This window comes from Trachypithecus francoisi, unplaced genomic scaffold, assembly GCF_009764315.1.
Source record: "Trachypithecus francoisi isolate TF-2019V2 unplaced genomic scaffold, Tfra_2.0 Lachesis_group4, whole genome shotgun sequence".
Taxonomy (NCBI): Eukaryota; Metazoa; Chordata; class Mammalia; order Primates; family Cercopithecidae; genus Trachypithecus; species Trachypithecus francoisi.
Window position 1 is genome coordinate 60,356,948 of NW_022681469.1, and position 288,358 is coordinate 60,645,305.

A 288,358-nucleotide genomic window follows, 5' to 3' on the forward strand; every position below is an offset into this window, starting at 1 on the left:
TGTGTCATTGTAGCGCACACCATATGTGGGAATAAAAATGTTAAGGGATTATTTCTTGAATAGAGGCTAAGCATTTGTGGATTCAGGTGGACTGACATACTCACAGACTCTAACTCCTAGGGAAATGAAATTGTTTCTTTTGCAGGTAAGTTATCTCACCTACATTGTGCTTTATATAAATGTACACTTGTATACCAATATTTTATGTATAACAAAATATTCACTTTTAATGAATAAGATGAGTATAGCCCAGATCATCTTTTTCTTTGGCATTCAGGATGGGGTGTTTTATATGACAGACTTTCTTATGCTAACTCTAAGTGCAATCATCTAGTTCTTTTCTCCCAGTTAAGGCTTTTAATATATTCAATATAAATATTCTCCATTACTTTTGATATTGTAATGCGATTAATACTTGATCATTTTTCTTTTTCAGAGGAGAAAACTTAGAGCAGTATACTTTGAAAAAAATTTTTTCAATCACGTTTGTGTGATTGGTTTTGTTCCAATCTGACCACTCTAGAAAATATAAATGTCTTTCACATAAAATACTGGCTTTGCCTGTGTCTCATATATTATTCCTTATCTGAAAGGTGTAATAATTAGAAGGCCATTACTGTCCCCCATGAATTAAATTAGGGTCTTTTTATTTCCTTTTTCTTTCTTTTGACTCTATTTATTACTTAACTAGTGTGACAAATGTGGCTTAAAATAAAAATTGTGTCATTATTAATGAAAAATGTGCTGGCCGCAGCAGTGGTGATAAAGAAAAATGTCATAGAGCATTCATTTTCCTCTTGATTTGGTGAAGTGGTCGTTGGGAAAAAGTTGTAATAAACAGAATAATGGAATGGTTAATGTTTTAGCAGAATGGGATTTTACTTTGATTTGCTGAAAAGATATACATTAATAAGCAGTCAATTGATTACAACTCACAAAACACAGTTGTCAGGCATCAAATTATATTTCTCCTACTAGTCCCTGTGAGCAAATCAAGATTTTAAACACAAGACAGATAAATTGAAAGACACACTTTACAAAATTAATAATTCCTTAGACTAAAATAGCAGTTAGAAAATGACCAAAAAAGTAACAAGATCGTGAAAAGAACTCTATATCTGTATAACACTCTACAGATTCGGAGCAGCTTCAGTAGCTTCGTTCATAATAAACTTGACTAAAATGTTACATACTATGTTTTCAAAATGTTATCATATACTACTGAGTTAAAGGCAAAAAATATACTATGATTCTTAACAGGATTTTATTAATTGTTTCACTAAAGTTATTGGTCATCTAGATGTGTTGTTTTTAATAGTTGGAGGGACAAACCTGTGATGTAAGTGTGCCCCCATGTGGTTATAGATTGGTTTGTAAGAACGTCAGAAAGGCATTAATGGAAAGAGGGCTTCAATGGGTTATATTAATATTATCTTGTTAATATTGACTCCATCCCAAGCAGAGAGTTGTTTCTCTTTTTCTAAGATAGAGGATTCTCAGTTTCTTCCATAATTCTTACAAACATAACTATTTTTAGTAGTCATACATTTTAACCAATGTGTCTACTTCTAATTCTGAAGTGTATAACATAGTAAAGACACATAAATCAACACAAAAGATGTATTTGTCTTCATGTCTAAAGTATTTGGTTAAGTCAAGCCTAAGTCATTCTCTGCAAGTGTTTAAAAATACATTTTGTAATTAAATAGGATGATATATCCGGTAGGAAATTTGTATTAGGGCAGGCCTATGGCCTGAGAAAATAGTTTGCCCATTTATGTGATATTTTAATAAGACTATTATTAAGTCTATTATTAAGAGTATATTTGTTCATAATTTTTTTAACCAACAGGATATTGGATATTCATAATCAATGTCGGCAATTCCACAGAATTTGAAACCCCTTTTCTGTACAGTATCTTTGTGGAGTTGATTACTTCCATAACATGTGTGTGTGTGTATGTGTGTGTGTGTGTGTGTGTGTGTGTGTATATATATATATATATTTTTTTTTTTTTTTTGAGACAGAGTCTCACTTGGTCACCCAGGCTTGAGTGCAGTGACGCAATCTTGACTTACCGCAACCTCCACCTCCAGGGTTCAAGCGATTTTCCTGCCTCAGCCTCCTAAGTAGCTGGAATTACAGATGTGCGTCACCATGACCGACTAATGTTTTTGTATTTTTAGTAGAGACGGTGTTTTGCCGTATTGGCCAGGCTGGTCTGGAACTCCTGATCTCAGGTTATCTGACCACCTCAGCCCCCCAAAGTACTGGGATTGCACGCGTGAGCCACCACTCCCAGCCACTTCCATATTTTGACACAAAAGTAAATCTTTATTTAACTCTTTAGTCACTAGTCCAGGATGCAAAGCCTAACCTATTGGCCAGTTGATGCTTCTGGAAAATCACTGTGAGGGTTGGTTGGTAATGACCCCATTGTAGACAAGCCCACATCTTGTTTCTGAGGTAGTGCAGTGTGTTGGCATTATAATCATGTTTGAGCGAGTTTGAGTGGCATTCATTTTGTTTGTTTGTTTGTTTGAGCATGTGACTGAGCGGCAACCACAAAAAGCAAGTGCACTGACTGCGCAGACAGAAGCCTGAGCTTCAGCTTGAAATACATGTTTTTCTTTTAACCAACATTACTGTTCTCAGTGGAAGTTTCTTCAGGGTAGAAGCAAACTTGTCCTTATTTTATTTTGTTATATTTAAAAACTAGCCCCAAATGCTGTGTTTCTATTCTAACTTTTTTTATATTAAACTTTTGAAAGTGAAAACTGAAATAATTAAATTTTAAAGGTTGCAATCATTAAAGAATTAATACAAACATCTATTTAATTTTTTTCTTTACTAAAAATTTTCTTTTCTTAATTAGAATTCATTGTTTAGCATGGCAATATTTGCAATGATGAAGACAACTTCTTTAAGCTAAATCATAATATTGGGAGGAATTTAACAGTTTTCTTTTTAAAAATAATAAGTCAAGATAAGTTCCATTTTCATTTTGGTCATTTAACATACTGTTTAGTGTTCTCAGAGAACAATATTTTAGAAATAAATATTTTATGCCTGTCACTTTGTGCACAGGGCAAAATGAGTTATGTACTTTGTTTGTTTGAGAAGGAGTCTCGCTTTGTCGCCAGGCTGGAGGGAGTGCAGTTGCATAATCTCTGCTCACTGCAAGCTCCACCTTCCAGGTTCAAGTGATTCTCCTGCCTCAGCCTCCCAAGCAGCTGGGACTATGGGCATGCACCACCACACCCAGCTAATTTTTGTATTTTTAGTAGATATGTGGTGGTTCACACCTGTAATCCCAGCACTTTGGGAGGCTGAGGTGGACAGATCACGAGGTATGTACTTTTGAAAGGCAAATTGAACCATTTCTGACCCCACCTTTTCCACCTACATTGTCTAAAAAGTGAATCCTAAACTTAAGTCAGTAACATTTCAAATGATATATTTTCCTTCATGGAAGAGTCTCTTCACACTTACGGAAGAGAACAGGTTGAAGTAGAGTGGGAAGGGAGGAAAGACAAAGCAATGAATCAAATATAGTAATATTTATTTAAAATCTCATAGTATTGAACGTCTCCAACAAACTGTTGGATGGTTGTCATACAGATGGTGATTCTCAGCTAGAAAACTTTATGGAATGCCTGAACTAAATGATTGCTCATGCTTTTTTTCATGTGTGCTTGATATCTTGGAATTTCAAATTAATTTTTTAATATAATTTTAAAAATTTGACTGTATTTGTTGATAATTGCTTTGTGTTTTTGGGGAAAAAAGCCACAGGCACTTTAGTGAAGATTATTCAATGAGTTATGATTATCTTTATGTGTTTAGAAGGAAAACATGTCATAGAAAAATGAAGTAGCAACACCGAGAGACAGAATTATCTAAATCCACCTAAACCACAGGTTGGCAAATTGTTTAACTTATATTCCCTGTAACTCACCTAGCTTATAAGAATTTAATTAAATATTTTTAAAGAGTCATTATAAATCTAATAAGCTGACCTAATATTCTGGCTATATATTATTTTCCAGAAGTATAGAAGGATAAATGATAGTGAGACATACTTTTTTTTTTTGAGATGGAATCTCACTCTGTTGCCCATGCTGGAGTGCAGTGGCGTGATTTCAGTTCACCGCAACCTCCGCCTCCAGGGTTCAAGTAATTCTCCTATATCAGCCTCCCGAGTAGCTGGGACTACAGGTGCACGCCACCACACCCTGCTAATTTTTGTATTTTTAGTAGAGAGAATTTCACCATATTGGCCAGGATGATCTTGATCTCTTGACCTCGTGATCCACCAGCCTTGGCCTCCCAAAGTGCTGGGATTACAGACGTTAGCCACTGCACTTGGCCAAGACATGTTTTAAAAGTATGTTTTGCAGGGCCAGGAACAGTGGCTCAAGCCTGTAATCCCAGCACTTTGGAAGGCCGAGATGGGCGGATCATTTGAGGTTAGGAGTTTGAGACCAGCTTAACCAACATAGTGAAACCTTGTCTCTACTAAAAATACAAAAACTAGCCGGGCAGTAGTGGCATATACCTATAATCTCAGCTACTCAGGAGGCTGAGGCGAGAGAATCCTTTGAGCCTGGGAGGCAGACGTTTCAGTGAGCTGAGATTGGGCCACTGCTCTCCAGTCTGAGAGCGAGAGTGAGAACCTGTCTCAAAAAAAAAAACAAAAAACAAAGAATGTTTTGCAAATGGTAGACAATTTATAAAAAGAAAAAAAATCACCTGTAATATTCATAAATAATATGATTTACTTTCTAAAGCACCAACTTGGTTTTTTAAAAAGTAGACTTTGACCATTAGGATAAAATATGATAGTTAGAATGGACCATACAGTACCAGTGGAGGAGCTCAACATTTATCTTCTAAAAATCTGCTTGTTCTTCCTTCCCACTTCTTATTCACAAAACACAAAACATACGAGTGCTAAAACATTAAATTATTTTTCTCTCTTGAAGTCCAGAGTTATCATCCCAAAGCCCATGTGGTCATCAGTTGTAATAATGTTCCATGCCAATCTGGAATAAAATGTGGGGAATTGGTGTTCCATTAAAAACTGTTATTCACTTATAAAGCCTTACATTGTGTATTTGACCATACACTTCCCCCTCTATTCAACCAGGCTAGTGCAAAAAACACAAATTATTGAAATTTTCAACTCTAAGAGTAAATTCAGCATTAATGATTTTTTTAAAGAAACTAGTGTAGGAGATAAAATTGAATATATTTATTTTGCAAATGTAATTTCCTATTAACAAAGAAGTGTATACAGAACATTTCACTTGCAGCTGCCTAACAGAGGGTAATTGACTAATAAATGTCTCATGCCCTTTTACAATAGTCTTTCCAGGCCAAGAGCCATGGCTCAAACCTGTAATTCCAGGGCTTTGGGAGGCCAAGAAGAGAGGATCACCTGAGGCCAGGAGTTCAAGCCAGGCTGGGCAACGTAGTGAGACACTGTTACTACAAAAAAGAAAAACTCACAAAAAAACAAAAACTTAGCTGGGCATGGTGGCATGCACCTGTAGATCTAGTTACTCAGGAGGTTGTGGTGAGAGGATCACTTGAGCCAAGGAGTTAGAAGCCGTAGTGAGCTATGATTGTGGCACTGTACTCCAGTCTGGGCAACACAAGGAGACCCTGTATCTTAAAAAAAAAAAAAGTCTCTACAGTACTGGCATGGTTACATTATCAACAAAAATGAATGCCTCTCAAAATCTGGCCAATGGAAATAATGTTATTGCATATTTCTTCATTATTCTATGAGTAAAAATAGTCCACATGTAGAAGTTTATTTCCAAGAAAATTCAGTGTCATTGATATGTACTCTTACAGTTACCAAAATATATCAGTTTTTAGACATAAGGACATCGAAGGCCCTCCCATTCCCCATGTTCCAAAGAAATTTAAACTTATCCAGATACAGATGATAATACATAAACCTTTTTGTGGGAAAACTTTTTGCTTTACAATGCTAGTTATATGTCTAAATAAGTTAATGTCTATTCAAACTAAACACATCACACAGCACCTTTTCTTTTATATTTTGAAAAGGATACATGAGCAAGAGTGGAAGAGAAAATGGTTGATTAGAAAAGCCCACAGTCTTTTAGATTCTCTTTGATTATTATATCTGTAACTGCATCAAACACAAACTTGACATTTTGGGTATCAGTAGCACAGGTCATGTGGGCATAAATTTCCTTATCTTCTTTTTTTAAATTCAGGTCTAGAAACTGGTTCTTGATGTAGTTTCCTGCATCTTCAAATGTATTTGGCCCTTGTTAAACAAAATATTTAAAGAGGTAACGATTAATCGTTATGTTACAAAGAATAGACTATAAATAATATCAGTAAGTTTTAGGATTTTACTTTGATATACTAAGTATTGCAAAATCATAAAGGCAAGGTTCAATTATCAGGGTGCTGGGAACCACGCTCACCCCATTGGGAGCTCCCGGTGGCTAAAAGTAAACTTTGCATCAAAAAAGCTCACAATACAGAAGAAATCCCAAAATATTTCTAAAACAAAGTGAGTGATACAAACTTACATATACATCAAATACTGTGTGTGTGTTTGTGGGTGTGGGTGTGGGTATTTTTATACACACTCAAAGAGAAAACGAATGGAAAAGGTAGATGAGTAGGGTACAGGAGGAGATGGTATTTGAGCTGGACTTTGAGAGGTACCTACAACAGAGAAGAGAAAAGTAAGTGCAAGCAAAAAAGTGAAAGTGAGAATTGTACCGCTAGACTTGAGGGTAGGGTCAGGAAACAGATTGAGCTTTAAATAATCTACTTTGATAGAAATGAAAGATTTTTGTAGAGGAATTGTAGGAAATCAAGTAGAACAGATGTTATGGGCTACATTATAGACTATGTTACTAACAAAACAGGAGTTAGGATGAGATATAAAAGGCTATAGAGAGGTACTCTTGACTGATGTGTTATATAGCAGTAGTACGATGAAGGCTCTGCTTGAGAAACTTTAGTCCAATAGCAGGATGTACAATGAATCAGTTGAGAAAAGGCAGACATAAAACAAGTAGGCTAAAAAATACAGGACAACTAAAAATGACCTGTTGATGGGCTTTATAACAGAATGTGCTTCATGGGGACTTGACACAGGATAGAGCAGTAGCATAAAAACTTTCTGAAGAAATAAGGCTTTGTTTCCTACTTTATTGTAACTAGAAGCAAAATTCCATGAGGGACAAACTTTAAAGCGGTATAACATGGCTAAAATCCAAAACACTGGCAATACCAAATGCTGGTAAGTGCGTGGAGTTATAGGAGTTAATTGCTTGTGGAAATGCAAAATAGTGCAGTCACTTTGAAAGGCAATTTGGCAGTTTCTTACAAAGCTAAACATAGTCTTACCATGCAATCCAGCAATCACACTTTTAGGCATTTACCTAGAAACTTATGTCTACACAGAAGCCTGCACATGGATGTTTATAGCATCTTTTTCCGTAATTGCCAAAAATTGGGAGGAACCAAGATGTCCTTCTGTAGCTGAAAGGATAAACTGTGGTTCATTTAAGGAACAGAATATTAATTTAGAAATAAAAAAATTAGCTATCAATCCATAAAAAGATATGGAGGAAACTTAAATGCATATTGCTAAGTGAAAAAAGACAGTAAGAAAATGCTACATGTTATATGATTCAAGTTATATTACATTCTGGAAAAGGCAAAAGGATAGAAACAATAAAAAGATCAGTGATTGCCAGGAGTGTGAGGAGGGAGGAGGCATGAATGGGGGAACACAGGGAATTTTTAAGGCAGTGAAGCTGTTCTGTATAATACTGTAATGTTGGATACATGACCTGCATTTGGCAAACCACATAGAACTGTGTGATAAAAAGAGTGAACCCTAATTAAATGATGGACTTGGTTGGGCACAGTGGCTCACGCCTGTAATCCTAACACTTTGGGAGGGTGAGTGGATCATCTGAGGTCAGGAGTTCAAGACCAGCCTGGTCAACATGGTGAAATCCCGTCTCTACTAAAAATACAAAAATTAGCCAGCCTGATGGTGGGTGCCTGTAGTCTCAGCTAGTTGGGAGGCTGAGGCAGAAGAATAGCTTGAGCCCAGGAGGCAGATGTAGCAGGGAGCTGAGATCGCGCCACTGTACTCCAACCTGGGCGACAGAGTAAGACTCTGTCTCAAGAAAAAAAAAAAAAAAAGTGGACTTTAGTTGATAATGTAAAATGTGTTAATACCAATTCATCAATATAATTCATCAATTTTAACAAATGGTACCACACCAAAGCAGTTCTCTAAATAGAGAAACTGTAGGAGGGAATGAGAAAGAAAGTATGTGGGAACTCTTCATACTTTCTGTTGAAACATTTCATTTCTCTATAAACTAGAAACTGCTCTAAGAAATAAGTCCTATTATATTATATAATATAAAACCTTTAATTATGAGTTTATATTTAATTAGTAATAGTCAATGTATTTGAATATTATTTGTAATATGAAAAGTATATTTAATCACATGATAAATGTATATTATAAATATTTATAATTATAGAAAAAAGATATAAGCCCTAATTGTAGATTGACCAATATAAGTATTTGTTTTGACAGAATGCCATGCTCCTAGTAACATCTGGGCAGCCTTACATACCTAAGTGGTAAAACTGGATTTGTATTTTGTTTACATCATAAAAATGGCTAGGTGCAATGGCTCACACCTGTAATCCCAGCACTTTGGTAGGCCAAGGTGGACAGATCACTTGAGGTCAAGAGTTCGAGACCAGCCTTGGCAAACATGGTGAAACCCCATCACTACTGAAAATACAAAAATTAACTGGGCGTTGTGGCATGCACCAGTGGTCCCAGCTACTCGGGAGGCTGAAGCAGGAGAATCATTTGAACCCAGGAGACAAAGGCTACAGCCTAAGCGACAGAGCGAGACTCCATCTCAAAAAAATAAATTTTTTAAATGTAATTTTATTACCAATGGAACATCCAACTATTTACAAAAAAAGAAAAAAAACTCTTTCTGAAGGAGAAACAGCCGTTCTGTGGGATTTCACATTTACAATCTCTGACTAACAGGATTAGCACTAAAATTCCAGGATCCAAGAAAACCAGAAAAAAAATGAAGATGTCATTATTCATTCTCAAATTCATTCATGCTATATCTCTAGAAACAACTCAGATATTGAAGGGCCTCTGAGACTTACTATAGCATTACAAGGTTTCAGTAGGAAGTACATCAAAAATGTCAATTTGGAATAAGATTTGCATTCCTGTTATAATTTTGAAGACAATTCAGGTTCCAATGTCATTTGATAAATTCTATAGAGTAGCACCCCTGGTCCATCTAACCCCTTCCAGTTTATTTTATTAGGGTTTTGCTTTAATGTAGACAATGTAGAGAGGGTTCTTCTTTATTGTAAGTTTTTTTTTTCCCCCAATTTGGATCATAAAGAAGACTCAAAAATGATCATAAGCTTCATCCTCATAAGTATTAAATGCCAAGATCCAGATAGGAAATATATGTTTATACAAAAATGTATTACTATGAAACTAAAAGAAAAGAATCTTACCGGTATATTCTGGAAAGCAGATACTAAGATGCACCTTGGTTACCTTTTCTTGAAAGATATCTTTTTTGTTGAGGAACAGGACAATGGAGGTTGTTGAAAAATACTTGTGATTACAGATACTGTTGAACAGGTGAAGACTTTCATGCATTCTATTCTGTTAGGTATCAGAAATGAGAATGGGTAGGATTATTATTTGCAAAATGTGAATGTTGCGCATCGTGAACAAGGATCTAGAACTAACATAAATCTTTGGCAAACCTTCAGGAGTTGGGCAATGTGGTAGTACTACTGAAAAGCACAAAGGTTACTTTTAACCCTGGCTTTGTTGTTTTTCTTTTAGACTTACCACTTCTTCATCTTCCACGAGGACCATGTCATAGGCACTAAGTGCAGCACAAAATATAATGCATGTAACTCCTTCAAAGCAGTGAATCCACTTCTTTCTCTCAGATCTCTGTCCACCTACATCAAACATCCTTTAAGAAAACATCAAATGAATAATAAATCTTACAAATATCCTCCAAAATGTGCATTGAGGTTATTTAGAGGTATAAATGGGTGATCCCATACATTCAAAAGGTATTCCTTTGACTTTTATTGATTATAAAATAAAATGTATTTGGTCAAATGGCTGCTCAAGGACCACAGAGAAAAAACAGTTTTTAAAAATGTCTCCGTGCAAACTAGAGTAAAATGATTTACACACTGACTTTGAGAAACTGGGAAATTTAAAAGAGTTTCGAGTTTTAGTAAAACATTCATTAGCCATAGAAGATTTTGATCAAAGTTTAGACATGTTCTCTTGAATGAAAAGAAACTGCAAGAAGATTGGAAGTTACTATAGTTCTGATGCTATGATTCTTGCCTATTTTCTTACATCTTTCTATATTCATTTGTTTACTCAGACAATTATTCTTTGCATTCTATGTACTAGACACTGTGCTAGGTCTGCTAGCACAAAGATGAAAAGATATGGTCTGTATCTTCAAAGAACGTTCTGTCTTGTAGAGAAAAAAATAAGTTACTATAATATTATGTAAAAATATTCTAATGTACAAGGTAAAATGTGAGCATATAGGAAGACTTAAGTTAGCCTGAGGGATCGTGACTCTTAGAGAAGGTGTTTGAAAACTCAACCCTTCCTCTACTTGTGTATTTTGGTGAGAGATCATTGTGGACAGAGGACTCAATTTTAGAAACTAGGAGCTAGGCAGCAAAAAGTTAGGTTTATATCAAAGGAACTGTTTAATGTTTGCTGCCTCAGGGCTTTCGCACACAGTCTCTTTCCTTTTCCTGTGACAAAGATTTCTTTCTTCCTTCCATACCTGCTTTTTTTCTCAACTATGAAGTCTTAGCATCAATATCTCCTCCACAAAGAAGCCTCCTGGAGCGTCCATGTAAATTGCACCTCTCTCAATCCTCCATTTACCTTCTATAGCATCACTTTCTTTCCTTTATGGTAATCATCAATATCTATCATCTCCATAGTAGAATAACAGCCTCATGAGGTCAGGAACATTATCTGTATTAGTAACTGCTGTATTCCTAGTTCCTGGCACCATGCCCAACACATAATAGACACGCAAAAAATATTTGATAAATAAATGAATAGATTCCATGTTAACTGAATAGACAGGCAGGAAACACAGCAAACATGCTATGTTCTCTCATGCCTTGATAACTTACACATGTTTTTTATAAATATGTATAAGTTACCAAGGCATGAGAGAACATAGCATGCTTGGGATAAGCAAGTTATTTATAGTTTTGGGAACATAAAGAATAAGGTAAAAACACCGAGCTATATGGTCTAATAATTATCCATTTGTCCACTTATTCATCGTTTATTCAACAAATAATTACTAAGCACTTATTATATGCCAGGCACCAAGGATTCAGCCTTAAGCTTTTAAACTGGTGGTGGTGGTAATAGTGATTGGTGTGTATGTTTCAAAATAGACTTCAGATATCCATATAGGATATCTGATGTGGATTCATATCCTATATGAATATCTGAAGATAGACTTAATAGGAAATATCCATATGAAAATAGACTTCAGATATCCATATAGGAAGTGGAGGGGGTGGGTTGTCATTTGAAATGGAGTGATCAGAAACTGTAGAAGATGACAGAAGTGTAAAAACCTAAGGAGATGAGGGGTTAAGCCAACTGGATATCTGGGTCAAACAATGTTACAGGCAAAGGTGACAGAGGAAACAGCAAGAGCAAAGGACTTCAGGAGTGAGCCTCACATGATCAGCCAGCAGTGGATTTGCTGGTCCTTTCACGTTACATGAGAAATGAAGATTTAATATTGCAGACCATAGAGGACTATGGGTGATTTTCAGATAGGGAATTGACATTTTTTTTGTCTGTTTGTTGTTGTGTTAGATCACTTTGATCTGAGTCCAGAAGTTGGACTTAATGAGGAAGAGATAAGAAGCAAAGAAATAAATTATGGGGCTATCATAATAGTTTAAACTCAAGGTATTAAGTACCAAAAAGCATCCAAGTTGTACAGACTTCAAGGGTAATAGTTATACTTGGAGTAATAAATGTCAACCGATCTGCTTATTGAAAATAATCAAAGTACAATATATTATACTTCACATTTCATATATGAACCAAGTAAAGATATATAGAACTAATATTCCCCAAATAATATACCAATGCAAAATCACTCCATTAAGCAGTAGACTAAAAGAGAAGTTGCTCACAATATTGAAGATAATGGTTAAGCGTTCGATAGTTAATAGTGTGGAAATTTAAATTTGGTGTTGATAAAGAATATTATATGTGCTACTAATTACCAAATTACAGTTTCAGACTTGCAAAATAAATGGAGGAAGGGGACCAAATTTTGACTTTACGGTTATATTATGTGAAAATTAACCAATGCATTTAATGTTAAAAAATTAAATGACAGTCTTACAGAAACAAGGATAATAAATATGCATTCAGATATTTAAATTGTTCATCAACTGTTTTGTTAATCCACAAAATACCGTAGTTTTTTTTCAGACTTCATAAACTGGAGTTTTATTTATTTCTTTGTTGAAATTACTTTTAAAGTATAAATTACATTTAAACTATAAAATGTGGTGGAACTAGAAATCGTTGAGATCATGACTTTCATGTTCCACATCACCAGTTGTAATGGATTAATCTTAATTTAACACACCCAATAAGAGTTTACTATTTGTCGGGCATATAAGCACCTTACAGCAGTGAACTCGTTTAAACCTCTTCAGGAACTTACAAGGAGGTAGATTTAGCATTCTTGTTTTTTCAGAGGACCCCTTAAGCAAATTGCCTAAGAATTATATTTCAACTAATATTTGTTGAGGCTGCTATGTACGTGGCACCATGATAGGTTCAATAGGTTCTGTGGCTATGACAGCTATGCTGTGAAAGTTGTTAACTTGCTAAATATAAGTCTGTTTACTTAGAACAGAGGTGCACAACTAGTACTAGTGCCTGCAGTTAGCGCTCAAACCCTCACTAGTGGACAGAAATTATCTTCACTGTGCAGTCTATCCTTCTCCCAGACCAGGCAGTAGTTTTATGTTGTCAAACAGGTCACTGGGCAAAAAATTTAAACTCCCTTCCTCTGGGAGGTTTCGTTCTTTTCTTTTAATGAAGATAATCACCTAATGTGTTTCAGATGTAGTACATATAGGCTCCATTTGGTCATATATGAATATATTGTGGATCATTTTTTGGCAAATAAATGTGACACTGTGATTGAACAATGATGATTAACTTACGGATTTGGGGGACCTGAGGGTAGAGTATCCATTACTAGGTTTAAACTCCTGGTGGCCTTTTCAAAGTGAAACCACCCTTCTTAACCCCACCCACGGACTTTTTAACTCGCAAGGATTTCCATAGTCCTAATCTCTTTCACTCTAATCCCCACCTCAGGGGAAAAAATCCCCCTTTCCCTTGCTTAATGACAAACCAGTCATGGAGCCAGGACAAAGAGTCATGGAGTGTTTGTGCTAAGGGAGCCCAATGTGCCATTTCCACAGCAGTGATGGCAGTGCTGTAGGAATCGAATTCTAGGATGCGTCTGGTAAGTTTTCTCCACTAAGCAGAACTTGCATTAGTCTTGTCAACCTTTGTTTGTAGTCTCCTTTTCCCTGCTTTTATGCCCAATTGTGCCATTCTGTTTCATTCCGATTGATATTTGTATTCTTTTAGTCACATTTTCAATTAGATTATATATTCAGATTATATTTACATTTTAAAAGTCTGAGAAACTCCTCTCTTTAAGGTGACTTTGTAATTGCTCAGATTTCCTGCATAGTGACCAAATATTTTATCTCAGAGCAAAATCATCTTATTTCTCTCATGTTAATAGTTTTGTTTTGTTTTTGGTGTGTGGGGGCTTAGTGACAAAAATAATAGTAGGAATTATTAAGATATGGGAACTCTAACTTGTGGGTTCTATGGGGGACATAAACTACCCAGGAGGAGGAAGAAAAAGGAACCTCATATACTTCCTACATATTTATTTTCTACAACATAATGTCCTCAAATGGTTTTTCCCCATATCTGAAACATCTGAAGCATCTGAGATGAAAATCAGAGTAACAACAAACTCATTGGCTATGCCTTAATTTTCTCTGATGAGTCAGCTTCTTTGCAGCCTACTAATGATGTGTTAACAGGTGTAAGAGGTAGCTATTCTCCTCTTCTGATAAATACGTACAACTGTGATAAGTAACAATTGCAGGAAAAATAACTTACGGTAGAATAAAAGTCACATTGGAATTGTGTGCTCTCCTGAAAAATAAATTCTAATCCATGGCTTTCTGTTTCTCATAACAATTCTTTGAAGGGAAAATAGTATTTACCCATTTCTTTACCAAAGTGAAGAAACTGGCCTTTGAGAGGCTAAGGTGGTTTGTTCCTAAACTCACAATTAATAAAGGATAGAACTGATGCACTATGACCCTTATAGCCTAGTGCTCTTTCTGCATATCATGCAGCTTCTAATAAACATGTTTTAATTGGCTTAGCTTTCTCCCAAGGAAGAGAGGACAAAGATTGCTCAGTCTTAGCATTTTGTTCATATAGATAAAATGGGAAGTCTATCTTAGGTTGAATGCATATAATCTTCTCATTTTATGACTCATTTGATAAACAATATTTGTGTGTGTGTGCAGATTGACGTAGGAGACATAGGTCCAGGGAGCATTGATCATTTCTCTAATGCCATCTGCTCTTATTGAACTGAAATGCTCATTAGCAAATCAGACCAATAGCCAGAGTTTTGTTTTTGTATTGATTCTCTTGGACACTATGTTAGCTCTAAGAATAGTGACATTTTGTTTTGCTAATATTGTAGTCATTTATTTTTCATACTTCTCTCTTCAGTTTTAGCTTTTCCCCTAAATTTTAATTTAGTCCTTATTTTATGGAATTGTAAAGTATTACTACCTGTGAAAACATTTTGAAGATCCCCAAAGTGAAGTAATTGCTTATATTTTTTGGCTGAAGAAATATTCTCCCTTATGTATAAACATCAAAACAAAACAAAAAGCTTCATTGTGACCATTCTGTGAGAGACAAAATTAAAATCAGAGAAAACATGTATATTTGCTACCTGGAGTTTTGGATTGGTCAAATACAGTAGATTATTAATGAGGGAAATGGACATGCTTGAATACTCTCAACTCTCTGAATAAAATAATAAATCTTAACTACCATGATGTTACATGGGACTTACAGTCCTCATTTGGGATTTTGTGTGGGGTTTTTTGGTCTTATTTATTTAGTTTTTTTAAGGAGGGATAATATGTATTTTGTTATTAAGTCTGACATTGGTTGGAATTCTTAAAGTTAAAAAAATTTAAATAACTAAAATTTATGATGAAGCTGAAAATTGATAGGCTAGTCTTTTAAAGTGAAAGTGGAATACTGATTATTTGTTAAATTGCCCAAGGCATTAATACAGGGCAAACCATCAGATTTTTATGGCTTTATATTAAACAGTTGACTAAATATTTGTGTTTTATAGTTCTAGTAAGCGGTTAGCAAAGCTTTGAGGTTTATGGTTTATGTTAAACAGTTGGGTAAATATTGGAACACATGAGATTATTCACATTTCATATCAGAATAGATTATAATATAATCTGCCCCTTATAATTCTTGTAAAATTAGTATATAATCTAGAGTAGCTAAAAATCAACAACGCTACTGCAGCTAATTTTTTAGATGTCTTTGCTTATCCTATAAGCATATACTTATCTTTGAAAAATCACTTTCTGACATTCTCTACTATGTATTTGATGACATAAAAATAAAACCCAATCTGAGTAGGAATTTATTTTAAGGTATTCTATTGAATGGGATTTATTCAAGATGTTAGTCTCTATCACAGTTGTTATAATTTTTCATCATGGTTACATATGAGACCAAGTGGATCTGTGTCTTCACTACACACCCATAGCAAATGGTCTAACCAACCTTTCCCTTGTTTCTGGTCTTGAAAATAGAGAAGGGTAGATACTTGCAGACAGGAAGGATGTGCACAGACGTCTTACTAAATCTCTTAAATCCTCATGATTAAAAATCAGACTCAAAAGGATTTATAACTGTAAGGGAGCCAAGGTCTCCAAATCATCAGAATCATTAATACCATTATACACTTTCTACTAAATGTGTGTTGTGTGCATTTGAAACTTCAAATAATTCTCTGATTATTTAATAATGTAATTCATAAAGCCATTAAAATAAGTTCTGTCACTAGAATCAATTAGACATATTTTATAACTTATTATTTTGGTAATACTAATCATAAACATGCCTGAAACAAATATATAGTATATATGAGTTATTGTTCTATGAGATCTTATAAAGACTAGCAAAGCCAAATTGAAATGTAGCTGCTGTGTGGACAGCCAGATTCACTTGTAATCTGAGATGATGCATATGCCACACAAATGACCACAATATACACGATTCAACATCATATCTCAGGAAAACTGTAGTTTCTTTTATATCATAGATCTGCTCAAATGTTCTTATAAACAGTTGTGGTAATTTATGAAATCTAAAGCTCTGTGTTGTAATAGTTGTTAACCTTTTTTCCTTAGCTCCCATATAGTTTCAGGTCCTTTCAATTCTGTTTTTCCATCATGGAAAAATTAGGGAGAAAGTTTTTTTCTCTGTAATTGTTTGCTAAATCCCTGTAAATACATGTCTAAGTTATTTGTTCTGAGGAATTATTCTGTAACAATAGGAGGGCTTACATTTGCTCCGCATTTTCCACTTACATAGTATATTAATGTCTATAAAGATAATTTATCAGTTTGACAGCTGCAGTTCTGGTTTGATAAGAACTCTACAGTAATTGCCATTGAATTAGATGATACACAATTATGTTCCAGTACATTGGCAGAGATAATTTTTCATTTTGGTGTTCCTATGTAAAAGTTTAGAGTTCTCTAATTTAATATGTAAATTGAGCCTTTGGTTTTAAATAGTCATAAGATGTCTTATGCTATGTGAATACAAATCAATGCTAATGTAATATATTTTAATACCTGGGTACTTGCTGAAATAAAGTGGGAAGGTACATTACTTTTATGCATCTATTTTGAAATACTACAGAATTGTACACTCCAAAACCCTGTGCACTTTTGGACTATCCTATGTAGCACTTGAAAGAAAACTATTTAACGGTGAGAATTGATTAAAGGATTAATCTATCTTAATTGCTCTAGCTAAACTTAAAACTGTATTTAAATAATTTTAAATAGCTCCTCAAGAAAAATTTTAAAATATTTTGTAACAAAATTTAAATATTTCCAAATTGTATTGTTTAAATAAAGACTTGTTTTTAGAAAAATTCCTTGCATTGGAGTAAGGAAGTACTATATCTTCTAACCTCTTCCTCATTGAAAATGCCTTTAATAACGTTGTCTTGAGTCAGAGGAAAATCAAATGCTCTTAAGAAAACAAAAAATCTTGAAACCTGTTTTAGTATACAGCAAAGAGGTGGTAGTTGCACAGTAAAGAGAATGTTCTTTTTTTTTTTTCCTTTTTTTGAGACAGTCTTGCTCTGTCACCCAGGCTGGAGTGCAGTGGCGTGATCTTGGCTCACTGCAACTGCCACCTTTTGAATTTAAGTGATTCTCCTGCCTCAGCCTCCTGCAGAGCTGGGATTACCAGGGCGTGCCACCATGCCTGGCTAATGTTTGTATTTTTAGTAGAGAAGGGGTTTCACCATGTTGGCCAGGCTGACCTCAAGTGATCCACCCGCCTCGGCCTCTCAAAGTGCTGGGATTACAGGTGTGAGCCCCCATGCCCAGCCAAGAGAATATTATATAAAAATAATTTCTAGCTTGGTTTCACAATTCAGTTCACAAACACCTTACATTTTAGCATTGATACTGTAATAGAGAGTTAGCAAAACTCTCCTCATTGCTTCATAAGGATCAATAATATGCGAAAGCAAAATAGCTCACCTTCGTATATGACTTAAGATAGTGCTTCACAAGATAAACCACAAAACTACAAAAGGACAGAGGAAAATGACTATGTACCAAAGGGGATCTGGAGGTCTAAACTGAAGAGTCCTATTGTAAGAAAAAAATGTATTTTAAAATTAATATTTTATTTTAAACGTTAATGCAAATGTTATATTCTACTCTGTGATGATTAATACTGAGTGCCAACTTGACTGGATTGAAGGATACAAAGTATTGATCCTGGGTGTGTCTGTGAGGGTGTTGCCAAAGGAGATTAACATTTGAGTCAGTGGGCTGGGAAAGGCTGACCCACCCTCAATCTGGATGGGCACAAGCTAATCGGCTGCCAGCACAGCTAGAATATAAGCAAGCAGAAAAATGTGAAAAGAGAGGCTGGCCTAGCCTCCCAGCCTACGTCTTTCTATCTCTGGGAGGGCGGCTGATGTGGTGGCAGTACCAGCTGAGGGGCGCTGACGCAGGAGAAAGATGTAGGCTGGGAGGCTAGGCCAGTCTGTCTTTTCGCATTTTTTTGCTTGCCTATATTCTAGCCGCACTGGCAGCTGATTAGATTGTGCCCACCCTGATTAAGGGTGGGTCAGCCTTTCCCAGCCCACTGACTCAAATGTTAATCTCCTTTGGTAACACCCTCAGAGACACACCCAGGATCAATACTTTGTATCCTTCAATCCAATTAAGTTGATAGTATTAACCATCACATATTCATAATTGTTTCAAAATTTTGATTGTTTATATTACTTGGTTCAGAGTGAAATAGATGTCTCAGAAAATGACCATGATGTTCTGAGGGTTTATGTGTTTGACAGTCGTCTTGTACCCTGCTTTTAGAAGCACTGACTTATAAAGGACCACAGGACCCTCCAACTTAAAAGATATTTCCCCAAGAGGCTGTCATTTTACCCTCCCTCCGCCTTCTCTCTGAAAGAGATTATAAATCAACAACACTGAAAAAAACACTCTACAGAAAAAGAATGGTTTTCACCCCAATTTATCTAACAACTAACTAGTGCCATACAGTGTAAGGAGTGTGGTCTTTGAAGACGGAAAGATATGCATTTTAATTCCATCTCTAGCACTTCTGTGAAAGACCTTAGGGGAAATCTTTTATCTCAGTTTAGCCTCCAGTTTTTGAGGCTATCCAGTTAGCCTCAGGATAACCAAGATTGTTTATCCTGAGTATGGATAGCAATACTTAGCTCGTGATGCTACTGTGTAAGTATAAAGATTGTGTACATACAGTGCTTGGCATAGTGCCTTTACTCATTCAGCAAAAATTCCCTGCATTCTTACTCTGTGCTAGCCACTATGATAAGCACTGGAGGTACAGCTATAAATAAACATGGCCCCTAGCGTCCGGGAACTCAGGGGCATATGAGACAGAAACAGAAACAAAAAGAGAAAACTAATAAAGAAGACAATCTCATATATTGATAATTTTTTCTTAAAAAAAGGAAAGCAGTGTGATGTAACAATATTGTAGTGACTATGGCTCACCCTGGCTTAGTTAGTGAGAGCTGTTTATCTGCATTTCTCCTCAACTCTGCATTTAGTGACATCACCTTGGTTGACTGAAATTGGCTATGGTGGGGTTATTTGCACCAGAAAAATCAAGAGCTACAAGTCAACGAGCCCTCCATTGCTTTACTGCCTCAGAAACCCTGCTGTTAAACAATTATTAGCATGCTGCAGGTTGTATAGCAACAGGGGTAAGCATGGATGGTACATAGATAAGATGGTTATACCTCCATGAGGAGATGCATTTGATTTCAGAGCTTAATGATAAGAAGGAGGTGTTTCTTGCAGATTCAGGGGCAGAGCACTTTAGGCAAAGAGACTAGCAAGTGCAAAGGCTTGAAATGTTAAAGAACAGATATATAAACAAGATAACTTTTTAGAGTGATCATTTTTGAGACAATAGCAAATTGGTTGGTGTTGTAGGGAGTGACTCGGATGCTGAACTTTTAGGTATTCAATGGGTAGCATTAATTGTCAAAATCGGTTTATGGTCCAGACAATCTAGGACCCAGAGAGTTGTACTGGCTTATGAAAGGTAAGCTACATCAAGTTATAACTCTCTGCTAGGACTTTACTTCATCTAATCTTTACAACAAACTCATTAGGTAAGCAAGTAAAGAAAAGGTTAACTGTGCTTCTTAACTCCTACTGCTAATTATTAGATAATCTGGAATTGGAACTTTGGTCAAGGCCCACACTTAGTTCTAGTCTGTTTCAGTGAGACATCTGGAGAAAAGAAAGGAGAGTAAGAGAGAAAAGGGACAGTGTCAAAAATGCTTTCACTGGGGTGGGAGGGGCAGAAGGGGAGAAACAACTGAACTCAAGGCCCCAGAGGAAAACCCAGAAACTGGATCAAAGATGAGGAGTCTGAAAAAGTAGTTGCCAAAAAGAACTATACAATAGTGAAGCCAGGACTGATGACAAACTTTTCCTGCATTGGCCAAGACAGGATGTTGATCCCAATCGGTGCAGTCCCTTTACCCTGGTTTAATCTTTGGCTCATCTTTCAGAAAATTAACTATTTGTAGGCCTAAAATTTAGATAGGAATTTTGAAGAGTTTTTTTCTGTATTAGTTGAAAATATACTATCTACATAATAGGTATTCTACTTAGATATTGTATATAACACATACTTTAAAATATTTGAAGCTTTTATCTTACTAAAATAAATTTATGATGTTGATTAATTACCATTTTCTTTTTCCTCACAAATGGATATGAATAATTCATGCCACTCTATCTCCAGTTTTTTACTCTTTAAGATTATTGTCATTATTAGATGTATGAATAATCTTATTAGTTATATTTTTATTGATTTTTGTCATTACTAAACAATACAACTAGAACCTGCTATTAATGTTTAATATTCCATAGTGTGCACAATCCATTCAAAAAGTATTTAAATATTAAGGGATATTTTCTAACATTATAGTATGGGTTTCCATTTCTTGTTATAGTAAATGAGTGATTTTGCAGTAGAATTTCTAGGAAGCTCTCGATAATACAACAGCAATGAAAATAATGATTCATTTTCATACTCAAAACATGGTTATAAAATATGCCTTGATATTGCAGTAAATAGTATCATATTCAAATAATTCTCTTCTTGGTAATTTGCATTTTTTAAAATTAAGGAAACAGATGTAATAGGAATATTTCAAGCAAATAGGAAAATAGAAAGGCAAAGGAAATAGGATTCCTGGCACCCATTTCTTGTATATTATTTAAATACATTTTCTTTTTTTTCCCCCAAAGTACAGTGCCAGTTTTAAAAATGAGGAAAGTAAAATCTAGCCCCTACCTGCTCAAGCCAGAAGCATTTTAGCCTGGAAGGAGGGATGAGGCTCAGGATGAGAGGTTGGGGTGAGAGGCTATAGGAGGACAGTAAAGGACGGTGGTACTGAAGGTAAACTGGAGCTAGTGAGTACATCCAAGAATTATTGAACCTGAACATGGGCTAGAGCTTTTCTCCATGAGGGAATATTAAGCCTGATGCATACTTCTGTCCACAGTTAGAAAAGATCTTTGATCATACCTGAAGTGTAAGTCTTTAAAGGAGAATTGAGTTTCAATGATTCCAGTTGTTTTCACTCGAGAATGGAGAACATCTTGTTCATTTGGCACATACCCAGATGCTGTTATTCTATCTAAATCATTAAGGTAGCTAATAAAGACAAAACAAAATTATGTATGTGAATATATAATACATAAATACATACATATATAATACATATATATGCATATATACACATATATATGTATATATTACATACATATATGTGTGTGTGTATATGTGTATTTTTTAACTTTGCATTTGAAGAAACCAGGATTCAACATAAATGAATTTTTAGTGTAGGATCTATTAAAAATGATAAATTGTAGACGTGCTTTCCAAACTCTGATCATCAGAATTACAAGTTTGGTAGCTGGAATGTTGCAGAATGCAGAGTGCTGACTGTGGTACACAGCTGACCCCCAGCGTCCTCTTCTAAAGGCACCTAAATCAACACTGCCTTAACCTGTATTTTATGTGGTTTATGTGATAAACTTGCTGGTATATGGATAGAAGTATGAAAGAAAATTTCTCTTTATAGTGCCTGGGTCATTACAAAGCTAAAAGCTGCCTTATAATGGTAGTGGCTAGATTATCCTCGAAATTCTGTGGTTTGAATTTAGGCATTTTCAGTTTTATGAGAGTGATTGGTTTGAATGTACTAATTCAAAGGTTGTTTGTTATTTTTGCATGGATTTGCCTCATCAAAACTCAGCCATTTCCATTAAATGCCATTGCAATGTCTAGTTAGCGCAATAAAAGAAGCACTATTTGTCTCTCTTCCTGGTCTATACTGGAAGTGACTCATGCATTTGCAAACCTACCCTGACTTGGCACTCCTGGGGACAGAAGGGTGAACGTACCCACAATCCTCACTCCCACCTCCTCTTCCATCAATGCATCACTGTGTCTTTACCCCTTCCAGGAAGCTGTATTAAAAATTCCTGGTATTATCAGGCTGAATATGGTATTTTTTTCTCCTCACAGGATCTAGGTGTGGTGATGAACAGGAATAAGTCTAATTAAACTGTGTATGCTATAACAGTCTGTTAAATTAAAGGAAAAAAACCCTGCTCTCAGCTTCCTGCTCTCAGCTTCCTAACTCTTGAAACCAGATAATGTCTTTATACTAAAAAAAGTGTTTTATTGCTTTAAAAATAATTTGAAAGCCACTGGTCTAGACTGTAGATATTAAGCTTTTAGTGGCTTAGCCATATCACTATTTCTGTACAAATTTTAGATACCAATAGTAATAGCATGGTAATGCTTTTATGACACATTTCACCATTACACTGAACCACATGTATAGAAAGATAAGATTCGAACGCTTCCATTGAGGCAGAATGTGTGAGGTAGAATCCAGCTGAATGTTAGTGTTAAAAATTGTTTGTTCAGTGATTATGCTGAGAAGCTGTTATGCCTTAGCACCTAGCACAAAGATTGAAAAAACAAAACCATTTTATTATTTTAAAACATTCATTATTAATATAGGTAATTTATTCTTGGAGGCGCTTTTTCCTTTTAAGCTGAAACAAACTAAGGGTGGACAAGTGTCCCAAAGGGATTTTGCCAAGAGTAAAAATCACACCTCAGAAACACATAACATATATAATATGAAAATTTCTATATATAGTATAACATATATAATACGAAAGCAGCCTTGTTTTAGTCTAAAAAAGCTTAAGTTTTCTTTTGAAAAAAGAGTGATACATCAAGATGTAAATGTATTAGAGAAAGTACTGGCAGAATTTGCTAGTGTATTTATTTTCTATTTTGGCAAGCAAATCCCTTTGTGAATTTTCTATTAACTAAGCCTGCATGTGTGATAGGTATATTGCTGGTCAGTTCATGCAAGAGAAACAACAAACAAAAAAACACCAAAAATATACCTACCAAAATAAAGATTACATTCATTTCATAATAGCTAAATGAAAGCCTTGGTAAGGACACATTTATTTGCATGTATAAATGATTTCAAGCAAAGCAGAAGCATTAGCAGACTGACAAATTTGCATTTAAAATGCTTATTTAAATAAACAAATAGAGAATGTGGGAGTTCAAGCCTATAATCTAAAGCGCCAACCAAATAGAGGCCCTTAACATATATGAATCTGATCATTGAAAAGTACTAAATTATTTTCCAATTATTTAAACTAGGATTTTTCCTGGTGTAGTCTATGGTAATTCTTAAAGCATGTGGAATTTTAAAGGCACACTACATGGCTTCACTGCGATTAGTAAACCATGCAGTCAACTAAAATGTTTCCTCTGATTGTCCCTGCCGCACCCCTCTCCTTTCAATGTTCTGGAACTGATGAGGTTATGTTGCCAACTATGGCATTCCTTTCCCTTATTCTGATTATATTCACTTTTTTGTTAGCCTTAACTGGAAGGATCTCTACATTTGAGGAAACAAGAAGTATCTTACTTATACCAAAAGAAAGAAAAGAAAAAAGTATTAGAGACCTTGCTCTATATAATGTATATGAAATAGACAAATTGTAGTACCAATCTCATTTTATATCTAGTTTTCCAGTATAATTCAGTGTTTGAAAAAAATCTGCTCTTAATTTCTAGAAGAAAGCAATGACCATTCAACTACCTTTCTCAGCAAGCTTTCATTTTAAGGACACCTAAGAGCAGAAAAAAAAATAACACTTTATTATTATTATTACTTTTTGGCTTATGTATGAAATTTCTCTGAAACAGGGAATATCAGCTTTTCTTTTGTTATTCTGTTGCACCTGCAGTAATCTGGGTGGTTGAAAACTATTACAATATAGGAAACATTTATGAAATGAATGCAAATTTATATTGTTTAATTGTTTTTAACTTGATGAACAGATTTAAAATTTTACTATGAATCTATAATGGAGTAGATAGTCCCAGTGTAAAACATACTTTAAATGTTTACATAAAGGAAAAAATTAAAATTAGATACTAGAAAATACAATAAAATGCCATTTATTTGCCCATTTTAACTATGTGGTTTGTACAAGACTAAATATATTAATGAGAGCCCACTTTAATCTATCTTTCTCTCTGGCTCTCTACCCAGAGCTTTACTGAGCAAGATTTTATGGGAATATTCCACAATTCAGCTTCTTACTCATTGTGACTACCCTTACCAATGAATAGTATAGAAAAGCAATGTTTTACTCCACTGCAGAGATCCCTTTTACTATTAAAATGTGGTAGGTGCTGAGACACTTATGAAAAGTTATTCAAGTTGATATAATCACACAATGAGATTCATTCTCTCCTTCATCAGAGAGCTAGGAAAAACTCTTTCCTCCAAAAGCAATGTGTCCTTTGAAATTGGGGTCTAAAATAAAGAAGAATGAATAATTACAGAATTTTTTCCCTAGAATTTATATAGCTTATTTCTCTCCATAATCATTCTGTCCATCAGTGATTAAAAATCTGAAGTGTCATACAAGCTTCATTGTTCTGTCTTTACTGATCTTTTTCATTTGTTTCACTTTTATATTACTGTTTTGCTTTTGTTTAATTAAATGATGCTAGTAGGTTCTGTTGGTGGGAGGAGTTCATCAAAAGAAGTATATTTATACTTTTTCACACATATGCATGAATGGAAATAGAAAATGAGTAATTAGATTGTATTTACATATGCACATATCTTGCAGGCATGTAGTAGCAGAGCTATCTTAGGAACCACTTACTAAAAGAATTGTTTTTGGGGTTATTTTGGTGACAGGGTCTTGCTCTTTTGCCCCGGCTGGAGTGCAGTGGTGCAATCTCTGCTTACTGAAGCCTTGACCTCCTGGGTTCAAGCAATCCTCCTGTCTCAGCTTCCCAAGAAGCTGGGACTACAGGCATGTGCCCCTACACCTGGCTAATTTTGTATTTTTTTTTTTGAAGCAACTTGGCTTTGCTATGTTGCCCAGGCTGGTTTCAAATTCCTGAGCTCAAGCTGTCTGCCTGCCATGGCTTCCCAAAATGCTGGGATTACAGGCATGAGCCACTGTGCCCAGCACTAAAAGAAAATTTTAAATCACTTTAATAATGAAATTATAGTGTCACAAGCCCCTAATTTCCTTATGGTTAATTAGTACTAAATGGATGATATAAGCAGTGAAATTTATACAATTTTTTGAGACTCCAGAAGAATCCCCTGGTATATAAGTGTTTTGGAAATCAATTCATTAATTTCTTCTAGAATTTTGTATCAAGGTCATCAACCCAGTGAGCCAAGGCATGTGTCATTAATAAACTTAACCTAGGAGATGATTTCACTAATATGAATAGAGATGAACTGAATAGCCCAAAACCTCAGTGTGCATGTCACCAGACTGTATAAGTGTGAAAGGCTATGCTTAATGGTTAACTCTTTTTAATCAAGAGAAGATATTTGCAACATAATATCTTCTCGGGCAGTTTTAAACTTAGTTATTTAAAATGCTCCCCTGCTTATATTTTCTTACATCTCATTATGTCACCTTGCTCATTTTCATTTCTCTTCAATTGCTTTTTATTTTACTCTAATAAAATGTAACACCATTTATTTTCTTCATTTGCATTTACAAATGCAAAGTATGCAGAATTATAATTCTTAATTTTAAATGTTTTACCTTCAATTCCCCTTAAAGTGAATTCACTTACTAAGCTGCTGAGTCATTGAGCTGATACTCAGATGCCTTTTCAAAGCAGGCCTGAATTCCCGGATCTCTCCATAGCCGTTTTATTACCTCAGCCAGTTGAGGCGTCATGCCACCATCTTCCAGGGTATTTGCCATTGCATAAAGTTGTCGTTGGTCCTCCTAGAACAATGTTTTGGTGAGAATAAGAATGTATTATTTGGAATCACATACTCTGTTTTCTAATAGAGTATTTTAATGGGATGATTTTAATCTTATTCCTTTAGCTAATAATTCCACCAAACATCTTTTTAAACTATATCGAGGTAAATAGAACTAAAGTTTCTCATGGCTGGTTGATGTCCAGAAGAGTTCTCCTTTGCAAAAACTATAAAATATTATGTGAAGAAATTAGCATATTTTGAAATATATCACTGACTTCTGAATATGGTATCAAGAAGGATAATAATACTTTGCTGTATTCATATTGAGTTTGCAGAAGGTCTACATATTATACCAAGGTAAAAGAAAAATTAACCTGATTTAATCTGGTATTTTCTTCTTTTTTTAATCATTGCCATGAATTTTTCTAGAAAAAAAAGCCAAGTAAAAATTAGAGTAGGCCAGGCATGGTAGCTAACACCTGTAATCCCAGTACTTTGGGAGGCTGAGGTGGGTAGATCACTTGAGTCCAGGAGTTTGAGACCAGTCTGGGCAACATGGCAAAATTTTTCCTACAAAAAAATTAGTCAGGGATGTAGTGCATGTCTGTAGTCCCAGCTACTAGGGAGACTGTGGTGGGAGAATTGCTTGAGCCTGGGAGGCAGAGGTTGCAGTGAGCAGAGATTGTACCACTATATTCCAGCGTAGGTGACAGAGCCAGACCCTGTCTCCAGAAAAAAAAAAAAAAAAAATTAGAGTAAAAATGGGAAATGAATTCGTTATTCTAAAATTGTATTTTTTCAAAAAATTAATATGTAATATTTTTTGTCATCAGGTTACCTCCTCTTAATCATACAAATAAAGAATGGTAAACATTTGGATCCATTTAATATTTTTGAACATCCCTGTAGGTATTGTTGATTGCATGCCTTTGGAACAAACCAGTAGGGCAGAGGTGAGAATTTTTTATGCAAAGCAAGGAATTATTGTCTTAGTCCTGTTGGGATAAGATCTGGAGCTTACCAGGGAAGAAGGAAATAGAAGTTTATTGAGTTTAAGTAGAAATACTATAGTCAAATATATATTGAGTTTATAGTATAAATACTATAGTCTGTAATTTATTTTAACTAATAATCTAAATAGCTTTATGACAATTTTTTTTTTTAAAGATTAAGAGATTGAGTTTCGGAATAATTAAATTGACTGTGGTAATAGTCCAGGCAAATGGAGAAGTCTGAACTTAACCTTGTTGTCAGCCTCCAAAGCTGATATCCTTTTTAGTTCATAATCCTCCTGGTGCATATTATTACAGTTTACAAAACTATACATAAAATATCTCACATAATCCTCACAACTATGAGATAGACACTATATTTTCTCCATTTTACATGTGAGGAATCTAAAACGCTCAAACTTTTAGAAACCAGTAAACCAGTATATACAATAAGCATCAGAATATGAGTCAAACACAAGCACCTTCTGTGCCATGTCAGGCTGTTACTGCGACAGGAAAGTGGTCCCAGTCCAGATCCCAAGAGAGGGTTATTGGATCTCACACAAGAAAGAATTCAGGATGAGTCCGTAGAGCAAAGTGAAAGCAAGTTTATTCAGAAAGTAAAGGAATGAAAGAATGACTACTCCATATACAGAGCAGCCCTGAGGGCTGCTGGTTGCTCATTTTTATGGTTTCTTGATGATATGCTAAACAAGGGGTGGATTCTTCATGCCTCCCCTTGATAGAGCATGTAGGGTAACTTCCTGACATTGCCATGGCATTTATAAACTGTCATGGTGCTGGTGGGAGTATAGCGGTGACGACAAGCAGAGGTCACTCTCATGGCCATCTTGGTTTTGGTGGGTTTGGGCCAGCTTCTTTACTGCAGCCTGTTTTATCAGCAACGTCGTTACGTCGGCATCTTATGCCGACCTCCTATCTCACCCTGTAACTTAGAATGCCTTAACTGTCTGGGAATGAAGCCCAGTGGGTCTGAGTCTCACTTTCCTCAGCTCCTATTTAAGATGAAGTTGCTCTACTTCAAATGTCTCTGACACTACCAACGAAGTATATTCAATAAGAACTTGCTGCTTTTCTGATACAATTCAGATTATTATTATTTTGAACTGACTACAGTTTTATTCTACCGTTTTATCAAGAATCTGCTTGCTCTTTGTATAAAAAATAAGGGTATGTCACTTATTGTTAAAGAGACACAGGTAAGGGTAAAAAAAAAAAAACAACAACAACAAAACTTATTCTATCTTTCTTCACAATCAGCTTTTATTGTTAAAAGTAAGCTGATCAGATGATCATTGGTCCACATATTCAATGTGTAAACCCAAAACAAAATTCTGAGTCCCCCAAGCAACAGAATTCTAAGCCCCACAACCAACAAAAATCCCTTTTGGCCAAGAGAATTCCAAGAGAAACTTGAAAAACTAGGTCAATCCTGATAGGAAGTGTGGGGTCAGACGTGCCTCATTAGGCCCTCCTCCCTTTGGAATTCAGGCACAACTCATCAGCATTAACAGTAAAACAGATAATCTTAGGACTGATAAAACTGACTCTTTATAGCAATAAGATTCCAAATTCCAACCTGACTCCAGTATAGAGCAGGCCCTGAAATAAATTATTTTATCCCCAAATATTTTTTTTGGCATATATAAAAGAATAAAAGAAAATAACAATAAAATAAAAGCTGTCTTTTGTGGGGGAAACTTACACTGTGTAGAAAATCCCCTTCCCTTTTCAAGTCCTTTTCTGATCCTTGTGAGATTAGCTGAGAGTCTAGCACTTTTTAAAGGTCTAAACAGGAAATATTTGCCATCGATTGCCTGTAAGGGTGCCACCTATGAGCCTTCATCTATATAATAAGAACCTTGGTCTCCACAACCTCTTAACCCAGAGACTCCTTTCTATTCATTCTAGGCCTTTAGACAATGACTTAATTCTTTCGACCAATTACCAATCAGAAAATGTTTGAATCCACCTATGACTGGAAGGTCCTGCTTCAAGTTATCCTACCTTTCTGGTCCTTGCATGTATTGACTGATATCTGCCTGTAACTTTTATCCCCATAGAATGTATAAAATCGGGCTATGACTTAACTACCTTGGGCATATGTTCTCAGGACCTCCTGAGGCTATGCCATGGGTCATGGCCCTCACATTTGGCTCAAAATAAATCTCTTCAAGTATTTTACAGAGTTTGGCTTTTTTGTCAACAAATGGCCAAATCAAGTCTCAACCTGATTTTCCTGCATCAACACAGGATAGATTTTTAAAACCCCATTTCTCTATTAAATGGATATGAAAGAATACTGCAAGTTCAGCGAAATATGCTCTGGTCACTTTTGCTAGCGTCATGCTATTGGCTCCTTCCACTATTAAAGTGCTATTTAGAACAAATGATGCAATAAAACAACCACTACACAGTTTTATCCCTAAGGAGAAAAAATTATACATCTTCTCAGCATAGCTTTACAAACCAAACACACTGTTTCATTTCTTCCTTTTTTCTTTTTCTCTTCTTTTCTTTCTTTTTTCTTTTTTCTTTTTTATTTTATTTTTATTGTTTAGATGGAGTCTTGCTCTGTCACCCAGGCTAGAGTGTAGTGGCATAACCTAGGCTCACTTCAACCTCCACCTGCCACTTTCAAGCGATTCTCCTGCCTCAGACTCCCAAGTAGCTGAGACTACAGATGTCCGCCACCACACCCAGCTGATTTTTTTTCTTTTTTTTTTTTTTGTAGGGACAGTGTATCACCATGTTGGCCAGGATGGTTTCCATCTTTTGACCTCGTGATCGGCCCACCTCGGCCTCCCAAAGTGCTGGGATTACAGGCGTGAACCACCATATCTGGCCTTCCTTTTTAAAAAAAAAATATTCTATTTTAAATTTCAATATACTTTATTTGTAGAGGTATGATGAATAGAGTTCTAAATACTTAAATGTTACAAAGTCTCCCTTGACCACTTCAATCCTACTACCTCCCACAAAGGCAAGTTATCCTATCAGGTTGGTTTTTGTGTCTCCAGACCTTTTACTTTTAAATTTATGCATGCATAGGTGGAGCCCATGGAGAGGATTTTCAATCCCGGCTGCACATCATCAGCATATGGTGTACCCTTAGCAATGCTGATAGCAGAACTGCAACCTAAACAAAATGAATCAGAATCTCTGCATATCAGGCCCTGCAAAGGTAGCTTTTAAAAGCTTCAAGGTGATGCAACTGTTCTGACTGCATTAAGAATCTCTGGCAATATACGGTTGTTATTTTTTTAACCATAAATAACACTTTATTGAACATAGTGTATTTCAATTCTTGATGTTCTTCTGTGCTTATTGAAAAGCTGGTATAATTTAAATAATTCTTTAAATTTAAAATTCTTTAAAGCTTTTAAGGGATTGAGCCTACCCATCAAATGTGAATTTTTAAAATATATAACACCAAAATGTATAGGTATAACGAAAAGTTATCTTCTCATAATGGCCAAACTGATGGAACACTTAAGTCCTACTATTTTATTGTTATATTTTAAAGACTCTAGTAATTTCTCACCACACTCAAAACTCAAAACCCAAATCCCTTATCCCTTACTGTGACTCACAAGGCTCGACATGTTTTGACCCCCTCTTTCCCTCCTTTCTCCCTTTCTCTCCCTGCCCCCAAGACTCAAGATTCACGGAACAACTTGTTGCTTCTTGAACTCACCAAGCCCCCATTTCAACGCATTTCAACAGTTGTTCCCTCCATGTCCTTCCTATGGTTCACTTTCTTTTTCACTCAAGTCTCTTCCCAATACCACCTCCTCAATGAAGACTTCTCTAATCATCCTGTCTGCCACATTTTTCAAATAACACCCTGTGGATTTGAGTGGCATCCCAAATAAGCTTTATTTCCCTATGAGGTATTTGGAAAGGCTTGGGAATTACAGTGGGCCTGGAATGGCTCATTCTCTCTCTCTCTCTCTTTTTTTTTCTTAAGAATATTTCTTTTATTTATTCATTCATTTCTTATTTTACTTTAAGTTCGGGGATACATGTGCAGAACATGAAGGTTTGTTACTTAGGTATATATGTGCTATGGTGATTTGCTGCACCTATCAACCCATCTTCATTCTCTTAAGATTGTGTAACTTTGGGACTACATTGTATAGAAAATAAAATATGTGTTTTCCCTGCAGATTACTTAGACCTTCATCATTAATATTAGGTATCCCAGGTAGTCTTAGAACTTTGTGGAACTTATTCTGAACCCTACAGTCATATTTCCAAAGATCATGAAAAAAGCATCAAAAGAAAGGAAGGCTTTGTCATTTACTTAGTAATTGTGAGAAACGCTAAGTTAAAAATGCCATGTTTTGTTGCTACTGGGTTTTCAGAATCTTTCAGTAGTAATATTGGTTGAAAATTTCCAAGTTGTTGTTGTATGCATATATATCAAATGGATTTGATCACAGAACTTCAATTGTAGAACATCTTGAGGAATCAGTTGCTGCTTTTTGGTTCATATTGTAGAGTTTACTTTGTGGGGTTCTATGTCCAAGATGATGACAACACCATTCAAATTATGTAGTAAAAGTGTTACAATTTTCAGCATTCTTTTATGTTGGTTGAGTGGATTCTATATGCTCCAAAATAGGATATAATAATATGCAAAAGGATAAGTAGTTATTTACTAAGTATCTTCATTATTTCTCCTTTCCTCTTTCTTCAGTTTAACCCTCTTTTCAAGTTTTATGCTTATGAAATATAAGTCTATCAAATACTAAACCACAACCAATGAGAACAAGCCCCATTTAGCTGCTTCCCCTCTAACTACATATCCCATCTCTCTCCTACTCCTTGGCTATAGGTCCTGAAAATATTGCCCTTAACTGTTCCAATAGCCTATTCTAATTTTTCCACATACTCCACAGGAGTAGGAGTCCACCATTCTTCTGAAACCTCTCTCACTATATTCCCAATGGCTCCATATTTCTAAATCCAATAGATTCTATTTAATAGTCTCCTTTCTTGACTTCTCAAGACTTTTCAATGTCGATAATTCCCTTTGGAACACTTCTCTTGAATTCTGTGATTTCATACTTCTGATTTCCTTTTACTCCTCTATCCTCTCCCCTGAAGTTTTCTTTTCCTAACAAGTGAGCAGTAAATATTGTGTTTTTTTTTTTAACACTCTTCCCTAGACTCTGTTATCCCTAATACCTTTCCCTTGTTAATCTAAGTGCTTCATCTATTCCATCCTACTTTCTTAGTATGAATTATATGCCATAGTATAACGGCATGCCAAAAACACCTAGATTTAGATCTCTAGACAAAGTGTCTATTTTGGGCTTCAAATGCACGTTTGTAATTGCTTACATATGTAGATATCAAATAGAACTTACAAACCCATTTCCAAAACCAAACTAATTAGTTCTTTTCCATCCGCATTTAATGTTAGTGTTCCCCTTCTTAGTATTACCTTCTTTCAGCAAGGATGGAGCTCCACATTTAGTCACACAGCCTTTTTGAAATAGCGTATCATTTGTAATTATTTGTTAAACATCAAGCTATCCTCTCCTGATGACAAATATTATTTCCATCTCAGTTACTGCTGAGCCCTCACTACATTCCCAGTATCCAACTAAATGTCTACCACATAAATAGTTCATTAAAAAATAATTTTTTCAAATGATGTTGGATGCGTAGATTTCACTACATAAATTTTAATGAGCCTATATTCAAAACAAGTATTGAAAAATAATAATACCTAATATTTATTGAAAATTTTCATTCTATAATACTCTGTATTATAGTAGATTTCTTATGTTTTTGCTTCCTCTTTTAATAGTCATTGTAACTCAAGGAGGAAAACCATAACATTCTGTGGAAGCAGACCCTGAAATATAGAGAGGTTAAGTTGTCCAAACTTATAGACCCAGTGACTAATAAAGCTCACATAAATTTTCTATCAGAACTTCCTCTCTTTGGCAATCTGTGTGGTGGTGTGCAAATGGTTGTGTAAAAGCATATGTACTTGTATAAATAATTGAGAGCTAATCAGAACTCTGAAAGTCACATGTAGGTAGTGTTTAGCAATCACTCTGTTAAATAAACAATTTTAAACAGGTCAGAGTATATTAATCTCAAAATCAAGTACTAGAATGCAGTTGAAGCTGCTAGAGTTTACATCAGTTGAAATAAAAATATGAACTACATTGTGCCTGACAATTGTGATGTTCTGATAGTTGAGGACATAGGTACTCCTGAGAAGTTATGGCAATGGCGAGGTGCTGCTTAAGTTGCTCTATTTACACTATTCGAGATACAGTCTGAATAAACTGTATTTTATTTTTAATTAGCATGATGACAGCAATGTGTAGAGTTTATTTTCACTTCCCCTGTATGTCAAATCATTAAGACTTTTACTAATAAATCTCACGTCTCTCTTTTTTTTTTTGAAGACAGGGTCTTGCTCTGTTGCCCAGGCTGGAGTGCAGTGGCAACATCACAGCTACTGCAACCTTGACCTCCCAAACTCAAGTGAAACTCCCACCTCAGCCTCCCAAGTAGCTGGGACTACAGGTACACGCCACCATGCCTAGCTAATTTTTTTTTTCTTTTTCTTCTTCTTCTTCTTCTTTTTTTTTTTTTTTTTTTTTTTTTAATAGAGACAAGATCTGGTTATATTTTTCAGACTGGTCTGGAACTCCTGGGCTCAAGTAATCCTCTTGCCTCAGCCTCTCAAAGTGTTGAGATTATAGGCATGAGCCACCACACCCAGTCAAATCTCAGGTCTTTAGTGATCAGAACATCACTTTTTCACAAACTCTGGGTCATATGAAGGATACAGTATAATTAAATAAGAGGCAATAGGCAAGGTAATTTCCAACTTCTCTGACACAAATGCATGGAATACCATATTGCATCTACAAATTTAAACATCATTAAATCATTCTCAAAGGACTTAAGAAGGTACATCTATTTTAGTGACTATTATTGCCTAAGATAAAAAGATAAAATATTTCTAATCATTAAATCCTTTAAAAGCAAAAAGCACTATAATGGAATCCAGGAGAAGTGAGTTTTGCCATAAACTCTAGCTACTTAATGTAAACCAAACTAATCTTCTTTGAGCCTTGTTTTTTAAATTAAGGTGGTTATACTATGTCGTCTCTTAAGAGTCAATTTAAAATCCTAGTATCTTAGAAAAAGCCAAGGTTCAGATCCATAACTGAACTACACTTAAATAAGAACATGGTCACTAAGTCATAGAGAGATAAAGAGTAAAAGGATCTTGGAGTTCAGCTCCTCCAAGTTCCCCTTTTACACATGAGTGGGAAACTGTAGCCAGAGAGATAGATTGGAGCAAACTGTGGAGAAAGCTAGAAATGGGAATCAGTAAAATACCTGACTCCTTGCTTTATAAACTATCTGTCTGAAGACCATACTTAGCATTTCTTTGTTCTTTGAAGAAAAGTGACAAGAAAAAGGGGGATTTACCCTTTCTTTACATTAAGAGCATGGAAAAGCCGCCTTTGTTTGTTTGTTTGTTTTAATTGTAATGATTTCTAGTGGTCATTTACAAGATCCAGTGGCCATTTACAAGGTCCACTAAGCTGGGTGAGGGAGTTCAAATGACTCCTCTTTCTTTATCCTTACTATGCTTTTGTTCTCTATTTTTATTGTTTCTATAGCAAGGTTTCCAAGAATTACATTGGTAGGCATTCAACTGGCATCCTCTGGAGGTAACCAGATGCCCAGCTGCTCCTGGAGGGGACATATGGAAATGGGTGAGTTCTTCTTGTGGATTCTACTCAGTTACTCTTTTTTGGGTGGGGTCAACTATGGTTCTTTGGATAATACTATAAGTTTCATTTGCCAAATACTTCTATATATTTGCTTATAAACTTTTAAAGTAAGTGGATTTCAAATATATTTTAATATAAAATAACTATATAGCAAAATATAAAGTAGGGAGAAAATAATTTTGTTGTTACCTTACAAACAGAACTATGACTACTTGAATATACTTAATATACAAACATTTGCTTGCTCCTACAATTTGAATTCTTTTTTAAAAAACTTAGCATTATAATCATTTCCCTGTTGCCACACAGACTTTGTAATCATCATCAAACATTAATTATAATTGTTGTGTTATTATTAAACATTTTTAGTCTCTTTGAAATGACATAACTAAAAAAATTAATGTAGAGATATTGCAAATTGTGTTTATGCCATAAACTTTTGTATTTAGCAATCGTAAACAATATTTTTATTTGTTATGGTATATTATTTGATATTAAGTTTAATCCTCAGGAAAACAACTAATGTTGAATAATAGTATACAGTAAAAATGTTTCACTTCAAGGAAAATAAGAATCTTACACAAAACATGATGAATGTTTCAAAATTCATGTTTCATATTTTTAAATTTTGGGTATAGATTAATACTATGAACTTATTAAGTCCTCTTATGGCTCAAACTCTATTGCAGGACATACAGCTGTCATTATTTGCATACTTACTGCACTTCTGGGATTTACATAATCAATTCCAAGGGTAGTCATGGCTTTCACAATAGTTAGGATGGATTGCAATGTATTACTGTAAATTACTGCTTTGAACTCCATGCATTCTTGCTCACTGTAACCGTTCTTATGGATGATCCTATAATTTAAACATGAAAAGTTTCTGTGAGTTGAATAATTGATTGTAACACTAAAGCACATCAAAATAAGTTACTTGAATACAATTATAGTATATTTTCATTAAAAAGGAATTTTGACCATATGTATATGCTAAATCTAAACAATTTTATGCCTTTGGACTTTCATTATCATTTCATTCATACAATATTTTCTTTCTGGGCTACCATGATAAATACAAAAGGACTTAGGATTTGTTATTTAAAAATGCTTTTCTGAAATGAGTAAATCATAAGCATTATACTTAAAAAGCCTGGTTTTTTTGTTTGTTTGTTTTGGTTTTTGTTTTTTGGTTTTTTTTTTGTTAAGAAAAAAATTTCTAGATTCCCAGGACAAAGATATATTCAGAGTTTTGAAACTTGGCCTTGTGTTCACAACCTGAAGTCTAGAGGAAGTTAAGTCATTTAGAACATTCATGACTTTTCCAATTGCTGGAAAGTAGGAGTGCCTGCTTTCTATTTACAGCATCAACAAAGGCATCGTTTTTAGTACAGGTAATTGCCCTGTGTTAAATCTCTTGTCAGTTCTCCATCTGTGTACGTGCCACTGAGTTATAAAAGTTGAAATGCCTGACATTTTATTTGGCTGAACTCTTCTCTACCTTCCACTCATTCAGCCAAACTCACGATTTTACTAGTAGTTTTGGAATAATAGCTTAAAATAGATTTACCTATCAAAAGCTAAAATCATTACATGTGCCAGTTACGTATTTTTGCATCTTTATTGTAGAATTGTTTTTGTTCCTTTCTATAATTTTTTTATTGTCTTGAAGTGCTTTGTATTCATTAGGCGTCTTTTTGGATGTCACATTACTAAATATTTATATTGTGTCTACACGTATAAAGGCTTTAGCATGGGGGAAAAGAGCACAAGTGCCTCTTTAATGTCTTTGAAGATATTAGAACCTTCATATACAAGAAATCTCAACTGAAAGGAGTAAAAGCAGGGCCTTATTTGTTATTCGTTGTTTTTTTTATTTGATTACAAATCATTGCTGAACTTCTACTTTAAACATGGTCATGTTTGTCTTGCTGCATTGAATCATTAAATAACTTAAGTAAATAAAATAGACAAAGACCATAGAAAAAATGCAGTAAAATGTCTTTATGGATAGATCAAAAATAAGTTTACTAAAGAAATCCCAGTTTTCTGTCAAATTGAACTTGGAAAATTATTTTAATTATTAAAATGGCAACTGTGAATAAACGTGGGGTACTTATGTGTTCTTCATGAAACAAATTCTGACTGCTCTCAGAAGATGAAGAAACATTCATCACAAAGAAAAATTATAAAAACAGATGTTAACATGTCCAGTTGAAGTGGGACTTTAAACAACATCATTTTTCCAGGAGCTGCATATATCAATTTCTGTGAGATAGAGCACTCCAACTGCAGAGTTGGTTCCTAGATCTGTGGAAATTCATAAGCTTTCACAGGGCATTTTCTGTGACATACTGTGTTATGTGGTAAAGAGAATATATTATACAAGTCCCTCCTTCCCAAGCCATAGACTAGAACACTGCTGTATAATACATTAGTCACTAGATGATTAATTAAAATTAAATAAAATTAAAAATTTAATTTCTCCATCACACTATCAACATTTCAAGTGGCTACTGAAGCCACACGTGGCTAGCAGCTGCCATATTTTAAGGCAAGATAGATAACTTTCCTATCATCACACAAAGTTCTGTTGAAGAGTACTGAGTAATAAGAAGGCAGAGCATATAAAGAGATTTTTGAACATTATGATAATGTATAGGACCAAACGCTGCATATAGTAAGATGCTATAGAAAATAAAAAGTGATAAACTCTACTAGGAGTTGGTGTAAGGTATCAAAGAAGACATCTTGGAAGCAGTGATAATCAGCTAATTGTTCAAGGATAGTTATTCCTAGATGATCCAAAGGGCAGAGAATCATTCTAGGCAGAAGGATCAGTATGAACAAATAGATGCTCACAATTTTCAAGCGTTTAATATGTGCCAAGCACTATTGTAAGCACTTCATCTGTCTTCATATTTCTGACAATAAGCCCTTCAAAGTAGATACAATTATGTTCTACATTTTATAAATAAGAAATGTCAGCATAGATAAATTAAGTAAATACCCCCAACTTAGTCAGCTAGTGTGTGGTACAGCTGGACCACAAACACAATCTGATTTACAGTCCATGATCTTAGCCATGAAGCTCAGCCTTCCATAGTGTGCTAGTCTACAGACTTACAAAAGGTCAGCATTAGTGAAGCAGGAAGTAGGAGGGGAGAAATTATAGGACAGGAGGATGAAGACATCAGCAAGAACTGGACTCCAGTGTCTTGTGTGCCATGGCAAGGAGATTGATCTCGATAGCATGGGTGAAGAGTTGAATTCAGGAGATACAATCAGCTTTAAATGGATTGGTTCATGGCAGTGTGGATAATGTAATGAAGGGAAGGGCAGGGAGGTAGAAGCTCCTGAGGAAGATACTGAATTAATCTAGGTCAGAAATGATGACCAATGGAGATCAATGACGTGTTTGGAGACCAATTGTGTAGATGTGGCATGACTTAGTGAAAGGGTGAAGGCTTAGTATGACTACGCTGAGATTTATTGCGTTGTAGGCTGGTGGTGTTGTAATCAATTTTAGGGCAATAGAGGCCAGATGGGAGATAGGTTTAATGTTTATTCTGATTTGGACCTAGCCAGAGAATATAGCAGTAGATGTGTCTGCCTCCCTAGTTTAGACAAAGTGTGTGAGTTTGAAAGAAATACTCTGAAACAGTCAGCTTGAAGATTCCAGTGACAATCATAGAACTCTGGAAGTTTTTGTTTGAAGGTGCAGAGTAAGTAGAGAAGTGCCAGTGTCTCCTGGTACAGTAGAGACACTAACATTTTAACTGTAGTCAGAGATAGAGTTAGAAGAATAAAGGAGATAGACTTAGACGAACTGGGAAAGAGTTCTAAAGAAGCTGAAGAAAAATTTTAAGAGGGAAAAGTGATGTAATCTGGAATTAACATAAGGACTTAAGGAGACTTCAAATAAAATGACTATTCAAAGATGACATAATAAATAATCTTCATAAGGGCAACTTCTGCAACTTACCAGAGGCGAAAGTGTGATGAAAATGGCTGAAAATGAAAAGTGGAAAGTAAAGAGAGCAAATTTTGATTATTTTTTACAGAAATTCTACTGAAAAAAGGAAAGATAAAGCAGAACAAGGAAACCTGCTCTTTTTAAATAATAAAAGAAGTGCTCACTGTAGAAAATGTGAAAAGCCTAACAATATTAAAAGCAAAGGTGCTTTGAATTTTAAATTCTACTATTGAGAGAAAATTTATTTGAACACTAGTGTATGTTCTTTCATTTTAAAAAATTATCTATTTGATCATACTTGAGGTTCATGCACCGGGCACAGTGGCTCATGCCTGTAATCCCAGCACTTTGGGAGGCTGAGGCAGGTGGATCACTTGAGGTCAGGATTTCGAGACCAGCCTGGCCAACATAGTGAAATCCCAACTCTAGTAAAAATATCAAGAAGAAAAAAAAATTAGCTGGGCATTGTGGCAGGTGCCTGTAATCCCAGCTACTCAGAAGGCTGAGGCAGGAGAATTGCTTGAACCTGAGAGGTGAAGGTTGTAGTGAGCCAAGATTGTGCCACTGCACTCCAGCCTAGGTGACAGAGCGAGACCCTTTCTCAAATAAATAAATTAAATCAATAAAATAAATTAAAAATGTTCATGCAATTTTGTAACCTGTTTTTTTAGTTAACATAGCATTTCCACATATTTAAACCTTCTCATATACATGAGATTAATACATGATTTGTAATAGTTATAATATTGCAATTGAAGAATGAATACTCCTGTAACTATGCAGCCTAATTGTTTATGTGTTATTTTAATTTGTGGTACTTTATTCTATCCCATATTTCATTATCTTAGTGATATAAGCCTTTTATACAGGCTTTTATATTTTATATTTTTGAATTATTTTATTTTCACACTTTTGCATATTTTATCATTTTTGACAATTCTCAGAAACATATTTAGATCAATAATTTTAATTTTCCCAGCTTACTATGTATATTAAAATTATTTTTATAAATTTTCTGTAATATATAATTTTACAAGTAGCAATTAAAAATATCCATTTCTCAAAATCTCATTCTTATTGGGTAACATTATTTTTAAATTATTGTTTGTCAATTTACTACAATGAAAAATTACCTCATTATTGATTTGATTTTTAATTTTTATAATTAATGAGGTTACACTAAAATACATTATTTATCTATTGAATTTTGTCATTTCTATACTCTCTGTTCATAGCCTATCCCTATTTATGTATATTGGGAAGCTTATTGTTTTACTTAGCAATCTGTGGGCCTTTATATACTAGTCACCAATTATTTATCTATCATATTTATTGTAAATATTTTCTAGTTTTCTAATTTTGGTTTAATTTTATTTATTGTTTACTATATTTAAAAGTTTTAATTTTTATGTAGCCAAATAATTGGTCTTTTTTTTTTCTTTAAGCTCACAGAGAATGGAGAAATGAAAAAAGATAAGAAAGGTTCAAGCATGATCATAGCCTGGGAGACAAGAGCAGGCAGATACTGTGATAATGCAATAAATGAATGCCAGATGACTTAGTTGCCAGGATGGTCCTAAAAACTCAAAAATTATACAATCCCAGGGAACAGAATAATGTAGCTCTGTTCTTCAGAGACAGTAGGAAAGATCAAACGTTTGGCTGCAGATAAGTGAAGCTTAAATATTGGTTGATATAAAACCTACATGACATTATCACATAAAAGGAAAACAGTGGCTTAGATTGGAACCAATTTCATTATTGGCTGGCGGGCATCACTCCCTCTTAAAATACGTCCCAAACAACAAGATCCTTTAACATATACTTTAAAAATACACTCAAACATGGTCCTCCTCCTCTTTATTCTCCTTTTTCCTCCTCTTCCTCTTTCCTCCTCCCCGCTCCTCCTCCTTCTTTCCTCCTCCTCCTCCTTCTGCTGCTGTTGCTTCTGCTTCTGTTTCTTCTGCTTCTTCTTTTACTTCTTTTTAGCAACAATTATCCTTTAAAATTCTCTAGCAGTAACAAAGCCGTGAGGTTTCACCCATTTACCTTTACTTGTCAATTACCATTTTATTCAGGTAGACACTGCATTCTTTTTGGTTTTCGTTATTTCCTTATTAAGGAATTCAGATCTAGTTATTTCATTATAAAAAGGAAAAAGTAGAGAAAACAAATGCAAAAATACATCAAAATTCATGGTAGTAATTAAGCATTTTATTCCCAGGTAGGAAAAATGCCAATGAGATTAAAAATACAAATGCATCATTGATTGACATATTTTAAAATATTTACAGCTAATGATCACATTAAAAAGCTCTTGATATACCCAGATTAATATAAGTAATACATAATGCTTTAAGCATTGTCTTGTTGAGAGGCACATTTTAAAAAATGGAAATTATAATATTATTCAACTGCTACACTTTCTGCTAAAGTATACAAAGTATATTTGCACAGGAACTATGACCACTCTGTTGTAATCCATGATTTAGAAAAGACAGTCAATCAGCATTTACAAAAGCATGTATTTTAAGAATGGTCAAACACATGGACAGACATCAAATATTAAACATTTGAGACAGATGTGTACCTACTTCATTTGTTTAACAATAGTGCTTTTGCCAGATTCTCCTGCTCCTGCAACATAAAAAGAGGAATATTATTAACTGATACACCAAATTTGTATAGATATTAAAAACTAATTATCACTTTTCATGGATAATCTTTAATTTTTTTCATAGGTTTAGGGGGTACAAGTGCAGTTTTGTTATATGGATAAACTGCATAGTGGTGAAGTCTGGTCTTTTAGTTTACCCATAATCTGAATAGTGTACATTGTACCCAACTGGTAATTTTTTTCATTCCTCACCCCCTCCCGTGCTTCCACCTTTGCAAGTCTCCAGTGTCTATCATTCTACTCTGTATGTCCATGTGTATGCACTGTTTAGCTCCCACTTATAAGTGAGAACATGTGGTATTTGACTTTCTGTTTCTGAATTGTTTCACTTAAGATACTGGTCTACAGTTCCATCCATTTGCTGCCAAAGACATCAAAGACATGATTTTCTTCTTTTTTATGGCTGAGTAGTATTCAATTATATATATATCAGATTTTCTTTGTCCAGTTTTCCATTGATGGACACTTAGTTTGATTCCATGACTTTGCTATTATAAGTAGTGCTGCAATAAACATACAAGTGCAAATGTCTTTTAAAAATAATAATATGTTTTTCTTTGGGTACATATGCAGTAGTGAGATTGCTGGATCAAATGGTAGTCCTATTTTTAACTCTAAGAAATATTCATACTGTTTTTCCATAGAGGTTGTACTAATTTACATGACACCAACATTGTATAAGTGTTCCCTTTTCTCTACATCCCTGCCAGTATCTGTTGTTTTTGACTTGTTAATAATAGCCATTTTGACCTAGTGTAAGGTGGTCTCTCACTGCAGTTTTTCTTTTTCTTTTTCTTTTTTTCTTTTTTTTTTTTTTTTTGAGACCGAGTCTCACTCTGTCACCAGGCTGGAGTGCAGGGGCGCGATCTCGGTCACTGAGACCTCCACCTCCTGGGTTCAAGTGATTCTCATGCCTCAGCCTCCCGAGTACCTGGGATTACAGGCATGTGCCATCATGCCTGGATAATTTTTGTATTTTAGTAGAGACGGGTTTCCCCATGTTGGCCAGGATGGTCTTGATCTGCTGATCTCATGATCTGCCCGCCTCAGCCTCCCAAAGTGCAGGATTACAGGTGTGAGCCACTGCGCCCAGCCTTCACTGTGGTTTTAAATTACATTTCTTTTACAATTAGTGGTGGTGAACATTTTCTTACATGACTGTTAGCCATTTGTATGTTGTCTTTGAAAAATGTCTGTTCATGACCTTTGCCCACTTTTTGATGGGGCTATTTGCTTTTTTCTCGTTGAGTTGTTTGAACTCCTCGTAGATTCTGGATATTAGTCCTTCGTTCGTTAGCTTGCAGATGTTTTCTCCTGTTCTGTAGGTTGTCTGTTTACTCTGTTGATTATTTCTTTTTCTGTGCAGAGCTTTTCAGTTTGTCCCATTTGCCTATTTTTGTTTTTGTTATATTTGCTTTTGAAGTTTCAGTCACAAATTCTTTGCCTAGGCCAATATCCAGAAGAGTTTTTCTTCTAGGATTTTTATAGTTTCAGGTCTTAAGTCTTTAATCCATCTTGAGTTAATTTTTGTATATTGTGAGAGATATAGGTCTAGTTTCATTTTTTTTCTGCATATGGCTGATTTCCTATTATGGGAAATCTTTAACAGATACCTCTCCTAGTGTACCTTCTAAAGCAAACATCATACTGTCAAGGAAAACTTATATTATTGCATTTGAATATAATTTGGGAAGCTCGTATCTCCTGGCTTTGCAACCCAAAAAAGTGGTCCTCAACTTCATAGTCTCTAGATTACTCTCTTTCTTCCAGAATGTCTCCTCGTATACACTATTGATTGAATAGCAAGAAAAAAATACCCAACAACGATGTAATAACTTTTGAATTTTCAGAATGGTTCAAAGCCTGTTGTCATTGGAGGATGGGAGCTTGTCTGCAGCATCCTATTTACCTTGGTATATAGATATTATAATTGCTTCTGTTTTAACAAAGGAATATTGCTAATAACACTAAGCAATTCTAAGGAGGCTCCAGGTAAGAATCAATATGGGAGTATTTCAAAATGGGTTACACATATCTGTGAAGGAGCAGGGCCTGGGCAAAAGAGGAGCTGGCAGTAATGTTATAGAGAAATGTGTTGCATTTATCTAAAACAGCTGTTTTAGTTGATGATATACAATATAACACTTGATTTTGTATCTAGTAAACTTTGCAAACGTCATGTACAGGAATACAAAATGCATAATATAAAAGAAAAAGCATGAATCTTTGGGGAAAAATCAGTGGTTGCTTCATGCTATGCCTCAAGTTGTTTTGAGGACATTTTTGAATCTACTTTGTTGTTAAGATTTGTGTGTGTGTGTGTGTGTGTGTTTTGAAATGAAAACTAAGAAGTATTGAAGTAAGGTGTAATGATCTAGGCTTGAGGATTTTTTTCTGTCCGTGTGTGTATGTGTGTGTGTGCATGTGTGTGTAATATCTTCAGTAAGTCTTTTAACTCCTTAATTTCCTCACCTACAAACTGAGAACACATACTTCACAAGATTACTCTAAAGACATAATAAGCATAAAGTTGTTTGCAGGATACAGTGCAAAGTCAAACACAAAGCAATGTTATTTGAGAATACAAGCATCCAGAACACTTTGCAGTTTTTTTCATGCAGAGAAGTCTAATACGTTACTGTAGATACCCTACATTTATTCAGCAAACGATACTGGAGCAATTGAATATCTACATGAAAAAAGAATATTGCCTCATATCACAACATACTAAAAGTTAAATGGAAATGGCTCATAAACTTACATATAAAAAAATGCCAAAAAAATCTCTAGAGAAATATGTAGTTGAAAAATCTTTGCAACCTTTAACCACCAAAATTTTCTTAGATAGTATATGAAACATTGAACCAACAAAAAGTAAAAATAAAACAAATTGGACTTGATCAAAATAAAATGTAAAAGGACAAGCCACTGACTAGGAGAAAACATAACACGTGTTTATCAGACATAGGCTAGGGACCCAGTAGCATAAATGTAATAGGGCTAGGGAGGATTAATATAGGGATGTTTAAAATGATTAAGAGGACAGGAATGTGGCCAGGCACCATGACTCAAGCCTGTAATCCCAGCACTTTGGGAGGCCAAGGTGGGCAGATCACGAGGTCAGGAGATCGAGACCATGCTGGCCAACATGGTGAAACCCCATCTCTACTAAAAATACAGGCTGCACTCCAGCATGGTGACAGAACAAGATTCTGTCAAAAAAATTTTTTAAAAATGCAGGAATTCCATATGAAAACACACTAAAAATGACTATGGTTCATGAGAATTAAAAAAAGAGAATTTGAAAATTACTACAATATGTAGGGTATGGAAAGAATTAAATCTTAAAATTTCAACTTATCTATGAATCTTGGACATGTGGGAATGGGGAGGGGAAGGAGTAAATTCAGGCAACTTGTTGAAGTTTGAAAGTTTTGACTTTACAGTAAGAGAAAACCAGGAATTCACCAAAAGTAGATAAGATCTGATAATAAAAATTAGTTCATAAAATTTTTAGATAAAATTAGTTGTAAATCTCTAAAGTGTTGTTGTGGAAAAATGCAGCATTTTATAATTGATATGAAATCATATCTTTAGAATGTGTCCTCAGGCTACAACCAAAATTTATCAGCAGAAATGTGATCTTGACCTACATAGTCCAAGGATCTAATCTAAAATAATGATCTTTGAGTACTATTTTTTATGTCTCTAGGAGAGGCAAAGGTCTTCACATATTACTGGCAGTTCCAAAAATTAGGTCACAGGACATCTTTGACGTCTCAAGGTATCTGCTAATTTTGGACAGATTTCAACGTAACACAATTAAACCAATTTTTGAGATTTCCCAGGAAAATCCCAAATTCAGGAATTATAGGCATAGATATATCCTTGACTACTCATTGTAGTCAACAGGAATGTTTTACTAAAACTAGTAAGATTTTATGTAAGCAAAACTAATATGACTTTTGGTAACCCCAAATCCCCACCTTTCTTTTGTTGTTGTTGTTATTTGGGATTTTTGTTGTTGTTGTTGTTTGAGATGGAGTCTTACTCTGTTGCCCAAGCTGGAGTGCAGTGGCAAGATCTTGGCTCACTGCAAACTTTGCCTCCTGGGTTCAAGCGATTCTCCTGCCTCAGCTTCCTGAGTAGCTGGGATTACAAGCGTGAGCCATCACGCCTAGCTAATATTTGTATTTTTAGTAGAGACAGGGTTTCACCATTTTGGCTAGGCTAGTCTCAAACTCTTGGCCTCAAGTGATCTGCCCGTCTCAGCCTCCCAAAGTTCTGGGATTAGAGGTGTGAGCCACCGCACCTGACCCACCCTATTTAAATTTCTAATTCGACTCTCACCCACTCAGTCTTCATTTCCCTATTCTACCTTCACATTTTTCCTAACACTTTTCTTCTTCTACATGCTTAGGAATAATTCATATATCATTTAAAAATGTTCCTGTCTTTCATCACTGCAAAGTAAATTTCACATTGCAAAGAATCTTTACCTGCTTCGTTCACTGATTTATCCAAAGCACCTAGAACAGTGCCTAACTCAGTAGAATCTCAATAGAAAAAAACGAATTCTTTGACTCATACTTCAGAAATGAGATTTTGTCCTTTGTACTGCATATCATTTTTTCCCTCACTGAAATGCTTCTGCATGATTTACAATGTTTTCTTAAGCCTCCGTGAACAGATTTAGCTACACCTAAATTTAATTCTATTCAGGACAACTATTTTTTTTTTTTTGTCATAGCCATATGTAAATGTATCTAGTTTCTGCAGTTGTCTGAAACAGCTGTCCACCTTATGTGATAGTGAGGAAGTAAGAGTGGTAAAGCTATGGGAAATAATGTTTCATTGCTGGGTGTCGATATAGAGTCTTTCCCTTGAGAAAGCCTCTAGAACACACCTCTCCATGATTTTGTGCTAGTTGGCTCTCCATCACAGGTAGTGAAATATGACACCAAAGTTGATAGATGCAAAAATCAAAGTAACTTGCTAAAATTTCTTTACTTAATCAAACACAAACTGACAGATTGGGAACAACCATCTCATTTACTAGAGACTGCAGTGCCCAAGAATGAAACAGTTGAGAATAAAATCAAATCACCTTGCCCATTTTCCAAAGACAACTGACCCTATAATTTGGCATGGCTGAGAGTTATTTGTTTCTGAGAGTGACAACAGTAAATGAATGAGCTTTGCACAATAGTCTGGTTTGCTGGCTTTAAATAATTCACTATTTTACTGTAGGAAGTGCATCACTTTGAAAAAAGAGTCATCCAGGCCGGGCGCGGTGGCTCAAGCCTGTAATCCCAGCACTTTGGGAGGCGGAGACGGGTGGATCACGAGGTCAGGAAATCGAGACCATCCTGGCTAACACAGTGAAACCCCGTCTCTACTCAAAAAATACAAAAAACTAGCTGGGCGTGGTGGCGGGCGCCTGTAGTCCCAGCTACTCCGGAGGCTGAGGCCGGAGAATGGTGGGAGCCCGGGAGGCGGAGCTTGCAGTGAGCTGAGATCCGGCCACAGCACTCCAGCCTGGGCGACAGAGCGAGACTCCGTCTCAAAAAAAAAAAAAAAAGAAAAGAAAAAAGAGTCATCCAATAATATTAAACTGTCCTTGATAGATTTTGTTTAAAAACCTCTAACAATAGAACTGAATATTAGAAATTCTAGCATCATCCTGTACAAATGACAGAATCTCAGAATATCTCATTTCTTTCTCTACATATATGTGTATATATATGTATATGTGTGTGTGTATATATATAAGTGTGTGTGTATATATATACATATACTGTCTTAAATCACAGAGCAGTGGGGATGTGGAAGAAAAGTCAATGGGCTTAGTAGGAACTGCAGTACTTGCTCATGCAGGTATATTTAATGTTGTATTTTGTTCAACCAAAGTGTTCAACTAGAAATGAGAAAAAAGTCTCATTTCTCAATGCCAGTTAAATTTATTTAAAGGATGATATAATTTCTACAATGAAGTGAAAATACTTAGACCACTTTCTTTTAAATGAATTGTCTATCTTGAGATATTGAGCCTAATGAGAAAAAGTGTGTCAATGATTTTCCAGAATTGTACCAGTATATATACTATAGAGAAATATTGTATTGATTCAGAACCACCTTTGGGCAGATTAAAAAATCACAACCAAATTTTATTTGATTCACTCTATATTATTGACTAGTTAAATTTATGATAAATTTCTGAAAAAGTGACTTTTAGACTATGTCAGTTAATGTACATTCAGAATGGTCTTCTGTATTTCATAAATATGGCCATTTGGTAATCATACTGATGACACTAAGTCGTGGCATTTCCAAAAGTATTTCTAAGGCTACAGGGTATGTTATTGTATAACAATTATTTGTAACTTAGCTGGTAATTCATGCTGTATGCAAGGTTAGCAGAATAATCAATCACTTTTTTAAAAATGGCATGTACTTTTAAATGAAACTACATATTAAAAGTTAATATTTTCCCTTGAAAGTCTTTAAAAAGGTGTCTGTACCATCCTTGCTTTATATAGTGACTTCAGTCTTCTATGTAAAGGTCCAGTATAGTCAATTACAGCATTAACAGGAAAATTCCTAAAGAAAAGTCTATCTACTTAAAATCTCATTTATTATTTGGAACTCTATTGCAAAGTTCTTTCAAAAATAAATTATTGAGCCCCATTCTCACAATGATTCTAGGTCATAGTTCACAATAGTCATTTCAGTCTTGTAAGATTAGATCATGTTACAGAGCCAAATATAGACATTATGACAGCATGTTCACATATGCTGATGGTGTCCTGAAATAATCTCTTCCTTCCAAATTGTGGTCATCGCTAATATTAGTTTCTGGGTCAAGGGGCACCAAGAGAATTTTAACAAGATATGCATCTGTTTCTTTGAAATAGGTAATGTTACAAATAATTAAATATTTACATTTATACTTAATTCATACTTAGATACTCATAAATTATTTTATTTTTAATAAGAATAAGGAATCCTGTTCCACATTTTTAAATCTTAAAATATTAAAAACAATTTTAAATCTACCCAATATTTATACATGTAAGTGAACTTCGATTGAACACACACAAGACTTGATTGCTCATTTCAGATAACTTGTTCAAACAGGCAAAATGAGATTACAACATTGCGACTTGTAATCACACATAAGATTTGTTTTTTGTAGGTGGTCTTAAAAATCACATAATTGTAGAGTAGAAAGAAACCTTAGAAATCAACCAGCTATGTACATTTCTTCAGTCTATGCATGAGAAAAATGAATCCAATAGAGATTATGATAATCATGCAAAGTTTCAGATAGGTCTTCAAACAAAGAAACTATGTATTCTGACACTCACTAAAGCTATGTCATATCACTTTCTTTTTTAAGTAGGCACTAATAAATACCAAAATGGTTTCAACACTTTAGAAATTATTTTAAATGCATTTTTTATAAGTTAGTATGAGAGCAGTGTACTTTTTTTGTTGGTTGGTTTGTTTTGAGACAGAATCTAGCTCTGTTGCCAGGTTGGAGTGCAGTAGCACGATCATGGCTCACTGCAACCTTGGCCTCCTGGGTTCAAGCAATTCTCCTGCCTCAGTCTCACAAACTGCTAGAATTACAAGCATGAGCCCCCTACACCTGGCCTTGAAAGCAGTGTACTTTCAGAAACATATTGGTATTGCTGTGTCAGCTTGTCATTCACAGGTAGACTGTTGGTATAAAAGATTTTTAGGGTAGTCTTTTTTGAGCCAACTTAATTTTGTTCCATGTATTATTTCTCCTTTTCATGTAGCGACATCAAGATTCTCTGTCCTTTCCACGTGACAGCCCCTCACATAGCTGGATTCATCGTGTTTTGGAAGTAAATAGATATGAGCTTGCACTAATTTCTGACTGTGACTAAGTGTCTTGATCAAATTCAGTCTCTCTGAAAGTCAGTTTCTTCTATTACAAAATTGGGTTAAGACTTGGGAGGATTAGATTACAAATATAACTTACCTGGAACATATATATAGTGAGCTCTAAGAATTTTCTATTATTTGAAGAATGTGCTCATATCCTTTTAAAGAAATATTTCAAGTATAAGATGATCCACTCCTTTACTCCTTTCTTGTGGAACATGATTTTTAGATTATTTGTCCTCTGAACCATACCCCATACAAAAGCCAATGTCTTTCTGAAATGTGGTACTGAAAATTGTGCTGTAGATACCAGATTTATGAACAGCACTGACATTCTGTCACCTAGATCTGCCTCACTCCTGGTGCTTATTTATAAATAAGTAATTTTCTTAATAAAGACCGTGATTAGTTTGCCTCCTTTCTTTTTTTTTTTTTTTTTTTTTTTGCCTATGTTGAGCTTGTGGTAATTAAAGGTTTTCTGTTTTATTTCACATCTCTTACCCACCAGATTCTTCCACAAACCACATGTATCTAATTGATTTTGAACCTCAACAAAGATACTTATTAAATTCTATTTTGCTTATTTGTGGCAAGCATTTCTGCTAGTAGAGGTCATTTGGAATTCTAACTTGGTTTGGTTACTATATCCTTCCAAACTGAATCTCAAATTTGAAATGCCTGCTTTATCCACCTTCACCCAAATCCCTGACAGGAGTATTGAAAAGAAGAAGGTCAAGGGCGGAAACTATGTCATACTCTAGTGTCTGTTCTGTTAATAGGAAACCCATTAATCATAAGTCCTTGTTCACTATCTATAGTCAAAAATGCTAAATGTTGGCCGTTAGGTATGATAATTACTGAAGGTTTTTTTACCTACAGTTTATCTGGCTACTAGGAAATTCTCTTCTATTTCTACTTTAATTGGTGTTTTTAAAATCAGGAATTGATAAGGAATTTTATTTAATTATTTTTTGGCATCTTCTGCCATTGTTATGATTTTTCTCTTTTAATTTGATAGTGTGAATAATATTAATTGATGTTCTAATCATATTCTAAAAATGCATTGTTGGGATAATCACTCTTCCTCCAAAACTCCCCCTAACCTTTTTCCTTTTTGCATTTTATGTGTTGCTGGCATCGGTTGGCTAATATTTTGCTTTGGTTTTCATATTTATGCCTGTGAGGATGGTTGACCTCCCATTGTCTTTGTCAAATTTTGTTGTCAAGGTTGTCAAATAATAAATTGAAAAGAATTTTCTAAAAATATTTATGTAATTTTGAAATGCTCTGTCCATGGACTGTTAGATAGAATTCCCTTATAAAGCAATATGAATAAATTTACAGATAAATTTGTACATTTTCTTTTGCCAAAAAAATAAGTAACACATTTATTTTTCCCCAAACTTTTTATTTTGATAATTAATTTAAAAACCTACAGAAGTTCAAGAATATAGTGCTATAGAAGCCCGCATTTTATACCCTTCACTGTTTTGAATTAATTATTTGTCCTGTTTGCGTTCTCTCATATACGTATAAATTTACATATACATATATGAACATATTTTTATTTTTGTTTTGCTGAATATGAGATATTTTACTCATAAATATTTCAAAATGCATCTTCTAATTATAAGACAATTTTTCTACAAAACCAAAATAGTATTTCCATGCTTACGAAAACTTATATTCTAAATGTTATCTAATACTATATACTCCGTATTCAAATTTATCTGATTGTTTCAAAAAAATGTTTCCCATACCTTTTTTATTTCTTGTAATCATAATCCAATCAAGTTTCACACTTTGTTTTGTCGTTATGCTATTTAAAGTCTTTTAATTTATAACATTTCCCTTGTAATAATTTCATTATTTTGTTTTGTTGACACTGGCATTTTTCTAAGACAATTTTTAAAAGATATTCAATTATCTGTATTCTCCGATGATTAGATTTAATGTAAATATTTTAGATGAATACTATATACATAACATTATAGATTTTCAGTTTGTCATATCAGTAAACATGTGTCAGATATATTAATATGACTATAAATACCTATTTCTGTGATACAGATAAAATAAGCATCATGAATCTGTAAAATTCCTCATCAGTCAAACTAAGTGTGTTTCATTTAAGAGAAAGAATATCGTGGCTATGTACTATCTTTTGTTTTTAATGATTTTTTATTTAGATATTCCAACTTTCAATTTTATACTTATTTTTAAAATATCTGATAATATTTATAGTGCCTGTAGTTACCAATACTGTACTGTACACTTAAAAATTCGCTGAGAGGGTAGATCTTATGTTAAGTATTCTTATATAATAATAATAGTAATAATAAATAGGACAGGAAACAACTTTTATAGGTGACAGAGTTTACTGTGTGGATTGTGGTGATGATTTCACGGGTGTATACTTATTTCCAAGCTCATCAAGTTGCATACATTAAATATGTACAGCTTTTGCATATCAATCATACCTCAATAAAGTAGTTTAAAAATGTTATATGAGCTTTCTTGGATTTTGAAAAGCATTTTAACAGACATTTCACTTTTTTTTTCTTATTAACACACATTTTAGGCTAAAAAATGACGACACTAAAATACAGAATTACATGATTTTTCCCACACAGGTCTGTTGTAGATAGATATTTGTCTAAGTGTCCATTAATTGTGGGAATAGTCATGTATACTATTTTTTAGTATAAATACATATTGCAACAATGATTTTTAAAAAGGCCTTGGTTAATCACGTGGTTTGCATATACTCACAGAATATCTGGAAAAAGGAAAATATAAAATAAGGAAAATGGAGGATTGAATTTATCAAGCGTGTAGTTCTTACTAGAGTTATTCCTCCTAATTTTCAGACCCATATGTTGATCTAGTAGATATCTCCATTTGGTCCTGCTAAAAAAATCATAGGCTTGAATATCCCAAATTATTACTCCTTTCCCTTTTCCCCAGTCTCATATTTATCCTGCATTTCACATACTGGTGAATAATATAATCAACCATACCCAATTCCACCCCAATCACTCGTCTCATTTACCATCCACATGCAGTCTGCCACCAAGTTCTGTCACTTTGTCTCCTAACATTCTTCAAATCTTATTTTCAAACTTATAATTTCTGTATTAATTCAGAATTGCATCAAGAATTTGCACAGTAGTAACAGTTTCCTAACTGTCCTACCTACATTTATCCTCCTCATTAAATCTTTGAGCCATAGTATAGCCAAAGCAGTCTTTGATTTTTTTAAAAGCCAAGTATTATCATTTTAGTTACATAGTTAAAAAATCTTTCAATATCTTCTTATTGACTACAGATACAAAATAAAATTCCTATGCAATAACATATAAATGACTTTCTTCTTGCTCATTTCTACATGCAAAGGTATACTTATGTTCTAGCCACCATGAACAAATCACAAGAATATTTTAGATTCTGATTCTGTCATTCTTCCATTTGCCATACATGCATCCTTTCCTATGCCATAATTCAATAAAGAACAAAAGCAGATATGTTCTTTGTTCTCATAGAAATTAGAATGCAGACACTAACTTAAAACTGACACCTACAAATAAAAGGCTTTGCTTGGCTGTAGATAAACATTTGATATTTGGAAACCAAACTATATTCTTAAGTTGTCATTTTCTTTTTATCTATATCATGAAAGTAGTATCTATTTCATAAAATTTTCTCCTAGATTAAAGCAATAACAGAAGAAGTAGATAAAGAGAAAAATATGAGATTTATGCCAGTAGAGATAGAACTAAAACTAAATCTTGTGACAACGCTGACCTTTGGACAATGGAGAGGGAACAGTCATAGAGGAGCTCAGGAGGATTGAAATATCAAGTGGATATAATGGGAAAGGGCATAACAAGGTACCTCATGGAAAACATAAAAATACATGGGCAGCAAAATAAACTTGGGAAATTATTTTGAGATCTCCCAAAGTGTGATCAGGTCACTGACAAATACAAGAAATTTGAGAATAAGGGTCAACAAATTGAGCAAATGAAAGAATTTTAGAGTCATATCAATTAAGTCCTGGTATGAGGTCCTCAAAAGAGAGTATAACGGAGTATAGACTAAAACCCACCAAGGTTTAAGAACAAACCGTGGTAGATGAATCCACTTACGGATGGAAAGAAGAAGCAAGCTTCAGTGAAGAGAGGAAGACAGGGATATAAAATTGAGAACTGTTTAGGTCCGACTTAGTTTAAAAGTTATTGCTGGGGGTGGAGGCTCACATCTGTAATTCCAGCACTTTGGGAGCCCAAGACAGGCAGATGACTTGAGCCCAGGAGTTTGACACCAGCCTGGGCAACACGCTGAAACTCTGTGTCTACATCCCAGCTACTGTGGATGCTGAGGTGGGAGGATCACTTGAGCCCAGGAAGTTGGGGCTACAGTGAGACGTAATTGCACCACTGCACTCCAGCCTTAGGTGACAAGACCCTGTCTTAAAAAAAAAAAAAGAAAAGAAAAGAAAAGAAAGGAAAAATTGTTGAGATGTGAATTTTGTGAATTGGCCATTATCTGTACTCTGTGAGAGATAATTTTTTAGTAGAGAAGAGCATATATACAACTTACATTGCAATTAATGAAAGAGACTAAAGAGGATAAGAAAATAGAAGCAGTGAGCATAGCATCCTTTGAGAAGTATTTCAGTATATAAACGTTTTAAAAGATATCTATATAAGGCGAATTCAAGGGTGCGTTGAAGTCAAATAAAGTTTCTTAGACTAAAGAAGGGAAACATCTGTATTTTCCATGAAGAAAAAGCCAGTAGAGAATTTTGAAGATGGCAAAATGAAAAAATAATTGATGGAACAAAATTTTTAAGATATGAAAGGTGATAGACTTTTTTAGCACAAAGGCTGAAACTAATCTGAAATGAAAATGGAATACTCCTTCTTTAAAAGTAGTGAAAATATAACAGAATACATGAATATTTCGTGAGATTTGGAGGTGATCATTTAGAATTGTTTTGTTGTATATTAGTGAGCATTATGGGTGAGGTTGTGGGCAGAGTCACGATGAAAGTGATGCTGGAAATGTGGGACCAGCTGCCTTTGGAGCATTTTAGAAGAAAATGAAGAATAAGCAAAATAATTCTTGGCCCAGCTAAATTTAAAACACGATATGTGTCAGCTAGGAGACTGAAAATGATATATTGTTTTATTCTACAACATCTGGGAATGAAGGAAATTAAGGATTTACAGAGGTATCAGGGTTAGATCACCACTAAGAGCTGAAAAAGCTGTTAAACAGCATTACTTTCAAGAAAATCAGTTGGGAGAAGTGTATTAGGACAACGGTAAATGGAGAACTCTGAGGGATTATCCAGGGTTGAGGGTTTGAATGTCAATTAACATAGATTAAGGAGGTGAAATATTCCTGAATTTTAGGAGGAACACAGCTGAAACGGTTGGCCCTGTTTAAAAGGAAGTAGATTAAATCAGACAACTAATTCACTAAATAGGGAAAAGTATGAGAGATAATAGAATATAAAATTCTGGTTAGAGAGTGGTATTTCTAGATATTTTTAACAATTTTAAGTAGCAAATTTATTCTATTGGAATGTAAAATACTGAGGCAGGAATCAAACCCATCACTTCCCCATTTTTTTAATTAGCACTGCATCTTGTAATAAACAGAATGGATATTTTTCATATCTTATGGATTCTTAAACTCAGTTTCACCTTTAATCTTACTTCTTCAGGTTCAAATTCTACATTGATGTATTTGCACACCAGTATTTGGAGGGAAATTATTGAAAGTAATGGCAAAAACTGCAATTACTTTTGCACAAAACTAATAAATAGGGGTATGGATTCTGAACTTGGGTCTAATATGTTAAATGGAAGTATATTTTATTTTATGTGAAACAGATCATAGAGTCCTTACACTATCAAATGTTTTGCTACCTTTCCTTTCTAACAGTATGGAGAGGTAAATAACTTTTTTAAAATGCTCGTGTTGCTTATATAAATATTTTTAAAGGTACCTTGTTCATCTTGAGTCAATAATTCATGCTTGAACGAAAATACATGAATATAAATATGTTCTGTAATATTACTAGAGAGCTTGTTAAACTGTAGTTAGCAAGAGTCATTGTCAGCAAGACAGAATTTTCAACTTCCTTAGCAAATACAATCATTTGGCGAAGTGTAGAATGTTTTACTAAATGGTTTGCATCTTTTATGTGAGTGCATTTTGAGCCTGTTTTTAAGATGTGTTGATCAATTGAGATAAATACATCTAAAACAATCAGTCAAATATATACAAATTTTTTGTCTATGTGCTTTTGCTTGTTTGAAAGGAGGGACATTATTGGAAACTATTTGATGCTGCCCTGGGCCATTCTTATAGATAGATGCAACATTGTAAATATTTGACAACTTTTTTGTAAACTGTAACTATCTGGAACTTTCAAATTGTTGTAGTGTAAGCAGTCCCTTGCATTTTGGAGAAAAATTTACTCTCCAAGTAGGTCTTGTCTGCCTAAAGTTTTCTTTCCACTTCACTGAGAAGCAGTTTTAAACATTTGCATTAAGAATATTCATGCATCCGAAAGATTGGATACCTCTAGAAACATAAAATAAATAATTTGGTAATTTAAATTGACAGAGAGCATGGCATGTATTTGTTGTGTACATCGTGGCATTTTGAAATATATATACATTGTGACATAGTTAAATCTAGCTAATTAACATATGCATTATCTTGCATAGTTATTTTTGTGGTGAGAACACTTATCCACTCTCAATATTTTTCAAGAATACAATATGGTATCATTAACTGTAGCCATTATGCTATATAAAAATGTTTTGCAATATTTATAAATATGTTTAAAATAAAAATGTACTATTGTTGGAGGAAGGAAAGAATGGTTTTAATTCGGATACATAAAGAAAAACAAAAAGTTGGAAACATTATTGGGAATTTGTTTTACATGTTGTTAAGAAGGTTCTTCTTTTATTACCAGTGATCAGAAGGGGACTTATTGGTTAATCCTAATATATAATTATTCCAAAGAATGTGTTTATCTGATCTTATCCGTGGACAGGCATGGACTATGTTGGTGTAATAAAATTTCAAAATAGAATTTCTTAGAGTTGATAAACTTTTAGTATAACCAGTAACTCAGAAACAACTCTAGTTTCCTGGAATCTCTGCCACTCATATCTAGGGATAATTAAAAAGAATAAAGACTGATTAAAAAGCACACATAGGATAAAAATAGTCACTTTAATTCAACCTGAGTCTTGAGTCCTCACTTCTCTTAGTTGCATGTTAAAGAAAGACAAAGGAAGAATAATGATACATGTTTATTGACATTTGATTTATTTCAGATTTAGGAATCTATTATGCCAAAGAATAAACCACATTTGTCTAGATCTTTACAAGTTACAAAACACTTTGACATCCATTATTTCTCTGAGTTTATGTGACTAGCCTAAGGTCACTCTGGGAAATACAAAACGCATTATACTTGATGAAGGTATTAATAAATCAATTTCTACCTCAGGTGGTTTAAAAATACTTTCTGTTCTAGTATGAAATTGTATTCTCCTCATTCTGCTCCATGGCTAACCTATTTAGCTAATTCTGCTGTGTAAGTTTTATTTTACTAATTATTTTGTAACAAGCCTTTAGATAGCGTCAAAATCATAATTCTCCTACTACATACCTTCCAGAATACCCATTTGTTGAATAAGTGAAACCATTTGAAAAGTTTGAAAATGTTAACTACAAGAAATATATTACCTTTGAAGTAGTTTTTGATCTCTAGATCCCATCCCTATTCATGTTTCAAAAGGCAGAAAAGTGGAATAATATTTTAAAACAATAAACTCAGATTACATCATTAAAATAATAATAGTGTGATGCTTACAATATAGCACAAAGAACAAATAAAAATAAAGGGTTTTAGAACTAAAAGAAAAGAACATCTATGATGAACTTCCCATGGTAATGCTGGAAATCACTAGCTAACAGTGAAAATTTGTAGAATAAATGCTAATTATATATATAAATGTTGCAGAGAGTGTTTTGAATATGAAGAAAAAAGAAAGCTATTTTTTTCCCTGTACTTTCCATGGGGCTTCAAATCTAACCAGCCCATGTGATGGAAATTTGCAAAAACACAAACAAAACTGATGCAGCAAAATAAACTCAAACCGAAATTTGATATAATAAGCATAAAGGGAGGAGAAAGGAAAAATGGAAACATGATCCATATTGAGTTTACAATTAAATAATAGGTATTACTTTGAATAAAAATACTATTGAATGAAACATTTATAAATAAAACTTTAAAAACATACTTAGATACAAATGAGAATATTTTATCCATTAGAATTTGTTTTTCTTATTAAAATATGCTGTTTCTGGAATATCTTTGCAAGTGAATTTTTTAAAGCATATGACATTATTTTCTTGATTGCAGTTATCAAATGTGCTCAGCTATGTGTGAGTCATCTCCAGTGTTTCCTAAAAGCCTACTTTTTGCTAAAATAAAACACAGATTTGGCATCTGTTCTGTAATTTTACTGAAGGTCTGAAAGGTGTAATAAAAAAGGCATCTGTCTGCAAGATGATCCTTTAATTGTAAAGTCGCACTTTGATAGCTCTTCAGATTCAGTGAAATCTTGTGTTCGATAATACCAAATGGTTACATCTGCTTTGCACTACATGTTAAATACGGAAAGTTGGTGTTATGAGTTTAAACTTCTAGAAATTCATTAGATGAAGATCAACATACAGGAAAAATATCTGTCAAAAGTAGTTTTTAGATTTCTTATTTTTGTAAATCTAGGTATTGACTCAGGATCTGGTCACTACTAAGGTTAAACTGATTAGTTCCGTGTGACATGTACTCACTGATAAACTTAAAAGTGCCGTTCACACCACACTGATGAATGAGAACATCATTTCAATTATGGGAAAAATTAAATAGATTTCACTGGTGAGGAGGTTTGAGGGTGGGAGAGTAGGAAGTTTTGGTTTAGTTCAACTGAACACTTTTATAATGTCTTAATGAGGTCAAATTGAATATAAAAATTACAGTTTCAAGATTTGAATTCAATCCAAACATGAGAATGAAGTAGAGCTGTTATAAGACTGTTATGAATTTGATAATTGTATCATCATTTGTAGAATTCAGATGGGACTCCAGAAGGGAAACTTAGTCAGATGTTTGTAGTATAATTGAAATAGGAACAACTTAAGAGAATTTCATTTATTTTGTGTAAATAAAATGTGACAAAGGAGTTTAGTGAACATCGTGTTGGAACCAAATAAATCCAAGTATGTTACTTAGTAATGATGAAACTGAATGTATAAAATTGTAATCACCTTGGGAAAGTAAAATATGTAATAGTCCACTAATGATTCTTTTACACTTCCAGTACAAATGTTGCTCTTTCTTCTTGATCTAACCACCACTTAAGTCTAAAAATAATTGATCTGATTTATTTTTCATTTGATAGCATTGCATACAATAGGTTGGGTTCCAGTCAATGGTTTTGTGGAGTTGTGAAATTTACTAATTCTAGAACCCCATATATGTCAGTAGTCTGTTGATTTTCAGTTCCAAATTAAAAACAAAAACAAACAAAAAAAACTCTATTTTGTCCATCATTACACTGAACCTTTTTGACTCAATTTTCAATGATGTATTTTCAGTCATCTATACATATTCTTTTTAAACATTTTTAATTTATTTTTTAATTGACAAATAACATTGCATGCTTGTATTGTGTACAACACAATATGTTAAAGTAAAAATACACTGTAGAATGGTTAAATCTAGCTAATTAGCAAATGTATTACTTCACAGTTATTATTTTCGTGGTAAGTGCACATAACATCCATTCTCTTTACATTTTTCAAGAATACAATATATCATCATTAACTTTAGTCACCTTGCTGTACAATAGATCTCTTGAAATTTATTCTTCCTATTTAACTGTAATTTTGTGTCCTTTGACCAACAACTCCCTTTCCCCTTGTTCCCTCCAACCACCCTTGCCCCTAGAAACCACCTTTCTACCTTGTTCTTTTCCATCAGAACTGAATCTCTAGTTGACTGGCAGCTCCGATATGCTTATCTCAAGAGTCATTGCTTTTGGCATGTTTAATAGTTTTTGTCTTAGTCTAAATTGTGGTATTAGCTCTTTCATTGTTTTGGCTTTCCATTTGTATTTTTACAAAATAAGAGAATATGTAAAAAAATAGATAATTGGTATATTGAAAACACACATCTATTGAAATGTTATTTAAACATGGAGATTTTTAATACATTCTATCACCATTCTTATGCCATTGATCTTAGTACAAGAGGAATATAAAAATACATTTGTAGGAATGCTTATCTTTCCCTTTTACCTTTCATTTGCTTTGCCTGTGTGCATATTACTTTCACTCTTGCTCAGAAACTAAGAGAATTATCTGATATGTTAGGAAGCATATATTTCCTGTTGTCATTAGCACTTAACCCACATCTTTCTAAGTCACCAATCTCTGGGTGGTTAGTGACAAGTGCTCTGGGCCTGTGTGCTGGCACAGAACCTGTGTGTTAAGGGGCAAGAATGTTTCCTTTCCTTTAAGAAGCAAATGCTGGGAATCCCACAGTTGGCTTCTGAAACACTCTTGCCACTGGGAGCAAATGAGACACAATGAAGGAATACTTAAATAAATTTAAGTATTTAATTCATTTAATATTAAGTATTTAAGTGTTTAAATACTTACAATATGAGGAAATGTGTTATGTGAAATATGCACAATTCTGTAATAAAATGAAGTCCTTTTGTGTATAACCAAAATCAGGGAGAACGTACAACTCATAATTGAATCAGAATTAAGTGCTTGTTTTGTATTCTTTACATAGGTCATCATTTTTATTTCAAAAACATATTTCTGTTTCAGTGACAACTGCATGTAAAATGTTTTATGCTGCATATAAAATGTTTTATGCTTTATAGAAAACATCTGCATACAGATTATTTTTATTCTTTCAATTAATTGCACATTTATTGAATTTATAGTCAAGGTAAAACACTGTTGAGTTTTGAGAGAAGGAAAAAAATAAGAGACATAAATTCTGACCTGAATGAATATATAAATGCTCTAAAAGGATTTAGGTAGAGTATTTATCAAGTGTACAGGCAATATTTCAGGCAGTATTCAGGAGCCTAAGTAATATTATTAATATAATTTAAAGTACCTTATCATTATTCTCTAACTTGACTAATTGATTTTTAACTGCACAAGTAAATAACAAACATTAACTTCAATGTCAAACAACTCAACATATTTCTGTTTAAACAAAATAATATAACCCTTTATAAATTGTAACTAAAAGATTGCTTTCAGTATTAAAAAGCTGAGATTCAGAAAATGATTAGGGTGCAACAAAATAATAAATGTATCTGATTTTTCTTTTAATAAGAGGAAATCTTATTATTGACAGAAATAAGCTGATAAATATTTACCTCTTTGCTTAACAAAAACATGTAATAAAATACTAAACAGAAAAATTATAAAATATTGATAGAGTACAAATAAAGTTTCCTTAAGTTTCCAAACACATTTTTATAATAAATTTCCCATATGATAATATACTCGAAATTAAAGTTTGAGAAAAGTAAATGTATCACAACTGAAAAAAAAGTCAGGTTTTTGAAAGCGAAAGGGAAAAGAAATTACCTAATAGTAGCAGCTTCACAGTTCTTGCGTCTCGCTCAGCATCCTCCTGAAGCTTTTTCTCCAGTTCTTTTGATCTTTTGGCTGACTCCTTGCTCTCTGAACTAATTCCACTTCCCATCTTGTGGTGGTAGATACTTGTCAGTTTATATGTTCAAACTTTTCAAACGTTGAGCACAGCTCTGGTTTGGACATAGGATGCAAGAGTAATGCTCTGCGGAAGTACCCAGCAGTCCATTCCCTCGTGCTCTAAAATTCTGCTTTGACTAAGGAGATGCTTTCTCATCTGTCACCTGATCAGGTGGTAAAACCATACCACCCTGATGGAGGCTAGAGAGGAAGTTCATTATGCTTTCAAATTAAATGACTGTTTTGGGTGCATCTTTGAAAACATGCTTATCTGCCTTAAAGAATAGTATAAAATAATGTAGAAAGTTGTAAAAATCTATACACTAGAGATGATCTACAATAAGCAATTCAAATAGAATGTTTCTCACTACTGGGCAATTTTTATTACTGTGATTAAAAGTTATTATTACTAATCAGTGATGCTTACATCTTCAGATACTTGGCTCTTCGATTTCTTTATAATCACTCCTATATCACAATCTGAATATATACATGTAAGTTATACAACTTTTATGGTCTGCCTATGCTTAGATTGTTACTTAAAGCTATTGAGCATCTATTAGCATCTGTCAGGGAACAAAAATAATCTTTTCTTAACAATGGATACAAATACATATAGTTTTTATATTTGTACATATTGTATTGCTACAAATATAGAATTCAACATGGTTTTCTTAAATTATTGATTTCAGTCTCATGGGATCCATCTCTATAAATTGAGCTTTTACCGTCTGTGAGACAGTCAATCCATCAACACTAATTGAGGGCCCACTTGGTGTAGACACTGAACTATGTTCAATTTAGGCAGCACATTAACTCTTTAGGGCCATTAAGCAACAGCTGCTGTGCTGGAGGGACTTTTATTGATTTGGTACCAAGGGAATAAAAACCAATGTTCTTTGAAACAGCAGGTAATTTGGTTTTTCCTACAAACTAAAAACAGTAATTACACCTAAATATGTTCCATATCTTTTAACTACCCCAACAGATACCATGTACTTGAAAATCTTCAGGATTGAGGGCAGAGATTATGTTGCACAATTTTTTATTTATATGAAGCATAAAGCACTTGGTAGCTAGTCAATCAATATTTTCCTTATAATCAGAGTCGGTTGCCTGTGGCACCAGGTAAGTCTTTCGGTGTACATTTTGGGATTTGTGAATGTGCTTAACCAGAAAATGCTAGATTACAGTCAGTCCACCAACCTGTCAGTGGTGCTCTTCTTGTGGGATCATGTGCAAAATTTGAACAGGTGAATTTTTACATATTCATACAACAAGAAAATAGGCTGCCAGATTAAATACATATTCCTGCTTTGTTTACTTTTTCCACATTAAAAATATTAGGCTGAAGATACATAAACATAGTCAAAACTTCCTGGGTTCCATTCGTGCAAAGCCATATTATGATAGTATAAAGATGTGCAGTGGTGGGTAGGCAAGGATTTGTGCAAATCATGTGGTGTTGTTTTTACAATGCAAATGGCCTGTCCCAAAGGAAGGAGATTTGCACTGCCTAATGCTCACCTGCGGATACAAAGCCCACTCTGAAAGCAACACTTAGCATATTTAATCTCTTCTTGCCTATTGCTTTTTATATAGAAATTGAATATAATAGCATCCTGAATAAACTGAATTCTTGCATGTTCCATGGCAGCAATGAACTGACAGGCTACATCATATAATTTACATTCAAGTATAAATATACCTCATAGCTTTTGGGCAGAGACGTACCCTGCTGTTAAGAACATACGTGTTTTACTAGGGCTTCCTAATTGGATTACTAATTAAAACTGACCAACCCTTTCGGGAGTAGAAATAGACATTTTCTACACTATATAAAACAATGAACTTCCACTTTTCTGTTGTAACCAGTAATGTTCATCAACTTTATGAGATTATCATGTAATTTTTCATCAGTGATAAAATATTCTTGACATAAAACTCCAGGTATGTCTGTGTTACAGAGAGAGAGAGCAGGAGAGCTAGAGAGGAAAGAAAGACTTGTTTCTCAACCTTCTCCTCTGGGTGCCTGGGACGCAGCATCATTAATGAGCTGGGCTTACTACAGCTATTGGTTCATACTGCTTCACTTAGGCACATAGCTTTCTGTATGTAAAGAAATGAGGAAAATCAAAATAGGAAACTCTGCTAGCATGGTGATAATATCTTACTAGCTTGAATGGCCTACATGCTATATGGCACAGTACTAGTTATAGTAAATGTTCAAAATTATTTCTTACTGACAAACTGATAGAGGCTGGAGGCCCTTTCTTTCTTGTGCTTAGTGACAGTATACTTAGGATTTCTTTTCTACAATTTTAGAGTGACTCAAAAAATATCAATAAAAAGCCCAATTTTAGTTTTAAATAGTGTCAGTATATACAATTGTAGCTATTAGTCCAACAGTCACACATTTGTTTCCTCAGTCTTTTCCTCACTGTTCTACAGTGAGGGAAAACTGATAGAAGATGACAACAGAAAAAAAAAAAAAACTAAATTAGATGCTGTGACCGTAAGTTTTGTTTGTTCTTGAAAGCAACAAATGTGAAACTAGCCAAACACCAACATCATGTTAGAGTTTTACACATACATACACGCACACAGACGTACACATGTGTATACAAGGTTCGTACAAAAGTAATTGTGCTTTTGGCACAATTGTAAAAGTAATTACAAAAACCGCAATGACTTTTGTACCATCTAGGAGAGATGGTTGCCCCGTGTACACACACTTGCATACACAGACACACACAAAAACGTGAATGCACAAGCCCATGCACACACACAAAAAGCCAGAGATTGTGTTGGAGTACTGTGGTATTTTAGAATAATCATTGAGAATGACATTTAAGAACATCGTTTCTTTATTGCATCACAGTAAAATTGATTTGAGAACAAATACAGAGATTGAACCACACTTGAGCTCCAATAGCCACTGAAATACCACAAGCATGGAGGATGAGAATAAATTTTCTCTTGCTATTTTTGGTTAGGATCTCTGTGGAATCTTCAGAAAGGAACATCAGCCTTTAAAAAGCTTCAGTAACCACTATTTTACATTGATGATTAAACATGTAGCTTGAGGTGACTTGCAGTTATTTGCTACCTGGTTTTAATAACCAGATTTCAATCCGTGTTTTTGGCGATGTCTCTTTTGCCAGTATTACTTGTGTTTCTACAGTCATCAAGCTGAATTTCTCATGGGGATGTTACATGTGGTCAACTTCAATGACTTGGGGTTGTTACATCTTAGGGATGTCTCAATGGCTCAGCTAGTGCTGGAAATTGTCAAAACAGGCTGTGATTGGTGTTACTCTTTCTGTTGTTTCCAATCTTATAGGAGGTGTTGATTTCAGGCATTCTATCCCTAGGTGGTTTGAGTCATGGCTGCCTTAGCAATGACCTTTCTCCTTGTATATTCCCATGAAACTTGAGGCAAACCATCTCTCCTTTGCTAATGGTACTCAAAGGTGCACTTCAGAGAGCTCCAAGCATGGTATTTCTTCCAGAGAGTTCCTGCCTTTTGGGGCTTCCCTAAGAGCAATCTTTTGATCTTGAGGGAATAAAGCAAACCTTACTCTTTCAAGTTAGTACATTCAGATGGTGCAATAAGTTTACATTGCCAACATTAAACAGCTCTTATGTACTAATAGGTAACACAAATATGTATATTTGTATTCATTGGAATTGATTTCTACCTTCCTACTTTCTTTATGAGTTAGGATAGAATTTTATATATGATTATTGGATAAGAGTCACAACTGTTTACCAGGGTGCTCCTGTCTCAAATTCTGTCTCTTTTAAGATTTTAAAAATGCTCTTTAACACACTTCTATTACTAACTCCCATAATCATATTTCTCAGCAATTTCAGCCCTGATTATTGCAACAGCCTCTCACTTAGGTTTCCTTGCTCTAGGTTCCCCTCTATCCCAGTCCAATCTGTCTGATTGTACCAGGCTAAATTCCCCCACAGGCAAGTTTAATTATTACTCCTTTCTGGCTAGAAAAGAACAAATGATTCTATATTTACTACTTCCTCCTGTGTTACTCCTGATACCATGTACTCAATAATATAGTTAGCACTATCTAACTATCCAAATATATTTCCCGATCACAGGTGGACCGCAAGGATATTGCAGATTCTGTTCCAGACCACCGCAATGAAGTGAATATTACCGTAAAGTGAGTCACACAAATGTTTTAGTTTCCCAGGGCATATAAAAGTTATGTTTATACTATACCGTAGTCTATTAAGTGTGCAACAGCACTGTGTCTAAAAAAGCAATGTGCATACCTTAACCAAAAAAAATTGCTAAAAATGCTAACAATCCTCTGAGCCTTCAGCAATTTATAATCTTTTATAAATCACTATAAATATTAACAAAATAAATGTTTACAGATAAACACAATATATTCAACATCAAGAGGTGCAATTTCATTGGCCATTGAACATGATTTCAATACTTTTTTAAAGTATAGGAATATCGATAACTTGGAAAACAACACAAACCTGAGTTTTCCATAAAGCCTAACAAGGAAATAGTTGCTACTTTTTGTTGTCCTTGTTATATAACTTCTTAGAAGTATTTATGTAGTAGTATATAAATAGTAGTCTTTTTGTACTTCTTCTTCAGAGCTCTGGGTTACCATGTGCATTGTCAATTTCAATATTTCAAAAGGATATTTTGAGCAGTAAGTCTCAATAGTGGGCTTAAAATATTTAGTAAACCAGACTACCTACAAATATGCTGTCACCCAGGCTTTGTTTTTCCATTTAAAGAGCACAGGCAGAGTAGTATCAGTTGGAAGGACCCTAGGATTTTTGGAATGGTAAATGAGCATTGGTTTTGACTTAAAGTCACCAGCCGCATTAGCCCCTAAAAAGAGTGTCAGCCTGTCTTTCAAAGCTCTGAAGCTGGACATTAACTTCCCTCTCTAGCTTTGAAAGTCCTAGGTAGCATCTTCTTGTAATATGACTACTTAATGACATTGAAAATCAGCATTTAGTGTAGCCACCTTCATCAATGATCTTAGCTAGATCTTCTGGATAACTTGCCTCAGTTTCTGTATCAGCACTTGCTGTTTTGCTTTGCGCTTTTATCTTCTGGAAATGGCTTATTTTCTTAAATCTCATGAACCCACCTCTGCTAGCTCCCAAGTTTTCTTCTGCAGCTCCCTCACCTCTTTCAGCCTTCATAGAACTGAAGAGAGTTAGAGCCTTACTCTGGGTTAGGCTTTGTCTTAAGGGAATGTTGTGTTTGGTTTGGTCTATCCATGGCCACTCAAGCTTTCTCCCTATCAGCAATAAGCTTGTTTCACTTTACCATTTGTGTGTTCACTGGAGTGGCACTTTCAATTTATTTCAAAAACTTTTCGTTTATATTCACAACTTGGCTAACTGTTCCAGGAGGCCTAGCTTTCAGCTTATCATCTCATCTTTCGACATGCCTTCTTCACTAAGCTTAATCATTTCCAGATTTTGATTTAAAGTGAGAGGCATGTGATTCTTCCTTTCACTTGAACACCTACAGGCCATTGTAGGGTTACTAACTGACCTAATTTTAATATTGTTTTCTGTCAAGGACTAGGAATGCTGAAGGAGAGGGAGAGAGAGGGGAACGGCCAGTTGGTGGAGCAGTCAGAACACACACGTGTATTACGTTTGTTGTCTTATATGGACACAGTTCATGGTGCCCCAAAGCGATTACTATAGTAATATCAAAGATCACAGATCACCATAACAGATATAACAATAATTGTAAGTGTGAAATATTGAGAGAGTTACCAAAATGTGATACACAGACACAAAGTGAGTACATGCTGTTGAAAAAAATGGTGCTGATAGACTTGCTGAAACCCGGGATGGCCAAAAACCTTTAATTTGTTTTAAAAAATGCCGTATTTGCAAAGCACAGTAAGTGAAGCACAACAAAATGAGTTATGCCTGTACTTCTCATAACAGTCTCTATTACAGGTGGGCTTTTACTCTTTCTGAACTAGGAGTCCCATTTTATTTTTCACTCATTCTCCTTTTCCTCACTAGGAATATCTTGCTCTTCCACAGATGACTTTTTTGTCATATATAGTACTCATATATTAATATTCATTAAGAAAGAACCTACCATTATAGTACTCATTCATTGAGAAAGAACCTACCATTACACTTCACATCTACTAACATCCATTGGGTGATCTTTTATATTTTCTTTTCTCTTTTCTTTTCTGTTCTTTCTTTCGTTCGTTCTTTTTTCTTTCTTTTTTTTTTTTGAGACAGGGCCTTGCTCTGTCACCCAGGCTGTTGTGCTGGCACAATCACAGCTCACTTACAGCCTCAGCCTCCTGAGTTCAAGTGATCCTCCCACCCCAGCCTCCCAAGTAGCTTGGACTATAGGCACATGTCACGACACTTGGCTAATTTTTAATTTTTTAGTTTTTCTTTGTGTGTGTGTGAGAAAAGGTATTGCTCTGTCACCCAGGCTGGAGTACAGTGGCACAATCATAGCTCACTACAGCCTTGACTTCCCAGGCTCCAGTGATCCTCCCACCTTAGCCTCCCAAGTAGGTGGAACCACAGGTGTGCACCACCATGCCTGGCTAATTTTTTTGTATGTTTGCTAGAGATAGGGTTTTGCCATACTGCTCAGTCTGTTCTCAAACTCCTGAGCTCAAGCAATCCACCCACCTCAGCCTCTTAAAGTGTTGGGATTATAGGTGTGAGCCACCGCACTCACACCTATATTTTTAATTAATTAAAAAATTAATTTTTTAATTTTTCATAGAGACAAGGTCTCACTATATTGCCCAGGCTGGCCTCAATCTCCTGGGATCCTCCTGCCTTGGCCTCCCAAGCTGCTATTATTATAGGTGTGAGCCACCAGGCCCAGCCTGGGCTATTCTTCACTTCTCAGATCTCTAGAGGAATCTACTGCAGTTGTTTTGTCCTTCCTCATCAGCCAGACAGTACACTTTCCAGTGACCTTGCTCTCTAGTTCTTCTCTTCGATTTGTGGGTTCTAAGCTGGTAGTACTTAAAATAAATATTTGTTTATTGAAATGGTGAATGGTGGGAGATCAATAGATGTATAGTATTAAAGAGCTCTTTACTGCCTATTAAAATTGCGTAATTCTCTTTCCTAAATGATTTCAAATATGAAATTTTAGTTCTGGAATTTTAGGAATCTGTTTACCTAACAGTGTTCTCCTGTTATGTGTCAGGAATGAGAGTTTCAGCAGTAAACAAAATAGTTAGACACATGCCTTCATAGAGCTTAATTTCTAGTATTTGTACCTGTGTATGTACATGTCTGTGAGGTTAAAATTTACACAGACAATAAGATACATCTGCAAAGTATATGGAATTATAGATGGTGACAATTGCTAAGAAAAACCAAACAGAGAACAGATGTAAGGAGCATGGGGATGGAGTTGAAGATGAAAGATTTGAATTTCACATAACGTGTCCAGAAAAAAAACTCACTAAAATAAATTGTGTTAGAGTACATTCTCTGAAAACTGACTTTAAGATGAAAAACACATAGAGGAATTTTATTAGAAAGCGTTCTTTGAAACCACCCTCATACGTGAGTGAGGGAAGCAGTATAGGAAGAGGGAGGAGTTGGATACATAGCAGTTGCAACAGAGAACTCAGCCAATCTTGTGGGGAGCTCTGAAGCTGAGGTAGTTGTATGATTTATACTAAAAAGAGACAAGAAGACTGGACTGTTGTATCTCTTTCAAGAAACAGAAATTTAATGTGTGTTTGCCCTGGAAAGAGGATAAAACTGATCCTTTTCTCTGAGGGTCATTTCTGAGCAAGGCCTAAGCTGCGACCTGTCAGTCAAGGAAGTGATTTCTTAATCTTGAAGAGGAACTATGGGCAAAGTACTTGAGCTTTTGTTACAGTTCACCTCCTGTATTACTTGGATACAAGTAAGTTGAGTACACTCACTACATCTGGGCATGCCCAAAGACTGCAATTACTCTTTTTCCTCAGGAAACTTACAAGAAGGTGTTCAGTAACTCAAACTAACATCCCTTGTCAATGCTGCCGGTCTCAAAACTGCAACTGTGATTCATCATCTCCCTATTCTTCGACCCATGCGAGGTTTCCTTTTCCTACATTAACACCTAGGGTGACCATCTCTCCAAGTTTTTCCAGAACTGAAAGATTCCCTGAGACTTGGGACTTTTACTTTTAAAATGGGCAAATCAACACTGGGACTGGGACTATAGAGTTTCTCAGGATGTGAGATTGTTAGTGCTAAATCTAGGAAAGCCATGGAAAACTGGGAAGGGGTGGTCATCTCACTAACACTTGTACTTGTGTATGTGACTTATCTGTTGAGATGATGCAGATTCTTTCATGGTGAATTGCAGGCCCCTGAACATCATACCCTTATCAGCCTGTGGCTGCTGCCCTTGCTGTTTACTATTAAGGTTGAGCAGGGAATTATCAATAAACATCTCACCTGGTCACCTAGGTGCCGCGTGTATGCTGGCCTGATGTGATTGTGTAACAGTAGTCAGTCCTGCTCCTAATGACTAGGGTCAATTGTTCACACCTGGTTGGTGACTACTTTCCTTGCCTGCTGGTTTCTTGGCACAAAGAAGCCTGAAGTGATAAAAAGACAGCTGTAATTTATCGTTTAATAGGACCCTTATTGTGCACCTGGTGGAAGGATTGCCTTTCTGGAAACCAGAGCTAGATCCCACAAAGTTGAATTTTGTACACGTAGGAAGCACAGATTCCCCACATGGGACACTGGGGAAGATGGTAAGTGAGGTCACTTCTACTTCCATCCCATAATTCTCAGGTGTGTCCCTTGTGACCTTAGGGACACAAGCATTGCATCATTTTTAAAATGCATCTAGAATATATATGGTATCCTCAGGATGACTGTCATTTCCAAGCTGACAGATTCTGGTTGGTGCCACATGAAATAGGACAAGTAGATTCCCTGGTTATAGGTCCACTGTTATGTCTCCTTTTCTATAAATTGAGTCCATTGTCTGGGTCAGTAGATCAAATAGTCTCTAAACCCCAGGAGAGTGTTACAACCAGTCAAAGTGGATGTCTGTCTCTCCAGAGTAGAGACAAATGATTGGTATTCTGACGGGATTGTGCTCTATAGGGGAATCAGTTAATTTTTGTTGCTGGGAGGTAGAACATTTGGCAGAGGCAGTAATTATGTCAGCCTTGGTAAGTGGGAGGTCATGCTGTCAGGCTCATGCATAACCTCCATCCCTGCCACCATGGCTACTCCATTCCTAAGCCCATTAGTCTAGCACTGGGGATCTTTGTGTCTGCCTATTGGTTACTCCAAGCCTCTTCCATGCTGGATGCTCATTACGGGGTGTTAACATGCCCTACAAACCTTCAGCAAGTTCATTCACTCTCTTCCTCAGAACTCTTTGTCCCTCACCTTCTAGTCATTACACTTCCAGGATCCAGAGCATCCAGCCAATTCATTCACAGCTATCCATACATACATTTTATGTTGTATTCTTTTTTGAATTCTTTCTTTAAGACAGGGTCTTGCTGTGTTGCCTGGCCTGGAGTGCAGTGGCACAATTACGGCTATTGCAGACTCAAACTCCTGGGCTCAAGTTACTCTGCAGCCTTGGCTTCCTGAGTAGCTAGGACTACAGGTGTGCATCACCACATTTGGCTAACTTTTTAATTTTTTATTAAAAAATGGGGTCTCACTGTGTTAATCGGCTGGTCTTGAATTCCAGGCCTCAAATGACTCTCCTGCCTTGGCTTCCCAAAGTGATGGAATTACAGGCGTGAGATACCACCCAGGCCTGTTTTGTTTTAAGAGTAATTTATTTTTTCACACAAAGTGCATAACCAGGTGTATTTACCACAGGTCCACTCATTGGAAGGCTTTCTTTTTCACAGGTGACTTTCGGTCACACCCAAAGAAGGCAAATGACACACCAGCTGTTTCATTATTGTTTATACTTGTCTCTCAAGCTGAGCCACCTGTGAGCTTAGCTTGGCTTTTTTCCTCCTTCATTACCTGGCTATAAACGTCAGCTAAGGGAGGAGCACTGGTGACTGTGTCACTTGATTATTCAGATTACTTGTGCCCTCTTTTGGGCCAAATCCCAGGTATACTACTCTGACTGAACAATGGATTTCTGTTAAGCACACCCAAGTTTATGATTTGGTGTGTCTTATGAAACCTATCTCCTGATGAGTAGCTCTGATCACATGGTCACCTGATGTCCTATTTCCCAATAGTCCAATTCCACCAAAGCTCAGTAACATAAAAATAATGCTTCCAAATGGTATATATTTCTGCTATAGATGGCATTACTTTGCTCCCTATGGTTCTGCCTTATGATTCTCCAACAGAGCTTTCCATTAATTCTACAATGCCCAGGACACTCCACCCCACCCCCTCACCCCTGTGCCACATACAACAAAGAATTATCTGATCAGAAATGTCACTAGTAGTGAAGTTAAGAAACCCAGCTCTAGTACTGTAACTCTACTGGGACATAGTCGCTCATATTGCAGAACTTCTCATATGACTTCCTAAACTTGCTGAAATCTTTGTTCTGGAAGCCTTTTGTGTCACCTTTATCAATAAGGTGGAGCTGGAATATGCTGTCTTTGTAACTCAAGGAAACTTACAAGTGGTGTTTGATTAGGTACCAGAGTCAATAATTTGCTCTTTATTTTAGAGAAAGGCCCTGGCATGTTTCAGACTACCAGACTCCTAGAAACTCTGCTGATCTGGCAAGGCCTTGAATCTCTTTAGGGCTTTTGACCATCTTCTAGAGTTCATGTGTCTTACCAAGGTTTCCAAATATACTTGTCATTTCTTGCTCATCTTGTCTCATTAACATAATGTTATCAATACAGTGGATCTATACAGTGTGCTGAGGAATGTTAATACAGTTCAGGACTCTTTGGAATATTTATGACAGAGTATGAGAATGTTAATATAAATCAGGACGAGTCCATAAATGCTTACAGCCATTTATCTCACATGAATACAACTATTTCTGTTTCTCCTTCCAGATAGGAATGGAAAAAAAGATTTTCACTAAATCAGTGGCCACACACTATGTACTTGAAGTTTTGTTAATTTGCTCTAGCAAAGATGCCACAATGGGCAAAGCAACTGCAATTAAGGTTACTACTTAGCTCCACTTGTAGCAGTACTTTGTCATCTGCCAGGATCTGTTTGACTTGTACAGCTAGTCCCCTAAATTAAATAAGATATGATGGGGTCCACTATTCCTAAGTCCTTCATATATTTATGCTGACAACAATGTGTGTCATTTCCTCTAGGGTGCAACAAGGTTTCATTTATTTTACTGGATGATGTATTAGTCTGCTCAAGTTGCCATAACAAAATACCACATACTGGGTGACTTAAACAGCAGAAATTTCTTTTTCTCACAGGTCTGGAAACTAAAAGTAAGAGATAAAGGTACAGGTGGGGTTGATTTTTTGTGAAACCTCTTCCTGACCTGTAGATGGCTTCCATTTTATTGATTGGCTACCCTTAGCCCCCTAATGATTACCCTTGATGCTTCTGATTATTTGTATTTAGCAATACTCATATCAGCAGCTCATTTATTTTGGCTCTAAGAACACTGATCAATTCTACCAATCATTTCCATAGGTCTCTGCAAGTCCAGATCTCCTGGCTGCTGCTCTGATCTTGACTCTTATGACCACATTATATTTACTTCAGTTATCATAATTAAATGCTGGCACCTGGCCTCTATTATTTGGAGCTCATATTATCCCCATGCTTTGAAATGATGCTTAGGTGTTCAGAAACACTTTCATCAAGTAGTGTAGCTTCAAGCACATTTTAAAAATTATTTTTTCTTTCCTCCTTTCCCCCAGTCTCAAGATGTAACCTTGAAACAAACTATAAAAATATTTTCCTGTCTTAAAATATGGCCTTGAAATGTACTATGAAACTGCACTCCTGTCTCTTTCCCGTATACTCCTTTAGCCCATGCATATTTATCTAACTGTGTGTTTGTTAAACTTACACAATGCACACATCTAACTCTATGTTTAAGAAATTCCAGGGGCTAATTTAAAATAAACCAGGCATGAAGGCCCAGCTGCGGAATTCTCCTCCATGTAAAGATTGGCTCAAGTTGGATAATCTACAGCTCGGTAGCCGTCAAGATGACACCAGGTCACACTTCAGGTGGGCAAAAACTCAAAACAGGCATTGAAGCAAACCAGACAGCCCCTATACTCTACACAACTCCTGCGTGCCTCCCATGTCATGCTTCCCCTTTTTTAATCCCTGTCCTCAGCCCAAACTTTTGAAATGGTTTTTTGGGGGTTTGTTTTGTTTTGTTTTGTTTGTGTTTTTGAGACAGAGTCTCGTTTTGTCACCAGGCTGGAGTACAGTGGCGCAATCTCGGCTCACTGCAACCTCCTCCTCTTGGCTCAAGAATTCTTGTGCCTCAGCCTCCTAAGTAGCTGGGATTACAGGCACGTGCCACCATACCCAGCTAATTTTTGTATTTTTAATAGAGATGGGGTTTCACCATGTTGGCCAGGATGGTCTCGATCTCCTGACCTTGTGATCTGCCAACCTCAGCCTCCCAAACTGCTGGTATTACAGGTGAGAGCCACCGCACCCGGCCTGAAATGGTTTCTTTAAGACAAGAGACTTGACCATTTTCTCACTACTAGCTCAAGAATAAAATCACTTTCCTTCCACCGCACTTCCTTCTTGTTCATTGGCTTTGCAAGCGGCAAGCAGCGGAACCGGCCTTCAGTTACAAGACGAGGTCTCTTACTATTTTCTCTATTACCAACCCTGGCTGCAACCCCTCTCACTAGTGGATTCCTTTTAAATTTTAGTACACATAAACCTTTCTGGCAACTTGTTGAAGTCATTTATTTTCCAGCCTTACGTATTAATATTATTCTTTCTAATATGTCAACTGAGTCTTTTGCTGCCTTCTTCTGCCATTTGTCATAGTATAATACTATATTCAGGCTTCCAAGAGTCATCATAGAAAACATTAATGCTATCTCTCAGGGTGTTGAATCTGATACAAAAAAGGGCTTCTCTCTGATGTGTATCCTTTATCCAACTGTATTTGTTACCTTCCTTTAATTTAGCACTCTTAGAATTCAGTATCTTTCCTGAAATTTCACATTGGCTCCTGCAGCTCTTTTGGTATATGGTGGTACATGGTCTCTTTCTTCTGTTAGCAGGTCCAGAACTTCCCTGGCTAGGTATAGTGTAAGTAGATTATACTTATTAACTTGTTCTCCAGAAGGAGAAGAAAACATGGATCCCCATTAAGGTTTAAAGTGCATGTTATCTTATGAGACAAGGGCCTGGGCATTGGCTTCATGCAAGAGGGATTACTAGCCTTTAAAAAGGAAGTATGCCACGTCTTCCACCCCAAAGGGTCCAGGGGAATTTAAGAATTCAATCTTTTGATGCATCAGCCCAGGCATCCTTATTCTAAATCTCAAGGTCCCACTCCTTCCCTGTGAAGACCTTCATCTTCTTGTAGTAGATTTAACAAGCTTGAAAATTCAGTCCTCTCTGGAACTTGCTATCTTTCTCATTAAGTCCTGCACCTAATCATTATGTTTTCAAGCCTCTTCTCCACTGAAGGAGATAAGTGCTTGTTTTTATGCAGCCAAAAAGGCCCTCTGGCTTTTACACTTTATATTAAATTAGTGATTAACCACTGTTGGCCTTCCGTTGTCTTTCTCTAGTGAATTGATAGTTTTCAGCAGCAGTCATCAGTGCTATAGTTCTTATAATTTCCACTTTCCCTACACCTCTCAAACTCTGAAATTTGCCCCAACATTGCCTCTTACTCAGATTCCATTTTAGGTCACTATCAATGAAAGTTTAAAAAATTGTTCTGCTACTGCAAATCAGGAACTACAAGTAACACACCTACGAGTAGTAATGAGGTTCTAATTGCCCAGCTGGCTGAGGGGTGGGGTTCGGGTTGGATAATATGGTTTCAATATCCCTTTTTAGAGTCTGCATCCTAGGACCACTCCTGGCACCAACTCTCTTAGATTAGGTTTCCTGGAAACAGAATCTAAGACAGATATTTGCATAACATGGGAGAGTGATAAGATACACCATCGGCCGATATACCTGCATGGAGTGAAAAAGACGGGCAGCGGAAACAGTTGAACTACAGTGGGGGTGCAAGAGAGTCCTCTGCTGATTCTAAAGGGAGTCTATAACTGGAAAAACTCTTCAGCATTAAAACTGAAAGGAGCGTGAACCCTCACGCTCCTGTTATCCAAGTCATTGGATGTGGCTGCCCTCAGGTACGAGTTATAACCCTGGCCAGGGAAGTCCTTTCTCTTAAGGACAATTTCTGGAGGGGAACTCAGCTGCTAATACTTCCAGTAGCTGTAAGAATGAGTGTCTTAGTCATGAAAGGGGTTCTAGGTGGTATAGCAGAATATTAACTCCAGTAACATTTGGGCAAAGACACTAAATAAATTAGGAAATGAAAAACACATACATCAGGAGAAAGACAAATCTAAGCCAAGAAAATAATAATTGCAAAGTCTGTGAGGCAGGCACTTGCCTAGTGTGTTTGGAGAACTGCAAGGGAATCCGGGCGTCTGGGGTAGAATGGGTGTGGGAAGAGTAGTACATGAGGAAGGTAGAGGCTGGGCGCAGTGGCTCAGGCCTGTAATCCCAGCACTTTGGGAAGCCGATGCGGGCAGATCACTTGGTCAGGAGTTTGAGACCAGCCTGGCCAACATGGTGAAACCTCGTTTCTACTAAAAATACAAAAATACAAAAAATAAAAATAAAAAATAAAAAATAGCCGAGCATGGTGGTGGGTGCCTGTAATCCCAGCTATTTGGGAGGCTGAGGCAGGAGAATCTCTGGGACCTGGGAGGGGGAGGCTACAGTGAGCCAAGATCATGCCACTGCACTCTAGCATGGGCAACAGCAAGACTCCATCAGAAAAAAAAAAGAAAAGAAAAGAAAGAGGAAGGAAGGAGGAAGGAAGGAAGGCAGGCAGGCAGGCAGGCAGGCACGAAGGAAGGAAGGAAGGGAGGGAGGAAGGAAGGAAGGAAGGAAGGAAGGAAGGAAGGAAGGAAGGAAGGAAGGAGCAAGCATTAGTGGGCACAGGTGTGGGCTGTCCAGATTGCTGAGGGCCTCTTAGATTAGGTCAGGACTAGGGCTTTTCTCTGTGAGAGACTGAAAAACATTGCAGGGTGTTGAAGAGGGGAGTAAACTGATATGAACGTGTTGAAGATACCCTGAAGTGATCTAGGGCAGAAACAGAAAAATTAGAAAAATTTTGCAATAATCCAGGTGAAGACAACATAATGTAGGCAAGAGGATCACAATGTTAAGAATCGGTGAGATTTTTGGTAACTTTGACAGGTAAAACTGGCAGGATTCGCTAAAAGATGTGGGGTTTGAGCAAAAGAAAGGAGCCTGAGTAATTGTAAGGAAGAATGTGCTATATATTGGGGTAGAAGGAGACTGGATAGCAGCAAGATGGTGGAGTAGAACTTCCAGTGCTCACCCCTCTGCAGAGTCATCAATTTGAATAACTATCCATGAATGAACATGCCTTCACAAGAGCTAGAGAAACCAGGTAGAAAGATTACAGCACCTAGGTATAGCATAGAAATAAGAAAAGGCACATCAAAGAGAATAGGAAACACAGTTTTATATTACCCATCACCACCCCTCCCCTAACCCCAGGCTGTACAGAGTGGAGAGAGATACCCTCCAAATGGGAGAAAAGAAAAGCAAGCAAAAGGCTTTGCTTTGGACCCCCAAATCAGGCTCACCTCAATAAAACTGAGCACTGGCCAGTCCCCCACCACCATCCAGGCTGGTGCCCTCAGACCAAGCTTCCAGGTCCATTTGCTCACTAGGCTTGTCCCATCAGCCCCAGCGCCAGGCCAGTACCTGCAGTCCTGGTTATAGCTGTATAGTCTCTAGGCCTCCCGAGCATCAGTTCTGTCCCTGTAGCCTCAAGCTCCAGGCCCACCTCAGCCTTCATACCAACCCAGAATAAAGTTATCTCACATAGCTCCAGGTTTCAGGCCCACTTCAGGTCTAGGTTGATACCCCTGGTCTCAGTCACCAGGCCAGCACTCATAGACATAGACTCTAGGCCTGCCCAGTGCCAGGCCAGCTCCTGTAGCCCCACCCTCCAGGCTAGCCCCTGTGGCCTCATGCCCCAGCATACTTAAGGTTTAGGTCCATTCCAGTAGGTATTAGCACTGAGCTGGCTCCCAGGAAGTCAGGCTCCAAGACTAACCCTGTGGTCCCAGGTTTTAGGCCACTCTCACAACCTCAGACCCAGGGAAGCCATCACAAACCTAGCCTCCAGGCCAGGGCCCACCCAGCCACCTTCCAATCTAGCCCTCACAGATCTGTCTCCAGACAGGTCTCAAAAGTCCCAGACTCCAGGCCAGCACTCACGATCTCAGGCCCCCAGAACTCAGACTGTATACCCGCCCCAGCACCAGGCTGGTCTCAGGTTCCTGTGGATCCAATGTCCAGGCCTGCTCCAGTAGACCAAGGATCTGGCCCACCCCACTAGACTGTAGGGTCAGGTCAGTCCCTGTGGACTGAACCTCCATGATCACCCATACAGAGCCAGGCTCCAAGCCAGCCCCTGTGGATTCAGGCTCATGTCTTATCTTGGTGCCAGGTCAGCCCCTGTAAACCCAGGCTTCAGGCCATTCTCCATAGAACCTGGCAGGCCCACTCACTTGCTGAACCAATCAACTAAGCATTCAGGCAGTAAGCCGGATCACAGACCATACTACATCCCTTCCCCAGAATCTCTGGATGGGCTCACTGGTGAAGGATTTTCCCAAAGCCAGTCTGCAAAGACTAAAAATGTCCCTACTTCTTCAAATGTGCAGACACCAATGCACAGCCACAAGGATCAAGAAAAATCAGGGAAACATGGCACAAAGGAACAAAAGAAATCACCAGTAACTAACCCTAAAGACACAGATATTTATGAACTGCCTTAAATTCAAAACAATTGAGATGGGAAAGACTGTAGCAAGCAGATTTGGAGAAGAAAAACTGTTATGGTTTGAATGTGTCCCCCAAAAGTTTATGTATTGAAAACTTAATCCCTCTGCCTTCAAAACGAGCTCTCTCTGGCTCCCTTGCTCTTATTGTCTCACATGTGATGCCCTCTGCCATGTTATGATGCAGCAAGAAGGCACTCACCAGATGTTGATTCCACACTCTTGGAATTTCCAGTTTGAGGATTATGAACTAAATAAACATATTTTCTTTATAAATTTTGTGGTTTGTGGTATTTAGTTATAGCAACAGAAAATGGACTAAGGCAGAAAATCAATACCTCAATTTTGAATATAATACGTTTGAAATAATTATTAGCTAAATTAAGTGTTCAATCTGTCCATCTCACATATGAGACTAGAGTTTGGAATCATGACTAGACTCTAATTTGGGAGTCATCAGCAATTGATGGCCTTTAAAGCTACAAAAGGAGCTGAAATAATTGAGAGATTATGTAAAACTGGAAAAGAAAAGAATTCCAAAGACCGTGTCCAAGATAACTTAAAGGAGCTTAAGAAGTTGCAGCTAATATGAAAATTAAAAAGTCAGGAGAATGTATTGTTCTCCTAGAAGCCAAGTAATGAAAAGGTTTTAAAAGAAGAGGGTGATTCAGTTTGTCAAATACTGGTGATTGGTCAATTTAAAAATATATTGAAAATTAATTCTTGAATCCAGCCAGGCCTATAACATTTTCAGCTAGAGTGTCATTTGAGGGACATGTACTACATGTCTAAATATTTGTTATTAATCAAGCTAACAAACTATTAATGAAATATATTTTTTCCTCTTACTTAGAAAAAGTAACTTCATAATGCTGTGAAGAGCCATGCTGAAATTTAGCACTGTTTGACTTTTAGAGTTCTATGCTGAAGTGTGGAACTGCAAAAATCTTGGCCCATTCTTCCCCCATCGGAATTGCTAACAGCAGCTGTTTGCAGATTAGCAAACTTGCTTGTGTAACAGTTCCATCATGGCAAAGCACAGAACTGATAGGAGGAGAAAGGGGATCTTGGCCTACTGTTTGAGTTGGAACATCAATCTTTTCCTGTCTAAGAACTAGGATAAGTCATCCTAGTTCTTAGACCTTCAGACTCTGTCTAGAATCTACACCACTAGCTTTCTGGTTCTCATGCCTACAAAATACATCACCAGTTTTTCTGGATCTCCTCCTTGCAGGCAACAGATTGTAGGACTTCTTAGTCTCCAGAATTGAGTGACTCAATACTCAACAATATATCTGTTTAAGAAACAATATATCTTTTAAGAAACAATATATCTGTTTAAGAAACTTATTTTGATTTATTTAAATTATGTATATATCCATTTATCACCCATACTAATTGATAAACTGTAGAGTTTGGAACCAGAAAAATCTGAATTGTACTCCTGGTTACATCATTAGTTATAAGTGGCTTAGTGAATACACGCACCATGCTACGGTTCAAATGTGTCACCACCTGAATTCAGGTTTGACCAATGGGATAGTATTAAGAGGCAGGCTCTTTATGAGGTTGATATGGTTTGGCTTAGTGTCCCCACCCAAATCTCATTTTGTGGCTCCCATAATTGCCACGTGTTGTGGGAGGGACCCAGCAGGAGATGATTTAATCAATCAGTTGGGTCTTTCCCATGCTGTTCTCGTAATTGTTGATGGGTCTCATGAGATCCAATGTTTTAAAAACTGAGGTCTCCCTGTACAAACTCTCTGTTTGCTTGCTGCCATCCACGTAAGATGTGACTTGTTTCTCCTTGCCTTCTACTGTCACTGTGAGGCCTCCCCAGCCATGTGGAACTGTGAGTCCAATTAAACTTCTTTGTTTTGTAAATTACCAGGTCTCAGGTATGTCTTTATCAGCAGTGTGAAAATGGACTAATACAGTAAGTTGGTACCAGTAGAGTGGGGTGTTGCTGAAAAGACACTCAAAAATGTGGAAGCGACTTTGTAACTAGGTAACAGGCAGAGGTTGGAAGGGTTTGGGGGGCTCAGAAAAAGACAAGGAAATGTAGGAAAGTTTGGAACTTCCTAGAGACTTGTTGAATGGCTTTGCCCAAAATGTTGATAGTGATATGGCCAATAAAGTCCAGGCTGAGGTAGTTTCAGATGGAGATGAGAAACTTGTTGGGAACTGGAGTAAAGGTGACTCTTGTTATGTTTTAGCAAAGAGACTGGTGGCATTTTGCCCTGGCCCTAGATATTTGTGGAACTTTGAACTTGAAAGGGATGATTTAGAGTATCTGGTAGAAGAAATTTCTAAGCAGCAATGCATTCAAGAGGTGACTTGGGTGCTCCTAAAGGCATTCCTTTTTATAAGGGAAGCAGAGTATAAAAGTTTGGGAAATGTGTAGCCTGACAATGCAATAGAAAAGAAAATTCCATTTTCTGAGGAGAAATCCAAGCTGGCTGCAGAAATTTGCATATGTAACGAGGAGCCAAATGTTAATCCCCAAGACAATAAGGAAAAGGTCTCCAGGGAATGTTAGAGGTCTTCACAGCAGCCCCTTCTATCATAGGCCCAGAGGCCTAGGGAAAAAATGTGGTTTTGGGGGCACGACCCAGGGTAGGGTCTCCATACTGTGGGCAGCCTAGGAACTTGGTGCCCTGTGTCCCAGCTGTTCCAGCTGTGGCTGAAAGGGGCCAACACAGAGCTCGGGCCATGGCTTCAGAGGGTGCAAGCCCCAAACCTGGGCAGCTTCCGTGTGGTGTTGAGCCTGCCAGTGCACAGAAGTCAAGAATTGAGGTTTGGGAACCTCCACTCATATTTTAGAAGATGTATGAAAACCCCTGGATGCCCATGCAGAAGTTTGCTGCAGGGGCAGGGCCCTCATGGAGAACCTCTGCTAGGGCAGTACGGAAGGGAAATGTAGGGTCAGAGACCCCACACAAAGTCCCTACTAGAGCACTGCCTAGTGGAGCTGTGAGAAGAGGACCTCTGTCCTCCAGAACCCAGAGTGGTAGATTCACTTGCGCCATGTGCCTGGAAGAACTGAAGACACTCAGTGCCAGCCCATGAAAGCAGCTGGGAAGGAGGCTGTACCCTGCAAGCCACAGGGGCAGAGCTGCCCAAGACCATGGGAACCCATCTCTTGCATCGGTGTGACCTGGATGTGAGACATGGAGTCAAATGAGATCACTTTGGAGCATTAAGATGTGACTGCCCCGCTGGATTTTGGACTGGCAGGGGGCCTGTAGCCTCTTTGTTTTGGCCAATTTCTCCCATTTGGAATGGCTGTCTTTACCCAATGCCTGTACCCTCACTGTATCTAGGAAATAACTAACTTACTTTTGATTGTACAGGCTTATAGGCAGAAGGGACTCACCTTGTCTCAGATAAGATTTTGGACTGTGGACTTTTGAGTTAATGCTGAAATGAGTTGAGACTTTGGGGGACTGCTGGGAAGGCATGATTAGTGTTGAAATGTGAAGATATGAGATTTGGGAGGGGCCAAGGGAGAATGATATGATTTTGCTCTGTGTCTCCACCCAAATCTCATCTTGTAGCTACCATAATTCCCACTTGTTTTGGGAGGGATCTGGTGGGAGACTATTGAATCATGGGGGTGGGTCTTTCCCATGCTAGTCTCGTGATAGTGATTGGGTCTCATGAGATCTCATGGTTTTAAACGCTGGAGTCTCCCTGCACAAGCTCTCTCTTTGCCTACTGCCATCCACATAAAATGTGACTTATTCCCCCTTATCTTCTACCATGATTGTGAGGCTTCCCCAGTCATGTGGAACTGTGAGTCCAATAAACCTCTCTCTTTTGTAAATTGCCCAGTCTTGGGTGTGTCTTTATCAGTAGCATGAAAATAGAATAATACAGTGTTGGGGTGATCAGACCTAACACCAAGTTGTGGGGGCAATGAAGTCCAGCAGAGTCAAAAGATTGAGAAAAAGACAGTTTGAGAAGTAAAGTGGGACCAGGGGGCCATCGCCATTGTAGAGGCTGTGAAGGCCCCTAGCTCTGGGAGCCCACACTATTTATTGGTAATCCAACAAAGAAACAGGTGGTGAGGATGTAGGGGTCAAAAGGGCAGGTGCATGCTCTACAGCTGTGACGGTTTAACATTTCTATGGAACATGTTCTGCTACTTGAGATAACAGGAATACAATGAATCTAGGTGCCTAGGAGGGCTAGAAGCAAGGAGTCAGCAAGTCCAGACACATTCCAGAGGATACTATGTCAGACATGCAAGCCCTGCCTTAGTATTTTTCCCCAACATTCAGCTTTTTCCCAACAATACAGAGCTGATTAGGCAGTGAGGGCTCCTCTCTGGTAAATGGGATTAAGGCCCTTATAAAAGAGGCTTCATGCACCTTTCACTTTTCCTTCTACCTTCTGCCAAGTGAGGACACAATGTTGCTCCCTCTAAAGGACACAGCCCTCACCAAACAACCAAACCTACTGGCACGTTGATCTTGGTCTTGCCAGTCTTCAGAGTTGTGAGAAAATACATTTCTTTTATTTATAATTCCCCAGTCTGTGGTATTTTGTTATAGCAGCACAAATGGAGTCAGTCAGTCCATAGCCATTTATGTTTGAACCTTTCATGAATTTCCTTAGGTAATAAGATGGAGAGAATATTGTCAGGAGACATAGTTCATACTTATACCAGCAATACTGAGGATGTTTGAATTGCAGGACAACCACATTTGCCAAAAAACAGGATTAATAAGTTCAGTTACTGGTTATGATATGGAGAAATGAATGCTCTTAAAATATTTGGTGGAAATTAAATTGTTTTAGGTACATTTAATCTGTCAACTTCAATTAATATTGACTTTAACATAAAGAAACAAAAATAAGGTAGGGCGTGGTGTCTCACACCTGTAATCCCAGCACTTTGGGAGGCTGAGACGGGCAGATCACAAGGTCAGGAGATCGAGACCATCCTGGCTAACACAGTGAAACCCCGTCTCTACTAAAAACACAAAAAACTAGCCGGGCGTGGTGGCGGGCGCCTGTAGTCCCAGCTACTCTGGAGGCTGAGGCAGGAGAATGACGTGAACTCGGGAGGCGGAGCTTGCAGCGAGCGGAGATCACGCCACTGCACTCCACCCTGGGCGACTGAGCGAGTCTCTGTCAAAAAACAAAAACAAACAAAAACCCCAAAAATACTGGCATATATTAGTTTACTAGAGTTGCCATAACAAAATACCGCAGACTGGGTAGCTGAAACAACAGGGACTGATTTTCTTACAGTTCTGGAAGCTGGACATCCAAGTTCAAGGTGTTGGGAGCTTTGATTTCTTCCGAGGCCTCTCTCCATGGCTTGCAGATAACCGCTTTCTTACTGTGTCCTCACGTGGTCTTTCCTCTGTACCCATCCCTGGATATACTATTTTCTTGGTTATTATGTAATCTTGTGAAAATTTTTATTTTCCTTCCTTATAAAATTAGAGACTTACAAAGCTCTTTTGAATATTAGAAACTCCTAGTATGGTTCTTGGAAGACCAATATAGAGTAACATTTATGATTTTTCCAGTTGAAGAAAACTGCATGTCCTGAGATCTTGAGGCAGGAATCTCCACAGACATAGGTGAGATTGAGAGACAGTGTGGTGAATTACCATGAAGAGGTCAGTTTGATTTGAGAATTGTGTGTGTATAAGAGCAATAAAAGACAAATATATATTTAAAAAATTGATTCAAATAGGATTGTGGCTGGCATCAAATTCCAAGGTAAGGGATTATGGTACATGTTGGAAGGAGCTAATAGATATTTTTGAGTAAGGGAATGGCCAAGTAGAAGCAGCGTTTGAAGAAAAAAATATGCCAGTGCCATACTACATAGGTAGACAGAAAAGAAAATAGAAATAAAGAATCAAGTAAGAGTTCTATTACAATATTTAAAAAATAGAAAATAAGAATGAGAATTAGGGTACTGAACTGAATATGGGAAAGTAATTTTAAAATGTCCAAATACTAGAAATAGTATCAAGAAAAAGATAACAATAGATGCTTCATGGGAAAAGAACATGGAATGAAAATTTGGTGCTGTGAAAGGAACACTATTTTTGGAGTCAGAGAGTCTTGGGCTCAAATTGTGTCTTCCCTGGTTTTGTGGATTTAATCATATACTCAGCTCATCTGTAAAGCAAAAGTAATCATGCAGGTGAGTTTGCTATGGTATTGTAATATAACAAAATAGTAAGGCCTCTTTTTTATTCTAAATTGGGATAATGTTAATATAAATGAACAAGATTGGGGGTAAAGGGAAACACATTTGAAATACAAAATAATAAGACTAACACTTATTTGTTTGATTTGATATGATGGCAGGGTCTCCATAAGAAAACGTATAATAGGCATTTGAAAATTCATGACTAATACTCAAGGGAGAGATCATTACTTTATTCTAAAAGTGAAGTATGTTTTAGAAGTATGGGGAGAGAATTAAGGCTGGGATGACACCAAATTGCAAAGTAAATAAATATGGAACTCTTCATCTTCAGTTTCGAGCCATGATGAACTCTATTTAGATCATGGTAATAGTTTTTCTAGCCAGCTGCTGTCACTTTTCCCATTCAGTCTCCATAATACGGCTAAGTATATTTTCCTGTGCCCCCTTTAAAAATCCCCATGGTTTTGGAGGTTGACATTCTCATCTCTCTGCTATATGACTCTAATATACCCTCCTCATCCTATATCTTATCACATTTCTGTTATGTTCTTTGCTGTTCCAGGCAAAATCTCCCAGGACTTTTGAATTATTTATCAAAACATGCTCTTTGTCCTAAAATGTGAAATATCATCATAAATCTCATGCATTTTCAGGATATCAGAGTGTATTTATTTTAAAATTGAAAATTTGTGCAATGTAAAATAGAACATTCCTTCTAGGTGTGCATGGGTCTAGCAGTCAATTAAATTTATATTTTGTTATTTGTTGACTCAAACAATTTGAGTCGGATGCAAAATATGTAAGAATCAGATTGACCTTCCTTTGTTTCAGCTTCAAGAAGTAGTGCAAACCCAACCTTTTCCTACAATGGACAACAACAAACCACTGGGAGAATGTAGAGAAAGTCTTTGTTATCCTCCTTGGAGTTTGCATAGAATGGGCAGCTGACATTACTGCATAATAATTGGCTTTTATTTTACCTAAAACCAAGCCGTTTAAAGAGAGAGTTACCCTAATGTGAAGTGAGCGAAATTGTTATTTGCATCATTCTACCTCATTTTAAGAGTTCTTTTCTTCTCCTCTCTTGGCACATTCTTTCTTAAAACTCAGAGGCTTCCCAGAACTTCCCATTTTCAAAATACACTTCATCCAAACTCTTCCACTAGACAGAACACCGTAACTCAGACCTATTCTATCCCTGAAAATGGAAGTTATCAAAGCTTTCTTAGTAAGCAAAATGGGGTGATAGAAAGTCAGACAGAACTTGTTGGGCTTAAGTTTTCTTATCTACACATGATGATGTCAAAATCTGTTGTTGCAAGTGAGTGAACAGGCACATGGCAGTTGTTCAAAATTGTATTCTTCCTTGTCCTGTGCCAAAAAGAGTTGTCCTGATAGCACCTGCCTAAATAATTAACAATGATTATATCTCCAACACAGTTCTTTTATATTGAGTAGCCTAATGACAGGTTTGTGAGGCTTTCCCATCAATATCCTGTTACAGATGCTGTGCCCAGCCAGACAAGACTGGACTTACCGCCCCCACCCCCCAGTTGCTAGAATGCTAACAGCAGAGAGCTGTCATTTCTCTCTAGAAATTTCTCTTAGCCAAAAATATCTACCTTACCCGTGGTCACATACTTCTATGAGGGATAGCCTACATCCAATGACTGGTGCCTCAAATTGGGATAAAACTGAAGGCCCATCCCAGCTTCAGAGCTCCCTGTGGAGTTGGCTGAGACTTTGTTACTACTGCACTGAAGCCCATTTGCAGCCCTCCTCTGTGTAATTCTGCTGCTGTCACTTCCCCCACAGGTGCTGAACCTAAGCTTCCTTCATGTTATCCTGTTTTATAGTCAGCTTCCCAGAGAACCACATCAGAAACATACTTTAAGCCAAGTATGTCCAAAGCAGACAACCACCACCCCACCACTACCACCTCCACCAAACATGTTCACACTGCATTTTATGAGTTAAATAGTACTTTGACTCAACTGCCCAATGTATCATGCATTTTCACTTCATTCCCACATTCGAGGAAATGATCTTTCTAGTTTAACTCTATAATTTCTCTACAGCCTAAGGCTCATTTCCATTCATATTTCTCCTGCTTTTGTTCAGACAGTTCATCCCTGACTTATTATAGTAGCATATTAACTGGTTTCATATTTTCTTATAGTTCCTGTTCAATATGTTTAAAATATATTATTATTGATTCACATGGAGTATTTAGCACACAGTGATTTCACCAAAGCCACATGGACACACTTGTGATTTACAATAATTTTGAGGACAGAAGATTACTAGATTGTCTGATCAAAGGATCACCATTTCCTCCACACACAAAAATTAAGGTATTGAGAAATATACTTTTAAATAACCTTAGATAAATTTCCCAATGAATGTTGTATTCCAGAAACTAAAGTCATTTGTGTTGTTATTATTGTTTCCACTTGGCAGTGAATGGGTTAAAGATCACTTTGTAAAAGCAAGTCTTGCTAAAAATTAGAGCAGAAGGCCATAAAGACTCAGAAGCATGTAAAGATACGGAAAGGAGGACACGAAATGGGAGCAATTGGGCAGAATAATAAACTGGTGTCACAACTGACAACAGTAAATGTCCAGTTTACTGAGAAGTGGCCTTCCTACCACTCATTTTCTTCTGAAACCAATTGATCTTATTTATTGTTACACTCTTCTCATCATCTTCCTTCACTATGACACTCCTTGAGTGTCCTTGGAGAAAAGCACATCTATGGTTTTGCTTGCATTAACAGTTTTCCAAGTAACTCACAAGTAAGGAATATCGTAAGTTAACTGCACGTGTTCAGACACATACCTTGGGGAAGACACACACACACACACACACACACACACACACACATCATTCATGCAGGCTGCCAGATTGAAAGCTTGCTTGACTTGGCTTCTCAATTCAGCCAGCAGCAGTTTGCCTTATTACTTATTGCATTATCCAGCTCTTGTATAACTTCTAGTCTCTTTTCAGGTCACCATCCCAGAGCTTCTTGTAGGGTTGGCTGAGACCTTGTTAGAATTCTCCATAAGTATCCTGTTGTGACACTAACAGGAAATTCTAACACCACACTCCCTCTCTAGTCACACTAAGCATCTTAGCCTCACAGATATACATTTTTTGTTTGCACTCTAGGATACTGGACAAACTGTTCCCTATGCCTTGTACTTCCTCACTGCCTTAAACTTCCCCAATTTGGACAGCTCTTTCTAATCTTTCAAGTGGCAACTTTGACGTCTTATCCTCTTAAAATAAAAAATTTAAAACCCTCTCTTCTACCCTAGACTAGGTCAAATATTCTCTTACGTTTTCCCCTAAAACTTTTGGCTTACCATGCTAATAACATTCATGAATACATAAAACTCAGTAATTTAATTTTTAACTCTTCAAACTTAGGCTCCAAAAGGACTAGAAATATTAAATATTATTCACCATTGTGGCGGTGGATCTTGACATAATGCCTGACATATCAGAGACATTCAAATTTTTTTGAAAGAATGAGTGGTTTCTGTGTTGAAATGAGTATTCTTTTTGCTCTCTTGAAAAAATAAAGTTGTTGCTTTGAATGTGGTTAAACAAGGCCCTAAGATATGAACATTAATTTTTTGGAATGTTTTTCTCTTGAAATTATTGATTTAATAGAATTGTATGGCTCTGCATCTGTCAAAATTGAACAAGTCATACCTGCATTAACAAACAATGCCGAAACTCAGTGACTTGAAATAATGATTTATTTCTTGCTCACTGCTATAGTCTAAATATTTATGTACCCCAAATTGTATATGTTGAAACCTAATCCCCAAAGCAAGAGTATTTGGAGTTGGAGCCTTGGGAGGTATTTAGGTCACGAGGGCGGAGCTTTCATGAATGGCCTTAGTGCCCTTACAAAAGAGGCTCCAGGGTGATTCTTTGCCCCTATTACCAGGTAAAGACACAGTGCAAGAAGCCTTCTTTTACGAGGAAGTGACCTTACCAGACATCAAATCCGCCTGTGCCCTGATTTTGGGGTCCCCAGCTTCCAGAACTGTGAGGATTAGATGTTTGCTCTTTATAAATCTACCAGTTTTTGGTGTGTGTGTGTGTATTTTTTTTTTTTATAGCAACCAGAATGGATTAAGACATATTATATGTGAATACAATGACACGGAGAGTATTCATAGAATGAGGAGGACAGAATGCTGATGGTAGAGTATTGGGGAATAATTATAAAGTAAATAAGAAATTATGTGTATTTAAGTGTAATTACATGATAATCATTTATATCAGTTTCTGCTGCACAGAAATGCGTTTATATACAGTTATGTGAACAAAAGTAAATAATTGGGTGTTTCATAATATTTGCATATCCAACCTATTGCCATTAATGAAATTCTTCTATAAAACTAAGTAATTTATCTTTTGCATTATTTAACTATTTTCTCAAAAGAAGTGACTATTTATTTAAATTTCCAGTGATCATCTAGAATAAACCCATATAAAAGGATATAGTCTTTTTATGTATATGCATTAGTGAAAATGGAAATCTTTCTCACAGGAGGCTTTGATGACAATTTGCAAATTGCTTGCAAGTTACTATATTTATTTCAGGTTTTATGTTTTAGATTAGTGCTAGTCAAATTCTAAGACCTTTTTTATTTTTTGAAATATTTCTTTATTACCAGTTTTTTCCAGATATTTGTGGAATTGTCTTCCTAACTGATACCAGTTTTTTCCAGATATTTGTGGAATTGTCTTTCTAACTGATGTGCTAGTATTCTCTAGATTATTTCTCACAGGTAAAGAGAAAGTCTTACTTTCAGAATTTTATTGTTAATGCTTTTAACTACTGAGAATGCAGATTATAGCATTGTGTTAAATGACAATATGAATCATCTCCTACTATTGCTCAACTTTTTTCTAGTTTAGCCTTGACTTTCTTCTTCTGTAGGCAATATTCTCAAGGCAGGACGAATTCTGCTAATGAGTAGAATAGGCAGATTGATAGATAGCTGATAGAATGTAAGTGATTTCAAATTTCTCCACAAACTTGTCCCAGTGTCTCACATTCCCACATTAGCTATACTTCTAAAAATTAGCTATTTTGGCACTTTTACAAAGTTAACTCATTAAATAAATTTGTTTATTTGGTTTCTCTATGTTATTGGTTTCTCTATGTTATTCCCCTCTTTTCACTTTTCATTTCTCAGAATTTTAAAGAACAGTGTCACATTGTTGAGCTATTTTAAAACTGTAAATAGAAAGGAAAGGAAAAGAGAGGCTTCAGTCACAGGCCAAAAGCTATTAGCACAGCTGAAATCAATCACTGTCTTTCTTGTTCCATAGGAATTACTACTCAAGGGACAGTCAGAAAGGGTCAAGGAAAGCTATTTTTCTTCCCACGATTTGGAAATACATCTTCTTTCCTATGATGAAAGCGATGTGGTGTGTGTGTGTGTGTGTGTGTGTGTGTGTGTGTGTGGTGTGTGTGTGTGTTTATTCCTCATTCTTACGCCTGTGTGTGTGTATATATATAATATATTATAATATTATGTTATATATTATAAATTACATGTATTATAATATATATAATATATATACACACACAGAGAGAATTATATTGTAACCATTTTATTTCATATACATATATATATATATATTCCTCGTTCTTACTCCTCATTTCATTCACTTATTTCAGCATCTTCCAATAATACATCTCTCTAATCAATAAAAAGTAAATGGTGGTAGAAGTCACTCTATTCCATTGAAATTATTGCCACACTGCTTGGGTAAGATTATATGTCTCCTGAATTGAACTGAAGACTTCCTGAGTAGAGTAATTCTATTTTTTAAAAAGCTTTCATAGTACCTGGCACATCAAGGCCTTCAATAAGTCTTATTAGAGTAATGAATTGACATATGAATTGATGAGAGTACTTTAAAACATTATGTAGTTGTTAAAGAGATTTCTGAAAGTCATAGAAAATCTGTTCTTTTGAGTGGTTTTAAAGATTTAAAATTGATTTCCCAATAAACAGATAGTTCAAAATACTCAGATAAATTCACAAGATTGTTGTGAGTAATCAATAAGGTAATAATTAATAAAAATAAACAAGCAACAGAAATAAATAATTTTTAAATAATAATGTTTTAATATAGGTTAACAAAGTATTTATCTGTGAAAGATATTATGTACTCAATAAGTGAACTGCCCTTAAAAAAAAGTGTTTTCCAAGATCTCAACAAATAAACCATGATATGCGAACTATAAAGTACAGGTAATCTGCTGACCAATTCCATCAAGCAAATCACATCCACATCAATCCAAGTAGACTATAAGGGAGGCACCAAAAATCTCACATGGGAATATTAATCACACTTTCTGGGAGGCTTTTGTGTATAAAGGTTAATTTGAGGTCTTCTTTTTTGAAGGGACATCATAGTAGCTTCAGAATTATATGACTAATGAGTTTCTCACTGAATCAATCCACCTTGGATCTGCTATGTTATTTTATTTGCTTTTATTCCTCTGTCCAGTTACTTCTTTAACATGACTATATTTAGTTTTAACTGTCCTCAATTCATCAACTCTGGGGCCCTTAAACACAGTTGAAACTATCTTTGTAAACAAATGCAAAAAGTATTTATGAACATGCTCTTTCGCTTTTCTTCAAAGGCATAAAAAACTCTTATGGTGCAGACTAGTATTAGATCTCTAAGAGAAAAATGCAAAGGAATCACATGAAAGATAGTATTTAGTTAAAAATTCAATTTTGTTTAGGACATCAAAGGATTCCAAAACCTTAAGCTAATTCACCCTCAATCAGTGATTTAGTCATTCTTATATAAATAGTTGTAGACAGATGAGAATAAAAATGATTCTGTTTTTGTTAACATTTGCTTGAAATTTTTGCAGAGAAATCCCAAGTTGTTCATTTATATCCTTTTGAATACTACTTACCATAAATTTTCTTGCATTTTATTCTCTTCTTAGGCAATGGGCATGCAGAGCACAATACTTGGGCATTATTGGACTGATAAGAATCTGTAAAATATTTTCTTTCCTTGATGAAATCTGCAATTTGCCTATAGCCTGATTTCCTTAAGGCTTTTGCCTATTGACTCATCTTTGACAACCAGCCAAAAGGAATTTCAAGATAAACACAAAGTGAAGAGTCGCAGTCAGCTTTTTCTACACTCTTGGGAAAGCCTTTCTGGGTATAAAGTTATTCTTGATTTCATTTAGCTAAAATTCATAGAAAAATGTATGGAACAGGCAATTTGGGGGTTTGGGGTTATAAATTTTTTGAAACCCATTACATCTTCCTAAGGCTGTAATTTCTGTTAGAACCTACCCTTTCTGTGGCCGGGCGCGGTGGCTCAAGCCTGTAATCCCAGCACTTTGGGAGGCCGAGACGGGCGGATCACGAGGTCAGGAGATCGAGACCATCCTGGCTAATACGCTGAAACCCCGTCTCTACTAAAAATACAAAAACTAGCCGGGCGAGGTGGCTGGCGCCTGTAGTCCCAGTTACTTGGGAGGCTGAGGCAGGAGAATGGCGTAAACCCAGGAGGCAGAGCTTGCAGTGAGCTGAGATCTGGCCACTGCACTCCAGTCTGGGCGACAGAGCGAGACTCCGTCTCAAAAAAAAAAAAAAAAGAAGAACCTACCCTTTCTGTACTTCCTTCTCCCTCCCACTGGATTCCAAGAGTCTTCTTTCTTTCTTACTTCTCAAATAACAAACTATGGAAGTCAGGCCACTTACCTGGAAGATCTTTCTGAACAGAAAACATGTTTAATTTTAATTTCAACTTACTTTTTTATACAGGGTCTTGCTCTGTCACCTAGGTTGGAATGCAGTGGCACACTCACAGCTCACTGCAGCCTTGACCTCCTGGGCTCAAGTGATCCTCCCACCTCAGCCTCCCTAGTAGCTGGGACTACAGGGTTACACCACCACGACCAGCTGATTTTTATATTTTTTGTAGAGACGGGGTTACCCAGTCATGTTGCCCAGGATGCTCACGAACTCCTGGGCTCAAGTGATCTACCTGCCTTGGCCTCCCAAAGTGCTGGAATTAAAGCAGCTGACATAGTCTTAAAAAAGATTTAAAATATTTTTTAAACGTTTATCTCCTCCAGAGTCCCTAAGGCATAGGAGATCCTTAAAACATATTTGTTGGCTATCTGATTGCATTCCTAACTAAAGGTCCATATCAGTGAGAAAATAAATGAATGCATGAGCATATTTATTGCTACAGATAATTTCCTACTTTGCCCTCTCATATATTATTGCCTGTGATTTTAAGAAAACAGTCACAGTAATTAGCTATTTGCTTATTCTTCACTGTATTTTAAATTTAAAAAAATTCTTAATAGTATTTTAATTTATAACTTAAAAATACTTGTTAATTTAAATGCCTTAAATTAACGACTAGGTAAAAAAAAAAAGTTACCAAAACACTGGGGATTTGGTCTAGGTCCTGCTGCTCACCACACGGAAAGCCAATCACTGAGACAATGAGTATTGCCAGTGAAGAAGGCTTTAACTGGGTGCTGTGGCTGAGAAGATGGGAGGTCAGTTTCAAATCTGTCTCCCTCACTGACTAAAATTAGAGGTTTATATAGCAGGGAAGACATGAAACCATGTGTGAGAAAATGGAAATTAGAGATGGACAAGGCAGAGAAATTGGTCAACAGGCAGCAGGTGGTGCAGTCATGTTGGGTGAGGAGTCTGGCCTCTCTTTGTCTAGGTGCACAGATCTGGTAAGTTTCAGCTCTGTGATATAATCTGGGAGGCCTGATGGCTGGTTTCCTGAGAAGGTAACTCAGGTAAGACCAATGTAACTCTCAAGTGTTAAGACTGGGAGGATTAATTTCTATGTTTACTCCAAGAAATTATAAACATCATTCTATGGAACAGTTGGTCTAGTTTCAAAACTAGTATGCTTTCATAAATATTTGAAACCAACATTGTTTTCTTTTTCTCTTTTCTTCTCATTTCCTTTGTGCTTTGGAAATATTGTGCTGAAAGAAAACACAATTTGTTTAAGTAAAGGAAATCTTTTTCATAGAGAGTAGAGTACAGTTTCTTATGATTCTTCATCTGCTCCTATAAGACTTTCAAGAAGGAACATCCAGAAATTGTAAGCCTTAAACAATTGAGTAATGCTTTATTTCGCTTTCTGTCTCATAGAAACTCTACAAATTCAGTTAAAAGAAGAAGGAATGAAATAATACGTAATTGATATGGTTTGGCTCTCTGTCCCCACTCAAATCTCATCTTGAGCTCTCATAATCCCCACCTGTTGTGGGAGGGACCCAGTGGGAGATGATTGAATCATGCGGGCAGGTCTTTCCCATGCTCTTCTTGTGATAGTGAATGGGTCATATGAGATCTGATGGGGGTTTTAAAAACAGGAGTTTCTCTGCACAACCTCTCTCTTTGCCTGCTGCCATCCATGTAAGATGTGACTTAGTCCTCCTTGCCTTCCACCATGATTGTGAGGCCTCCCCAGCCATGTGGAACTGTAAGTCTAATAAACCTCTTTCTTTTGTAAATTGCCCAGTCTCAGGTATGTCTTTATCAGCACTGTGAAAATGGACTAATACAGTAAATTGGCACCAGTAGAGTGGGGCATGGCTGAAAAGACGCCCAAAAATGTGGAAGCAAATTTGGAACTGGGTAATAGGCAGTGATTGGAACAGTTCGGAGAGTTCAGAAAAAGAGAGGAAAATGTGGGAAAATTTGGAACTTCCTAGAGACTTGGTGAATGGCTTTGACAAAAATGCTGATAGTGATATGAACAATAAGGTCCAGGCTGAGGTGGTCTCAGATGGAGATGATGAACTTGTTGGCAACTGGAACAAAGGTGACTCATGTTATGTCTTAGCAAAGAAACTGGTGACAATTTGTGCCTGCCCTAGGGATTTGTGGGACTTTCAACTTGAGAGAGATGATTTAGGGAATTTGGTGGAAAAAATTTCTAAGCAGCAATGCATTCAAGAGGTGACTTGGGTGCTGGTAAAGGCAGTAAGTTTCAAAAGGGAAACACAGCATAAAAGTTTGGAGAATTTGCTGCCTGACAATGCAACAGAAAAGAAAATCCCATTTTCTGAGGAGAAATTCAAGTCAGCTGCAAAAATTTGCATGAGTAATGAGGAGCGAAACATTAATCCTTAAGACAATGGGGGAAATGTCTCTGCATTGTGTACAGCCTGGGGACTTGGTGCTCTGCATCCCAGCTGCTCCAGCCATGGCTGAAAGGGGCCAATGTGGAGCTCAGGCTGTGGTTTCAGAGGGTGTAAGCCTCAAGCTTTGGCAACTTCCACGTGGTGTTGAGCCTGCGAGTGCACAGAAGTCAAGAATTGAGATTTGGGAACCTCTGCCTAGATTTCAGAAGAACCAGGAAAATGCCTAAATGCCCAGGTAGAAGTTTACAATAGGGGTGCAGTCCTCATGGAGAATCTCTGCTAAGGCAGTGCAGAAGGGAAAGGTGGAGTGGGAGGCCTCACACAGAGTCCCTACTGGGGCAGTGCCTAGTGGAGCTGTGGGAAGAGGGCCACTATCCTCCTGACCCAAGAATGGTAGACCCACTGACAGCTTGCACCATGGGCCTGGAAAAGCCACAGACATTCAACATCTGCTTGGGAAGGCGTCTGGGAGGGAGGCTGTACCCTGCAAAGCCACAGGGCTGGAACTGTCCAAGGCTTTGAGATCTTACCTCTTGCATTAGCGTGACCTGGATGTGAGACATGGAGTCAAAGGAAATCATTTTGGAGCTTTAAGATTTGACTGCCCTGCTGTATTTCATACTTGCAGGGGGCCTGTAGCTCTTTGTTTTGGTCAATTTCTCCCATCTGGAATGCCTGTATTTACTCAATGCCTGTACCCCTATTGTATCTATCTAGAAAGTAACTAAGCTGCTTTTGATTTTACAGGCTCATAGGCGGAAGGGACTTGCCTTATCTCATATGAAATTTTGGACTGTGGACTTTTGAGTTAACGCTGAAATGAGTTGAGACTTTGGAGGACTGTTGGGAAGGCATGATTGGCTTTGAAACGTGAAGATATGAGATTCGGGAGGGGCCAGAGGTGAAATCATATGGTTTGGCTCTGTGTCCCCACCCAAATCTCATCTTGTAGCTCCCATAATTCCCACGTGTTGTGGGAGGGACCCAATGAGAGGTGATTGAATCATGAGGGTGGATCTTTCCCGTGCTGTTCTTGTGATAGTGTTTGGGTCTCATGAAATCTGATGTTTTTACAAACAGGAGTTTCTCTGCATAGGCTCTCTCTTTGCCTGCTTCCATCCATGTAAGATGTGACTTGGCCCTTCTTGCCTTCGGCAATGATTGTGTGGCCTCCCTAGTCACGTAGAACTGTAAGTCCAAAAAAATCTCTTTCTTTTGTAAATTGCCCAGTCTTATGTATGTCTTTATCAGCAATGTGAAAATGGACTAATACAGTAAATATACTTGTCAGGGTTACACATTTTAAAATATGAAACCTGGAGTATATAATGTTAAGTGAAATAAGCAAGGCACAGAAAGACAAATACGACATAATCTCACTCATATGTAGAATCTGAAAAAGTTGGTGTCATATAAGCAGAGGGTAGAATGGTGTTACCAGGGTCTGCGGCAGTTGAGGAAACGGGTCTGGGAAGATGCTGGTCGAAGGATATAAAAGTACAGTTAGATGGGAGGAATAAGTTCAAGAGCTCTATTGTACAATATAGTGATACTATTATGTATCACAATATGGTGATTAGTAATATATAGAATTCTTGAAAAATGCTAAAAGTAATATATAGAATTCTTAAAAAATGCTAAGAGTAACATATAGAATTCTTGAAAAATGCTAAATGTTCTTACTACAGAAATTATAACTACGTGAATGAATTCGTATATTAATCAGCTGGATTTACTCATTCCACAATGTATATACACCTTGAAACATGTTGTACAGGATAAACACATGTGATTTTATCTGAAAATTTGTAAAAATTGACAAAAGTGATAAAAGAAATAAATAAAATGGAACTATAAGAACTATGCTATAAGGAGAATGAACAAAATGGAAATAAAGATATTGTGAAGTAAAGTATTAAAAATAATGGTATAAATACCTGAGAAAAGCCTGGAAGTTTATGAAATATGCAGAAAAACAGAAGCTTGAAATTTTATGCCTAGGAGATAGAGATTATGTAAAAGTACATATAAACGTTTTTATATCATGGATTGAAAATCTGGATTTTTTCTCAAATAAATCATTAAATTTAGGGCCAAGACAAAATTAGAATCCATGTTTTCCTACTTCACGTCTAGTGGAAGATCACTTTAAAAGGATCTTTAAGGCCATTAACATAAGCTCTTTGATCACAAAGATTTTGCCACCTTCATTGTGGTATCTCTAGAGTCTAGAACTAGACCTGACCCCTGTATTGGGCACTCAGCTAATGTTAGTGAGATACATGAATGGGCACTAAATACATTGATTCATTAAGACCTAATTTTTGAAGGGTTTGTGATAAAGCTCACAGGTTAAATAATTAAGGTCCAGGGTATGAAAGCCCTATAATATGTGATGTTATTTTCTTTAAATACTTGTAAAATTTTAGTAACTAGCTTGAAACATGTTAGCTACTGATATTTTAATGTTTGAAATATGAAAATGACAGTGTCTTGTTTCAATTTAAAAATCACTGATATAACTTTAACAACAAATAATCCTAAGAATGTGAAGACAATAATAATGCTGTATCATTTTAGGAAAATAATCTATAAGCCATATTATTGATCTCTGATAATGATCAAAGGGGTCATTTTATTTGATTAGGCTGGGTAGTTTAGCATACGAATCATCCTGAGAGCTTGTTAAAATAGAGATTTCTGAATCCCTACCAATTGAGATTCTGGCCTAGAAAATCAAGTGTAATTCCTTGGCCTGGCATTCAGGCCTCTTGTATCAGGTCTTGGCTTTCCTATCCAGCACCATCTCCTCACCAGCCTGTTCTGTCCCCTTCTCTCCCAATCATACATTTTTGCATTCTTAAGTCTCCTAATTCTATCTGAAATGCCATGCCAGTTTGTCAAATTAATAGACATATAAGCCCTTTCTTCATAAATTTATTATTTTATTTATTATCCATCTCCCCCACTAGCTAGTAAAACCCTCTGTGGCAGTACCATTGCACTTGCATTTACCAAGACCCTGGTACCTTTTCCTGCTAAATAGAATGTGACCAATAATTATTTGTAATATGCATAATTGAATGACATTTGTCCACTTTGTTTAGTATAAAACCAAATAATACAAACATGAAACAGAAATACATATTCTATGCAGAGGAACTGCAGAGAGTATATTTGTTCTACAAGGATGAGTGGTAGTTTTAGGAGAGTTGTTATTGAATTAGTGACAAGTCAGGTTTGAGTTTATGACTGAAGGCTAGGGATTTGGTCCAGAAACAATTACTCACTAAGGTTCTTAGTTTTAGCTTTATTTCATTCTTATTCTCAAACTGGTAAATGTCATAAATATTTTTTTCATTAGCTTCCCAACTATTAATGTTTGTTACTATTTACCCCTTATCATTGTACAAAACCTCATTTTCATTTTCTTAAGTGGTAATTCTCTCTGTTCACTTGTTTCTTTAACACAACTAGTTCACTGTGATGAGTCTTCTTCTCTTTCATAATGGACTCCTATTCGTTGTCCATAATTATCCTGGAATCTGTGCGCAGTATAAGAGGGAGTTGTCTTTTGGAAGCATCCCAGAACCTCTGACTTGCGATTTATAACATTTACTTAGTGACACAAAAGGAAACAAACAAAAGGACATTTTTGAATAACCCCAGAAACTTTCCCCATTAACATCTAATTTTAGATTATATCAGTTCCTTCTATTGGAGGTCTTGGAGGCTGCCAGTCCACGTAGTGTTTTCATATTTATAGGACAAGGCAATGAGAACATATGGGACCAAAGTGCTGTTTTTTGTATTCTCCATTTTAACCTTTCCCTTTGAAATTTAATCAACATGAAAGGAAATAAACACTTTTTGTCTTCCTTGTACAGTGGGAGTGATATCCTCCTCCATTTCCCCAGTGATCGTCAGATTCCAGATACCTGCCTTTAATGGCAACATTTAAATCATGCTGACTCCTACGAGCAACTTGGCAAATATTTTTACCAAGCACAGGACAACTGATATAGCCAAATGGCTAAATACTTCTCTAAGGCTAATCATCGGATTCACAATTCAACTTTGGAGTAAAACAGCTGTGTCAAAAAAAAAAAAGAACTGTTTGACATTTCACCTGCAATGTAACCCAGAAGAAAAAATTAATTACAAACAGAAGACTGAAATTCGTGGAGCATTGTTTAGATATCAAAATCTGGGATTTGCATTTCAGAATATTTTCTGAACAATTACAAGGATGTTAAGTTGGAAAGGGAAGTTGACAGAGAATTGTAAGGAGCCCGCTAATTTTTCTGAGCCGTTTCTCCTGCTTCCTGGGAGAAAAAGAAAGAACGACTTCTGAAAATCTATGTATCTCAAAAAGTTGACTCATTTCTTTGATTTGTTAAAAAAAAAAAAAAAAGCAAAAATCATTAAATATCTATTGCTCCATTCTGATTATGTGTGAAATGGTATTGTCTAGATATTTACTCCCTATAGTGTTTACACTTAATGGTTCTACATTTTATTGACATTAAAATTAAAAATTCATTCTTTAATCTTAGAGGGGAAAAACTATGCTAAATGTAAGAGAAGGAAGTTTTACCTTTCTATGATTCTATTCTTTTAGTGAGTAATCTCTTTCGAGTCTCTCTTTGTTTTTTTTCTTTTTTTTTCCAAGGAAGACTTGATCAATTTACATCAATTCCTAGTTCAATAAGTCTTAAGGCAGATACAATTATTGTTTTCCTCAATTATTTGTTGAGATATTTTCATTCTATCCAAATGTTTTGTCACTGGTCACATTCTCTTTCCAAATAATTTCAGCAATTAGATTATTGCATCATTTAAGAAACTTTTCTTCCCTATATAGTGTAAAATACATAGACATTATTTTAAGTAGCAATTGTTCTTATTTATTGAGACCACTTGTGTATAAGTTACTATGCTAAGAACTTTGGATACGCTATCCTCAACTTAGAGTTTTCTCATGTAGAAAGGGGATAATAGAGGTATTTTCCTCATTATTTTGTTGTGTGAAATAAAGAAAGCATTTTGAACGGTACTGACTATGTAGTAATTTCTATGCATTAAATATTACTTAAAATTATACATCAATATATTACTTAATAGAGTTGTCCTATGAGGTAGGTAATTCTTAACATTTAAATACTGAGGAAATTGAAGCTAAGCAGTTTAAGTAACTTGCTCAATTTTACGAAGTAAGTAGAGGAGCCAAAATTAGAAATCATGTCTCTCTAACTCCAAAGTCCAAGTTTGTGATCTGTGTCTCCTTTTGCTTTAATATTCTCCACCCCACATACCATCTCCCAGCATATGTGCAACGTGAATGTGAGGAAGACACTACATCTTCACACATGAAGCACTTGTCTGGAGCACATCCCATCCATACATGGGATGTTTCATTCCATTTTGTGATTAGTGGATGCCACTCCTCTTTTCAAGTCTCACTTCTGTTTCAGGTTTGTTGCTTTCTGACTCTCCTGCTCCATTCTCCTTCCTATTGTGTCTTTCATCTGCAAGCTTAGAGGAAGAAGGATACTCTTTTAAAGTAAAGCCATTCAGTCTCTCATAGTGAAAAACAGAAAGTTTTCCCTCTACAACTTTATAGGCATAGTCATAGGCATAGCACAGTGCTTGCTTCATGTAGTCTCAAAACCCCTTCTTAATTTAGTTTGCAATTTTAAGAGAGGTTAGGAATACCTCAAATGGCTCTTAAAAGATTTATATCTTTTTAAGACTTTCTTAACCTACTGTGTAAATTTATATTGAAGAAATGAAACACTAAAGCATTTTTAGTGAATCTGGTGCTCAGAATCAAGCAACACATGATTACTATTGAGGAGAAAGGCCTCATTCCTCCCCAGGACAGCTGACAGAAAAGTATTTCATTTCACTGCTTGATGCATCATATGAACTTTGTAAAAGTAAAACCAGCCAGAGAGGTGTAATTTGTAGGCAAAACCCCACAAATCAGGGAGAGATTTTTTAAAACCCCATTTGAGTATTAATTTTCATCTTCGAGGGTATAGAAATATTTGCTATCTAGGTCAAGAGAACTTTCTGCATCTTTAACGAACAGCTGAACAATTGTAAACATGTAATTACTGGGACAAAAATCAAGAGGAAAAGTCATTCTGCTACTTCCTGCCTTTCAATTAGGAATATAGAAAGACCTTCTGTTTCTCTTCCTGTTCTCTTAGAATTAGCCTTCATCCCACTGGCCCAGAGATAACCTTTCCTGATAATAAGTTTTTCCAGCAAGAATAATTCAATAACAATTTCTCATATAAGGACTGAGTTGCTATGGAAATGGGGGCTACTGGTATTGATATTTCTCAAAATACTACTCTAAAATGCTGACTTTCAATTGTTTAATGCTTTAAATATGCTAAATAATCTATCAGGACATATAACTTATATTCATAATGTATAAGACATCCAGAAATCAATATGGTTCCATAATATAGTAAGAGATCTGTTTTTCTGCTGTCACCAACTCTGGGTCACAAATCCTTGAATAATTTAGTCAGGTCAAGCTGATAGTATGGCTAACTTGGGACTAATTCAAGGAGTCAACTAGTTCTTCAGGGTGACTGAACACTTAGTTTGAAATAAGCATTTTGTAGAACTTAAGAATAGTTTTCATGCAAACAAAAGTACAAAAATAAAGTTCTAATTCAGCTTTCAATACTTCTTCCATGGTGACTTTTATTTATGAGACCAAATGTATTCTTATATAACTTAGTAATTTATCTAAACACTGTTTTTCCTATCCATCCATGTCTCTTCTGTTCAGTCAATTTCCACATCTCCAATAAAAACTTTTCATTTTGCTCAATTCACTAAATTTTATGACCTTCAATTCTCTGCATGTGACTCAGAGTCCTATGACATGCACATGTTGAAACATGTGATCTATGTGGCTTTGGAGTTTGAGGATATATAAATGTTGATTCCACTTGGCTGAAAACTCATATTCAAATCTCAATAGATACTTTTTGGATAACAAAGTATTCTGCTAGGGAATAATGCTAACTGCCAAATTTTTTTCAATTCTCTAGAAAATTATCAAAAATTTATTAAAAATTTTTATTTTTCTTTCCATTTTTTTCACTTGTTTCTCATGTTGAAAAATATTTTCTAATAGTATTATGTTTTTGCTTTTGCTGTTGACTGATTTTGTTGTTGTTGTTGTTTGTTTGCTTTTTGAGACAGAGTCTTGTTCTGTCGCCAGGCTGGAGTGCAGTGGTGCAATCTTGGCTCACTGCAACCTTCGCCTCCTGGGTTCAAGTGATTCTCCCACCTCAGCCTCCCTAGTAGCTGGGACTACAGGCGCCTGCCACCATACCTGGCTAATTTTTTGTATTTTTAGTAGAGATGGGGTTTCACCACGTTGGCCAGGATGGTCTCGATCTCTTGACCTCATGATCCACCTGCCTCGGCCTCCCAAAGTGCTGGGATTACACGCATGAGCCACCACGCCTGGCCTGTTTACTAATGTTTTTATTTAGCTTCACTAATTCTTTTTTTTCTTTTCATTAGTTTATTTTATTTCTATTTTAATAGCTTTAGGGGTGTGTACCTGTTTTGTACTAGTACCATGCTGTTTTGGTTACTGTAGACCTGTAGTATAGTTTGAAGTTGGGTAGCATGATGCCTCCAACTTTGTTCTTTTTGCTTAGGATTGCTTTGGCTATTCAGGCTTTTTATTCTCCATGTGAATGTTAAAATAGCTTTTTCTAGTTCTGTGGAGAATGCCAATGGTAGTTCATTAGGCGTAGAGATCTTTCACCTCCCTAGTTTTTCTAGCTATTTTATTTTGTTTTTCTGTGTGTGTGGCAGTTGTGACTGGAGTTCATTCTTGATATGCCTGTCAGCTTGACTGTTTTTGGTGTATAGAAATGCTAATGATTTTTGCACATTGATTTTGTATCCTGAGATATTGCTGAAGTTGCTTATCAGCTTAAGAAGCTTTTGGGCTGAGACTATGGGCTTTTCTAGATATAGGATCATGTCATCTGCAAACAGTGATAGTTTGACTTCCTCTCTTCCTATTTGGATGTCTTTTTTCTGTTGCCTGATTGCCCTGGCCAGAACTTCCAACACTATGCTGAATAGGAGTGGTGAGAGAGGACATCCTTGTCTTGTAACAGTTTTCAAGGGGATTGCTTCCAGTTTTTGCCCCTTCAGTATAATGTTGGCTGTGGACTTGTCATATATTGCTCTTATTATTTTGAGGTATGTTCCTTTAATACCAAGTTTATTGAGAGTTTTTAACATGAATAGCTGTTGACTTTTATCAAAAGCCTTTTCCACATCTATTGAGAGAATCAGGTGGTTTTTGTCTTCAGTTCTGTTTCTGTGATGAATCACATTTATTGATTTGTGTATGTTGAATCAACCTTGCATCCCAGGGATAAAGCCTACTTGATTGTAGTAGATAAGCTTTTTGATGTGCAGCTGGATTCAGTTTGAAGCATTTTGTTGAGGATTTTTACAATGATGTTCATCAAGGATATTAGCCTAAAGTTTTCTTTCTTTGTTGTATCTCTGCCAGCTCTTGGTTTCAGGATGATGCTGGCATCACAGAATGAGTTAGGGAGAAGTCCTTCCTCCTCAATTTTTTGGAATAGTTTCAGTAAAACTGGTGTCATCTCTTCTTTGCACATCTGAATTTATCAGCTGTGAATCTGTCTGTTCCTCAGCTTTTTTTGGTTGGTAGGTTATTTATTCATAGTACTTTATTGTTCTGTTCAAGGATTCAGTTTCTTCCTGGTTCCATCTTAGAAGGATGGATATATCCAGGAATTTATCTATTTCTTCTAAATTTTCTAGTTTATATGCATAGAGGTGTTCATAATATTCTCTGATGGCTGTTTGTATTTCCATGGGGTGAGTGGTAATATCCCCCTTGTTGTTTCTGATTGTGCTTATTTGAATCTTCTCTATTTTCTTCTTTTGTTAGTCTAGTTAGCAGTCTATTTTATTAATTTTTGCACCAGAAAAGCAGCCCCTGGATTCATTGATCTATTGAATGGTGTTTTTTGTGTCTCTATCTTCTTCAATTTAACTCTGATTTTGGTTATTTTTTGTCTCCTGCTAGCTTTGGGATTTGTTTGTTCATGGTTCTCTAGTTCTTTTAGTTGTGATATTAGATTGTTAACTTGAGATCTTTCTAACTTTTTGATGTGGGCATTTAGTGCTATAAATTTCCCTCTTAACATTGCCTTAGCTGTGTCCCAGAGATTCTGGTATGTTGTATCTTTGTTCTCATTTGTTTCAAAGAGCTTCTTGATTTCTGTCTTTATTTCATTGTTTACCTAAGAGTCATTCAGAATTAACTGGGTGTGGTGGCACACGCCTGTAATCCCAGCTACTCAGGAGGATGAGTCAGGAGAATTACTTGAATCTAGGAGGTGAAGGTTACAGTGAGCTGAGATTGCACCACTGCACTCCAGCCTGGGGAACAGAGCAAGTCTCTGTCTCAAACAAACAAACAAAAACAAAAGTCTTTCAGAAACAGGTCATTTAATTTTCATGTAATTGTATGGTTTTGAGTGAATTTCTTAGTCTTGGTTTCTAATTTGATTGTGTTGTCCAAGAGACTGTTTGTTATGATTTCAGTTCTTTTACATCTGTTGAGAAGTGTTTTATTCTGACAATGTGATTGATTTTAAAGTATGTGCCACTGGCAATGAGAAGAATGTATATTCTGCTGTTTTGGGGTGGTGAGTTCTGTGTGTCCATAGATCCATTTGATCCGGAGCTGAGTTCAGGTCCTGAATATCTTTGTTAATTTTCTCTCCCATTGAAATATCTAATATTGTCAATGGGGTGTTAAAATCTCCCACTATTATTAGATGGAAGTTTAAGTCTTTTTGATGGTCTTGAAGAATTTGCTTTGTGTATCTATGTGCTCCTGTGTGGGAGCATATATATTTAGGATAGTTAGATTTTCTTGTTGAATTGAACCCTTTACCATTACATAATGTCCTTGTCTTTTTTTTATTTTATTTATTTTAATTTTTTTTTAGCTTTTTTGGTTTAAAGTCTGTTTTGTCAGAAACTAGGGTTGCAACCCTGCTTTTTTCTGTTTTTCATTTGCTTGGTAGATTTTTCTCCATCCTTTTATTTTGAACCTATGTGTGTCATTGCATGTGAGATGGTTCTCTTGAAGACAGCATACCAATGGGTCTTGGTTCTTTATTCAACTTGCCACTTTGTGTCTTTTAATTGGGACATTTAGCCCATTTACATTTAAGGTTATTATTGATATGTATAGATTTGAACCTGTCATAATGATATTAGCTGGTTATTTTTCAGACTTGTTTATGTGGTTGCTTTATAGTGTCACTGGTCTTTGTACTTCAATGTGTTTTTATAGTGGCCGGTAAAGGTCTTTCCTTTCTATATTTAGTGCTTCCTTCAGGAGCTCTTGCAAGGCAGGCCTGTTGATGAATTCCCTCAGCATTTGCTTGCCCGGAAAGGATCTTATTTCTTCTTCACTTATGAAGCTTAGCTTGGCCACATATGAAATTCTGGATTGGGATTTCTTTTCTTTAAGAATGTTGAATATTAACCCCCAATCTCTTCTGGCTTGTAGAGTTCCAACTGAGAGGTCAGCTGTTAGTCTGACAGGCCTACCTTTGTAGGCAACCTGACCTTTCTCTCTAGCTGCCTTTTAACATTTTTTCTTTCATTTTGATCTTGGAGAATCTGATGATTATGTGTCTTGGGGATAATCTTCTCATGAAGTATCTTACTGGGGATCTCTCCATTTCCTGAATTTGAATGTTGGTCTTTCTAGCTATGTTGGGGAAGATCTCATGGGTGATATCCTAAAATATGTTTTTCAAGTTGGTTCTATTCTCCCCATCTCTCTTAGGTACACCAGTCAGTCATAGACTCAACCTCATTACATGATCCCATATGTCTTGGAGGTTTTGTTCATTTTTTTTCACTCTTTTTCCCCGTTTTTTTCTGCGTGTCTTATTTCAGAAGGACAGTCTTCAAGCTCTGAGATTCTTTCCTCTGTTTGTTCTATTCTGCTATTAATACTTGTGAATGTGTTATGAAATTCTTGTAGTGTGTTTAGTGTGTTTTTTCTGCTCTATCAGACTGGTTATTTTCTTCTCTATACTGGCTATTTGTCTGCCAGCTCCTGCAATGTTGTATTATATCTTTTACTTCCTTGCACTGGGTTATAGTGTACTTCTGTAGCTCAGTGAACTTTGTTCCTATCCATGTTCTGAATTCTACTTCTGTCATTTCAGCCATCTCAGCCTCAGCCCAATTTTGAACCCTTACTGGGAAGGTGATACAGTCATTTGGAGGAAAGAAGGCACTCTAGCTTTATTAGTTTTCAGCATTCTTGTGCTGATTATTTCTCATCTCTGTGGGCTTATCTACCTTCAAACTTTGAGGTTGCTGACCTTTGGATGTTTTTTTTTTTTCTTTTATCTTATCTGATGACCTTGAGGGTTTGATTGTGATATAAGGTGGATTCAGCTAACTGGCTTTGTTTCTGGAGGATTTTAGGGAGTGAACTTTCAGTTCCCAGCTGCCGGACTGCATGCTGTAATTCTGGGGGCTTGTATTGAGCCCTGACTTTGTTTTCTGGCTCCTTGAGAACTTCAAACCTCATGCTGGGAGGACCAAGGTGCAGCAGCTACAACCAAGTACTAGTGGGTGTAGGGGTGCCTGCCTCCCTGTGGGCATTCACCACAGTGGTAGATGCAAGGCAGTTAGAGGGGGAGCAGGTGGTGCCCCTGACGGAGACTGTGTGTGCTGTTGCACAGGATGTGGTGTTGGTTTGGGATGAGGTGCTGGCCACCTGTGTGGGAGTATCCCCTGTTCTCTATGCACCATTGGCACAAAAGCAGGGTGCTGGCAGGGATGGGGCTTGCTGGCTCTATGCTCATCATTCCCCATTTGCAATGGTGGTCCACAGGGGTCAGAGGAAATATTGCATTTACACGTACTGGTGGGACAATTAAAGCAAAACCCACCTGTGCAAACTTGTGCCAGCAAAGTGATGTGGGGAAATGCCATAGGCACAGGGGAAGCTGCAGTATGGGAAGAAAATGTGAGGGCTGGTGCGTGGCCTTAGGGGTTGTGTTACTGGAACTCTTTACTGGTCAGACATGGTCCACTGGCACAGAAGCTATGGTATGGGCCCCCAGGCCACCCAAGACTTCCTTGTAAACAGGTGTGGCCAGGCTGGGGCACCAAGAGAGGCCAGCAGACTAAGGAGTTCTCAGGTCAGACCAGCCCTATCTGATGTGCAAGACTTCCCTGCAGAGACCAGGTTTGTTAACTCCCCAAGGGCTAATGTCTTTTATTGAGCAAGTCGAGCCTAGGGGGATGGCTGTTCCTGGCCACTTCCCAACTACAGACTCTCCTGCACCAAACCCTCTGGGCACAACATGAGCTGGCTTGCTGATCCATCACTTTACTTGTCTCCTGGGGGCTCAACCCCAGAAAGATGTGGGTTAGTAATCGCTCAGTGTAATCAGCCCTGGGTTGTGCTGTGGGCCCAAGCCAGGGGTTCCCTGTCTGGTGACAAGAATTGTGGGTATGTGGGACCCTACTGTGGGAGATGGACTTGCCACATCTCCTTGGTTTGACTGCAGCCTGTTGGAGGGGTAGACAAGGTACTTAGGGTCTTTGCTCCTTTATTAGTCCAAGGGTAGCAAGAATGTTTCCACTGCAGAGGCAGTGGCAGAGAGGCTTTCACTTGCCCCTAAAGGCCCTGTCTGGGGAGTTGCTGAGTTGCTACTGGCTAGATCACTCTGGCAGGAAGTGGCTAGAGGCCCAGACCTGGAGGACCTGCCTGGTGAGGAGACAGGGGAACAGGTATTCATGTAACAGTCTGGCCACTTCTCCTTAGGGCTGCTGTGTTATGCTGGGGGTCTACTCCAGTCCCTAGTCACCTCAGATTTTCTAGTACCTGGAGATATTACCAGTGAAGGCTGTGAAACAGGAAAGATGGCAGCCTGCCCCTCCCTCTGGGAGCTCTGTCCCAGGAAGGTATGGGCCTGTTGTCAGGCCAAACACACTGTAGGAGGTAGCTGGAGACCCGGGTTGGGAGGTCTCACCCATCAGGAGAAATGGGATCAGGGACCCACATTAAAAGGTAGCCTGGCCATGTTTTTGTAAAGCAGCTGAGTTGTGCTTAGGGTCCTCTTCAGTCCCAAGTCACCTCAGATACTCTGAAGCCTAAAAACTGGAATGGCTAATTCACCCAAACAGCAAAGATAGAGGTCCACCCTTCTCCCTGGGAGCTCTGTCCCAGGGGAGGCCTGAAACCTCTGTAAGCTGGAGAAGACTGGTGGGGATAGCTGGAGACCCATTAGGTGGGTGCACCCAGTGATGAGGAATGGGACTGAGGCCTGCTTTAGAAAGCAGTCTGGCCACATTTTTGTAGGACAGCTGTGCTGTGCTGGGGTACCACTTGCAACCCTGGTCAGCTTGGGCTCTCCAAAGCCTGAAGGCTGGAAAGGCTACGTTGCCCAAATAGCAAAGATGGTGGCCTGCCCCTCCCTCTGGGAGCTCTGTCCCAGGGAGTTTTTCTGTGGGCCAGAGAACACTGGTGGGGGTGGCTGGAGGCCCTGGTTGGGAGGTCCCACCTAGTGAGGAGTAACGGGATTGGAGACCCACTTAAAGAAGCAGTCTGACCATGTTTTGGTAGAGCAGCTGTGCTGCGCTGGGGAAATCCCTTTTGTCCTCAGTTGGTTTGGACTGTCCAAAGCCCAAAGGCCATAATGGCTAAGTCACCCAAACAGCAGAGATGGTGGCCTGCCCCTGTCCCTGGGAGATCAGTTCCAGGGAAGCACAAACGTGTTACCAGTGGCTGGCTGGAATTCCAAGCCAGCGTGTTACATATCGTGGAAGCAGAACCTGCAAACCATCACTACTCAGCCCCTTGGATTCAGCCTCTTTCCTAGGGGTATGTATAGGGGTCTAACCACCCACTTTGCCAAAGTTGCAGTTAATCCAGAAAGCCAGATTATCTAAAGCTCCCAGGTCCCCATGTATGCATGAGTGGCTCCTTTGCTGAGACAGATAGCTCTGTGTGTCAAACTGAAGCCCCTGGTGGGCTGGGTTCATGAGGGGCCCTCCTGACCTGAGGGTTGCAAAGATCCATGGGAGAAGCGTAAGTTTCCAGGGTTGCACATTCATTTACTGCTTCTCAGGGAAGGGGAGCTTCTCTTTGGCTCCCTGGCTGGGCCTTCACCCAGCCTTACCTTTCTCCATTCTCCTTGGGCTGAATTGTTTCCTTGATTAGTTCCAATGTGAGTACCTGGATGTTTCAGTTGAAGGTGTTGTATCTACTTACCTCTTCCATTCCTCTCCATGACAGCCACACACATGAACTACTTCTAGTCAGCCTTCTTGGCCACTCTCCCCCAACCGCACTATTATTATGTTGCTATCTATCTCTTTTCTTAGGTCTAGAGAATTTTCAAGAAATCACCTAGTTAACATAAACTCAGATGTGGTTAAAAAGGGATTGTTATGAATAATAGAAAATGCTCCTTTACCGTTATTGCTCTTATCACTTAGGAAATTCTAAGTGTTTTAGAAACTCTGTGCCAGAAATGGGACAAAGACCAAATGTATATATTTTTTTTATTATAAATCACAATATCACTGTGTCTAATTAGGCTTAGAATATTTGTGCTTTATACTTACCTGGTCCAATTTGCATAATGTTATATTCTCTTTCATTGTAGAAACAGAGTGACATTCTGCAGAATGTAAAGATGATTATGCATCCTGTGTACTGTATTATGAAAGAGACAGAGAGCAAGCAATTTAACATAGCCTGGTCCATGACCATGAGTGGTTACTGCTGCCCTTCCCATGTAAGAGCATAATGATTTTTTTATTGTCTTTATTGATGGGGATGGCCATATATATATATAAATATATGCCAGATCAATAGATATACACTAAGTACTATATGTTGTGTTGATGTGTTCAAATAAAAACAACACATTCACATTGCAGCTGCAATGGAGGCCACTTGGTTTAGTCTATGGTAGACCATTACCAACCATAGCGTTTTTGCAAAAGCCATTCAAATGAATTTAATGGGAATGTCATGATAACCATCACACATAAATTATTGAGAAAGGTACTAATCCCTGCAATTCTACTCAGAATATGGTTTTGTTTCTGAAGTCTCAGAAGTGAGAAATTCTATGGGCATTCTCTTGTTTTTTCTTACCCTATGCTAACGACTCTTATTCCATAGGCAAAGAAACCAATATAAAAGTTTCGTCAGTTGCAAAATGTATCCACCCCCATTTAGCACTTAGAGATCCAGGAAACAACCACAGAGCGTTTTGGACTTGGGCTCTAGAGTCTTTTTATCACCTGGATCTACTTCAACCCACATCCTAACTGGGGAGTCATCCTTCCTTTTATGTCTCCAGGGTATCAGTGTCAAATTATATCTTGAGGCCCTAAAAAGGTCTAGGTATTTCCCCCACCTTTTGTACAACTATTCTGGTGAATGGCTTGTGGTCCCCTTGGGGAAAGATTGGTGGAGTATTTTATTGTACGTGCTTGCTGCAGCATTGCAGGCTCTCCCTTAAACACAGCCACCTCAGAAAAATATGTCACCATGTTCAGCCCCCACACCCAGGAGGAAAGGAATTAAGATCCACCTCTTGAAGGTAGAAGTATCAAAAACTTGGTAGGCAAACTTTAAACAAACAAAATGTCTGATTTTAGTTGTTTCAGAAAATATCCCAAAGGTACTCTTTAATATATATATACTCTCTATTATCCTATTTGTTGTTTTATTTCTCCTAGAATTTATGGGAATAGCACAAATAAAGTAAACTCCTGACTTTTTTCTTTTTGGCTGGATAATACACTTTTTGTATGTTTGGAATAGATATTATTTCCAGCAGGATCACCAGATTATTTCAGGTGGAAATAATCTATTTTAAAGTTAGGTACTCCAATAATCAGATCAATGTTTTAAAATTCTAGTTGTGAGGGTGTTTTTGTTATTGTTCATTTTATTTTTGTTAATCTCTCTGCAGCACACTTAGCCTACTAAACAGAGTCCCCAAGTAATGACCCAGCCATCTATATATATATATTTTAAAACTTCATACTTAATTTTTGCTGTACTTGGTTGAAAACTGTTGGAGTTTATTAATTTTCGCTTTGTTTTAAACTATCACTTTCAAAGTGTTGTTTTGGTTATATTTTCCTGGTTCACTAAAACATGTGAAATATACATGGAGATGATGGCTTAGGGGCAATGTAAGTAATACTAATTTCAATTTAAGTGATTATTGTTTGCATTACATAATTATCATCTCTGGGACTTTGTGGCCTTCACACAGTGAGGTCATCAATTCCTGGTGTTGATTGCTTTACATAATGAACTTTTTTTTCTGTATTTTGTTCTTAGAATCTAAGTGTGTAGGGGAAAGGAGATAAATGTTACTGAGGGTCTGAACTGTATATACTCTCTGTAATTTTAAGTTACGGCTTTTTAGGCCTTAGCTTTTCATCCTATGAACACTTTTAAATATTACCCAGTGTAGTTATAGAAATATTTGAAGCTTAAAAATATGAGTCTGTTGATTTGTGGAGAACCATTTTGTATGTCTGTAAAAGTTTTTGTAAAATTTTTGAAATTAATCTTTATGAACTTAGAGTAGAAACTATGAAAAAGAGAGAAAACTTTTCATTTATTCTACATTAGGCCAATCTGACTACATTAATATTACTCAGTATTATTCAATGCTTGTAATATCCTGGGTTTTTTTTTATTATATTTGTTTAAGTCTAAGGAATATTTGCAAATGTTTAAAAAATAAGATAGCATAAATTAATTAATTAATTTTAAAAAATAGCATAGACCCTTTAAACCAAAGGTGCAAACTATGTCTTATTTCTGCCTGCTCCTACTCCCATCTCCCATAGCCTCCTTTAACTATTCCTAGTTTCATTTATTATTGTAGTTACCCTCACAATTATATGTACAGGTAGAATAATGTGATAGCTAATAGTGTGGAATCTGGAACTAAACTATTGGATTCAAATCCTGGCTTCCCCATTTATTAGCTTGACAACTCTGAGCATAACTTCTGGTGTCTCCATTTTGTCATCAAAAAATAGAGATGAAAGTATCAATCTTAAAAGTTCTAGTACTTTAAAATATTTTAGAATAGTATTTGACATGTAAAATAGGTATTAGCTAGTCTTATTACCTCCAGATTTCTAAATACTATAGTTATATCACTATTTTTTGAATTATATATTTAGAATATTTTCTACTGATAAATGAAGATTTAACTCACATAACCCAGTTTGTCTGGCTCCTCCCTGCAGTTATTTCTGTGTATATTCAGGGCATGATTCCCCAGGTTCTCCTCTAGTTTTCTGTCATTTCCTATCCCTTTACCGCTTTCCAGAAGTGTGTTGAAACCTTCCGTAAACTGAAGGTTCTTCTTTTGTTCATTTTGTTAGCTTTTAAATAATATGAAATATTGGTAGATTATCCAGTATCTTGAGTTTACAAGCCATACTTTCTTTTTTAAAAGAAATCAAGAGTAAGATAGAAGGGTAAATGATGTGCTTTAATTTTTTTATTGATATATAATATTCACACATTTTTATGCATTTGTATAATTTTTTTACATGCATAGAATTTGTAATGATCAAGTTAGGGTATTTAGGGTATCTATTTTCTAGAACATTTATCATTTCTATATGTTGGGAACATTTCAAGTTCTCTCTTCTAGTCATTTCAAAATTGTTCGAATCGTTGTTAACTATAGTCATCCTACTCTGCTATGGAATATTAGAACGTATTTTTTCTATCTAACTGTATTTTTGTACCCATTAACCAACCCTTCTTCATCCCATCTCCTCCAAAGCCCTTCCCAGCTTCTGGTAATTATTATTCTACTCTCTACTATTGTGAGGTCAATATTTTTAGCTTTGACATATGAGTGAAAACATGCAATATTTGTCTTTCTCTGCTTGGCTTATTTCACTTAACGTAAAAATCTCCAGTTCTATCCATGTTGCTGCAAATGACAGGATTTTATTCTTTTTTATGACTGATTAGCATTCCATTATGAATCTATATCATATTTCCTTTATCCGTTCATCTATGGATGGACATTTAGGTTGATTCCATATCTTTGCTACTGTGAATAGTGCTGTAATAAACAGAGGGAATGCAAGTATTTCTTTGATCTACTAATTACCTTTCCTTTGGATAAATACCCAGTAGTGGGATTGCTAGATCATATGGTAGTTCTATTTTTTCGTTTCGTGAGAAATATCTACACCTGTATCCATAATAGGGAACTAATTTACATTCCTACCAACAGTGTACAAGAGTTCCCTTTTCACTGCACCCTCTTCAGTATGTTATTTTTTGTCCTTTTAAGAATAGCCATTCTAACTAGGGTAAGATAATAGTTCATTGTGGTTTTGACCTGCATTTCCTTGATGATTAGTAATGTTGAGAATTTTTTCATATTCATGTTGTCCACTTGTATGATTTTTTATAAATGTCTATTCATGTTTTTTCTCAATTTTTAAGGAGATTATTTTTTTTTTGCGTTGAGTTCTTTGAGTTTCTTGTATATTGTTTCTTTTGCTTGTTTGTTTGTTTTTGAGATGGAGTTTTACTCTTGTTACCCAGGCTGGAGTCTAATGGCGCAATCCTGGCTCACTGTAACCTCTGCCTCCTGGGTTCAAGAGATACTCCTGCCTAAACCTCAGCTGGGATTACAGGTGCCCACCACCATGTCTGGCTAAATTTTGTATTTTTACTAGAGATGAGATTTCACCATGTTGGCCAGGCTGGTCTCAAACTCCTGAACTCAGGTGATCCACCCTCCTTGGCCTCCCAAAGTGCTGTGATTATAGACATGAGCCACCACTCCCGGCCAGTTTCTTGTTTATCCTGGATGTGAGTCCCTTGTTATATGAATAGTTTGCAAATATTTTATTCCATTCAACTGTTGTCTCTTTATTCTGTTGATTGTTTTCTTCGTCATGCAGAAGCTTTTAGTTTAATATAGTCCCATTTGTCTATTTTTGTTTTTGTTATTTGTGCTTTTGAAATCTTAGCCATAAGATCTGCCGAGATCAATGTTGGGTAGTGTGTTTTCCATCTTTTCTTCTGGTAGTTTTATAGTTTTGGGTCTTATGTTTAAGGCTTTAATCCATTTCGGGTTAATTTTTTTATATGATGAGAGATAGGGTCTAGTTTAAATTTTCAGCAAATGAGTATTTAGTTTCCCCAGCACCACTTATTGAAGAGAATATCCTTTCCCCAATGTATGTTCCTGGTGCCTTTGTTGAAAATCAGTTGACCACAAGCATGTGGATTGTTTTCTGCATTCTCCATTCTATTCTATTGGTCTATGTGTCCATTTTCATACGAATACCATGCTCTTTGGGTTATTATGGAGTTGTAATGTATTTTGAAGTCAAGTAGTGTGATGTCTCCAGCTTTGTGCATTTTGCTTAGGCTTGCTTTGACTCTTTGGGCTCTTTTTTGGTTCCTACACATTTCAGGGTATTTTTTCCTGTTTTTGTGAAAAGTCTTCATTGGCATTTTGATAGAGATTCTATTGAATTTGTAGAACTCTTTGGGCAGTGTGGTCATTTTAACAATATTAATTCCTTGGGTTCGTGAGCACAAGATGCCTTTCCACTTGTTTGTATCCTCTTTAATTTCTTTCATCAGTATTTTATAGTTTTTCTTGCAGAGATCTTTAACCTCCTTGGTCATATTTATTACTAGTTATTTTATTATTGTTTATAGCTATTGTAAATAGGATTGTCTTTTTATTTCTTCTTCAGTTTTATTATTACTAGTGTATAGAATGCTACAGATTTTTGTATATTGCTTTGTATCCTTAAACTTTACTAAATTTATCTGATTTAAGAGCTTTTTCATGGAGTCTTTAGCTTTTTCTAAATATAAGATTATCTCATATGCAAAGAGAGACAATTTGACTTCCTCTTTTCTAATTTGGATGCCTTTTATTTCTTTCTCCTTCTTGATTGTCCCGGCAAGGACTTCCAGTACTATGTTAAATAGGAGTAGTGGAAGTGGGCATCCTTGTCTTGGTCCAATTCTTAGAGGGAAGGCTTTCAGCTTTTGCCTATTCACTGTGATGTTAGCTGTGGGTTTTTCATGTATGGCCTTTATTATGTTAAGGTATGTTCCATCTCGACCTGATTCTTTGAGAGTTTTTATTATGAAAGGATGTCAAATTTTATGAAATCCTGCTTCTGTGTCTATTTTGAGGTGATCATATGGTTTTTGTGCTTCATTCTGTTGATGTGATGTATAATATTTATTGATTGCATGTGTTGAACCATCTTTGTACTCTTGGGATAGATCCCACTTGACGGTGATGTACTGTTATTTTTTATGGGCTGTTGGATTCAGTGTGTTAGTATTTAGTTGAGGAATTTTGCATATACGTTCATCAGAGATATTGGCCTGCAGTTTCCTTTTTGTGTGTGTGTGTACTTGTCTGGTTTTGGTATCAGGTTAATGTAGGCCTTATAGAATGAGTTAGGAAGAATTTCCTCCTCTTCAATTTTTTGGAATAGTTTGAGAACTGGTGTTAGTTCTTCTATACAAGTTTGGTAGAATTTGAAAGGAATCTAGTCCTGGAATCTCCTTTGTTGGGAGACATTTTCTTACTGATTTAATCTTTGTAGTTATTATTGATCTGTTTACTTTTATCTTTCTTCCAGATTCAAAACTGGTAGGTTGTACATATCAAGGAATTTATGTGATTTCCCTAGGTTTTCCAATTTGTGAACATAGAGGTAGGTATTCAGAGTAGTTTTTGATGATCACTTGTTTTTCTGTCATACCAGTTGTAATGTCTCCTTTTTCATTTCTGATTTTGTTTATTTAGATCTCTCTCTTTTTTTCTTGGCTAGTCTAGTCAGTGGTTTATCCATTTTGTTTATCTTTTCAAAATTCTAACTTCTCATTTTTTTAGACTCCATTTTATTTAGCTCTGACCTCGTTTCTTCCTTCGATTTCTGAGTATGGCTTTTCTAGTTCTTTGAGGTGCGCCATTAGGCTGTTTACTTGAAACTTCTCTATTTATTTGATGTGAGCATTTACCACGTACTTTCCTTTCAGCACTGCTTTTGCTGTATCCTATAGGTTTGGGTATATTGTATTTCCATTTTCATTTGTTTCAAATTTTACTTATTTTTTTCTTTATTTCTTCATTGACCCAGTGGTCATTCAGGAACATGCTGTTTAATTTCCATGTATCTGTTATTTCCAAAGTTCCTGTTTTTTACTGATTTCTAGTTCTACTTCATTATGCCCTGAGAAGATTTTTGGTATAATTTTGATTTTTAAAAATTTGTTGAGACTTGCTCTGTGTTCTAACGTATGGTCTACCCTGAAGAATGTTCCATTTGCTGATGAAAAGAATGTATATTCTGCAGATATTGAATAAAATGTTCTATAGATGTATTTTATCTTCATTTAGTCTAAAGTACAGTTTAAATATAATGTTTATTCATTAATTTTCTGTCTAGATAATCTATCTACTGCTGAGAGATCTCTCCCTTTAGATCTAATAATATTTGCTTTATATATCTAGGTGCTCCAGTGTTGGGTACATGTGTAATTAGAAGTTTTATATCCTCTTTCTGAGCTTATCCCTTTATCATTATATAATGATTTTCTTTGTCTCTTTTGACTCTTCTTAACCTATAATCTGTTTTACTTGATGTAATTATAGCTACTCCTCTTTGCTGTTTGCATGGAATATCATTTTTTCAAATCCCTTTACTTTGTCTATATATATCTTTACAGTTGAAGTGAGTTTATTGTAAGCAGCATATAGTTGGGCCATTTTAAAAACTACATTCAGCCTATCTATAACTTGTAAGTGGCAAATGTAATCTATTTACATTCATGGTTATAATTGATGTGTGAGGACTTATTCCTGTCATTTTATTCATTGTTTTCTGGTTGTTTTGTGTATCTTTGTTCCTTTCTTTCTATTTTATTGTTTATGATTGTGGTTTGATGGTTTTCTGCAGTGGTAACAATTGGACCTTTCTTTTTCTCATTTGTGTGTCGTCTGTTCCGTAGGCAGCATGCTCAGGCATTGTGGTAAGTAGTGCCAGGCTGGGAAGGCCAGTCGTCAGAACTCCCAGTGGTGTGCACAGATGGAGGCTGTGATATGCAGGGTTAGGTGATTCCCAGGACCCCAGCAGAGTGCTCAGGTGGTGGCAGCAGTGGTGGCAGTGGGTAGGGAGAGCCTTTCCTCAAGGTACATACAAGTACACTCTGGTCCTGCTGCTAGGGTAGTGGGGCAGGGTTGTTATTGGTGATAACAGCCATCAACAGGCAGTTCTCAAGTTTTTGGGAGCATGTGCTTCATCCTCTAGCAGTGGTGGAAATGGTGGCAGCTGGGAGAGCAAGTTTCCAGGGTATATGCAAGTGCCCTGCAGCCCTGCTGATGGGGAGATAGGGTTTCCATCAGAGGTACCAGTCCCGGGCAGGCAGCATACAGGCTCTGGAAGAGTATGCGCTTCAGTTCCCTTTCTCTAAGGGTCAGTATCCCAGTGTACTACACTGTTCCTTACATGGGGTGCAGGACACTGTGTGTGCCAGAACACTAGAGACCCTGATGCTATGCTGGATCCAAACATCATTGCGCCACTGCATCCCTGTAAGTGGATGTGGGGAGGTGTTATCTCTAGGGGAGTGGAGATGCAGAGGCCGTTGACCCCTAGGGCAAGATGCAGCCTGGGGGAGGCTGGACTTTCAAATGGTGTTGTGTTGCAACTGCTTAAGACTCCAGAGGTGTGTGGGACCCAGCCTGTACTCCCTCTATGAAGCAATCCTGTTGCATGGTCTCCAGGAAGCTCCCTATGCTAGTCTCAGGGCCTGTGAGGGTCAGGGGCCTCTCTCACATCTAGGGTTGCAGAATTCTGCAATAGGAGTGTGGACTGCTGCAGATCTCTCACTTATACTTTCCCTGCACTAGAGAGCCTCTTTGAGCTCCTAGCCAGTCACAGGTAAGCTGACTATCTCACTTCCATCTCCTTCCATGTCTCACATATTTCTTGTCACTTCTCTGTTGAATTCTAGTGTCACTATTAAATGCTCTATTCAAAGTACAATTGTCTTCTTGCTGTTTGGGTTCTTCTTTGTGGAGGAGATGAATGCTAGATGCCTCTCTTCAGCCATCTTAAGGCCCTTTCAATGTGCAATTTTAAGTGAATAGGGAAAGATAGAAAAAGTTGTGCAAAATTACATTAAAAGTAATTTAAAGTGAATTTGATGCTCAGCTTCCATATGTAAAATGAAGTGGTTGAACAAGATGACTTCTAAGATCCTTCAAACTGGAATATTCCATCATTATAAAATGGTTGTTATTTTCCTTATAAACCTCTACTTTTTTAAAATTAACTATGGTGGCCTAATCAGTTTCAATAAAGCACAGTCTATGCATACTGCTTTTCCTTTTGTTTCCTTACTAGTATTCATGTCTGTACACTAAATTTGAAAGATAGCATAGCCTCCTACACTAGTATCTTAGCTGAGTCCCTTGCTTCCACTCTTTCTCTTATATTGTGCTACTTTGAAATTGCTTCCAAACACTCATTGGATAAAATCACAACTCTTACCATGGCCTACAAATCTTTTCTAATCTGATTTGTCTTTCTTCTATTTCATCTCCTATCAATCTCTTCTTCTTTACTACATCCTCATAATATTCATCGTCTTAGTCTTTAACATACAAAGCTTTTCCAAGGTTTCCAAAAGCCTTTTCCTGCATATTAACACTTGTAGTGTTCTCTGCCTAGAATGGTCTCCCAGATCTTTCTTTTTTTTTTTTTTTTTTTTTGAGACGGAGTCTCGCTCTGTCGCCCAGGCTGGAGTGCTGTGGCCGGATCTCGGCTCACTGCAAGCTCCGCCTCCCGGGTTCACGCCATTCTCCTGCCTCAGCCTCCCGAGCAGCTGGGACTACAGGCGCCCACCACCTCGCCCGGCTAGTTTTTTGTATTTTTTAGTAGAGACGGGGTTTCACCGTGTTAGCCAGGATGGTCTCGATCTCCTGACCTCGTGATCCACCCAACTCGGCCTCCCAAAGTGCTGGGATTACAGGCTTGAGCCACCGCGCCCGGCCTCCCAGATCTTTCTAATTGCCTGTTGAATCATGATGACTTACTAAGACAGATGATTTACTTTGTATTAAAGAATATTCTTAAGATAATTCTAAAACCATGCTTAATGCTTTATATTATTCAGTAATGTTTATACAAATTAAATCAATTTGTATTTTAAATTAACAAACCATACCTTCAGTGATGGTCACCACCCAACCATATCCACTTACGTACTACAAACATATTAATTATTCCAACTGTGTTTTTACTTTTCTAATACTTCTATTCTTCTAGCCATTTTTAGTGGTTTCTCCTGAATTAAGTTATCCAGATTTTATTTAGTATAGAAGAACCCAAATTTCAAAAGCAGGACAATGAATATGATTAATAGTGTCCATAAAGAAGTTCCTTTATAAGACATTAATTTTCTGCTCACTAATATTTGTTGCAACCTATGTTTTTTAGAAATAACAAAACACTGGTGATATATAGTATGAGTTTTACCAGAAGCTTATTAGTTGGCAGAATAATAAATGTGATAGGTTCCATATTATACTTAGAGAGATGCACTTTACATTAAAACAAAAGTTAATAACAATATATTCTATCCTTGGAAAATGCAAAAGAGTGGATATTAAGTGTTCTCACCACAAAATAATCATGTGAGACATGGTGCATGTTAATTAGCTAGACTGAGCCATTCCACTGTGTGTGTGTGTGTGTGTGTGTGTGTGTGCATGTGTGTATATATATATATGCAACTTGATGTGCATCATATGCAATGTGATGTTTTGAAGTATATTGATATATATGATATATATCAATATATATATTCATGTTGCACATAATAAATATATATAATATTTTCTGTCATTTTAAAACAAACAAAATTGAGAAAATATTTAAAAGTAAAACCAACAAAACCCAAAAACCTATGCCACTATTATTGTTTCCTTTATATCATTAAATTGTTTTGGTTTTATAGTGTCATCTGTTCAGTTTAAAATGCTTCTATGTCACATCAAGTAATAGTATCAGAATATTAGGAGGAGTGTTTATTCAGTTTTAGTTTCAAAGCTTAGAACAGAAGACACGCATTGTACTGCAGGTCAGTATCAGGGAGATCAGGTTGAGTCAAGAGGACAATAATAGAAAAGGCTGGTGGAATTGAGGATCCAAATTGTAGGGCTCTCTGTAGGCATAAGGCAAGATGTGAAAATGGATATCCTGGAAGCAACTGAAATTTCAGACTATCAATAATTGTAGAAAGGACAGAAATGCACAAAGATTGAAGAAAATAGTGAAGCTCAGGAATGGGCAACGGGGGTTAGATCTTAATAAACATGACAGTGAGAAGTTTGGACCCCATTATCAAGAAAGAGGGGGACTCTTTATATTCATTGTGGAAAGGAGCCTGAGTTTACAAGGGGAAGAAAGAAGGAGCCCTTGAGTTATGGGTGATTGGTGAACATTTCATTACTCTCTGGGAGATTTACTGAGTCCTTATCTCCTAACCACCTGGCAGGAATTAGCAGAAATAGGGCTCAGAGTAGGTGCCTTCAATGTCAGTGGGTATGTTTGTAGTAAATATGACCTTACAGCCACAAAACAAAGAGTGCAAAGGAGGCCCCATTTCTTTATATTAACTCTAATTATATTCTGAGTACCCATGCCCCTGGGCTGGAAGTTAATTCAATCTCTGTGATCATGAAGGTTCTCTTCCTTCCTGTCCAAGTCATGGACAAGTCCTGAAGTTTAATCTACACTTAAGCCCCTGGAGGCTGCTCTAGTCTACATTTCTCACTGATGGTTATTAAATGTTCAATGACCAAGTCTTCTTGGTGCTCTGAGTTTATGGAATTCTGTCACTTCAAAAATCCTTTATTGAAACCAAGAATTTTGATGTTTCTCAAGGCTCAGCTTGAAACCATTTTGATCTTACCACTTCCCCAAGAGTAATGAAGCTAGAGAAAGGTTTTCTTTTGGGGCCTTTTGGAGTCCTGCCCCTCCACCAAAATCAACTTCTCCCCTTTCTTCTTCATGATATCAGGAATGTTTTCTCTTTGAGAGATGGCAGTGCTCTTTTCTTGCTGAAGACTTTCTCAACCAAGTTTCTCATCTGATCCACAAAACAATTCTCCAAAAGACAGTGTAGTGGAAATACCATTCTAGATGTATAAGAAAGAAATTATTGCACATAATTCTTTTTTTGTGGATAAAAACCAGGGCTTGATTTTCTCGTGCAACCTCAGGACACTGTGTGTGCCAGAGCATTAGAGATAAAACCTAATAGTCTTTTTCAGGTGAAAAAAGACTATTAGAGATCTGATGGTTTCTTCCTTTACATCACACTATCTGCGCATGTCACAGGGCCACACATTGATGGAAGTCCCAGGACTATGCTTTTCCATTTTAAATCAGTTTCCACCATCTTGGCAGCCTGCTTTCAGGGAGTCTGAAGTAGTGCCATCTCTCTGCCTTTCCAAAAGTCTTCAGTGGCATTCAGAGACTTCACTGTCCAACTGATAGGTCTGAGGCTATGATTATAAAGTTGTTTCCATAAGTGTGAGACACCACTACCTGCTCCTGTGGTTCTTTTATCTTCTGTTCCTTCTGTAATGTGTCTCCCCTTATTAGCAGGAAGCTGGGTCTTTGTCATCTTACCAGTCTCATGTCTCCTTCCTAGAAGCTGGAGATTGTCCCCACAATTCTCACTCTTAAAAATATTCCGTACTTTTAACATTTTCTCCAGGTCATTAGCATCACTTTTCAGTGAGCATTAGCTTTTACAAAAGACAGTGAGAGCAGTTGGCCTCAGGCAGCTTCTGTTTTTATCCCATAAAAATGAATATTTTTGACAAGAAAATTCAAAGCTCTTAGCATCTACTTGGAAGAGGGATAAAAGGAGATACAGAAGGGACAGATACAAACTAATATCTCAGAAAATTCTTTTTCTACAAAATTTGGAGCTTCATATAGGCAAGGAAAAGAGAGAATATGCTATTCTGTGACTTAGTGGGGGACCAGGCCAGTAATGGGCCAGGATTTTTGAGTCTGTGATGATAGCACAGACAGTTCTGAGTCCTTCCATCACTGTGCCTGATGCCAGAGGGCAAATGTTAGAAAATCAGGCAAGGTGATTTACAGGACAAAGTATTATAGTGTGTCTGAGTCTAAGAATTAAAGCTAGTGCTCTTAAGAGAAAAATTTGAGTTTAAGAACCAAGTAAAACAGATGTCAGAATATTAACAGTATGATATAGTTGGTTGGAACAAAAAAAATTCCAGAGATATAAGGTTAGTGCTGATGAAGCCAACGATCCCATTTTCCATTTTTATTATGGAAAAATTTTTGAAAAGCCCAAGGAGAAGGGAGCCTACTGTGCATTTGTGTCTTGATTTCATAGGGTTCAGAAAAGCAAGTTACCCCATTTGGTTGCAATGTAGGCCCCGATACCAGGTATATCACAGTGGATATCAAACATAATCAATATTCTTATATTAGGCATAGGATGTATTAGAGAATGTGCAAAGCCGCTGTCTAAGACCTTGTTAGGAGAAAATAAGTTCAGGAACTTTAGTTCATTGAAAGTGATTTTTCTGGTACAGAATCTAATACCTAGAAGGATTTACGAAGACAAAATTATGGACCCCAGTACTCAAAACCAGAGTACCAAAGTAAAAGCAACATCAGCAGCAAGGCCTATTATAGAGGCAGCATAACTGCTCCTTGATCCAGAACATGAGACACTCCTGTGACCTAGAGGTGTGAGCCAGCCCAGTCCAGCATATTGGAAATGACTGAGCCTCTGATGAAATAAGTGGTCCCAGCTCCAAATGCTAGGGGACACCGTGTGTGAGAACCTGGAGAACCAATCTAGTCACATACAGTTATTTCAAGGAGGATGGAGAGTATCGTTTGGAGCTTAAGAGTGTTGATATGCCAATTTAAAAATAAGCTTGTCTTACACCAAAAATATCTGGATTCCAAAAGGAATGTGATTTTGCTTCTAATCAGAAAAACTTGACAGGAAAGAGAAACACACATGTACTCATGTACAATGGCAGCTATGCTTCTGATAATAAAGTCCATAAAAACATTTTTAACTGAATTTTTTAATGTCGTTAACCAAGGTAAGTGAACACAATGTCAAATTCTCAAAAAAAATATGTTCTCACAAATTATCTTCCCAGACAGTTAATACATTTATCTTACACAAAAGTTGCTCGATAGAAATGTTGGGGCATATATAGAGGGCTGCATTAAAATGAGGAAGTAGCGACCCCATCTTCTAGAGTATTTTAACTTTTACACAGCCATGTTTGTTCATTTATACAGATGTGGAATCATGGATTGTCATCTAGCAAAAGAGACAATATTTTCATTTATCCATTTACTCCAGAAATACGCAGCACATTTTATATTCCAGGCATGGAGAGTACAAAAATTATAATCTATAGTTTTGGCCTTTAAGAATTTCACAGTCTGGTGGAAAAAAACAGGCACAGAGAGAGAGCAGCATTAACACAAAATAGCATGACAACTGCAGGAACAGAAATACGCACAGGAAGCATTCAGGACAGGAAGGTCCCAGTTTTAGGGGTCCAGGAAGACACCTTTTAGGAAGTAACACTTGAGTCTAGAGGGGTAAGTAGGACTAAAGCTGGGAAACTAAAGACTCCTTTGCACATGAAAGCATTATTTATAGAAAACAGCAAAATAGCAAACATATTTGTATTGTTTTATTCAATATTAATATTACTAAACTGAAGTCTCTTCACACAACAAATATTCACAGGTGGTTATTACAGGCAATAAACCATGCTAAGTGATGTTTTAACGATTCCAAATTAAAACTGTTAAAACATATCAATTATTGCTTGGAAAACAGAGCCTCTAAGGGCTCAATCTAACACTAAAACTTGGTCATAAATATATAAAGTCACACACTTACTAGAATTACAGAATATTTAACATTGAAAAGAATATAGCAGAAGCAGCAATGAAATGTATGTATTTTGCCATCGTGTTCACTTATCTCAGTTAACCACATTAAAAAAAATACACATCACAATCTGAAGAGTTTGAAAGAGCCTCATCGAATAATGAAGTTTATGATGGCTTTAGCCAAACAAAATAAACCTACAGGTAACAATAACATAATTTTCAAGTTCTTCCAAATAAATAGCAGAATACGTCAGCCACCCATGAAGAACATCTTCAAACCACATGGTTCCATTAAAACAGAAAACATTCCAGAATGTGTGGATCTCAATAATATGGGTTAAAATAGTTAAAATATAAGTGATATATAATGCTCAAAATGTAACTGAATGTCTTAGTTAATAGAAAGTAAGTAAAATCAAATTTATACAAAATTAATTTACCCCTTCAAATCAAGAATATGTAATTTGTAATATTCTATTGAGAACTGTGAGGCAAATATATAATTTTTACTGAAAGTAGTTCTCCTACCCCTGTGCCTGCCTTGCCCCTATTCCCACTTAATACAGACCTTAAAAATAGTTTCCTGGATTTGGGCCTGGACTACATCAGGCTTTAAATATTAGACAACCCAAAGAAACCTGAATGCAGAGTATAGAGTGACATTGTGTCTTCTGTGTGACTGGTTTCCTTCTTTGCATTGTAATTCCAGCTCTGTACTTTCCTGCTTTGAAATCTTACCTTCCCAGCTTCTTCCCACACAGTTCTCCTTGATCACATTTTTTGGCCATTAACACCTGATCTCAGGCCCTTTGTCTTCCTTTGAATTGAGCAGTACAGTGCTATAATAATTTAAAACATGGCTTTAGCTATGAAATAAAGAGAGCCTTTCTCCAAATAAAACTGAGCCTCAATATACTATCTCTATGACCCATGATTAAGTTTTACCTACCATAAAAATTAAATAAACAGTGTAAATGTTTCTTTTCAAACGAAGGAACAAATGGAAATGACTCAAGAGCTCCTTTTAATGGGAGAGGGGAAAGGCCAATAGTAAAATTGTGAAATTTCATGAGAATGGGAGGCAAGGAAGTCAAAATAGACTTCCATTTATTTCGAATTTTTGCCTAGGAAGAGCCCTGGGTGTTTGAGTCTTGAAAGGCTTTCATTCTGGGTGTTCACAGCTGTACTGAGCTCCTGCTCGGTCCCAAGCTTTATTTATTACAGGCACTGGTTCATGCCACAGTGAACAAGGCTGCAAGATCAGCAGGCCAAATATGTTTATTGCCGTTTAATAGAAAACAGAACCCAGGGAGCTTGCGCAAGTGATGTTCCTAAGGTTCTTGGGGATGATTTCGACAGAACTGCATCTAAAATGAACTTGTCATTTCTGAAAGCATGGATAAACCTGCAGAGAATTTTTTTTTTTTTTTTTTGAGACAGAATCTCGCTCTGTTGTCCAGGCTAGAGTGCAATGGCTCCATCCCAGCTCACTGCAACTTCTGTCTGCCAGGTTCAAGCAATTCTCCTGCCTCAGCCTCCCTAGTAGCTGGGACTACAGGCAAGCATCACCATGCCCAGCTAATTTTTTATATTTTTAGTAAAGATGGGGTTTCACCATGCTGGCCAGGCTGGTCTCAAATTCCTGACCATGTGATCCACCTGCCTTGGCCTCCCAAAGTGCTGGGATTACAGGCGTGAGGCACCATGCCCGGCCGAGAATTTTTTTTTTTTTTTTTGGGGGGTTTTGATTTTTTTTTTTTTTTTTTATACTTTAAGTTCTAGGGTACATGTGCATAACGTGCAGGATTGTTACATATGTATACTTGTGCCATGTTGGTGTGCTGCACCCATCAACTTGTCAGCACCCATCAACTCGTCAGCACACATCAACTCGTCATTTACATCAGGTATAACTCCCAATGCAATCCCTCCCCCTCCCCCCTCCCCTTAATAGGCCCCGGTGTGTGATGTTCCCCTTCCCGAATCCAAGTGATCCCATTGTTCAGTTCCCACCTATAAGTGAGAATGTGGTGTTTGGTTTTCTGTTCTTGCAATAGTTTGCTGAGAATGATGGTTTCCAGCTGCATCCATGTCCCTACAAAGGACGCAAACTCATCCTTTTTTATGGCTGCATAGTATTCCATGGTGTATATGTGCCACATTTTCTTAATCCAGTCTGTCACTGATGCACATTTGGGTTGATTCCAAGTCTTTGCTATTGTGAATAGTGCCACAATAAACATACATGTGCATGTGTCTTTATAGCAGCATGATTTGTAATCCCTTGGATATATACCCAGTAATGGGATGGCTGGGTCACATGGTACCTCTAGTTCTAGATCCTTGAGGAATCGCCATACTGCTTTCCACAATGGTTGAACTAGTTTACAATCCCACCAACAGTGTAAAACTGTTCCTATTTCTCCACATCCTCTCCAGCATCTGTTGTTTCCTGACTTTTTAATGATTGCTATTCTAACTGGTGTGAGATGGTATCTCATTGTGGTTTTGATTTGCATCTCTCTGATGGCCAGTGATGATGAGCATTTTTTCATGTGTCTATTGGCTGTATGAATGTCTTCTTTTGAGAAATGTCTGTTCATATCCTTTGCCCACTTTTTGATGGGGTTGTTTTTTTCTTGTAAATTTGTTTGAGTTCTTTGTAGGTTCTGGATATGAGCCCTTTGTCAGATAAGTAGATTGTAAAAATTTTCTCCCATTCTGTAGGTTGCCTGTTCACTCTGATGGTAGTTTCTTTTGATGTGCAGAAGCTCTTTAGTTTAATTAGATCCCATTTGTCAATTTTGGCTTTTGCTGCCATTGCTTTTGGTGTTTTACACATGAAGTCCTTGCCCATGCCTATGTCCTGAATGGTACTACCTAGGTTTTCTTCTAGGGTTTTTATGGTATTAGGTCTAACATTTAAGTCTCTAATCCATCTTGAATTAACTTTCGTATAAGGAGTAAGGAAAGGATCCAGTTTCAGCTTTCTACTTATGCCAATTTTCCCAGCACCATTTATTAAATAGGGAATCCTTTCCCCATTTCTTGTTTCTCTCAGGTTTGTCAAAGATCAGATGGCTGTAGATGTGTGGTATTATTTCTGAGGACTCTGTTCTGTTCCATTGGTCTAGATCTCTGTTTTGGTACCAGTACCATGCTGTTTTGGTTACTGTAGCCTTGTAGTATAGTTTGAAGTCAGGTCGTGTGATGCCTCCAGCTTTGTTCTTATGACTTAGGATTGTCTTGGCAATGCGGGCTCTTTTTTGGTTCCATATGAACTTTAAAGCAGTTTTTTCAATTCTGTGAAGAAACTCATTGGTAGCTTGATGGGGATGGCATTGAATCTATAAATAACCTTGGGCAGTATGGCCATTTTCACGATATTGATTCTTCCTATCCATGAGCATGGTATGTTCTTCCATTTGTTTGTGTCTTCTTTTATTTCACTGAGCAGTGGTTGGCAGTTCTCCTTGAAGAAGTCCTTTACATCCCTTGTAAGTTGGATTCCTAGGTATTTTATTCTCTTTGAAGCAATTGTGAATGGAAGTTCATTCCTGATTTGGCTCTCTGTTTGTCTGTTACTGGTGTATAAGAATGCTTGTGATTTTTGCACATTATTTTGTATCCTGAGACTTTGCTGAAGTTGCTTATCAGCTTAAGGAGATTTTGGGCTGAGACAATGGGGTTTTCTAAATATACAATCATGTCATCTGCAAACAGGGACAATTTGACTTCTTCTTTTCCTAACTGAATACCCTTGATTTCTTTCTCTTGCCTTATTGCCCTAGCCAGAACTTCCAACACTATGTTGAATAGGAGTGGTGAGAGAGGGCATCCCTGTCTTGTGCCAGTTTTCAAATGGAATTTTTCCAGTTTTTGTCCATTCAGTATGATATTGGCTGTGGGTTTATCATAAATAGCTCTTATTATTTTGAGATACGTTCCATCAATACCGAATTTATTGAGGAGCATTTTTAGCATGAAGGGCTGTTGAATTTTGTCAAAGGCCTTTTCAGCATCTATTGAGATAATCATGTGGTTCTTGTCTTTGGTTCTGTTTATATGCTGGATTACATTTATTGATTTGCATATGTTGAACCAGCCTTGCATCCCAGGGATGAAGCCCACTTGATCATGGTGGATAAGCTTTTTGATGTGCTGCTGGATCCAGTTTGCCAGTATTTTATTGAGGATTTTTGCATCGATGTTCATCAGGAATATTGGTCTAAAATTCTCTTTTTTTTGTTGTGTCTCTGCCAGGCTTTGGTATCAGGATGATGTTGGCCTCATAAAATGAGTTAATGAGGATTCCCTCTTTTTCTATTGATTGGAATGATTTCAGAAGGAATGGTACCAGCTCCTCCTTGTACCTCTGGTAGAATTCAGCTGTGAATCCATCTGGTCCTGGACTTTTTTTGGTTGGTAGGCTATTAATTATTGCCTCAATTTCAGAGCCTTCTATTGGTCTATTCAGGGATTCAGCTTGTTCCTGGTTTAGTCTTGGGAGAGTGTAAGTGTCCAGGAAATTATCCATTTCTTCTAGATTTTCTAGTTGATTTGCATTGAGGTGTTTATAGCATTCTCTGATGGTAGTTTGTATTTCTGTGGGGTCGGTGGTGATATCCTCTTTATCATTTTTTATTGCGTCTATTTGATTCTTCTCTCTTTTCTTCTTTATTAGTCTTGCTAGCTGTCTATCAATTTTGTTGATCTTTTCAAAAAACCAACTCCTGGATTCATTGATTTTTTGGAGGGTTTTTTGTGTCTCTATCTCCTTCAGTTCTGCTCTGATCTTAGTTATTTCTTGCCTTCTGCTAGCTTTTGAATGTGTTTGCTCTTGCTTCTCTAGTTCTTTTAATTGTGATGTTAGAGTGTCAATTTTAGATCTTTCCTGCTTTCTCTTGTGGGCATTTAGTGCTCTAAATTTCCCTCTACACACTGCTTTAAATGTGTCCCAGAGATTCTGGTATGTTGTATCTTTGTTCTCATTGGTTTCAAAGAACATCTTTATTTCTGCCTTCATTTCATTACGTACCCAGTAGTCATTCAGGAGCAGGTTATTCAGTTTCCATGTAGTTGAGTGGTTTTGATTGAGTTTCTTAGTCCTGAGTTCTAGTTTGATTGCACTGTGATCTCAGAGACAGTTTGTTATAATTTCTGTTTTTGTACATTTGCTGAGGAGTGCTTTACTTCCAATTATGTGGTCAATTTTGGAATAAGTGTGATGTGGTGCTGAGAAGAATGTATATTCTGTTGATTTGGGGTGGAGAGTTCTATAGATGTCTATTAGGTCCGCTTGGTGCAGAGATGAGTTCAATTCCTGGATATCCTTGTTAACTTTCTGTCTCGTTGATCTGTCTAATGTTGACAGTGGGGTGTTGAAGTCTCCCATTATTATTGTATGGGAGTCTAAGTCCCTTTGTAAGTCTCTAAGGACTTGCTTTATGAATCTGGGTGCTCCTGTATTTGGTGCATATACATTTAGGAGAGTTAGCTCTTCCTGTTGAATTGATCCCTTTACCGTTATGCAATGGCCTTCTTTGTCTCCTTTGAGCTTTGATGGTTTAAAGTGTGTTTTATCAGAGACTAGGATTGCAACCCCTGCTTTTTTTTGTTCTCCATTTGCTTGGTAGATCTTCCTCCATCCCTTTATTTTGAGCCTATGTATGTCTCTGCATGTGAGATGGGTCTCCTGAACACAGCAGACTGATGGGTCTTGACTCTTTATCCAATTTGCCAGTCTGTGTCTTTTAATTGGAGCATTTAGTCCATTTACATTTAAGGTTAATATTATTATGTGTGAACTTGATCCTGCCATTATGATATTAACTGGTGATTTTGCTCGTTAGTTGGTGCAGTTTCTTCCTAGCCTCGATGGTCTTTACATTTTGGCATGTTTTTGCAATGGCTGGGACCGGTTGTTCCTTTCCATGTTTAGGGCTTCCTTCAGGGTCTCTTGTAAGGCAGGCCTGGTGGTGACAAAATCTCTAAGCATTTGCTTGTCTGTAAAGGATTTTATTTCTCCTTCACTTATGAAACTTAGTTTGGCTGGATATGAAATTCTGGGTTGAAAATTCTTTTCTTGAAGAATGTTGAATATTGGCCCCCACTCTCTTCTGGCTTGTAGAGTTTCTGCCAAGAGATCTGCTGTTAGTCTGATGGGCTTCCCTTTGTGGGTAACCTGACCTTTCTCTCTGGCTGCCCTTAAGATTCTTTCCTTCATTTCAACTTTGGTGAATCTGGCAATTATGTGTCTTGGAGTTGCTCTTCTCAAGGAGTATCTTTGTGGTGTTCTCTGCATTTCCTGAATTTGAATGTTGGCCTGCCGTACTAGGTTGGGGAAGTTCTCCCGGATGATATCCTGAAGAGTGTTTTCCAACTTGGTTCCATTTTCTCCCTCACTTTCAGGCACCCCAATCAGACGTAGATTTGGTCTTTTTACATAATCCCATACTTCTTGCAGGCTTTGTTCATTTCTTTTTCTTCTTTTTTCTTTACACTTCTCTTCTCGCTTCATTTCATTCATTTGATCCTCAATCGCTAATACTCTTTCTTCCAGTTGATCGAGTCGGTTACTGAAGCTTGTGCATTTGTCACATATTTCTCGTGTCATGGTTTTCATCTCTGTCAGTTCGTTTATGGTCTTCTCTGCATTAATTATTCTGGTTATCAATTCTTCCACTCTTTTTTCAAGATTTTTAGTTTCTTTGCGCTGGGTACGTAATTCCTCCTTTAGCTCTGAGGAGTTTGATGGTCTGAAGACTTCTTCCCTCATCTCGTCAAAGTCATTCTCTGTCCAGCTTCGATCCATTGCTGGCGATGAGCTGCGTTCCTTTGGCAGGGGAGATGTGCTCTTATTCTTTGAATTTCCAGCTTTTCTGCCCTGCTTTTTCCCCATCTTTGTGGTTTTATCTGCCTCTGGTCGTTGATGATGGTGACATACTGATGGGGTTTTGATGTGGGTGTCCTTCCTGTTTGTTAGTTTTCCTTCTAACAGTCAGGTCCCTCAGCTGTAGGTCTGTTGGAGATTGCTTGAGGTCCACTCTGACCCTGTTTGCCTGGGTGTCAGCAGCAGAGGCTGCAGAAGATAGAATACTGCTGAACAGCGAGTGTATCTGTCTGATTCTTGCTTTGGAAGCTTCCTCTCAGGGATGTACTCCACCCTGTGAGGTGTGGGGTGTCGGTCTGCCCCAGTGGAGAATATCTCCCTGTTAGGCTACTCAGGGGTCAAGGACCCACTTGAGCAGGCAGTCTGTCCCTTCTCAGATCTCAACCTTCCTGTTGGGAGATCCACTGCTCTCTTTAAAGCTGTTAGACAAAGTCATTTGCGTCTGCAGAGGTTTCTGCTGCTTTTTTGTTGTTGTTGTTGTTGTTGTTTAGCTGTGCCCAGTCCCCAGAGGTGGAGTCTACAGAGACTGGCAGGCCTCTGAGTTGCTGTGAGCTCCCCCCAGTTCGATCATCCCCAGGGCTTTGTTTACCTACTTACGCCTCAGCAATGGTGGGTGCCCCTCCCCCAGCCTCGCTGCTGCCTTGCAGTTAGATCGCAGACTGCTGTGCTAGCAATGAGGAAGGCTCCGTGGGCGTGGGACCCTCCCGGCCAGGTGTGGGATATAATATCCTGGTGTGCCCGTTTGCTTAAAGCGCAGTATTGGGGTGGGAGTTACCCGATTTTCCAGGTGTTGTGTGTCTCAGTTCCCCTGGCTAGGAAAAGGGATTCCCTTCCCCCTTGCACTTCCCAGGTGAGGCGATGCCTCGCCCTGCTTCAGCTCTCGCTGGTCGGACTGCAACAGCTGACCAGCACCGATTGCCCCGCACTCCCTAGTGAGATAAACCCAGTACCTCAGTGGAAAATGCAGAAATCACCTGTCTTCTGTGTTGCTCGTGCTGGGAGCTGGAGACTGGAGCTGTTCCTATTCGGCCATCTTGCTCCACCCTCCTGGCCGAGAATTGTTAAGTAAAATAAGCCAGACACGGAAAGACCAATACTGCACAATCTTACTTATATGTGGAATCTTAAAATGTTGAACTCAGAGGTAGAGAGAGTAGAAGGGTGGTTACCAGGCGGTTGGTAACCCTTCTTGGGTGGTTAGGAAGAGGGCTTGGAGTTCTTGGTTAAAAGATACAAAGTGTCAGTTAGACAGGGGGAATGTTTGGGACTTATATTATACAGCATGTGGATGATAGTTAACAACAATGTGTTGTAATTTTGAAAACTGCAATACAGAGTACATTTTGAGGGTTCTCACCACAAAAAATGGATAAGTATGTGCAGTGATGGATATGTTAATAGGCCAGATTTAATCATTCCCCAATGTATAAATATATAAAACACCATGTTGTACCTTATAAATATATAAAATTTTAAAAAATACTTCACTATATACAACAAAAAATAGAATTCAGAATTTCTCATTGCTCTTTGTGAACAGTAACTACAATTTAGACCTTAGACATGATTTTTATAAGACATTGTCATATTTTCTTCCATCTTGTATCCATTTATCTTTGCTTCTGTTACTGCTTCACCATTTTTCTCTGTCCTTTCCTCTATTTTCCAGCACTTTTTGCACTTTGCTGCTGATATTGTATGTGTTGCTCAATTATTTTAAATACATAGACCCAGTCAGAAATTCCCATGGTAATCTCTACCTTAAGCATGTTGACCACAATGCCAGGAAGGCAGGAGGTGTGTCAGTCAGCACATTGCATAAGTGCCTTGATCATGTAATCAGATACTGTGGCACAGGACAAAGTGAATAGAGGAAGCTCAAGGAACAGGCAAAGTAAACGGGAAAAGAAGAAATGAACAGAACAGTTACCACATTGCACTAGAAGCCCAATAGATACAACCATGCTGTTACACTTTGCTGATAGAAAGAGGTTTCAATAAAACTCTGAATTTAATCATATCAGAAGTTATTAGGCCACTTGATCCATGATCAAAAGCAAGAAATAGATACGTATTTTGCAACACAGAGCACGCACCCTGAATTTAGGGTGTGTGTGTGTGTGTGTGTGTGTGTGTGTAGGTGGGGGGGGTTGTCTGGTGAATTCATTGATATTGTTTGTACTTCATTTTTATCTGAAATTCATTGCAGGTTTTGTCTCAAATAATTACAGGAGGATTGGGAAAGTCTGAGAATGTTCTTTCACACAATCTCTGAAATGTCACTTTTTAAAAATTGAAAGGAAGGGGCTCCTCATTGATATTGGATTTTTCCTATTTCATGCACCACTGTCTTCTGATCACCTCCAAAATCACCTTCACTTAACTTTACATATTTAGCAAAAAATGAGCGATCAGTACTCTCTACTTTTATGTACAACAAATATTACAAAATGACTGTGGTGAGGGATAGTTGAGAAAGGCGCTAAGTTCCCTCATCTGTCTCTCATCAAACAGCCTGAAGATTATGACATTTTAAAAAGTAATCTCTGTTGTCAGAAGCTCTAATGTTATCAGTTACCTGTACCCAAGACTTTGTAAATAGTGTTAGTATTGCAAAAAGAGACATTCTGGGAATGAGGTCTACAAAACATGTCAGCATTCAGGATATAAGTTCATTCTGTTTATTTCCAGCTTGATTTCTCTAGGAAGGAAATGTATTTATTCTCTTTTCATTTACAGAATCCTCCAGATAGAAGACAATTGTTCGTAAGCCATTCTGCTTGTTCTCTCCATTAAGTTCTTGGCCTTTGAAACTAGCTTTTTTTTTTTTTTTTTTTAATCAAAGCTGTATAAATCTTGGATTTTGTAGATGATTTGGGAGAGGAAGGTACAAGAAGGAAAAAACTGATCCAAATCTGTGAAAGCAATGATTTGAAGTACTATTTTGTATAAGTCTGTAAGGAATCTTCAATTACTTAACCAACTCCCCCTAAATTGAATGAATACTAATTTTAAACTGAAGTAATACTCCTAAGATAGTTGTAAAAAACAGTTTGTGAGACAATGTCAGTTATATTTCTTATACTAACATATGTAAATAAACATTTGCATTTTTATTGCTATACTCTTACATAAACTAAAAGTGTAAATATAATTCTAGCAGGTAACCTAAAGTGATATTTCCTTGGAATAATATTCAAACCATTGTCTTTATATTGTGCTTCTAGTCATGATTTTCCATTTGACATATTAATAGTTTTTGTTATTTTCTCTATAAAGTTGAACACACTCTTTATAGATAATCAGGCAAATAATTAAAATGGAAAACATATCTATATAATTTATTCTGCTATCTAAGGATGATCACTCAATGTACCTTTGTATCTTTCTTTCCAGTAAGATTTCTTATTACTTGAGAGTGGCACTTCGCAAAGAACAACTGTTGCATAGCATCAAAAAATTTAAAAAAAAAAAAAAAAAAATTGGCCAGGCGCGGTGGCTCACGTCTGTAATCCCAACACTTTGGGAGGCCGAGGTGGGTGGATCACCTGAGGTCAGGAGTTCGAGACCTGCCTGACCAACACACAGAAACCCTGTCTCTACTAAAAATACAAAATTAGCCAGGCGTGGTGGTGCATGCTTGTAATCCCAGCTACTCAGGAGGCTGAGGCAGGAGAATTGCTTGAACTCAGGAGGCGGAAGTTGCGGTGAGCCAAGATGGCACCACTGCACTCCAGCCTAGACAACAAGAGCAAAACTGTCTTCAAATAATAATAATAATAATTTTAAAAATAAATGTTATTAAAATTTTTAAGGGATCATATATTTAATGTAGTTGTACTTCCTAAATTCGTCATGACAGTCTAATCCTCTTCATTCATTTAGGCTTTAATTCTACTGGATTTACTTTTTTATTTGGGGTTAGGGGAGAATTTTTCTGATTTTCCAAATACCTTTTATTATATTGCATTTTGTCTGCTATACCTAGATATTGATGAGAGCAAATATCTGCAGAGCATAGTGAAAAATCTTTCATTTGAAATTCAGGCCTTTTGTGCATCTCAAGTTCAAATTTATGTAATGATGAGTTCAAGGCCAAGTTTAGAATCCATATAATTACAATCTAACCTTTCAGGGCCCAGGATTCTAACACCTTTTGTTCATATATGAGAAAATGTGACTTGGGTGTGGTGGGTCACACCTGTAATCCCAGTGACACAGGAGGCTGAGGCAGGAGGATTACTTGAGCCCAGGAGTTTGAGACCAGCCTGGGCAACATAGTGAGACCCCATATTTACAAAACAGTAAAAATAAAACTTAGCTAAGCATGGTGGCACATCATATCTGTAATTTCAGTGATGGGAGTCTGATGTGGGAGTCTGAGGTGGGAGGATCACTTGAGCCTAAGAGGTCGCGACTACAGTGAGCTATGATTGCACCACTGAACTCTAGCCTGAGTGACAGAGTGAACCCAGTCTGAAAAAGAAAAAAATGGGGTCTTTGATCTCAAAGGTTAATTGAGGCAGCTGAGTATTGAGAAGTCATTTGAGTGGCAGTGTTTGGAAAATATCTGACAGTGTATGACAGATTCATGGACAATCTATTAGACAATTATTCCCCATTCAGAACTGAAGTCGTAAGGGTAAAAACAGCTGATTACCAAGATAAGGAAGGATATTATAATCAAACAACATTTTCACATTTGATGTCACTTGGTCTGAGAACAAGGATAAAGAATAATACCTGGATGATAAATAAGATAGTTTCCTCATCTAGTCAATAATCTGCACTGTAGTGCTCTTTACATGAGAGATTTAATGAGGCTTAAGTGAAATGGTTAATGTGTTAGCTCTCTGACTGCTAATCAAATGTATTATTGGGTACTTACTACTAAGCACAATGATGACTGCAAAGCCATAATCATTTCTCTCCAGGGGCTTCTAATTTAGTGGCTAATGAGAACTATAAGCTGTAAGGGAGGCATAGAAGTAGTGGTGATACAAGAATAGGTATAAACTGAACAATAAGGGGACATAAGACTTAAGTTATGCTTTGGACATAAAAACTCAACGTGGTCAAAAGACCAAGAGTCAGATGGAGTCGGCTTCTAATTGCTGTAGAATCCTGAGCAAGCGTTTAGCTTTATGTGTGACTTGAGGTAGCTCTATTAATTTGCTTTATGCATGTGTGTGTCAGTCTGATTTTTTATGCATTACTTTATGCATGTGTGTGTCAGTCTGATTTTCATAATCACAACTCATCCAAAGATTTTCTCAAAAGTCAGACTTACCTAGAAAATCTGTACCAAAGAACTCACGAAGAATGGCTCATCGTTGGAGAGAATGCTGAGATCTAAGGGAAAAGATACAACAGATCACAAGAAAGTATTATGAACAGTTATATGCTAGCAATTTGCAAAAACCTAGATGAAATGGATAAATTACTGAACATGTGCAATCTACCAAGATTGAATTATTAAGAAATAGAAAGTCTGAACACATCTCCTAATTGCCTATACTGGTACCTAAAAATGTATTTTATTGCATTACGTATTGAAACAATTCATTCGGTCAATTTCATGGAAAGCCTTCAATGTGGCAGGCCCTAAGATGAACAAGGGTAAACTGGCTAACACTGAGTCATGACCTGCAAATAACTATGCCAAACCTCCAAGGGAATTTATATTGTAATGTGCTAAAGCTTCTATTTAGCATTAAGGCAATGGAATAGAGTTTTTATTTGAGCTATCATCAAGAAAAGTAGATGTGACCGTTTTGGACGTGTTGTATGTGACAGTGTTGTATATGATCTCTTTGATCCTGCAGATATTTTAACACTACAATTAGCACATAGTAGCTAAATAAATTCAATCAGTTCTGTGTTGTGAATTGGCATGCATATAATACAAACATAAAATTTAGCGACTGTTTTTTCCTAGTGACCTCTCACCTTGGTCATTGCAATTATTATCTAATCTCTGATTTAGCCTCCAAATTCCAATATTCAAATATCCGTTTATATCATGTCTGTCCTCTATGTTAAGGTCTTTAGATTGAATGTCTAAAAGTGATTTACTGCCAAAATGGCAACATGTGGATAAACATTGAAGCTGAGGTATGATTACCTGGGCTCATTATACCATTATCTCTACTCTCTTAAATGTCCACAACATAAAGTCAAAAGACAAAAAATAATAATAAAAGATATTTTAGATATTGTCTTTATGAACAAAATGAGTATAAAGTTGACTTTTAACTGTACAGGAAGAAAAGTTTACAGAAAGACTGAGCAGGCCTAACTGTATCTGCTGTCAATCAAAAACACAAGTATCACAAATATTTTCTGCTTTATGAATTTTGCTTGCCTTTAACAATCAATCTCCTATGTTTCTAAGTTTCCTGGAAGGGGTGATGTCATATAAACCTTAATCAAGAGTTAGACCTTGAAATCTTAGCGGCTTAAATCACTCATTGCTATATTGTGGTCATTGTTATTAACTTAAAATTCAAATCCCACAGGTCTGTGTTTCATTTTTAGCACATCACTTCTGGTAGGGACCAGATGTTTCCTTTAGACTAGGTTATGGCTTCTTATTTGCTTCTCTTTTTTATCTTAAAATTTATACCTACCAATAGCTTCCATGCGGTCATTTGCAGGGCATTACAGTATAGAGTCCTTGAGCTGGCAGCTTGGAATAATGTCTTAGGGACAAGGAAGGAAGCTCTAAGGGAATAGTGTGGAAAGGGAAAGAGAAGGAGACAAACACAGTATATGGAGATACCAGATGAAGCTAAGAAAAAAATAGATAGCACACTCCAAACTTGCTTAACTGTGATCGCCATGCAAAGAAAAAAAAAAAGTCTATGGGAAACGTTCCAATTTGCATTGTAAGTGTAGCTTAGTATTCAGGTAAACTTTTAATAATTGTCTTTCAAATATAGCTGAGTATTTCCATGGCTTAATATTCTCCTTGTACTATGAAATTTTTCTATTATGTATCATTTAAGGGGAAAAGCAAAAACACAGACAATGTTATTCACTGTACTTCTTTTGATGTAAACAAAACAAAATATATAACTTCTAGATAAAAAGCAAACTAAAAATATTAGTGAAAGTCCCCAGCCTTAATTTTAAGAGCTTCCAAAATTGTTTACAAGTGTGTTCTGTAATGCAAAAGATGTTCAAGTTTATGGATCAATTAAGACATTGCGGTAATAAACCAGAATTAAAACCAAGTATTAGCATATACTTTACATACTAATTTTGGTCAGAAATATTCCATCAAAGATTAAAATTTTCTATCACATCTACAAACAGAAAGGCAAGGGTTAATGTCACTAACCTGAGCTCACTTCTTTCAGGAATCTATGACTACAGTCTCTAATTTTGATAATATATCAAACAAGTATGAACGGAAAATGTGTAAGTTTTCTTTATCATCTAAGAGACTATAGCAATGAGTTATTAAATGGCTATTTTAAATGTATCTCACACACAATTATAAAAATATCTTGTTATATAATATTATTGGGTCTTAGGTTTTTTGCTAAAAATGTTTCAATTTTGATAGAGATGAAATCTCTTCTCCTATGCTCTCATATTTATGACTGATTTCTGGCTATATGTTGTGTCACCTCCTGAACCATGGACATGACCACTGATTATAATCTGAATTTGGTAATAAATACATGAATGTGACATGCCACCCCTTATCTTCCTCTAATTGTAAATTGTTGTAAAGAGTATACAATATTTGCTAAAATAAAAGTATTTCTTAGAGGTACCAAGATCATAATCCCAGAATAGTATGGCAAAACATATTCAATTTATAAACTTAGAGTTCCAAGGTAAAGCATACAAATCTGGCAATTTAATGCCAATTTGTGAATAAGGAAATGGGAGATCACGGAAAATAATGAATTGCAAAGTTTAAAATAGTAATAATAGAAACATCAAGGCAAAAGATATCACAGGTACCTTGAATATCATTGTAACGGTCTTTTTTTACAAATCTGGGACACTTAGGTTTTCAAGGACAGTTGAAAATAATGAAGCAATGAGGAATTATAAGCCAAGATATGCCAAACATGAAGAGAATAAACCTTTGCGCCAACCTTTCATACCTTTTCAGTGTCTCCCCCGTTCCTACTGAATGGATACCTTGGCCAAGCATTTAACATTTTCTGTGATATTTCCTCAGTTTTCTTTTTCTTTTTTCCCAAATTTGAAAATGATTTCCTACTTCTTGAGTTGGCAGAGCTTCAGGCAAACTTAATGCCTCTCTGCTTCATGTACATATCCCATATGTTTAAGGGCCTCCAAATCTTTTTTTAAACCATTTGCTCTGCCTAGAAGCTCATTTCTTGCCCTTTCCACATGTTCAAATCCTATCCTATTTTTTTAAAGCTTTACATAATATCCTGTTATCTCTGCATTTCCTCATCTCATTCTGAGATGTCAAAGCAAATTATTTATGCATATCTTATGGTTTAATAATTAGCTACTTTCTATTATAACTTTCATCTGTCTACTATTATAATGCAGTTTTTCCCAACCACTGGTTTCCAATATTCAAGGATTCACAATAACAAAACTGGTAAATGTGTCTGTTTCCATTTTGATTTTAAAATCCATTCTGACTCTAACTGCTTAAAAAGGAAATCAGTTTGAGATCCTCTTAGTGGTTGTCAAATGAGCACACATTCAACTTCTCAAACTGAACAGTCCTAGCTATAAGGAGACCTTCAAACTTTATTCAATTTTACATTGTTATTATTACTACTTTTAAAGTTATTTTAGATGTCATTGGTTAAAGGTATTGGCAAATATAAGTATATTGAAAACCACAGTTGAAAGTAGAGAATTCTCTATCTGTAAATTTGCAACACCATCTTTATTGGATTTGAAAATTACATTCAGTTGATTTGTATTCCAACAAAGCAAGAAGTGTTGTCTGGTATTTCAAAACTAATTATCAAAAAGAAAATGTAGTATCATATATATATATACACACACATATTTAATGTTTTATTTATTAGCATAAAAATAATTCACATGGATGGAGAAGTATATTAAGCAGACTGCACCTTCTTTCTTACCTCATAATTAAGAAATTAAATACTAGAAATATGAAAAACAAAATAATACAATTTAAGGTGTGAAATACAAAAATTCAAATAGCAATTAATAAAAGAAGTGTTTATCTATATTTGATGACCAAAAAGGTAGTTCAATTTCAGGTTACTTTTCACTATATATTTGGTTCTAAAGCACAATACAATAAAACTTAATTTATGTGTTAACACATTATGCTTTTATTAGCTGATTATTTTAGAGTAAAATTTATTTGTTAGTATGAAAAAATCAAATTTAGCTCTTCATTGGGGTATTATCAAAGAATACATTATCCTTAACTATTTATTAACATAATTAAAAATCTAACTTTATCTTATAATATTAAAATGAATAATATTTTTAAGAACTGGAGGGTTTACATAAATATAAAAATGGGCCACAGGTCAGAAAAGTTTGGAAATATTACTTGAAAATAAGAATAACAAAAACTAAATATAATAAATGCTTTACACTTACTGAGAAACGTAATATATCAATCAATAAATAGATAAGTAAATACATAAAGTGGAAGGAGAAAATAGCCCCTGAGGTCATCCTCTAGAAGTTGAGGAAAACATCTGGCTGAAAGCCAGCAATGAAGGAGAACCTGTCTTACTACCGTAAGGAACTCAATTCTGTCAACAATCTTGTGAGCTTAAAAGGGACCCCAAGTGCCAAATCAGAATTCAACTCAACCAAAACTTTGATTTTAGTCTTGTGAGACACTGAGAAGAGAATCCAGCCACTCCATGCTCAACTTCTGACACACAGAACTATGAGGTAATTAATGGGTATGACTTTAAACCACTCAGTTTGTGGTAATTTGTTATGCAGCGACAGAAAATGAATACATTAGGGGTGCTATTTTATTTTTTTTGCTATTCATTCCTATCATTTTATGTATCATGACAAACTTTTTTTTTTTTTTTTTTTTTTTTTTTGAGACAGAGTCTCGCTTTGTTGCCCAGGCTGGAGTACAGTGGCACGATCTCAGCTCACGGTAAACTCTGGCTCCCGGGTTCACGCCATTTTCCTGCCTCAGCCTCCCGAGTAGCTGGGACTACAGGCACCCGCCACCAGGCCCGGCTAATTTTTTGTATTTTTAGTATAGATGGGTTTTCACCGTGTTAGCCAGGATGGTCTCAATCTCCTGACCTCATGATCCACCTGCCTCGGCCTCCCAAAGTGCTGGGATTACAGACGTGAGCGGCTGTGCCTGGCCGACAAACGATTTTAAGCTATGTATGGGACTATAGATTTTTCATTCCTCACAGATATTATTTCATAGAATTAAGGTTCATCATTAAACTGTAAACATTTTTCGTTGTAAATTAATGTGAAAAGAAATATATGAGAAATAGTTTATTCAACTAGCCAACAGATATTTCTGGTGTGTTTTCTATGTGCTGAGTAGTCTTCCAAGCAGTGCAGATATGGCAGTGAACAAGACAGTAAAACTTCCCTGGACTCAAGGAGCTTACATTTTCATGTGAAAGATATTAAAGATTTTTAAAATACGAGACAAACTAATGTGCAATAAAATCAGGTAGCATAAATAAATAAATGCAATAAAGTGGGTTAGATGATAGAGTGTGACGACAGGTTATTTGAAATAGTGGCTAAATGAAGACAGAGAGCAGAACAGGCACACAAGTGTATGAGTGTAAAGGATTCTAAGTAGACTGAACAGCCAGTGCAAGGTCCACAGGCGGAACATAGTTTGGCATTTACCAGAAGGGGTTGTGTATTTTGGTAGAGTACATGAAGTGAAATATGGTAAAAGATAAGGATGGAGAACTAATCAAGGGCCAAATCATGTGACATGTTATAGGTTCTGAATATCTGAAGATAATCTCTACTTCTGAACCCTTTATTGGAATGTTTTGAAGACATTTAATATTTTCATATTTATCTTTTTCCTTTTTTTCCGACACTCTGTTGCCCAGGCTTAAGTGCAGTGACGCAATCATAGCTCACTGCAGCCTTGACTTCCCGGGCTCAAGTGACCCTCCCATCTCAGTGTGCCAAGTAGCTGGGACTACAGGCACATGCCACTGCGTCTGGCTAATTTTGTTTATTTTTTGTAGAGACAGGTCTCGCTGTGTTGTCGGGGGAGCTGATCTCAAACTCCTAGGCTCAAGAAATCTTCCTGCTTCAGCTTCCCAAAGTGCTGGGATTACAGGCATGAGCCACCGCACCCTGGCCTAATGTTTATCTTTTATAAAGACATACTTACTGAAGTTATCTTAGAGTTTAGTGCATGAAGAAATATGATGTCTTCTGAAGGACTGCTACATTTTCTTGTATCTGATGAGAGCTTTGAAACACAAAGCAGTTCCTTTGTGATCCTGGCTGCCAGGAGACACCAAGCTTGAGCTCCAGTGAACTAACAGTCCTTAGCTAAGGTTTTGGGAAAAATTCATCTCCTCTCCTTCATGACTATTTTCTTTGTTATTTATTTTATGTCACCATTGATTTTATGTTATTCACTGCTGTTTCAAATACCTTTGGAAATAAGTACAATTTTTAAAAAATCAATAAAATCACCACATTTGCCAATCTGGAATATTTCTTTCTAAAACAATGATTCATATGAAATCCATTTATTAAATAATTGTTTAGTATCTGGGAACTGTCTGTTAAATTAAACAAATAAGCCCTCAATTACACTAATGAGGTTAAATATGTTTCTAAGTATGATAAAATAAGATTTAAATGGACAGGTAAAATAAAGCCTGATATGTAATATTATGGGAGGTCAATACAGGAATGGTTTTTGCTGCCCAAGGGGAAATGAAGAAGATAGCACAGAAATAAGGTGCTGCCACTGAATCTTAAGGTAACACCACTGTGTGCTACTGAATATGGTAATGCGTGCTGTACACTGCCCAATACTAAAGGGTGTTGTTCATATTATATATTACCAAATAGTATCCAATTTGATACAACTTATTAAAATATTAATACAATATATTATCAAATATACAATATTGTACAGCAAGCATACTTATAAATATATATCATGTATGATGCATTATATATATCATACATTATACAGTATATATTATATATGATATATATGTCCTATATATAATGTATATACATGTTATGACAATTATCTGGCAGGGTGCAGTAAAATGCCATGAAGACATGACTTCTTTTATTTGCACAGTTACCCTATGGGCCAATGGTAGCACAAGCAGTCATTTTTAAACAGGGAAATATCCATTCATTTAGATTTGATTAGACCACGTTGGATATTGGACATGTTATTATTTTTTCAATGCTTCAAGTATACACACCTTGTTAAGAATCACTGAATCTGGAGAGTAACATTTAGTAGAGAATGGAAAATTCTAGATATAAGAACTATTTGAAGCAGTGAGAGATGCAAAGTGAGAATGCAGGGACAATTTCATTGGAGAACAGATGATTCAAAACAGAAACAATAGGTGAGGGCTTTAAATACTGAGGAGTTGGAAGTCCATTATCTGGGCAATGAGGATTATTCATGTTTTATTTTAAATAAGTCAAATAATCAAATTTGGGCTTTCAGAAGATAAATCTGACAAGTGAGAAAGGAGCAAATCTTCATGCAGGAAGATCAAGTAGGTCGCGATGGCAGTGGTCAACGTGGTGGTGATTGAAACCTGACTTAAGTGGATGCAGTGAAAAATAAAACACAGGAGACAAATAGAAAAAAAAAAATATGGTGAAGTTAAAACTGTCAGAAATTGGAAGATGGTTGGGTGTATGGGTGACAATTTTAAGCTGAGTGACAGTAGGTATGGTGATGAAATTTATGGAGATTGAGAACACAGACTTAGGGAGGGGGAGATGTGTGTTTAAGGCACCTGAGTAGAGATGGCCACAAAATGTTGACATACAGTTAAACCACAGTGAGTCAGTCACACCAGAGTGTCCAGGAGTTCAAGGCCCAGGTCCATGGAGATCTAGGTCCAAGTCTGGCCATGTGGGGCACCATAACAGTGTAGTAAATTACTTTTCTAAGCCTCTATTTAAATTGTAAAGCAGTAAATATTAGTATCATCCCAAGAGTAAAAAAAAAAAAAAAAATTGAGATAATAAACACCGTACCAGTATGTAGAAAAGTCGTAACAATGCTAACTAATCTTACAATTAGGATAAAATTTAGGGGTCAAAAATTAAAATTTGGAATTAATTGTGCAGAGGTGCTAAATTAGACCCACAGAGAAAAATGCATTATCAAGAAAGAGCAGATATAGGACGAAAAGAAAAAATATAGCCTAGATCTTGATAGATACCTATACTTAGAATGCAGGTAGAGCAGTGTTAGACAGACAAGGGAATTAGACGAGAGAAACAGCAGCCACGAAGGTCACTTTCTAATCTTTACATTAAAAAGTAGGCAAAAGTGAAAGAGTGATATATGAAGTGTATTTGAGGGCTAAAGGTCTCAATTGCAGAGCTTTGCTAGAACTTTTCAATCTACCTCAGGACCGTCATACTTAATCCCCCCATGTTTTGCTCTAAGAAAGAGGACGGAGCTATGCTTCACTAGATACAGCTTTGTACAACGCTTGTCAAAAATTACAATAAGAATTGTTTGATTGTTGCTGATTACTCTCTGATAACATCAAAACAAAGTTTCATAAACATAAGTGCTACAGCATGGAAGTAATAATGATAACAAACCAAGTCTCTGTGTCTGATTTAAAAACCAGTGGGACATCTGCTTGGCTGCTACCATAATTGGCTACCAGCCTGTTGTTTTGTTGTGCTGGAAGAGGGACTTTATGTCCTGTAGATATTACTTGTTCTTGGTCCAGAGGGACCCAAGTTTCCATTAGATTACAAGCTCTATGCACATAGCCAGATGTGTGCAAGACTCTTGCATAATTTCTGTAAATCATGCTTAGCTTTTTTCCTTTTAGTATTGGGTTTCTTTTAGTTTCCTTTGGTCTTTTCTCTGTGGGAATTAACTAGTATCTCCCTGGACTTACAGTGTCTACGATGTCACTTGGTGTGTTGTAACTCTCCCTGCCATAGCCTTGTGAAAGCCTCCTATGGTAACCAAACTAAACAGATATACTGACGTTTCAATATCACTGTTCAATTGTGTTGACATTGGATTCAGTTCTATTCACTCATTCATTTATTTATTCTTTCATTCAGGAAATATCTTTTCAGCACCTGCTGTATACCAATCATGTAGCTAGATGTGTTCTGATTTGTTATCCAAAGAATGAATGTTCATGGTAGGGTATAGAATGATTTCTAGAATAGCTCTCATTTAGAGACTTCCTCAATTAATCTTATTCTCATTTCCTTGCGCACCATCACCACTAAACCTGTTGATATTACTTTCTAAATATGTCTTAAATCCGTTGGTTTTTCTCCACTTTTTTCTGCATCCTTTTAGGCCATATGGCCATTACAGTCGCTCGTAATTGCCTTGCTGGTTTCTCCACGTGAATTCTTATCTCTCTTCAATCCATTAACCATGCTACTGTTGGAGACTTTTTCTTTTCAATGTCATTCAGATCCAATCGTGAATCTTCCCAGATTAAAATATTTCAAAGGCTTCTTGTTGTTCCTGGGATAAATCCTTAGAAACTACTGTGATATCTGGCCCATCTCTAAACCTTCTGCATCATCTCTTATTTTCCCTTTTCTCTGTCATCCAGGGGCATTGGCCTTCTGCTTTCTGCTTTCAGTTATTTAAACCTACTGTGCTCTTAACTGTCCCTGGCAGGCTCATTTCAGTTGCTGCTCCCTTATCTTTGAATGCTTTCCTTAATTCTTTGCCAGTTAAAACTTACTCATTTTTAGATATTGTTTATTTAGCTCAATCTTGTATGTACATGTATATGGGAATGTATGTATACATATTTGCGTGTGTGTGTGTATATATATGTGTCTATGTATGTATGTATATGTATATATTTGTGTGTGTATATATACAGATGTATATACACACATGTGCACACACACGTATACATACACTCCCATATACATATAATATCCATACATATCCATATATTTACATATGTACATTATATATCCATATGCACACACATATATACAACATACATCTATGTATATGTGTATACATGTATGTAATAGATGTATGCATCTATTAGGAAAGCCTCTCTGATCTCTCAGTCTAGCTTTTCACATTGCAACTTTTTTCCCCTTCACTAAACAATTAATATACTTGAGAGTACAATTTTGACTCTTTACCATTTTTTCCCCAGAGGAGTAGCACAAAACGTATATATAAACAGAATTGCAATATAGCTTGCTTTTGAGTGAAAAATGATTAACTGATAACCTAACCATCTTAAAAGGGAAGAATGCTTCTTTGGGGCCATACTGTCTCTTGCAAATTCTTGACAAGGCTTTTATAATTAATGAAGATGACAATAGAATGGAGGAAATAAATAAGGATATTAATTTAGCAATAATTTTAGGCTTCAAAGATTTGAAACATTACTCTGTTAAATTATTTTAATAGCATATATTTCCATTGATCTTCACTACGTTTGAAGACCAAACACAGAGTAAGCACTCTTCCCTAATGTCAGCTTTTTCAAACATACATAATGTTATTTTATTTTTAAATTGGCAGGTAAAATTGTGCATATTTATTGTGTAAAACATCATGTGTTTTGAAGTATACATAGATTGCAGAATGACTAAATCTAGCTAATTAACATATAAATTATCTCACATAGTTATCATGTATGTGGTACACTTAAAATTCACTCTCTTAGCATTGTTTGAGAAAACAATATATATATTGAAGTCAGTTGTGAGCAGCAATAGCAATAAAAACTTTACCTTAATCTGATGTTTAGAATAAGGACATTTCACATATGCTAGATTAGAGAAAAGCAAGTTAAGCTGAGAAGACTAATAGTAAACCTTTGTCATAGCTTTCCTGTAGAAAAATGCTCCTAACGAAGGATGTGTTTGGGAGAAATTGTTTATTCCATAAGAACAAACAAGCAAGCAAACAAAAAACCCTGGTAAGAAGAGTGCGCTAATAGAATCACTTACATATTAGCCCTCAAGTATCTTTCAGAGCCTGAATTTATAGTTTAGGCAAGCTAATAATGACACTAGAGCATTTTTTCAAATATGTTTTCCTAAACACAAGTTAGCAAGGTTAATGTGTAAGTATCTTGTTGGATAATACTCATTGTTTTTCAAGTGGGCAGAGGGGTTTATGCCAAAATTTCTGTAGAAGGCCACAAACTGTTCCTTCCCGGTTGCATTTCAGAGCCAGGGGTTCAAGGACAGTTCACTGTTAACTCTTACACAATGGACAGAAATATACAAGTAAGGGGCAAATCTTTGATTTAAAATTTGAATTTTTAAGCATCATATTATTAATTTTAAAAGTCCTAAACACACTCAGCATTACATATGCAAGGATGAAGTAAATGTCAGTAATAATACTTGAAGCACATTTGGATGATGGTGATGGAATAGTGAAGAAAATTATCTGGAAGAGGAATAGCACTCAGAAGACTTCAGAGAAACAGGACATGGGAAGTGCTGGATAGGAGTGAAAACATGAATCCTACTACTGCCTGTATATTGATGATGCTTTGCATATGTGCAGCTGAACTTAATTACTTGTTTTGCGAAAAAGATGTTCACACAGAAATGGGAAATTCTATGATACTGTCTTGTGAAGGACATTCTGTCAACAGCTGGAAGGAGCTGCTATTAGCAACAGGATTGTTGGTTCAACTTTAATGGCTTAAAGTTAGGCCAGACAACCAACTGGGGAAAAAAAAAAAAAAAATCAACAAAAAAAACTCCTAAGTTTCAATTGACATTCTGTGGTGAAATATTCAGGTTGAAGACACTTGGTGAAGAAAACTTCTAGGGATTCCCTAAATGGAGGGAGTCAACGGTCTTGTCTCAGTGATTTACCACAGAGCCATCAGGCTTTTTAGCACAATCCACCACAACGTTTCCCTCTCCCTCACCACCTATCCCTATAAGCTCATGCCCAGCAGGGAGTAAATAGTTTAATGATAATGCATATGTGATTCGTGGAAAGGAAATACAGGATTTCCTATTTTTATGGGACATAATCCATATTTGAAGATAACAATACTTACAATATCTGAGGCAGTCTATGATATTTACTGTGTTCATAGAAAATATGCATAGCTGTGTTCACTGAATTTTTAACATGGCTTCTTCTTTGATAAAATAATTTGTGTAAAAGTTCAAATAATAGAGAAAACTTTTACACACAGGAAACAACATTTTTTTCCTTAATTAAAAAGGTCACATTCTATAACATCTGGAGATATGTGACCCTACTTTTCATGTAAAGACCATCTGACCTAAAGGACCAATTCCTTGCCACCTGGTTGTCCCTCTCTATGTCACATATCAGACCTATGACTGGCTGAGAGGTGGCCATCAGGGCTGGCCTTCCAGGATCTGGAAGATCAAAGTCTGCTCATACAAACTGGCAAGGAGAACGTGAAATGCATAAATGCAAGAAATGAAAAATCTCCCTTGCTAGAGTGGTGGCTTACGGATCTTCTCTCTTTTTCCCGTGTGAAGGACATAATGCTTCTGGGAATGTCCTGGTGTCATAGCAATACTCTTTAGGGACCATTTCTGTGCTTTCTGTAACTTTGTTTAAGCAACAAAAAAGCAAAAAAGCTTTGAACTTGCTCAAAGGGTGGCTAATCTGATACAGACAAAGCGCAGATGAAAGTCATTTTTAGCCTGCAACTATGTTGGAGGATGGAAAAGAAAACTTGCTTTTGGGTCAAAATTGTGTGGGTTAGACTCTCAAATGAATCAGTTATTCACCATGTGTCCATTATCAAAACTTAGCCTTTTAGTTGCAGTTTCTTCTCTGGAAAGTGAGCCTAAAATGTTAATTTGAAAGCTTATTTTGGGATTAGAAAAGTAGAATTAATTAGATGGTATCTACATCGTAAAGCATCAGGCACATGAACAGTGCTCAATACATAGGACCTATTACTAAAATATGATGAAAATACTGGTTATGGTAATTTGACAAAACAACCTTTTTTGTGGATAGTGGTTACTACTTGATACAGAATAGTTTTATTTAAAGAGTGGTGACTCTAGTCTATAATTTTCCTTTAACGTGATTCTGTAAAAGAAATTTTAATTGAAAATATGTAAATATCAGGAGAGCAATATGGCTTTTCCAGTTTCTCTGTTCACTTTGCTTTAGTATATAGAATTAGAGATTCTTAATATATAAGTCCTAGAAAGTAATTTAGAAATCCTGTCATTGTATCTTCAGAGTAATAACCTTCATCACAGGGTCTGTTTGGGCTGAGAGTAGAGCTTTATTCATGTTTACCGGAAGTCCTAAGCAAAATTTATTGTAAACCAAATACAATCTACAACCCTTCAAAAAGATTCAAAAAACAATAATTTAAACCAAAGAACTCTGGCAGTGCATGGCCCTCATTAATTGAGGCAAACAAAAAATGACCAAATGACTATTGAAAACACAGAGGAGAAAAAGTACTAAGAAAGTTTACAGGGACTCACCTACAAAAGTTACTGGAACAAAAATCTGTTTGTTGACTCAGTAGTAATCAGTATTCATTTCTATGTTGTTTTATACTTAGGAAACTCTGAGTCTTTCTCTTTACTATCAGAGCAAATGGCAATCATGAAGTGAAGCTAATTTATTATTGATTATTAATTACTTGAATTTCTATGTTTCATAAGTAGAGCAACCATCTGTTAAGGGGAATAACAGGTTCTAGCAGGGAAAGGATTAAGAGTTTTATTTTCTTCAACTGAGGCCCAAAAGGAGCGAGGTTTTTCAAGTCAACGTGCATTCCATTTTGCTCAGGTGTCAGGGATCTATATTTATCTTGTGTTAGGCATGCATCTGAAGTGCTGGAAGTCTCAGGATGTCAATGGTTTTCAGATGTCAGGATAGCCTTAACGATAGATGAAGGGTTGAGAGCCTGTGCCTCATTTCTGAGTTCTCAGCTGCTATGTCGTGGAAATCCTGTTTACTTTCTGCATCTCCTCCTGCAAGACTCTGGAGCCAGTCTTGAGGTCCTACGTCTGCGAAAGCAAGCTCTTCTAGAAGTTGGTGAGCAGAATGCTTTTTGTTTAGAAGTGTGGCTGTAAATATTTTTGTAGTTGATGCACTGTCATCTAGTAAGTAACTATTATTTTTGGGCTCTCTAAAAAGGCAATTATTATCTGATATAATAGTTTAGTCTGTGATGCTTTTTTTAACTTATTTGTAAGTTTTAACCAAATGGTTAAAGAAATTTGCTTTTTAACCCTTAAACCTTACATTTCCACAAGTCTCTAAATTCCAAAGGATGCTATGGGTTTCGAGTTGCCTATTTCATGTATTTTACTTAGAAAACATCAGAAAACCCAAACTTCTCATGATTTCAAAAAGTGTAATTTTACTTGAAACTTATTTTCCTTTAGATTTCTTGTTTCTGTTTTCTGATAGGTTTTTAAGAAGATTAATATTTTCAAAAGGATACTCTAAAAATCTGGCCAATTTGATTATCCTCTTCCAACCTGGAAAAGTTTGTGTTTAAAATGAGACTAGAATTTGAATGACCTTCATTCTTGGGACTCTGAAAATGTTTTTTGCCTTGCTGTCACAACTGACAAATATATTTAAGAAATAATCTAAAAGACCAATCTTAATTTGACCCCTAGACAGAAGAAAACAAAACTATTTTTATACATAAAAGTTAATAATCATTAGTGATCATAAAAATTTTCTTGAGGGTGGGTGCCGCATGTCTTATTTGTGGGGTAGGGGGAGATTTGTTACCTAGCAAAATTTTTGTTATATGGTGTGTTTCATAATATGACTACATAAGATCAGACAACACCGCCAAGAATGACAAAGTCGTTACTTATACAGAAAGTCAAGTTATGCATATTTTGAGACAAGGTTGATACAAAAAAAAAAAAAGCAATTCCTTCTGTTTCTCCATGCTATTCTACAAGCCCTGGAATGAATTAGGTAGGTTTCTTTGCCTTTACAAAAAAGGTCACTTTCTTTTATTATTTGGGGAATGGTTGCTTGGTGCTAGACCGAATTCTGGGGAACCATTTAAGGCTAATACTTCCAAAGGGGTAAATTTCTTGTTCACACTCCTTGAGAGGACTCAACAGTTCAGATGAGATCTCTGTCTCAAAGAGAAATTGGCAAGCTATCTTGTTTTCAGTTATAACTGACTAAATAATAAAAGTGGATTTGTGGGGCAATATATGAGACTCCTGTAATCCTGACAAGAAGAAAGGAAAAATATTTTCAAATGATGTACTGTGCAATTACTAATTATTTGGAATCTGACCCTTTTGTAAAGTATAATGACAACTGTGGAATTAACTGTTCTAAGAGTTCAAGAAAGCAAACACCTGAGGATAATAAAACAATTTTCACCTGGGAAAAAGATACGCTCTGGAACTCAAGAACTACTGTCAGGCAAAAAAAAAAAGGGGGGGGTGGTTAAACTGCTGACAAATCATTGAAAAAAGACAGCTTAAAGTTGTAGAGTTGTAGAGTGGGATGATTAAATGGAAGGAAACGTTTCAGAGCAAAGAAATATAATATAAAGCTGTTGATGTAACTGTGGCTCATTTTGCTTTTCACCACAAATTGCTGATTAAGATGACTAAGGAATTTAATCTGATATTCTTAGTATTTACAAACTAATAAAGCTTCAGGTTAAATTATTTGAAAAAAATCCCAATTTTGAAATAAAGAAATGCTATAAAATGAGTGAAAAGGAAAAATGTATTTGTCTGATGTTTATGATTTTCCTAGAGATTGCAATTCAGATAAAAATTGTGAAGTACATCACTTTATTGCGTTCTGTGAGGAGCAAGTGGAGGTACTGAAGAGGGTGGGAATGAGCTTGGGTTTCCATATCATGTGACTGGAATCCTCAGTTATGTCTAATCCACAGTGGTTCAATCACAAACAATACATGCTCATCAGGAAAAGAAAATGATCTCAAATGTAAGTGTGCAAGGAATAGAAAAATAATATAGTCCAGTAAATAGTTTTAGTGTTGTATGTAGAAGTACAGTAATTGGCTAAGCCACTGGAAACTTTCTTTCTTTCTTTGTTTTTTAACAAAGTATGCCGTTGGTTCCACAATAAGCTTTCAAGTCATTTCTTTATGGAAAGGGTAAAGTGAATTCTGATTTGTATCTTCTGACAAACCATGTGGAGAAGAAGTAACACTTTTAGATACGTGCTTGTTGGTACCCTGTTAAATAGCTAAAGATGTTTTGAAATATACCCAGAGACCTTTGTCCCACAAACTATCGTACAAAGAAGGAAATGACAGAAAATTGGCAAGCATTAGAGGGGACATAGGAGACAGCTTGGCTCATTCACCAAGGACTCCGGACTGTGCTCAAATGGAAATGCATTGTTTGCCCTTCAGTGCTTGTGATGTTTAAAGGTGAAATGAGGATAGTTTTTAAAAATAAATTATTATTAGTTTCATCTCTTCACTAATGTTGTTCATTCTCATTAAGTCTTATAAATATTACTTTTCTCATTTTAATTTTTAGAAAATAAAAAAAGTCATGTCTTATTTTACGACCATGACTTAATAAGAACACTTCAGTCTAACTGAAATTCATTTGGATTCCTTTGGTCCCATGTTGAAACTTCATTGTAACTTTATTTAAAATGTAGCAAATGCCACTGCAAGATCTACTTCTTGTATCTCATTCCGGTAAGTTTTAGAAATGAAGTAATAAACATTAGTGTGTTCAATACAATGGTCTCATAAAATAGAACCCAAAGCATACTGTCTTTTTATAGAAGATATAAAATTTTAAGTAAACTGGATATCTACTTTAAGACTGAGCCCTAAAACATGAAATACCTATTTTGGTTGAATACATGATGGAGTTGCTATCTTTCAAATACCTTTATTCATTGACATACTCTTTCAAAAATATTTAATGAACACCTACACTGCTTTAGGAAATGCTATTAGAAATAATGTGCTGAACATTTATATGAATCTAGGATCATTTTACAGGCGGTTTTCTGAACCTTGTTCATATAGAATGAAATTTTTGATGAAGGTTAACAAACAAAAACTGTTAGTAAATGGTGAAAACATATTCATCATTTTATGGACACTTTTCCCCATGACCCCACAACAACAGCTCCCTTAAAGTGTTATCAGTCTCTAGGGGGAAAAATAGACCAAACGAGTGACAGTTATATTTCCAGAAGGACTAGAAGGAAGATACTGGCAGAGTTGTTGCCATTGCTTACTCTAAGCTTCTCGTTATTGCATCATTTACTCTTAAAATGCTAAGTAACTTCACACAACTTAGGAAGCCTCTCCAGAATAAAATAACTGTAGTCTGGATTCTAAGCTTTAGGATTGATAACTTCCTACATTATTTCTTCTTGAACTATTTCATCTGAAATGGGGAATAAATAGTATTCTTGATTTTATCTTGGTCTCTTGGGGAGACTTTTAATTTCTATTAGCCCTATCCTTTTAAGAGCTGCTTGGTCAATAGGTACATCTAAGCATATGCCATAGACAAGGAATTACAGGGCAGAAAGGTATGAGCTGTGATAAGCTTAATATACAGGAATAAGAGCATTCCTTACAGACCTTTGCTATTGCCTAGAGTTGGAGCACCTTGCTTGCATATAAACACCATAAAGGTATTGGAGTTATTCCATTTGTAACTACTTGTATTAATAACAGCAATGCCCCCGTGTCTGACTCATACATAATAATAACTCAGATTTTATTCATTTATTTAAATTATTGTCTATTTCCTAAATCAAAATATTCATCTTCTTCTAAGGACTATGACTAAAATTTTAAGAATTATGCATTATGGAAATAACTTAGATACATTTGTTTCTTATGTTTAGCACTTTTTCTAAAAATATCCAAATTGACGTAGCTCTCTACTATAACATAATACATACAGCTGTGCAACTTTTTTTTGTATTAAATTCTCAGGTAGGTAGTTTAATGGAATGTTACTACTGCTGTTCTTCCCAGCATGTCTGTGTGTTTGTTTATTTTTATAATATAAGACAGATCCTCTACTCATAAAATGAATTATGGGATTTAACAGAGAAATATTCTATAATTTATAAGACACTAAATATATAAACTCACAGATGCTGAGAATGTCTCAGTAAATCGTTTATGAAGCTCATTCATTTCACCTAATGCCTCTCACTGATGTCCTAGTCCTTTCCCCAGTCTGCATGCAAAACTTAGATGTGCTTGCTACTGTGTACAGTCTCTTAGATCTCTTTGCTGTCTGTACTGAATTTTGGATGAAGCCAGAGAGAAACCTTTAGCTCAGTCAGTTTCACTCTGGGCCCAAGGGTCATCTTGGAGATTTGCTAATCTTTCCTCCAGGAAAGGGCTGTGATTTCTCCACCTTTCACTTGGTGAACAACCACAGCATGCACAGTACTGTTCTTTGCTAGCCTAGTCACATATCCCCTCAAAACCCTCTCTGACGTTTGGGGATGGTGGCTAGCTGGTGGTAAAAGTACAGGCATCACCCATTTTCTTTCTCCATCACTTAGTTCCTTTCTGACTTAGACAGCTGCTTGAAAGTTCCTTCCCCTTCAGTCTTCCAATCTTTGTGTATTGTATCCTTGTACTGCAGCCCTGTTATAATCATTCAACAAAATTCTGTATGGTTTACCAGCTGAAGTTGGGAAATACAGGATTAAGCAAAGGGAAAAATAAATTCTAGAATTAAGAGGCAAACAGGAAGCTTACTATAATTCCTCCCATTATCTTCTCCACCCCATTAATATTCCTCTTGAGTATTAAAGGTAGCATTTTCTTCTCTCAACTCTCCCATGCAAAACTTCCGTACATAGTAACAGCAAGAGAGTTTCTGAAGCTGAAATCCTGTAGAATAAATAAAAGCAACTGAAACAATCTGAATGGTATTTTGAAAAAAAGAAGAAAAAGAAAAGCACTTAATTATTTACCATGGCAAAGCAACAGCTATGAAGCTTGCCTTTTCTTTTTTTCTGAGGCTTAGGGCTGGACGTCAACTTTCAGCTGCTCTCCCAAAGTTTACATTTTTTTCATAGCAAAAGCTACAAACAGAAGTGGGGATAGTTCGTAGCACACTCTAAAACTAAGAACTACTGATTTTTTTACAAGTAAGGATGTGGAGGCTTGTAGACGTTAGTGACCTTTTATGCCCTTGTCTAGCCATATTGCTTTCTTCAGTTTCCATTTCTGCAGATTTTCTAGGCTCCCATTCCCCATCCCCCACTTGCTAAGTGATATCAATTTTCATGACTTCACCTATAATCTGTATGTTGAGGAGACCCCAATCTACATCTTATGGCTCCAATCACTCTTCTCAACTTCAGACCCATATATCTCCATGCCGGTAGGTCAGGTTCTCGAGTTGAAAGTATCTAAACTCTTTTTGTTGTTGTTATTGTTGTTGAGACGGAGTCTCGCTCTGTCACCCAGGCTGGAGTGTGGTGGTGTGATTTAGGCTCACTGCAACCTCCTTCTCCCAGGTCCAAGAGATTCTGCCTCAGCCTCCCGAGTGCTGGGACTACAGGCGCCTGCTGCCAACCCAGCTAACTTTTTTGTATTTTCAGTAGAGACGGGGTTTCACTGTGTTAGCTCGGATGGTCTCCATCTCCTGATGTGATCCGCGTGCCTCAGCCTCTCAATGTGCTGAGATTACAGGCCTGAGCCATATAACCTTGTTAATGTGTTCTGATTCAAGATGTACATTTTTATGTTCAAAATTAAATTATAATCCCCAAGTGAGTATCTTTTACTAGGCTTGAATTTATCCCAGCCTTCAATAATATATATGCATATAACATATCCCCTGCAAATTATTTTAAAATAAAATGGTTAAATTTTAATAGCTATTTATTACCTACGTAGTACCTGCAAAGCACTCTAAAAATAATTATGCAAAGTGCCTAGTATTTAATGAGAAGTAAATTATTGCCTGAGGCATACTCTCTACTGTTAGACTGCGTATGTTTGAAACTTAGATCTCCAACTCCCCAGCTCTGTGACCTCGGACAAGTTAATAAACTTCTCTGTACCTCTGCTTGCCTATCTGTAACACATGGATAATAAACATACCTACCTCATAGGGTAACTGTCCAAGATAAGCAACTTAATGCGTACAAAATACTCATAAAAGTGTCTTGCATATTGTAAATGCCATAGAAGGGTTAAATATTATTTAAGTTTTACAATAATTTTAAAATAGATAGTGTTATCTCCATTTTACAAATGAGTAAACAGACTTGGAAAGATTTAGAATTTGGCTCAGGATCTTGCGGCCAGTTAGTGAAAATGCCAATATTAAACCCTGATAGGACTAAACCCACCCCACCCCACCCCTAAACCTGGTCCTGTATTTCCCCTCCAGTACCTCCTTTTGTCTTGTTACTCAGGCGTAAAACCTGAGACTTACAATTTTTTCCTCTCTACCTAGCTAATTAGTCACCAAGCCTTAGCTATTCATGCTACCTTCTAAATATCTTCCATATCCACTAAATATTTCTGAAATATTTCCCATGTTTCCTACCCCCACCCACATAGCCGCTTTTTAAGTCCAACTACATAATTTCCTTTCTCGATTATTTTGATAGGCTTCCTCTGGCCTTCCCTCCAATCCATTCTCCATGCTGATGCCAAGGTCATCTCCTAAACCCAAATTTTATCATGTACTACTTCCCTAAAAATCCTTGAGTAGTCCTATGTTGCTTTCAAGATAAACCCCCAAGAGAATGAATTCCAGGTAATCAAGGCACACATATACTATAAAGTTTGGTATATTATGTGTTAAATTACGGCATCATGTTTGTGGTCATTTGTGGCCACTTTTCTGCTGTTTTGTCTTGTTCTTCCAAAACTCATACACTGTACCGAAGCCTTACTGAAATTTGTTTTTCCAGTTGTATGTTTATTATTTTGTTTTTTTTTTTATGTATCTCTATTTGGGGAAATGCCTATGATCCACTCTACCTTCTCCCACTCCGTACCCGGATCTTTATATGCAGTCCCGGCATAAGGAACCACTTCCTACACCACTGTCCTTTCACGCCTTCTCTCCCTCACCATCCACTCTCCCCACCTGAGTTTAGGTACCACAGCCTGTTAGAATTGTCTGTTTATGAATCTGCCTTCCTAGACCTGCTGAGAGCTACTTGAGGGGGGTGTCAGGTTTTTGTTTTGTTGATCCCCACGTTTTCTCCAATCAATCAGAAGTCCAAACTAAAAATACTTTAGGAATGTATTTAAGTTTACTCTTGCAAGGGCTACTGATTAATCAATTGCCAATGTAATTGGAGGGAATAAAGGCATATATAAATAAAACAAAGCTGATGATTCAAACTGTGATAGCAGAATAATTTCACATGTAATCTGAAGATTTCAACAAGAGCTTGTTAGGAGATGTAATACAGCATTAGAGTCAGAAAAAATAGTTGCAAAAAGCTTGAGTTAGTATTTGCCTGTCTTCTGGCTTGTGATCTGTTGGTGAGGGGAGCCAGATCAGAATTTGGTTCAGGTTACAAGTATAATCACCCAGCAGGTGCTTGCTATGTAGGCAAAAGGTTGAGGGCAAGATAAGATTAGGAAAGGACATGCACTGTGAGGGCTGAGCCAAGCTCTGGGTCTGATCTAGGTTTAAATCCTTCCTTGGAAAACAAGGACTGGCAAGTGAATACTGGAAACTGAAGAGTGAGAAGTATTATCCAAAAGCACACAGCTCACTTTTAACAGCTAATTAAATGAGACTAGATTTATCACAGTAGTTCTCAAAAATTGGTGCATGAGAACGATAAAAAAATGTTTAACTTGGTATTCACAATGCCTTTTTAAAAATTGTTACTACATTGTCATTGTAATTATCATCATCATTATCCTTATTGTTTCCCTGAATCTATATTTGTGCTCTAAATGTCCCACCTCAGACTACCTAAGATTTTTAATCCCTTCTAGGAAGTTATTTAAAATCCACCTACAATTATTTTGGTAGCCATTTACGGAGAGGGTAATTTAGCTTCCTAATATTACACTATTTTTATGTCATCTTTTATAAATACAAGAATAGTATATCTTCAGTGTAGTCACTCAAGCTTCTTTAGTGTAGTTTTAGTGCAACAGACTTAGAATTTTCCTCTATCTTCTTTTGAACAGATTTTGAACAGTTATTTATTTATTTATTTTTTTGAGACAAAATCTTGCTCTGTCACCCAGGCTGGAGTGCAGTGGCATGATCTTGGCTCACTGCAGCCTCTGCCTCCTGGATTCAAGCGATTCTCCTGCCTCAGCCTGCCGAGTAGCTGGGACTACAGGCGCCCGCCACCACACCCGGCTAATTTTTTGGATTTTTAGTAGAGACAGGGTTTCACCATGTTAGCCAGGCTGGTCTCTATCTCCTGAACTCGTGATCCACCTGCCTCGGCCTCCTAAAGTGCTGGGATTACAGGCCTGAGCCATGGCACCCGGCAAGATTTTTTTATTATTTAGAGACAGGGTCTAGCTCTGTCAGTCAGGCTGGAGTGCAGTGGCACAGTCATAGCTCATTGTAATCTCAAACTCCTGGCTTCAAGTAATCTTACCCCCCTCAGCCTCCCAAGAAGCTGGTACTACAGGTACACACCACCATGCCCAGCTAATTTTTGTGGTTGTTTCTTTTTGTAGAGGCAGGGTCTCTCTATGTTGCCCAGGCTGGTCCCAAACTAATGGCCTCAAGCAGTCCTCCCCACTGGGCCCCGCAATCCACTGGGATTTTAGGCACGAGCCACTGCGCCCTGCCTTGAACAGAATTATAATAAAGTTCTTGGGTGTTTCATGGCCTTTCAGTGGATGCTCTGCCCCTATATTCTGACCTGGCCATGTTTCTTGTCTCAGCCTGCTTCTTTCTCCTATGCATGACACAGAAGCTCTAACCTCAAAAGTGTTGTCCCATGTCATTTTGCACATCCATAATAATCTCTCCTGTTTCTCATCACTCAAGCATCTTCTAATTTTTCTTCTTTGAGTTTCTCTTTAGTCATCTTGAAAATTCTGAGAGATGGTGCTAGCATATACATCAGAGCTTCCTGATAGCACTGGAGTTAGGAGCCAAGTTTCTTAGGTGCTTTATTACTGCCAATGTCCTTTCTTTAACCAAAGAACAACAGGAACACACCTGTAGTGAGACAAATTCATTACTCATTGCAAAGAGAGAGAAATGTACCATAGGGAACTGACAGTGACCCAGTAAGAACATGTTAGGAAAAATCTATTGTAGAATTTGGACTTTGGTTGGTTGACTGGGGAGGGTTGAGGGGTGATACTGAAGGAAATAGAGGTTTGCTCTGAATTGGATGTTGTCAGGAGGCAGGATAATTTTATGATTGGTTGCCTTAATCTTATTTAGGACAAGGGAAGACTAGACTGAAGCTAAAGCTGTAATTGATAAAGAAGAAGAGTCACTCATAGTAAGTGGGAAGGGAATGGGTAGTATCTGCGGCTTGGACAGTGTTCATAATCATTCTGGGTTCAGACATAAAAGGGTCTCATTTTGTCTTGACTCATCATGATCACAGAATGGTTTTATCTAAAGTAAATGTTCTGTGAATTGTTTGTGTTCAGCAGAACAAACACCAAGGCCAACCAGTGAGTGCTGGACCTGTGTCCAGAAACAGCAAGACCTAACTAATAATACCAGGCCAGCTCCTGGATGATGGGCTATTTTCTCTTTACATTACAAAGTTCTTTGCTACTTCAGTAATTAAATGTGCACACTTAAAATCCAATTTCTACTACTTTTGACTGTTGAAATAAGATTCTTTTGAATTTCCTTCTTAAGCTCTATAATATAGGCTCAATACATGGAGTACTTTAGTACAAAATATCATTCCTGTTATGCTAGCAACCTGAAAGACCAAGAGATCAGTCTGTGTATAAAAATGATAATGTGCACAAATTGTTTGGGGGAATTGATTCTTTTCTTTGCACATATACCATAAAAACTAATTTGTTATATAAATGAAAAAATTATGCCATTGGCACATATAAAATACAGTAGAATGAAATTTTAATTACTCAAAGCTTCTTATGAAGAAATTAAGGGATCTTTCTACTTACTATATAGATGAATAACATGCTAATCAGATAGTAGAATCCTGCAGTTGGGAATTATCTTAAAATGTATTTCTGAAAATATGCACCTCTGTGGAATTCATATAAATGTGGTTAAATACATATGCTCAACTTTCTATTTAGATATTCCAGATACCACCTGAAATAGAAGAGATAATCTGACTTTTTCTATTATACAACCATAGACATTCTTTTGTCGTTTTTATTTCTTTAATTTTCCACATTGACAGATATAATTATATGTATTCACTGTGTCTTAAATGTATAAACATTGTGGAATGGACTCAGTCTAGCCACTTAACATGTGTGTTATATCACATAGCTATTATTTTTGTGGTGAGAACACTTTACATCCACTAAGCATTTTTTTAAGAATTCAGACTTTCATCATAAGCTTTGCTTAAATAAAAAAAAATCTAGTAAGTGATTCAAGTCTGTGATTGAATAATATTCCATATATTTAGGTAGTATATGGATTGAAAATGAGTAGAAATATTGACAAATATCCCATGGTAATAATCTACTTTGTAACTTCTCATGAATCTGTACAGGAAGTAGTGGTAGAGAGACGAAGAGCGATAAGGCTATAAATTAACTTGATTCCATAAGTCACACAAAGAAAAAGCATCTTTTCTTTATGGTAATGTAATAGTTAAAACATTTGTAATATTCATATGTGTACTACTTTATTATACATATATGTGTTTTAAACATGAGCTGCACGATAAATTCAAAGTTTCAGTGCCATATGTAAAATTAAGTTTATTCTTTTTTTTGCAGGGAGGTGGGGGTCGGTCTTATGATAAAGGCAATACAAGAGAAATAGTGTGTTTTAACCTCTGCTGTATTTATCATAGTATCTTGTTAATAAGCTACTTCGATTCTATTTTATAGAGTTTGTTCCTTCAGTTACTCTTGAAGATATCATCTAAACCAAGAAAGATGTCATTCTTCACTTCCTCCTTAAGGTCTATCCTTTCACAAGATCCTGCTTCATCTTTCCTATTTTAGAATAAAACATGTAGCTCTGTTTTATGTGAGCCAGAAATAATTTACTGAACAGGAAACTGTAGTTAAGAAGTAAAAATCCCAGTTAAAAATTTTAACTTTTAATGAGACAAAGAGGCATGAATCTTTTATAGATGAGAGATGCTTGTCATGGGCCTAAGAGAGGGGGTTTATTTAAGTCTAGTCAGCACTTTTGATTCTTAAATTTGAATAGTTCAAAAATTAAATTAGAGTAGGATCCTGATAACCGAGTTGACTCCTTGTTAACAGTAATAAAAGGTAAATACTATCAATAAATATAAAATATCTACTAGTTACTTGGGAAGTTAAGATAGTACTTTTGGTATCTATTTTATGCAGAACCAAATGCATATAATTAGCTAATATGCTTTTGGATGTCTATACTCTGTAATATTACTGTCTGAAAAGTTGTTACAGATAAACATTTATTATTTTTCTGAAAGTCAAAGGGATATTTTGTATGCCCGGTTTAGCAGCAGTTATCTATTTGAAATGAAAATAAAAGAGCATTAATGCCAATCAGCTTTCTTACTAGAAATATTCCTATACTTGATGTTTTTCCACAAACTCTTAACACATCACAGATATTTTTTAACTACTTATATAAATTATACCAGAATAAAATGGGCATCATTCTCTTTTTTGTTTACATCGAATCCTTGTTTCTGCAGAGCACATCCGTGTTGTGGAGAAACAATGGTGATTGTTTTTAATTGCAAAAACTACCCAGATTATTTCTTGGAGAGCCTCCTTGTTTTCCACTGGGTTTAGACATAGGCTCTCTTTCACTCTTTGTCCTACATTTTTAGACCATCATAATGTATTTACATTTTATACACCCAGTGGCCAACAAGAGAATCTATACATATGTTCACTAAAAAGCAGGTTCATACAATTAGTTTATTCATTCCTTCTTCCTGATTAGGTTCTTCTTTACTTAAGTCCAGTTCCTGACTCCAGAATAAAAATGAAATTATCACTGTCTCTTGTTCATCAGTCTGTGGTTTTTTTGCAGGGGAGCCCTCTGTGTCTTAATCTTTGCTGCTGCTGCTGCTTCGCAGCTCCATCTTTCCCTCAAATTCCCCACTGTGACACTGAAGTACTTCCCTGATTCTGCCCTTCCTTGGAAACCAAATCTGGATTCTTGACCCCAATTCCAATACACCAGTTTATAATGTGAAGTGAGAAATTGCGGGATTAAATATTTCCTGATATCAGTTGAAAACTGTGGGTGCCCTTGTTATTTGCTCTGCTACTCGTTAGCTTTTTATACTGGATTTGTCACTCCAACTAATGCCAATATAAAAGAAATGCTAAGTTCTTTGTTCCTTTGACCTTTAGTGTTTTTTTCCCCTCTTCTTGCGTAGGGATATATCCAATTTTCATTACTTCTCTTCTATCTACCCCTGCTGTTACGTTCCAGAATGCCATCAAGATGAAAGCTAACCAAAAGTATTTCTCCTACTTGTGATAATGACTCTTAGGGCTTGCTTTTCAGTTTTACAGCCCTCTTTGCCATGGCTGCCACTATAAATTGCAAGCACGTTCCCCGTTAATCCAAACTTTGCCTAGAATGAGATCACATTCCCTTCATTAGGCTGAATACAAGTTTAGTTCAGGGTCTTGTGTGTTTCTAGCATTCATTCATTAGTCATCTAACTGAATTTCTCAACCCAATTTATTGCTTTTCATGTGACCTTTTAAAAGCACAAACTCGTATCCTGTCACTCCCTCAACTTATAATTACTTAATTGTTCTATTCCACTTACAGAATAAAGTTCAAGCTCCTTAGAATATCATGCAGGGGGCTTCAAGGTCTGGTATCCACCCATCTTCCTCACGTTTTGCCACTTCCCTGAAAACAGTTTTTGTACTTTTGCAAGCATATCACTTCCTTTTTGCCTCTGAATTTATGCATGCTGTTCTTTCTGCTTCCATTGCCCTTTTTCCATCTTCTGTGATTAGAAAATATCTATTCATCCATTGAAGCCCTTCTGTTATTTTACAATCTATCTCCTATCAACAAAATCACAATCTGTTCAAGACCATATTTTATTAATTTTTGTATGCCAGTGTCATGCTCAAAGTCTGGAGTATGATGAAAGGTCAGTTCGTGTTTGAATGAACAAGTTAGTTCTTTAGCACGTTTCCTTTCTCTTAACTCAAAGCTTGGAATCGTATTATTTCTTTACTCTTCATAATTTCTCCCAAAAAATTCTAAGGTGGCAAGCTTCATGAAAACTCTTGGAGTTTTCTCTAATAGTCTTACCAAAACAAATGGAAGACTCTTTCTTGGTTTCCATGATAGCTTTTCTTTGGTTCAGATTGATTAATTTTATATTTCACTTTTCCTTTGTCAGGATAATTCTGTTTTTAGGAAGGATAGAAGCTTGGACTTAATTTTGAATTTTGATTTAATTTTTATTTGTTTTCAAAGCCTTAACAGATATCATTTTCTTCCTTTAAAGAACTCTTTCTAAGCAATAGGAACTCTTATGGTATTTCTTTGTTCTTTAGAGTTGATTCTATAGATACTCCTTGACTTTATGTTAGGGTACTATCCCAATAAATCTACTAAAGTTAAAAATATGAAAATATCATTGTAAAATTGCATTTAATACATCTAACCTATTGAATACCATAGATCAGACTAGCCTATCTTAAATGTGCTCAGAACACTTACATTAGCCTACATTTTGGCAAAATCATCTAATACAGAGCATATTTTAGAATAAAATGTTGAATATATCATGGAATTTATTAAATCTAGTATTGAATTATGGTTTCTACTGAATGTGTATTGCTTTTGCATCATTGTGAAGTTAGAAGATTGTAAGTTGAATCATTGTAAGTTGGGGACCGTGTGTGTGTGTGTGTTTGTGTGTATGCATGCGCACACACACATATGCAGTTTGAGCAAATAATTGTGTTATCAAGATGGTATGACAGTCCAATATTTTAAAGTGATTACTCTAGAGAAAAGTTAGCATTTTGGAAGCTGATAATTATTTTCTAATATTTATTATTTGACAAATACTATGAAAATAAATCTCAAGCATTTTCTTAAGTCTACAGTTGTGACCAGTTGGGATGATTTTGCCTGCAAGTAACAAAACAATCCAAAAAAAGCAGTTTTGGAGGGACTTTTTTTGTTGTTCATGTAATAAGGAGTCAATAGAATGAATTAACCAGCTTGGAATCATCCTTAGGCTCACTGATATTAATTAATTCCTAGGGCTTTAGGTTGGCTTTTCTTACTGTTATCTTACAAGTACAAAGTGATGACAGTAATTGGAAGGATCATGTCTTTCTATAACAATGCCTAACAGCAGTAAGAAACAAATTTCTGTCTTCTTTCAGTCTTTTAAAACAGAAAACACTCCCTGCAGCTCTGTAGCTGACTTGTTTTTATGCCTCAGTGTCAGCATGTTGTTAGATACTTGGTATACATCTCATTATCAAGGAGAATTGTGGCTTAGACCAATCAGTATTCAACCTCTGTTGCTTAGGAGAGATTTCATCATCACATAGACATGAAATATCTAATGCGAAATCAGAGCTCAGTGAGGAGAGATGAGGTGGAAAGAGTGGAAGTAACTTCTGTCACAGTAGGTCCTTTTCTAATTTACATGAGTTCAATTTTTGAAAATTAAAATATATGTATCCTCACACACAGGGGAACAACACACAGTGGGGCCTTTCAGAGGGTGGACAGTGGAGGGAGAGAATCAGGAAAAATCACTAATGCATACTAGGCTTAATACCTGGGTGACGAAATAATCTGTACAACAAACCTCCATGACACAGTTTGCCTATGTAACGTACCTGCATGTGTACCCCTGAACTTAAAAGTTAAAAAAAAATTAAAAATAAAATATATGTATCCTCCAAATAATTTTTAAAAAGTAAAATTGCTGTGAAGGGCCAAGCACGGTGGCTCACGCCTATAATCCCAGCACTTTGGGAGGCTGAGGTAGGTGGATCGTCTGAGGTTAGGAGTTCGAAACCAGACTATCCAACATGGCAAAACCCCATCTCTAATTTAAAAAAAAAAAAAAAAATAGCCGGGCGTGGTGGCAGGTGCCTGTAGTCCCAGCTACTTGGGAGACTGAGGTAAGAGAATTGCTTAAACCCATAAAGCAAAGATTCCAGTAAGCAGAGATCGTGCTGGTGCACTCCAGTCTGAGCAACAGAGCGAGACTCCACTCAAAAAAAAGAAAAAAAAATTGCTGTGAGAAAAACAAACTCTTCAAATATACATTGGATGCTGAAGTTTGTTTCTCACTTGGCTATGATACTCTTTTCAATTATATCTGTGCTACGGTCTTCTAGGGCGTTGTCATTAGAGAAAGGTGAAACTGATAAGACATTGAAGTACCAAAAGTTGGTCACACCTAAATTCATTGCAAAAATTACTTAGTTTAGGACAGAATTTTATTCTGTTTATGTAAAGATTATTACCATTTTCTGTCATGCATAATACATATTCTTTCATGAATATTGTTACAATTTTTAGAAATTTCATAAATGCTTTGGTTTTTTTACATTGTTTCATATGAATAGTAATAGATTACAGTGTGATATATATATTTAGACCCTGCATTTAGGGTCTGAATGCAGCAGCCAGCATTCAACTCTTAGCTCAGCACTGTTTGACCTTAAGCAATTTAGCTAACCTCACAGAGCATCATTTTTGCCATTTGTAATACTGTGAAAATAGTGACACTTAAAGAGTATTCTGAAGATCAATTTAGATGGTCCTGTGTTTTCAGAATAGGATATGGTTTGTGGTAAGCACTGTCTGCTCTGCAGTAAACACTCTCAGCATTAGCCACTAGTGTAAAAGAATGTTTTAGGGTGAAAAAGAAAATTTTATTTAAAATATTTTCATCTTTGCTTTCAAATGGAAAAAACTATTCTGTATTTAATTCCTTTAAGAATGTATTACTTTATATTTTATTGTGAATTGTTATTTACACAATCTTGGGTTTCTCATGGTCTCAGGCCTCAATATAAGTGTTTGATTTTTCTTACCCTTAACATTCACAGTAAGATGATATGCATTTATCCATAGTAAGAGGCATTGAATATACTAAAAGTGTTTGCAATGTTTACATAACAAAAGAGCAAAGAAATTCATAACTGCCATAAATACTTCCTAATATTTTAAGCTTGAATAGTTTTAGATTTAAAAATCATTAAAATGCTTTCAAACTTATATATGTACTTTTAACTTTGCATTCATTATTTTCAAAGTAAACTTGGATATATTTTATAATAAGTCAGCTCTAAAGTTACCAAATAATAAAGATGGTTATAAAATGCATCCAGTAAGTTCTTCACTTTATAGCATTATGTACAATTTTTGTGCTCTGAAGCAGAATTTTTAGTCTCTATTAGTGCTTCTTCATATAAATCAACATAGAACTTTTAGCATTTTAAAACTAATTGCTTTTGAATTGTAAGATGAAAATTACACCTTTTCCCTAATAATGCCTCAACACAGCAGATGCTCTATTAATTTGAAATGACTTACTTATTTTGAAGTTACCATGACATCTTTTTTATGTTTTCATTCTCAAAGTCCCTGGCCTCTGGTAAAAATTGCCAAATCTTTCTATGGATGGGGGAATATCCTCTGCTTTTATCCCTCCTCTGCATTGACCAATAGATGGTAACTGATCTCTGACTCTTGTTTGAGAAAGAACCTGGAATATCATTTTCTTTATGGAGCTTGCCATCTCTCCTAGAACCTTCTCCCTTTGTAGGTTGTGCTATAAACTTTCCATGATAGTACCTATTGTGCTAGTTTATAATTTTCTAAATTTCAGTGTAAGCTTATTATCATTAAGCTAGGGTGTTATTGATTTTATTTATTTTTAAATTATCTGGACCCAGAAATATCTGGTTTCAAGAATAATTATTTTATTAAAATAAATGACTATGTGAATAAATGTTTTAACTGAAATCTGTATATGGAAATAAATAATTTTAAAACGTCAAAGTTGTATAGATAAATGCATCTGTTGAGAGATTTATATTGACAAAAGGCAAGGATTTAGACATGAACCAGAAAATGCCTGTACTTTACCATGCATTCTGTCTTAGTCTGTTTTATGTTCCTATAAGGAAATACTTGAGGCTGGGTAATTTTTAAAGAAAAGAGGTTTATTTGTAACTCATGGTTCTGCAGGCTGTACAAGAAACATGGCACCAGCATCTGCTTCTGATAGCAGCTTCAGGAAGCTTCCACCCATGACAGCAGGGGAAGGAGAGCAGGCATTACATGCAGAGAGAGGGAAGGAAGGTGCCAGACTCTTTTTAACTATCGGATCCCATGGGAACTATTTAATAATAGAGTAAGGACTCATTCATTACCAGGAGGATATCACCAAGCCATTCATGAGGGATCCATTCCCATGACCCAGAGACCTCCCATTTGGCTGCACCTCTAACACTGGGGATCAAATTTCAACAAGGGTTCAGAAGGGACAGCTATTCAAACTATATCATATCCTTATGTTTTCCTACTAATCTTTGATATCACCAGCCAACTGGATGCATAACCTCAAGGTCACCTACTGCATACTACGGGCATACCTCATTTTGTTGTGCTTTGCAGTTATTACTATTTTACAAATTGAAGGTTTATGGAAACCTTGCTTTGAGCAAGTCTATTGGTGTCATTTTTTCAACAGTGTGAGCTCAGTTCATGTCTGTGTGTCACATTTTGGTCATTTCTGCAGTATTTCAAACTTTTTTGATATTATATCTGTTATGGTGATTTGTCATCAGTGATTTTGTATGTTACTATTGTTTTGGGACACCACAAACTGTACCATGTAAGACAGCAAACATAATATTGTATGTGTTCTGACTGCTACACTGTTCCCCTTTCTCATTACCTCTCCTGGAGCCACCCTAGTCCCTGAGACATGACCAGATTGAAACTAGGTCAATTTGTAACCCTACAATGGCCTCTAATGTTCAAGTGAAAGGAAGTGTCACATATCTCTTACTTTAAATAAAAAACTAGAAATAATTAAACTTAGTGAGGAAGGCATATTGAAAGCTAAGATAGGCTGAAAACTAGGCCTCTGATACCAAACAGTTAGCTAAGTTGCGAATGCAAAGAAAAAGTTCTTGAAAGAAATTAAAAGTGCTATCCCAGTGAACACACAAATGATAAGAAAGTGAAACTGCCTTATTGCTGATACAGAGAAAGTTTGAGGGGTCTGGGTGGATTAAACCACCTACAATATTCCTGTAAGACAGAGCCCAATCCAGAGGAAGGTCTTCACTCACTTTCATTCTATGAAAGTAAAAAAGGTGAGGAAGCGGCAGAAGAAAAGTGTGAAACTCACAGAGGTTGGTTCATGAGGTTTAAGGAAAGAAGCTATCTCCATAACATAAAAGTACAAGATAAAACATCAAGTGAAGAAGCTGCAGCAAGTTATCTGGAAGATCTGGCTAAGATCATTAGTGAAGGTGGTTACACTAAACAATAGATTTTCAATGTAGACAAAACAGCCTTCCATTGGAAAAAGGTGCCATTTTGGACTTCCATAGCTGGAGAGGAAAAGTCAATGCCTGGTTTCAAACCTTCAAAGGACAGGCTAACTCTCTAGTTAGGGGCTAATGCAGCTGGTGACTTTAAGTTGAAATCAATGCTTACAACCCTTATAAAAATCTTAGGGCCCTTCAGAATGATTCTAAGTCTACTCTGCTTGAGCTCTATAAATGGAACAACAAAGGCTGGATGCTGGCACATCTGTTTATAGTTTACTGAATAATTTAAGCCCACTGTTGAGACCTACTGCTCAGAATAAAATGATTTATTTCAAGATACAACTGATGATTAACAATGCAGCTGGTCATCTGAGAGCTTTGATGGGTATGTTCAATGAGATTAATGTTGTTTTCATTGCTAACACAAGATCCGTTTTGTAGCCCAGAGATCAGAGTCATTTGACTTTCAAGACTTATTACTTAAGAACTAGGAGGCTGGCAGTCACTTGAGGTCAGGAGTTTAAGACTAGCCTGGCCAATATTGTGAAACTCTGTCTCTACTAAAAACACAAAAATTAGCTGGGCATGGTGGTACACACCTGTAGTCCCAGCTACTCAAGAGGCTGAGGCAGGAGAATCGCTTGAACTCAGGAGGCAGAGGTTGCAGTAAGCCAATTTTGCACCACTGCACTCCAGCCTGGGTGATAGAGTGAGACTCTGTCTCAAAACAGAAACAAACAAACAAACAAACAAACAAAGCTATAATTTCCATGGATAGTAATTCATATGATGGATCTGGACAAAGCAAATTGAAAACCAACTAAAAGTAATTCACCATTCCAGATGCCATTGATAATATTTGTGATTCATAGGAAAGGTTGAAATATCAACATCAATAGGAGTTTGGAAGAAGTTGATTGCAACCATCACGGATGACTGAGGGTTACGAGACTTCAGAGAAGGAAACAACTATAGATGTGGTGAAAATAGCAAGAAAACTAGAATTAGAAGTGAAGCCTTAAGATGTAACTGCATTGCTGTAATCTCATGATAAAACTTCAGTGAAGGAGAAGTTACTTTTTTAATTGAGCAAATAAAATGTTTTGTTTTTGGTTTTGTTTTTTTTGTTTTTTTGGTTTTTTTTAAATGAAATCTCCTGGTGAAGATGCTATGAACACTGTTGACATGATGTGTAGGGAAAAACTCTCTAAACCATGTTTTTCCTCTGCCTCATGCCACAGCAATCATCACAAAAGCAGAGTTCCATGACAACAAATTGTGGAGGTTTTCCACACACACCAAGCAGTGAACACCAGTTGGATGTCCTGCAACTCAGTTCCGGTACTACCTACATGGAAATAGTTAGATCCTACAGGTTGGGAGCTTCCTCCCAAGACTGCACCCTTCTTTCTACACTAGTCACAAGTCTAAGCCTCCAGGAATACCAACCAGCTTCAAATTGGGGTTCTCATTACCCTCTCTTTGGGTTTGATTAATTTGCTTGAAGCAGCTCACAGAAGTCAGGGAAACACTTATTTATGTTTACCGGTTTATTATTAAAGGATACAAATGAAGAGATGGATGGGGCAAGGTATGGGGGAAGGTGTGTGGAGCTTACAAATGAAGAGATGGATGGGGCAACGTATGGGGGAAGCTGTGCAGAGCTTTCATGCCCTTCCTGGCATGCCACCCTCTAGGAACCTTCAAGCATTTAGCTATTCAGAAGCTCACCAAACCCAGTCCTCTTGAGATTTTATGGAAGCTTCCTGACTTCAGCATTCCTTCCCCCAGGATATAGAGTGGGACCCTCTCTGGGGAGTCTTGAGACTAACAATCAGAAGGGAGGGGAAAGATTAGCGTCCTGCCTTGGGGCAAGTGAAAGGAGGACTGGAGGGAGATTCTGCTTTCTGAGGCCTGATATACATGATAACAAAAAGTCTGTAACTAGGGCTATGGGAATTATGTACCAGAAAAGGTAGACAAAAACCAATATATACACCATGGAATACTATGCAGTCATAAAAAGGGATGAGTTTGAGTCCTCGTAGGGACATGGATGCAGCTGGAAACCATCATTCTCAGCAAACTATCGCAAGAACAGAAAACCAAACACCGCATGTTCTCACTCATAGGTGGGAACTGAACAATGAGATCACTTGGACTCGGGAAGGGGAACATCACACACCGGGGCCTATCATGGGAAGGGGGGAGGGATTGCATTGGGGGTTATACCTGATGTAAATGACGAGTTGATGGGTGCTGACGAGTTAATGGGTGCAGCACACCAACATGGCACAAATATACATATGTAACAAACCTGCACGTTATGCACATGTACCTAGAACTTAAAGTATAATAAAAAATTTAAAAATTAATTAAAAAATTAAAAATATATATATATATCATAACACCACACATGACAACAAAGAATATAGAATATTACATAAAGTTGGTTGATGAAGCAGTGGCAGGGTTTGAGAGGATTGTTCCAGTTTTAAAAGAAGTTCTACTTTGGGTATAATGCTATCAAAACAGCATTGCATGCTATAGGAAAGTCAAATGATTTTTCCAAGGCAAACTTTATTGTCTCATTTTAAGAAATTGCCACAGCAACCCTGACCTTCGGCAACCGCCACCTGGATCAGTCAGTAGCCATCAATATCCAGGCAAGATTCTCTACCAGCAAAAAGATTATTATGATTGTTAGTATTTTTTTTTAGCAATAAGGTATTTTAAAATTAAAGGATGTACATTTTTTAATGGTATGGCACACTTAATAGACTACAGTATAGGGTTACCATACTTTTATATGCAGTGGGAAACAAAATTTGTGTGACTCAGTTTATTGTGATATTTACTTTATTATAGCAGTCTGAAACCAAACTTCCAATATCTACAGAGGATGCCCATATACTGGGCATGTTTACATTGATCTAATTTTCCTAACATTTTCTTGTGTTATCTCATCTGTAAACATGTGACAGCAGTAACTTATAGAATGCTTTGGGACAAATAGTACATGGAAGCCTTTAACATGATAGCTGACTCATGGTAATAGGTGAATAAATATTTGTCCCCTTCCATATCCTTTGATAGAATTTTTCAAGTTGTCTCACATGTGAGGGAAGAAATAAATAAATGTATTAGAACAAAAATAAGGTATTACGTTTCATAATTTAAATAATTTAAAGGTCATTTAAAAAAATCCAAAGAACACTAGAGAATCAAAATAATTTTAAAATTAACTTACTACTAGTAACAGGGCACTAGTAACAGTGTATGGAAATGAAAAAGAGGTATACATTATTCCAGTTATCCAGGAGCTTAATATTAAGTTAACTAGTGAGAGTGGCAAGAGACAGCCAAATGCCTAGGCAGATAGCAGCAGGTCCCCGTTGAAATCCCACCTCCAGCTGAAGACAGTTTAAAGTCTGAAAGCCACACTACAAGTTAAATCCTCAGACTGGATTGAGAACTTTTCTTCCTGTTTGGCGTGCTTTCCTCTGATGGATCCCCACCCTTCACCTATTTTACGTATACCTTCCCTTTCCAAACTGGTTTTTCTACACTGTCATGCCCACCTTTGAGTGGTGTCTTTGCTTTAATCTTTTTCACAATCAGCACACACTCCCCATTCTGAGTCCATAAAAGGCCCCAGACCCAGTCACATGGGGGACTTTCCCACCTTCAGGTAGGGGGACCACCCTTGCATCTCCTCTCTGCTGAAACCTGTTACATCACTCAATAAAATTATTCTCTGTCCTCCTCACCGTCCAATAGTCACCATATCCTCATTCTTCTTGGGCATGAGACAAGAGCTCAGGAAATGATGAATGCTGGTATAAGCTGAGACATGCCAGTGTGGCCAAGAGAGGCCCAGGTGGGGCATGGCTGGCAGAGGGTCCCCGGCTTGCAAAGTGACCAAGAAGAAAAATCCTACATCACTAGCATTGCTGAAGGAGAACAAAGAAGAATAATGGCATACACCAAAAATTAAAGCAATTACCGTATCAAACATTACAGTAAAACGTGGAGAAAGATGTTAAAAAGAGATAACAAGTGGAAATAGAAAAAGGAATGAAACAAAGCAATATTCTAGTTACATTTTTAAAAATAATCATTAGGATGATTTAGAACAAGTGTTTGTAACTCTGGGGGTCTCTGAACCCTCATTTGTTAAATGATCAGGACTAGATATCTAGATATCTACAGTGAGAAAATAAGAAAGGAAAGACAAGAAATGTATTCTACACAGAAGTAGGGGAAAGTTCCTTAAACTGTGAGTCACAGCTATTTATATCTGAACAAAGTGCATTTCCTATTAGTCCTGGAGACTTTGTGGTCTTCTACCCATGCATTTACATAAAGAATTGTCCTCTGTGTATAAGCTGCATCTCTAGAATGTGAACTCCTTGAAATTACCTAGCAACGCTTAATTACCTAGGCCAATTTAGACAGACAGCACTATTGGTTGTCTTGGTAAATACCGGTAACTTCAATAACCAAGAATGCTCTAAAATCTATAGCTAGACAACAGGCAATCTCTGACCTAAACTTTAGATAACAGTCCTTGGTAGATTTTTTTTTTTTACTCTGTTATGTAAAAGTAGAGACTTAACTAGTAATAATTCTAGCCAGTTCATAAATCTCTGATACCATTAATTTCTCTATTGAAAATCTCACTGTTAGTATTTATTACGCCAGTCTTCTGTTCTAAAGAGATAAAAATTAACTACATTTTGGACTTCTATTAAAGGCTAAGGACCAGCTCTAGACTGAATGTTCTCAACCAGGGTAACTGTCCACTTCATGAAAGCAGACTAAAAGTACCAAACTCATATAAACACAATAATATGTATCAAAGTATTTGAAGTACATTATAGAAATCCTCACAGTAGGGGTCACGTTTTCTTCCACTTTGTGGCAGAGTTCTGAGCACACAGTGACTATGTGATAAATATTAATTCAGTATGTGAGTGTATGAGGATGTACGTCATCAATATTCTCAGAAAATGATTGTCTTAAGTGTTCTGGGAAAAAGCCAGATTTCTGGTCTCATTTAGCATACACTGTAATTAATACTTATTTTGGGGGTGCATTTACTTTTGTTTTATTTGATTTGTGTTGCATATATAACATTGTACCCATCAAATATTGCTTAATTCTTTCATATTGCAAAAAAAACAGCTATTATAAGCCTGAACTTGTTAGTCTTGCAGGGCCCTGCCCAAGGTTGCCCTCATTTCCAGCTTTCCACAAACTGGAATATTCACTGATGCTTTGTTTCTTCTCCCAGACCAGTATACATGTTGTTATGTGGTTCCTAGGAGGACTGTAAAGTCCTCTAACAAAGACACAGGATGGAATGAATCAAGGGAATTGCTATGAGAAAGAAGGAATATCCCTGGAGAGGGGACTGCTTCTGTGTGCTTTTAAACGTCACAGAATAATTGTTTCTTTTTTTAAAGGAAAGAACCAGGGTAAAGAGCGCTGATTTTCAAAGTTGGAGAGGTTAACAAACACTGGTTGCAGGATTTACTTTGGTTTAGGAATACCACTGTCTCACAGGAGTGTCAATCAAAATTCCACAGCCATTCTTGGACACTAGGAGGTGGGACTGACTGATATACAGCAGTGATTTGACCCAGCACTTGGGGCAAACACAACCAGAGTCTTCGGTGTTAATTCCCTGGTCTTCCCAACTAGCATTTTGAAAGTGCATTAACATTTCTGGCCTTGCGCTCTTTCGTCGGACTTCTAACGGTAATTATGGCTGTGTAATCACAGTAAAGTTACTTAATCTAAATATGTAAGATTTCACACTTTGCTTGCAATACTTAAAATTTCCTACTTTGATCTGACTTTTGCTTTGTTCTTGTTCAGTTTAATAGATATTTGCATTTCTCTCTCTTCTGTCAGGGAGTAGAATTTATGGTATTGTAGGCATTTAGGCAGCCTGTTTCTAACTTTTAGATAAGAAGTTGTATCTAAAAGAAAGTAGAGGGAGTGGGTCAAATGGCTTTTACTATGAGTTCTCAGTAATTATTATGTTAATAAGTGGTAAGAGGGCATTCAAAAATATTTGAAATAATGTAAGCGCTCCAACACACATATGCTTATATGCATACAACAGTGGAGGAATATCTTAATAGGGCAAATTCATGTGCAGGTATCTTTTACCCTTAGGAATACGTATATGCTGCCAGGCATGGTAATCACAGCACTTTGAGGCCAGGAGTTCGAGACCAGCCTGGAAAACCTGGCAAAACCCTGTCTCCTGTCTCTACCAAAAACACAATAATACTAGGATATACTTCCTAGTATATCCTAGGAAGACTGTTAAGTTATAAATAGTTATTTTTTTAGCCAAAGATGTATTCTAATGAATATGATTATAAACATTTAGATTATCTTATATTGTAAGACAGAGTGGTTGACTTGTCAATGTTGGAGCAAGCAGAATCCTTCCCTGCTTTTGATGTTTAATAGTGACAAGGAGAGGTCACAAGCAGTCTTTGCTGCTGGCATTCCTGGCATGGTTACAGTGGTCAACAGTGACTACTGGGACTTGTTTGAGAGGTGATTTTGAACATTTATTTTACTTTCAGGTTAGACAATTTAGTCCTTGTATTGGATTGGCTTGGGCTAGTGAATCTTTGACGCAAGAGCCAATAGGATATATGAAGGAGTGTTTTAAAAAATTAACCATTAAAGACAGTTTTCAATTTGCAAACCATTTCTGACATGTTTTCCATGGTAAGAATTAGCTACACAGAATGATACTGTGAAATATAGAAAAATGGGGGGGGGGGTACTGGAACTAGCTAAAATTTTACAGATTACAGGTGTAATTGTTTTGCTGGTCACACATGATTATTTCTATTGGTTACATTTTATTTGGACTTGTATTGTCATTGTTCTATAGAAACAAATTATATGCCTTAACTTTGTTGTGATTATCTAAAACAGTTGGAAACTGAGTCTGATGTATTGAAAGAGAGTACAAGAGGTCATGGTTTGCCACAGTGGGCATTGTGTGAAGATAAGGGACTGAAGACAGTGTTTATAGACAGATACAGGAAACGCCACTGCATGCTCATTCAAAAAATCATAACCTTGCTTGTACTTCAGATCTATGCAATTCTATTTGTCATCTGGATGGCTAGTATTGTGACTCAAGTATTCAGTATTATAGACAAGCTACGATTAAATATTTCAACAGAAGACCTCAAGGAATTACTGATTTACAATTACCCATATTACCTATGCTACAATAATTAGAAACAAAGAAATTGAAGTGATGTACTATACAGTAATGCTACTAAACAGATACGTGTTTATATTAAAAGGCAAGGAATTTATGAAGGCTAGTATTATATAAATGACTGTCTCTAAAGAGTTGGATGATATATCGCATTTTGTTCATTGATTCAACAAATATTTGTCTGCCCAGTACACACCAGGCACTGACCATTTTCTGTAACTAATTTCATCCACTTAGCACTGTGAATAATCCAATAATTCCCTAGGACAAATATTATTATTCAATAAATTAAATGAGTATCAATACAGAGGGGTATTTCATGGAGATCACTGCTCTCCTGGGTAATCAGGGGATCTGCTATTGAGTTTGGTACTATAAATTTTTATATTTTTCCTTAAGGGATGATGAAAGATCAGTGGACTCCTAACTATCTGCAGTCTGTGGAGTCTCAGGTTGCTTAGAAACTCAGTGACTATGGGCTTGCTATGGCAACCCAATTTATCAGTGACTGCAAAACTAACTTAGCTGGCATTGTGGCAAATCTCCATATTTTGCTGGTAAGAATATTCAGATAAGTTCTTCTATCATACTAGTATTTATATTATTTACACTATTGAGCTAAATATTTATCAAATTTTGAAAATAATAAATTATGATTTATAATGGTCTAGAACTACATGAAAATGAAGCTTAAATTCTGAATGTATTTTTAGATTTCAAATTTATACTGTCTGCCGGTTACCAGGCCATTGCCTTAGCTTACATCTACAGTATGTGATTTTTAATTTGTACTATATTAAAAGCACAAGAAAATAAAACTAGTACAGTCTATTATCTATGTGCCAATAAAAATGCTCTCCAAATTTAACCTTAATACTTCAATTAATAGATAAAGTTATGTATATATAGTATAATTTAATAATTTTGTTTTACATTACAAACTCTTTATTCATATATAAGTGTAAGAGATTTTACAGTATTATGTATTTTTAAAATCTTATGTCTTAAATAATATACTATATAATCTGATACACAAATGTATTAGAAAACCAATTTACTTAAAAAGCACATTTTTGCAATCATGGGAAAGACATTAGGGAACATATTCTCATCCTTTGTTTGAGTATTTGTTCCCTGTAGTACATTTACAACAATTTTGCCCTTTCTGATATTAGTCATGCTTTTAGATTTTAATAACAGGTTCTATTGTTTTACTCTATATATAAACTACAGTCTTCTCTGTACCTCTTCATATGTAAGTATTGCATTCATCTTATCTCCCTATTGATTCCAACTTTTGTTTTTATCACAGTCAATAGCAGAAGTAGAGCCAGGATTCCCTCCTGAGACAGACTATTACAAGGTTCTATTTACTGTCCTTTACTCCTGGGTTTTGGCATTTATGCATTTTGTTTTGATATTTAAGACTTCATCATATTAAAGGTTCTCTTGAGATTGAAAGCATCAGTCTGACTCGGGTTTTTACAAGAGAATGCTACATTTGATTATATTTTAAATTTGTCTTTATATTTTATCTGTTGCCACGTAATTCTGCAAATGATGAAATTATTTTTGAATCCTCCTGTACATCAGTGCAACTAGGCTATGCCCCGGTGGATGACATGTCTCATCTCACAGATGGCAACAAATACAAAGACAGAACTTAGGTTCTTTTATTGAAATTAACTCTCATTGGAACAGAAAACCCAATTCCCAGGGGTCCTTGCTTAAGCCTCCAGTTAGTACATCATATTGACCTCCTCCCTTAACAGAGGGGCTTTTTTAAAATTAGACTACAGACCCACTACTCTTTTTTTTTTTTTTTTTTTTTTTTTTGAGACGGAGTCTCGCTCTGTCGCCCAGGCTGGAGTGCTGTGGCCGGATCTCGGCTCACTGCAAGCTCCGCCTCCCGGGTTCACGCCATTCTCCTGCCTCAGCCTCCCGAGCAGCTGGGACTACAGGCGCCCACCACTCGCCCGGCTAGTTTTTTGTATTTTTTAGTAGAGACGGGGTTCACCGTGTTGGCCAGGATGGTCTCGATCTCCTGACCTCGTGATCCACCCGACTCGGCCTCCCAAAGTGCTGGGATTACAGGCTTGAGCCACCGCGCCCGGCCCAGACCCACTACTCTTTAACAGAATAAATGAGCAGTCCAGAACACTCAACAACCCAAAGGAACCAAACTCTTATCAAGAGATCGTGTGTGTTAGCCGTTAAGGAGATAGTAGTTTGGCATGTAAAAAAATTAGGTAGTAGAGTACAAATATTCAGAAGACTTGGAGAGGATTTTCAACAGGCAAAAGCAAGACAATACAACTATTTAATGATACACATTTAATGTTTAATCATGCTTTTTGGTGTGACTGAATTATTTTAATACATTTTGCAAAACTTTATTTTAATCAATATTTCTGTTTCTGCCAATGGATACATAAACACAACTGGTACATTGCATCATTTAAAATATTTGGGAAAAGCTCATTGTGTAGAAGTATGTCATTCATTCTTGTATTATAGTTAATAAATACCTGTGAAAGGGAAGAATTTAAGCCCTTCATAAGAATATTTTCTAATGTGAAATAATCAAACTATTTACCTGTTTACTACATTGAGATTTTTGCTTAGGAAAGAGTACATCTGTGCTTTATTCCATTACATGCATGGTGTCTATTAAACATAAAAAATGCACATCTGGAAAATCATCAGTGCCTTTAAACTTGATCAGATACTGGGATAAATAAAGGTACCTCTTCTCCTACAAAGGTATTTAACATATACATGCATGCCTTTTAAAAATCTATGCTGTGATACCTAGAGTTATAGCTTATTCAGAATCAATTGAAAAAACATTTGAGCACCTATTATGTATCAGGCACTATTTAAAACTCTGGGATATTATGCTAAACACTACCAGCATGATCACCGGTAATATGTTACAGGGAGTTTCATTGTGACCTACTCTCTTGCTACTCATGAATGAACAAATGATGAACTGAGCTATTTTGGAATCCTTTGTATAAGTGGAACACTAAAATATTCTAAAGCTGTATAAATGAGTAAAATACAGTCACATGGTATGTTATATGTGCTTCATGTTATATTAATATCTATATTTGTTACATAGAGCGTAGAAAACCATGTTGCAGAAACATCTTTTTTCTCCTCCTTTAAGAGACCTATTGGTTAAGCCGTGTTTCTTGACTGCACTTACGAGCTAGAAGTTTAAGTGTTTTAGTTTATTAAAAATACCTGTGATCTAATGCCTATGTTTTAAATAGAATCACAAGGTATCAGTTTGGGTGCTTTCAACCTGTGAACCCCAAATACCTGGGACAGATCCCAGTTAATTTAGAAAGTTTATTTTGCCAAGGTTGAGGACACACGCCCATGACACAGCCTGAGGAGGTCCTGATGACATGTGCCGACAGTGGTCAGAGCACAGTTTGGTTTTATGCATTTCAGGGAGACCTGAGACATCAATCAACATATGTAAGATGAACACTGGTTCAGTCTGGAAAGGTGGAACACCACAAAGCAAACACAGGGGAACTCAAAGTGGAGAGGGGGTCCCAGGTCATAGGTAGATAAGAGACAAATGGTTGCACTCTTTTGAGTTTCCGATTAGCTTCTCCAAAGAAGGCAATCAGCTATGCTTTTATCTCGATGAGCAGAGGAGTGACTTTGAATAGAATGTGAGGCAGGTTTGCCCTAAGCAGTTCCTAGAGTGACTTTTCCTTTTAGCTTAGTGATTTTGGGGTCCCAAGATTTATTTTCCTTTCACAAACCTAAATTAGCTGAATCAATAGGAGGAGAGGTTTGCCCACATCATTGAAAACTCCAGTGTTAGCACTCTTCCAGCACAGGTGGATCAGATTGCTGGCTCTTCTTAACTTTCTGTGCTCTCTCCTTATTTGGATGGTGGGTTTGACACAGGCTGGCTTTCCCTGAGGTGGTAAGAGGGCCTCCAGCAGCGTGGCTCTAGGCTTCCACCTCCTTATACATAAGCAGTGGGGATTAGAATAGAGAATAGATGATGATAGAAAAATCAATTCCCACTGCTGTTCAACAAAGGAGCACATTTTCATGAGTTCTGGGGAAATGTATGTTCCTATAACACTCACTGTTTAATTAAATGAGAATATTAAATAGTACCTTGACATTTTTAGAGGCAATACCACATTGATAGCTCCACATCAACATATGGAGAAACTTTTGAATCTTTCCCTCTGAACTTAGAGTTAGAGGGCATCTCCGGAAACTAACCAGCCAAGACTTTCTGGAAAGCCTTGATGAAGGTACTCCTCACTACACAAGATGAATTATAGATCTGGAGTTGTGAAGTCTTGAAATGTTGCTTTCTTTTCTCTGGAAAATGCTTAAGCATATTGCATTAGCCCTTAGAGGTTATAATTCAGTTAACAGATGGCTGAATTTTGTCAGATTTATTCACTGTGCTTCATGTGTACACATAGAAGGAAATCCCTCAACATACACCTTAACACTCATGTATTGGATTATTCTAAAATAGACATTGCCTATTAGTTTAAATTTTATTCACCTAGGATGGGATGGAGATTGTCTGGAGACTGATGTATTCAATAGTAGCCTTTTTTTTTTTTTTTTTTTTTTGGTATCATGAAAAGAAGTTTTCTAGGTAATTGATTTGCATCAAAAGACTTAAAAAGAAAATCACTGCTATATTTCTTTTATTTTTCCCCTAACCTAGATGGCAGATAAACCAGGGAAAAATTAGTAAATGGCACAAATTTCATCTTCATGTTTTGCATTTTAATAGTTTGAAAAGTCAAAATATTTAATACTTAAGGTACTAAATGTGAGCTTAAGAGACTAAGTGGCAGAATAAGGTTTAGTTTCAGAAATATTTTTTGGTGATACTTGAAGACCCCTTGTTGTGTGTCAAACTGTCATTGGGGTGGTATGGCCATCTAAACAAGGGTCTGTTAAGCGGGTAAAATGAGCACATTCGTAAAAGGAGAAGAGCTAATGAACTTATCGTTTCTTCTAATTTAGAGATACTTGTGTTTTTCTTTGTGGAATTGTATGAAGTTGATTTGGAGACAGTTACAAATTTACATACCTAAAACCAGGTACCATTTTGAAAGAAAATTAAGATAAAAATGAGATATCAAATAGCCAAAAATCAACCAGAACAGACAAATGTAGGATAATCAAAGAAGAAAAAAATAAGAGAAAAGTCTCTACTGAAAGCTTATTATAAAATCCAGTCTTTGGGGATATGCTTTTCTATAGCATAGGAAATACTTGATGCTTTTAATTTGGGATTCCAGAAATGGTATGGTTTCCATGTTTTTATGGATTTATTTCACCTCAAATTTTTGTTCACTGCAGGCTCCTTTCCTCCTGCCTATTGTGATTACCCAATTTTCCCAGAGGGGTTGTTCAAAATGAGAGGAAAACAGGCCTAGCAATTATCTTGGATCATGTCCAGAAAATGTTTTTAGTCCTTGGAATACATGGAGGATGCCACTCCAAGCCTTGTAAATGCAGCTTGGGAAAATAAATATGCTTAGCATATTCACTCTGAACACGAAAGCACAGTGTGGTTAACAAAAGGAGTATTGCAGAGTATGCCAAAACATAGGAAACATAAACATTTCAATTCAGATTTGTTATCTTTACCCATGAACTGGGGCACTGTAGAACAGGACAGTTTGCATACCAACATATCACAGCTGAAAGACCTCGGGCTCCAAAAGCCAACAAAACATTATGTCGGAGAAGTCTCTGAGGGTCTAAGTACAAAACGAGCAGTGCAAAAGTAGCACAGCTAGTGGTGTCTTTTGAGAGTGACATTCTGCAGCAATTAAGATTTGATGGGTGCAGCACACCAACATGGCATAAGTATACATATGTAACAAACCTGCACGTTATGCACATGTACCCTAGTACTTAAAGTATAATAAAAAAAAATCCTTAAAAAAAAGAAATAAAAATATAACCAAAAAAAAAAAAAAAGATTCTATACCTAATATTGTTTACTTAATTCACAACCCCAGAATACAAAAGAAAAGTGACATTCAGAATCTGAAATGGGATGATCACAGTATACATGTTTTGAGTCCTTCCTTGTTTGCTGGAGAACAATGAAGATGAGAGACACTTTCATAAAGACAGGGCTCATAACTAAACCTACCTAGGAAAGTTAGAAGGATGAAAGGTTTCTTTCTGCGTAACCACAAGATGAAGTATTTTATCAAATCCATTGTAATTGCTCCATAATGTGAAGCAAACTTTAAATGCTGCTACTTAAGTGTCATTTATGTATATATGTAAAATATATATAAAACTTCCAGAAATGTTTTTCTGGAAATGTTATGAATTATTTAAATCACTTTGTTTATATCATGTTTACATATATACTCATGTATATATATTAACAATGTACAAAGCACACATATATGTATTTTTTAACAAAGTAACGTATAAGGCTTTGTTAAAACCAAAAATGCATTTAGTATAAGATGTTCCCACTGTTAATTCTATAGATGCTTAGAAATCTTAAGAATATGTGTCAAGTTACTGGAAGGGATTCGTTTGAGAAGTAGCACTCCAAACTAAACCTGTTGGTCTCTTAGAACTCAGAAAACTGAAGCTTGTCCAAGAGCAAAACCTTCCCTTAAGGTTTCTGAGAACCAACCTGGAAAATGATGTCATGGTTTCCCTATAGGAGTTGAGAGATTGTTTTACATTCCTTTGAAACTATTAGCAGAAGTTGCTGTGCCACTCAACTGCAGGGTTTGTGCCAAATAATTCTGTGAAGTCTCAGGGCGGAATGATCACTTATCCATAAAAAAAAAAAAAAAAGGAACAAGAAAGGTATCAGAGATGTGTATCTCCTGTGTTTTTTAAGGTATTTCTGTATGCTTCTTAGGAACTTCACCCCACAAGCTTTGGGAAAAAGTGTCATCAGGCGTGCTTCTGTGTCCCTGGAAACGGTTTGTGTGTACACGTGCATGTCTGTGTATGTATCTCAGTCTTTTAGGAAGCTAATGCCCAAGCTTATTTATTTTATTTTATTTTTAAGACTCCACTTTAGGGACTACCTTTTTAGTCCAGGGCTAGTATAATATTTCTCAGAACTAAAATTTATGGTACCCTTAATTACAATGAATTTTTTATCTTTCTGCCTGGTAAAATTCCAAATTAATTAATTGCTATTTTTTTCCCTCAATGTTTAAAAAATGTGGTACTCATCAACTAAATGCTTGTTTTGGCTATGAATTATTGATTTTTTTCCTGCTATTTCATCACACCATGCTTTGAGACCTAGTTATTCTTTTACCTAAATGTTTCTGTTTTTCCTCTAATAATTTCCTATCTACTGCATGAACACAATTTACCTAACTATGCTGACCATGACATTTCCTTATGTTTCTTACCATCATTTAAATGTTGACTAATATTTTTCCTGCTTAGAGAATTGTTTTTGCAAACTGTTCAAGTAAGAATTAGGTCTGCCAACATTTTCAGATGGCCTGAAAAATTTGCATATTGATTTGGCCATGCCCACATGAGAACTATCTACATATACAGAAGTGCTCTCTTTAATGTTACAAGCATGAATTCTACTAAACATATAGGTAAGATGATTTTCTACTTTTAATGGAGTATGTGTGTTTTTATCCTGGCTTTTGATTCATTAGTCCATGTGGTTTAAGTCTAAACTAAATTACTCTGATATTCGGAATTTCAACTTTAATAATGTTTTTGAATTTTCTTTTAAAGGTGATATTAGAAATCTCCATTTCAGTCTTTCAACATTTCACTGGCATTACATGATGCTCTTGTCTTTTGCAATTTAATATTCAAATTACATAGATTTTTTATTACTGCATGTAAAGTCCTTCCTCAACTTACGAAGCAGTTAGAACATACTAATAATTTAATACTTCTTTAAGTAATGAGATAGCAACTGAAAATGTTCATATATTACACATATATAAGCATAAGTGTGTACAATGTGCCTAAATGTTTGTATGTATAAATCTCCATGATTAGTATTTCCTAAAGATTAAAGTGATAAATGTTGCCTAGTTTTACATTGGTAACTAATGTTATGAGATAGTTCATAGGTCAGTAGAATGAAATTTTATGTTTTATTTAACCTAAAATAATTCTGTTGATTGTCACCTACATATGTTCACTGTTCATTGTTTGTTGTGTCTAGCTATTGTTTTGCTCTTAATGTAATATCAGGTTAAAATTAATCAACTTGTGCAAAGATTTGGAGAAAAATATGTAAAATTAGATTTTGATCAAGGATAAATGTATCTTTTTTTTTTTTTTTTAAGAAAAGAGTATAAGTCCTTCAGTCAGTCTGTTTGGATTACAGCCCTTGTTCTGCCAAATAATAGCTGTGTGAACTCAGCTAGTCATCTAAAGAGCCTAGTAAGGAGGCCGAGGCAGGCAGATCACAAGGTCAGGAGATTGAGACCACCCTGGCTAACACAGTGAAAACCGTCTCTACTAAAAATACAAAAAATTAGCTGGGTGTGGTGGCGGACGCCTGTAGTCCCAGCTACTCAAGATGCTGAGGCAGGAGAATGGCGTGAACCCAGGAAGAGGAGCTTGCAGTGAGCGGAGATGGCACCACTGCACTCCAGCCTGGACAACAGCAAGATTCAGTCTCAAAAAAGAAAAAAAAAAAGAGTCTAGTGATGGATGATTAGTCAGCAAGGTAATAAATGTGAAATACTTAGCTCCACACATGGCAGGTAGTGAGCTCCTATTATGTGTTAACCGTGTTATTGTATGATCATCTTTGTAATTTATGAGTCTTTGTTCACCCATTCAATCTAGAATTATAATACAAGTTATACTAAAATGCTTCTTTTCATTTGCTGAACTGTTAAAAAAAATCACTTAATTTTCTTTTAAACGGTATCTACTACTATAAGATTTTCTTGTATCTGTATATAACTTTACATTTTAAAGTTGAAATCTACTATCTAATCTTCAGCTTAAAGATAAGTAGACTTTATAGGTTATCCCATTTAACAAGAGGACAACAGGAATACAATGATTTTTATGTCTTGCCTAGTTCACAAATCCTATTGCTAATAAAGGAATCACATGGGTCGTGTGATTCCTCTTCCAGAACTCTTGTCATGCATCTGTCATTTGCTTCTCAAATATGTTGCAATATTTGTTACTCAACTTACTGTACTCTTCCTCTTTTATTTCACAAGTATTTCACAAGTGTTACATTCCATGAATCAGCTTATCCAAAAGTACTGTCGAAAGGATTTTTTTTAACTATACACATGCTAAATGAAAGTTTATTTATTTATTTTTTTTTGTATTCTCAAAGTGGATAAAGGCTTTCAAAGCATGATACCATCCTCAACAGGAAATGACTCAAAGTTTATGGAATAAAAATGTAAACATTTCTGTAAGTTACACATACAAACAGAAAAGTAAAAATTGTCAAATTAAAAAAAAATTGTCAAATGTCTGAAGACTATTTTCCTACTAATTATTAAGAAAGGGACAAAGCCATTTATGGGGGAAAAAAAGGTGAAAAGGATATTATTACAAATGTTTAAAATAAAAATGACAGCAGGACATCGTGGCTCACACCTGTAATCCCAGCACTTTGGGAGGCCAAGGCGGTCGGATCACGAGGTCAGGAGATCAAGACCATCCTGGCTAACACAGTGAAATCCCGTCTCTACTAAAAATACAAAAAAATTAGGTGGGTGTGGTGGCAGGCACCTGTAGTCCCAGCTACTTGGGAGGCTGAGACAGGAGAATGGAGTGAACCCAGGAGGTGGAGCTTGGAGTGAACCCAGGAGGTGGAGCTTGCAGTGAGCCGAGATCTCGCCACTGCACTCCAGCCTGGGCAACAGAGTGAGACTCCATCCCAAATAAATAAATAAATAAATAAATAGGCTAATATACTTTAGAAAATTATAAAATTACTGGGGGAATGTTAACACACAACGTGTGTTACTTCTGAGGAATATAATTGGGGATTGATCATTTTATACTTTTCTATAATTTTCAATATTTCTTTCTCTCTATACTTAATACATTTTCTAAAATAAAATTGTGCATAATAGCCAGTGATGGTAATGGCAATTATTTGTTGTTTTTGTTTTTGTTTTTTGAGACAGAGTCTCACTCTATTGCCCAGGCTGGAGTATAGTGGCACAATCTCAGTTCACTGCAACCTCCGCTTCCCAGGTTCAAGTGATTTTCCTGTCTCAGACTCCTGAGTAGTTGGGATTACAGGCATGTGCCACCACACCTGGCTAATTTCTGTATTTTTAGTAGAGAGGAGATTTCACCATGTTAGTCAGGCTAGTCTCGAACTCCTGACCTCAAGTGATCCACCCACCTTGGCCTCCCAAAGTGCTGGGATTACAGGTGTTAGCCACCAAGTCCAGCAACAATTATTTGTTAAACAAAAACTATGTCAGGCTCTGTGCTAAATCCTTCATATTATCACTTTTAATCTTTACAGCAATTCTGTGAGGGAGATATTTCTACTATGTTTAAGAGAGGTTAAAGTAGTTAGCAATAAGTCATATACTTAGGAAGTGAAGAATTACAAATTCAGACTCAGATTCCATTCATTTTCCTAGCAGATGTTCTTAATCTGAATCAAACCATTACATATCCATGGTATGAACAAGCAGCATAATAGTTTCTCATTTCCACTCATTCTCACTACTTGTAAACCATTATTATGGTTATAATAGTCTTGGTGTGTCTGTTTATTCAACTTATTACCAACTATGGGATTGTTCTATACTGTGGGGGTTCAGTGGTGAATTAAACGGAGAAGCATCCCCCTCCTTAAAAATACAACATTCTAGCAGGTGCAAAGACAGGACAAAAACAAAAGTCAATTGGCAGAATTTCTTTGATGGTGATAAGTGACCTGTGGAAAATAAAGCAGAGAATGGAGAGGGGAGGAGGCTTGTAGGAAGTAGGGGTGATGAAATGGGGAGTGTTGAGTGCCTAGTAATTTTCAGGCTCCTGTCAAGTATTGTACACTTCTCATCTCTTAGCTCTTATTATTCTTTTATTGTTTTCTCTATTCTTTGATTATGAAAATGAGAACAATGAATATTTTAATTAACTTGATTGTGGCAATCATTTTACAGTGTATACACATGTCAAAATGATTCATACCTCGATAAATCTGCAAAAAGAAGAACAAACAGTTAACTTCCAATTGCAAGTCAATATAACTAGGACCCGGTAGCCTGAGGATTTAAACTTACATCCTTCCGATTTCTAACCCTATGTGATCTCCTGCAAAAAAAAAAAAAAAAAAAAAAAAAAAAAAAAAAAAAAAACAGAATTGTGTCTAAACTGACTGAAGTAGATTGAAAATTATATCCTGTCATTCTAATAAATTAATCTAGTGTTATAGTGGATTTACATAAAAGTGTATTCTCACATAAAACACATCCCTTTATAATATAGTGGGTGCACAGTCTTTTAAAAAATGAAAACCCCAACACTCTTTACTCTAAAATGGGTGCAGCATTTTATTGTGTTATTGTTTAAGGTATATATTTTTCTCAAAATCCACAATGGCAGATTTGACTCAGCTATGTGCCTTCGGGTCTTGTATGCTAAGCTACTCAGGAACTGTTGTCTATGGATTGAACACTTAACAGCTGTCTCTGGGAATGTAAATTTGATTCTTTGGACTACTCATGGGACTCTGTGACATTTTCCTCTCCAGTGACAGCAGATTTGAATGGCATTAGGCTACTGATTAAATAATAACCAAGTAAGTTTAATGTCAACTTAGGCATCTATTTTGCATGTATTTTTTTCTGAAATATCTTTCTCTAATTGTGATCATATTTTCATTATACTTTAGTCTTTTGCTGTGTTTAAAATATGCTCTTTTAAACTGGTCTTATCTGAACCCTTGTGTTGGTAAGCTCTTTCTGAATTGGTATATTAGAGTGTGAATGTGGAAGTATTAAAGTTGAGAAATAAATATATCAAAGTAGCCTAAATACAAAATAGCTATCTACAAAATATTCTTAACCAAAATAATATTCGTCTTTATACTACCATTTTATGTCGTGCCACCAAGAAAAAAGGTCACAGTTATTTAAGGGAATTACCTTCTTAAGTTTCGTGAAATCTCTGTGAGTTACTCTTTTCTAACTGAAAGAAGACATTATAAAGAGATTGCATACAGTCATTTTTACTTAATCCTAATTAAGTGGTCTGAGACTTGAAAACAAAGTAATAGACTTACAATATTTTTATGACTTCTTATTTTTTAGATAAATGTGTCAGTAAAAAATTCCTTGGGGGAAAAAAAACTGCTCGAGGAGGATAGAGTGTTTGGGGTTCTTTTTCAGTTGTATAGCACTGCTTGCAAATGAAAGGATTCGTTGTGTGCCTTACATGCCCAGAAGAGACGGCATGAGCATTCTAACTGTAAGGACTGGTTTAAATATGACCTAATGAACTAAATATATTTCTGCCTGTTATTCTTAGGTTGCTTTACTTCTAAGGTTGTTTGAATGCATTTATCCAGCTATCCTATCAAATATATGCCAGGTTAACCCTGCAAAGGTTTTCCTGTATGATTCTGAGAACAGGGTCTTGATAGTGAAGGTTCTTTCCCCAAAGTGCAAGGCCTTCTATTTTGATTCAGTATCAACATAATGCTTTTTTTGAAAGTGATTTAAGTACTTTTTTATATTAAAAGATTATCCTCAATAGTAATTCTACTTAGACATATTTCGGTTGAAGAAATTTAAGTAATTTATTTTTTGTAGGAGGACTGTGCTGTGATCATGAATTTTTTGCAAAACTAACAGAAATGATAAACAGTTAAGAATTCCCAGCTAGAACAATAGGCTGTTTCCTTTTTTTAAGTCAGTTTGTCATCCTTGCTGATTGACAGTCTCCAATTGTTTTCAAAATTATTAGTCTCACAGTATTTCAGAATTACACTGTATAAAAAGTACATTAAATTTAAACTTAATGAAATAAGTTTTACAAGCTCAGTCAAGACAGGGAAGTGAGAATATGATTATTCTTCCAATTTACTCTTTTCACCCCCGGTCTCAGTTCAGCCTCTGAGAATATGTTAGGGAAAGCTCAGCAAGTGAGTTCCTTTTGTTTTTCTGGCCTCTGACTTAGTTGGATGGAAAATGGCCAAAAAAAAAAAAGAAAAGTAATGCTGAATATCTCAGATATAGGTAATGGGTCTTCACCAGAACATAAAAATAGACGCTTATTAGCCATATCAGTAATGTGCTATGTAGGGATTTTTTTTTTTTCTTTCACTTCCTCTGGCAACCACACACTGGGATCTAACATTGTAGAGTGCTTTTTTTTTGCTTTTTTTTTTTTTTTCTTTTGGGAGGGGGGTGTGGTTGCATATTTAAACTCTCACACATTTATGTAATGAGGACTGCAGTGTAGGACTTTTCTGCAAAATACCATTTGATCCTATTAAGAATTGTCCAAATGTTGGAGCATTTGATTGAAAAATCCGTCTTAGCCATTTTAAAGGTAAGTTGTATGATTTTTCCTTAACTAAAAAAGATTAAGGGATTTTTCCCATCACCCAGATGATGGGAGATGACACTACTGTGTAAATACTCCTAAGAAGTTATATAACAAGGACAGGAAAAAAGGTAGTAACTGTTTCCTTAGTCACTAGGCTTTATCTAAAAATCAGGTTTGCATTATTTTCAAGTTATCAATCTTCCTATATTTTATGCTTAAAAAGTATTAAAACCATACTCAATGGCATTTCACATCGTATGTATAAGTTGATATTTGAAGTGATTTACAATCCAATTTGGATTATTATAAAACTTTCATTTTATACTTAGGCTATTTATACATGATGTTTAAATGATGAAGATCATTATAATGCAGACCAATATAATGAGGTTAGATGTTATAAATGACTTACAGCTCTTATGTCAACATGTTCTCTAATATGCAATTGTTAACTATTTATCAGTTTACAGAGTCATTAACTTGTTTAATTTTCAATCTGAACTGCACAACTTTTGGTGTACCTGACTTGCTCTACATGATCAAATGCAATGTGTATTTTGGATATGTGCTTTTTAAGTACTTTTCTGTAATGAACAAAGATATTGTCATTGCTACTGGGAATAGCAAAGTATATTACTTTTAAATAATCTGAAATTTAATTAGTGTAAATTAGTAGAATAAAAATAAATCAAAATTAATGTTTATTTCAATTCAGGAAGCTTATTACAAATAGTACTGAATTATTAGATGATAATACCAAGTTGAAGTAAAGTATAAATCAATTTGGAGGAATTAACTAAAAGCCTCAAATTAATTATATTAACTAAAATTATAAATAACTATAAATGGCATAAATTCTCTAGAGTACATCCCAGTTTCTAAAATCAAGTAGCATATTGAAACCTGTTTTGTAAAGATTTGCATGTACTTTTTAGTCTTTTTCTGTGTAGTTTTAAGTCAGTTATGTGTGTTGAAGCTAAGAAAACATTGCTTTAAATATTGGTTCACAAGGAAACCAAAATGAAATATTTAAAAATGTTTGTTATACAAAAAGTCCAGTGGTCCTTTGGAGTTTATAAGAAAATAAGAAATAAAGTAGAAATCTTTTAATTTACCAGACTCATTAGTGAGCCATAACAATAAACCAAATAGAGAACCGTCAGATAATGGGTTAGCCTGGGAAGAATATTAATTACAATTGGAGGTACTTGCACAGAGTGTACTGAAGTTGGAATTTACCTCAGAAGTTATAGTTGCCAACCTATTTTTTTTTAGGGAATTTTTTTAACCTTGTTTACTTCAATACATTTGAATCCTGCATGTGTATGTATTTCCTGTGTGTTTCCTGAAAAGGAAAGTTTAAGATAATTCTGTAACTATCAGATAGTTAATTCTGTAACTATCCTCAGATCTAATCAGAAGATGTTTTTGTTCACTCGCCCAAGATGTGGCTAAAACTTGCAAGTAACATTGTTCTAAACTATTAGCTGTCTTTCCATTTGCATATTTTAATTTCATACATATATGATCACATTTCATTATAATCTGTTTTGCAAATAATCATTTCTACTTTTGTAAAATATACACATTTATTAGATTTTTAAAACACTTGGCCAATATTAAATGCCATTTTACTATTATGGCTTGAAATGACACTTCATAGTAGTATTTCAAAATTACAATAACATTTTCTATAATAGAAATATTTATACATTATTTTACTTCATTTCATTTAACACTTGCAACCTTCTTTGATGTAAATAAACTCATTTTAGAGAAAACTGTATCACAGACAAACTTCAGTACTAACACCCAGGACTGAATCTACATTTCTTGGCTTCAAGGCCCAACATTTTTGGCATTACAAAACTTATAGTGTCTATTTATAGTGGAAATTGGGATGTGGAAAAAAGACATTAGCATTCTTGTCTGAGGTTCAAAAATTAAGAATGGGTCTAGATAATACTCTTTAAGTCAGTATGAACTTAAAAGAATAATTTCAAACCTGTAGTAATCCCTGGTTCATGAGTGTTTAAAAGATGGGACTTGTTCTAGAAGGATCCCAAGTATAACATATAAAGTTGAGTTTATTTATTACATTAATTTTTTAAGACTACCATCAAAACAAGTTTCAAATTGCAATATTTGAGAAGTATATAATTTTATATTACAGATGTCTATCAAGTTTTTTTTTATCATACATTTTTACCTTCATATATTCTGATAGGATGGAAATGGACATGAGATAACTTCAGTAAGATAAGATATTGGAGATTTCCTAGTCCAGTTACTTGAAAATTATTTGTGGAGCCCATGGATTCTTTGGAGATGAGTCAGAGCCCGAGTGAAGTGTGCCTGGAAAAGGGAAGAGGCACAGTTTCTGCTCCTTTCTTTTACCAAATAGCTCTTCTTTGAACTATCTTTGTATATTGATATTGTGCATAAAATTTACCTTGAAAGGAGAATTCTATCTCTAAACACGATTTTATAAAGAGTGACCTAATGACCTTATGCTGATGAAGCATAATTACAGTTAAGTGATTGTTTTATACCCATTTCTACTACCTTGAATTTGAATCTACATTTTTACTCACGTCTAGGGAACTGTGTCTTTATAAATATACATAGTCATGATAAGAATGTGAATAAAGTTTAATTTTAAAAACTAACTTCTATACTTATGTAAACTGTTTAATGAATTCCCCCAAGTCCTACAAAAACTAGATTTTATGGACAGACACTATATTTTTCAGATAAGGAACTCTCTGTATCAAGAGAATGGAAAACAGAAGAGTGTGGTCTGGTTTTCTATCCTAAGAAAAAGTGGGAGGAAGGCTTATAGATAGAAAAAAAGAAAATTTTAGCTATCTACTGATCAGTAAGAAAATGTCATTTAGGTCTGACAATTATCTGTGGTACAAGTACGCTGGAAATGTAAAACTTTTCAAATTTCATAGTTTACATCCCAGCAGATGTTACTTCAGGACCATGCCTTTTCTGGGTGGAGTTTCCCAGGGAACACAGCTTTATAAACACAAGGGATTAATTATAGATGCTCTAGGGACTTGCTCTAATATTCTGAACTATTTACTGAAGAGGCTTCTTATATCTCAGTCTAATGCGGGCTTTGCAAAATACAGAGACTTGAAAAAAGTCTCTGTTTCTACTGGGTTCCCAATATAGTGGAAGGGTATTTTGCTTAAAAGTTCATTACAGAAACACTGTTGACCTGACAACCAAAAAAGAAAAAGAAATTACAAGTTTTATTTTTCCTCCCTCTTTCAAAGACGACCCAATGGAATAGGCTCCACTCATGGATTCTACAAAAGGAATAGGATTTATAATCTACAAACTGGACAGAAGGCAACTGAGCTACCTATAGAATCAAGAAAGGCATGAAATTAGTTGCCTATTAAAACATGTCTTCTTATTTTCCCTTTCTTCTTTATACAAGTCTCAATTAGTTTTCTGTATCTTGGCTTTCTAAATTTAAGTACTTTAAGCAGGAAGTAAATTATTACAGATACAGTATCAATATCTTCTCTGTTTCTTATAAAGAACAAGTAACAATTAGTAAAGAATAAAATTTAATCTACAATTAGCAAATGAAATTAATTACCTATTTTAATATATAAGGAGTTATGTTATTAAGAAAACTGAGTAAGCATGAGTAAGCATGACCCAAATTTTTTATGCTCTAGATGGCTAAATTTGGTGGAATGGTGGAGACAAACTACATTCTTTCTCTGAAGATAAATATAGGTGGAAAAGCTATTGACTGCAATGTGCTATTTAACCCGAGCTTTTCTCTTTTGTATTTGGTGCACGTCATATGTAGTATATTTGGTCCTCCTTTGCCTCAGGTGAATAAAACTAATTATAATTTTGTCATATGCAACTTAAGGATAGAGTATGATTATAATAACAATACTTCATTACCCATGGTGTCAAGGCACTGAGTGATAATAAATGAACCCAACTAGTGTCATGTATTTTGCCTATTCTTAGGAAAAGGGTAGAAACTTAATAAGAGGGAATCAATCAGTTGAAAATTTGAACAAATAGACAAGTCCAGTTTGTCTAGCTCTTTTTTTCAAAATAGCACTTGGATTGAAGTTCTATTAGGTTAATACTTGTAATTTTGCTTATATCATCCTGACCAATGTTAGATTAAGAACTGTGTAACCATAGAATTCAACAGAATAAATTACTAGGTACTTCTGTTTTCTAATGTATGTGACTAAAGCAGTGGGATGTGTACACTATCTCACTTCAGTTTTAAGTTCACAGCAGACATAGGCAGTACCCAGGCCTGTCCATTGCGCAACATATCTAGGCTCAGAGTCCATAGAAGTTATAATAATTAGTTATAATAATTAGAGAGGGAGCCATTGGAGAGCATGCACTACTCCCTGGGTTCTTTGGTGGTTACTGTTGGAACTCTTTACCCCTTGCAGAAACTCTTCTCTGTAGTGCGTGGAGCTACTTGAATAAAGAAGAATGATTTGGGAAAGGCCAGATAGATTCACAACTAGGTTGTGGCATAGAATCTGGAGAAGGGCAAATATATGCATATATACCTATTCTAACTGCAATATATTTATACTTTTAAATCATTTTGTATCACATTTGTCAGAGCTGCAAATGATATTAATATTGAATGAGTAATTTTTAGTGAAGTTTATGTGGAACATAAAATAACTTTCCCAGAGAGATAACTTAATCCTTGAGTTATATATGTTTTAAATAGATTTTCATGCTATATTAACAAAACTGGAATATGACACTAGGGGTTTCCTGCTGCATTTTTTATACGGGCTCACAAAGCTGTGGGTTTCTACAGAGGTTTTCCTAGAGCTTCCTAGCAGTGAGGATAAAGAGTGTTAGGCAGGAACAGGGAGACAAAGTTAGGAAACAGACTCTCTGGGTTCCAACCACTGTTGTGGAATCACAGTCATTTTACCTAATGGACTTCCACGTAAGAATTGAAGAACCAGTTCAGCTGCTTAAATTAAAAACGGCTGATCTCATTTTACACATGAGGAAATTGAGGTGTAGAGAGATTACGTGGCTTGACCACTTTCATTTAGCAAGACAGTGACAAATCAGTCTTTGGTTTAATCTTGTCCCCTAATCTCAATTGAACCGGCTGGGATCCCTGTATTTTAATTGCTTCCTTAAGTATAACTTGCAGAAAATAGTTGGGGATGGTCTATGAAATGGGTGTTCAATAAAACATTATGTACCTAATAAGCTACCCTAAATCTTATTATCAGTTCACAACATACAGAACACCAGCATGACATTCTCTAGTTAGCAATTACTGTGGTTGCTTAAAAGATGGTTTCAAGAAAAGTTTCAAGTGCTTTACAATTATGCATTGCAAAGGATATTCTATTTGACAATATCCAGTCCTGATTACCAGCATTAAATTACTCGTTCCATTGCATTAGGACAGCCATGGACAAAGCCATATGAGGTAGCATGGTATATGATTTCCAAGGGCAGGGAAAGCTATTGTTACCAGTCCACCCCTGCACAATTAATAAAAAGCCAGCCCTACTTGTTCAGTGAGACATAAAATTCCTTAGGAAAAACAAATCAAACAAATCACTTGTTTAGATTTATGTGTGTTCCCTTTACATTAGAGAAAAATGACACTAAAGAACTAGTCAGTCTTCTTAATCACCAAGACCTTGATGTAGATGGAGTTTATTGCATCCTATGGTTTATACTGGAAAGTACCCTATGTAAGGGGGTAGGCAAAGGGGAATCCCAAAGGTTAAGGGAACATATGTAAATAATAAAATTGGCAAGAAAAAAAATTGTAACATTTATTCCTACGTTTTGGGGAAAATATCATTTTCTTATTCTTTTCTTAGCTCTACAAGTCATATTTCTGAAAAACTATATGATCATTAAAGTGGAAATAAATACTAATACAGTCATAAGAGTGGTACCTCTGTTGCAAGAGAGCTGTGGAGGGAAAACCTGAAATTATAACAAACCACAATTTTTAATACAATTACAACGTTAACAACAATATTCTATGTGCCCTTTTTTGACTGTAGCCTTCATTCTGTTGGCACATATGTTTTCTTTGGCCGTGAGCATTTCAAAGTAGAGAATAATTGTTTATAGACTATAAAGCGCATTCTGACTATAAATGACAGGCCAACCCCATTATTAACAAAATGCCATTACAACAACAACAAAAAAGTTCAAATGAGTTTTCAAATACTAGTTAGAATTAACTCTTATTATTACAGTAGGATCCACTCATTTCACAAATTGTATTCTTTCTTCCAATCTTTATTTTTTCATTTTATTTTATTTTTGAGATAGAGTTTTGCTCTTGTTGCCCAGGCTGGAGTGTGATGGCATGAAACTCTTCACTGCAACCTCTGCCTTCTGGGTTCAAGCAATTCTCCTGCCTCAGCCTCCCAAGTAGCTGGGATTATAAGTCTGTGCCACCATGCCCGGCTAATTTTGTATTTTTAGTAGAGATGAGCTTTCTCTGTGTTGGTCGGGCTGGTCTTGAACTCCCAACCTCAGGTGATCTGCCTCCTCAGCTTCCCAAAGTGCTGGGATTACAGGTGTAAGCCACCATGCCCGGCTCTTCCAATCTTTATATAATCACGTACTATGGCTGGGCACGGTGGCTCATGCCTGTCATCCCAGCACTTTGGGAGGCTGAGGTGGGTGGATCACGAGGTCAGGAGTTCGAGACCAGCCTGACCAACACGGCAAAACCCCATCTCTACTAAAAATACAAAGATTAGCTGGGCGTCGTGGTGCACACCTGTAACCCCACCTACTCAGGAGGCTGAGTCAGGAGAATCTCTTGAACCTGGGAGGCAGAGGTTGTAGTGAGCCAAGATCATGCCACTGCACTCCAGCCTGGGTGACAGAGAGAGACTCCATCTCAAAAAATAATAATCACATATTTTATAAAGATACCAAACATTAGATTGACAAACATATACTAACACAAACTACCTGATTTTAACAGAATTAGGGTCAACTGCAAATGACAAAATAAACTATATTGTAGTTGAATATGTAGGGAAAAAATTCTTTGAGATTAGTAAGAAAGAAATGCCATAGTTGAAACAAGACATCCTCTACATTTTATATTTTCTTCAAATTCTTTACACCTGTAGGCTATCCAAAGTCATTAATAATAAAACTGAAAATAAGATATATTTATTTAAAATAATTCCATGTTTTAAACAGTTTTTAGGACAAGCAATTCAGGCCTGAACTCAGTATTCATGAATATTAGACTTTCTTTTAACAGTTATTTTAAGTATGGTGATATTAGAGAGTGCCCCAGTATAAAATTTCTGGGAATATTTTTTTTCTATTTACCCATGCTTTTCTCATTTTCACAGATAGCTTTCAAATGATTAGAAGAATTGATTATTTCTGCGACTCATCCGTTCATTTCCTGTAAAAATTCATGTCTTGCTGTTGATTTGTGAATAAGGTATAGTAAATGAAACATCTGTTACCATACTTGCTTATCATTTAATGGAAAACACAGCAGTCAACCTACATTCGGTTTGCAGGAGAACTCCAGAGAAGGTGTGGTACGCTGTGTTGGGTGGAGAAGCCAGACAGTGAGGATGCAACAAAGTTGCTGAGATGAGGGTGAGAGTTCTCCTTAGATAAGGTTTCAATATGTTAATCACGCGTAGAAAGAAAGTTAAAAAGGAGGAATTTGAAGAAATTCAGATATGACATTATTAGTTCTGTCACTGGTAAGTATTAGAAGCAAGAAAAGGGAGGTGGACTGAGGAAGTCACTTTGGTGACACAAAAAGAAAAGCACTTGTTTATTTATAACTGGCAAAATGATCTGTTTCAGTGGGTGTTTTCTTTGTACTTTGATCTTTTTGTACTGATATTAAAGCTTCTGTTTTATGATCTCTTTCTAATGATAGAACCAGACCTTGTAGAAACCACCTTAATCATATCCAGGAGTTTGCAAGAAACAGGTGCTTAACACGAATTCACCTCCTGAACAAGAAAAATGGGCTGTGACCGCAACTGTGGACTCATCACTGGGGCTGTCATTGGTGCCGTCCTGGCTGTGTTTGGAGGTATTCTAATGCCAGTTGGAGACATGCTTATCCAGAAGACAATTAAAAAGGTACAAGTCGTCCAAAGAATATGCCTTGTCATTTTGATTCATTCTGTCTTCTCTTTTTTTGCTTTGTATTTTCCTGCTTTCTATTTCATGGTAACTGCTAATTTGTATCTTTGACATGAAGGTATTTATGAACCACTGCAACTCTATATGATGTGACTGTATGTGAAATGTTGTAAGTATAATGTATATTTAACATGACTCCATTGCTATCTTCAATATAAATACCAAATTCTATTAAAAGCTGTCTATAGGTATGCATGTTAGAAATAATTGTTTTAAGTTATGTCCAAGGAGCATGTTGGCATGCTTTTGAATAGGAAATAAGTGAGTATATTCTGTAAAAGCACAGTTATAAAAGAAGTTGTACTTTAGTTAATACTGAGAAAAGTAAAACCGTGTGTGTGTGTGTGGTGTGTGTGTGTGTGATGTGTTTAATACTGAAACAAATCCTTATTGATAGGTAAACTTGTCGTTTGGTAATACACTGTTTAGTAATCCACTATTTTTATATATGCATAATCTCATCTCATAAATATTTTATATTTATGAAGCTTCATATTTGAATCTTAGAAAAGGCTTTCAGAAATATGCAGAACATATCTTAGTATATAACAAATTGACTATAGTGTGAAAAAACAGAGTGATTGAATAGATGGGCTTTGCACAACAATCTAGAATTCATCGCCCCTCAGCCCCCACAGCTTATTCGAATTAGCTACACACTCACTCATCAGAAACGCTGATTGATAGAGGGAGGAAGAGAATAAAGGGAAGCAGATCTGCTGAAGTTCTAAATGAGGGATGGCAAATTCAGATGGCTTCAGGAGTTTGGATACAGGGGTTAAACAAAATTTAAGGTGCCAAGAACAAGATAAAATGAAGAACAGGAACTGCTGTGAACTAGACTGTGTGTTTCCTGCCAGAAGGCATAAATGTTCGTTTTATTAAACATAATACTGGCCAAATAAAAAATGAGTTCTGCCTTCAACTCTCTACCTGGTTAGGATGGCAATGACCTAGACGAAGGGTTAGTAAGCATAGTGCATAATGGAGAACAGCAGGAATTGAATTTTTATTAATTTTTTATTGCTATATTGTTACTATTTTTAATATTTTTGATCCACAGTTTGTTGAATCTGCAGACCTGGAACCCATGAATACAGAGGGCTGATTGTATTGTGTTTATTGCTAACATATTGCAGAACTTCAGCCTCTTGCATTTAACTGAAAAAACATGTAAATTGATAGTATCCTCTGCCTTGGAAGTCTTAGTTTTCTTGATAGTATTTTCATATAGGCCAATGGAAACAGACAAGTAATAGTGAGGTGTGGGGCTTATCTAATAGTGAGATGGAGTGGCCATTGATCTGACATCTTTCCTACTCTATAAACTGTGTTCTCACTCAGATCTGATGTAGAGAAAGCACAAGATCAGTGTCTGTGTTAACATACAGACTATAACATCATTTGGAAAAGTTTTCCAAATTAAAAAATCACAATAATCTTCCAATGCATAGCAATTTAGACTATTTTTTTATTTTTTATTTTTTGCTGACACATAATTATTGGTCAATAACTGAGTATCGATCATTTAATTTTTTTCTTTGTCATACAACAAAACTGGTATATGTAGATTCTTTTGGATAGCATGTGAGGTGTTAGCATTTATTGTAATTCTTTAATATTTATCTTTATGCTCATAATAGTTAACCATGAGAAAGTAAGTTTTCTGACATCAAAATGTGCTTTTGTATAATGACTAAGAGAATAAAATAATCTCAGCTATTGTAAGCTAAAACCAGGGGAAGTTATATTATAATAAAAAATACTGAGACCTATAAGACTCTAGCATTGAATTGGAAAAGTAAATGCTGTAATACTTTGAAAGAGAAATCTCTCAGAGTATTCAAGAAACTTCAGGAACAAGGTAGGACTTGATTCAGATTTTAAAGAAGTGTAGAATTTTGTAAGTCCCAAATAACTGCAGTAACCATGTCAAAGATCCTGTGAAGATGCTACCAAATGCAGTGAAGATGGAAGGAAGAAGGTAGAGAATATGCCCAGAATACTGGATTAACAGGAGAAAAGATTAGAAGTTAACATGGGGTTAGAGTTAGGAAGCAAGCTTAGAATATCAGGCAGAAAACTACTTAATTGATGATATGATACACAATAGTTGTCAGTACGTTTTTCAGCAAGTGTAAGATGTAATAAAACCGGCATTTACAGATTAGATGGCTAACATTTAATTCTTACTAAGAGTTTCCTATATACTAGTTCACTTAATCTTCAAAAATATCTGTGAGAAGTTGCTGTTATTTTACCCATTTTACAGGTGCAAGCCCTTAAATCAACTTGCCAGCTCACCTAGCCAATAGGGAAAGAAGTCATTCTCCAAACATAAGCAATCTGTAGGAAGAGCCTAGATGAAAAACCTAGCCTTGTACACTACTCTACAGCAGAAAGGTTGCAAAGTGAGGATGCCAGAGATAGGAAAACAAACAAATAAAAAACTGTAGGATATGGCCACTTTCAAGGAGAATGTAAGATTCCCTTTTAGAAAGATATTTGCACAATCTGCACATTACATAACAAAAGGTACACTGCTCTGGCGTGGTTGAGTATATAAAAAAAGCTGATAATAAGATGAAATGGAAGCCTGGAGAGAGATTAAATTAGAGAGAGGAGTAAAAGCATCAAACTCAAGGTGTCCAGTGAGTTATTGATAGAAGGTATGTATATACCTTACAAAGTAAAACAGAGGTTTTATAAGTGATGTGTTATGAACATCAGTCTATGTTTCAAAGTTCAGAGTTCAAATAGATTTGATCATTGCTATAGAGATTACAAATAAATCTAAACAGTAGATTCAGAGTTTTAATGGAGACAGGAAAAAAGCAGAATAAATATTATAGAATTTGTACATAATTCAGAGGCAGGAAAAGTAGAAAAGGAAGAGAATGATCTTATATGAAGAAATAGAAACAAAGAGTACAATCCTAGAAGTTAACAGGAGGCCAGAACTCAAGGAAAGAAAGGATAAAATGTTCTCAGGCAGATGAAAATTAAGAAAATAATGATTAGAGAACATGGTCACCAATAATTTTGAAAGTATACTTTGAGTAGTGTGATAAAGAAGGGGGAATTAAATCAATGGAGTGCTTTTCCTTCTTGTTTTTGAAATAAGAATTATCTGTGCGATCTTTTACAAGGAAAGGGGGAGATTCAGGCTTCCTAGTGTAGATTCAAACTCAAGGAGGTGTGGTACAACTGAGATTTATAAAAACTGTCAAATGATGGCACACATTGTAAGCCCCCTACATGTCCATAGACTAAGACTCATCATCAGAATCCTTATATTGGTCAAGGTGTATGGTACATTTAAGGCTAAGCTTCATTTTGCTCTCAGATTCCTACACAACCATGTTGACCTTGTCAATTTTAGTTGTATGAAGTAGGTGGGATTTTGTTTGAATAAACTGTTTCTTTTTTTCTTCAGTTTACAGACTATTTTTTAAATAATATTGGCATATATATATCTTTGGCATACAGTAGGAGTCAAATATTTAAATTTTGTGTAAACCTAGAGAGCCAAGTGTCTTACTGCTGCCTCAGAAATACTTACGGTAATGCTATTTCACAAACATGTGAGTTTTGGTACTGGCGACTTCTTTTTTTTTTTTTTTTTTTTTTTTTTTTTTTGAGACGGAGTCTCGCTGTGTCGCCCAGGCTGGAGTGCAGTGGCCGGATCTCAGCTCACTGCAAGCTCCGCCTCCCGGGTTTACGCCATTCTCCTGCCTCAGCCTCCCGAGTAGCTGGGACTACAGGCGCCCGCCACCTCGCCCGGCTAGTTTTTTGTATTTTTTAGTAGAGACGGGGTTTCAGCGTGTTAGCCAGGATGGTCTCGATCTCCTGACCTCGTGATCCGCCCGTCTCGGCCTCCCAAAGTGCTGGGATTACAGGCTTGAGCCACCGCGCCCGGCCACTGGCGACTTCTTATTTGTGTACCATTAAAACTCATTTAATATTACTTTGTTTAATTGACTAATAGAAAATTAAGAAAGCTATTGTATACAAGTGATTTTTGAAAAAAGAATTAAGCTGTTTAATCGAGAATGATGAGAAAATCATTTCATATTAAGTGTAGAGTTGGAGTGCTCTAATACCTTCCAGTTCTGAAAGATGTCATTGTCATTTGAAATAGTCTAAAGCAGTTCAGAAACCTTATTTATATTTTATTTTTGCTCTTTATTTTCAAGGGATGTCTCTGGTATCTTCATGCTTTTTATGGATTATAGCTGTAATCTTTCTTACCAGTATTTTTGACCATGATTCTTAATAGAGTAGTGTGCAGCCAGCAAGTTTATGCAGTCTTTCAAAGAAAACTAAAAGTCAATAGCAAGAGCTGCCATGAATGTACAAACTACCAAAGCACTGTGGACAAGGGTCAAAATTCTGCCACCATTTACAAAAGATAATTTATCACCTGACATTATTAATGTCAGGCGATAAAATGTTTACTGAATATTGTATAACATAACACAGGTATGCTAAGCAGATTAATGCAGGAACAGAAAACCAAATACCACATGTTCTCATTTATAAGTAGGAGCTAAATATTGAATACACATAAAGAAGGGAACGATAGACACCTGGGGCTAATTGAGGGTTGGAGGGGGGAGGATCAAAAAACTACCTATCAGGTACTATGCTTATGACCTGCGTGAAGAAATAATCCAGACACCAAACCTCCCACGACACACAATTGACCTATACAACAAACTTGCACATGTACCTCTGAACCTAAAATAAAAGTTGGAAGAAAAAAACTACAATTTAAATAAATTTTAATTTCTCTATGAAACTAACCATAGAACACCAAAAAGGAATTATAGGTTTCTTTGTTCCTATTAGAAAACTAGTATTAAATATCATCATTCAACTAATGATACCATTATTTCCTTCTCTCATTCTTGAAAAAATTGATCCTTGCTTGAAAAAATTGATCTGTAGCTTGTAAGAAATGCCTTCAGAGAAAATAAATTGAAATAATAATGATTCATTAAAATGGCTATACTTGACTGGGCACAGTGGCTCATGCCTGTAATCCTAGTTTGGGAGGCTGAGATGGGTTGATCACTTGAGCTCAGGAGTTTGAGACCAGCCTGGGCAACATGGCAAAACCCCATCTCTACAAAAAATACAAAAAAAAAAAAAAAAAAATAGCTGGGCATGGTGGCAGATGCCTGTAGTCCTAGCTTTCGTGGAGCTAAGGTGGGAAGATCCCTTGAGCCCAGGAGGTTGAGGCTGCAGTGAGTTACGATCACGAGTCTGCACTCCAGCCTGGATGACAAAGTGAGACCCTGTCTCCCCCACAAAAAAATTGTTTGAATAGTCCATATTTTAATCATATAATTTGTTTACATTAACTTTATAATGTATGCTTCTGGTATTTCCAGATATAAAACAATTTTACTTTTTCATAGTATTTAAAAGCTCAGAAAGAAATGACTGAAATATTAAAGATGGTAATGTTTGTTTTATATTTAATAACGTAAGAACAAATCAAAATATTTAAATTAAAATAGCAGTATAAAAATGAATGAAACTCTACATATATTTGCATATAGCTGTGATAACAAAGTCACTTAAAGACAACGTTTCAAGAAATAGCAGACAAGCATATATATTTCTTCCACTAGTCCAATGTAGTATCAACGTAGTTTACTTTTCATGCCAGACACAAAATCTTCCATTTTAGGTACTTACATAAATTCTTGGAGGCTAATTTCTGGGTTTCAGAAACATAGTAAAGCTTAGTACTCCAATACATTTCACCAAATTTTATTCTGGGTTTTAGTTGATGATGATGGTCTGAAACTAAAGCCATTTTCAGATTCTCTGCACAACTGTCACTAAAATTCTAATTCATTCTCTTCTCAACTTACACACACTTGCATAATGCAAAAACATGAGAATTTCTTTAAACATGGGGAAATGATTCTCTTTAGGCCCAATTACAAGCAAATGGTAGCAGTTAGTGGGAAGGGTGGAAGCTATTTTTAGTATGCTTCTGGTTTTTAAGGGAGTTTTTACTTTACTAGAAAGATAAGTATTAAAATGATTAACAGAAAAATAATTGTCACAGGATATTACATAAGTTATTGGCACATGACTGGCTTAGACAGTAAATGCTATGAACCAAGCAATTAAAGCAGTATGAGAAGAAAATGGTATTAGAGTTCTTCTTCTAAAGGATGGATAGAATTTGTAAAATACTAATAGCTGACATTTATTGAATGTCTGGTTTGCACTAACACTGTTCTAAGTATTCACATTTATTGATCCCCATAACAATCTATGAGGATACATAAGCCACCTGCAAATGCCAAAATTCAACCTTTTTTGGTTTTCAAAAATACTAATTTGATATGGTTCAATCTAACATTGCTGTTGTAATTTCACAGATAAGGAAAGTGAGGTACAAAGAAATTAAATAAGCTGCTCAAACTTAAATGATTGTTATTATTAAGTGATCAAATTCATAGCATCTAATTTCATTGTTGGCCACTTCAGTCTATGCTTTAGGGAAGAAGCCACTATACTTTGTTAGGGTGGGGATAGGGTAAAAAAATCTAACTCATAGATTAAAATCTGCTAAACACACATCTGTCTCTTGATAGTACCTCATAAAGTCCTTGAAAAGTGAAACAAAATGTTTTCTACATTTGTACTCTACTCCATGCATAGCAAGGCATGAAGGGCCTTTTAATAATGAAAGTTGTCAGTCATGTAGATGATTATTGCTGTTTCATGAAAACAGTATTCAAGTGAGTGTATGACTACATATAGGATATTATGATCCCAGCAAACATCTGTTTTCAAATTAATGTAGCAGAATAGAAGTTTCAAGGTCAATGCTTTCAACTCAGCTATAGACCATGCTATGTGAGAGTCACCAGGCTGAAATCCTGTTGTTATTGGGGCTGGGTAGTCTGCATACTTAGAGTCAGGGACAAATATACACGTACACATTAGCCAAGTGATAAAATCTTATATTGCTTTTTCTATGTACATGCTTATCAGCTTTGTACTTCAAATTTAGTAAAATATTTGCAAAATAGGCTAGATAGTCCAAATCCAATTTAAAATCAAGTTCTTTTAAATTCACAAAGGACATAACATCTTTTGTTTCTTGTGACATATTTAGTCTTGGTATTCAAGGAGTGACTACAATTTAATACATATAGTAGTGGTAGTATCAGAAGCATTGTATTCCTACTTTGACTACTTCAATATTTTTCTCTGTGTCTCTAAACAAATCATGATGCTATGGAAATTATACAAAATTGAAGTGAAAGGACCTGATTTTTCTATTATCTGCTAGTAAATTTGTCACATAACATTGAGTCAGACATCTCTTTTCTCTAGAACCCATTTTCCACCTCTAAAAAAATGGATGGGGTTAGATGGTCCCGATTCTAACGGTTGATAATCCAACACAGTCATTTCAACCCTGTGTTTCACCTTTGCCTTATTTGTTGCAAGAGATATTTTTTAAGGGAAAAGTGATTCGTGGCCTTTAGAAAAAAGGTCTCATACAATGTCTTTTGGTGTTTAGATGGACACTCATTGTAGAGTTAGGAAGGCATTCAGTCCTGTCAAGCACATTCTGTCACAGACTCTCTTCAATTCTATAAGAATTGACCGAGTTTCTTTCATTAAGAGATATTAGGTCAGTGCAAAAGTAATTGTGAATTTTGTCATTAAAGTCACAGAAACCGTAATTGTGTACAAACCTAATATGTACCTTGAGAGGCACTTGATGAATAACAGGTATTGTTTTTGAGCATTAAGATTCTAAAAGTGTAAGGATAATAATGTGTGTGTTTGTGTGTTCTCCCTTCTTAAGTCTCTTGAAATGGAGAAATCAACCATTTTCAGCTTCTATTTAGCTTTGAGCTTCAACATCCTCATCAAACATATTTACATTTAGAAGAATATCCATAATACTTTAAGCGATTTTGTCTTACTGCTAGACTTAGTGTGGAAATAAGTCTTTTTGGGAGGAAATAAAAAGTTTTACAAGGACAATTTGTTGTAAAAAGTAATAAAGATTCCATCACTCTAGCAGGTTCAATGTACCCTGTATAAGTGGATTACAGCAGCATTGGATTTTGTAATTCCATTTTAACTTGATGCCCAGTTCTTCTCTAAGGAATTCCCTTATTCCCTGCATTAAGCAATAAATAAAATATCCTGAAGATATGAAGCTTAATTTGACTTCTACCAACTAAGTGCAGAGGGTGACAGAGAAAAAAAAAAAAAAAGACAGTCATAGCATGGTGTAAAGGAGGACTAGTCTAAGGGTCAGGGATGAGGATTTTTGTCATGAATTCACTACTGTTTGCCTAGGCTGTCCTTGGGCCAGTCGTCTGGTTTCTCAGAACTTCAGTGTGCTCTACTGGAAAATGTGATCATGTTCAATGTTCTTTCCTAATCTGTCGTTCTGTGAAGTGGTGCTTCCAGGTGAAGGAAACAAATAGGTCAGAATGTTCCTGTGGTCATAGTTCTCTTTAGGCTCATTTTCCATGAAATAGTTGCATACCTCTTCCTCTAGCACACTCAGATTAAGCTGGAGTTCTTTAATCTGGGCATTCTTCCCAATACTTCATTGGAAATACCGCCGGCTTCAAAATCACCTTTGTTTGCACTATCTACTACAGTGTAATAGACTTCTGGCTCAGAGAGTGAAAGCTGTGGAAGAAAACTAGAAGAATATTTATGTTAACTCCCTTATTTTACGGATAATGAAACTGACCCTAGGGAGGGTTGATGACTCTCCCCCATTTCCAAAGCTCCTAAAGCAAGGAATCGAGTTCCTAATATAGGATTTTTAATTCTCTTATTGGTGTATTTTCCACTTGTCTATTTTTACCAAAAGGAGTATCAGCGATTTTTAGTGGATTTCACAAAGGAGTAATAGGACAGCTTTCTTGTCCTGTTTTTTTCTTTAAAAACTACAACCCAATGATGGTGAGTGAGGCTGTTGTAATTTTTAGAAACATATGCTAATGGGTTGTTGCAGATATAGGGAAAGTTAGGGGCTGCGTGCAGTGATTCACACCTGTAATTCCAGCCTTTTGGGAGGCCAGGTCAGGTGGATTGCTTCAGCTCAGGAGTTCAAGATCAGCCTGACCAATATGGTGAAACCCTGTTTCTACTAAAACTACAAAAACTAGCTGGGCATGGTGGCTAGGTGAGAGGATCACTTGAGCCTGGGAGGTCGAGGTTGCAATGAGCCAAGATTGTACCACTGTACTCCAGCCTGGGTGACAGAGCAATATCTTGTCTCCAAAAAAAAAAAAAAAAAAAAAAAAAAAAGTTGGGGAAGCCAGATTGAGGAGGAGTTTGAAGAGCTGATGTCAAATTTGTGTTCTTCATGTAGATATTTTTATTTTCTTAATGTAGTAAGTGTTAAGTGCCATCCCCTGGAGTGTCCAACTCTTGAAGGAAAAGAAAAAGCTTCTAATACCACTAGATTTTTCACTCAGATTTTGTGTTTGGTTTCATCAATCCAACTTAGGGGCAGAGAATAAGTTCATGTTCAACTCAGTAAGAACTTTTTTGAACTTCGGTAAAATTTGCTTAATAAATCATGTTGACTGTTGCAATATTTTCCAACAGTCACTCTAAAGCTGCCAAACGGTCACTTTAAAATTTGCCTTAAAATCAACAGTCATGTCTTCAGTATTACACACTGATTCTCTATGTAAAAGGCTAAAAAGGCTGCTGTGATAATAATTTGTTGAAAACGTTTCTGTTGCAAGTGTATGGCAAGGTTGCAAAGGTTCTCGTGAATGAGGCACTTGAGCTTGGTCCTTTTATTCTGGCTGACTCAAGGCTACAAACAATCGCCCAGAAAGTGCCTGTACTTACTACAAAGACATAACCCAAACTTGTTTTCTTTTTCATAGGAAGTTGTCCTTGAAGAAGGTACAACTGCTTTTAAAAATTGGGTTAAAACAGGCACAGAAATTTACAGACAGTTTTGGATCTTTGATGTGCAAAATCCACAGGAAGTGATGATGAACAGCAGCAACATTCAAGTTAAGCAAAGAGGTCCTTATACATACAGGTGAGTGAGTCCCCACAAATACGAGACACTCTTACCTTAAACATGTATATCTGAGAAGTCTTCTACTTGAAAAATGTCATTGTATTGAAATGTACTTATTATTTTCTTGCCAAAAATGTACTTTAAAATAGTTTTCCTATCTGTATAGCATCCTAATCTAAGAATTTAATGATTTTAAGGTATTTATTTTCAAAAAACTGGAAGATATATACATTATCCAAATATTTATTAGACAGTATATAGAAAAGATAAACATTTTATTATAAACTTACCGGTATCAAATAACTTCCCTATGTTTATGAAGTTAGTGTTTTGTTATTGTGGCATATATTCTCAACAACTCTAAATTATTCCTGCTGAGCAAAAAAAAAAATCAGTTTTCACATCTTAAAATTTAAAGCATATTTTAACAGTGGTTCTCAAAGTGTAGCTGGGCCACAGCAACATGCTGGGCCAGCTGCATCAGCATCAACAGGGAATTGGGAAACAGGCAAATCCCTATACCTCATCCCAAAACAAATGAATGAAAAAGTTGAGGCCCACTAAAGAGTTTTACAAACCTGGGTGATTTGAATATACAATTTTTGAGAACCACAGTGCTAACTTCATTTTTCCTAGCTGTGGTACCTACTCAGGATTTATATTCAAATTAACTTCCAGGTCATATAGATGTTTACATCGATCTATTTTAGTTTCACTCTTATATTTTCTCTAGTGTTGAGACTGAATATTTTTTATCTTTCCTCTGCCTTCCCTAATAGTTTAATACACTTTTGAACAGAATCTTAGAGTATTAGAACTAGAGGAAATGATCAGCCAAAATCTATCATTTTGTGAATTAAAAATGCCTGATCCAGTGGATGTGAGGTCACTTGTCTGTGTTCACACAGATGTAGGTACTAGTAACTCCTAGATTTTTATATACATTTTCTCCTATTTCAATTATAGCCTCTCTATCTTTTTCACTAAAAAGGGGAAGAAGGGGGAGATTAAGGTGCTAAAAACATCACCTTAACCAAGGATTAGGAATATATTTATGGTATCCATATGGAAACATAGTTATGTTCTGCTATAGAATTCATTACCTAAATGTATATTTTCCCTCATGGATAATCACAACTAGTTATACATCATGATTAGTTCTTATCATAAAATTTTGTATTTCTATTGATTTCTTATAATTTATAGTTTTAGCATCTTATCTGTTTTGGTTATCAGATGATTGTAGAATTTTCCTTCCTCTCCAAAGCATTACTATGCTTCCACATTGAAAACTCACACCCAAAATAAAGTGAAATAACAGGTATGTCGTGAGGGTGGTGCCTACTACCATAGCACATGACATGTAAGCCACAGAGGGCCTCAGTGCATGTCCTGTCTTTGCAGTTTTACCCGAATCTCCTATCTGTGTGCGCATCTGTGACAATTCAAAATTTTGTCAATGAAGACTTAACTTTTATGGCTACAAAAAAATCTTACCTTAGAATTTTTTCATGGTCTTAAAGTTTTTATATTATTGGCAAGAGTCTATACAAATATCTTGTTGCAAAGAATGTTGTTAGGTGTAATATATCTATATATATAGATATATATATAACTATGAAATAAACATATATATATGTATTCATAGGTATATATACCTATGAAAATCTAGAATTCACATATGACCTAAGGAGAGTATCAGCATACTTGTTTAAGAAATAGAACTTAAGTCAACTGAGTGTGAGGAAAGAAAATAGTTGTTACAATTTGAGAACTCATCATTTTTTGTTTGTTTTTTGTTTGGGGAAGGTTATATTTTTCACTTTTATTTTTAATTTTATTGATTTTTTGAGGCAGGGTCTTACTCTGTCACCCACTCTAGAGTGCAGTGGCATGATCACAGTTCACTGCATCCTCGGCCTCCTAGGCTCAAGTGATCCTCCCACCTCAGCCTCCTGAGTAGCTGGGACCACAGGTGCATGCCACTAATTTTTTTTTTTTTTTCTTTTGTAGACAGGGTTTCGCCATGTTGCCCATGCTGGCCTCAAACTCCTGGGCTCCAGCAATCCACATGCCTTGGTCTTGCAAAGTGTTGGGATTACAGGTGTGACCCACCATGCCCGACCATATTTTTCACTTTTAAATATATTATTTGGGATATGAGAAAACATGTTATTGAAATAGTTCTCCTCTGGTAGTTGGTAGCTAATCTATATTTTTTTCTTAGGGCCTTTAACCTATCTCTCTAAGGGACAAAATGGGGGGATGTGTTAGGTATATTTGATTTGCTTAGAGAGGCAATGGAGTAAAGACTGGAGAAGAACAGGTTGCATTTACAGCTAAATTTTAGAATCCATAAACAGCTCTTTCTATAACAATTCTAAAGGGATTCTTGATTAACTATAGGTCATCTTGTCTCATGATGTCACCAAAATAGTCTTTTATTGTTTGCCTGAGTGCCTTAAATAATGGAAGAACCACCAATACCTTTTAGAAAAAAGTTAACGCCTTGATAGTGTTTGTGCTGAGCTAAGCATGCTTTTTCATAATTAATTATACCATAATCCATCTGACATTGGAAGTATGTGAGAATGTCCTTCCTCAAACAGAACCACAGGCTTTATTTGGCCAATGGCTGCTAAAGTAAGCTTGATGACACTTTGACAAGATATGACCTGAATCAAAGCATGAAATTGCTCGGGTTTAGATCTTATGTGTGTTTCTCCCTACACCATCTCTACGAAGATGCTGTAATTCCTTCAGAATATTCTTAGATCCGTAATTCATTTTTTAAGTTACTTTGCTTTGGAAAGAACATAAAGTAATCTTGAGAAAAGTCTAAATTCCTTCCCTTGACCTTATAAACAAACACATTCCAAAACTTCCATACAATCTAAGTTTTAAATAAAAAATTCAGTAATTATGTTCCCTTTTTGAAACAACATTCTAAAGACAGGGCTGTTTTAAGGATTTTTCTTTTAGTGACTGCCATCTACTGGCATAATGTCAGCATATATGACAATCACGTTGCTATTGTTTTAATATATGTGCATATTTCTGAAAATTAAAGTACTTTGATTTGAAATATTAGTAATATGGACACTAATTTAAAATACAATTGTCCTGAGTGCTGTTTCAGATTTTTATATTCTTTGTATGTCTGCAGTACTTCAAGAATAATAAAGTTTTAATAAAATTATATTGAAAATATATTTCTAGATAACTTTGAATCCTCTTTTTAAAGAATCTGAGACGTTTATTTAGTAAATATATTTACTGAGAACTCATTATATACAAGATATGATGTTTAGACATACAAAACACTCATAAACTCCTACCCTGTAGGAATTTACATTTTTATCATAATGAAATAAAATGGGTTTTTAAAAAATTCAGTCCAATTGTTTAAGTCTTTACCTTGGCTATTTACTCACTTCACAGACATTCAAATATGACAGTTCAATTATGATGTATATCTTATTTCTTTTCAGTGAGTATCTTCCACTTGTGAAATGTATTTTTCCTGTAATAATCACCCTTCACTACATTCCTAAAAGGTAGTTAGTACTTTGCAGCCTAGATATGTTAGAGTCAGGAGATTAGAACTAACAAAAGTATTCAATATACTTGAGAGGTTGGGGAGGTTGTTCTATAACCCTTAAAAATGGAAATGATATTCTCTTATCTCTAATTCTCATTAAAGTACTGAAAAAGAGAAAAAGCAGTGCTGGATAGGTTATGTATTTTGATCATTCTTTCTAATATAAGAAAATGTACTCTAAATATTCCCCTACTGAAGTCCTTGTACTTTCTCCTCCTTACCCTCAGGATAAAGTCTGTCATTTGAGTATTACATGCAACTGTTTTATGTTTGAGATCTTTCTTATTTCAGCTGCTTTATTTCCACTACTCTCCTCACCTCTTACTCTATAATCCAACCACACTCAAATATCTGCATTTCCCAAAATATATTATGTTCGTTCTTATGCATGCTACCATCTGCCCTACTTTACCTAACTAAATTTCTATTTGTTACATAGACCACTTATGTAGACTTCTACTAAAAAGTGTCTTAACCCTCACCCCTACCCTGACCATTCTAAATCTGGATCTGGATCTGGATCTGTTTTGTGTTTTCCCATGGAGTGTCCATTATAACAATATTCCTTCTCCCTCACTATTTTAATTTCCAGTTTACCAGTTTAAGACCCCTTCTGATTAGTTTGCTAGAGACCCTGGCTGATTTCTCATTTTAACACCATTGCTTCCATAATATCTGGCATATTCTATTTGTTCAAAAATCATTTGTTGAACGAATGAATGACATTTGAGATCTAACGTTCACATATGACAAATGTTTTGAATTTTGCTTACTTCTGTTTCTTTAGAGTTCGTTTTCTAGCCAAGGAAAATATAACCCAGGACCCTAAGGACAACACAGTCTCTTTCCTACAGCCCAATGGTGCCATCTTTGAACCTTCACTATCAGTTGGAACAGAAGCTGACAGCTTCACAGTTCTCAATCTGGCTGTGGCAGTGAGTAGACGAACAACAAAGTTATCTATTTTAAAACACTCTAGAACTCACTGTAATTAATCCTATCTTTAGAGTTATTAGGTTTTACTTATTTTTCCATTTTTGTCAAAACGTATTCCCATATCATTATTTTGAATGGAGGCATGGTCATTTGGAAAGTGAAAAAATCATAAGAATCAACTGCATTAGAAGACCACTTTATTTTTTTCATTATTTTTTGTTGAAACATTCTCTATATTTAATTTCAATTTTATAATACATTACAGGAAGATGCTTAGGAAACAAGTACAACATTTGTTTCAGTATGTCTTTAAATGATAGACTTTTAAGTATGTAAGCAACTGTATAATAAAAGGTTTCCAAACGCTGCCTGTGAGAAATCAAGCAAATTTTACCATAAGCAAGAAACCATTTCAAGCTTTCCAGACAGTTTCCATAGCTGTACCAGCATGGCAATAACCTTTAACCAAACAAAGCAAAAACAAACAAACAAAAGCACTTTGCAATTTGTTGCTGTAAAATGGGGAGAGAAAAGAGTATATAAACTTGATTGGAATCACAACTGTCAATATAATTTAAGGGAAAATGAAGCCGATAACGTTGGCTGTGTCTATTGTTTGGAAAGTCGAATTCTGCTGTTTGCTTGGAGCTCTAGACACCACACCACGGAACAAACATAAAACTCCGCCGAGTCTCGCCATCCGCCAACAGGGGGTGCTGTCCAAACTCATGGCAAATAAACGGCATTTGGTGCTCACCATCTGCAACACGAGGGCGTTTATGTGGATGAAGTACAATTTTTTCAGCAAGCTCAGCAAAAATCCTTAAGGGGCAAAAATGAACTCTGCATTTTAAGAAAAATAGAAAATGAAAACACAAAATCCTAAAAAGTATATGAAGGCTCTGCATCAGCACGCTGGCATCAAACCGCACATCCACAGCACATCCTAATTCTATGAGAAACAATCCTTACTTACCGGAGGTGCATGTCTAAGTCCAATAGCTTACCAATGTCTTCTTGAGAGTAGGCCAAAATGAAACAGAAAACCCACATTAAAAAAGAAGCTTCTTTTCCTAAACATTTTCCTGAAGCTGAAATTCAAATGGAAAGGACGTCAGTTGTCCTCGTCGTAGTCCTCCTCAACCTGGGACACCGGGGTCTTCACCCTGGAGATGCTGTACGGAGCCTATTGGAGCTTGTGGTCAGCATTTCACCCGCACCATTGGTCAGGTCACTGGCAGAGAGCCTCGTGCCATTAGACGTGGAACCTGCCATTGTGATGAACATGCCTGCAACAATTGCCTGCACCATTTCTGTCACGTATGGCTCCAGAGCCTTTGGGACCAGACCTCTGGCTTTTTGTTTGTTTGTTGTTTGTTTGTTTGTTTGTTTGTTTTAAGTTCTGGGATACATGTGCTGAACATGCAGGTTTGTTACATAGGTATACGTGTGCCATGGTGGTTTGCTGCACCTATCAATCCGTCATCTAGGTTTTAAGCCCCGTGTACATTAATGCATTAGGTATTTGAGAAGACCACTTTAAGTGTATCATTAAATATATAGAGCTTAACTTGGAATATCTTCTTCTTGTGGCTGGCACTGAGGCAAAGAAATGTAATCATCTAGGAATTAGACAAATTATACTTTGAGTTTTGGTAGGATTTGGCAGTAATTTTAAAGATAAGCTTCAAAAAGTTTTGTATTAAGCTCAGTATTAGTATTTAATCCATTTATTTGTTAAAATCTAATATTGTATTCTTGTCTTAAACAGTGACTTTTTTTTTTTTTTTTTTTGTAGGCTGCAGCCCATATCTATCCAAATCCATTTGTTCAAGTGGTACTCAATTCGCTTATTAACAAGTCAAAATCTTCTATGTTCCAAGTCAGAACTTTGAGAGAACTGTTATGGGGCTATACAGATCCATTTTTGAGTTTGGTTCCATACCCTGTTACTACGACAGTTGGTATGTTTTATCCTGTAAGTACCAAATATGAATGGCAATATTATTACATTTTAATTGAATTAATTCAATGGCATTGGCAAGGCATAATTTTATAATTTAGCTCATTAGTCTTATTGCTGATCTGGAGATATATATCCTAACATTTTAAAAAGCCCCCTTCTCATTGTAGCTTCAGCTTTCCTAGTTGGGAAATTCATCTGAATTTAACAATTAAATTTAAACCTGAAGATCAGATTTAATCAGGTTTCTACTCATTTATAAATATACAATTTGTTTTAAATTAGCTGGTAAGCTAGTCTGTAAATCTTTGAGTGCTGTTTTTGGCTTTTATTTCCCTTTTCACATAATCAAGTTTAATACCATATTTTTATTTGTTTTAAATATACTCCTCACTCCTCCTTTTCTAGACCTCTTACAAATTTAATTTTTACTTAAAAGTTAGCCTAATGTTCACATCTCAATACCGATAAGCTATTAGGCTTCATTTTAATGGGGTCTGTAAATAAGAATTTTTAGTAGTCCACAGTGTCATGAAATGGCAGCTTGAAGATTAAGAAAAATGTGAACTTGATGGTATACTTCATTACAGCTTAATGTTTTGAATTACAAATAGGATAAGCTAACTATTGAACTGGAAGTTGGACTATGACTTCATTTGGCACTATATGTGAATATTATGTTCTCTAGTTCATTGTTTTACTTTTAGATACTGTTAGGATGACAAGGTTATATATCAACTAGATAAGAATGTAGAAAGCCATAATGAGTCAAATTCATTCTCATTTTATCTCATAGCTCTTTCTTTGGCTAATGCTTTAAATTGTGGATGCCTAATTTTTATCATTTTAGTAACCACTTATTAATGGTCATAACATTTAGAATACCCCTATAAATCATTGTTCTTATAGGTTTGTTCAATGTCCCTCACCTCAACATAGTAAGAAGAGTGATCAAAATGTCCTCATTGGCTTAATGATGACAGAGTGCTAGAGTTCACATCTTGTCAGCTTCTGATATGTAGCTTCTTTGTCTCAGCATCTAGCACTTATTTCTAGGCACCTTTCACAATTTTTTTAAGGCCAATATTTTTAAAAAATGTATTGCAGATGTATTTCAAGTCATATGAGTCATCAGTGATTGAGAAATGTGACAGTAAGTTATATATTGTATAACTTTGAAAAAAATGATTTGTTCGAAAAGCAAATTTTTACCATACATATATTTTCAGTACAACAATACTGCGGATGGAGTTTATAAAGTTTTCAATGGAAAAGACAGCATAAGTAAAGTTGCCATAATTGACACCTATAAAGGTAAAAGGTACGTATTCGGGTAAAATGTGCATGTGTGTTACTAGGGTACTCTTAAGCAGGAATGTTATTCATTTAACGTCTCATAAGACAGAGACACCAAACTATAGAATAGACCTGGTTATAATTCAGCTCTGGAAACTCCTGTTCTGCTAGGTATTAACCCTTTAGTTGTGGCAACTGGTGCGTTCACACCAGTGCATAGCTGCTATCAGCTCCACTTTAGGGTTTGGTTCACCTTTCCGCACAGGTTATGTTACATAAATCCCCAAAGGGACTATTTTTTCATCTCTGCTACATAGCCAGCATTATAATACAATTATTCGTACAATTAGATGACCATAAATGAAAAGGTAAAAAAAAAAAAAAAAACTGATTGTCTAGTAGATGGAAACTTTTTTTTTACTTTTTACATCGAGCAGATCAAATTCTGTATTCCAGTGCCATGACCTAAATGTGTCTATAAAGATGGAAGCATGGAAGCTTAATGAATCCAGGCAAGTGCTTTCATGACCTTCCCCCTGTAAACAGTCTTTATCAATGCAAAAATGGAACAAATATTTCAAGTGCAGTTCTACAATGTACATACAAAATGTGACAATGAAGACTATGCCACCTTTAAAGTGGTAAAATAAAAAATCAGCTTCCTAAGCCATTATTTCCTTATTTTTCCCTAGTTCCGGCCTGTTCATCTAAAGAATTTATAATTTATCATAAATGTAAACTAGGAAGAACCCTAATAAATATCAGGGGAACGAACAAGCTTTCTTCTCCATAAAGTTAACAATTGTGTTTTAGACCATTCTTTTTTCTGAAAAAGAATAAAGTGATCAAAACCAAAAGACACGAAATGTTTTTAGGAATCTAAAGTAACCCCTACCTCAAACTGAGTCTAATAATTGCAATTAACAGCTAAAATATTACTAGTGGATTACTTTTTCTTCTAAAGAGTCCACAGTTACATATTTTTAAAGAAAAGTCAGTAGACGGAAAAAAGCACTTCTAAATATTCATTTAAGAGGAAATCACAGCAATTTTTTATATTGAGAAATAATGAACATTTCACTAATATTACAGAGATGTGGAGGGGAGTTGCAAAGCGCTCCTAATTAGAGTAAGAATTCCACATCACTTTAAGATTACAAGGTTGATTTAACTCATGGCAAGACTGAACATGATTAACCACTTATTTTGTTTAAAAAGTATGCAGTGGCTTGTCTTGACATGTCACTGTTAGGAGTGGAAAAAAAGTTTTTCCATCACCAAAAAGTGAGGATGCAGGGGAACTATTACTATTGTTTTTATCACTTTCAGATATATATAGCTTATTTAAACAACAAAGTATAAATTAATAAACTCTTTCCTACTTTAATGTCAGTCCATGTGAGAATTAAAGGGGAGAAGCGGTAGCAATATAAATCAATCATCTACATGTTTTAAATGTTTGCTGATTCAAACATCTGCTTCTTTCTTTCCTCTTCCCCACTTCTCTCTTCTGCCTGCCTTATACTGAGCTTACTTCAGTTACCCACTTAACACTTTCCTTCTATTCATTCTGAACACTTATGCTACTGAGCGAGTAATTCATGTATCCCATTGGGAAAACAAATTCTCCCCTAAGTAGAGATTTAAGTTTCTGATAAATGCTTTTAATTTTTTCCTTATTCCAAGATGTTTCTAATTAACACCTGGCAGTTTTTATTTTATGATCTGGCCACCTAATGGCATCAGGTACATTGCAATAAGTTAAAAGGTTCAAACAAAACATGAACAGAATTAAATATTTCTTAAACTTAGTATTGTCACATTTAAATGCATCATATTAACAGAAGTATTGAATTATAATAGAAAAAGTAATGTAAGAAAGGTATTCTTTAAATGAGAATGTTTATTCATTGTCTTTTTCTATTCTTAAGGAATCTCTCCTATTGGGAAAGTTATTGCGACATGATTAATGGTACAGGTAAGAATATTTGTTTTGTAGTCGTCACAATGAATCCACCTCCCTTTCCCACAAATCCACCATTATACTGACAGTGTTCTGAAAGTTGAGGGTATGTGTTTATTTGCCTTTATATCCCCACAACATAATTCAGAGTCCCTATTTGTATATAGGCTTAGTAAATGTGTGTTCAATGTAGTGGGATTTGTGAAGATTAATCATAAAAAATTAGCCCTTACTGCATGACTCAGAGAAATGTTTGCTTTGAAAAAACTTAACTGTCATCCTGGCAACAGAAGTAAATGGTAAAAAAACAACAAAAAACACTACTTTTCAAATCTTTTATAAATAGTATACAGATAAGTTAGAATTGAAAGAATAAAAAATAGCTAATTATGAAAGAGAAAACATATCTAAGCAAGGCTTATAGCTGAGATAGAATAAAGTTGTAAGACAGAAACATCCATTTTTGGGTAAGGTGGTCAAAATAAGAGAGAGAACAAAAACAAGGTCAGATGTCTTCTTAACTATGAAAAATATATGTAAAAAATGAACATTCCAAATTAGAATTGGGAAAAAGAGCTATAAACTTAGATTTAGGGTATGGTTAGATCAGGCTTATTCTCCTTCAGGATAAGCAAAGTACAGATATGCCTATTAGTTTAAGAATTAAGATTTTTAAAACGCAATGGGAGGCTGGTCATGGTGGCTCATGCCTATAATCCCAGCACTTTGGGAGACGAAGGTAGATGGATTGCTTGTGCCCAGGAGGTTGGGACCAGCCTGGGCAACATGGCAAAGTCCCATCTTTACAAAAAAATACAAATATTAGCTGGGCATGGTGGTGCATGCCTATAGTTCCAGCTACTTGGGAAGCTGAGGCAGGAGGATCACTTGATTCCAGGAGGTGGAGGCTGCAATGAGCTATAATTGTGCCTCTGCACTCTAACCTGGGCAACAGTGTGAGACCCTGTCTCAAAAAAAAAAAAAAAAAAAGGAAAAAGTGGTGGGAATCGAATATCATGAATTAATATCAGAGGCAAGCTTTCAACTACTAGGAAACAAAAGCACGAAGTTCACAGAATTAGGGAATATCCCATAAAGATAAAGACAGTTAAGTAAAAATGAAGCATAGAGAATGTTTACTTTGCCAAAGATATGATTATTGACTTCCTATGCATATTTATTTCTATCATTGCCTGGTGGGGAAAAAAAAACAAAAAACAAAAACACTGTTGAATTTGCTTTGCAGGAGTTTTGTTTTGTTTTCTGAGATGGAAACTGGCTCTGTCACCAGGCTGGAGTGCAGTGGAGCGATCTCGGCTCCCTGCAACCTCCACTTCCTGGGTTCAAGTGATTCTCCTGTCTCAGCCTCCCAAGTAGCTGGGACTACAAGCGCCCGCCACCACGCCCAACTAATTTATGTTATTTTCGGTAGAGACAGGGTTTCACCATGTTGGCCAGGATGGTCTTGATCTCTTGACCTTGTGATCCATCCCCCTTGGCCTCCCAAAGTGCTGGGATTACAGGCTGGAGCCACCGTGACCAGCCAAGGTTTTGCAGGGTTTTAAGCCATACGAGTGGGTAAAGAAGTTATTTTCTAAGAAAAGCATTTCTGGAAATAAATTTTCAAGTCCTCAGTACTACCAATGTTAGTAGTTGTATAAGCAGAATACTTAGTCCTTAGATGCAGAGATAAATATACTGTGTTACTCCTAGTGAAGGATTCTTTGTGGGTTTAAGGGGGAAAATCTTTAAAAAGAAGATTCATTGACAATAATATAAATGCATGAGCATCAGGCATGATGTTAAAAATATCTATGGTGAAAATAGACCTGAAACAAACGAGGAAAAGAGGGAATTTGGACAGAGCAGGGGATGATCCCTGTGAGAGAGATTCTTGCTTATGGCACTAGGGAAAAGAAAGTAATAAAACAGTAAGGTTCTAATGTGTTTTCATCATAATTTAGAAGCGCATCCTCTTTACCTTCTTCAATAAGTTTGAAAAGACTTAAAATGGAAGTATTGGTATACATTTAGAATGTTTATTTTGGGTGGTGGGAGGAAGCTCTGCACATAATCTTCAATGATATTTTAGATAATGATCTTAAAAGTTTTTCAATGTATTTTTCTTTAATTATTAAGGAAATGGGAAAGCAGGTGTTGGCAATGTCCATATGGGGGCTTATATTTCACTTGTCACAAGAGTGTAAAGTAATGAAAACAAGGTCGCAAGGTTGACACACTTGCCAGAGAAAGAACCTGCAATACATAATTGAAGATGAGACTTACCATTTAAAACTCATTCAATGATAACTCATATTAGTGATATTCATGTGAGAAGTACATGGAGGAGTTAACTAATTATTTCTTCATATATCCAATGTTTGCCATGGATCATAGTTGTAGCAAAAAGTAAATTCAATAAATGACCTTTTTAATATACTTTCAAAGCATTTGAAGTTCTGTTTAGTGAGAGAACTTTAGTAAGTATTTTTAGAAGTATTAATCAGCCATTAGGACAAATGAAAAAAAAAATCACTACAAATAAGAAATGTGGACATAGCAGGAGTTCCAAATGAACTTCACTGGAAGAAAAGTGCCACTCTGCTGGTGGGGTGGGGCATTTCAAAAAACAAACACAATGTTAGCCTTGACATTTCATTTTATGTTTAAGTTTCTTTTATTTTGTACCATTAAATATGTATAGTATATAGATTTGTTGTTGACTATAGCAGCCCCTAACCATATGTAACTGTTAAGGACTCAAAATATGGCTAGTATGATTTGAAATGTGCTGTAAATATAAAATGTACTGTGGATTTTCAGATTTTAAGAATTTAAAATATAATGGTTACATGTTAAAATATCTTGGATATTAATAAGTTAAATAAAATAGCATTTTGTTTTGTTTTGTTTGAGACAAGGTTGTCCACTTGTTGCCCAGGCTGGAGTGCAATGTTATGATCTTGGCTCACTGTAACCTCCGCCTCTTGGGTGCAAGCAATTATCCTGCCTCAGCCTCCCAAGTAGCTGGGATTACAAGTGCCCACCACCATACCCGGCTAATTTTATGTATTTTTAGTAGAGATGGGGTTTTACTATGTTGGCCAGGCTGGTCTCAAACTCCTGATCTCAGGTGATCCACCCGCCTTGGCCTTCCAAACTGCTGGGCTTACAGGCTTTAGCTACCGTGCCTGGCCGGTTATTTCTTTTTACCTTTTAAAAATGTTGCTGCTAGATAAATTACTTAGGTAATTTGCATTATATTTCTGTTGACTACACTGGAGGAGAGATTTCTAGGTTTTTTTCTAGAACACATATTACATCTAATCATTTGCCACTCGATTTTTAAACAGATGCAGCCTCATTTCCACCTTTTGTTGAGAAGAGCCAGGTATTGCAGTTCTTTTCTTCCGACATTTGCAGGTAAGAGAAAAACAGAAGTATGTCTGAGTCAGACCCCGGGTGACAAAATGCAGACCAAGAAACTTTATTATTTTTCTCAAATAATGATTAAACACAGCATAGAAAATTCATAATGTTTATTAACTCTGCAAAATATTCTTCTATATTCTCCAATTTTTAATAGTGTAAATCATTTTTTTTGCTATTTCTATCTAAGCAAGAACCATTTTGCCTTTTTGAAACTAAACTAGTAGTCTAATAACAATCAAGTTCAGAAGAGTATGTCCAGTCTTTCTAAAGACATACAGAGAAGATGATGCAGATGTAACAGAACTGTGTTCATGTGCTCTGCTCAAATTTGTGGGGCCCAGTAGATAACCCACGAGCACTGGAGCCTTTACCACTACCCTTGAGTCCAAGCTCTGTTCCTAAAGACTGTATGATGGTGGGTAAGCATTTAACATCTTGGATATTTTTTCTTATCTGTACAATTTAAGACAGCAGTATTTCTTCATATAGGTGTATCTGAGGATTAGAAAAAAATGTGTATTGAACCCTATGGTTCAATACAAGTAGACACTTGGTAAACGATGGAAATGTACCAGGTATATATCCAGCATGTATATGCACACACTCCAGTGAGTGGTCTTTCTCTCCAGGACTAATTAAGCTGTGAAAGAAACTTTATTTCATTTAAACTGATCACAAAGTATTTGAAGGAAGTCCTATAAATATTTACTAACTTTGGTATAAATAAACATGGTACTTCACAAACAAGAATAGTTCATACTTGGGTATTGAGTTCTAGTATGTGTTAAAATTTCCCAATCACTTTTTTTTCTAAGAATGAAACAAGAATTTAAGAGAGTATATGATGTTTGTAAGGTAAAGCAAGAATAAGAAAAAATGAATCTCCAGAATGTAAGTTCGGGTTCCTGGAATGCAGCTCTTTTTTCTCTGTATTTAGGTCAATCTATGCTATATTTGAATCCGACGTTAATCTGAAAGGAATCCCTGTGTATAGATTTGTTCTTCCATCCAAGGCCTTTGCCTCTCCAGTTCAAAACCCAGACAACCATTGTTTCTGCACAGAAAAAATTATCTCAAAAAATTGTACATCATATGGTGTGCTAGACATCAGCAAATGCAAAGAAGGTGAGTAAATATCCTCAGCAGCACAGTCCATATCATAATTTGTGATATTCTTTAAAATGAGACTTTTAACCACAATCCCTTTGCAAGCAAAATTTAAAATTAAAGTAAGAAAGTAATTAGGGCAGAATGGTGGCAGAAAATTTTAGTGCTGATTTTGTATTTTGGGAAGGTCCCCCTTGTGTTTTAGTGTTACAAAGTTTAGTTAAAACCACACCAGCATTTCCTTGTGGCTGCTTTTAGATTTAGGGTGAAATAAAAATAATCCCGAGAACACTTTGAACATCCTGTTATCCATCTGTCATTGTTCTAACTTTTTTCACTAGAAAATGATACAGGTAAATGTATTTTCAGTATGTATCTAAAGCTAGAGTTAAACATAAAATTTGGACACTAGCTTATACTGTACATATTTATCATACTAACATGGGTATGGAGGAAGAAAGAAAAAAACTACTGTTAAATAAATTCTTAGTCCATAGACATATTACTGCCTGAAAGCTGAACATATATAGTTGAAACTTTGGGTTCATCAACAAAACTTTACATATCGAAAATTAATACTGAAGGGGTTTTACAATAGAAATCAACTGACATAATTCTTCCGCACCCGTGTTAAAAACCAAATATGTATTTTTTTAATTTAAGAAGTTTTAGTTTTGTGGAAATATTTTTTGAGTTATATGTGAAATGAAGGAAACTATTAATTCCAATTGACTCTTAAAACTTGTCTTCAGGGAAACCTGTGTACATTTCACTTCCTCATTTTCTATATGCAAGTCCTGATGTTTCAGAAACTACTGATGGATTAAACCCAAATGAAGAAGAACATAGGACATACTTGGATATTGAACCGGTAAGAAAACACATTATTGATCTGATTTGGTTGCTATTTTAAACAATACAATTGAAATAAAAATAATCTTGGCGATAACACTAATCATAGTTATTGAATCACATTCTTTTAAGTTACTGAAACTTAGGTCGATTTTTTCCTATTGTTGTTTATGAAGTGATTCTAATTAGCTTAAAATATTTATATAAAATTATGCTTATATGAGGAGTTATTGTATATTATGTAAAATTCGTAGAGTGAGTATATGTGAGTTTGACTATACTTATTGTTAAAATGTATAAAATTGTTATAGCACAACAGTTTTAATCTTTATTTTTGTATTTTCCTTTTCAAAAGGTAAATGAAATTCTAGAATTTTACTAGCCATGTTTTAGTTTAAACAATGACACAAGTAGTATTATAACTAATGATACATGGATTCTAATAGCATATATATTTGACCAGGAATTATCTGACATCTTATATTTTGTTGTTGATTTCTTTAAACCATTCCAAGTAAATCACAAATCTAACTAAAACCTTGACATTCGATTGGGCAAATAAATTGTGTATCTATATGGATGCATGTATATATAAATATAACTATATAGAGAGTTCTAAAAGTTTCAAGTAGTCCTGTTTAACCTTAAGTTACTACCTTCTCTTCTGCTGTAAGAAAAATAAGTTTTGAATCGTGTAAAAGAATGTTTTAAAAAGTTGGTAATTATTTAGTTGTTCTCTTTTTAGATAACTGGATTCACTTTACAATTTGCAAAACGGCTGCAGGTCAACATATTGGTCAAGCCATCAAACAAAATTCAGTGAGTCTCTTGAAAATGGTTATTTTGATAAAATCTGTAGTATCTTCTTGTAAGAACATGAGTAAATCTATGTAAGTAAGTGGAAAGAACATCCAATATCAATTATCTTTCACTTAACGTCACCAAACAATCATTATTAAATGCTTATGACAAATTTCACCTATAGCTTAGTACCATATCTTGTGTTTATTGAAATGGTACTTGCACAGATTTTGGAATAGTTTTATTTGAGCATTTGATAGTATCTCTCACTTTGTTAGCTGCTCAAAAATTTCTATGACAATAATTGTTGGAATTCATATTTTAGTTCCCCGATAATTTATTGAAAGGGAAAATCCACACTTGGGAAAAAAATCAATGTGATTAGAGGACACATAAGAGCAAAGGAAGTAAAAAACAACTATATTAAAATGTGCATGAGTCATTACAGGAACAAAACCAAATTAGCAACAGCAACTAATTTCTGAACATTTATTTTAAAGTTTGTTATGTATAAATATTAGTTTATATGTTCATAATTACTTTCAATGTATTTTACAGAGTATTAAAGCGTCTGAAGAGGAACTATATTGTGCCTATTCTTTGGCTTAATGAGGTTTGTATTTTCAGCTGTTAGTTATTAAAGCAATAAACAAGCTCTTGATGTTTCAAAAGAATGTATAGTATTTAAAGCTATATGTATTTCCATTTCCCATATGGACGAGTAGACATTTATTAAACCTATTTGAGATAACCTAATTGCACAAAAATATCAAGTTTGTGTTAGTTTTCAGGTTTTAGAAAACATTTCCTGTAAGATTTTCTTCAAAAATTCATCTATTAAACATGTTTTCTTGTTGTAACATTTGTCTTAGGACAGTCTATCCTACTGCCTGACAAGGAATTTTTAGTATAAATCCATGCATTGATTAGCTATAAAGTAGGAAAAGCATTGAATAAGTCTTTGGAGCAAGTGGAACTGGTGACCCTTTGTCACGGGGAAACACCCTTTGGGAAATCATTCTGAGATTGTTCTGAAGAGCAAATGAATCCTAGTACATTGAAGAGTGCTATACCCTATCTGGCACTTAATTGCCTTTCTTGACTTGCAAAAGGAATTCCACTGACTTGTCCTGTAGACACTGATGACTAACACCAATAGAGGTGTTAGAAAAAAGGGTGATAGGCAATTGAAGGGTTTGAATATTTTGTTTTACTAATATACCCAAATAATGTTGATTATTAACTTGATTACAGACTGGGACCATTGGTGATGAGAAAGCAAAGATGTTCAGAAGTCAAGTAACTGGAAAAGTAAACCTCCTTGGCCTGATAGAAATGATCTTACTCAGTGTTGGTGTGGTGATGTTTGTTGCTTTTATGATTTCGTATTGTGCATGCAGATCAAAAACAATAAGTAAGTACATACCAAAAAATATTGCTTCAATAATATTAGCTTATATATTGTTTTCATTTTATCAAAGAGAAGTTAGGCCATATATATTTCTAGACATGTCTAGCCAATAATCATTTTTAAATATAAGTAAATAAACCTATAAATATTATCAAGCAGATCACTAAAGTATATCTTTAATTCTGGGAGAAATGAGATAAAAGATGTACTTGTGACCATTGTAACATTAGCACAAATATAGCACTTGTGCAAAACTTGTCCAAAATTGACTGGTTCATTTCTCAATTATATAGCTAGTTATATATTAAATTATCTGATATTTAAAAATAATTGACTAGGAAATGGTTTCATAAGAATAGGATTGCTGCATGTAGACATGCTGGCTGTGCATTTTCCAAATCCAGAAAAGTCCTGAACGAAAATTTGAATATGATAGTATCAGGAAATAGGGGAAAATAGTGTTTGACATAGTAAAACCAAGTACTCAGAGTTTAGAGGAAAAAAGAGATGTGTACGAGAGTTTTGGCAGAATTGTAGAGAGACTTTAGGCCTCTGTGCTTCAGATATTATTGTCCATGCACTCTTATACATAAAATGGAAAACCTTTTTTTATTTATCGCAGGTAGCATTTGTGTCGCCTGTGGGGGACAATTTTTTACTTTCTCCCTATTTTTCTTCACCTCAAGACAATGTAAATAAAAACAGTTTAATTGTTTACTATGTGCCAGTACATGCTAAAGATTCTATATCTCATCTAATCCCCAATACAATTGCATGATTTTCCAATAGCCTGGATTCATCAGCATCCATTCTATCTTCTAGAGGTTTTCCATGAAATTATCAATTTGAATTGTCTAGTACCAAAGCATAAATCAGTTAAAGTGGAATCTGGGGACCCGTAATTTCCTTTTGTGAGACTGAGAGCTTGTGTTTGAGAAGGCAACCTAATATTTGGTTCTAATCACTTCTACCACTATTTAGTCACCAAAAAGACAGTAATTCTGCCTCCAAACTATTTGGACAGAATGTCTTCAAAATGCTAGCCTAAAATATTTACATTATAAAACATTAAATATTACCTTCAATACCTGTCATTAGCCTACTGACAAATTACGACTAAACAAAGGTATTTGTATGACTATGTAATAGAAGAGATCATTCACTGAAAAGTAAAACAAAATAACAAAAAACTTGTCCTAAAGGGAAAGCATACTTAAGAAAAGGAAATGTAGAAGTCATAAAGATGTTTTGTAAGTATTCAGAATTAAAATTACATTTTATGATTGCTTAATGATTCTTGGATGTCAGATTCCTTGGGTCTATTTATAGCTAAATTATAATGAAAAATTCAAGGCTTGCTGGAGCAACTTTGTCAATGAATATATTAGTTTTGCTTATATATTTGATTTTTATAAGGAAAAATTACTGCCCTTTTTTTTTTTACAAGCAGAGAATAAACTGTTGATTACTTGATTTACTAGATTTAGAAGAATCACAAAAGATGTAGATTTTCTTAAGCAAAATTCAGCTTTTAATATCATAAAAATTATATCTTTGGGCAGATTTGTGAACAATAGGAACAAGTAAGAAGACAGGTATGCAAGAAGGAGCAAAGTGTAAGATGGCGGAGCTAATGTGTGGTTTCACTCAGAGGGTCACAAGGAAAATAACCCAATGGTCCTTTTGAAAGTAGTACATACACCTTTACATGGAAGTTGGTCTGAAGGGTATGGAAATGCTGGTCCAGGACAGATGTACTCTAGCTACCTGGTCTGGTGTGTGCTGGTCTTGAGGGTTGAGAAGCACCCTTTTTATGTGACTTTCTGGAATAGGAATGTGTTTTGTCTTATTGGTGAAGCCCGAGCCCATTAGAGAACTTCTCTCTGCAGCTACAGAAATTGAACTGATTAATAAAAAGTATGATATCTCATATAAAATTTAAGTATTATTTGTTGTAATATTCCACTGCTTTCTGATTAGTAATATTTCCTCCACTTTACAGGCAGCAAATGATCCTTCACATTTATGCACCAGTTACGTCATGACCCTGGGTAATACTGACCTACAGGATGAAAGTTGGATATGCTTTACTTTTACAAAGCACACCTTATCTTTTAGTTGAAGAAATGGTGGCACTATTTCTTTTTTTGTATTAAGCAACTGCACATTTCAAAAGGATTATTGAGATGTTGTGAAAATCTCTACCTTGCACAAAAAACTCCAGCAGCTTTTAAAATTCATCATTTCCACAACTGAATTGATTTCCATTTCTACAGATCTGGCTCAAGCACAAACCAGTTTCTTTGTGTTGCTCTGATTCAATAATTGGTTTCTGGGTGGCCAATTCAGAAGAGTGGACATTCTCAACAAATCCTAGGCCCTGCATTCTTGTCATCCTCATCCAGGGGAAAACACCATCATCCTTCAATTGCAATAGTCTCCAGGACCATCAGCATATTGCATTTCATGCACACCAAATATTTGAAAGACATTTATAAATAATTCGCTTATGACTCACATTTCTCTATGAATTCCTTCATACAGCAAATATAACTCTTTTCTTTATGGGCTTATATATTTTGTCACTGATCATGCAAATGGACAACATTTTAGCACACTTTAGCTATTCATATTTTAAGGACTTTTATTCTCTGTTCTGCAACTCTTCTGGAAATAGAGTAAATTTTGCTGTTTTTTTGTACTCAGTTGCAACTTATGCTTGGCATCTTCAGAATGCTTTTCTAGCATTAAGAGATGTAAATGATAAAGGAATTATTGTATGAAATATTACAAATAGTAGAATATGCATTGTTATTCATTGTAATATTTTTTGCATCATAATCGCCTCATAAAGACTGGTTTCAACCATTAAAAAATGTTCTTCCTTAAATTCCTGTGCGTTTTCTAGTTCCTGTTGTATCATAAAATGTTTATCCTCATTTTCTGTCCGAAGTATATTTTTTCTGAATCCACAGTTCTTTATAAATCCATAGTTCTTGCTGAAATATGCTTTCTAAATTTTGATCACTCTAGGCTAATTTTTTAAGTTAATTAATTGAAGAACAAAAAAGACATCTGGTTTCATCCTTTATAGCAATAGGACAAGTGTAAGGGTTTTTGCTTTTTCATAAGGAGACACATTAATAGGTAACCCTGCTTTCTTTAGCAGGGGTTCACTTATTTCTGAGAGCGTTAGTCCTCCTAAAAAGAAAGGGGAAGACAAACCAAATTCTATCTTGTGTTTTACCCACAGAAGGATACAGGACAAAGGAGTAGTAACTGGCCTGTTTGGATACTAAAATTGAAAATAACTTTTAGCCTCCTTATGAGAGCTGCCAGGGTAAATGCTGAGCATTCCTATGGAAAAGCCACAAACCAAGATTCTACCTGTTTGGAAAGATCTTTTGAATCTCTGAAGGTGCTTAAAGCATAGTTAGTGCCTCTCCTTTTAACTGGGAGGATAAAAGTATCTGTCCAAGATATTAATATGTAAGATAACATTGTAGACATGTTATTCTGATGATAATACAAGTTTTATTTGCATTAGAATATTAGGATATTTGCAGACATGTCCATCTAATATAAAGCTTTCTTTTAATCATCAAGACATGTAGGGCTGAGTTATATCATGTAGAAACGTCTAAAGATAATTGGATGAGAATATACATATTGACCTGTTTATTATGACTAGTCATCACTCAGATCTTAATACAGGGATGATCTCATAGCATTTAGATATCAGAAAAGGTTTTGACCTATATGAATTTAATATTGTTTGAATACATGTATAATCTTTATCATTCCTCATTGATTTCTCAAATTCTGTAAAAGGAATACAAGAGGAAAGAATTCATACACAAAGACAACGAGATTAAAAATATGCAGTAGGAAAAACAATTACTTAAAGAAGGGGAGGTTTTTTTACATGAAATCTGGGGTTTGGAAATGTGTGTGTGCACACGCATGTGCACTATGGTGAGAGTGGGGCAATTTGGGGAATATGTTACATGTGTGACTTTGTTTTGCCCTGGTGAAGTGAATGTTGTTTAGAAAGGGTAAATGTTTGGACACTTGCAATTGTTCATGGATGAATTTATATATTTTAGTCTTAGAAAAATTGTACCCTTTGGTAGAAGCACATTTTCTTTCCAAAGTTGGTTATTAACCACAGAATTATAGCAGTTACTCATAACAGGTTTGAAAATCAATAGCATCTGCAAATGGATTAACAGATTAGAGAATCAACAGCATCGGAAAATAGGTTAATGCATATTGCTTCTAACAAGTGCATGAAGAAATAGAAGAAGCTATGTAGCTTTCGGTTCTGACAGAAAGGGGTGAAGGTGGGTATCATTTCAAGAAAAAAATACAGCTATGTACACAATGGTTATCTCTGAAAATATTTGTGTTAAGATGTATACATGGCCAGGCATGGTGGCTCACGCCTGTAATCCCAGCACTTTGGGAGGCTGAGGCAGGTGGATCATGAGGTCAGGAGATCAAGACCGTCCTGGCCAACATGGTGAAACCTCGTCTGTACTAAAAATACAAAAATTAGCGGGGTGTGGTGGCCCATGCCTGTAGTCCCAGCTGCTCTGGAGACTGAGACAGGAGAATCGCTTGAGCCTGGGAAGCCGAGGTTGCAGTGAACCAAGATCACGCCACTGCACTCCAGCCTGGTGACAGAGCGAGACTCTATCTCAAAAAAAAAAAAAAGTAAACATGTACAAATTTCTTAACCTGTTATCAATGTCTGAGCTACATAATTATCTTTCTAGTTGGAGTTTGTTTTAGGTGTGTACCAACCGACATTTCAGTTTTTCTGTTTGAGGTGTGTACCAACCGACATTTCAGTTTTTCTGTTTGAAGTCCAATGTATTAGTGACTCTTTGGCTGCTCTCTTCACCTGCCTCTTGTGGCCTGTCTACAATTCTAAATGGATTTTGAACTGAATGTTGTCCCTTCTGGTTTCCTACATATACCAACAGTATTACCTATGACTGATTTTTCCTGAGCTATTTTCACTGAGCTGAACTAATGAACTAAAACTGAGTTATGTTTTATATTTGTATCAAATACATAAAAGGAACACTCTGCTTTTTCCTTTTGTGGTTCAAAGGTAAGCTGAATTTTAAAATATTTCTGAAAATAAATACTTTTGTTATTAGAAAAATGGTTTTGCTTTATATTTTTATTTTTGAATGTAGTTGACTTCCATATTGTTTGATATTGTTACTACAGTTTTATATGAGCTATTATCCTTTCATGACTTTTTTACATATCACTCCTGTTTCCTTTTTCCAACTGTTCCCAGATGCTAGTAGTATAATCTACACATTGCAAAACATTTCATTCTACATACTCATGGAGCTGTGACATAGCTAGGATTAATATAAATATTTTAAAATTTTGCTTTAATTACATGAATCTTAGACGAACAGCCTCAACATCACCTGGGAATCTGTGAAAAATGCAGAATCTCTGGTCCCACCTGAGAACCACTGCATCAGAATCCACAGTTTAACAGGAATCTTTAAGAGATTCACAGATACGTGAACTTTTGGAAAAGCCCTGATTTAAGTCACTGAAGTTTGACCAGCTGTCAGAGTTTTATTTGACCTGTTGCTGGTGTTATTTTGATGTATTAACAGAAGGACATAAGCATACTGAGATGAGGGGGACGTTCCTCAGACCTGAAAATGTTGCTATACATATCCCACTAAGTTTTATAATTTGCCCTGTTGAGCTTTTAAATGACATTTTCAAACAGTAATAAAGCTAATCTATATGGCAGAGTAGAGGGTGAAGTGGTATTAAGCTTTATACTCCTTTGATTTGCTGGAATGTGTTATTTGATCTACTTGACAGTATTAATGATAAATATATTTGCTACATGTAAAGTAAGGGATAGATTAGGAGCAGATAAGGGATACTAAAATTGGAGACAGGTCCTAGACTTTATTTGAGATAAAAATTATTCATCTGAATAAAGTGATTCTTCAGGATTGAGTAGCTTTCTGTTTTATAAGTGTATACTGAATAATAGCACTGGAGTTTTACTATGAACACAAAACTGAGATTGCTAGACGGCCTACTTGCGGCGTGTCTGCAGTGGAGTAGGGAGCAGAAGCAAGGCAGGAGATAAAGAGAAGAAAATTCAAAGAAGAGTATTTACAGTGGAGAAAGTCTATACTGTTATATAGAAGTGAATGAGGAAGGCTGGGCACAGTGTCTCATGCATGTAATCCCAGCATGCTGGGAGGCCGAGGTGGGAGTACAGCTTGAGGACAGGAGTTTGTGACCAGCCTAGGCAACATAGCAAGACCCTGTCTCTACCAAAAAGAAAAAAAAATTTAAATTAGCTGCATGTGATGGCATATATCTGTAGTCCCAGCTATTTGGGAGGCTGAGGCAGGAGGATCCCTTGAGCCCAGGAGTTTCAGGCTGCTGTGAGCTACGATCACACCGCTGCATTCCAGCCTGGGCAACAGAGTGAAACCCTGTCTCTAAAAGAGTGAATGAGGCCAGTACAAGAGAGCTGAGCTTGGGACTACCTAGGCTTAAAGTGCCAGTTTGGCAGGTGTTCCTCTGCCCTAATCCTGTCTTCATTCTACACAGTTGAGGACTAGGACATTTGTGGAAAGAGAAACCTACATAACAGAGAAGGCTCTGAAATAAGTGGTGGGTCATTTCACATACTCTGCCACATTAGCATTAAATAATTTGAAATATCAACATAGGTTAATGTTGCAATGTCCTCATAGATATCTGAAAAATTATTTTTAAATGCTGTGATGAGTTTGTGAAACTCTATCCATACTGGTTAATTTAGGAATGTTTCTTTCTCCACTTTCATTGCCTTTCCATCTTAGCCCTGCAGCCAGCATATTCACAGTTTGTTTAGTAGAAGTACAAGTCAGCCACAGGGGCATCAGCAGAGTAATCAAATGGACAGTAGGATTACTTGGACTCTGAAATTTCTCTGGCAGATAATATCTTGCTGGAAAGTATTGCTTTGCTATTTCTGTTTTCCATATTATTTAAGGACATTTGGCTTTGCTAATAAAGGAAACAAATGACAAGCATAGATGAAACTAAGTTTAAGGAAGTAGAGTAACATGTCAGATATCAACGAAAGCATTTACTGAACAGAGGAAGAGATGGAATTGTCAAATATACATAAGCCACTAAATGTGCATAACATGCTACATTTATATGAGTCAAAGAGGTATCCCACTTGTCCCCCTGCTGGCAACATGAAGAAAACAAATGACAGACACATCTGTTCAGCAGGCCTCTGGTTCTCTACAGCTGTGACCAGATATACTTTCCCCTGTGTCTCTCCAATATAGCAAGAATTAATTTTGACACCAGACCCCTTCTGTATTTTGGACTCCCATGCTTATACTCCAAATCTGGTTTCAGTATCCTCACCATTAAAAGAGAAAGTTGATGCAACAGAGAGACAGAACATATTAATATTACGTACTTCAGGATTCATATATAGTGGGACTTCCACCCTCCTTGGTACTCTGTCCTAAACTTGTAAATCTGTTTTCTCTTTGCCCTAGCTTCTCACTGTGTATTTGAAGTTGATCAATAAATTGTGATATTTAATAATCTTGAGTTGTGCTACTATTTTTTTGTTCCTTTAGGACAGAGCTCTCGGATAGTGCCTGGTAGTGTACTTAGAGGGAGGCTAACATTCCCTCTAAGTAATTTACAATGCAACAACTATGTTTTTCATGTTGGGTTTAAATTTAAAAAGTTTGCTTATAATTCAGCATTCAAAATACAAAGTACAGCAGGCTTGCTAACTAAATAATGAATTATAAATATCATATGCGGTCTAAGGCCTGAATGGCAAATACATTTTTTTTTACCAATCATTTGATAATTGCTTGAAATCACTTAGTTGAAAAAGTCTTGAATTGGTTAAGAAAGATGCATAGACACTTCTAAGATCTGTGTGGACAAAAGGCCAAAAGAGTTAGCAAGGTCTATCTTGGGAAATGTAGTAGAGAAAGTCCTGTAGTCTTAAGAGAAGAGAAGGTCTCTAAAGGTAATTATGAAATGGGCAAGTTGATGTGTGGGTTTAATCATTGATACCATCAAATTAGTTAAACTTTTATAGTCAACTATTATAATTCATTGCCACACTGTAGAACTATCTACTAACAAAAACTCTGTAAGTTCAGTATGTATTAATGGTAGGGTTCCCTTCTAAACATTAAAACTACATTTGACTCAGCTTGATATACACATTGAATAAAATATTTATCTGACAAAAATGTAAGCAAGAAAATAGTTATTGGCAAACTTTCTGTAAAAGACCAAATAGAAAATATTTTAGGCTGTATAGGCCATACAGGCTCTGTGACAACTACTTGGCACTGTCATTTTAGCATAAATATAGCCACAAACAATATATAACAGATGGTCGTGGCTGTGTTCCAAGATAGATTATATATATATATGCACTGGATTTGGCACACAAGCCAGTTTGTTGTTTCCTAGACCAGAAGGTGCTGGAACTTTGTAGATTTTGATACAATGGATAAATACTTGAGTGACTTGGTTAGGCTGAAAGTTTCCTATTGTATTAGCTTATCAGAGCTATATAAAGGATATACCATTCAGAATTGGGGCTACTGAAAAATATAAGTTCTTTAGTTGATTGAATTTCTTTGCCATGCCAGGAATGGAACTCTTCACTTTTGGGGATTAGAAGCCCAGGTTACCATCTAAATGAAGATATTCTGCTTAATATTATCCCAGTGATTAAGAACTGTTTAAGTCATGAAGTCCTTGCCCATGCCTATGTCCTGAATAGAACTGCCTAGGTTTTCTTCTAGGGTTTTTATGGTTTTAGGTCTAACATTTAAGTCCTTAATCCATGTTGAATTAATTTTTTTATGAGGTATAAGGTGTCTGGAGCCATGAGGCCCGGAATTAGCCGACCTCTGTTGCTTGATCTCCGCAAAGCGGAGACAAGATGGCACATTTCCGGGTTCTTCATTATAAACTGTTCCCATGCGCGCCTAAAGTTTTTCCCGCACGCGCCTAAAGCTTTTCCCCGTGCACGCCTAAACTGTTCCCGCGCGTGCAAGCCTTTCCCGCGCGCGCGCAACTTTTTCGCGCCCAGGAAGATATGCAGCCTACCGCGCAGGTGCGATCCTGCGCCCGGGAAAATTACAAACCCACAGCGCATGTGCAATTGTAATTTGAGAAAACCTGGCCCCCCCGTCACCGCCCTGGCCCAACCTCTTCCTCTGCCAGCCTATATAAGGCATTGCACTGCCACCATTAAACGAGACTTGATCAGGCTATTTGTCTTGTCTCCATTTCTCATGTTTTCTTGTCTCCTCCATTCCCACCCCCCCTTCCAGGGCCCGTCCGACTGTCCTGCGGGTCGGGACACCTGGCGCCCGAACAGGGACCTGGACACGGGGGAAAAAGTGAGGAGGAAGGCACAAAGTCGGCTGAAAGTGAAAGTGGAAGAAATTTCTCCAGACGTCGCGGGAACCTGCTGCGTTGGAACCAGAGGTGAGTAATAGTGTCTGATTATGGGACAAGAATTAAGCCAGCATCAGATTTATGTAGGGCAGTTAAAAGAGGCCCTAAAAGCACGAGGAGTAAGGGTTAAAAGTAATGATTTGTTTAAATTTTTTGATTTTGTAAAAGATACCTGCCCTTGGTTTCCACAAGAGGGAACCATTGACATAAAGAGGTGGCGTAGAGTGGGAGACTGTTTTCAAGATTATTATAGTACTTTTGGACCAGAAAAGGTTCTGATAACAGCCTTTTCTTATTGGAATCTGATCAAAGATATAATAGATAAAAAGGAAAGAGAAAAAGATCCTGAGGTAATGGCGGTGGTTATTCAGACTGAGGAAATATTAAGAGGCAGCTCCCAAACCGACCTAGAAAAATCCACACCTAGCAAAGAAATAGATCTTATATCGCTACAAAGCGATGAGGAAGAGGCTGGGGTCCCCTCAATAACAAATATAGAAACATCAAATAAGGAAAAGGCCAAAAAATACCCAGTTTTACCTACAACTAATGAAAACAAAAGTAAAAATAACCTTAACCCTTCAGAAGTAGACTGGGATAATTTAGAGGAAGAGGCAGCAAAATATCATAATTCTGACCGGCCACAAACTCTTACTTATCCCCCTCCCTATAATAAGGCTTCTGACCCCGCAGTTATGGCAGTAATAGACCCAAAAGAGGAGCTTAGAGAAAAAATTGCACAACTTGAAGAGCAAATAAAGCTCGAAGAACTACATCAGTCTTTAATCACTAGATTGCAGAAATTAAGGACAGGAAGTGAGAGCGTTCACTACCCTAAAGGAATAGAGAAACCCTCTTACCCTCAGAGAGCCAGACAGCATGTCCCAAAAGGAAGGTTGCTTGGTAGTAGGGATAGGGAAGATTCCTCTCCTCGAGACGTTTTTCCAGTAACTGAAACTACAGATGCGCAGGGCCGAGCCTGGAGACACCACAATGGGTTTGAATTTACTGTAATAAAAGAACTAAAAACTGCTGTCTCGCAATACGGAGCTACTGCCCCGTACACCCTGGCCATAGTCGAATCTGTGGCCAAAAATAGGCTCACTCCCATACATTGGAATACCTTAGTTAGAGCAGTTCTTTCCGGAGGCGACCATCTGATTTGGAAGTCAGAATTTTATGAAAATTGTAGAGATATGGCCAAGAGAAACCAACAAGCCAGAAATGGTTGGGATTTTGATATGCTAATTGGCTCGGGTAACTACACAGAAACTGATGCTCAGATGCAGTACGATCCCAGACTATTTTCTCAAATCCAAGCAGCGGCTACCAAAGCCTGGAGAAAACTTCCTGTTGAGGGGGATCCAGGAGCCTCGCTCACGGGGGTCAAACAGGGGCCTGATGAGCCCTTTGCAGACTTTGTACATAGACTTTTAACCACGGCCAGCAGAATATTTGGAAATGCCGAGGCAGGGGTGGATTATGTAAAACAGCTAGCTTACGAAAACGCTAACCCGGCTTGTCAGGCAGCAATCAGACCTTATAGAAAGAAAACAGACTTAACAGGCTACATCTGCCTCTGTTCAGACATAGGGCCCTCATAGCAACAGGGCTTGGCTATGGCTGCTGCCTTTAGTGGACAAACCGTAAAAGACTTCCTCGCTAGTAAAAATAAGAATAGCAAGGGGTGCTTCAAGTGCAGAAAAATGCGACACTTTGCTAGGGATTGTAAGGGAGAGCTAGCTAAGACCTTAGAGGCGAAAGCCCCAGGCCTCTGTCCTAGGTGTAAAAGAGGAAAACATTGGGCCAACGAATGTAAATCTAAAATGGACAATCAAGGAAATCCCCTAACACCTCAGCAGGGAAACGGATTGAGGGGCCGGCCCCAGGCCCCGAAACAAGCTTATGGGGCGGTCAGTTTTGTACCAACCAACAGCAATCCATTTCACAGCTTAGTAGAGCAACCCCAGGAAGCACAGGATTGGACCTCTGTTCCACCTCCCACACAGTATTAACCCCTGAAATGGGACCCCAAGCCTTAGGTACTGGGGTATATGGACCCCTACCCTCAAACATGTTTGGATTAATCCTAGGGAGAAGCAGCGTCACCATGAGAGGCCTACAGGTCTTTCCAGGAATAGTTGATAGTGATTATATAGGAGAAATCAAAATCATGGCCAAGACTATTGACAACATCATTATCATTCCTCAAGGGGATAGAATAGCGCAGTTACTCCTGTTGCCACTGCTAAAAACGGCTAATAAAGTCCAATTGCCCCTAAGGGGAAAGGGAGGATTCGGATCCTCAGACATCTACTGGGTACAGCCCATTACTAATCAAAAACCCTCTCTCACCTTGTGGCTAGACGGAAAGTTATTTACAGGACTGATAGACACAGCGGCCGACGTAACAATTATTAAACAACAAGACTGGCCCGCCAGTTGGCCCACTTCAGAGACCTTAACAAATTTACGAGGAATCGGGCAAAGTAATAACCCTAGACAAAGTTCCAAATATCTCACCTGGAGAGATCAAGAAAGTAATTCCGGTCTCATTAAGCCATTTGTTATCCCTGATTTGCCTGTTAACCTTTGGGGTAGAGATCTTCTCTCCCAAATGAGGGTCACGATGTGTAGCCCAAATGATATAGTCACTGCACAAATGTTGGCTCAGGGCTACCACCCTGGGAAAGGGTTAGGAAGAAGAGAAGATGGCATTTTACAGCCAATCCCAGCCATAGGAAAATTGGATAAAAGGGGGCTTGGAAATTTTTAACCGTGGCCATTGACATACCTGCACCCCAAAAAAGTGCTGACCCAATCACTTGGAAATCAGATGAACCCGTTTAGGTTGATCAATGGCCACTAACCAATGAGAAGCTTGCCGCTGCCCAACAGTTAGTGCAGGAACAATTAGAGGCAGGACACATTACAGAAAGCAACTCTCCTTGGAACACCCCCATATTTGTCATAAAAAAGAAATCCAGAAAGTGGAGACTCTTACAAGATTTAAGAGCAGTAAATGCTACTATGGTCCTTATGGGTGCCTTACAGCCAGGGCTACCTTCTCCAGTTGCAATCCCTCAAGGATATTTTAAAATTGTCATAGACCTTAAAGATTGCTTTTTACAATTCCCCTTCATCCTACTGACCAAAAACGATTTGCCTTTAGCTTACCATCTATAAATTTCAAAGAACCAATGAAGCGATACCAATGGAAGGTGTTACCTCAAGGTATGGCCAACAGTCCCACCTTGTGTCAAAAATATGTGGCTACAGCCATACACTCAGTTAGAGAGACATGGAAACAAATATACATTATACATTACATGGATGATATCCTCATAGCAGGAAAAATGGGAGAACAAGTTTTACAGTGTTTTGCTCAACTCAACAAGAACTAACCACAGCGGGGTTACAATAGCTCCAGAAAAAATACAACTACAAGACCCTTATACATATTTAGGTTTTCAAATAAATGGACCTAAAATTACCAATCAAAATCCGTTATCCGTAAAGATCAGTTACAAACCCTTAATGATTTCCAAAAGCTCCTTGGAGACATAAATTGGCTCCGGCCATACTTAAAACTCACCACGGGAGACTTAAAACCCTTATTCGACACCCTGAGAGGTGACCCCAACCCTAAGTCCCTTAGGTCGTTTTCAAAAGAAGCTCTTTTATCACTTAATAAGTAGAGGCGGCCATTGCTGAGCAATTTGTTACCAACATAGACTATTCACAGCCATTAACCTTTTTAATATTTAACACAACACTGACACCTACTGGTTTATTCTGGCAAAATAACCCTATTATGTGGGTCCACTTGCCTTCATCACCCAAAAAGGTATTACTCCCCTATTATGATGCCACAGCAGATTTAATTATTTTAGGGAGAGACAATAGCAAAAAATATTTTGGAATTGAGCCTTTTACAATCATACAACCTTATTCTAAGCCACAAATCCATTGGTTGATGCAAAACACTGAAACGTGGCCAATTGCTTGCGCCTCTTATGCCGGTAACTTAGATAACCATTACCCGCCAAACAAGCTTATCCAATTTTGTAAGCTACATGCTTTTGTCTTCCCTCATGTCATCAGTAAAACACCTTTAGACAATGCCTTATTAGTATTCACTGATGGGTCATCCACAGGAACTGCTGCATATACCTTTGCTGACACCACTGTTAAATTCAAAACCAGTCATACTTCGGCTCAGCTAGTAGAATTGCAGGCCCTAATCGCGGTGCTGTTAGCCTTCCCTGATCAGGCTCTTAATATTTATACTGATAGTGCATACTTAGCTCACTCAATACCTTTACTTGAGACCGTAGCACAAATCAAACATGTGTCAGACACAGCCAAGTTATTTTTAAAATGCCAACAGTTAATACATAATAGAACAACACCCTTCTTTCTTGGACACATTAGAGCTCATTCAGGATTACCAGGACCTCTATCCCAGGGCAACCAGCTGGCTGACATGGCAACCAAGACGGTAGCCATAGCTACAAATACAAACCTAGCCCAAGCACAGGCTACTCATGCCTTACGCCATCTTAATGCTCAAACTTTGAGACTGATGTTTAAAATAACTAGAGAACAAGCAAGACAAATAGTTAAACAATGTCAGACCTGTATAACATACCTGCCAGTCCCTCACTTAGGAATTAACCCAAGAGGACTAGTTCCCAACATGATCTGGCAAATGGATGTCACCCATTATTCAGAATTTGGTAACTTAAAATACGTCCATGTATGTATAGATACATTTAGTGGATTTATACTAGCCACCCTACAAACAGGAGAAGCTACTAAACATGTCATAGCTCATTTACTACACTGTTTTTCCATAGTTGGAAAGCCTAAACAACTAAAAACAGACAATGGTCCTGGCTATATATCCAAAGCCTTTCAAGACTTTTGTCTTAAATTACAAATAAAGCACATTACTGGAATTCCATATAACCCTCAAGAACAAGGAATAGTTGAAAGAGCACACCTATCCTTAAAAACCACCACTGACAAAATAAAAAAGGGAGAATGGTACCCTACTAAGGGCACCCCTAGAACTATCCTTAATCACACACTTTTTATTTTAAATTTTTTAAATTTGGATAACCTGAACAGATCAGCAGCCGATCGATTTTGGCATTCCGAGTCCAAAAAACAATTTGCCATGGTTAAATGGAAAGACCCCTTAGACAACACATGGCATGGTCCAGACCCAGTGTTAATCTGGGGAAGAGGCTCAGTTGTGTTTTTTCTCAAACTCATGATGCAGCCAGATGGCTACCAGAGCGACTGGTAAGACAGGTACCTAACAATAGCCAATCCAGGGAGTAATTTTCTCCCTGAGAGTACTCTTTTTCTCTATTGCAGAGATGAACTCCAACTACGAGCCCCTCTGGACCATGGTGCTGATTTGCCAAGCATTCCAGGTTCATGCTGGCTTCAGTGATCCATGTGAGGCCCTTACATATATACAACAATGACACGGTAAGCCCTGTGATTGTTTGGGGGGATATGTGACCTCCCCTCCAGATACATACATCTCAACCGTGTCCTGCTCTGCTTACACAGCATACCTGCCTAGTAACTCCCTTAAGTGGAGGTGTGTGTCAACCCCAAGATTGTCTAGCGGAGGGGGTACCACAACCTGCCCTTCTTACACATTTAAGACTGCTATGCATAGTTCCTGCTACACTACTTATCTAGAATGTACCTCTGGCGGTAAAACATACTATACTGCTATCTTAACAAGATCTAGAACCCCTACTGTAGGGGCCAGTAATGTCCCTACAGTTTTAGGAAATACCAATAACCTTATATCGGCTGGCTGTACTGGAATTGTAGGACAGCCTGTCTGCTGGAATATTCACCCCCCTCTTCATATCTCTGACGGAGGAGGACCACAAGACAAGGTCCGAGAAATTAGGGTATACAAAAAACTTGAAGAGTTGCAAAGGTCCCTGTACCCGGAAATTCACTACCACCCCTTGGCCTTGCCCAAGCCCGAGGGAAAGAGAAAATTGATGCCCAGACCTTTGACCTCCTCACTGCTACTCATAACCTGCTTAACAATTCCAACTCTAGTCTAGCTAATGACTGCTGGCCGTGTCTGCAATCAGGAGATCCCGTTCCTCTTGCCATACCCAGCAATGACTTAAATTATACATCCAATACCCCTTGCACCATAATTCCTCCCCTTAAAGTACAGCCTTTAGAATTTCCTAGTTCCTCTTGCATCTACTCCCCCCTCCCCTTAATAACACTTATGACCTCGATGTAGGATTCAATCAATTCAATATTTTTCCACCATAGAAAATTTCCCAATCGCTGCATGCCCCAAACAGCTCGGTTTTTATAGGTGGCAAAAATAGGGCTTATACCTATTTACCTACTAACTGGACAGGACGCTGTGTCTTAGCCACACTTTTGCCAGACATAGACATTATCCCTGGAGATGAACCTGTACCTATCCCAGCTATAGATCACTTTTTAGGAAGAAACAAAAGGGCAATACAATTTATCCCCTTACTTGCAGGATTAGGCATAACTACCGCCGTAGCAACTGGGGCTACAGGCCTAGGGGTCTCTGTGACTCAATACATCAAATTGTCTCGCCAATTGATCTCAGATATGCAGGCCATTTCAAGTACTATACAAGATTTACAAGATCAGGTAGATTCTCTGGCAGAAGTAGTGCTCCAAAATAGAAGAGGCCTAGATTTACTAACTGCAGAACAGGGAGGCATCTGCTTGGCTTTACAGGAGAAGTGCTGTTTCTATGCCAATAAATCCGGGATCGTCAGAGATAAAATCAGGCGTCTACAAGAAGACCTAGAAAAACAACGAAAAGAAATAACCGATAACCGTTTTGGACTGGGTTCCATGGACTCTTCCCTATCTTATGCCATTCCTGGGCCCCCTGCTTGCCTATTGCTCTTACTCTCTGTAGGACCTTTGGTCTTCAATAAGCTCATGACATTCATTAAGCAACAAGTCGAGGCTATCCAAGCGAAACCTATACAGGTCCATTATCATTACCTAGAACAAGAAGATGCGGTGGTTCATACTCACACCCATTATGACCACCTTCCCTATGCGCTGAACTGGACAGCCAATGACGGGTAAGAGAGTATCATCTCTCACTAACCTAAGACAGGAGGGCCGTCATAAGCTACTGCCTAATCCCATGACGGGTACCAGTGATGAGATGTATTACTCCAACCTAAGACAGGCGCAGTTCCCAAGGGACAATCTTCTAGCCAAAATTATATATAAAAAAGGGGGACCTGTCCGGAGCCATGAGGCCCGGAATTAGCCGACCTCTGTTGCTTGATCTCCGCAAAGCGGAGACAAGATGGCACATTTCCGGGTTCTTCATTATAAACTGTTCCCGCGCACGCCTAAAGTTTTTCCCGCGTGCGCCTAAAGCTTTTCCCGCGCGCGCCTAAACTGTTCCCGCGCGCGCGCAAACCTTTCGCGCCCAGGAAGATATGCAGCCTACAGCACAGGCACGATCCCATGCCCAGGAAAATTACAAACCCACGGCGCATGCGCAATTATAATTTGAGAAAATCCGGCCCCCCATCACCGCCCTGGCCCAACCTCTTCCTCTGCCAGCCTATATAAGGCATTGCACTGCCACCATTAAACGAGACTCGATCAGGCTATTTGTCTTGTCTCCATTTCTCGTGTTTTCTTGTCTCCTCCATTCCCACTCCCCCTTCCAGGGCCCATTCGACTGTCCTGAGGGTTGGGACATAAGGAAGGGATCCAGTTTCAGCTTTCTACATATGGCTAGCCAGTTTTCCCAGCACGATTTATTAAATAGGGAATTCTTTCCCCATTTCTTGTTTTTGTCAGATTTGTCAAAGATCAGATGGTTGTAGATGTGTGGTATTAATTCTGAGGGCTCTGTTCTGTTCCATTGGTCTAATCTCTGTTTTGGTACCAGCACCATGCTATTTTGGTTACTGTAGCCTTGTAGTATAGTTTGAAGTCAGGTGGCGTAATGCCTCCAGCTTTGTTGTTTTGGCTTAGGATTATCTTGGCAATGCAGGCTCTTTTTTGATTGATGAACTTTAGTTTTTTTCCAATTCTGTGAAGAAAGTCATTGGTATCTTGATGGGGATGGCATTGAATCCATAAATTACCTTGGGCAGTATGGCCATTTTCACGATATTGATTCTTCCTATCCATAAGCATGGAATGTTATTCCATTTGTTTGAGTCCTCTTTTATTTTGTTGAGCCATGGTTGGTATTTCTCCTTGAAGAGGTCCTTCACATCCCTTGTAAGTTGGATTCCTGGGTATTTTGTTCTCTTTGAAGCAATTGTGAATGGGAGTTCACTCATGATTTGGCTCTCTGTTTGTCTGTTATTGGTGTATAGGAATGCTTGTGATTTTTGCACATTGATTTTGTATCCTGAGACTTTGCTGAAGTTGCTTATCAGCTTAAGGAGATTTTTGTGATGAGACAATGGGGTTTTCTAAATATGTAATCACATCATCTGCAAACAGAGACAATTTGACTTCCTCTTTTCCTAATTGAATACCCTTTGTTTCTTCCTCCTGCCTGATTACCCTGGACAGAACTTCCAACACTATGTTGAATAGGAGTGGTGAGAGAGGGCATCCTTGTCTTATGCCAGTTTTCAAAGGGAATGCTTCCAATTTTTGCCCATTCAGTATGATATTGGCTGTGGGTGTGTCATAAATAGCGCTTATTATTTTGAGATACATCCCGTCAATACCTATTGAAGAGTTTTTAGCATGAAGGGCTGTTGAATTAAAACAGCAAAAGCAATGGCAACAACAGCCAAAATTGACAAATGGGATCTAATTAAACTAAAGAGCTTCTGCACAGCAAAAGAAAATACCATCAGAGTGAACAGGCAACCTACAAAATGGGAGAAAATTTTTGCAATCTACTCATCTGACAAAGGGCTAATATCCAGAATCTACAACGGACTGAAACAAATTTACAAGAAAAAAATCAACCCCATCAAAAAGTGGGCAAAGGATATAAACAGACACTTCTCAAAAGAAGACATTTACACAACCAACGGATACGTGTAAAAATGCTCATCATCATTGGCCATCAGAGAAATGCAAATCAAAACCACTGTGAGATACCATCTCACACCAGTTAGAATGGCCATCATTAAAAAGTCAGGAAACAAGAGGTGCTGGAGAGGATGTGGAGAAATAGGAACACTTTTACACTGTTGCTGGGACTGTAAACTAGTTCAACCATTGTGGAAGACAGTGTAGTGATTCCTCAAGGATCTAGAACTAGAAATACCATTTGACCCAATCATCCCATTACTGGGTATATAACCAAAGGATTATAAATCATGCCGCTATAAAGACACATGCACACGTATGTTTACTGCGGCACTATTCACAATAGCAAAGACTTGGAACCAACCCAAATGTCCATCAATGATAGAATGGATTAAGAAAATGTGGTACATATACACTATGGAATACTATGCAGCCACAAAAAAGGATGAGTTCACGTCTTTGTAGGGACACGGATGAAGCTGGAAACCTTCATTCAGAGCAAACTATCACAAGGACAGGAAACCAAACACTGCATGTTCTCACTAATAGGTGGGAATTGAATAATGAGAACACTTGGACACAGGGTGGGGAACATCACACACCGGGGCCTATTGTGGGGTAGAGGAAGGGAGGAGGGATAACATTAGGAGAAATACCTAATACAAATGACAAGTTAATAGGTACAGCACACCAACATGGCACATGTATACATATGTAACAAACATATGTGCACATTGTACATATGTACCCTAGAACTTAAAGTATAATAATAATAATAAATGAAATGTTTAAATCTTGAATTGGCAGGGCATTCCCATCTCCTCAAATATTCTTTATACTTGTTGAACATTTAAAATTTTGATTTACTTTTCTTTTTATAGAAAGACATTTGTAAATTTAGGTTTTTGTATTTTAAAAAATACTTTCTCAATTAGGTCTTTTATTATTACCTCTATTATAATTGTTCTGGTTTCTACATTGACTAAATATAAAATCCCTAGGTTACATTTCTTTTTTCTTAGTGTGATGAATACACATTTATTTCTCGTAGCTGGGTTTGAATTCCAGGCCCATGCCTCACTATGTACTTTTGAGAAAGTTAACCCCTCTGTGTCTTAGTTTCTTCCTCTGTAATATGAAGATACTAGCACCTTTATTACAGAGTGGCTCTGAGGATTAAATTAGTTAATGCATTTAAAGTGCTTCTAACAGTGAATGAAATAGAGTAAGCACTCAAATGTTAAGACCATGCAACTTTGATAAATCATAGCGACTATGAATCGATGGCTTAATAACTGACACTTCTCCTTTCCCCAAATAAGTAGCCCTGGAAAAATTGTTGAAAGTACTCAATCTTCAGGGAAGTGCTGAATGTCGAACATTACCATGTTGTGATGATAATGGATGTCCTGGATTTGAATTTACCCTACTAATTAGTTAGTTTGTACTATGTCATGGATGTTGGCAGAATACACATGATAATCCCGGGACAAAAACAGAAGACTTTGTTATTTACAGCACAGTAAAAACATGAGCATCAGTGTATTTTCCATCAGCTGTCCCCACTTTAAGTCTTACAGGGGCCACGCAATAGGGCTCAGGTCCATGCTCCACAACTTGTGGGTTTGTATCACAGCTGAGGAACACTGAGGTTCCAAAATCCAGCACTTTGAGGAAAAGCAGTAAGGAAATCATCCTCTTGTTTAAGAGTAGGGCTAAGACATTGCTTCATCCCTCCTAGTTTATCACTAGAAACATATACCTAAGAATAGGCCCAGGCAAGGAGAAATTAGGACCTTCCTTTCTGGGCATACGCAGCAAGACAAGTAGGAAAATAAGCCCAAGGACAACTGTCTTTTCCAACAGTATTCCAGGTGTGATATTTGGTTATTATTTTGCCCTTTCTAGCTTTATGAAAAAAGTTTGGTAAATTCAGTTAACAACATTAAATTGACGTCTTCTTAGAAGGCTTCTCAGAGCCTTCACTGTACTATAAATATCTAAGAGGAAAAGTTAGTGTTCAGTGTTTAGTAAAGTTTTATGGCCATGGATTCCTTTTCCTTAAGAATAATTACTTAGGAAGGCAGGGTATATTAAAAAAAAAAAATCTTGGTTGTTACTATTCTGCTTGCTTCTCATTTATTTCCTGACTTCTCTTTTTAATTACTGTAAGATAGCCATACATTTATTTGATGCATGATCATAAAATTCCTAGGCCAATAAGGGGTACATATAAAATACCCAGTATTTGAAATGCTGATGGAGTTCCCTATTCTGCTGCTTTCACTGACATGCTTACCTTAATCATCTGACCATAGTATTGACTGCCATGTTTTATCTTTGTGTAACACATGATACATTTCTGGACTACACAGATACTTTTTGTAAGCAGAACACTAAACATTCCTTTAATTTCCTGCTATGCTATTCTAACATTCTTCTCTCACTCTTACATGTCAGATATCTTACTATTTAATCTTTCTTTATATTCAATACTTCATTCTCTGGTAAACTCTATTCAACATCTTAAAACGTTGGTGCTAATCTATCATTACTTACAGGAGTCATCTGTTAATGCCATGAAAACTTTGCTCATTAAAAGAATTTAAGGAGCACTCTTAGCTGTTGCAGAGACAGCAGTGGTCCTTAATCTTTTCTGCCCCCTGCATATTTCAGACCCCTACAATTAAAAGTAATAATGCAATAAATACTGGCCAGTTGTCTGTGGATGGAAGTATCAGGCAACGAACATCAGGGGCATTGAAGAGCTTTCACATCTTTGTCAACTGTTGCAATAACTGACAGTACAGAAGAGATCACAGACTGCCATCAGCTTGGCTTCTTGAGTGACTGTGTAGAGGGCACAGCCAGGTCACAAATTTGAGACATGAGATATGAGAAGAAAGATTTTCTTCAGTTACGTTATTGCAAAAAGTGTACTGGTTTTACCATATTTTAAATAACAAAAGATCCTCCCCCAAACTGAAAGGTTTTCAGGTTGTCTTTAGAGCTACTAATAATCTATGCAAAACCTGTGTTAATAAATTTTGAAACTTTGTAGATCCTGATATTTGAGAATTTAGAATATGCTCTAGCAATGTTTACTAAATGGTATCCTTTAGAACACTAATTTTGGGATATAACAGATACTTTATGGAAAATTTGGTCCAATGGTGAAATATTTGGGTGGGTTGCTACATATATAAACATGATAAATGTTGCAATACATCATTATTCTTTTAAGCCAATGTTTCTAAACTTAAGGATGGAACATATTTTTTTTTTTTTCTATTAGATATTTGGAGTGGTGACTTACAGGATTTGGGAAATACCAAAATAGAGAAAAGTTTACTACTTCTCAGAAGGGCTGCCATGTGATAGAAGGATTCTGCATATTCCACATAGGTTAAGAATTCTAGGAAATATGAGTACAATACCAAGAAGATAAACCTGAATCTTAAATTCTGAATCATGGCAAAAACTTCTGTTACACATAAAATTTTGAAGCAGCAAAAGGGAGAAAAATACAAAACACATTATATATACATGCACATATATACAGTCACATGCATACATATGTACACACATACATATATACATGCTCATGTATCTGGAGATGAAAGTCTTACTCTACAGAAGCCACTCTTGAAAGTCTGGAAGAGATGACTACACCACCAGATATGCAGACATTAATAGAGAGACACATAAAAAGGAAAAAAAGCAGGAAACATGACACCATCTAAGGAACACATTAATTCTTCAGTAACTAACCCAAAAGAAAGGGAAATTTATGAATTGCCTGAGAAGGCATTCAAAACAATAATCTTAAGGAAATTCAGCAAGATGTAAGACAATATATAGTCAAGGAAATCGGAAAACAATTCATGATCTGCATGAGAAATTCAACAAAAAGATAGATGACATAAAAAAGAAGCAAACAGAAATATTGAAGATGAAGAATTCAATCAATGGAAGAGAGACAATGAATGGTTTTCAACAGCAGACTGGATCAATCTTCTAAAAAAGAATCTGAATTTGAAGATATATCTTTTGAAATAAGTCAGAAAAAAGGAAAAAATGAAAAAGAGTAAAGACACCTACAGGAATTACAGAACACCATTAAGCAAACACATATTCATATATTATGGGATTTCAAAAAACAGAACAGTTAAAGAAAGGGACAGTCAGATTATTTAATGAAATAATTGCTGAAAAGTTTCCATCTTAGGAGAGATAGGGCATCCAGATCCATGAAACTCAAAGGTGCTTGAATAGATTCAACACAAATCTGTCCTGAGACGCATTACAATCAAACTGTCAACAGTGAATTACAAAGAGAATTCTAAAAGTAGCAATAGAAAAGTATCAAATCAGGCACTTTGGCAAGATGGCCGAGTAGGAACAGCTCTGGTCTGTGGCTCTCAGGGAGATCAACGCCAAAGGTGGGTAATTTCTGCATTCCAACTGAGGTACCTGGCTCATCTCATTGGGACTGGTTAGACAGTGGGTGCAGCCCACAGAAGGCGAGCCAAAGCAGGGTGTGGCATTGCCTCACCCAGGAAGCAGAAGGGGTCAGGGAACGCCCTCACCTAGCCAAGGGAAGTCATGAGGGACTGTGCCATGAGGAATGGTGCACTACAGCCCGATACTATGCCTTTCCTATGGCCTTCACAACCCCCACAGAACAGGAGATTCCCTCAGGTGCCTACACCACCAGGGTCCTGGGTTTCAAGCACTAAACTGGGCGGCTGTTTGGGCAGACACCAAGCTAGCTGCAGGAGACTTTTTCATACCCCAGTGGTGCCTGGAACACCAGCGAGACAGAACTGTTCACTCCCCTGGAAAGGGGGCTGAAACCAGGGAGCCAAGTGGTCTAGCTCAGCAGATCCCATACCCACGAATCTCAGCAAGCTAAGATCCACTGGCTTGAAATTCTCCCTGCCAGCACAGCAGTCTGAAGTCAACCTGGGATGCTGGTACTCGGTGGGAGGAGGGGTGTCTGCCATTACTGAGGCTTCAATAGGTGGTTTTCCCCTCACAGTATAAACAAAGATGCCTGGAAGTTCAAACGGGGTGGAGCCCACCACAGCTTGGCAAAGCTGCTTTGGCCAGAGTGCCCCTCCAGATTCCTCCTCTCTGGGCAGGGAATCTTTGGAAAAAAACGCAGCAGCCCCACTTAGGGGCTTATAGATAAAACCCCCATCTCCCTGGGACAGAGCACGTGGGGGAAGGGACAGCTGTCGGCACAGCTTCAGCAGACATAAATGTCCCTGCCCGCCAGTGCTGAAGAGAGCAGCAGATCTCCTAGCACAGCGTTCAAGCTCTGCTAAGGGACAGACTGCCTCCTCAAGTGGTTCCGACCCCAGCAGGGGTCAACAGACACCTCATAAAGGAGAGCTATGGCTGGCATCTGGAGGGTTCCCCCTGGGATGAAGCTTCCAGAGGAAGGAACAGGCAGCAATCTACTGTTCTGCAGCCTCTGCTGGTGACACCCAGGCAAACAGGGTCTGGAGTGGACCTCCAGCAAACTCCAGCAGACCTGCAGCAGAAGGACCTGTTAGATGGAAAACTAACAAACAGAAAGGAATAGCATCAACACCAACAGAAATGATATCCACTCAGAAACCCAATTGGAAGGTCACCCACATCAAAGACCAAAGGTAGATAAATCCACAAAGATGAGGAAAAACCAGCACAAAAAGGCAAAAATTCCAAAAACCAGAATGCCTCTTCTCCTCCAAAGGATCACATCTCCTCAAAAGCAAGGGAACAAAACTGGATGGAGAATGAGTTTAATGAAGGGACAGAAGTAGGCTTCAGAAGGTGGGTAATAACAAACTCCTCTGAGCTAAAGGAGCATATTCTAACCCAATGCAAGGAAGCTAAGAACCATGAAAAAAAGGTTAGAGGAATTGCTAACTAGAATAACCGGTTTAGAGAAGAACGTAAATGACCTGATGGAGCTGAAAAACAAAGCACGAGAACTTCGTGAAGCATACACAAGTATCAATAGCTGAATCGATCAAGTGGAAGAAAGGATATCAGAAATTGAAGATCAATTTAATGAAATAAAGTGTGAAGACAAGATTAGAGAAAAAGAAAAAAAATGAGAAGGAATGAACAAAGCCTCCAGGAAATATGGGACTATGTGAAAAGACCATACCTATCTTTGAGTAGTGTACCTGGAAGTGACAGGGAGAATGGAATCAAGTTGGAAAACACTCTTCAGGGTGTTATCCAGGAGAACTTCCCCAACCTAGCAAGACAGGCCAACATTCAAATTCAGGAAATACAGAGAACTCCATAAAGATACTCCTTGAGAAGAGCAACCCCAAGACACATAATCCTCAGATTCACCAAGGTTGAAATGAAGGAAAAAGTGTTAAGGGCAGCAAGAGAGAAAGGTTGGGTTACCGACAAATGGAAGCCCATCAGACTAACAGTGGATCTATCTGTAGAAACCCTACAAGCCAAAAGAAAGTGGAAGCCAATATTCTACATTCTTAGAGAATTTTCAACCCAGAATTTCACATACAGTCAAACTAAGTTTCATAAGTGAAGGAGAAATAAAATCCTTGACAGATAAGCAAATGCTGAGAGATCTTGTCACCACTGGGCCTGTCTTACAAAAGCTCCTGAAGGAAGCACTAAACATGGAAAGGAAAAACTGGTACCAGCCACTGCAAAAACATGCCAAATTATAAATACCATCAACAATATGAAGATACCATAACAACTAATGGACAAAATAACCAGCTAATTGATCCTAATGACAGGATCAAATTCACACATAACAATATTAACCTTAAAGGTAAATGGGCTAAATGCCCCAATTAAGACACAGACTGGCAGATTGGATAAAGAATCAAGACCCATCAGTGTGCTGAATTCAAGAGACCCATTTATGTGCAAAGACACACGTAGGCTCAAAATAAGCGGATGGAGGAACATTTACCAAGCAAATGGAAAGCCAAAAAAAAAACAAAAATAAAAAAGCAGGGGTTGCAATTCTAGTCTCTGATAAAACAGACGGTAAGCCAACAAAGATCAAAAGAGACAAAGAAGGCCATTACATAATGGTAAAGGGAACAATGCAACAGGAAGAGCTAACTATGCACCCAATACAGGAGCCCCCGGATTCACAAAGCAAGTTCTTAGAGACCTCCATTAGACTCCCACACAATAATAGGGAGACTTTAGCACTCCACTGTCAGTATTAGACAGATCAACAAGACAGAAAATTGACAAGTATATTCAGGACTTGAACTCAGTTCTGGACTAAGCAGACCTGATAGACATCTATGAAACTCTCTATCCAAAAACGGAATATACCTTCTCCTCAGCACCACATTCCACTTATTCTAAAATTGGCCACATAATTGGAAGTAAAACACTCCTCAGCAAATGCAAAAGAACAGAAATAATAACAAACGGTCTCTCAGACCACAGTGCAATCAAATTAGAACTCAGGATTAAGAAACTCACTCAAAAATCACACAACTACATGGAACCTGAACAACCTGCCCCTTAATGATTACTGGGTAAATAACAAATTAAGGCAGATATAAATAAGTTATTTGAAACCAGTGAGAACAAAGACACAACTTACCAGAATCTCTGGGACACAGCTAAAGCAGTGTTTGGAGAGAAATTTATAGCACTAAATGCCCACAGGAGAAAGTGGGAAAGACCTAAATTGACACCCTAACATCACAATTAAAAGAACTAGAGAAGTAGCAGCAAACAAATTCAAAAACTAGCAGAAGACAAGAAATAACTAAGATCAGAGCAGAACTGAAGGAGAGAGAGACACGAAAAACCCTTTTAAAAAAATCAGTGAATCCAGGAGCTAGTTTTTTGAAAAGATTAACAAAACAGATAGACTGCTAGCCAGACTAATGAAGTGAGAAGAATAAAATAGGCACAATAAAAACTGACAAAGGGGATATCACTACTGATCCCACAGAAATACAAACTACCATCAGAGAATACCATAAATACCTCTATGCAAATAAACTAGAAAATCTAGAAGAAATGGTAAATTCCTGGACACACACACCTGCTGAAGTTTAAACCAGGAAGAAGTCGAATCCCTGAACAGAACAATAACAAGTTCAGAAATTGAGGCAATAATTAATAGCCTACCAACCAAAAAAAGTCCAGGACCAGATGGATTCAAAGCCGAATTCTACCAGAGATACAAAGAGGAGCTGGTACCATTCCTTTGGAAACTATTCCAAACAACAGAAAAAGAGGGGCTCCTCCCCAACCCATTTAATGAGGCCAGCATCATCCTGATACAAAAACCTGGCAAAGACACAACAAAAAAATAAAATTTCAGGCCAATATCCCTGATGCACATTGATGTGAAAATCCTCAATAAAATACCAGCAAACCAAAAATCCAGCAGCACATCAAAAAGCTTATCCACCATGATCGACTTGGTTTCATTCCTGGGATGCAAGGCTGTTTCAACATATGCAAATCAATCAATATAATCCATGACATAAATAGAACCAATAACAAAAACTACATGTTTATCTCAATAGATGCAGAAAAGGTCTTCAACAAAATTCAACACCCCTTCATGGTAAAAGCTCTCAATAAACTAGGTATTGATGGGACATATCTCAAAATAATAAGAGCTATTTATGACAAACCCACAGCCAATATCATACTGAATGGGTAAAAACTGGAAGTATTCCCTTTGAAAACTGGCCCAAGACAAGGATGCCCTCTCTCACCACTCCTATTCAACATAGTATTGGCAGTTCTGGCCAGGGTCAGGCAAGAGAAAGAAATAAAGGGTCTTCAATTAGGAAAACAGGAAGTCAGATTGTCTCTGTTTGCAGATGACATGATTGTATGTTTAGAAAACCCCATCATCTCCGCCCAAAATCTCCTTAAGCTGATAAGCAACTTTAGCAAAGTCTCAGGATACAAAATCAATGTGCAAAAATCACAAACATTCCTGTACACCAATAATAGAAAAACAGAGAGCCAAATCACGAGTGAACTCCCATTCAAAATTGCTACAAAGAGAATAAAATACCTAGGAATACAACTTACAGGGGATGTGAAAGACCTCTTCAAGGAGAACTACAAACCACTGCTCAAGGAAATAAGAGAGGACAAAAACAAATGGAAGGACATTCCATGCTCATGGATAGGAAGAATCAATATCATGAAAATGTCCATACTGCCCAAGGTAATTTATAGATTCAGTGCTATCCCCATTGATCTACCATTGACTTTCTTCACAGAATTAGAAAAAACTACTTTAAAGTTCATATGAAACCAAGAAAGAGCCTGTATTGCCAAGGTAATCCTAAGCAAAACAAACAAAGCTGGAGGCATCACGCTACCCAACTTCAAACTATACTACAAGGCTACAGTAACCAAAATAGCATGTTATTTGTACCAAAACAGTTATATAGACAAATGGAACAGAAAAGAGGCTTCAGAAATAACACCACACATCTATAACCATCTAATCTTTGACAAACCTGACAAAAACAAGCAATGGGGAAAGGATTCCCTATTTAACAAATGGTGTTGGGAAAACTGGCTAGCCATATGTAGAAAGCTGAAACTGGATCCCTTCCTTACACCTTATACAAAAATTAACTCAAGATGAAATCAAGACTTAAACGTAAGACCTAAAACCATAGAAACCCTGGAAGAAAACCTAGACAATACCATTCAGGACATAGGCATATCTAAAGACTTCATGACTAAAATACCAAAGGCAATGACAACAAAAGACAACATTGACAAATTGGATCTCATTAAACTAAAGAGCTTCTGCACAGCTAAAGAAACTATTATCAGAGTGAACAGGCAACCTACAAAATGGGAGAAAATTTCTGCAATCTATTCATCTAACAAATGGCTAATATGCAGAATCTATAAAGAACTTAAACAAATTTACAATAAAAAACACATCAAAAGGTGGGCAAAGGATATGAACAGACACTTTTCAAAAGAAGACATTTATGCAGCCAACAAACACATGAAAAAAAGCTCATCATCACTGGTCATTAGAGAAATGCAAATCAAAACCACAAAGGGACACTATCTCATGCCAGTTAGAATGGTGATCATTAAAAAGCCAGGAAACAATAGATGCTGGAGAGGATGTGGAGAAATAGGAACACTTTTACACTGTTGGCTGGAGTGTAAATTAGTTTAGCCACTGTGGAAGACTGTGTGGTGATTCCACAAGGATCTAGAACCAGACATAGCATTTGACCCAGCAATCCTATTACTGGGTATATACCCAAAGGATTATAAATCATTCTACTATAAAGACACATGCACATGTCTGTTTATTGTGGCACTATTCACAATACCAAAGACTTGGAACCAACCCAAATGCCCATCAATGATACACTGGATTAAGAAAATGTGGCACATATACACCATGGAACACTATGCAGCCATAGAAAAGGATGAGTTCATGTCCTTTGCAGGGACATGGATGAAGCTGGAAACCATCATTCTCAGCAAACTAACACAAGAACAGAAAACCAAACACCACATGTTCTCACTCATAAGTGGGAGTTGAACAATGAGAACAATGGACTCAGGGAGGGGAACCTCACACACTGGGACCTGTCAGTGGGTGGTGGGGTAGGGAAGGGATAGCAGTAGGATAAATACCTAATGTAGATGCTGAGTTGATGGGTGCGGCAAATCACCATGGCACGTGTATACCTATGTAACACACCTGCACGTTCTGCACATGTATCCCAGAACTTAAATTAAAAGAAGGTATCAAATCAAATATAATGAAGTCTGCATTAGACTATCAGTAAATTTCTCAGCAGAAACCTTGCAGACCAGGAGAAAGTTGGATGACATATTCAAAGTTATAAAAGAAAAAAAAAACCTTTCAGTTAAGAATACCATACTCAACACAGTTGTCAATAGATGCTAACAAACTGAAGGATTCATTATCAGTAGAATTACTTTACAAGGAATGCTTAATGGAGTTCTTAAAGTGAAAACAAAAGGACAATAATTACTGTAACGAATACATATGAAAGTATAAAGCTCACTGGTAGAGGTAAATACATAATCAAATCAAGAATATTTCAATACTGGAATGGTATATAAATCATACATTTCTGTAATATAAAGATGAAAAGTCAAAATGGTCAGAAATAACTAAGACTATCATAAGTTGTTATTAAATATACAATATAAAAAGATGTAAATTTTAACATTAAAAACAAATTGTGGTGATGGGAGGGACAAAAGTCTAGAGCTTTTATGTTCAACAGAAATTAAGATGTTATCTGCTTTAAAAAGTAGATTATATCTAACATTTAAGTCTCTAATCCATCTTGAATTAATTTTCGTATAAGGGGTAAGGAAAGGATCCAGTTTCAGCTTTCTACTTATGGCTAGCCAATTTTCCCAGCACCATTTATTAAATAGGGATCCTTTCCCCATTTCTTGTTTCTCTCAGGTTTGTCAAAGATCAGATGGCTGTAGATGTGTGGTATTATTTCTGAGGACTCTGTTCTGTTCCATTGGTCTATTTCTCTGTTGTGGTACCAGTACCATGCTGTTTTGGTTACTGTAGCCTTGTAGTATAGTTTGAAGTCAGGTAGCGTGACGCCTCCAGCTTTGTCCTTTGACCTAGGATTGTCTTGGCAATGCGGGCTCTTTTTTGGTTCCATATGAACTTTAAAGCAGTTTTTTCCAATTCTGTGAAGAAAGTCATTGGTAGCTTGATGGGGATGGCATTGAATCTTAAATACCTTGGGCAGTATGGCCATTTTCACGATATTGATTCTTCCTATCCATGAGCATGGTATGTTCTTCCATTTGTTTGTGTCCTCTTTGATTTCACTGAGCAGTGGTTTGTAGTTCTCCTTGAAGAGGTCCTTTACATCCCTTGCAAGCTGGATTCCTAGGTATTTTATTCTCTTTGAAGCAATTGTGAATGGAAGTTCATTCCTGATTTGGCTCTCTGCTTGTCTGTTACTGGTGTATAAGAATGCTTGTGATTTTTGCACATTAATTTGTATCCTGAGACTTTGCTGAAGTTGCTTATCAGCTTAAGGAGATTTTGGGCTGAGACGATGGGGTTTTCTAAATATACAATTATGTCATCTGCAAACAGGGACAATTTGACTTCTTCTTTTCCTATCTGGATACCCTTGATTTCTTTCTCTTGCCTGATTGCCCTAGCCAGAACTTCCAACACTATGTTGAATAAGAGTGGTGAGAGAGGGCATCCCTGTCTTGTGCCAGTTTTCAAAGGGAATTTTTCCAGTTTTTGCCCATTCAGTATGATATTAGCTGTGGGTTTATCGTAAATAGCTCTTATTATTTTGAGGTACGTTCCATCAATACCGAATTTATTGAGCGTTTTTAGCATAAAGGGCCATAAAAACCCTAGAAGAAAACCTAGGTAGTACCATTCAGGACATAGGCATGGGCAAGGACTTCATGTCTAAAACACCAAAAGCAATGGCAGCAAAAGCCAAAATTGACAAATGGGATCTAATTAAACTAAAGAGCTTCTGCACAGCAAAAGAAACTACCATCAGAGTGAACAGGCAACCTACAGAATGGGAGAAAATTTTTGCAACCTACTCATCTGACAAAGGGCTAATATCCAGAGTCTACAACGAACTCAAACAAATATACAAGAAAAAACAACAACCCCATCAAAAAGTGGGGAAAGGATATGAACAGACATTTCTCAAAAGAAGACATCCATACAGCCAACAGACACATGAAAAAATGCTCGTCATCACTCGCCATCAGAGAAATGCAAATCAAAACCACAATGAGATACCATCTCACACCAGTTAGAATGGCAATCATTAAGAAGTCAGGAAACAATAGATGTTGGAGAGGATGTGGAGAAATAGGAACACTTTTACACTGTTGGTGGGATTGTAAACTAGTTCAACCATTATGGAAAACAGTATGGCGATTCCTCAAGGATCTAGAACTAGATGTACCATATGACCCAGCCATCCCACTACTGGGTATATACCCAGAGGATTATAAATTACTCTACTACAAAGACACATGCACACGTATGTTTATTGCGGCACTATTCACAATAGCAAAGACTTGGAATCAACCCAAATGTCCATCTGTGACAGACTGGATTAGAAAATGTGGTACATATACACCATGGAATACTATGCAGCCATCAAAAAGGATGAGTTTGCGTCCTTTGTAGGGACATGGATGCAGCTGGAAACCATCATTCTTAGCAAACTATCACAAGAAGAGAAAACCAAACACCGCATGTTCTCACTCATAGGTGGGAACTGAACAATGAGATCACTTGGACTCGGGAAGGGGAACATCACACACTGGGGCCTATCGGGGGAGGGGGGAGGAGGGAGGGATTGCATTGGGGAGTTATACATGATATAAACGTTATGCACATGTACCCTGGAACTTAAAGTATAATAAAATAAAAATAAAAATAAAAATTAAAAATAAATAAATAAATAAATAAAAAGTAGATTATAAGGATGGGCATGGTGGTTCACGCCTGTAATCTGAGCACTTTGGCTACAGAAATTAAGATGTTATCTGCTTTAAAAAGTAGATTATAAGGATGGGCATGGTGGCTCACGCCTGTAATCTGAGCACTTTGGGAGGCCAACACAGGCCGATCACCTGAGGTCAGGAGTTCAAGACCAGCCTGGCCAACATGGCAAAACCCCATCTCTACTAAAAATAAAAAAGTTAGCCGGGTGTTGTGGCATGCACCTGTAATCCCAGCTACTCAGGAGGCTGAGGCACAAAAATTGCTTGAACCCTAGAGGCGGAGGTTGCAGTGAGCCGAGATCACGCCATTGCACTCCAGCCTGGGTAACAAAAGCAAGACTCAGTCTCAAAAAAAAAAAAAAAATTAGCTAAAAGATTTTATACATAAGCCTACTGGTATCCACAAAACAAAACAAAAAAAGATAGCAGGTATACAAATGATAACTAGAAAAATCAAAGCTTAACACTTCAGAAAATTATCAAATCACAAATCATGAGAAAGGAAGGAACAAAAAAAATCTATAAAACAAACTAAATGAAATTTTTAAATGTCAGTAAGTCTTTACCTATTAATAATAACATTGACTGTAAGTGGATTCAATTATCTGATCAATAGAATGGATAAATAGATTTTAAAATGATCCAATTATATGTTGCCTACAAGATAGCCACTTAAGATTTAAGAACACACACAACCTGAAAGTAAAAGGATGGAAGAAAATATTTCATGAACATGATAATCAAAAGAAAGCAAGTGTGGCTATATTTACATCTGAAAAAAAAAACTTCAAGTAAAAACTTTTGCAAGGGACAAAGATGGTTATGATTTAATGATAAAGGGTCAATTCATCTAGAAGACACTGTCAGTGTAGGTGCACATCACATTTAAGCACCTACAGACGTAAAGCCAATGTTAACGGACATGAAGGTAGAAACAGATAGCAATACCATAATAGTGGGAGATTTATTATTTCACTTTCATCAATGGATATATAAACAAGACAGAATCTTGAGGAAATACTGGACTTAAATTGTACTTTTGATTAAATAGACCTCACAGGCATACAGAGCTTTGCATCCAACAGCAGCAGAATATCCACTTTTCTCCAGTGCACATGGAACATCCTCCAAACAAGATCACACAGTCCACGAGACAAGTCTTAACAAATTTAAAAAGATCTAAATTATGTCTTGCATCATTTCAGACCACAATGATAAGGAACTAAAATCAGTAACATGAAGAATATTGGAAAAGTCACAAATATGTAGAAATTAAACAACATGCTCCTGAACAACCAATGGATCAAAGAAGAAATCAAAAAGGAAATTTATAAATATCTTGAGACAAACAATAGAAATACCACATACAAAAACCTATGGGATACCAGCAAAAGTAGTTTTAAAAGGGAAGTGTATAGTAATATATGCTTACATTAAAAAAAAGTTTCCGAATAGTCTAGCCTTGCACTTCAAGGAACTAGAAAAAAAACTAAACACCAAATTTGCAGAATAAAGAAACTTTTAAAAATCAGAATAAAAATAAATAGGGAATAGAAAAACCATGGAAAGAACTGATAAAACTAGAAGTGTTGTTTTGTTTTTTTTTTTTTTGTTTTTTGAAAACAAATTGACAACCATTAGCTAGTCTAGAAAAAAATATATAGAGACAGAAAACAAAACAGTGGTTACTTCCACTGCAGGGGTGAATAAAAAGAAGGAAATAGGGAGATGTAGGTTAGAGGATACAAAGTAGCAGATACTTAGGACGAACAAATCTAGAAAACGAATGTACAACATGAAGACATTAGGAAATAAAGTTGTACTGTGTTTAAGGGATTCATGCTAAATGAGATTTTTATCATTCTTGCCACAAAACAAAAATGGGTAACTGTGAAATGAAGAATGTTAATTTACTTTACTGTAATAACACTTTTACTATGTGTATGCATCCCATAAGATCATGTTATATAACTTAAATATATAAAATAAACTTTAAAAAATAGCAGAAGGGGACATCAGAGAGGAAGTGAGAGCATTTTTTGCTCGGTTAACAAAGGTAAAGAGTTAAAATGATTCCTTTATGACAGTACCTCTCATTTGTTATGAGAATGTGCTGAGAATCTCCATGAAGGAGCTATGTTATGCAATATTTTTCAAACATATTTTTGCAGAGCAACTTGCAGGACTGGCGTTCTGCAGGGCAGACTTCGGGAAATGGTCATCCAGACAAATTATAGTCCATATGCCATATGTAAGGGGGAAAGTGCTGTTAAAGAGCATAAGACCAATAGGAGCTTCAAATTTAGTCCAACTGTCGATAATTTTATTATTGGACTTTATTGCTTCATCTATAAATTTAAGGAATTGAGCTAAACATAGTGTTTTGATCTTGAAAATTCTAAATATTTTGAAAAGCTTGGGCTAGTTATAATATAGTGTCATAGAAAGTTATCCCTAAGCAAAGAAAATTGTATTGTTGCTCTAGAAAGTCACTGATTATATTTTCAAGTCTGAAGTTATTCAAGACATTTTAATATTTTGCATATAAGATTTATTTTGAAATTTGTCCTCTCACTTGAGTGCCCTATTTAAGCTTTTGTTCAGATTCAAATTGAAACTCTCCTCAAATATTACATCACTGGCTTTAGATATCCTGGGCTTGACCGATGCTTCTCAAACTTTAATGGACATTATATCACCTGGGTATGTGGTCAGAATGCAGATTCTGATTACATAGGTCTGGAATACTGTCAGATTCTGCACTGGCCACGAACTCTCAGGTGATCATGCTGCTGCGGGTCTGCAGGCAGTGGCACCATAACACCAACCTGAGTTTTAATTCATTTTCTACAACTTCTCGTCATTGTGAGACTGATCAAGTCAATAAATATTTCTGTTCCTCTGTTTACTCATTGTAAAATAGTGATCACACACTTGCTTTAATGGCCTCACAGAGCTATTGTGAAGATAAATGAGATTTTATGTGATGATCTACTAACATTTATAAACATCTACATTGTTCTTTTTTTTTTCTAACACAGATTCAATGGTTCACTCAATGGGTATTTTCAAATCTTCTTTCTCATGATATATGTGATATATGTCATCATTTTCTGATTTTTTTCACATAATTATGTCTCTCTAATAACTCACTGATCCATAGGAATGCTCTGATTAGGGGTTTGGAATAGTTAGGTATGGGGAATAAAGGGAAAATATAGATGTTTAAAAATCATAGTGATTTTTACTATATCAATTACTATATTTTACTATACTGTAAATACTTGATTAAATAAAGGTATAGTAGAGTCAAACATTTCACTGCTGAAAGTGTCTTCACTTGTGCTATCCCATATTTAAATGACTTCAGTGTGTGATAGAGAAAACAGTTTTGAAAAGACAATTTTCCTAGAAAAGATAATTGTCCTAGGTCACACAGCATGTTAGTCAAGAACAACGTTGTACCAAAACTCAGGATGACAGAAAACTAATTGTTGAGAAAAGAAAACATCTGTCACATAAATGTGTTTAAATATGGTGAAGATGAAGACTTTGATTATATTTCAGAAACAGATTGGACAACCTAATGCAGGGAATGCTATTTTAACAGGTAACCTGTAAGTTGTCAAAATTCCACTAGATGGCAGATGAAATCCAATGTTAAATACAGGAGCGTGACAAGGAGCAAAAATGGAAACAGGCAATTTCTTTATTGATAGACTGGGCCTCTGACTTTGGCACATTTACTCAGTGTATTAATATAGCACCTATCACTGATTTAACATATAGAGATAGGCTTCATAGAAAACATTTCCTATTCGTTTTTTAAATAGAACTAATCACATGGCTACACATGCATGTTACTAAATGGGAAATTATTTGATATAGTGAGAAAGCATAAAAAAAGACTTGAGTCCTGATCATAGTTTTGACACTAAATAAAGAAGTGACCTTGAGTAAGTTATCTCACATGTCTGAATCTCATCTTCTCACCCATAAAATGTAGACAATAAATAATAAGGCACTACTAATTTGTAGGGCAGTTGAGGTTGTACGGAAATTGGCTTTATAAACTACAAAGCACTACACAAGTATTAGTTACTGTTATTTCAAAGCTCCTTTTCCCTTTCTTCACTGAGGCGGTGGACCGTGAGCCTCAAATCAGGTAAGCCCTCCTTCACCAACCTGCCACTCTAAGCCCTCTCAGTGCCCTCAAGCTCTGGGAATCAACATCTTTCACTCATTCTGGCTAGTGTTGATTTTGGCTCCTAATATGCCTTTGGACTTCTGCAAGTTTCTCTGCTCTGGTTAAAACAGTCTGCTGCTCTATTACTGAGTGTCACAAGGACTTTTGTTCCCTCTGTGGGTTAAAGTGTCACTTGGTGCTCATGGGAGAAAAATCGGGAAACTTCTTCATTTTGCTGGAGTCACTTAATTTTCAAATCTATGTGACGGAAGCCACATAGTGCCCTACTTGTTCCTTCACACTTTCTCTGCCCTTCTAGGATTTTTTACAGTAAGTTTATGCCTCTCTGCTGGTACAGTCTAAATTTCAGTAATTCAAAGACTCAGCAACAGTCCAAACTCTATATTCTCATGAATAATATTGCAAACCACATCTCAGCAATAACGTTTAGTTTAAGATTGATTCAAATTAATGACTACAGTCTGACAGTACATAGAATATCTATCACAGGCAATACTTAAAGAAAATTTGTGCTATCCCATATTTAAGAGGGGATAGCACGTGACTTGTCAGATCTGTAGCTGCTTAGCAGAATCGCTGGAGAATATTTCCCAACGAAGGCTGTATCCACGGCTTATTACTGGGGGAGAATTGGTCACATCCATTAATCAGAGGTTGATCTAGAGACTGCATGCAGAAATAGTGGGAGTTTTGCATGATCTATGTAAAAACATATCTGCCACTTACAGGCTGTTAGAAAGGTATGTTCTATCGTGGAAACTTTTCCCCTATCCTTTTGCTAAGAATTGTTTACAATGCAACTTAAGATCCTCGACTGTGAACATTATTATAAACACATACTTGCCCTCATTTTTGAGGGGGTGAAGTTGATCCACTGTGATTTCTCTCTGGTAGCATGCCATTCCCAATTTTCCAGTAGTGACTCTGTATTCGAGCTTTCCACTTTTTCCTACCCATCAAATTCTACCTCCTGAACTTTGAATTTACACTGAAACATAAATACTTGATAAGTTCAGAGTAAATTAATTACTTCTTCCAAAGCTTTTCACATTTCAAAGCAATCAGAACAGGATAAGGCAGGAAGAGGAAGAAAGGTAGATATTTTAACTGGCCTTTAAGGCCCCTAAAATTCCTGCTGCCCTCTCCCCTTCACCTCCCCCAGCCCTGCCCCACCACACACACAAGACTGAGGTCTCCTAGCATCTTCATCTATATAAATACTTAAAATTATTTTTGTTACTAAATGGTGACAAATAACTAGACAGAGTTGCAAGAAACTGAACAATTATGTTTGGAATGATTCTATCTGAAGCATAGGCAATGCATGTACACTTAACTTTAATGGCTTCAGGAACACATCTCAAGGATATAAGTAGCCAGCCTTCAGAGCAGAGGCAATTGGACTACAAATAAAGGCCCATATGATTTTCAACTGCACACGGTGCCCTATAAAAGTTAGGACACTCCAGCTGGGTGCGGCTCACGCCTCTAATCGCAGCACTTTGGGAGTCCAAGGCGGGCGGATCACGACGTCAGGAGAACAAGGATATCCTGGCTGACAAGGTGAAACCCTGTCTCTACTAAAAATACGAAAGATTAGCCGGCGTGGTGGCGGGCGCCTTTAGTCCCAGCTACTCAGGAGGCTGAGGCAGGAGAATCGCTTGAACCAGGGAGGCGGAGCTTGCAGTCAGCAGAGATCGCGCCACTGCACTCCGGCCTGGGCGACAGTGAGAGACTGCATCCCCCACCCCCCACCCACCCCCCACCCACCCCCACAAAAAAAGTTAGGGCACTCCATATAACAAACTGTGCTTTTAATTGAAAACTCCGAAGTTGAAAGTGGCAAGAACAGATCATCTAAAATGCAAGGGCTACCATGTAATTAAACAGCCTTTCACTTGAGCAACCCCAGAATGAATGGCGGCAGAATCATTTACATAGACTGAGCAACAGAAAAGAGGCTAGGTGTTGAATATATGCGGTTATATACTAATAACCTTGTCTATTACAATGCTACTTTCAAGCTCAAGTTAGAGAAATACTTTGGGAATACTGGTAAGTATAGCAGGGCTAAAGCAATCTAGAATGGGGCTTCTGATAAGTTGAGAGAGAACCTTGGCATATCCTGCTCACCCCTCTTAACATCATTGGTTAGAGACTGAAGGACAGCTGTCATCCTGTCACAACATGCCCAAAGAACCCACAAGTGTCACCCTCTAACTCAGAGCAAACAGACTACCCTGTCAGCAATTTCTCAGATTGCTTTTCATCCACCAATAGGCTTATTTTCATGTACTGCCATCTAAATCTCTTCATTTTTGTGTCAGCGAAGAAAGTATTATCCTTTTTATCTATGGTCAGTTCTTCCACCGAAGCAAATGAGTGTGCTAAAATATTTTCTATCTTTAAACTAAAACAAAAATCTATCCACTATTGGAATTCTGGGCAAGTGGTCATAACCACCATTATCATCCTTATGTGGAAAGGATGTTTCTATCTTGCCAACCTCCTCACCCCCTACACCACAGTGTATTCTTAACCCAGCAGTGAGTGTCCCTGTTAAAATATTGTTCCATGTCACTCCTCTGCCTAAAACCCTAACTCAGGGTATAAGCCAAAGTTCACAAAACGTCCTTCAAGATCACAGGTAATTGGTCCACCTTTCACCTTTAACTCTGATCTTACCTTCTATTCCTTTCCCTGTCTATCACTCAGTTCCAGATTCCCTGAACAATTTGTCCAGTCTTGCATATGCCAGGCACACTCCCCCTGCGTGGTCTTTGTGTGAGCTTCTCCCCCTGCCCAAGGGAAGATCTACATTCCTATATATACTCATGACTTTCTTCTTCATCTCATTCAACTTTTTTGCTTAAAACTAACCTTCCCAGGCTGGACGCAGTGGCTCACGCCTGTTATTCCAGTACTTTGGGAGGCCGAGGCGAGGGGATCACCTGAGGTTGGGAGTTTGAGACCAGCCTGACCAACATGGAGAAATCCCGTCTCTATTAAAAATACAAAATTAGCCAGGCGTGGTGGTGCATGCCTGTAATCGCAGCTACTCGGGAGGCTGAGGTTGGACCTGGGAAGCAAGGTTGCAGTGAGCTGAGATCTCGCCATTTCACTCCAGCCTGGGCAACAAGAGCGAAACTCTGTCTCAAAAAAAAGAAAAAAAGTAACCTTCCCAGAAGGTCATCCCTAATCACTATTAAATTTTTTTTTTTTTTTTTTTTTTTTTTTTTGAGATGGAGTCTCGCTCTGTCGCCCAGGCTGGAGTGCAGTGGCCGGATCCCAGCTCACTGCAAGCTCCGCCTCCCGGGTATATGCCATTCTCCTGCCTCAGCCTCCCGAGTAGCTGGGACTACAGGCGCCCGCCACCTCGCCCAGCTAGTTTTTTTGCATTTTTTTTTAAGTAGAGACAGGGTTTCACCATGTTAGCCAGGATGGTCTCGATCTCCTGACCTCGTGATCCGCCCGTCTCGGCCTCCCAAAGTGCTGGGATTACAGGCTTGAGCCACCGCGCCCGGCCTATTAAATTTGCATTCTACCTCAAGTCCACCCTTTCCTCTTTTTTATCCTTACACTTATCTCTCAACAAGGTATGTCCTTGCTCTCTCCCTCTCTTTCTCTCTCCAGATAGATAGATAGATAGATACATACATACATACATACATAGATGAAGTTTGCATGCAATGAAGAATTGTGTGTATGTGCTTGTATATGCAGAAAGAGAGGGAGGAAGAAAAGGAGAACAGACATTTTAGTCTATTTGTATGTGATATAAGCCTGAGCTCCTATAGCAGTGGTAGGCCGATAGTAGATATTCAGGAAATATGTGTTGAATGAAAGGAATAGTGATATTGGCATAGACTAAGAGAGCTGACATTGGAGATGGAGAGGAGTGAATAGATTTGAGCATATGAAGGAGACAGAAATGTCAGGATTTGGTGAGTAACTGGCTATGGTATCTTAGAGGGGGATGAGCTGTGAAATTAGACTGAGAGGAGACAGAAAACCAGGAGAGGAGTGATGTAGTGGGAGCCAAAGGATGAACTCCTCCTGGGGTTTAGGGGAATAGTTAGTATTAATAGTATCAAAGTGAGATAAGGACCAAAAAAACACTTCATTGGATCTGGTGGCTTGAATAACACTATGAGAACAAGTTTGATGTAACTCAAATGTTCTGTGATCACTCTCCCACCATGCTGCTTCTTACCAAATAAGCCTCCTTTTTCCTCCTCTCTCTGACCAGCAGCCATATAAATGCAGGCAGATACTTCTAACTCTTAGTATGCAGCAGAAGTGATGTTGCATGACTGCCTAGGATGGGTTATAAAAGGTGATGCAGCTTCTGCCTGGCTTTGTCTTTCTATTCAGACATGTCCCTTCGGAACACTGGCCATCATGTAATCAGCCTGGCTATCTTGAAACTACCATGCTAGACAGACCCTATAGAAGTAGAGAAATGCCTATAGAATCCCAACATGTCCAGTCGCCAGCTGTACGAGTTTTCTCAGCCCACTTCAACATGTGAGTGAGGTTTTTGAGATGACTTCAGCAGCAATCGCCATCCCATTATAACAACAACAGACACCTGTGCTAGTCAGCTCAGATTCCCTAACAAAATATTATAGACTGGGTGGCTTAAACAAGATATTTATTTTCTCAGAGTTCTGGAGGCTGAAAGTCTAAGATCAGGGTGCCACTATGATTGGGCTCTGCAGAGGACGCTCTTCCCGGCTTGCAGACAGCTGCCTTCTCGCTGTATCCTCACATGATAGAGGGAGAGAGCTATCGTGTGTACTCTTCTTACAGACTCTTCTTACAGTAGTACTTACAGACAGTACTACACATGATGTAGTACTCTTCTTACAGACAGTACTAATCCCGTTGGACCAGGGTCTCACCCTTATAACCTTATGACTTCATCTAACTCTAATTACCTCCGAGGGGCCCCATCTCCAAATACATTACATTTGGGGGTTAGAGTTTCAATTATGAATTTGGGGGTGAGGAATGGACACAAATATTCAGTTCATGAACAGAAACTCCCATCTGGAATACCTACCTGAGGCCAGTCACACCAGAACCATGAGAGGTAATAATAATAAAGGATCATTGTGGTTGTATGCACTAAATTGAGGATACTTTAATATACAGTAGAAAACCAGAACTCTGGCCAGGCATGGCAGCTCACACCTGTAATTCCAGCACTTTGGGAGGCCAAAAGGAGAGTACTTCCTGAGCCCAGGAGCTCAAGACCAGCCTGGACAAGATGGTGAAACCCCATCTCTACAAAAATACAAAAATTAGCAAGGCAAGGTGGCGCACGCTTGTAATCCTAGCAACTTGAGAGGCTGAGATGGGAGGATTACTTGAACCAAGAAGGCAGAGGTTGCAGTGAGTCAAGATCATACCACTGCACTCCACTGTCTCAAAAAAGAAAGGAAAAAAAGAAAACCAGAACTCCCATTCATCTTTCAGACTTCTGCCAGCTATTCCTGCAGAGAAGAACTTTCTGCTCTTCACCACTTCTTTCACCCAGGTACAAGGTAACTATACATCCTTTGTGTTCCCCCAAACATTTTATTTTGCTTTAACATGGAGTTTTCACAAACGGGTACAATTGTCTGTATTTCCTACAAGAATTACTGGAGGCAGACAATATAGAAGTCATAAAAAATGTTGAAAAGATAAATAAGCATTTAAAACCTACACACATCATGTCTGAAGAATAGACTTGTGGGTAGAGAGGAAGTAGAAATTGCATCAGATGTGGAAGGGGCAATAGGGGCAATATTTTATACCTAAAGAAAATCAACATCAGTTTTACCCTCCACCTTCAGTCAGCCCATAAGTATGTATGAGAAAGAGAAAGAGAGAGAGAGAGAGAGAGAGAGAGAGAGAGAGAGAGAGAGAGAGAGAGAGAGAGCATATGTATGTGTACAGGGTTGCCCCACGAGAGAGAGAGAGAGAGAGAGAGAGAGAGAGAGAGTGAGTGCATATGTATGTGTACAGGGTTGCCCCACGAGAGAGAGAGAGAGAGAGAGAGAGTGTGTGTCTACAGGGTTGCCCCACCTAAACTGACCCAGAAGTCTAGATGAATTTTAACGAGGCACAGACCTAAAGGAGAGCATCATCACAATAGTGTGCTTGCTTTTCATATTATATAATGATTTAATGTAACCACAGATGGTGATTAACACTGCAAACATTAAACAGAAGAAAGATTCCAAATGTATTAACTTAATCAAAGCATATTTATTGAATATCTGCTATGTGTCTGGAACTATCCTATTTGTTTTAGGAGAAATGAGAGAGTATAAATAAGGAAGTCTTCAAGGAAGTAATTTTCTAGTTAGTGCGATAAGACAAACACAAAAGAAACTTAATGGAGGAGATAAATGGCTTATTTGAGCATATTAAGATATAATACAACCCAGCAGGAAATAATACATGTAAATAGTTTCCAAGGCTACGTTCAGAAATATTTTCTCAATATAGTTACCAGGGGTGGAGGAAAGCAGGGTTGGGCAATGGGGAGATGTAAGTTAGAGGATACAGAGTAGCAGATATTAGGGAGAACAAATCTAGCAATCTAATGCCGATGAGATTTAGAGTTAATATACTAGCTAGATGTGGTGGCTCATGCCTGTAACCCCAGCACTTTGGGAGGCCAAGGCAGGCAGATCACCTGAGGTCAGAAGTTCAAGACCAGCCTAGTCAATATGGTGAAACCTCATCTTTACTCAAAACACAAAAATTAGCTAGGCATGGCAGCGCACGCCTGTGCTGAAGGCTGAGACAGGAAACTCACTTGAACCTGGGAGGCAGAGGTTGCAGTGAGCTGACATTGGGCCACTACGCTCCAGCCTGGGTGACAGAGTGAAACTCTGTCTCAAATAATAGTAATAATAATATATTGTATTCAGAAATTGTGCGAAATGAGTAGATGTTAGCTGCACTTGCCACGCATACTCAAAAAAGGGTAACTATGTGAGATGATGGATATGTTAATTTGCTTGACTCCGGTAACCATTTCACTATCTCTATGTATCCCATATCAAGTTATATACCTTAAATATAGACAATAAAATTTATTAAAACTTTTTTTCAAACTTGGGCATTTAAGACTTGGTAATATGAGTGATTCCAAGCTGAAACACAGAAGGGATTGCTTATATTTACACATTATTAAAATATCACAATTATAAAAACAAAGATATTCCAAAATAAGAACTCCTGAATTTTCTAATTAAGAGAAACAGCAGTGTTCTCCTATGGGCTCTAACAACACATCTGCATACTGATTTTCCTTTCTCAGCTTTTATATTTAAAGGACATGTATTGGCTTCTCCTTAGTGTTTTTAAGGTCCCAACAGTTTCAAAACTTGCATGTGATCTATGGGGAAATATGATTGATATCAAACTTGATTCAGGCCATCAAGTAAAATCTCAACATTTCTTACTGTTCCTTCTGAAAGTCACAATTCCTATTCCAAACAGTTATTTCTTATTCTTTTTTAGGCTTTGAGGCCAAGCTTGATAATTTTGCTCAATAAAAACTGTGCTGTTTTTAGTTTTTCATAAAAAGTTAATATAAAAGTAGAAGCATAAAAAATACACTAGAAGCATAATGGAGTATAGAAATGTGTAAAATGAATTACCTTTCTTTATCCTGTCCTTTTTATTCTTTATATTAGTTGATGGCTCCTTCCCTTACCCAGCTGTGAATAAGATCAACTTAAGTTGCTTTCAGTTTAGTGGGGATACAAACAAGCATGTAGGAAATTATGATACATTGTTAAAATCAGGGAAGGGCAAGAAGCCTTTGGAAAAAATCAGACTCAGAAAACTGAAAAACAACCAGGAAACATCAGAAAAATTAGTTGTTAATGAAACCAAAGCGGAGGGAATTCTAAGCAGAATTAACATCATATGAAAAGACTTAGGAGTGAGATTCACTGGAAGAGTAAAAACAAGTTTCATATGGCCATAGTTTCCAGCGCAAGTTAGGGACTGGCAAGAATGGAGCTGAGAAGATGAACAGTGGGCTGAACAAGGAAGGATTCTGTAAATCAGGCTATGAATCACTGAACTTGCGAGGGTAAGGTGTAGACATTGGGGGTTTTGGGTAGGAGGATGACACAACCAGATAATATTTAGAGGATCATTCTGGCTATTCTGTAACACATTTACTGAAGGATGTTATAACAAGTTCCATAAAATATATTAGTGATCTGAACTAAGCTAGTAGATATGGGATATGAGAGGATTTTTATTTAGATAGATTAGATATTTAGATAGATTAGATACTTGCGTAACTTGACATAGGCAACACAGAAGTAGACATCATTTTGGCCGGGTGAAGTGATGTGTTCAACCTTAGAAGTACTGCTAGGTGCATATAGAATGTATAAGTGTACCTCAAGAGAGAAAAAGAGAACTGGATAAAGATATAACGGAAGCCATGGACAAGAATGAAATCACGCAGAGAAAGAATAAATAAATAAAACAAAGAAAGGGGAGTAAAAATAAATAAATAAAACATAAACCAGTCTAAACAAAGTCCCAAGGAGTATTAACTTTAAAGATGGGGCTGGAAGAAGCAACATTTCCAAAGGACTTAGAAAGAACGCCAGGAAAAGGAAGAGGAGAACAGCCACAAAAGGTAACAGAAGAGTGTGCTTTAGGGAGAAGCATTGGTGATGAGCAGCCCCCATCCTTGTGAGAGACTGTGGAGGGAAGCAATTGCAGTAGAATCATGGTCAAGGAAACCAGATTGCTAAAGAGTGCGTGAAGTGTTGAGTATTTAAAACATATATGAAACTCTTTCAAGAGGTATGGCCACAAAAGGGAAGTCATCAACTAATTTTCATCATATATGTAAATTAAAACACTAAAAGAAGGTATCCAGGATATTGTGACATGGAGAAAGTCTCCTAACTGTTCCTCTTTCAGGGCAATCTAAGCGAGCACGCTTTGTCTTATCTGCAAGCAGACCATCTTCATGAGTGTTAGAAAGCCCAAAAACCCAACTTAGCACTAACATACAAGGGTATGCTCCCACACTGTGTGTCTCACCTTTACCCAAGTGAAGTTACAGTTTCTAATCCCTTTGCTTTTTTCCTTCCATTCATAATCAACGTAAAATTGGATCCTCCATTGTGACTGGGGTGAGGTAATATGTAAAAAGAGATCACCCAACCTGGGGGTTGGTAAGAATCCCTCCTTTTCTTTCTTGTGGCACCAGATAGAAGGAATTTGGGCTTGAAGAACTTCTAGAGCTCTCAGGACAATCACCAGAAATAGACTTAACCTTGCCAGTGCTTCATGGCATTTCAGTACTTTGAAAGCTGCAGTCAAGAAGGGTGGTGATCTCTTGATGAATTTCAAGGTTCATTTTCTGATCAGGTTGAGTAAATTCTCTTTTATGGACACAACTATTCTATCCCAGGAGCTTCCTCAATTGAGTGTCCTACCCATATTTTCTTCTGGATGTTATGAAGGTGATATGGTTAGGCTTTTGTCCCCACCCAAATCTTATCTTAAATCGTCTCCATAATCCCCATGCATCATAGGAGAGACCTGGTGGGAGATGACTGGATCGTGGAGGCAGTGTCCCCACGCTGTTCTCGTGATACTGAGTTCTCACGAGATCTGATGGTTTTATAAGTCTCTGACAGTTCCTACTACACCCTATCTCTCCTGCCACCATGTGAACAAAGTCCTTGCTTCCTCTTCACCTTCCTCCATGATTGCAAGTTTCCTGAGGCCTCCCCAGCCATGTGGAATTGTGAGTCAATTAAACTGCTTTCCTTTATAAATTACCCAGTCTTGGTGTTTCCTTATACCAGTGTAAGAAAGGTCTAAAACAGAAGGCAAAGCTACTTTGGAATCATAATGGATTCTCATACTATAATCACTCAGGATAACCTATCACTGAGACAAACATGTGCAGTGGCCCTGTCTTTACTGGGATGAGTTCACCTTCATCATTTTGATTGAAATGATTACCTACAGTGGCATTTTACCAGGTGGGGGGAAAAAACTATTCAAGATTGTTAATCTCCTTACAGATAACAGAAGTTTGATATCTCAAAGAAATAGAAAATGAGCCTAATTTGAGGTTCAGTCACAATATCTCAATTTATTTAAAAACCAGTCAAGTTTCAGTTATTTTTTGATGGACACTCTGTGCGATCTGATATACTGCTATGCTTGTATGAATGTCCCTTCTCAACTCAAAAGCTTTTCTGGTCTGGTACAGGTCACCAAAATAGATGGATTTACCAGAATCTGCATTTTTGCATATCTTTGACCAACATCAGAAATTTCTGTTGAGAACATACAGTCAGTATTGAATCTTTATCTTATAACACACACACACACACACACACACACACACACACACCTCGAAATGGATTGAAGACTTAAACATCAGACCTGAAACCGTAAAAATCCTAGAAGAAAACATAGGCTAAAAGCTTCTTGACCTTGGTCTGGGCAATGATATTTGGGATATCCTACCAAAAGCTCAGGGCACAAAAGTTACAATAAAGTGGGACTACAGCAAACTAAAAAGCTTCTATGCAAAAAAGAAACAAGTACCAAACTGGAAAGACAGTCAAGAGATTGAAAGAAAATATTGCAAGCCTTGTGTCTGATAAGGATTTAACATCCCCAACATATAAAGAGCCTACACAACTCAATAGCCAAAAAAAGAAAAGAAAAGAAATCGAATTAAAAAGTGGAAAATGGTCAAAGGACCTGAATAGACATTTTTTCAAAGGAGACAAAATTGGCCAACAAGTGTATGAAAAGGTTCTCAACATCAGTAATCATCAGGGAAATGCACAGCAAAACCACAGTGAGCTATCACCTCACACCTGCTAGGATGGCTGTTAACAAAAAGATAAGAGATAACAAGTGCTGGCAAGGGTGTGGAGAAAAGGGAACTTTAGCGTGCTCTTATGGGAATACAATTATGGGAAAAAGCATGTAGATTCATCAAAAATAAAAAAAGTAACAATTAACAATAGAATTACCATATGATCCAGCAATTCCCCATCTGGGTATATACCAGAGGAAATGAACTCAGTACCTCAGAGTGGTATTCTGCACTCCCGTGTTCATTGTAGTATTATTCATAATAGGCAAAATGAGAAAACAACCTAAGTTTTGTAGACAGCTGAATGCATAACAAAATTGTGGTATGTTATGAATACATATAAAACTTCTATAAGTTTAAGGCTACATAATAATTATCCTCATTTTGTGTGTGTGTGTATACAAAACAGGTCATATATAACTTGTATGTAACATATATAACTTATATAACATACACACACAAAATGAGATATTATGCAGCCTTAAAAAAGGAAATTCTGCTACTTACAAAAACACGGATGAACCTGGAAGACATGCAAAATGAATAAACCAGACATGGAAATTTTCTAACAGAACATTTCAGGTGCTCTCATGATAACAACAATAAAGTAAGTGAGGAAATGAATATGTTAATTTGCTTATTTTAGTCCAGATGTGTATCAAAACATGTTTTACATATTAAATATATGGTTTTTATAAAAAATAAAAAATATGTGTTAAGCAAAGTGAATTATTTCAGAACCTCAATTGACTTATATCATAATCCAATTACACTTCATTGAGGATCAACTCCTAGAGGGCAGAGTCCTTTCCACATGGTTATCTCCCTTTTATTGTCTGGCATGTTTGCCTGCACATAGTAATTTCTCAATAACGTTTTATGGATTTTAAATTGCTCCATAAGAACAAATGCCTAGATAATACTGGAGAGTTAGAACAAGGGAATTTTCTACCTGTGTGCCAAAGAAGATAACATTATCTTCTTAATATCTTAACATTATCTTATTATTATTAATATGGGAGGTATTGCAAGAATACGACTTTAATAACTGTACCATATAATTCTGGTAATTTCTGGTCAGAGCTGTACTTTTCATGTTAATAGCAAGCAATTTCAAATGCTGAAAGTATAATAAATGCTGCAGTCTTGTCTGTTATAAATGCATGTTTGTTATTACCAAGCAGCTCTAGTTTTCAAGTGAATTCTTACAGTCATCTAACTCCTTGTGTGCACCATTAACTCTGCTTGGCTCCTCAAAATCCCTGGGGCACCTATTGGCTCTCTGCTCACACTTGGTCCCCCTGTGGTGTAGTCATCACATCACACACCTCATTGTCAGGCACACCCCCTTGAACCCTTTCTTCCCCTGAATCACATGCAATACTGCCAACCTCTGTGTCATCTTCTGGAGTCGCTGCTCCCTAGTGGTCTTGCATCTGGCAGAAGAACTTGGAGAATCAGGAGTCAGGCCCAGAATTCCTGGATATCTCTTGTTGCCAACTGGGATTCACATTTGGGTTGGACTAATCGTGTTTTTGCCATTCCTGAACTAAGTGCAGTGGACCTAAGTGTATCCTGCTGACTAAATCCTAAATCCCCAAGCCTCCTGCTGTACACAGCCAAACTTTACAATTCCTAATGTTTATTCCTTATTCCATTGTACTAGGTCACTCCCATTTTCTTCTTTATTTTAACCATTATTCAAGAGAGATAATACTAAATGTAACTCAAAGAGCTTTATCTTGTCAGAGTATTGAAAAGTGAGGTAAAAGAATTTTAAGGCAATAAAGCAGCTTTTTAAAATTTTTAAATTTTTATTATTATACTTTAAGTTCTCAGGTACATGTACACAACATGCAGGTTTGTTCTATATGTATACATGCGCCATGTTGGTGTACTGCACCCATTAACTCATCATTTACATTAGCTATATCTCCTAATGCTATCCCTCCCCCCTCCCCCCACCCCATGACAGGCCCCACTGTGTAATATTCCCCACCCTGTGTCCAAGTGTTCTCATCGTTCAATTCCCACCTATGAGTGAGAACATGCGGTGTTTGGTTTTCTGTCCTTGCGATAGTTTGCTCAGAATGATGGTTTCCAGCTTCATCCATGTCCCTACACAGGACACGAACTCATCCTTTTATATGGCTGCATAGTATTCCGTGGTGTATATGTGCCACATTTTCTTAATCCAGTCTGTCATTGATGGACATTTGGGTTGGTTCCAGATCTTTGCTATTGTGAATAGTGCTGCAATAAACATACATGTGCATGTGTCTTTATAGCAGCATGATTTATAATCCTTTGGGTACATCCCAGTAATGGGATGGCTGGGTCATATGGTATTTCTAGTTTTAGATCCTTGAGGAATTGCCACACTGTCTTCCACAATGGTTGAACTAGTTTACAGTCCCAGCAACAGTGTAAAAGTATTCCTATTTCTCCACATCCTCTCCAGCACCTGTTGTTGCCTGACTTTTTAATGATCGCCATTCTAACTGGTGTGAGATGGTATCTCATAGTGGTTTTGATTTCCATTTCTCTGATGGCCAGTGATGATGAGCATTTTTTCATGTGTCTGTTGGCTGCATACATGTTTTCTTTTGAGAAGTGTCTGTTCATATCCTTCGCCCACTTTTTGATGGGGTTGATTTTTTCTTCCTTTCTAAGTTGGCAAGGCCAATTTTACTTTGGATATGACTGAATTTTAAATTGTCAAAAGCAGTGTTCTCCAACACATGATCTTGGAATATGATTTTCAAAGCATGTTAATAGTATTTACTCAAAGAAAGTAAAAATTTCAACAAGGAGCTAAGTGGGCTGTGAGAATAACTGAGCAAAGCTGGATGGAATATACAAAATTAAATCAGTGCTTTATTGCAAAATTCTTTAGCCATTAGTAAACAACAACACAACGTGCATACTTGAGAAGACAGGAATGCAGCGTGCAGCATTTCTTGCTTGAGCTTAGTGGGTTGACATTGGGGTTAGTGTTTCACAGAACATGGTTAGAAGAAATATTTTTCTGAGGGCATCACTACTGACAGGCTCATAGAAGTCACGCATATACATGAGCTATCCAATTGCTGATCAGTTTAATTTGCTTTAGCTCTAAGACTGGGGAAGACTATCACCTGCGTTATTCTCTGGTGCCTTTATGGACTCCAGTACAATAGAATACTAATTAGTTGACTGGCTAAAATAGGTCATGGGTTAACCAGTTAACACGTTAAGATCAATGTCAATTGGCAAGTTCTATCCAGATTGAAATGCAAAGCATTTCTATTGCAGGTTAACTAATAATCTTTTTGGTCCTACCTAGCACTTTAGCTAGTTAGCATTATCATTCAAATAATCCATATAAATAGGAAACATAATAAGGAATATGTGCCTATATGCCTAAGCAGGTGTAATTTTCTTTAAAAATTAAAAGGGTTTTTTTTGTTGTTGTTGTTTTTGAGACAGAGTCTGGCTCTGTCACCCAGGCTGGAGTGCAGTGGTGTGATTTTGGCTCACTGCAACCTCCGCCTGTGGGGTTCAACTAATTATACTGCCTCAGCCTCCGGAGTGGGACTACAGGCATGTGCCACCATGCCTGGCCATTTTTTTTTTTTTTTTTGTAATTGTATTACAAAAGGAGTTTCACCACGTTGGCCAGGCTGGTCTCAAACTCCTGGCCTAAGGCGATCCACCTGGCTCGACCTCGCAAAGTGCTGCGATCACAGGCTGGGATTACAGGCATGAGCCACCACATCCAGACTAAAAATTAAAAGTTTATACTGTATTGTTCACATTGTGATGCAACTTTCCACATGTATTTCCAGAATCAGCTATGTATCAAGGAATGTTGAAAGCATAAAATGAGATCGGGTGAATTCTCTCCCATTGTCATTCTTGTGGTAAGAGAATGAATGGTGGGGAGAGAAGCTAAGAGGAGAACCTGCTCTGTCTCAGTGCTGTATTGTCTCCTGAAACAGAATATCAAGTTTTTTTCTTATCTACATGTGAAAAGGCCTTCAATTCTTATAAATAAGGGCATCATGTTAGTTCTAAAAGATGATTTTGAGTGTTCTGCTCATCTCCTATGTTTGAGGAACAGCATTATCTCTGGTTCTGTGAGCGCTACTATTTCAGGACCAAGTGTCCTGATGCTGATGAGTTGCCACACTCTGAGCAGTGGTGATATTTAACAGAGTACGCCTAAAACAGCATCTATGGCTACAAATTGATGAGGGCGCCAATCATTCCTTAAAGCCTAGTAAGCAAGGAATCCAATTTTCTCCTTCCAAATTTAGGGAGTATAATATCAAAGAGATGGGAAGTGAAAACTTTCAGACTCAGCAATCACTGAGGATGGCTTCATCTAGACAATTCATTGAAGCAAGAAAGTGAGGACTAGGAGTTGTAGTATTCTGTAAAATATTTACCGATTTTGCCAGAAGTCTTAGATAAATATATCTATGTCATACATTTATAACTTATAAAATTTTAGTGTACTCATTATGAAATATTTATAATAGAAAATATTAAAAATGTAATTAGAAGAAATGTAAATTGTAAACATACCTTTGGATACAAATTTTAGAAAATAAAGTTAATTAACATAAAGTTAATATGATATGGACCTTTATTGAATCATAAATAATGAAAATAAAATACTATTTGATCATTGTAAAGTTCAACCTCATATATGTATATAAATTATCCATAAAACTAAAAAGTAGAAACAACTCAAATATCCATCAACTGATAAGTGGATAAATTTAAGATGATACATCCATACATCAGAAAATTAAGCAATAAAAAAATGAAATACTCGTATGTGCTACAACATATATGAACATTGAAAACATGCTAAGTGAAAGAAACTAGTCACAAGTGACCATATATTGTATAATTCCATATATCTGAAATGTCTAGAATGAGAAAACCCATAGAGATAGAACATAAGCTAGTGGCTGCCTGGAGTGGAAGAAGGGGAAGAGGATTAAAACTGACTGCCACACACTACAGAATTTCTTTTCGAGGTGATAAAAATATACTAGATTATGGTGGTAGTTGCACAATTAATATACATCTAAATGGGTGAATTGAATGGTATATAAATTATATTTCAAAAAATCTCTATATACACACCCCCCAACTAGTGTGCCTTTGAGTCATAAGAATATTTTCATGCAATTTTTAATATGCTAATTAAAAGCAATTTATGCCTCTATACCAGTTAAAGGAAGAATGCTGAGGTATTTTAACTAACTCCAAGGATTTCCTTCTACCTTTTTATTCTTCAAATAATCCCAACTCTCCTTTGATAACTTTGGTTAGACAATTCTTTTTTTTTAAACAAGGATAACAATTTTTTATTGGCAAGCGTTGTATTTGGTTTCAAAGTACACTTTCCAGTTTGTTTTTGTCTTTCTTGGTTCATAGGCACAGTCAGATGCAGAAGTACCAAAAACAGTTTCTGTCATGTTGAAATCCTGTTGATTTGGAAAATCCAATGTCTAAATTAGAGAACTTTTCTTTCTTTCCTTATACTGCAAGTTACTCAATGTGACAGTACAGTATGACTCATAGAAGCACAGATCTGCCTACGATTGCAGGCTGTGGGTGGATTGGAGTCAAGGAAGAAAAAAATGGAGTAAGAGATTCATATGCTTTGAATTCAAGGCATAAGGGTGAGATTTCCAAATGTCAAAATAACCTGGCATCACAACAAAATTGTATGTAGTTGGCAATACAAAAATGTTTTAAAATAATTTTAAAATAATTTAACAGGGACAATTTTCAGAATACCAGCCTGGCAGTCATCACTGTTATTGCAACTGCACAGGCATCTGGGTGCTACTCCGGTCAGGATCACTGTGGATGACCTTGTTTTCTAAGCCAGGAGGATTCTTGATATAAGCCTCTTCTGTCAATCACATGTCTGGTACAGCCAGGGTCTTTGACTGTCTGAAAGCCCCATCATTGTCACCTTCTTAGTCTCTGCTACTCTCTGGGAAGCCAGAGAGATTCCCCGCTGCTCTAGGACCAGGAGACTTTCTTCCTTTCCTGGCCTCTAAAAATCTCTCCTCCCTCTTTCTTCCCCCCAGTTATTGCTCTCTTCTGATTCCCCAGCATGGTCCCCTCAAAGAACTCGGGCACTAGAAAACTAAAGCCCAGAGGCAATTTTTTCGAAGCAATTTAATTTTTAATCAAGCTATGCAAAAATCTCAAGGGGCAAGGAAGTACTATGGCCTGGGAGGAAGAGAGAAAAAAGAGAGAGAGCAAAGTAAACTATCTCTAATTTAACCTGCCATACTAGGACTTAATCTCTACCAGTTCACTCCAAATACTTCTTAGTTATATAGAACAAACCTTGTCATCCAATTTGCTGCTGAATGACCTTTCACATCCTGGGCTGATATTAGTCAGAGGTGGTGATTGCTTAAGGTTCAGTTAAAGGAGCTCGGTTTGCTCCTTTGCTGTGTCTTTCAGTCATTCCATCAGCATGAGCCACTGCACTTTGTGCCAGTGTACTCTGTGCCCCTTCCCACTGGGCTCTGCGTTATGCTTTCATCTTATCCCAACCACTGGGGCTTCCGTTAGTCAAACTTGCATTCCACATGACACATTTCCCCATCTGTGTCTTACTGTGAATTATTTTCTGCTGCTCTCTCATAAAATCTTTCACTGTCCTGGGTTATTCTCATTTCCTTAATTTGTAGACCACATGATGGTTAATGATTAGGATTACAATACATTTCTGTAATTTTAACATGGTATCTCCAACAGTCATTGTTTTGTGGCTACAATAACACATTCCAGATACATAAGATTGAAGGTTAAGTTAATTCACTTTTATTTAAATGGGCTTATTTCTTTTGGACATTTGCAGTCCAGCTGTAGAGTGTGAGTATGTGTATATGTGTGTGCATAATGATAACAAATAACGGGGGAAATATTTGAGTCAACTGCTCACTTGGGAAGGGAAGTTAAATCCACAGTTGTCAGATAGATTCCTTAAAACCGTAAAAAGCCTAAATTAAATACCTGGATTAGTTCACCTTGGTGTAAAATGGGACATTCAAATTCCGGTCTCATTCAAGCCACATCAGTTACGTCTGCATTTTAGAGGTGTTGTTTTCTCTTCCTGAGCTAGTTGTACGTAATCCTTTAATCAAGTGAACATACCTTTTTTTTATTTTTTATTTTTTTATTTTTTGAGACAGAGTCTCATACTGTTGCCCGGGCTGGAGTGCAGTGGCTGGATCTCAGCTCACTGCCACCTCCGCCTCCCGGGTTCAAGCAATTCTCCTGCCTCAGCCTCCCGAGTAGCTGGGATTACAGGCATGCCACCATGCCCAGCTAATTTTTTGTATTTTTAGTAGAGATGAGGTTTCACCATGTTGCCCAGGCTGGTCTCAAACTCCTGACCTCATGATTTACCCACCTCGGCCTCCCAAACTGCTGGGATTACAGGCGTGAGCCATCACGCCTGGCTGAGAGATGTTTTTAAAAAGAGTAATGACAAAAAAGACTAGGAGAACAGGAGTAAATGCAGGAAGCAGGAAACAGGAAGAGAATGAAGCAGAACTGAAAGGGACAGAATACATGAATATAAAGCAAGAGAACAATGTCACCAATAAATACCATGGTATGAAGTTACACCTGTGCCACAGAGCCCAGGTTACCCTCCAGAATGAGAAGGAACATGGCAGCTTGCATGGAAATCCAGTTTATGTGAGTGCATCACTTACCTTAGTTTCATTTTGCTTTTCTGTAAAGAAAGGGACAGAATGACCCCAAGGTTCACCCAGATTTCTTTTTGATTTAAAATTTGAGAATTCTATGAAAGGTCACTCTGTAAGCCAGGTAGCAGCTGGGCAATTCAGTCAGGCATGTGTTTACATTCCAAACATATTCCAAAAGCACCCTGTAGAGTTTGAAAAGACCTCTGAATTTGTCCTTTAAAAAAAAAAGTCTTCAACATGAGCTGTTCTTTGGACTTTATTAAAGTGTTCTTTTCTTCTTTTGTAAGAGACCTCTGTCTGAAAAAGCCATCTGGGAAATATTCACCACAAGTTTTCTTGTAGGATGGAAACACTGCTGCACGCTAGCTGCCTAGAATGAGTACAAATCTATCCAATGGTCACTAACTGCCCTCAAAGCCCTAAATCACTTTCAGCTTTGAGGAGACATATGTGTTGGGATGGGTCCCATTCAATTAGTCTTTTCCAGTCAAACTCCAGAGTGAATCAGGGTTTTAGCCAACTCTTAATAAATATACCAGATTTTAGCATCTGGAAGGAAGCCGATCCAAAACAAATTATATGATCCACATAGTATGTAGCTCTGGTGTGGTCATTTGATTCCTAAGTGGTGACCATACCCTGGATGTGTAGGACGAACTTTTAACCCAACAAATGACAATTTAGCAAACAACAGCTGCATAGCCCTTTCACCAGTGGAACAATAGAAACTCATATTAAACGAGTTGTATTTACAGTGATATTAGCACTTCAAAAATGGCATTACTCGGCAAAAAAATAAGAAGGCCTACAGCAATTACAGGATTAAGCTCCTCTTCAGGATATAAGTCATGCCCCGGAAAGGCAGATAAAATTAATGTCTCTTCTTCTGCTCAGTTGAATATTTGCTTTTATCTTTACCTCTATTTTGAATCTTTGCTAAGGAAAGGAAGACTTTGTCTTGGATGGTTTAGTTAACAACATGGTTTATGTTATGTTTTATGACTAATTAAAATTGAACTGAAACTTGCAGGATGGTATCACAAATTAGCATGCTCCCATTTGGACCTCCCCTCTTAACTCAGCAGGTTGTGTCTTAATCCTGGAGCTCTAGGCACTTTCACATGGTTATTGATTGAATCCACAGATTCAGTTTCATACAGTAAATGACACTATGTAGTCAGCCTCTTAATTACTTAATGCAGTCTCTGTGTGTCATGACAATATGCACATTAAAACAAGTAGTGTAAATATAGCTGAAATGAGCCTGGCTGAGGCAATTTTTATAAAAGCTGCTCTATGTGAATGGAAGGTGTCTCAAATTCAGTTAGGCAAAGTGTTTCAGTGAAAATGATGCATTATCCTAAAAGCCATTTGGATGATGTAATCTCTTATGACAAAGAGATTACAAAATGACAAAATGAAAAATAACTAATCCATAAATGTCTGTAGGTTGGGGTCTGTATGAGCAAGACAGTACTTTGCTTTGCAGTAAGTCTCCTTTTTAAACTAGAATGTGAATAATCATGATATCTAATTACTAAGCAGAGTTTAGTGGGTTCTTATTAAGGACTTTCAACATGTCCTAAACATTGAAGCACATCTAAATGCTAGATATAGAAAATGAGTAGAATAATCCACAATGTAGGAAATCAACTACATAATCTGTCAGTTTCCTGTGATAGATTTAACCTTTTATTATGCTATACATCAATCCACTTTTTAAAAATTCATTTTGATTGGAGCTGATTGACTAATTTTTAACTTTTTCCCTCTTCTTTTCCCTTTCCTCCTTTCATCTACTTTTCTCCTTCCTCCTTGCTTCTTTTCTTCTGTTCTGTCCAAAAACATTTTAAGGAGCCAAGGGTGAAGATTTTTGAAAAACTCCTGAGCTCAGTCAGTCAATGGGCAGGAGAGGTCTTCGGTTCTTAGGATTCTTAAGATTTTTAAAACATTCCATGAGTAATTGAAAGTTGTGCATATTTTCTTTTTGATCATTTTATACATATGTTAACATTAGAACTTACAAGTATTTTCATTAGGTCTTTTGTCAACTAATGTGTCTTAATTTTTTTTTGAAATATTAAGAATTAAAACACAGTGCTATGTCTTTCAATATCCTACTCATTCCTAGTTTTTATGGAAAAAGAAGTGCTTCTGAAACTGCAAAAATCCAGATTGTTTTATTAAAGGTTAATTGTCCCCAGAATATGTAATTGCTTTTTTTTTTTTTTTTTTTTTTTTTGAGACGGAGTCTCGCTCTGTCGCCCGGGCTGGAGTGCAGTGGCCGGATCTCAGCTCACTGCAAGCTCCGCCTCCCGGGTTCACACCATTCTCCTGCCTCAGCCTCCAGAGTAGCTGGGACTACAGGCGCCCGCCACCTCGCCCGGCTAGTTTTTTGTATTTTTCAGTAGAGACGGGGTTTCACCGTGTTAGCCAGGATGGTCTCGATCTCCTGATCTTGTGATCCGCCCATCTCGGCCTCCCAAAGTGCTGGGATTACAGGCTTGAGCCACCGCGCCCGGCCTGTAATTGCTTTTATCGTCTTATTAATCCAGCGCTTGAAAGTATAATACACTCTTTTGTCATAGTTCTATTTCGCATTGATTCAATGGTATGTGACAGATGTAAAAGAAAGGGATGTGTCTACCAGCAAGTGTAAGGCAATTACCTCTGCAGGAAACTAATCCAGTCAGTAAGAATGAAAAAAATATACTAAAGGAACTAGTTTTTGATAAGGAATTTATCCATGGTAAAGACATAGCTAGCATGACTTTTCAGGCCTTGACTTTTGAGTCAAAGACAAGTTTTGAAATGTCTACTCTGTTGCTAAAGTCTAGCAGCTATGCTCTCTTTGCCATGTATTCATCAGTCTCATGAACTCTGAGATCATGAGACTATAACATTTCTTTAAAAATAAAGGAACTTAAAGAATTCTCTTGTGGCATATGCAAATAATTCTCTTGTGGCATATACAACTCCTGTGCCAGTTGAATTATACTGTTGACTAGTTTCATCTTCAATAGCAGTGATGGACAAGTTCCTCTTCACTGACCCCACTGCCATCTGTCATCCTGGATTCCACCTACAGTGCATTGTATGAGCTACACTGAACAGGTTTCACCCTGGTCAAGGTCACTGGCCAGCCAATCAGAATTGATGGGGTCACTGCAAATATCCAAATTACTTCCAAATGGAGGTGCTGACAGACACTGTTAATGAGTACTGTTTTGTCAGACATGTTGATGACCTTTGACAACATCCTTCTTCCAGACTGCTGAGATTAGTCTTTTTTTTCCTCCTGACATTTAGGTGGTATCCGATACTTAAATGCACATTTGAGGGTAATCTGAATCTGTGTCAGAAGATGAATTTGCAGAAGTGATAAAACGGATGATGTTATCAATCCATTAAGGAAATGTTTTATTTGCTTATCTTAAGAAAGATCTAAGCCTGCACCTTTGGGTAACTGCTATGGAGAATCTGATGTGAGATGCACAAATCTGTATTATCATACAATTATGATAGCAGAGCAAATGATCCTACTTCTAAATAGTATCAGGTACCTTACTTTTCCACTTGTGTCCCATGCTGGCCAGTGAAGTGCAGAATATGAAAGAGAATAAATCACGCATAGCTGTATGTTTTCATTCTAAAATAGTAATATCTGCTTACACCAGTTGGGTTTCAGGACGAAATTATCAGGTATGTTATCAAAGAGACCCTTAAGATCATTGTCTTGCTTTTTTATATTTCTGGTTATCCTCTGTGATGAATCAGCCAAATTCCAACACCCTCAAGAAGCTACTTAAAATGATGAGGCATTAGAGTGTGTGGGGGACTGTGCAGGTAGAAACCCTGTAAACAGGTAGACCAATGAGAAGTCTACAGTTCAATAAGGGTAGAAAAGTTTAATATATCACTTTGTTCTTTAAAAATTCTCTTTTCTTTTTTTTTTTTTGAGAAGCTCCGCCTCCCGGGTTCACGCCATTCTCCTGCCTCAGCCTCCCGAGTAGCTGGGACTACAGGCGCCCGCCACGTCGCCCGGCTAGTTTTTTGTATTTTTTTTTTTTTTTTTTTTTTTAAGTAGAGACGGGGTTTCAACGTGTTAGCCAGGATGGTCTCGATCTCCTGACCTCGTGATCCGCCTGTCTCGGCCTCCCAAAGTGCTGGGATTACAGGCTCGAGCCACCGCGCCCGGCCAACTAAAAATTCTTCTATTCAGCAGCTATTTCTGTTCTCTATTTTCAGGTACTAGCACCCAAGGGTGTTTTTGTTAAATGCTACTTTGTTCAGTACTTCTCCGTTACAGCAACTGGATTCTTGAATTGTTCACAAACTTAAATTATGTGAAGAGAAATCCTGTCCCTTTAGCTCTATTTCCTTGGCCTCCAAGGAAATCTTTATGATATTCTTTTTCTCTGCTTCATGGATTAGATTTAATTTCTGTTCATAAGCAGACCCTTACCATCTGTGGCCTCCCTCAGGATTCTATTGTTCACCTTTCTTCCAACCTAAATCTTGAAGGCTGCCTTACAACTAATCTACAACTTCCAGTAAAAGTACTTGTAAAAGTACTTTAGAAATAGAGGAATTTGCTCAGAATATCCATAAGTTATAAAACATTGCCTTTATTAAAAAAACTACAGGTGGTCATCATAGAGATTTACTCTATTAGTATTATTTTTAATTAACAAGTCAGACATGTGCTGTCTTTTTTCCTTCAAGAATCATTTTAATGGAGTCAATTTTTATGCCCCCTCCATTTGCAATTCAACACCTATTTAAAATATTTTACTGCAAATAAAAAGGATCAAAGATATTTAGAACAGTCTTATAATCTAATGTCTGGGGAACAAGTCCAAAATTAAGTATGAGACAAAGATAAATGAAATAGAAGCCTTAATATATATTCAGTGTTCTTGAAGATGATAGAATCCTCAACATACTTTCTCTGTAATTTTTCTTGGATTATGTAATCTTTTCTGTAGTTTCAACTATCTCTTTGTGGAGAGTCTCTCAGTGGTTCCTCTGAAGGTTTTGAAGGCCAATTGTGTGAATCTTTTCCTAGTTTTGTATTCAGTGACCTCTTGTTGGGTAACTCGAACTTGGCCATGATGGTACTTGTGTATTTATACTGTGAAAATGGTCAGATGCTACACATCAAGGCTTCTTTGCCCCTCACCCTTCTCCTGGAAAACTAATGGTTAAAGTATTCCCAGTTCACCACCAGTCTTGACCCTATCCTAAATCAATTCAGGTTAAATCTCACTAAAAATAATTTTATTTTGTTTTCCCGTTGTCTTTAAAATAAGCATACCAAAAAAAGTCATTTTAATTTAGCGAATAATTGCTATAAAAACAAACAAAATTAGGTTTCTTGGATAATTCCTCTCCATATATCACTCTACAAAAGATATGTAATTGTACACCAAGGCAAATGATATATTCTTAGAGTCTGCCTCACCTGTCCCAATTCAAGAGTGTTTCTGTTTGCAGAGAAAGGAAACACTCGTTTCACTGTGAAGGAGGAAGAGGAAAGAAGAAATTATTTCCCTCTGCTGTCTCTCCAAAATCTACCTTCATCCTCTGTATCATAAATTATGTAAGTAAAATAGAGCCTTGTCACTCAAACTGTGGCCTGCAGACCAGCAGCCTGGGCATCTTCTAAGAGATTGTTAAAACATGCAGATCTCCAAATCAACCCAGACCTCCAGAATGAGAATCTACTATTTCACAAGGCTCACAGGTGATTCACGGGCACATGCAAGTTTGAGAAGCTCTGGATTTGAGGAGAAAAAGGCAAGGGGCAACTAGGAGAAAGAAGGGACTTGGGAGGAGAGTAGAAGATGTAGGGTTAGGGTGGAGGTACATCCATTCAGTCATCAGGCCCTAATATGCTGGCTTCTTTACAAACAAGAGGAGCAACCGAGGACACACTTTCCCCCTTTAAATGAGTTTTTATAGATGACTTTTCTATTTTCTTCACCTGTGGCTGTTTGTCTCCTAGCACCTGTTACAAAAGACGGTGATACTGACAAGATAATTCCAAACTACTGCTAAGAAATTTGGAGAAAGTTTTCATTATGACCCTGAGGATGAAGCTCTTCATTTCTTCACCAAGTTGAAAATGTGGCTTGAGGAAAAATATTTCTGCTTTCAATTTTGGCCCTGTTTGCCCTGAGGCCATGTGTGCCTGAGCACAGCCAAATGAAACTGACCAAAAAAATCTGGTATAGACAGTGCAGTTGAACAACAGCCAAGCCATGAAATTGAGTCCCAGAAATTCAAGCTCTTAGTTGATGCTGACAGCTGAAAAGAATAGGTGTTTTTGGTCTCACATGCACTTTTCTGCACTGTATAAACCATATCTCTAGGTCACTTATGTTGACCTGGCTTTGTTTCTAAATGTGTGACCTCTTTAAGTGTCTCAGTTTTGTCGGTAAAATGGTGGTGTATGACAGCTCTTGGGACCACCCTGGTCTTTCCACCTGTCCTCACACCTTTCACTCCAGAATATTCTGCCCTGTAAGAGCTATCTAATTAAAACACTTTGTTCTCTGGCTCCAGCTGTTTCAGAGAATCCTGGCAATATGCTGCCCTTGTTTTTTTGAATTCTTAAGTCCTGCATTAAATTTGTCAGAAAGATTTTCTCAACTCTGTACAGACATAGTGAATGTGTGTACACATGGGTGATATTTTTAACCTAGTCTTAACCACTGATTTTTCTTGTGATAAAAGTGATGTCCTGAGACATTTCAATTGTTGTGGTATCATGCTAGTTAATACTCAGATGTCATATGACAAAATTATATTATCTGCAAAGGCAAACATCTATAGATAGGAAGACAATGCTGGAAGTCCTCATTTACACATGTTATGCTAATATTGTCTGCCAAAAATTATCACTGACATTAAAGATCACTTGAATCTCAGAGCATCTATGGATGACACTTCATAATTTCAGCATCGTAACTTAGAATATTCTTTTATTAATTTCAAATTTCTTAATATTCATCAGTTTCTTCATATGCAAAAGGCAGATAATAATAGTACCTATTTCTAGGTTTGAACATGAAATTTAAATTGTTTTTTAAATAAAAAACAAGGTAATGCATAAAATCACAGCTCCTGGCAATTAGTAAGCATCCCATTAATGTTAGCTTTATTGTCATGATATTTTTACTTATTCTTTTATAAAATCTTCAAACCACAATGTTGACAATGTTCAAATGCATTCAATAATTGTTTAGCATCTAAATATCAATCAAGTTGCTTCTATGAGTTTTAACACATACAGCCTAATCTCAGTATGCCAGCTGAATTACTAAGAAAAGATAAAACTCTCTTTATTGTTGTGATTTCTATTGTTATAGCTCATTTCTAACTTGGTCTTGAGATCTCTCTCTTCAAAGTGGCCATAACCAAGATAGCCACTCTTTAGGAAAACTCTGACTAGAGAAAAGTTAGGCTCAGATTGAGATGTGTTGGTCAGGCAAGACAGAATGAGAAAGTAAAACTTAAATGCATGGAACATAAGAAACGTATTACTTACAGGTCTGAGAGAGGTGAGGGGTGCCAACGTGAGGCTGACGGAAGTCTGGAGGTGGTAGGGAACTCAACCAACAAGCGAGGAATTAGAGTGTGAAAAAGAGCCAGGCAAAGGATCTGTGGAACTGTGAGTTTGTAAGGTCCACGGGCACTATCCTTTAGGCTTTCCTGTGAGGGGTGTGGATTGGCTAGTTTAAAAACAAATGTTTGCAAAGGGGGATTCTGGTGTTAACCATTAGGTTGCATCATGGGCAGCAGCTGTCGGGTATGTTGGTTTTATTTATTTATTTATTTTTTCAGTGATTAAAATGAGGAACAAGTGGCTACTTGCAAGCACTCACACATGGAGAGGATTTTTTTTTTTTTTTTTTTTTTTTTTTTTTTTTTTTTTACCACACCAAAGGTGACAGGGTACAGTTGCATTTCAAACAACTTAAGTCAGGCCTAAAAATGGATGTCAAGGAAGAAACTATATTAAACAATTTTATGACAATTATTTTTCCACTGCTTTAACCTTATTGACCCCTAATTG

The 288,358-nt window shown here is 36.7% G+C and overlaps 2 protein-coding genes and 1 long non-coding RNA gene across 15 annotated transcripts; 1 reads left to right on the forward strand and 2 right to left on the reverse strand.

Annotated features, from left to right (window-relative positions):
- Positions 1-5,653: 5,653 nt before the first annotated feature.
- GNAT3 (G protein subunit alpha transducin 3) lies at positions 5,654-41,827 on the reverse strand. Its single transcript, XM_033193621.1, has 7 exons — positions 41,786-41,827; positions 35,936-36,077; positions 26,283-26,440; positions 21,642-21,770; positions 9,939-10,068; positions 9,593-9,746; positions 5,654-6,308 (listed from the first exon to the last, which is right to left on the reverse strand). The coding sequence occupies exons 1-7, from the start codon at positions 41,788-41,790 to the stop codon at positions 6,118-6,120; spliced, it is 909 nt and encodes a 302-aa protein (XP_033049512.1). The 5' UTR covers positions 41,791-41,827; the 3' UTR covers positions 5,654-6,117.
- A 58,511-nt stretch (positions 41,828-100,338) lies between these two features.
- LOC117072042 lies at positions 100,339-213,555 on the reverse strand. Of its 3 annotated transcripts, none has more exons than XR_004432689.1 (8): positions 213,472-213,555; positions 208,249-208,329; positions 160,326-160,479; positions 159,144-159,384; positions 154,965-155,099; positions 136,343-136,404; positions 109,743-109,833; positions 100,339-100,568 (listed from the first exon to the last, which is right to left on the reverse strand). It is a non-coding gene; the product is annotated as an uncharacterized LOC117072042 (long non-coding RNA). The 3 variants fall into 3 exon arrangements; XR_004432691.1 differs by having other exon boundaries at positions 208,249-208,332; positions 213,472-213,548; XR_004432690.1 differs by lacking the exons at positions 100,339-100,568; positions 109,743-109,833 and adding an exon at positions 133,890-133,967.
- CD36 (CD36 molecule) lies at positions 150,055-230,493 on the forward strand. 11 transcript variants are annotated; one of them, XM_033191890.1, is made up of 16 exons: positions 189,453-189,687; positions 197,079-197,173; positions 197,630-197,838; positions 207,816-207,976; positions 212,347-212,494; positions 214,294-214,473; positions 215,688-215,779; positions 217,686-217,732; positions 221,071-221,140; positions 222,087-222,274; positions 223,009-223,127; positions 223,854-223,927; positions 224,468-224,522; positions 225,164-225,327; positions 227,323-230,114; positions 230,152-230,493. In XM_033191890.1, exons 3-15 carry the CDS (start codon positions 197,719-197,721, stop codon positions 227,363-227,365), a joined length of 1,461 nt encoding a protein of 486 aa, XP_033047781.1. In that variant the 5' UTR covers positions 189,453-189,687; positions 197,079-197,173; positions 197,630-197,718; the 3' UTR covers positions 227,366-230,114; positions 230,152-230,493. The 11 variants fall into 11 exon arrangements, with proteins under 11 accessions (XP_033047772.1, XP_033047779.1, XP_033047776.1 ...); XM_033191884.1 differs by lacking the exons at positions 189,453-189,687; positions 227,323-230,114; positions 230,152-230,493 and adding exons at positions 174,520-174,641; positions 176,542-176,699 and having other exon boundaries at positions 225,164-225,585; XM_033191881.1 differs by lacking the exons at positions 189,453-189,687; positions 227,323-230,114; positions 230,152-230,493 and adding an exon at positions 150,055-150,277 and having other exon boundaries at positions 225,164-225,585.
- Positions 230,494-288,358: the final 57,865 nt, after the last annotated feature.

Excerpts from the sequence above, each read along its gene's own strand:
- GNAT3 (XM_033193621.1), bottom strand. Across the intron at positions 26,441-35,935 it reads ATGTAAATCCCAGAAGTGCA|GAGGACCAACGACAACTTTA; the intron begins GTAAGTATGCAA and ends ACATTGTTCTAG. Across the intron at positions 21,771-26,282 it reads CTCAATGACTCAGCAGCTTA|CTACCTTAATGATTTAGATA; the intron begins GTAAGTGAATTC and ends TGTCTTTATTAG.
- CD36 (XM_033191881.1), top strand. The coding sequence starts at position 197,719 with ATGGGCTGTGACCGCAACTGTGGACTCATCACTGGGGCTGTCATTGGT. Across the intron at positions 207,977-212,346 it reads AGAGGTCCTTATACATACAG|AGTTCGTTTTCTAGCCAAGG; the intron begins GTGAGTGAGTCC and ends CTGTTTCTTTAG. Across the intron at positions 212,495-214,293 it reads TTCTCAATCTGGCTGTGGCA|GCTGCAGCCCATATCTATCC; the intron begins GTGAGTAGACGA and ends TTTTTTTTGTAG.